We start from the raw sequence: 225,456 nt of genomic DNA on the forward strand, positions 1-225,456 counted from the left end.
TGATGGTAAATTCAATGCATCATTTATCCATTTCAGATAATAAGTGTAACCAAGGACAAGTCGTGAAACATGAATGCAGCACGATCGGCAATTGAAAATGTTTGCGGTTGAGCTTGGAATGAAGGTAATTTAACATGTCAAGCAATGAAAATGACTTGAAGTGATGAAGGCTGCAATAGGTAATCATTTGTTTTCAGTCTCCTCCTGAACACTAACAGCTCACACATCCATCCAGTCATTTCCTTGTAAATAAACCTCAAGTATAAAGCATGTAGACAGCTGTGGCCAGTTCATTTCCTGCTTGACTAAATGTTAAGATGGGCAAGTTGTGATATACTGTAAATGATTCAAACTTGTGTTGTGTGTGTAGAGAGGTGGCCAATATGCCTCTAGCATCTCTGAATACTCTGTGACCTCAAGCACCCTTGGGGGTTTTCATGCTGCAGATCTTTTTGTGAGACAGAAAAAGATGCCTGAGAGAGAAGTCCTGCTTTGGTGTAGGAAACAAGGGGGAACCGCAGGGCACATTTAAGCTAAACATGGGTAAATAGCTTCATACACTGTTCACAGTGGCAATGTGGAGAACCCATGCCAGAGTGTTATTTTGCTTGTAGCCCAAATATGCAATTTTGTTTTACTTCACTCAGTCAGTCTGGTAGTGTGTGCACATGCCATTAGCAATTTAGGAGCTTTATTTCTACTATTAACTTTAACAGCGTTGACCTGTATGTTGATCACAATGATATCTTGCTATACAGGTAAGATAGAAAGTCATACAACTCCTATTTCAATCAATCCAGCATTCTAAACAGAGGGAGGTAATATCGCAGATTTTACTCCTACTAAATATAAAGTTGGGATCTGGGTGCTTCCCATTCGTGGGTGAGCTAGAAATCAATCCTCAATGCCTCCTGTGTTTATGCAGAGATTAAACTGCTGCTCCTTTGCAGACATCCTTCTCAATCTACGCTGTCTGTGCACACACCCCGCCAGCAAAACTCTTCTGACCATTCAAGGTAAACTAACTGAAAATGGGCACACCACCAAACCCATAATTGTAGGACAAATAAAAAAAATAATATAGGCTGTGATTGAGAGCAGATGCTTTAGTCTACTCTGTGTTATATATACAATGGAAGGATAACGCATTAAAACAGGTTTCATCCAAACAGAGTTAAAGACCATGGCAGCAACTTTTGTTTACTCCTGCCCGGCTCACAATCTGAATCCATGCCCGGAAGATTTCAGCCTGTTTTGTAGACAAATGTTGGTTTACATGTTTACCATTCGAAGTAACAGGCGAGCTGATTAAAAGTGAGAACAAGAGACTCCTGAGCTTCATTCAGTGGTTGCTGGCATACTTGAACATGCTTAGTACTCCATACAGCTGTAAAGTGTTATTTAATATGGATTGACAGGCAATTAGAAAGATGTGAAGGACAGATTTTTTTAACTAGGTTTAAAGTAAACACATTTAACACTTTTAAAAAAGAAACACTCCTATGCTCCAAATTAATTAGATGTATTAGACAATATATTCACATCAGGTACCAGCCCATCTGGTACCAAGAACCATGCCATGTTCAAAGTCACAAATCACCTTTCTTCCCCATTCTGGTGCTCGGTTTGGACTTCAGTGGGTCATCTTGATTATGCTGACATGCATAAATGCATTGAGTTGCTGCCATGTGTTTGGCTGATTAGACATTTGCATTAACAAGCAGTTGAATAGGCGTGACTTGTGACTTGTGAGTGTGTATGAGTATACTGCACAGAGTCCGAGTGTAGCTTTAGGTTTAAGTCAGTCTTTAAAGTCTTTCAACAAACTGATACAAAATGACTATATAAATAAAGCAATGAAATCATATTTCAGTCTTTATCCCTGGTGCTTACACATCTCATAGTAATGTCATAGAATACACTAATAAAACAGAAAACTAACAATTTAACAAAAACAATAAATAAATAAAACATTAAGCAGTCACTCAGCACTCAGTGTTAAAGAGGGATAAGGTTTAGGGTTAAAGGGAATAGAAAAAGAAGGTAGTACTGAGGTAAAAAAAAAAAAAAAAAAAAAAAAAAAGTTAGTGTTTCTACTGAAGATGTGAATATCACTGGACAAAAATCCAGGTATGTTTAGCCTTTGTGTTCAAGGCAGGAATGTTTTGCCTAGCTTATATTAGTTATATACAATAAATGACTTACATTTAGTATTTTTTTATTGTAGTGAAAGTTTCTCTTGGTGCCTAACAGCTCTCAACAGATTATTTTAAGGATGATATCAAGATATACCGATCGGTTTTCATAATCAGGAATGGGTCATATAGTCATCTGCCGTGACACCTATGATGCTGTAACTTGTTCTAAACAGGCAAAGTATTAATTGTTTTCAACACGAATTATATTGACACAAGTACCTGAAGAAATGTTTTGTAATGGCAATAGAGTGATATAGCATGTAATTATCTCCTACTGTCTTGGGCTGATAAGGGAAAAAAAATGCCAAGTGTCAAAAATGTTAATCTGGGTATTAGACGAGAGGGAAGATGCATGTCTGGGTCTGGGAATTAATTTTCAAACACTTTCATTAAGGCGCTGCGATTGAAATAACTCCCTGACTGCAAAAAAGGAACTTTTACACAAATTTCATTTGTTTTAATAGCAAAAAACCCCCCAAACAAACAAACTCAGCAGTGTTTGCACTGTAACTGTATAACTTTATAGTGGTAAAAACTTATTCAGATTGCAAAGAGTGCAGAGATTGCAGTTTCTGGATATAAACAGGCCATAACTGCTATCGTGGAATATCTGAGAAAATGTGTTGTTATCTGTTAAAGCTTTTAAGCCATTGTCTAAAGGCAATGTTTAATGGCCAAATAAAACTGGAAGGGCAGATTTGAATGTTTTCAGAATAATGCTGTATTATTGATGTCCATAATTTGACAGTAGTTTGAAAAAATCTTAATTATGCAACACAAAATGCTTCTGTTAACAAAGAAAGACCACTGAACAATCTGAACAAGCATAAGAGCCTACAATTCAGCAAATGTATTCTATTTTATTCTAGATTTTCTCTCCATGGTTATGACCTTTCTTTGGACTTTTCCTATAGCTAAGCAAATAAAAGTATATAGCAATATTTTCTGTGAAGTCTCACAGTTTTTTATGCAAGCTATACAAAGCGCATCGAAAAAATTCTGGCCATAAAATTTATTAACGCAATCGATATCAAAGGGCAGTCCTGGGGGAATACAAGGCCAACTGGGAACAAGTATGACTTATTACCGGCAGCGCAGACCAAGCTCTCACTACAGTTGCACGGGGACTAAATAGCCACTAACAGCAGTCCCAGTACTCCATACTGCCACGGCACTTACCGCAGGACAACCAGAGTGATACGGTTGATGCTTTTTTTCAAGACCACAAAACAGACTGGTTCAGTAAATCTATATATTCCCTCAAGTGTCCTTGAAAGGATAAAGAGTTGCTCCAGCGTTAAACTCAGAACCAGGTGATGATCAGCTGGCAGCTCACTTCCTTTCTTCACTGAGTGTCCAAAACATACAGCTACAGATGTGAAGATATGATTTCAAAATCAGTCATCAGCCTCTGACCTAGGATGTCCTGGTGCCAACTGCTCTTATGAACACACTTATGGTATGGACAAACTATGACTAGCAGAGAAGACCAATAACAGGGTTCATATCACAAAGCGCCCAAATGGGGCAATGAAGTCCTCGAAAGGGGCAAGAGGTGGGACGTAACAAAGAAGAAATACTTTGTTACTGTACATAAGTAGAAAGTAAAGCACAGATTTCAGGTATCTGTACTTTACTTTAAAAAACACAGTGCTTTTTGTAAGTATATATATATATATGCTTACATATATACATATATATATATATACACATTACATGACCAGTTTGGATCCAATAAATCTGAATTTTGTGTCACTTTTTGCAGTGTGCTCAGTGTTTAATGGTCATAGGAATAAACAGAAGAACCCATTCTCTTACCAGAAGGAACAGGGAAGCCAGGTTCTCATTCTCATTGGGGGAAACCACAATGTATGGGCATCAAACTAGGAAATGCAAGGACTGCTACCTCTCACTGAGAGAACTTCAGAGTGAAATAGAGTCCAGCCCCTCTTCAAGGGCTTGGTTCTATAACCTGTGTTGTACATAGATGTGAGTCTGACTATATGTATCAACCTCCCACAGAGAGTACTTCAAAATAATAACAATAACAATAACAATAACAATAATAATAATAATAAATACATTCAAGTTGAAGTTTTAAAGAACTTAATTGAACAGCACCGTGGTGCAGTGATTAGCACTGTCAACTCACAGCAACAGTTTCCTGGGTTTGAATCTCACCTGGAGTCTTTCTGTGTGGGGTTTACAGGTTTCCCCCACGTCTGCGTGGATTCTCTCAGAGTACTCTAGCTTCCTCACAAAGACATGTATTTGGTTAGGTTAACTGGTGATTCTAAATGGACTACAACTGTGAATGGTTCTCTGTGTGCTAGCCCTATGACAGACTGGTGACCCTGAAGTGGAAAAGCAGAAGAAATGGATAGATGAATGGAAAAACTTCCCATTTAAACATTCTCTTAATATCTTTGAGCATTTCCTTTCTACGAAAGTAAACAACTGATCTATAAAGCACTCTTTAGCATTCTTCAAGAGCTAATGAGCAGTTGTGAGGTACCAAATAATAGTATAGCACAAGCAAGAATTTAGACTAGTTGAACATAAAAAGCAGTAATCTTATGCTGCCTTTAATTGGACTTAGACAATTTTATACCACCAGCAGTGCTAATAAGTGTTACTGTGGTAAGCTTCGATGTAGACTACATATTATCCACCTACGCACTCTTCATCAGCTCACCAGCACCCTCCACCTACTGATGAAGCTGTCACAGCCACTATCAGTGTTTTTCGTTTTGCAACAGTGAAGGACCTGTGGGAACAGCTGTGCATGCTCATGTGAAAGAAAGGCAATATATATGTGTTTGTATGTGAGTGTGTGTGAATGAAAAAATCTAAAGCTCTGTGTTGGCGTGATGAATTAGAGTTGCATGATCTTATGTTTAAGACCTTAAGAAAATCCTGTCATACAACAACACAGTCTTTTTTTTAATAATCTCCGCACTAAGTCATGACAGAGAGATAAAATTAGGGATCCATTATGTGCGGATGTCTCTTTTAAATACTTCTATCTTACTGATGTGTACTCAGCCCACACTATCGCCCCACTCACCTCGACCCTCCACTAGCACTGCTTCTCTCTGTCTCTTTATTAGACTTAATGCTGATAAATGAGCCGGTTCTTACCCATTTCTCATTCTGAGCAGCTTCGTTGGATTTACTTCACAATATCTTTTCCCTTCTTTAGTTATGTACTTGATCCTAAAGACAAAAGGTTTTCTTAATTTCATCAAAGGTCATGTTTTATACACCCAACAAGACAAAAATATCAGCCTTTTTATACTAGAAGCTGGTGCAAGACAAATCAGATCATTTTTTTTTAAATATTTTTATTGCACAACACTCTTTTTTTCCTGTATGTAACTGTATGCCATGATCATCAGAAAACCTTTCAAAATGTTAAAAGGAAAAATACTGGAGCAGTTACTGCAGATTAGAAAGGAACACTACAGTTGCTAATTTTTACCTTGGAGACCTAAACTCTTTAAAGCATTCCCATTTATGTAAATGAACACTATTATTCTCCCAACAGTTTTCGAGAACATTATTATAATTACCATAATTATATACTGTAAAAAAAAAGGGGGGGGGAGGGGGGAACTGAAGAAGTGTCTCGACTGCCTCACTGTGCAGTGTACACTTGCACAATTTTCTTCAGATACACTAACTCTTTTCAAAAACGTCTGTCTCTCTGCAGCGTTTTTTTTCTGTAGCTCTACAGAAGGCGCAACGGTAACAGAAAGAACTTTGTTCAAGCAAGAGAGAGGTGACGTGCTTTACTGATGTTGCTGGCTGCTGCTGTGTGATGCTGGGATGCCAGAACTGGGTCAGGCCTCCCAGCCTGATTTAGGCATCATGTGAGATTCCACGGAGAGTTCTCTTTAATACTAACATGGGTGAGAAGAAGATGGATTTGTGAGAACATCTTGTTCTGCGGGTGTGGCATGGTAGATAAACACTTCCTGGTGAGATAGCTGAGCAGAGATTCATCAGCAGCTCAGTGGGTCTAAGACATTCACAGTCCAGCTGGTATTCTCTCACAGCTAGTGATGCCACAGAATTACACTTGAAATCTTACCGCTTGTGTCCACCTTGGTCGGTAGTTTGTTTCTAACACAGATAAAAGGCGGCAGTCTACAACCTTCACCCACCCTACAGCGCCTTGCCCTTGGGTTACCTCTGGGTTGCAGAGCTGTTCATGTACATAGTTTAATCAAACTGGCAGGGCAGCCACTGCTGACAGGGTTGGTTATTTGAGCACACTGTGTTCTGTTGCTGGCTATTCAACTCTCTTCTTTCCTTAACACTGGAATCAACGTTTAGGGTTACAAAGACAGATTAGCTACGCCTTCGATCACAGAGGCAAGAGTACGCGCCAGGAAAGTTTTCCTGGGCTTGTTGATCTAACATTTCAGGATGGTTTCTGCTTCATTACAGTTATCAGACATAGGTGATAGTACTTATATACTAATATAAGAATTTAAACTGCAGTCGCATGCAAGAATCTTCTTTGATTAAAGCTCCTAATAGCATTTTGTCTTCTGTCACTGAGTGAGAATATTTTAGACCTCAAGCACTTTAATTTAAAATGTCCCGATTCCTCTTGGTGGTACCTCAACCTTCTCGTGCATTCAAGTGGAAGCATTTGACTGTATTTGCAAGTAGGCACAGTTTCTGCACATGATCTGGGTGCCTGCACGGCGGGGAGTGGAAATGTGGGAGACAGCATTAACCTATCATGTGTTAGAGCTTCCTGCTGAAGCTCATTGGTAGCAGGTGAAAGGAAGCTGCTGATAATGCCACGTGTCATGTAAGTGGCGCATGATCGTCTATAGCTCTGCTACAATTACTGCAGTGCACGAGAGATGGAGCATGCTGAGAGTGAAGCTCTGTGAAGAAAACTGTGTTTTATTCCTCACTTGTGGGTTGACTGAATGCTGTAGCTTTCCATGTGTTGTTAATTGCAAAATTCTGCTTGACCTTGCCAAATAACAGACTTTTGAGAGGAAAAGTATTTTAGAGGCATTGCTTTTTTCCCCTTTTTTCAGAAGAGAATGTGTGTGGGCCTTGATATTTATCAGAACTTTAGAAACAGAGGTCTAAAAATAAAGCTAAATGTACTTAGAGCAGAACTGTCATGCATTAAAGTATACTCAGGAAGCAAGCTAGGCCGTGTTTGAGGATGTGTATATACAAGCATGTCTCTCCTCTGCTCTTTGGGAAACTAGCTTTCTCAGCAAACTGCACAATAAAGGGAAGCTGCTGTTGCTAACAGTTAACACTACAGAATGAGTGGAATGCCTTTCAGTGAAGATGCAACATTTAGGACTAAAAGAATGCAGAAAACAGGCTACTTTAGCTGTCATCCTACCCACGTATTACCAACTGAGGTGCCCAATGTCGAAAAAATAATTTACTGTAAGAAGCAATCATAATAACGAAATAATAAAAATAGGAAAACGTATTTCTTCTCAACCAATATTTATGAAGTTAATTCCATGTTTTTAAAAAAAGGCTACTGTTATTATTGCAAAGTTTAAATGAATTAAAACCTGCATTTTTCTGTAATAGAACAAGCCACATTATTATTTTGCAGTATATTTACAATTCTTTTGTTCTAATATCATTTAGTTTTCAAGTAATTTCAACTAAACATTATTTATCTTGCATTTAAATGATGAAACCAATCAGGGTCATTTTGACCTCAATATAAAATGACTGTAATAAACACACAGCCAGCCAGCCCAGAGATGTGTTCTCTCCAGCATGTCCTGGGTTTGCCCCAGGGTCTCCTAGGACATGGCTGAAACCCCTCAACTAAGAAGCACCCGGGAGGCATCCTGGTCACATACTCAACCATTTTCAACTGGCTCCTTTTAATGTGGAAGGGTATAGTGGCTCAATTCTGAGCCCTGGAGGAAGCTGATTTCAGACGCTTGTACCTGCAATCTCCTTTCAGTCACAGCTCACAGCTCATGGCCACAGGTAAGAGTAGGATCTTTAAACCAACAGCTTCACTCTCTCTTCATCACAACTGACTGGTACAGGGTCCACGTTACTGGAGATGTTAAACCAATCCATCTGTCAACCTCCTCCTCCACTTTCTCCTCACAAGACGGAGAGACTTAACTCCTCCACTTGGGGCAGCAACTCGTTTCTGTTCCAGAGCGGCCACTCCGACTCTTTTAGTTTAGATCAGAGGTGTTCATTTTCATCCCAGCCGCTTCATACCACCCAGTGCCATCTGGAGGTCATTTATCAATGAAGCCAAGCAAACCAAATCATCTGCAAAAACCAGAGATGAGAAACCCCAATTATCGATTTGCCACACACTGGCAGTGCCTAAAAATTCTTTCAATACATATTATGAACAGAATCCGTTACAAAGGGCAGAGACCCACAGCGGAGTCAGACTTATTGACTTTGACTTATTGCTGGCAATGCAAACAAAGCTCTCACTATAATTGTATAGAGACTGGAATCAACTAACAGCCAAAGCTAAACACACACTACAGGCAATTACAGCACAGGATTCTCCTTATGCTATGGTCAGGCCAGGCTGGCACGTGGCAGGAGGAGAAAACAGTCACTACCTTTCTATCCAGGATTCAAGAACAAAGGTAACACATCTTTTAAGTAGGTTTTTCCAACCAAGCCTTGGGTTAGTCACATCCAACTCACTCCTAGGAGAGTCATTGCTGTTCAGATTAGGGTTTGCAATGTAGCCGCATCAGCTCTCCTTTTCATATGTGGCATGACCAGGGAAAGCCTCAGCCGTCTGAGGTAGATGTCTCCAATGTCCTGATAACTTCCGAATTCTCTATCTAGAAGGTGAAGGCAGCGATGGTATTTTTGCTTCTTTAAAATGACTGACAACGTGCCCCTGCCATGTTTGATACAGGGTTACTTTAATTTAGAAACCAAACATCAACAACTTAATTAGTTAAAATTATTTGCGTATGTGCACTGGCTTTTCACTGGGATTCCCTGAGACCGCAAAACTATTTTTAAAAAAACATGAAAGCAGAAATAGAAAACAAAGGTGATATTATTGAATATTATTGAATTTAGAATTAAAATAACTGATAGTGGTATCGGAACAGAATTTGCAGGCACTGTTCTGTCTTATCTGCCTTGAAATGGCAGATTAGAGGGTCTGTTAGAAATTATAAGATATTTTATTCTGCTGTATCATATAGGGCAATTATTTATTCTATTGTTTTGCAGGTTATTTAGGTAGAACTGCAAAAGGGGCTTCCTTTTTTGCAATCACACCGAGGGGAATTCTACCACGCTGTAGATGAGCTTCTGTTCATTTTTCTATTTTAAGCATACACTCCACTGTTGTGCAAGCTGGTGATCTCTGATAAACACTTTTCTTTGGCCAGACTATTAGCTCTGCTTTGTGCTTTAAACTAGTTTTAGCTCGTTTCCTGTTAAGATCATGAGTCACAAGGCCTGATCAATGAAGCCTCATACAGAGCAGTGCACAATCATTTCAATCAGAGTCAGGGCTGGTGGGTTGAGTGGACTGAAGAAAATCAGCACACTACCACCCACTATGGTGACCCTGCCTGGATAGCCTCTGGATGCTGGTAAATGGGCGTGAGCGTGGTCATCCACATGGTGAGTCAGCTTAATAAGCTTTGTAAGTGGGTAGGCAGCAGTTAGGTCATCTCAGAAGGACTCAGATAAACATGCAGCAAAGTCTGAGGACATTACTCCTTTGACTCTGTAATCTAGTACCGTTTATCTATGTGTCGGTATTGTAAGAACAGACAGTGCAGTCTCATCCAAAAGTTTCATTAGGCATAATCGTGAGAGATTATAATGTCAAGCAATAAAGGCAGTTCAGAGCTGCAGAGTCTCCCTCTCTCTCTCAGACACACACTCACACAAAGAAAGGGAAATGTGCATTACAAAGGTTTCATCATCTGGTTAGCTAAAGAAAATTCTTTGAACAGAAAGGTCAAATAAAACATCAACACTTGGTGCCTTCACTGGATTTTTCAAATATAATACACCTCAATCAATACTCCAAACTCCTTCCTTCCTCCTCCCTTGCTTCTCTTCCTCTCTCTGTATCTTCCTAAATTTCCCACATTTACAGACATGCACGCATGCATGCTTGCTCATCCCTTTTCTCCAGGACTAATTACTTTAAATGAAAAAAGCTCTCCTTTGGGGCACCAATTTCACCCAGTGTCTGATGAGCAGAAATTACATGTCTAATGGAATGGAATAGTTGTTCAAATTGAAGAAATGAAACACACTTTTTTATCTTGGTGCCACCTTAAATTAGATTTTAATTTGGACCACACTCACACATAATAGAGTGCTGCAAGCCTTCTTTGGCACCTCTCCTAATTGCCCGTGGCTTTCTTATTTCTGCAGATCGCCTGCTGTATCCATTATCAACTCCACTGGCTGCCATCTTAAGCAAGATTGTGTGTGTGAGGCAGAAACGTGATGTCGAGACGCTGGCTGAAGCAGAACCACTTCCTGTGTCCAAACCTTTCTTGAAAGTGGAACTGTGACTTAAACTGTAAGAGAAAAAAATCACTTGGTATGACGAACAATCTGCTGATCAGAGAGATGCAGAAATATTTCCCTGCCTACGAGGCAGAATCCTTCATCGTGGAGGAAGTGCTGTATGGTCCTGCTTTTTGTTGAAGGGCCTGCCTGCTGGGTTGTACCCTGCCAACCAGAGCAATTTTGGCTTGCTTTTGACTGAATCTCTAGTTTTATGGAAAAAAAAGTTCACCAACTGATAGAGGGCGATTTCTGCAATGCAGTGTGATTCTGCATGTTCAGAAGTGGATAACATGGCCATTTTATATTTCTTTATTTTTGAATAAGTCTGCCAACAAGTGTCACGTTCTCACGAAGCTTCTTGCTAATGGTTTTGTTGCCCATTCAAGCCTTATGCAGGTCTACAGTCTTGTCCCTGACCACTTCGCTGCACATGGTAGTGAAGAGGTTTGAAAAGAAGAAATTTACTCCGTGGACAGATGTGCTTTATACACATAATGAGCTGAGATAAGGAGTATTTTAAACTGATTGACTGTAATCTGCGTGTCACATGGGCACACAGCCAATCTGTGGGAGACAGAATTCCATCTAAGTGAGCAAACTTACAAATTCAGCAGGTGATCAAATAATGATTCCCCCCACTGTAAATGTTGGACTTCACTTTGACTTATTGCAGCTTAATAATAATAAAGCTGTTGACACATATCAGCATGAGGTAAAACTCGATTATTTGCTGGGTTACAGTCGTATAATTAGGCAAATAAAATGCAATAAAATGCACGGTCTGTACAGTGTTATTATTACTTACTATATGTACTATATATTGACTTGTATATATTGCCAACATGATTCTTCACAGCCCAAACTCTCTTAGGCAAGCGTTCTTGTAATTTCTTTAAATCATTTTCAAGAATAGTTCTGCGAGTGTCTTGAAGGACATTCACAGCTCTTCTTTCCATTCTCTGTCAAAATGATCCCACACTGCTTCAATAATATTGAGACCTGGGCTCTGGGGAGGCTCATTATGACTGATAGTATTCCACTGTGCGTGTTTCTAGCCAGGTATGCTTTTACTGCACTGGCACCGTGTTTGGGTTTATTGTCATGCTGAAAAATAAGATCAGATGTACAGTGGATCAAAATCTGTCTGCACTTAGAAATCACTTTTTTTTCAGCCAATGATTTCTACTGGATTCAACCAACAAAACCGGAACAAATTATATGCACTTAATATGATGATTTGGTAGCAAAAGGCTACTAACACAGTGCCTAAGGATACATTTTAAAGCTGGATCTTTGCAAAGTTCTGCTTTGCATTAATTCTGTTAAGTGACTTTTTTATGCTAGAATTAACTTAACAAGTAAAGAAATCTTCCTGTAAACATGGTTTTATATAACAATTGGACACAAAAATATGAAAATTTGCTTCCGTGGAAGAAAAACATAAAGAAATGACCTTTGCACAGTGCTCTCTATAGAATATGTTATTAGCCACAAAGGGTGCCCGTATCTAAGATAGTAGAGCGGGTCGACTACCTATCGCAAAATCAGTGATCCCTGACTCCTCCAGTGCACATGCCAAAGTATCCTTGGACAAGACACTGAACCCTGAGTTGCTCCTGATGCATCCATTGGAGTATGTGTGCAAATGTTAGAAAGTGCTGGGCATCGATGAAAGCACCGTATTAATGTGTGCATGTGATTGGGTGAATGAGGCTTGCAGTAGAAAGCGCTTTGAGTGCTCAACTAAGTAGAGGGACACCATATAAGTACCAGTCCATTTACCATTCAAAGCTGTGAAGTCAGCCATTAGTTTGTGAAGTTTTGACTGAGAATACATTTTAATTAGTCACTAAACTGCACAAACAACTAGCAGCAGGCATTGGTAAAACAGTTTTAAAGCCATTATCTTTTACAAGTTTGCTTTTGCACCCAGCCTCAAGCGGCCATGAAATAAATTGCAGATTTTGGCACCTTGGGGTTAAGTTTTCAGCCCCAGAGGCTCCCAATTATTCTAAAAACATTATGCAAACCACAACATGACATATAACCTGCAATGCTTAATTATAGTAGAAAAGGTTTAGACTGAGAATAAAGTTTAATTAATTATTTATTTTGTAGAGTGGGGGGGTTAGTGTTAAGTGCTGGTTAGTAGTCATTTTACTGGATTGTTTAATTATCAGAGGTAGTGAGCCATCTGTTGGTCGCATTTCCTGACTCGTGGGTCTAGTTAAGCAAAGAAGAGTGACCCACATTGTGTGAATATATTGGTAGTCTAATGCTTCGCTTGTAAATGCCTGCACTATTACCACCCGCAGCAGCACACAGAAACACAAGGCTGTTAAATTTTAACAGGATTTCTTTTTTTCCTCGCTCTATTGGGGGAGGAGTGGATGAAGCTGAGGAATGTTTGCTTTGCCTCCTCCATCTGAGCTTATCTGAAAACATGTCTGAGTTACAAAAAAGGGTGAAAGGAAAGACAAGATACAGCTGCCGGAGTTAAAAATAAACAGAAACTGCACTTACAGGAAGAGAGCTGGAGAGCTTTACAGAGGCAGCTTCAAGAGGCTCTGACCTAATGGCCTAGAGGTCGCACTGTGTGTGAGAGAGACAGAGACAGAAGAGAGATGATTTAGAAAGTCTGCAAATTTTGAAAGTTCTAAACAAACTTTTCCAGCACAAAAGGCTGCTAAAGATAGAGTTCTGATTAAATTCAACTCAGATTTTTTTCATTATTGTATGAAAACATACAACTTTCACATTAAGCACATTCAATTAGTGTATTTTATATTATATGTGTGTAAAATACAGATGATGTGCGTGTGAATAAATATCAAGTTGCATTGAAAAAAACAGCAAAAAAACCAACAACATTAATTCAGTCGAATTCTTCCCCCATTTTTAATGTTCATCTCTACTCAGGATTGTGGGTAACCAATTCTAATACCAGCACACTTTCAATAATAAATGAAAAATGTCTTTATCTAGTCTTATTAAGATTCTGCTACAGCCCGCTATGGGCTGGTATATTAAAAAAAAAGAGAGAGAGAGAAAAAAAAGCTTTTATGTCATACATGAGGGAATACTGGCAGCTGTCAAGATACTTCTCTGATAATGTGAGCTGGGTAGACAAGGCAGATATGTTGAAAGAATTGCAGTAACAAAAGTAAGTTATCAACAGCACTATATCCTGGCTCTTTAGCTGCACCACCTAACTGAATTAATGCCCCAGTGCTCTCTTTTGTACATTTTCTAGTTGAAGAAATTTGAAAAAATCCCATACATATTGTGCAGGCAAATGAAAATTGAGTTATGTATAACTTAGAGTAAAATCTTTAACTGTTTTGTGCACGTGTATGTATGTGTGTCAAAATGTGATTACACAAGCTATAGAAAAAAAGAGGTTATTTCTGCTTTTCTTCAGAAGTCATTGAGAAACTATGATGGGATTATATTGGATAAATAGATAGCATTCCTCTGACTCAAACACCTCCAGAAGCAAAAGTATATATTTTCAGCTTTGAGGAAAACCTCATTGGAAGGAAGATGAATTTTCTTATTTCTGATTTGGTGGTAACATGACAGCTACAGTGGCTTGCAAAAGTATTCGGCCCCCTTGAACTTTTCCACATTTTGTCACATTACAGCCACAAACATGAATTAATTTTACTGGAATTCCACGTGAAAGACCAATACAAAGTGGTGTACACGTGAGAAGTGGAACGAAAATCATACATGATTCCAAACATTTTTTACAAATAAATAACTGAAAAGCGGGGTGTGCGTAATTATTCAGCCCCCTGAGTCAATACTTTGTAGAACCACCTTTTGCTGTGATTACAGCTGCCAGTCTTTTAGGGTATGTCTCTACCAGCTTTGCACATCTAGAGACTGAAATCCTTGCCCATTCTTCTTTGCAAAACAGCTCCAGCTCTGTCAGATTAGATGGACAGCGTTTGTGAACAGCAGTTTTCAGATCTTGCCACAGATTCTCGATTGGATTTAGACACCAGACAGGTCAGGGATAAAGTTATTGAGAAATTTAAAGCAGGCTTAGGCTACAAAAAGATTTCCCAAGCCTTGAACATCCCACGGAGCACTGTTCAAGCGATCATTCAGAAATGGAAGGAGTATGGCACAACTGTAAACCTACCAAGACAAGGCCTAAACCACCTAAACTCACAGGCCGAGCAAGGAGAGCTCTGACCAGAAATGCAGCCAAGAGGCCCATGGTGACTCTGGACGAGCTGCAGAGATCTACAGCTCAGGTGGGGAATCTGTCCATAGGACAACTATTAGTCGTGCACTGCACAAAGTTGGCCTTTATGGAAGAGTGGCAAGAAGAAAAGCCATTGTTAACAGAAAACCATAAGAAGTCCTGTTTGCAGTTTGCCACAAGCCATGTGGGGACACAGCAAACATGTGGAAGAAGGTGCTCTGGTCAGATGAGACCAAATGGAACTTTTGGCCAAAATGCAAAACGCTATGTGTGGCAGAAAACTAACACTGCACATCACTCTGAACACACCATCCCCACTGTCAAATATGGTGGTGGTAGCATCATGCTCTGCGGGTGCTTCTCTTCAGCAGGGACAGGGAAGCTGGTCAGAGTTGATGGGAAGATGGATGGAGCCAAATACAGGGCAATCTTGGAAGAAAACCTCTTGGAGTCTGCAAAAGACTTGAGACTGGGGCGGAGGTTCACCTTCCAGCAGGACAACGACCCTAAACATAAAGCCAGGGCAACAATGGAATGGTTTAAAACAAAACATATCCATGTGTTAGAATGGCCCAGTCAAAGTCCAGATCTAAATCCAATCGAGAATCTGTGGCAAGATCTGAAAACTGCTGTTCACAAACGCTGTCCATCTAATCTGACAGAGCTGGAGCTGTTTTGCAAAGAAGAATGGGCAAGGATTTCAGTCTCTAGATGTGCAAAGCTGGTAGAGACATACCCTAAAAGACTGGCAGCTGTAATCACAGCAAAAGGTGGTTCTACAAAGTATTGACTCAGGGGGCTGAATAATTACGCACACCCCGCTTTTCAGTTATTTATTTGTAAAAAATGTTTGGAATCATGTATGATTTTCGTTCCACTTCTCACGTGTACACCACTTTGTATTGGTCTTTCACGTGGAATTCCAATAAAATTAATTCATGTTTGTGGCTGTAATGTGACAAAATGTAGAAAAGTTCAAGGGGGCCGAATACTTTTGCAAGCCACTGTATATAGTGGAAAATTTGTCAACTCATTTTCATTAAAATTTATTCTGCCACTCTTTTGGTTAATTAGTCCTCTCATTCACTTGAATTGGGAAGTTATATAATAATCAGGGATCAGATGTATTATTATTGTTATTAATATGAACATTTTATCCATACAACACATAGTCGGATTATTGTTTTTGGAACAATCCCAATTATCAAGATGCCATTTTTATTGATTACTATCATTATTATTATTTGTGTCCCATCTTCTGTATAAGGTTGGATGCTAGAAATTGTTTAAATCTTCACTGATTACTATAGTAAATATTACGTATTTGTGCAAGTGTTTCATATGTTAAAAGTATTTTTCAAACTCACCCATTCATAATGCAGCACGGACCATGTAATTTTAGTGCATTAATTTCCAATGAATTTATTCTTTGTGGCTTAAGCTTGATTTTTCTTTTTTTCTGTTTTTGCATGAGAATAAACAGAATTAACCAATCAGATGGCTGCATTTGGCAAAAGGTGCGCTCATAATTCAAAAATTGCATGGATACTAAATATACTATACTTTCGGCTCTCTACTTTTTCCTCTGCCTCCTCAGATGTGGACCGAACTCTGTCAACAAGAGCTCAAACTGCCCCACTGACATTCTGAAATGTGTACGAAAGCAGTCGTGATACAGCTTCAACTCCTTCAACCATGAAATTCTCCCTGCTCTGCTTTCTCTTGAGAATTGGGTGGATGAACCCAGAATCTTCCTATTCTTCTTTAGAAATATCCGAACCAGCTCATCATCACTCAATGTCAACTCAATGTCAATTTCTTTTTGCAGTGTGTTTTTTGAGTACAAATTTTTTACGTGTACGTATGTTACACAACACATTTGTAATTTCGTGTTGTTTTTTCGCAACACATTCAGTGTCCAACTGCTACACAATGCTTTTCTCTTCAGGTATCATCAGGAACAAGGCTCCTAGACAGCAAAAGGTAGACTCCTGCTAATAACATGTTACTTAAATCCCAAAATAATTCACCATTGTGTTAGTTTCTCATATTGGACCAAACATCAGCTATAGGGTTGTAACCCTATAAGCTGGGATGTTATTCTCAAAATAGAAGAATTAGGCTGGTGCAATATAAGCATGGATGGAGAAGCAAACATCTTGTTGTGGTAGAGAGAGGTAAAGCAAGCCACTGAGATATTGTTTCATGTGAGTTTTAATACCTATAAATACAGTGCACATCAGGGGGTTTTTTTTAAGTTTTGCTTCAGTTATGTGTTGGCTTTAACATGAGAATTTCATTTCCTTTATATCAACTGATTGTTTGCCCAGCTTAACTACTCTCCTGTCTGCCTACATAATTTCCCCAGCACAGTGAAAAACGACTGGCATTTTCAGCCATATAATGCTTGCGGGATGAATGCAGATGCTACTCTAAACTATTTGGTTGAAGGACAAAAGAAGAAATGCATTACATTTACAAATACAGCATAAAGTGTGTTGCATGGAGAATTACCTGCAATAAATGAAAGCGCAAGCAGGAGAGGAAGAGATAAAGTGAGAGGGTAAAAATAGAGGAGTGCTCCCACCATTTGCAGATTTGTTGTGTGAAATAGCGGGCCATTATCTGGACAGCCAGGAAGGTTTAGCACAGTGTGAGGAATGCGAAGGTGAGTCCTGGCGTGTAATTAACAGATAAAACTGTTGGTTCATTAAATGCATATGCAGTGTCATGCATTTACTATGCCAGTATTGATCGTCCGGACATCTCCACGCACCTCCCTGCTCACCGGACTTCTGACACACTACATCCATCACGCCACCTACCTCCACCATATTTATAGAATTTTAATTAGCTCTGAGCTCAAGCCAACATCATTAGCTTTTCTGTCTCTTTTTTTTTTTCAGCAAACAGCCGTGCACGGTAATAATGGTGTTCTTAAGAAGTGGGTACAAGGACACAGCATCACAGAGATATAGCACAGGGAAAAAGGTTGACAGTTTAAAATGACTATGAAAAATGGAAGCTATAGAGGTAAAAAAAAAACAAAAAAAAACAGCACAACATGTGGAATGCATTCAGTAATGTCACCTTGGAATAATTTCAGTATGATTAAATGAGTAGCTCAAACAATACCTGTGTGATGACAGCATCTAAAAAAAGTAAAGAAGTTGGGCGCGAAATTCTTCTATCTCCACCCTAAAAGACAAGACTGTCATGTTTAGCCTTCAAACATGACCTGACTTACATAAAAAAGATGTTGGGAACAAACTATATTGTACAGAATACATCTTCTAAACAATACCAGTTCTACTAGTACACGTGTTATGCATTTCAAAATCCACATTTGCACATGTGAAAAAAAAAAGAAGAAAACAACACAGTCTTTAGAATAAGTCAACTTTTTTACTGTAATCACGCTCAGCTGTTGAGGTAATGCAATCAGAGACGCCCAAAGAGACAATCACCAGAAATTTAAAATATAAACTTGCATGTTACAAAAAAAGCCTTAGTCCTCAATGTTCTATCACATGCGCCACAAAACGATGAAAAACAGCTGTTGACTCATAACTAATTGTGTGCGTGAAAGCAGTCTCATTGTGTATGCTTTCCCAAATTTGCCCTTGGCTGCACAGAGAGGCACTTTTCAGCACCCCCACTGTAAATTCACTCTGATCCTGTGATTCATGGATATGACCCCGTGGTCTGTTGGGAGATAGTTTTCACACACACACATTCACTCATGGCCATTACGAACGCACACTATCACACAATGCTCACTTAAGGGTGACCTAATTAAGCCCGCAGATAGGTGTAATTACTTGCAACCTTGATCTGCCCCATTTTCCATTGTTGTGGCTACTTGCTGGCTATGGACTGAGTCACTGTGTGCCCTTGCTGCTTTCGCTCAGACTTATTTTTTTTGTCCATTAGATGCACGAGTCCACAGGCACACAAATAACAGCTATAGATAAATTTAGCCCTGCCATGCTGCCTTTCATTGACTGTTTCATAGAACTCTGTATAAGATTGCATGAGGGCCTCTTCACTTGATTTGATATTGAAAAAGTTCTGAAACAGTTATTCAATTAAGTTAAGGTTCCCTTTTATTTGTGAGCAACTTTTTTTTCCCTCTTCTCTGAGCATGTGCATTATGTGTTTGAAATTTAATATGCTGGTATATTGTATGCACAGATTTGAAGTAGGTATCAACCTAGAGCCTGGTATAACATACTTGCTGTTTACACACAGTGGAGCTCTTCAAAGCTACATATCTTGCTCTGGCAACAACCTTGAATTTCACATTCTAGCAATGATTCCAGAGTGTGTTCATAAAATACTGATATCAGGTCAAAATAAGAGAAACTGAATATTTGACTGTCCTTAAGATGCGGAGCTAAAAGTCAAATATTCAGTGGTTCTTATACTCTGAGCACTCAAAACACTTTATACGACTTTCCTCATTTACCAAAGCAGTTTTTTTTTCTAAGGTTTTTGCTTTCTATGTAATATTCATACACGGATGCATCTGAGGGTTTCTATTTTACCCAAGGATATTTGGCATGCAGACAGGAGCAGCCAGAGATCAGACCACCAACCTTCTGATTAGTAGACGACCTGCTCTACCTCCTGAGCTACAGCCACCCCAGACAGACAGATGGATTTTTTTAATAATCTGCAACCGATTGCAAGTAGTTGTTGCAACCAACTGATCACCCAGATGTTGAATGTGCAGTCCCCCATCAACCTCTGGATGACCACTTTCAGATGCAAGGTAATTGCACAGGTCACTTGGTGGGAGGCAGCCAGGTTCCAAGCAATCCCAGTCTGACATGGACTGTAGTCGTTCAGCGTCAGAGCCAGTCTGTACCAATGAGAGCAACTTATCTATGATGCGCCTCTTTTCAATGGGGGACTTGACTCGACTGTTAAGAGCGGACAGAAGGACGGACCCACACTGGACCTGCACTGGAATGTTTTCAGAAGTTTTTCGTGGCTTCCAGGTCATTTGTAAGCTTTGTGAAGAGGTGTGGACAGAAAGAGTGATTAACCCAGGGCAAGATGAACAGACAGAGCAGACTGAGGCCAAGCATGTTACCTGGCTTATGTAGCAACGTGGCGATGACTGAGTCTGTGCTTCACCCTTAAATAATCTGCTTCTAGAGCCACTGATGAGTTGCAGGTGAGTTGATTACTAAATGCTTACACGTGAGTGACTGACAAGGAGGCGGTTAAAAACAGGAAGGAGCCACCTCAGACAAAAGGTACATAACACACACCCATTAAAACACATACACACACACACACATAGAGACAGAGAGACACAGAGAGAACAAGAATGAGCGAAAACCAAGAGCACGAGGAAAAAGAAAAAAACAGGCAGGACAACACGAGAAACCACAGGGACCATGACAACAATGGGTTGTTAGCTGGTTTCATTTGGGTTAGATTCCTATATAAAAACAAGATCACCAAGCACCTGTGACATATAGCAGTTAAATCGCCATCCTGCTGCAACTATGTCACTATTTGCGTAACAATTTCTGAATGTCTGTTTCAGATATATGAGGTTTTGGTTAGACTTTGAACACATGCAGTTAATGTGAACTTCTGTTTGAATTAACTTTATGTGAATTTAGACAAATTTGCAGTTTACCCCAGTTTATCACAATTAGTCACTGTAGGCATGTAATTGCTGACTTGACCTCATTCAGTCACAAACTAATAGCAGCCTGATAGGAGACTGACTCCATCATTTTGTCATTTTCACGCAGTCTTGACGCACAAAAGAAGATGGCATCTGACTGCGAGCGGTCACAGGGACGGTCCCTCCCTTTGAAGCACCCATTTCAAAGGCGACAAGACTGCAAGTTCATTCCACACGATCACATTAATTTGGGTCTCCGACCATGTGTGGCTGGAGCGTTACAATCCGCATCCGAATGTCTGATAATAAAGAGAGCAGTCATTTGTTTGAAAACAATAGCTCTACTAAGAAAAGGCTAAATAAGGGTGTGTGCGATTTATGTAAATTGCGGATGGGCTCAGGGAGATCGCCGATATGAAAAGTTATCACACAAGCTGACATCTGTGGTACTTATTCGCTGTAGGCCCTGCAAGTAATTAATCACAGGCACCTGGTAATGTATTCATTCAGTGACAGTGACCCTCAAAAGGTGAAACTTCCCAAGGCGCCGGTCACTCTTTAAGATGTGTATTTGCACTATGCAATGAGTGCTCCTCACTCAGAACCACTTAATCAATATGTACATATTAAATAGGTCCCTTGCAAGAGTGAAATTTTATGTGCTTAAAAGAACCTTATTAATGTACAGAAATTATTCACTGGATAACCAGCAATCTACAACATTTAAAAGAAATGATTTACTTTCAATCTGTAATTTGCTTCTTATTTTTAAGCAATAAATGTTTTATTAAAATAGTTTTTCCAGTTTTGGAAAAGAGCCACATGCAGACACATTTCACACCACTGAGTAGAATTAAAGCAAAATGCTACATTCATTCCCTACTTGTTGGAACTGCTGATAGCGATGCTTTGATTTGACCTCTTGGTGGAGAGGATGAAAGGTTAGAGAAAAGGAATGACTGCCAAATGTACTTGCATTGATTTCTCCTCCTCCATTATTCGTCTACCTGCCACTCACAGTGGATGGAGTGATTTCTGGGATGTTGGTCTGGCAATCAATGAAAGAAGAAGAAGAGGTAGTTTTGGTGTGCAGGAGAAAAGAAAAAAAAGGAACCTTGTCCCTGTTTAAAGGGAAAGGCACAGACAGAGAGGAACAGCAGGGGAACAGGTGATCCTGCATGTTAAGCAAATACAATAGGTCGAGGTTGCCTCTTTGCAGAATGAGATGTGTGTGGTGAGCAGATGTTGAAAGTGAAACATTGTGACAAAGGGTAATTACTAAGGCTGACAACAGCACTGCATTAGATTACCTTGCGGCCAGTAAGATGGAGGTTAAAATGACCAACCAGTAGCAGTGCGAAATCCCCAAACCAACACAAATCTGTTCAGTTCTGTTCTGTTTATCCATATAAAAAACTGAAGGGAAAAGAAACGATTTGCCATTTTCAGAGAGTTATGTCACAGACTGTTTCTGAGCAACTGCCAGACATCCTGTGGAGACTCCAGGAAATTACTGCATCCAGCCAAGAAAGAGTCCAGCACACAACCCCGTGCAAAATGGCAAATTGTCGTCCGTGCACAACCATCGAGGTTTAGAGAGCTGCTGGTAGACAGATTTTGTTCTCTCTGCAACATCTATACGAAAGGCATAGTGTGCGTGTTTGTGTGCTTGTATGTGGTTGTCTACGTGTGTGTATATGTGCATGACTTCACAGTGGGGGATCACTCAGAGAACTGGGCTATAGGTCACCTACATCTTGGCATCACTGTACACACAATTTTTGTAAAGAAGTGGAGGAAATAGAGGGAAAACTGACTTAATTAAAGCATAAAAATACACTTTTACATACATATATCACAGATGATTTGTGAGCTGTTATATACCACTGCAGCTGCAAGGCTTTTAATATAGACACAGCTTTAAACAGAGCCTGAATAGCAGTTTTGCCCTATTTCTAATCTTTGTGCCAAGCCAAACTAATTGCCTGCCTTTTCTGCAGTTTTACATTTACCACAGATGTGACAGCAATTTCAATCTCATCATCGAATTCTATAGCAGAAATAATTTTATTTGTCCATTTTTGAGTCAGTTTTTGACTCTTATTATGAACAGACGTCTTTACAAAAAAGCTATAAAACAGCGGTATGGAGGGACATGTTTGTGTACATAAAGGGTTTTTGGATTTGATAAACATAGTTGTTAAAATTGATTAAAATGCACCAAACTGACCTTGCTGGAAGATGCTAAACTTTCCAGAAAAGAAGATACATCTGTTGAAGTACAGTGCAATGCTCTGTTTCTCTTTTTTTTTTTCGATTGATTATTCAATATAGCTACTCAGTTGAATCAGGTCTTCACGGACATCTATCACTTGGTTGTCAATCGTCTGGGAACGCAAGATGAGTGAACTCAACGGGGCACAGCAGATTTTAGTGATGTTACTACTTTTGAGTCACTTTAATGAGATATGGGGTCAAACCCTGTGTTTTCCTCAGTAAACATCATCATTTTTCTCTATCTCTGCTCTGCTCCTTATCTGATGGCACTGCTGTTACAAAGCCTTTGGATAGGAGGATGAAGGCTGACAGCAAATCAATAAATTGTATACTGTTGGAATCAGTGTTGGTGGATTTATATATATATATTAAGAAAGTCTTTAGAGCTCAGTTTCAGAACATGAAAGGGCTCAACATGTAAGGAGTGTTGGTGTGCTTTAACTTCTCCAGACTTTGGTATAAAGAAACAGCAAAGTGGTCACAGGGCTTAGTAGGAGATTTGCTGCTGTGCCATATTGGATTTTTGCTACCATGGTGGATATATTTATTCAAAGATAATGAAGTTCCAAACTTATGCGTCCTTATATGCATGCTGTGTTGGCAGCTTTTACTTATTTTGTCCCACTGAGCCTTGTCAATAATCTCAGAAAGTGTCAGTCCCAGTTGATGCTCATGTTTGGCTTGGTATTTTCAGAATAAGAGGAAAAGGATGCATTGGTTTGAAAACACTACACAAAAAGTAAATTCCTGAAATGGTTAATAGTTCATATTTACCTCAGTAATCTTATTTTTTTTTCCTTTTTTTTTTAATTTGAGTAGTTACTTATGGCTTAAAACTTCCCCAAGTATCCTCATCAATATGTAAATTTTTTGTTATAGCCATTGAGCTTAGAGATTTGAGGGGGCTGAGATTTGGCTGCATGCTTTTTGCTCATCCTGTTTTGACACCTACAGTGTCAAAATACTCCCCGAGTAAAACGCGCAATGCACCAATTAAATTCCACATTAAAACTGTGTGGTTATCAGGGCATAACCCCTTGGTGAGATTATGTTTTGTAGTCAGCTGAAGTCTCTTTCTGCATCCAGCTAAGAGACAGGCGGTGAGGCAAGAAGTAGCAGCTCCCGCAGAAGGTGGTCTGATCAGCCTTATAGATCTTCACTGCAGGGGTTGCGCACTGAGAGCCTAGTTAGACGAGTCTTTGCACCAACTTAATGCCTAACATCAGTCCCCGAAATCAACTCACTCCCATGAAAATTGTCTCCCCTCTTCGGGTGCGTATGTCAGGCACTCTGCCTGTCTTCTTTATGCTCTTAATCTACCTGTTTATCCTCCCCTCCTCAGCCTGTCTGAACCACCTACATCTCTTTCTTTCTACTCAGGCAACTTGCTCAGTGCTGATCCTTGCATGTTCAGCTGTTAAATTCTAGCAGTTCGTCAAACACGACACTAAGATTTTGCAGAGGGCTCACTTTGTTCATGATAACTACACAAGAAAACACTTTGTCAGGTCCCCTTTTTTTCCATTTCCATCAGAGCAAATGTATCGGGGCCACTGTACTAATATGCAGCGCCTTTGACGGGCAACAACACACAGAGGCTTGGTTAGATGTTCCTTCTTTTTCTGGAGTCTGCCTGCACTAATAATGCCCTACTGATATTACATTTATTGTCTGTGTTTTGTGTGCGCGGGGGCTGTCATGAAACAGATTATGACATGCTGACTTTTGAAAGACAAAGGTTGTGGAAATAATTTCAGCATCATACCAGCAAGACCAAAACAAGCTGTGAGTTTCCCTCAGAACATCGTTCAAAGCTTAACCACCTATCCCAAAGTGAGATGTGTGTATACCTCAGCTGGATGAACAGTAATGAACAGGAACCACACTTTATGATTTGTGTGTGTGTTTCCATGCCTGCTGCTGCACTCTAGCATTCGACTTATTGTACTTCTGTATTCTGCTCAACAAAGGCCAACACAAGCAGGATCCTCAACCACAAATCTAAACGGTATTTTGAGTGTGGAGCTGAACTGTGGAGCTTACGGTATCAGTATCAGTTTGAGGCTTGTTGTTGTGATGGACACCTAAAGCAGTTTATTCTCACTATCTTATTTTCCTTGTTGTGTCACTAACTGTTTTGAGGGGAAAACAATTTGTCACCAAGCTTAACTAATTATTTCACCATATTCCCAATATGAGTCAATGGCGTCCTCGTGTCCACTGATTACACCGAAGCAACAACCTGCCACACTGGAAAATTAAGCCAGCATGAAAATACCAGAAACTGCATCCCCTTTGGTGGCCACTTATGTGCGGATCCAAAAAGTGAGTCAATTCCCACAGACCGCCCAGGCAGTTCAATAAGGAGAGATCATTTGGAAGAATTGAACATGATTTACTGAGATACAGAATTCAATTAAGCTGCCTGGCTATTAGACTCCGATGACCCATCACAGCAGAACAGAATCTCAGCGGCAATAGGAATTAGGACAGGACCCCTCCAGAGTCTAGACACCGGTGGTGGTGAAGATGAAGATGGAGGCTTGGTGATGGGGAGGAAGTGAGTTGCACAAATGAGAGTCTAAAAGGCAGAATTACAGAAGAGCGGTGAGATTTAAAGCACGCAGAACAGAAGCTGATTGACTCAGAGCAGGAGGGCAGGAAGATGGTTGACGAGAGCAATGATGTCAGCGCTGAATTTGAAAGCGTAGGAAAGGGGAAGTGCAGAACACCCAGGAAAGCAGGCAGGGGAGTGATTACAAATCCTCCTTATTAAACTTATGCATAAGGTTCAAGTTAAACTGAGCAACCTCATCATCACCATCTTGGTATTTTGAAACTGGACTTTAACCAATCAGTATACACTTTACAATGTTCTTTAGCTTAATTTTTATTCTGTATGGCATTGAATATAGTGTGTAATATAGAGTGAGACCATAAACTCACAAGTAAAGTGTTTACTGAGATCATCTACACTCAATAGACAATAATGACAAAATCAAAACCAACTGATTAAAAATTAAAAACTAAAGTTTCCCATTGATCAAATCACCTGATCTAATGATTTGTAGAAGTCTCTATGGCAGATATTACAGCTTCAGGCCCTGTTGGGTAAGTCTCTACCAGTCTTGCAAACCTAGATTTTTGCACTTTTTCCCATCCTCCTGGAAGAACCTGTGAAGGTTCATAAGTTATGAAGTGAAGCATCTGTGAAGTGTTATCTTCAGGTCTCTTCACAGATATTCTGGAGCTTTCAAGTCTGGACTTGGCTGTGGTACTCAAAGACAGACAGTGACTTGTTCAGAAGACATTCCAGAATTGCCTTCACTGCACACTTTGGTTCACGATTGTGCACCGAACGAATCTCAGGTCAGGGAGGGGGGGGGTTTTCATCAAAGACTTCTCTGTTTTTGGCTGCATTTATTCTTTCTTCGGTTTTCAGTTACTCAAATTGGCTGGCCTCTCATCTGAACAGGGAAGAGCCTTGGTGGTTCAAAGCCAGTGTGCTGCTGAGAACACCCAGAACTATATAAAACAAACAAGTTTTATATCGTTGTCATGATCTAATCGTTGCCCCATTTCTATTACAGGGGTGTAAAAAGAATTCCTTGGACTTATAATTTAATTTTTGTCCTGGAATCTTTTATGAATAGCCTACAAAAATATATTTCTCTGCTCTTTTTCCAGATAATTCAATTTACCACAGCTTTACTCCAAGCATGGATACATCTCAGGGATATTTAAAGCCAACAAGATGCATGTAAGAGAAATTTTGTAGTTTTGTCATTTTGAGTTATGTAGTGTGGATTCATGAAAAAAGAATCCATATGGCACTGTTGCCTTACACCAAGAAGGTTCTGGGTTTGAATCTAGCAGCCAGCTGAGGCCTGTGTGGAGTTTGCATGTGCTCCCTGTGCCTGTGTGGGTTCTTTCCAGTTATTCTGGCTTCCGCCCACAGCCCAAAGAGATGCAGGTGTGAAGGTGAACATGACTGGTGACTTGTCCATGTTGTACCCCGCCCCTCACTCTGTGACAGCTGGGATAAGCTCCATCACCCCCATGTGACCTTAAATTGCATGAGCGGTTAAAATATAGATGAATAGATGGATGGTGTTTCATACCTTAATTAACTGTGGAGAAAGTGAATGAATCTCAGTACTTTCTGAAGTAACTGTAATATTGTATTAACCACACAGCTATTAATATCAGTAAAGCAAATAAAAAGTAAAATAAAATAACTGCTTTTGTCTTGCAATAAAACAAAAGAATGAATTCTGTGTAGGTACTCTGCTGTCAGTAATTACAGGTTAATTTCAATTAATTAATATAGTATTTTTACATATTTTCCTTAGACTGCTTTTTTATTTGAACCCTTTTGACTAATTAAGACCAAGATATCTCACCGAGGCGTTCTGCTGCCAGGCAGAATTATCTAATTAATATGTAAGCCGCACAGTGCACTTGAGTTTCAGTGATACAGAACTCCAGGAAGAAAAACAATACCTCAAGCAAACAATGTAACAAGTGCTTTAGGGTCTATGAAAGTACAAGTTTAAATCAGCACATTCTGCTAAATTGTACTTTAAAATAAGAGTTAAGATGACAGTCAAACCCACACATAAAAATATTTTGTAAAAATATCTTCTCTAATTATCTTCTCTCTAGAAAAATCGATATAGTTACCAGAAATGTACATACATTTAAAAATAGCCATGCACAGTATGCAGTGTCTTACAGTTTTATGCCATGCCCACCATCCATACGCCACTAACAGTGATAAAATGTCTGAATCAGTGAAACTACGAGCTTTAAATAGACTATAATTACTTTAGTCGGTTTCACTCACTCCATTGGCAGAGAATCTTGTTAGGTTAAGTGACACCAAATATCATTAAAGAGTGTATAACTACAGTCTGGCACATGCCACATCAGAGTATGATGAGGCTTCTGCCACAACTCCTCAAATCACTTCCCTATCGAGACCTCAAAGCCTAATTGAAGTGATTTCAGGTGTTCAGTAACACATGTGACAGACAGCGAGGAGTCTTTACTAAAATCAGCCATCTTCTATAAATAGTCCCCAAAGCTGCCTCCACAGCTGGTGCTTTACTCACATAAAGGGAAAGTGTGACATCTAGTGTCTCTCATAATAATAACATCTTGGATTTGTGCAGCTAAATCATACATGGTTATTCTATGTGCACTGGGATGCACATTATCTCACTCTGGTTCTAAATGATACAATCAAATCAGTACCTCAGGCAGTCTGTTTCTTTTCTTTACTATGCATCTTCATGTCAGGCTCATACGTTCATAACAAATAGCTAAAGGTTCAGCAAGAAATGTATAGATGCCAGCCCAGAGAGCTTCACCCAAGCTTAGATGGTATGGAGGCATTTTGCATACCATAATAAGATGGACAGGCTACTCTGTGTTCTTGAAGATGCTGCTAATGGGGGAAGTGGGAAGGCTTTGGGACTGCTTGCCCTAATTAACTTGCCTTTTTTTCCAAGATTCTACTCAATTCCATTCAATGCAATTTTATTTATATAGTGCCAGATTACAACAACAGTCTCATCAAGATGTTTAATATTGTAACGTAAAGACCCTATAATAACATAGAGAAACCCCAACAATTAGACCACACCCTATGAGGAAGCACTTTGGCGACTCTGGAAAAGAAAAACTCCCTTTTAACCGGAAGAAACCTCCCGCAGAGCCAGGCTCAGGGAAGGATCACAAGACAAAAGGATTTTGCAAAAACTGACCAGGATACTGGAAATACTTTGTTTCTTGAACCTTTCAAAAAGGCGTTCCATGTACTTTTTTGATTGTGTTAAATTGTTTTTGCAAGAACAGTGAGCACTGCTGCTTGTGAAGAAAGTTTTCCACACTGAAATTAATCAAAAATCACCTACGAACAATCATAACTGATGATCACCTTAGTGACATAGGAGTGCTCAATATATAGAGTCATGGAGGGCAAAGTTTTTGGTAAGGATGAGTTTATTTGACTGTTTAAGAAGCCAGCACAAAAAACACAGAAAACAGCTGTTTTGAGGCAGGGCACAGACTAGTTGTTTAATGGTGCAAGTGTAAGTGAATCATACAAGTAATTTGATGAGATAATGTGATCTGTAGATTTTTAAATTATGCATATCTACTGAGCATTTGTATTAATGCACAACACAACAGAGGAACTATTAGCACTTGGAGCATTTACTGCAGCCCTACACCTTTTTGAATGTACTGTGACAATACATACAAAATGTATGTACAGTGCCCCAGGAAGGCACTACTCCATATTGAACTCGGATTTAGCCAAGTGTCCTCAGACAGTCTGTTGGAAGGAGAAAACATCCTATCTGGAAAGATTGTTTTCACAGTATGACAAAAACTAATTACAAGCAATAAATTAATTTCACGCTACTGCTTTAGAATTAATTGCATCCTTACAGAAGTAACTGGAAGTGATGGTTCAAACGAGCCTGATAAGGGTGGACACACAAAATAGTCTATTGAATTTTGTGGCTTATCAGTGCCATTGCTTTGCGTAGAAAGGCATTTCATAGCAATTAAAGAAAATTATCTAAAATTCTCTTTGTTGTTATTTTAATTGCTGGTTGGGTATTTTTGTCATGCACTTCCAGCAGCACGTATTTCATTAGGGCAGCTGTGCATGCTGTTTTGTACAGCAGGCCCTTCTTATGTTTTTTATGGGTTTTTTTGTTTTGCTTTTAAATATAAAAATGTATTAAAATAAAATCTTTGTAGTGAACTAGTAAGGCAGGATAAGGTTTTTTTAATTTTGATGAAACTGCCACGTCAATCTCTCCCACCCTGCTTCTCAGTTTAAACATACTTGAGACATATCACACTCATTGAGTGGTCAGCACCTATAATTAAACTGTGTCAAATGATTTTGCTTATCAACTTTCTTTCACACTCTTGACCTTGGGGCTAAGTCATCACTGTGAGCAATTCCAGAGTCATGAGTTCATGACACCAAAAGAGTTGCTATATTAAGAAGTTCTAAACATCTAAACTGCTTTAAAAGAAAAAGATCAGGGTTATGGCTTTAAAAATACTTAGGAAACTGAAACAAAGACATTTTTTATTGCAGATTATTACAAGATCAGTCATCAACAAAAGGGTTTTACCTTAGTAGAGAACATTTCCTTTTTAAAATATGGGTAGAAGAGCTGCTATCTCTGCTTGGATCGCATTCTTCACATATTTGGGTTAAGCATTTTTTTTGTGGAGGGGGGTCATTATTTTTAGTTAGGTGACTTATGTTCAAAATCACCTAATTAGTCCCTTTGGGATTTTGAGCAAAGACCCTTCATGTTCACATGTTGTTCACATCTTCCCATAATTGTGACAGTATTATTTTAATCTGTACGGATATTGTTGTATTTCTAACAAGATTTCACTGTTTGATCAGGGTGACAGACATTTTTTCCAGGAATTAATTTCACCATTTGTTCTTCTCTCTGCCATCATATTTTATACTCATCATCACAATGTGACAGATGGCCCTTTCCAGAGCCTGCGATTGCATATTTCGAGCCTCAAGTGTCCTTTGTACGTCATCATATTGATAAATTGCATAAGAGACTAGTGACTTGTTTATAACTTCAACGCTTACTTACATTATTTATAAATTAATCCAAAGGGTTACGAGAACTCTGGGGAATTTCAGTTGAGGTTTCAATACATTTTTCATTGAATATTATTTATTTACAGAGGTTTTTGAATAACAAAGCAAAGTTTGTTATCTATACCATCTGACAATTTAAAACTAATTATTGATAACTGTTAAATTACACTAATTGGGGCATTACATAAACTTCCTGTAACCGGAAACTTTATGTCTAAAGAAGTCATTTACTGTTTACAAAATAGAGTTTGTTACCATGATTACAGTTAAACTTTTTAACAATAGGGTAGAACAATGTTGCCATAATAACACCAGTGCACCAACTGGATCTGCCAATGACTGAAAGTAATTATTAGCCAACGAGTTGAGGAGTTGGAACATTGAACATATTGTATTACGCAAGCTATCTGTGCCCCACCCTGTGAAACATTCACCACAGTGCACACAAAGCCCGAGAACAATAAGCAACCAGGCTGCGACCTTTCTGTACAGTACAACCAGAAAAAAGGATAAGGTAGGTTTTTTAAAAACTAAATAAAATTTAAATAAACAGTGAAGACTATAAGCACAAACAGTAGTGCTTATAGTTGTAGAGTTACATGTATGCTTATTGCATGTGGGCTGACTATGGTGTTTTATAATCTTCATCTTGCACTTATAGTTCCTTTAAATGTAGAAAAAGAAAAAAAACAACTGCTACAGTAGCAAAAATTAAACAACACTCTTTAATGTTAATGTCAAATTACAACTTAACCACATAATATACATGTAAGGTATACACAGTTCTTTGACTGGGTTTTTCCTGGGAGGCCAGCTACATTTAGTTTCAGGCAGTGTCAGTAACACCTTACCCCTCTGGTTCACACCCTTGTGCAGATTTTAACAGGACTACTGTTGGGAATGTTGCAATAACCTGACTGACAGCGAGCTCAAACCGCACCCATCTGACAGTCAGGGATTTGAAGTAAAACATGGTTACACACAATTTCTGTGGCATTAGGAAATTGTGCGAAATTAAATCAACACTGTTTAAAATAGACCATTATGAATGTATAGTTTTACATTAAATATTGTGAAATATTAGAAAATGTTATTTTGTTTCATTATTTGTCTTACTTCAAAAATATCGGCAAAGCCTGAAATTCAATAAAGATAAAAAACAGCAACATGACTGAAATAGAAATGCTTTTTTTTCTTTTCTTTTTTTTTTTAACAGCAGGTAACGATTAATAAACAAAGTTTAAAAAAAACAAAAAAAACAAACAAAGTTCCTACTAACTGATAGAAAGACAAACATGCTATTACTCAGTAGCCGCATTTCAAACCAAATTAACAAGAACTTCTCGTCCCGAGAGCTTTTTTTGTCTGTACTCCCAGCAATGTCTTCAGACCCACAAAGCTCAAGCAGAATTGTGCAATTAAATATGAAAAAGCAACACCAGTTTTGTTGTTGCCCATCTCCCTCCACTGCTCTCTGATGTAAGTTTAAGTTAATGATTACCAACAATTTATGTGGTATACCTTGAAGGCAGTGTGATTTTTATGAAAAGTTGCTTTCCAACCAGAAACACTGCAATCCCTGCACCAAAGGCTCCTGAAGTGTTACAAAGTGCTACCCTCCAAAAATATAAAGATATGAAATCATTTTTCCAAGAACTTAATTTAGACCTTGGTTCCTGAGGTACAAACCTCCAAAAGACTGCAGTCCCTGGGTTCCTGTGGTGGAAACGCGGCTATTGACATACAACATAAAGTATGCACAACCAACAGCATCTACATCATTTTCAGTGCAAATGACTACATTAAAAAAATAAAAAAATTTTAAAAAAAAAATAACAAAAACAAAGAAATAAAGCAACTAAGAGCAATAGCATATACACACCAGCACCACCTGCTTGTTCCTTTTTTACATTCTTACCCCAATAACACGCCAAGCATTCACACCCAATCTGCATCTTTTACAGCTTAAAGTAAACAATATTATCTGGAGTGTCACTTTTCATGTCTTTCTGCAGACCTCTGCAAGAGTTTTGAACTTTGGTCCGAGTGTGTTCAGAAAGTCAAGGTTATCGTTGTCATTATTATTACTGCAGCATCCGATAGAGCCAGCTACAGAGCCACGTCCCTCGAATGCGTAGGCGTGGATGATATCGTCTGCGTATCGCCCATCCTCCTCTGTTCCCATTTGGTTCAATTTCTGGAAGACACAGGCAGTTTGTTATTACTCCTTGCACTAAGCCTGGACGATAGGAGCAAGCATACAACACTTTCAAAGCTGCTCAGGATATGACTGACGGTCAGATATTACACATCGAGCAAACAGACCACCAACAGTTTAGAGAAATAATACCTTTCACCAAGAGCTGAGAAATATTGAGGTTTACACAGGATTCTATCACAGCTTAGAGAAGAACATAGTATTACAAATGGGAGTTAACTTATCTGTAACAGGTAACACATTATTAAACCGCAGAAAAAGAAACTTCTGCTGCTCTCTTTTTGACTTTTTATGCAAACATCTGCCACAAGACACATTTTTGTTGGATGTATCTAAAACAAATAAATGATATGTTTGTAATCATAAAAAAAAACAATACCTGATGTAGATAGCGGCCATTTGTTTCCCAAGTATACAGAAGAGCTGGGTCCATGTTGTGTTGTCTGTAGTCAAAGTCTACACCACTACCAACAAGCTGACCATAGGATTGACGATCTATGGTCATGTCATACTGGCCGGTATAGTAATCCTGCACATTAGCTGCAGAAATATCAGTCCTTCCATGCATCCCATTCTCGTGAACACCAAGGGTTCCAATAGTGCTTCCACTCTTGTTCCCGATCCACGAAGGATTCATCATTACACCCTTAACAGAACCCTTTACTGCTTGGTCAATCTCAAAGGGGGGACCATTGATGAGACTTGCATCCTGTCAATCAAAGCAAATGTGGCAATTAAATAAATGAAGCAGAAGGGGAAAAGAAAAGAAGCAAATATGGTTTCCTTGTGAGTAACGGTAAGCCAAGGCAATGCTTCCGCATTACTGTCCTTACCACTTCGTCCCCTGGGGCCTCCGTGTTGGATTTGAGTAGGATTCCTCCAGTGTCTGCTGAATCGTCAAGTTGCAACTTCTCCCTCTTTGTTAGACAGAAAAATGCAAGGAGCAGGACTGCAACAACAAAGCAAGCGTGTTCAAAATGACAGCTCACAGAGTACTTTTATGTGCGGTAAGCATCACAAGAACGAGCATAGCAGCATTTTACACTACACTACTGTATGCAACATTGCTTATTGCATATCGGAAACTGAACAAACTATGAAAGAACCTCCAGCTAACCCTTACTACTTATAATTACAGTGGAAGACTCACAGAGCAGTAGGAGGAGAGCCACAGGCAACAGCAGAGTCAGTATTCCCAGCGGTCCGAGCGACACAGACCTGTCCTTGCCAAGGCAGACGCCATTCTTGCACTTGCAGACTCTCAGATTCACTGTCTGTGTTTTGCCACTGCCCTGAAGATCTGTAACAGTCAGGTCAACGGTGTGCATCCCCAAATAAAGCGGTTGGAGCTGCTCCAATGTAGCTGCTGTGTCTAAGAAGGAAACACATGTGATAATTATAAAGAGACACAAGCTTCACCACAAAATGCAACAAAAAAAAGACTAAAGAATATTGTTTCAGGCTACATAATGTGACTTTAACATATACTTAATACTAAGATTTTGTAATAAAATATTTATACTTCATAAAACAGAGTATTACTGTGTGAATGTATGTGATTTATGATTTTACTGTCCATGCAGTAAAATCCATAACCACATTTTTAGCCCTCGACATATACTAATCTACTCGTTTTAAAAAGTGCACAAACAAAACAATAGATGTGTTGACAAGTTCACACAGCTCCAAGTCTTTTTCTCAACTACATGTGTTCTTCGCTACATATTTACTTTTGAAAACCGAGTATTCGCAGAGTTGTGAAACAAAACAGCTCCACAACACCCTCACATAATTGTATCTTTTCTCTCCACTGGAATGATACCATGTTACTTTTTGGATCATGCTGTACATAAGGTACTACAAACATTTGTAAAAAATTATTTTCGTTCACATTTGATTAAAAAGATACACTTTGCGCTTCATCGTGTACAAAGACAGCCACTTACCATTAAGACTTTTCACAGACCATGTGCCATCGTTTTTATTTGGTAAACTGAAGGTGAATGGAGACGAAAAGGGATTCTGATCTTTGTCTTCAGCCACCACCACCACAGAGCCGAGCTCTCCATCCTTCTGACACAACGTGAGCTCACTAGGAATTGTAGGAATGTTGTCGTTTTCATCCTCCACCCAAATGACAACTGTTCCTGTTGCTGACTTGGAGCCTGAAACACAAGAGCATTACTGGTTCTCACGTAGTCATGTGGACATGTTGGCACACAGGAACAATGAAACACACTTTTTTTCATTACAATAACGAGGTGTCACCTAAGTGCAAGTTTTAAGTTCTGCCAAGCACTGGGATATGTTCCCAATTTCCACATTGAAAGGAACATGAGTCATTGTAAATTACTAGCCACTTGATTTTTTTTTTTCCAACAGGTTTTATCTTGTCAATAGATGTTCTCATGAAAAATAAAGCCAGTCAGACAAACACAGCTCAAGGTGCAGCTTGTACTTTTAACAACTTTCGGATTGTGTGACACACCGCAAGAAGAAATGAAGGAAATGAAGGAACGGCAATAAGGTTTATTTAGTCACAGGCACTAGCTCCAAATGATTTGGCAAATATCCATCAGGTAATATAGAATTGAGTACAGAAAGGACCACTTGTGTATTGTTGAAGATTATGTTTTCTTTATCAGTATTGAAGTGCCTACAAAAATACTTACTAGCATCAACAGCCCTCACTGTGATGTTGTAAAACCCATCGCGAACAAGCGGCGACTCTCTGTCAATTGTGTTTGCCACCCTCAGCTCTCCCGTGTCTTTGTCGACATTGATCCAGGAGCCCGGGTCTGTCACCTTGTAATACCTAAGAGACAAAAAAGTACATGTGCATTACTCGCATATTCACTTTTGTAGTCCAAGTCACAAGAACATTAAGCGTTATTGGGGCAAATTGAAGTCCTTACTTGATGCCTTTGCTGCTCTTGGTCTCAGGATCCGTAGCTGTATAAGTTCCTATCACTGTGCCATTTGGTGTGTTCTCTTTGACATTGAAGCGGATCGAAGGAGCAGAGAATTCTGGGCCTTCATCAACATTGGTGACATTGACCTTCACAGGGATGGAGTTCCAACTGGCGCTGCTGCCACTCAGCGGTGCTTGATTTTGTGCCATGATCTGAAGCTGTACACTGCTGGTCTTCTCATAATCTAATGGCTGAAAAAAAAGAAAGACATTTAAAAGTTTATGAATATAAATCACTTTTATAAAGGCTGACTTTCCGTTAGATGTGATCCATGTAAAATGCTACTACCAACATTACTAAATGATAATAATGAATTTAATAAGAAGTCAGTCTCACCTTTGAGACGTACAGAAGCCCTTCATTTGTTTGGGGGTCGGTAACAATCCTGAAATTTCCATTTTCATTTCCTTGAGTAATGACAAACTTTGATATCCAGTTTGGTGTGTTTATCAAATCTTTATCTTGAACTGGAATTCGAAGTAGAAGTTTTTCACTTTCATTCTCTTGCACAGCGACATCATACTAAAAGAAAAAACAAGTTGGGGGGGGTATTTACTAAACAACCAATGTTCATGGAAAAGAAGTGCAAAAACAATGTAATTATTAGTTATTTAGCCAGATTACATACTGACAATTTTTTCAAACACTTACAGATGTTTTCATGAAGATTGGCGGGTTGTCATTGATGTCACTCAGAACAATTGTTGCTGTTGATGTAGCAACCAGACCATTTGCTGCACCATTCATATCCTGGATTTTTACAATCACTAAATGCTTGTCTTGTAACTTAAAAAGAAAAGTTGCAAAATATTATAAGAAGAACATGTTTTTAAAGTACTTGTATCATTCAATGCTATTTTCATTTAAATAAAGTTCACAGGTATCACTGATGCAGAAGCAGTGCTCACCTCTCTGTCTAGGGTGTTGGTTGTTGTTGTGATGACACCTGTTTGTGGATGAATGGCAAACATGGCTGTTCCAGTTAGGAGTGTATACTTAATCTTCACATGGTCAGTCTCAATTTGGTCTTTGTCGGTTGTATTCACCTTTCCCACCACAGTCCCTGTATGGAAACCATGATCATTTAGAGCAACTGCACTGAAAACCAAACACCACAGGTTTATCTATTACTCTATTTTGCTTTTCTCACCTACACTACAGTGCTCAGGAACCGTAAACTGTAGTGAACCTACAAACTCCGGTGGATTGTCATTTACATCATCTACAACCACTTTCAAAGGCAGATTCTCATCTGTCTCCTGATTTGTGATCTTGTCCCAAACACGCACCACAAACTATAAAGGAAAAACACAAGCGTGTAAAGCAAAGGTAAAGGCAAAAACATTATAAGACATATATAAATTGTGTCACTTCCAGGTAGAGTGAACATAATAAAAAGAAATGCATAATAGAGAATCAAAACTCAAAACTAACAAGTTGACAATTCGCAATTATTTTAATTAATGATAAATCATTCGTTTTGAATGACTGCTGAACAGTAATGCAACTGATTAAAAACCTTAAATCATTTTCATGTTCACACTCACTTTATATTCTGGGAAGGCCTCACGGTCCACTGATTTGAGCAAGAACAGATCCCCTGTGTTTCTGTCCAGTCTGAACACTCCAGTTGGATACTTATCGACTCCTTCTCCTTCGATAGTGTAGTACACATTATATGTGGCTGAGGTATCTGACACCAGCTACAGCAAAAAACAAATAAATCACACATATTAGAAGAAAACAAAAACGGATTCTGTTATTTATTCATCATAAAGCCGCCTACTGTGAGCTCTTTCAGCTCATAGCGTTATTAAATCTGACACGCTGGTCATGTAACTTAAAAAAAGAACATCAAAAGGAAATAATCACTTTGTCAGTTGAATGTAATTTAATTAACAGGTGAGACACCTGAAATAATCAGATAATTTAAGGGGGGAAGTGAGAAAAGAGAACAATGTGTACTGACAATAAATATTTGTATAGCACAGTGCTTATACATGATATAAATTATGCATTTAATTTACCTTTTCGATTAGTTTTGGATAGGATCCTACGTAATTCTCCACTACGTTGAAGTTCGGAGGTGCCCAGCGTCTTTTAGAGCGACTCAGGAAGCCTTGGCCTCGTTGCTGTGACATTCCAACAAGTCAGGATATGTTAGAAAAAACGCGCCGTGCTTTCTGAGCTGTATAAACGGCTCACAATATGCAGTTGTCTTACATGTTTTATCGGCATTGTACTGCGGACAAGGTGAACTTCCATCTTACTTTCCGGTCCACTATTGTCCTGAGCGCACACAGAAAATGTCCGTCCTCTTTCGGCCACTGAGACAGACGTTAAAGCTACCACTGCTCCATTACTTTTTATTGTAAAACTCGGGTCCTTCACAGTTAACTGCGTTGATTTGGCATCACAGCCGACGGCTTCAACTGAAAACCGAGAAAGGGAAAGTTAAAACGAGCCATAAAACAGTCGGTGTCCAACGCTTTTTCACACAGAAGGAATGAAAAAAAAGTAAGCAGAGCAGCACCTTTTGCTACTTGGTATTCAGGTGGAATTGTTTCAGGTACAATTACGTAGAGAGACCTCGGGAGAGAGCACGACTCCACGCAGGGCAGGATCTGAAGGTGAAAGTGAGTTTCAAACTGGCTTGTCGCGTTTAAATGTTGTTAATGCTTTTGGGCATTCAAATGTTTGCTATAGCAAACAGCACTGACAGAAGTGACAGACAGTAAAAACACGTATTTGTGATGTTGGAGTGCTATAAAACCAAACTAGAAGCACTTACCAGCATTAGGCAGATGGTGGAAATTAAAACTCTCCCCATCTTTGGGAGAAAAAACGTGACTTTGTCCCGGGTGCAAGTAGAGAGAGTCCGGTTAGTGTTTCAGAGAGTAATAGAAAACAAATGCGTCCGGTCTACTCGAGAGTTTCGTCTCGTCTGTTGCTTCACTTCTCTATCAATGCGAAAAGGCAGGATTTCTCAGACGGCTCTATCTGTCGCTGTTGGGTGAGTCAGCAGACACACCTTTGATGACACACCCAAGTGAAATTTCAAACAAGCGAAGTACCTTTGGGCTGTGCTCGCTGGCGTCTGCTGAGAAAGCCAACTCCCTCAAAGTTGCTGATATTCGCGTTTTTTTCCGCCAGCAGGGGGAAACATTACTCTTTTACTAGAAGACATTAAGCGGCTCTTTTATTTCCCCTTAAAGAGTTTTAGCAGGAGTATAAGAGCTAAAATACATGTTATTAAAGCTTTAAGCATTATTTGTATAAATCCATGCATATAACGTAAAAACAATAGTCGTATAACACTAGCGCATGCTGCAGGTACACTTATTTGAAGAAATACTGGTCTGTCTGCTTTTTTTTTTTCTTTTGTCAAGACTTGTCCCAGGTCTACACAGAAAATTGACCCCTACGTCCTCCTCTCTCCTTTAGCTCTACTCTGTAGGAGGAGCACACTTGAGCTCCTCTCTGAACACCACAGGAATTTGAGCCGAATGAACCCTGGTGTGGGAGAGGCTGTGGTTCTCACAGCAAAACGCTCACAATCTTTATAAACTGCTGATAAAAGTGAAGAGACACAAACAATGGAGCTATGTTGTTTAAAGCATGTCCATCTGGATATACTTTAATAGTTAGATTGTAATTAAAGGAGCTTTTTGAAAGCAGGATATATGGGTCTGCAACAGGAAAGGTGAGAAAAATGTCAGGAAGACTGCCGGTGGGAGTCATGGGCGTGGACATAATGAAGACTTTAAGGCTTTAAGGCTTTACCAGCAAATGCAAAACAGACACAGTAAAACCCCATGCGATGTTATTCCCAAGATAAAAAAAAGTAAAAGCTAACTGTTGTCGTACTCAGGCTTCTGTGTGTTCACAGAATTAAAAGTCTAAACAAGCCTGTGTGTAACAAACCTATCATATTTCCAGTTATTCAGCTGGTTTAATCATTACTGATGAAATATCCCCCACAGTATCCCGGTAAGATTACTCATAACAGATGTTTTTAGATTGTAGTTTTGCTTTTGCAGAGTTGTGCAGTGATGAGAAAACCTAAATGTAACCTTTCTTTGGAAGACATTTTCTTTTTTTAGCTTCAAATGAAATTCATAAGATGTCTTGGTGTCAATGCCATATGACCTCATGCATTTTACTCCCAAACTGCAGTTCTCTGTTAGTTTGAACTCATCTGTTACGAAATGGTGTGTTTTGCCAAGACTCCACGTAAATGCTGGAGAGCTAAGACAGGATGTTGTGTGATGCAGTGTTTTAAAGGAAGTGAAAATCTTATAAAGGGAGTATAAGGGTATCTGAGCTGCCACTTCACTGGGTGTGGATAACACATGTTCAAGTCCCACACATGCAAGGTTTCCTACCACTGCTTTGAAAGCACAAGTTTCTGGATCCACCCAAAGCAGCAACAACACCCAGTTTTCTCCACCCTTTGCATGAGTATCAAATAAAGTACTCGCGTCATCACGTGTAGGAGAGTAGTATTCTAGTGAAACCATTTGAGGATTAATTCACTAATGCCAAAGTCATTATTACTAATACCTTCGTGATTTGTAGCGTGTACTCGAGACTGGTCAATCTGAAACGTGAAATGATTTCCTCAAAGATTTTCCCCTAGAGCAGTCACATGTGTCTACATAGAGGTGTTGAATTAGTCTGTGTTCGTAAGGACTAATACATCAACCGGTTATTTGATCATTGCATGAGGAAATATCCTTCTTTATGTATTCCTGAATGTGTACTGCACTCAGATCGGCCAAAGAAGTTTCAGTGTTGCTGTTTTTCTCAGAGTTTCAGTGTTGTCAGCTTACTTCTGCTGCATTTCAAAACTCAGTTTTAGTTTGGCACTGCATAATTTAAGAGTCTCGTTTTTTCCGTCTCCCGCTTTTTATTATCTGTCATAAATCATGTGACACCATCAAAACCACTCTCTGTGTTTTTGAATACTAAGAAAGCCATGGAATGAATGAATGATTGATTGCTTATAAAAAATGTAAAAAAAAAAAAAAAAAAAAAAAAAACAGCAATTGCATAATTCCCCCATATTATGTGATATATTGCCTCCTTGGTGCTCCCTACCACCCAAAAGTCATAGGGAATTCTTGGTAACAGCCAATGGTTTTTCAGTCTGCTGCTACAGATCTATCAGGATTCAGAGTTGTGGCCAACCAGCACTTGTATCACCACCAAGATTTCACTTAGACCCCACCAAGAATTTCCAATCTATTCATTAACTAAGACATTTAAAAAAAAAAAAAAAGTCAGTTAAAGTATTTCTCATTGCAAATAATACCAGCATAAGCTATGTTTGCTACTTGTGATACCATATTTCACAACCTATTGTATAGCTTGTTGTGAAAAATATGCATACATGGCACAAAACATCAGGATCAACATAACAAGGTGGTCATGACTAGATATAAATGGTGATAATATAATATATACAGGTGGCTCAAGCCAAATTCTTGGAATTTTCCTTTTTTTCTGGCATTTCTTTCTCAGCATTATGGTTGTGAATCTTACTTCATGGGATAGGTAGTCTAAATCCAAATCAAGCAAGGTTAGAGAGAGCAATGAGGGAATGCCATGGCCATAATCCACGATGCCAGAGAGAACTCCGAATAGCATAAAAATGTGTGAAAATGAAAAGAAGAAGATCAGATTCATGCATATAGTGTAAGGAGGACATGCAGAGGGCTTGTGTGAGAGAGGAGGATAACAGGGATAATGTGAGATGGAGGCAGATGATCCATAGTGGCGACCCTTAAGGGGAGCAGTCAAAAAAGAAGATTATTATTTCAACCTGAGATTCCTTGCCTTTGGCCCATTTTGTGTGAAGAACATATAAAATGTTTTCAGTGGCTTCAAACTGTAACCCACCCTTACAGCCCTCACATGTTCGAGTCCACTGAACCGAAGGGTCATACAAGGCTAGAAGCACTTTGCCCTTTCACCCTGTCCTCCTCCTAGATCACCTACTATTAGTATTTCTGTGTAAATTTGGTCTGTGTGAGTGTGTGTGTGTTTATTGTTCTAAAGTGAATCTAGCTTCACATCTCACCTACTATTGTTAAGTTGTTGCCATGGTTGAACTGTTGTAAATTTTAAGATGGTGAACAACACTGAGATATATAATCACAGTCCTAAGTACACTCCATTTACTTTAGATACAAACTAGTGTGGCTTCAGGGCAGTAACCAGCTAAAATAAACAAAACAGCAGTGAACCAGTTAAACCTACTGTGCAGTCCTACGACTGACTCCCTATCAAAGTGAAACTGGAAAAACGACAAAACAAACAAAAAGTCTACACAATCTCTTGGGGCAGCAGCTCACCACGTCCCTGTAAAAAATAAATAAATAAATTGCTGTATGGCAGTTGTAAACCTGAGTTAAGACTTGTATTGATAATAGCAATAACAAATTGAAATTTAGGTAACTGTCAATATTAGAGATATTTTTACCCAGAATCCATTTTGCAGAATAACGACTGCTGGATCTGTATTCGTGCTCTCGATCTTTATTGTCACAGTGTTAATGCCTTTGTGGATGTCTGGTTCTCCAAGCTCACCACTTTTACACTCTTTAAGAATTTAACAGGCAGTTTCTCAAGACATATTACCTGGAACCCTCCAAACCTCTTCGTTTTGCTCTGTCTTTGTTTTTAATAAAATGCTGACTGGACTCATAGGATTCTCCACCAGAAGGATGACAGTTCCTGTTGTTGTCATGGAGCCTGCAATACAACAGTAATGTAGAAAATGTGTACATGTTGGCACACAAGAAAAATTGCAATTACTAAGTGTCACCTGCAGTGCCTCCTCCCTGATTCCTTATTTTTTGCACACTTGTCACAATTCCATGTTTCAGATCATCAATGTAGATTTAATGTTCGACAAAGATAATCTGAGTAAATACAATATCCTGTATTTTTTGTTTTGTTTTGTATTGTTTGTTGTTTTTCATTTATTAAGTGAAATATGTTATCCAAACCTATCTGGCCCTGTGTGAAAAGGTAATTGCTCCTAAACAAAATAACTGCTTGGGGCAATTACCTTAGCACCAAGAACTGCATGCAGTCAAGCGACTGGAATAACTGGGATTGAGTCTTTCGCATCACTGCGGAGAAATTTTGTCCCACTGTTCTTTGCAAAATTGTTTTGATTCAACCACATTCAAGGTTTTTTAAGCATGAATGGCCAATTTCACTTGAGAAAGTTAAGACTTTGACTAGGCCACTCCAGTCAGAGATGGACTTGTTGATGCGTTTCAGATCATTGTCCTGCTACATAACACAAATGCCCTTGAACTTCGTGCAACAAAGTGACAACCAGACATTCTCCTTCAGGATTTTCTAGTACAAAGCAGAATTCATGGTTCCATCAGTTCCATCAATTAATTGTGTGTTAGTTTGATGCCAGATGTAAAAGAACTTAAACCTTCCAAAAGATACTTTTGTCTCGTCAGTCCATGGAATATTTTCCCAGATGTCTTGTCTTTCCAGAAGATGTTTTTGGCAAATGTGAGATGAGCCTTTGTGGGTTTTTTTGGTCAGCACTGATTTTACCTTGGAACTCTCTCATGGATGCCATTTTTACTCAGTCTCTTTCCTATTGTTGAATCATGAACTCTGATCTTAACTGAGGCAAGTGAGGCCTTTGGTTCTTTAATGTTGTTCAGGGTTCTTTTGGGAGCTCCTGGATGAGTAGTCGATGGACTCTTGGAGTAATTTTGGTCGGCCAGCAATTCTTGGGAAGGTTCATCACTGTTCCAGGATTACTCCAATTGTGAATAACGGCTCTCACTGTGGTTCTCTGGAGTCCCAAAGCCTTAGAAATGGCATTGTAAGACTTCCAGTCGGATAGATGTCAATGGCTTTTTTTATCAGCTGCATTGGAACAATGTGTAGATTTTTGAGGTTTTTAGCATTTTGTCAGACTTTGTCAGACAAGTTCCATTTAAGTTATTTCTTGACAAAATCATGATTTACAAACTACTATTTGTTTTCACTCCAGTTATCTGTCTAATGCTAACATTTATTTGATAATATGAAACATGTAAGGGTGGCAAATATGCAAAAAAAAAAAAAAACCAAAAAAAACCCCCAAAACAACAATAGAAACATTTAAGATTTCAGGTGGTGTTTTTTTTTTTTTTTTCATGGACTACAAAATACTTACTAGCATCAACAGCCCTCACTGTGACGTTGTAAAACCCATCATGAACAAGCGGTGACTCTCTGTCAATTGTGTTTGCCACCCTCAGCTCTCCCGTGTCTCTGTCCACACTGATCCAGGAGCCCGGGTCTGTGACCTTGTAATACCTGAGAGACAACGAAAAAAGTACTTGTGCATTACTCGGATATTCACTTTTGTAGTCCAAGTCTGTTTTGAGCATTCACTAGAATTTACACAAGAGTTGGGGTCTAAAGAATTAGCTGCAATCTTCTCTCCTATCAGTCACCAGAACATTAAGAGTTATTGGGGCAAATTGAAGTCCTTACTTGATGCCTTTGCTGCTCTTGGTCTCAGGATCTGTAGCTGTATAAGTTCCTATCACTGTGCCATTTGGTGTGTTCTCTTTGACATTGAAGCGGATCGAAGGAGCAGAGAATTCTGGGCCTTCATTGGTGACATTGACCTTCACAGGGATGGAGTTCCAACTGGCGCTGCTGCCACTCAGCGGTGCTTGATTTTGTGCCGTGATCTGAAGCTGTACACTGTTCGTCTTCTCATAATCTAATGGCTGAAAAAAAAGAAAGACATTTAAAAGTTTATGAATATAGATGTGATCCATGTAAAATGCTACTACCAACATTACTAAATGATAATAATGAATTTAGTAAGAAGTCAGTCTCACCTTTGAGACGTACAGAAGCCCTTCATTTGTGTAGGGGTGAGTAACAATCCTGAAATTTCCATTTTCATTTCCTTGACTAATGACAAACTTTGATATCCAGTTTGGTGTGTTTATCAAATCTTTATCTTGAACTGGAATTCGAAGTAGAAGTTTTTCACTTTCATTCTCTTGCACAGCGACATCATACTAAAAGAAAAAACAAGTTGGGGGGGGGGTGTTTACTAAACAACCAATGTTCATGGAAAAGAAGTGCAAAAACAATGTAATTATTAGTTATTTAGCCAGATTACATACTGACAATTTTTTCAAACACTTACAGATGTTTTCATGAAGATTGGCGGGTTGTCATTGATGTCACTCAGAACAATTGTTGCTGTTGATGTAGCAACCAGACCATTTGCTGCACCATTCATATCCTGGATTTTTACAATCACTAAATGCTTGTCTTGTAACTTAAAAAGAAAAGTTGCAAAATATTATAAGGAGAACATGTTTTTAAAGTACTTGTATCATTCAATGCTATTTTCATTTAAATAAAGTTCACAGGTATCACTGATGCAGAAGCAGTGCTCACCTCTCTGTCTAGGGTGTTGGTTGTTGTTGTGATGACACCTGTTTGTGGATGAATGGTAAACATGGCTGTTCCAGTTAGGAGTGTATACTTAATCTTCACATGGTCAGTGCCATTTTGGTCTTTGTCGGTTGTATTCACCTTTCCCACCACAGTCCCTGTATGGAAACCATGATCATTTAGAGCAACTGCACTGAAAACCAAACACCACAGGTTTATCTATTACTCTATTTTGCTTTTCTCACCTACACTACAGTGCTCAGGAACCGTAAACTGTAGTGAACCTACAAACTCAGGTGGATTGTCATTTACATCATCTACAAGCACTTTCAAAGGCAGATTCTCATCTGTCTCCCGATTTGTGATCTGGTCCCAAACACGCACCACAAACTATAAAGGAAAAAGACAAATATGTAAAGCAAAGGTAAAGGCAAAAACATTATTAGACATATATGAATTGTATCACTTCCAGATTTGAGTAAACATAATAAAAAGACATGCTTAATATAGCATCAAAAATCAAAACTAACATGTTTTGTAATTATTTTAATCATTGATAACTCATTCTTTAAGAATGACTGCTGAACAGTAATGCAACTGATTAAAAACCTTAAATCATTTTCATGTTCACACTCACTTTATATTCTGGGAAGGCCTCACGGTCCACTGATTTGAGCAAGAACAGCTCCCCTGTGTTTCTTTCCAGTCTGAACACTCCAGTTGGATACTTATCGACTCCTTCTCCTTCGATAGTGTAGTACACATTATATGTGGCTGAGGTATCTGACACCAGCTACAGCAAAAAACAAATAAATCACACATATTAGAAGAAAACAAAAACGGATTCTGTTATTTATTCAACATAAAGCCGCCTACTGTGAGCTTTTTCAGCTCATAGCGTTATTAAATCTGACATGCTGGTAATGTAACTTAGAAAAGAACATCAAAAGGAAATAATCATTTTGTCAGTTGAATGTAATTTAATTAACAGTTGAGACACCTGAAATAATCAGATAATTTAAGGGGGGGAAGTGAGAAAAGAGAACAATGTGTACTGACAATAAATATTTGTATAGCACAGTGCTTATACATGATATAAATTATGCATTTAATTCACCTTTTCGATTAGTTTTGGATAGGGTCCTTCATCATTCTCCACTACGTTGAAGTTCGGAGGTGCCCAGCGTCTTTTAGAGCGACTCAGGAAGCCTTGGCCTCGTTGCTGTGACATTCCAACAAGTCAGGATATGTTAGGAAAAAAAACACACCGTGCTTTCTGAGCTGTATAAACGGCTCACAATATGCAGTTGTCTTACATGTTTTTTCAGCATTGTACTGCGGACAAGGTGAACTTTCATCTTACTTTCCGGTCCACTATTATCCTGAGCGCACACAGAAAATGTCCGTCCTCTTTCGGCCACTGAGACAGACGTTAAAGCTACCACTGCTCCATTACTTTTTATTGTAAAACTCGGGTCCTTCACAGTTAACTGCGTTGATTTGGCATCACAGCCGACGGCTTCAACTGAAAACCGAGAAAGGGAAAGTTAAATAGAGCCATAAAACACAAAACAGTCGGCTTACAACACTCATTCACACAGACGGATGAAACGGATGAACGATTTTTTTTCACAGATGAAAAAAACGTAAGCAGAGCGGCACCTTTTGCTACTTGGTATTCAGGTGGAATTGTTTCAGGTACAATTACGTAGAGAGACCTCGGGAGAGAGCACGACTCCACACAGGACAGGATCTGAAGGTGAAAGTGAGTTTCAAACTGGCTTGTCGCGTTTAAATGTTGTTAATGCTTTTGGGCATTCAAATGTTTGCTATAGCAAACAGCACTGACAGAAGTGACAGACAGCAAGCATTAAGAGAAATGTATTGTAGGCAAGACTGAGGATGACTGCAGCCCTTTCTGCAATTACAGCTCACAGAATATTTATGCTGGGATTGTTACATATTAACATTAAAAACAGTCTTGTTTATCAACTACAAATTGGCAGTATTTTTAAACTATCCAGCTATATGACAAAATTAATTAATTGATGACAAACACAAGGAATTCCACTGGCTAATTACTGGTGCTAAGTCCTGAAACAACGTGGGGTGCGTTGTAACCAAAAAACTGAAGAATTGAGTGACCACATCAGAAAATACGCATCTTAATCATTTTATTGTACGCAGATGAACTCTTCAAAGTCTGCATTTAGGTCAAAAAGCACTCGCCACTCATTTTTAAATCATCCCAGTATATCACAATTATAATTCAGTTCATTTCCCTCTCACAGCGACAACGCTTTTATCACCCACTGTCTTGCAAAGCTGAAAAATGAGTAGTACAGGGAAAATGTAGTTATTTGTTATCCGTAGGATAGTTTTAACACTTTTTAATAAGATTTTACAATCCTCCCTACCCCAGTCATGCATACTTAAAACTAGTTGTAGCAGTATAGTGGTTTAAAGTTAGCATAGATGGAATGCCTTAAATTTTACCTAAGACATGGCTCTTTAAATATAATACAGGTTGCACGACTTAACAAGTATCAGTACTAATCAAAGTAGACAAGTGATGAAATAAAATACTGGAAATCATCGATTTTACTGTAAACTGAATTCTTCTTCACACAGCTTTGCAATTTCACTTGCAAGGTCAGAGTGAGTTTTCATACATGGAACTAATTACATGTTAGGTAATCCCTACTTACTTAGCTTTTGCATTCAACCCTTTGTTATAATACCCCTGGTCATCCCTAACAGTGGAATAAAGAAAACTAGAAACACTTACCAACATTAGGCAGGTGCTGGAAATAAAACATTTTGACATTTTTGAATAAAAAAGAAGAAGCTTTGTCACTTGTCTGTGCCCCTGCTTCTGTCTTAATGAAAACAGGTGGTCATTTATCAGCTGCAGTATCTGCAACAAGTGAAATTTCAAACAAGCACAGTACCTTTGGACTGTGCTCCTCATTGCCAACTGTGAAAAACAACTGCCCCCAAAAGTTTCAAATATTTTTACGATATACAGTTTTTTTCCCTCCAGCAGGGGGAAACATTACTCTTTTACTGCAATACACAACTAAAAATGTAATTTCCCCTTGCTACAAATACACGTGAGGCATGTTGCATTTATAAAAGTGACCAAGTCCCAAAAAAAGTACATGTGAGCCAAACACTGTATTTGTGTGGGTCAATGTGGGGCATGTTAGTAATGCCAGGAGGTGGTCTGACAGTTTGGTGTCCAAATTAAAAAATAAAAAGGGTACATAAAAATGTGCAGGTTACCAGATTTGTATTTAGCATGTAAAGGTCAAATAAATGATGGTCAAGTAAGGGTAAAGTGAAACTGTTCTTGTGATCTCATTTGATACTCTTTATATACCCCTCTATTTTTTTTCTAGCTGCTTTCCTGTCTGGGAACCATCATTGGACTTCAATATGCATCCATAGACTATCAGTTTTCTTCTTTTCTTGCTGTTTAAACCAGTGTTCCGTGTTTCCCCTTTAATTTCCCAGTTTGGCGTCTTTGGCTCCAGCCCAGCTTTGTTTCATATTTTCTGTAAGCTCCAGCAGTAAAGCTGTGTTTTTTTAGTTTAGTTCTGCTTCTGAGTCCTGCATTTGGATCCACATTCTACAAAGCAGGACACTGTTGACAGTGCAGTCCCACATAAAGAGTTGCATCCGATTACCCTATACATTTTGCTTATGAATGCATCAGTTTAAAGCAATAGCAAGTTTTGTAACACTATGGCATGCTACAAGTATAGGCACTTGAAGAAATACTGGTCTGTCTGCTTGTTTGTTGAGCCTTATCTCAGGTCTACACAGAGACTGACCCCTGCTTGCTCCTCCTCTCTTGACTGCAGCTCTACTGTGTAGGAGGAACAAACTTGAGCTCCACTCTGAACACCACAGGAATTTGATCTGAATGAAGCCTGGTGTGGGGGAGACTGTGTAACCAAAGTGAAACACTCATTATCTCTATGAACTGTTGATAAAAGTGAAGCAGCAGAAACACTGGCCCTACGTCATTTAAAATATGTCCAGTTTGGAAATACTCTACTGGCTTGACTTTGTTTACACAAGCATTTTGAAGGCAGGATATATGGGCCTGCAACAGGAAAGGTGAGAAAAATGTCAGGAAGACTTATGGTGGGAGTCATGGGCGTGGACATAATGAAAGTGCTTACAGCTTTAACGCTTTACCAGCAAATGCAAAACAGACACAGCAAAATACCATGTGATTTTATTCCCGATATTTAAAAAAAGTTAATTATTGTTGTGCTCAGGCTTCTGTGTGTTTACAGAATTTAGAATCTAAGCGAGCCTGTGTGGAAGACACTTATTGTACTTGTGGTTATTCAGCCGGTCTCACTATTTCTGACTACTTTTTCCCTACAGTATCCTGGTAAGATTAGTCATAACAGATGTTTTTACATTCTAGAAGTAACCAAAGTTTTGCTTTTGCTGAGTTGTGCAGTTTGGAGAAAGCCAAAATGTGAACTTTCTCTGAAATATTTTCAAGCCATGTCTTTTACTTCCGATTCAGTTCACCCAGTGTCTTTTGTGTCATTAAAACATGACTTCATCCAGTAAGCTCTTCTAGTCTGAACACATCAGTTGCGAAATGATGACGAAGAAATCTGCTTGTCTTTTTGCCAGGATTACACCCAAATGCTGCAGGGCTGAGGTCCAATGTTTTAAAGGTACTGAATGCTAGCACTAATTGAATTGCTCACTTTGCGACAGTGACACACATGTCCCAGAGGTAAGAAAGTACTTCAATCCACCTAAAGCACCTACCACACCCAGCGTTCACCACCCTTTGGATGAGTGCCAAATGAGGCATTCACGTCATGTGTAGGAGAGAAGTATTCAGGTGAAAGAAGGTGATTAAAAGGATTGATTGACTAATACCAGTGTATTATTACTAACAACTACGTGTTTGGGAGTGTGTGCTGGACAAACTGAAGGATGTGAAGTGTCGTAATCAAAAGTGTTCCTCAGACACTGTCACATGTGTCTCCTTAAAATTTATTTGGTCAATATCTAAGATAGTACCTTTATTAGCACCACATCTGTATCCCTCAAAGTATATTTCAGTGCAGTCGGATTTCATGTTTTTCAGGAAAATTCCACATTCACAGAAACTGGGATTTTTATTTATTTAATTTTTTTTAACAGACTTGCACAGCGTTATTTCAGAATTCAGTAGCAAATCTATGTTAAAGTCATTTGAGAAACCATAGATTAAAAATAAACAGTTTTAGTTGGGAGCAGCGTTATTTTAATTGCCTCACTTATTCTGTCTCAGACTTTTTATGATGTTTTTTGTCATAAATCATATGATACAATCAAAACCATCCACTTCTGTGTTGTGCTTTTAAAGGATCACTAAGGTACCACAGAAAGAAAAAAAGAAAGAAAGAAAGAGAAAGATATTGCCGGTTGTGTAATTCCAGTATTATCAGACACGTCTAATTTCTTCGTTAATGCAAAATAAGTAATCAGATTAAATTCCCATTGTACTGTCGCAACACGCCTTTGACCATTCAGGATAAACCTTGCGTGTGGCCTAGCAACGCAAACTGTGAGTGTGCCAACAGCTAGTTGAGCTGGGAACCCAGAAACCAGTGGTGCACTCTTTCGGAATTTCACGGGCACTGGTAAAGTTTTTCAGATAAGTGGGAAAGCACATTAGCCAAAAGGACTGTGATACATTTTTAGGTGCACAAAAAGAAAAGAAAAGAAAAGAAAAGAAAAGAAAAGAAAAAGAATGTAGTATGGAAATGTAAAATTGCAGTTTTAGATGGTCAAATAGTCTATAGTTTGGATTCACGCTGTCCATTTTGGAGTCTTTCCCTCTTGTTTCGGTCTAGTTCATATACATTGTTTTTAATAACAAACAATGGGCTGCTCGGAGATATTACAGCCCAGAGCAAAATGGACATACGACTCCACCTTTCTCCGCCCGCTATCAGCAGTCATGAGTAACCAGAGTGGGGGGGGAAGAACCGCCCAGTGCTGTAAAACTTCTTCCTACCCCTCTGGACGGTCAAAGTGTAAACGCAGTTAACAATAGGCTACAGATGCAGTCAAACTGAAGCCGAACTCTTACAACATTTTGTTTTATTTCTAGACGCGATGGGATCACTATTGAAAAGCAGCATTTTTATTCTCCTGGCGTTCTTTCAAGCTGTAAGTAACACATTCAGTACGCGCAATGTATTGCTACGCATTTAGTGTCGAATGTAGAAAAGCGGATCTATACAGGTGTGGCTCTGGCTTGTGGTGTCGATGTGAGCGCTAAAGATGCCAAATATGATATGTCCTTAATCTTCCTGTTAAAAAAGAGAAAGAAAAAAGAGAAGCGTTTTCACCTCTTTTATTCGAAGGTCACAGGACAGTTCATTTGGTTTATTTCGCCATACGGGACGTGGGAGGAAAGTTTCGGGACACAAAGTCTTAATCAGGTCCACTCGTAAGGCAGACGTAATGATTACATTATTAGATATCCTGCTACATCTTAACACAGTGGGAATAATGTGCAGATTGTATTAGGGGCAAATACATCTGAATGTCCTTTTTATGGTATAACAGACTTTATATTAGATAGATAGATAGATAGATAGATAGATAGATAGATAGATAGATAGATAGATAGATAGATAGATATGTATAATAATGTACCTTTTGCTCGCTCTTTGTTTACTTGCAGCTTGTTTCGGTGGGAGCAGAAGGAAATGGACGACTCCTGCACAGGCAGAAGAGAAACTGGATCGCACCACCCCGAAAGCTAATTGAGAACCATGATTACACCGGCCTTAATTGCTTTGCTAGAGTGTGTATTTATTTTCTGAAGAATTCCATTGTAAAACTAATGTTTTTCATCTTACAAATATAAATATACATATTTATATGTATATTATTTTCCACAGTCATACAAATATTTTTTATGCTGGCAAAGCAACAGTTCAATGCGTTTTAATGTATTTTTCTGTGTTAAACAAATCATTTTCAAGAGCCGCCTGTCCCTCAGCCACCTTTGCTTTTCACTTACTTGCCTTTAACAAGCATATGTGAAAGTTGCTTCAGATGCAGATACTGGCAGACTGCCATGTTCATAATGAGTCAGTTCAGACACAGAGACAAATGACAGAAACTGCTTTGTGCGCTTTTCTTTTTTTACACAACCCTGTTTATTGTTCTAAAGTGTATTAATCTTCATAACTCACCTACTAATGTTAAGTAACTGCAGAGTTTAACTGACGTACGCACAGATGGTCTCAAAGCAGTCTGAACGACAACCTGCAGTATTTGTCATGCTTATATTTATCAGAAATATATTCTATTAGAATTATGATTTTAAAAGTACAACTTTTTAAATATATGGTATAATATGTTCAGTAAGTGTTTTCTTACGTTGTTAACTGAAGGTTTTGGCCTTCCAGATGGATTCATTCTGTTTGTGTATTTGAATTTCAGATTCGCTCTGATAAGGAGGAGTATGCAACGATGCTCTACTATATAACAGGGCCTGGTGCTGACCAGGACCCTGTTGGTAGATTTCGTATTGACCATAGCACTGGCTGTTTGAGAGTCTATTCCATTCTGGATCGAGAGGAGATTGCCTTCTATCGTGTAAGAGTGCTTTCAAATCCTCTTTATAAAGAGCCATGAGTTACAAAGTGAATCAGTTTTTAATACAGTTGTGCTTTATAGTTAAGAGGTGTGGCAAGATACACCAATGGGACCCAGGCTGAAAAATACATTGACCTTAATATCACCGTCGAGGATGAGAATGACAACGCGCCAGTCATTAAATTACAGCAAGTTGGATATGTCAATGAATCTAGTCGATCAGGTATGTTGAGATTTGTTTATGTGTCTTTTTTTATTTGATGGATCACAAAAACAATCCTGTCCTTAACTGAATTCATTTACCAGAGTTGCTATTTTTCATTTACCTTCGATTTCCTAGGTGTTGTTATCATGAAAATAATAGCTACTGATGCCGATGATGAGAGAACAGAGAACGCCCAGCTCTCGTACAGCATTGTTGAGCAGGCTAACACAGCTGGGTTGTTCTGGATGAACTCTCGAACTGGAGAGCTCATGGTTCAAAGTACCTCACTGGATCGGGAGGTGAGCTCATTTACTGACCTTTTAGGTATTGTGAAAATCATCTTGCGCCTCTACAATTATTTAATGGAAAAGCTTGCAGCAAAGAGTAGTCAAATCAGTGTCAGTCAGTAGATTTTGTCACAGCCCCCAAGTTCATCGTTATAGTACGACCTCATATTATAAACGTAATTTGTAAGAAATTAGTCAAACTTTATTCACCACACTGCATGTACATATTCCAACATATTCATCTGTGAAATTAAAACCTAAAATCCAATAATCATTTCTAACTTTTGTTTTTTAGAAACAAGATACATATAAGTTAATTATTAAAGTCTGTGATTTAAATGGACGCCCAGGAGGACGAACGTCAACTGGAGAAGTCGAGATCCGACTTGTTGACATAAATGACAACATTCCAACGCTGGAAAGAGAAACAGTAGGTTTTCCACGTTTACCACATCCAGCCCTTCTATTCTTGTGTTAAGTTTTTCTTGTTTTTTTGTTTTCATAGTGGTCAACAGTAAGCTTTTTTCAAAAACAATTGTTGTTCATGTGCACTTTATTTGCAGTATGAAGGGCGAATTGAAGAGAACACTGTCGGTGTGGAAGTTATGAGGATAAAAGCCATTGATATGGACCTAATTCACACAGACAACTGGCTGGCTGCTTTCCAAATCGTTTCAGGGAATGAGGGAGGTTATTTCGATATCACTACGGATCCAGAAACCAATGAGGGAATTATCATGGTTCGGAAGGTAAAGAGTGCTGTGTAAATTACAGGTGTATACAGTAAAAGGAAAAATGTGTTTCGACCTGCAGAGTCAAAATTCATGCATTACCGTTTTATCTACAGGCTCTCGACTATGAGGAACTGAAGGTGATGAACTTGCGTGTCATGGTTTCCAACAAAGCAGCGTATAATTTTGGCAGCAGTCAGATTGCGACAGGGGCAACAGGTATCAAAACCTACCCAGTCACAATTAATGTGGTCAATCAGAAGGAGGGACCTCGTTTCCAACCAAGCGTAAAAGTGGTGACTGTCTCAGAGGAGATCACATCCACCTCCCTCAGCAAAGTCATAACTAATTACGCTGCTATTGACACTGACACACAAAAGATTGCCACCAACGTGAGGTACAGTTAAACTGAAAGTGCCACCTGCGCATATATCAACCGATTCTTACACTGAATATGAAAAGTTTATTTTTGTTCTCACATTAATTTACATGTGTACTTCAAGGTATGCCAAACTCCGTGACATTGACAGCTGGTTGATTATCGATGAAAAGACAGCAGATATCAGGCTGAGTAAACTCCCTGACCGAGAGTCCGTGCACTTGATCAATGGAACATATTACGCAGAAATTATATGCATCAGCAATGGTGAGTTCTGTTAACACGGAAGCAAACATCAGTCTAATCAGGAGTAATATCGTACCCAACAGATTAATATTGATCTTACATTCCTCTGGCTTTCAGATCTGCCCTCGAAAACTGCCACGGGGACCATAGCTATTCAGGTGGAGGACTTCAATGATCACTGCCCAAGACTGACCTCTAAAACTCAGACCATGTGCCTTCAGGATAGTGTGATCTATGTCACTGCTGTAGATGAAGATCACTTCCCCAATTCATCACCATTTGAATTTACCGTGGTTGAAGAGGGCACCACAGGGAAGTGGAGAGTGGAGCATTTTAATGGTAATGCCATGTAAACAATCACTTTACAGCAAAGTCCAGCAAAAGCTTGTTAGATCAACCGTCTGAGCTTCCTTTGAGAGTAAAGGCATTTATGGACAAATTGTATATTGTGTTTTAGCAAAAAGTTGTTTCTTGCTATTTTTTTTAAGCGTTTATTTTGAGTGTGTTATCCATGTGCACTTCCTTACACGTTGCAAGACAAAAAGTAAACACTTTGTGCAGTATTTTTTATTTAATTTACTAATTTCTTTCTTCAGAAACTACAGTCATTCTGCGAGAAGAAAACTATTTGTGGCCTGGCATCCACAAAGTGACACTGAAGATCACAGACCAGCAGGGAAAGTCATGTGCTGATGCTCAGATAATAGATTTGACTGTATGTACCTGCAATAAAAACACCAAATCCTGTGTGTCACGCTCTACGTCGACTGCAACTTTTGGAGCTGCGGGTATTCTGCTGATGTTGCTGGGACTGCTGCTGCTGTTTTGTGAGTAGAGCCCTCGTTTGAGGATTTTACTCTTCCTAGTTTATGGGTGGGGGTTTTTCTCCATACCTTCACTTAAAAGGTTGCCTAACCGTACATGTTGTAGCAGGCCTAGAGAGACTGACTAATGTGAATAGTTGTGTCACACACAGATGCCTGTTATTTCATAAATACATTCTGTTTCCTGTTAAATCTGTTTATTCAGTTAAAGTAATTCATTGATTATTGGACCTAATCAGTCGAGCCTATTTTGATCTAGTGGAAAATGCCTGTTTTTCAGTGGTGCCTCTCCTGTTGCTCTTCTGCCTGTGTGGGAGTACAGCGGCTATCGGCGATTTCAAGTCTATTCCATACGACACAAAGCAACAGCTGATCTCATATCACACCGAGGGACAGGGAGAAGACAAGGTATTACTGTAGTTTTGATGTGTGCAGGCACCTTCAACTCTGAATGTTTGATAATCAAATTTATCTGACTGGATCCCACCCTTCTCTTGCAGGAGGTTCCTCTTATGCATGTCCCAGTGGAGGTTGATGGTGGTGCAGTGACTAAGGATGTCAACATGTTTGAGGGACAGGGATACCTTGGAGGGCTGGCTGAGTTAGGAGGAGCAGCAGGTGGAAGAGGGCCCTATAAAGGCGGTGCTATATACACATCCAATATGACAGCTGACAACGTGAACCTGTACAACAAGTACAAATACTCCAGTGGACAGAATATGGACTTCCTGAATACAGGAACGATGTCCAGACAAGATATGAATTTCTCTCAATACAGAGGTGGGGCATGGGATGGCATGGCTCTATCTGAGGAATTTCTATGGGACTACTATGTAACAGTAAGTGATCCCTAAGTTAAGTTGAAATTGCAGTCATTCAGGTCAGATATAGACATTATGTCTGAAACTGTAATGTATTCTTTTTCTTCCCCACTTCTTTGCAGAAATCCGATCATGCTGCACAGCAACCTCAAGTGAAGGACAGTATGCTGATCTACAACTATGAGGGTCAAGAGTCGCTGGCAGGTTCTGTAGGCTGCTGCAGCCTTCTTGAAAATGATGATGATCTTGCATTCCTTAATGACCTCGGGCCTAAATTCAAAACCCTAGCTGAGATTTGCCAGGGATCAACCATGGTCACTGAATCTGTAGATGTGGCAGTTTCTTCCACTCCAGTCAGACCCGTCTCTCCTTTGAGGCCTTCCACCTCAACACACACCCATGTCCGTAGTCACACAGAAACCATCAGGGACAGGGATCGCGTCAATATTAACACCCTAAATACCTCCAATGTATCATCCGGATCTTCTACCGTTATCCAAGAGGAACGTATCACTGGGAGAGCACAGAGTTCAGCAACTCTTCCCAATGTACACGTCCAGGACAACATAGTGATTCCCAGTCAGACACTGCTCATACAGCAACCTGCTATGTACTATGCTGCTACGCCCATGTATGTAGTCGAGTCCAAGCCCCAAGTAATGCTTGTGGCAGGAGGCACGCAGCAGGCAGTGGGTTCAGTAGGCCAAGCTGGGCTAAGTCATGGGCTGGTGCAAGTCAGTGGCCTCCAAAGTTCCCAGGGTGTGGTACTTGTTGATAGACAGGGGGGAATAGGTGAAGCAACAGGGCAGGCAGCACAAGGACTTTCACAAGGAACCATGTCCAGGTCTAGACAACTATTAGTGGTGGAGAATGGATCCTCAGGAGGAGAGCAAGGTGTGCATTTAGCGCAGGGCTTTGTGCAGACTGGACAAAGGTCTGCAGAGCAGGGCTTTGAAGTCCGAAGCGTGCCAGTGAAAGCTCAGGGTTTTTCAGTGGGTTCGCACAGTTCTCTAGGGTCAAACGAGGAAGCTAAGCTGACAGTCACACCCAAGTCACATGGGACCAAGAGAGTGGTTGTGCAGCAGAAAAAGGTCTTGGTGACAGAGAGAAATTTGGAGTCTAGTTCAAGAGCTTAGAGCAACCGTTTTCTGTAGCCTCGCTACAAATATTACTCTTGTTTTGACATGTAATGATATACTGACTGGACTGGAATGTACTACAGTACACCAACATGCTGTATTTCTATTAATGCAGATTATTAATTGTGGTATAAACTGGAGTTTGGTCTGCTTGACCCAAAGTCTTATACTGTAGGTTCTCATCCACCGACCTGAGAAGTTAGTGTGTAATACAGACTGTAAGGTGCAATTAGCCATCAGAGGCTGGATTTTCAAACTGACACTAGTTAAAAAAAATCTCCCTTTTTTCTATACCAAGCTTGTATTTGTCTTGAATGATATGTCAAAATTCAGTTCTGTCAACAGCAGGGGAATACAATACAGTGTTGACTATAGAGAGGAAAGAAAGCGTAAAATTTTACACGGTCTTACGTGACTTCTGTTATTAGAACCCAGCCGAAGGAAAAAACAAAACATTGAGTTCACTTAACAGACCTATATGTGCTACATTGTTTTTAGGTACAAAACTAATATGGCTTCGGGGCAGTAAAACAACTAGTCCTAAACCAGTTTTACTTAAACTTTGTGTCCTTTAAAAAGAGAAAGTAAAGTAAAAACATGTCTACACCCTTACATTGGGCAGCAATAGCTGTCAGATCATTGCATCTCCTGTCTATCATAGCTTCCAGCCTGCCAAGCTGCTGTACGAGCGGGAACTGCTGCACTGTTTTTGAGTGATCCCCAAAGGCTACGGTACTGAATAAATCAACAGCCAGAAATCACATGCATGAACTTGATATTCAATTAAAGCGCAACAGATAGGTCTAAACAGATACATCCACACTCCAGGAAAAACACAACGTGAGCGCTATACATCTTAGTAAGACTTTTTGCAATGAAAATTCCCACACAGGATTATTTTCTGCTTAGCGATGCATATAGTCTTCAAAAGAACACAGTTTTTGGCAGAGGTAGAGGCTGTAGATTTTTCATTTATCTTTAAAGGCTGTCAATATTAGATTTATTGCACAGACTGATGTATTATTTTAGAGTGTTGTGATTTTTAAGGTGCTTAATTTGTACATTGGTATATTTGTTTAGCCGTGACTAAAGTTGTCGTCATGCTAACTGTTAGATCGTTCACCTACTTCATAATGTGTTCAGAAGCTGTACAGAAACTAGATAAATACTGAGTGTGCTCAAATAACACAACTTCTATTTGAACTGTTGCACTATTTTTATACTTTTCCTGAAAGTATGCATTTTATATATATATATATAAGTATTAATTCCATGAGATTTAAGTGCCAAAGCTGAAGAAATGTATTCTGTGCGATCATTGCCAGATTGATTTTGTGTGTGTGTGTGTGTGGCTGTGTGTGTGTGTAATGGGATGGGATGAGCTTGCCAGTTTAATGCTGCTGTTCTTGCTACTGACCTGTATTTTTAAGCCTGCTTTATAAAATGCTGTAAGAATATAGCAGTGCAGGGTTAAGCCACGGGGATAATTAAGATGTTTGTATTTTAAGGGGTTTTTCAACTTGTATCACAATAAACTCAAACAGAAAAGAATCTGCTTGACACGTTTATTTTCTGATTTCACACATGACACGATTTATCGTATATCTTTGAGTTAAAAAAGTTAAGACTCATACTTCAGAAATTACTTGCATATCACCCTAACTGATCTTTTTACAACATTATAACCTTTTGGATGTCATGTGATATGCAATATTATGCAAATTCCTATCCAGAGGACTTTTTTGCAAAATATCAAACATTATACTATTATACTGTTTGCCAGATAGAATGAAAATGAGCATTAATTGGTATTTTAATTGTTATTGTTAAGTTATTTATATTTATATAAAAATATTTGTAATATATTTTATTATGTATTTCATATATAAGCAATTTAGTTTCAGATTCTTTGGTTACATTTGATAAAGTTTATACAATGGTAAACATATATGGAAAAAATAGTCCTTATTTGAATCTGACCATGAGCTGATACCACAGCTCTACATAGTTTGTTAATTGAAAGAGACAGTGTATGTAAAGCAGTTCTTCAAAGTTAAAAACGTTTTTCCAAATTAACTGCATATTTGCATGTCAACTAAAACATGTCGCAGGTAGAGAGGTTAAAATGTAAGCGTTATCTTCAGGGATTTCCAGCTAGACAGGAGTGTTCTGCATAGAAGGGATACAACAGGTTTCTCTGTAGTTGACTGACAAAGGTTCATTCATGCTTCACATAAACAGAGGAGAAAGTAAAGTAGAAACTCAGGTTTCAGTTACTGATAATGCAGGAACAGCACTTTCCTTTTTTGTGTCTTTTTTTCCCTTCGAGAAACAAAGTAAGCATTATATGCTCGCTATCTGTGAAGTGCACAAAGTAAGGGGGTGTTCTGCCATTAGCTCAAATTTCAGATAGCAGTCTGTCTGCATAGGGTGTCTGGGTGTTAATGCTTGATCGACTGAGCTAATGTGTGGTGTGGAAACAAACAAAAAAAAGCAGTTAAAACTTCAAATGTATCTTTAAATGTCAGGAATAGTAATCATATTAAGACAATAGTACTGTTAGATAAATTGAAGTGCTAGAGAATAAATTAGTATCACAGAGGCCGCTCAGCTGCACAGGGGACAGATCACAGCCTGTCGAGTATGTGTATTTGAGCAGCCGAGGCTCAGTTTATGCATACTGAATGTGGGGAATTGTTTCGAGCTCTCGGAGGGTTCTTGTTATATTGGCTTTTTGATGTGAAAGAAGGCAGCTCTTGTTGCCACTGAAATCCAAAACTGGCATTAACGTTATAATCATTAAACATGTTTTTTTAAATGATGGGGGGTTTTGGTTTTGTTTAACTCCCACAATAAAATGTAGTTATGATACATAGTTTAATCAACAGTTACAACTGTGTTTTTTTTTAAACCCAGTTAATGTTTTGTTTCTGGTGATAATGTACTGCTTTGTTTCTTTGCTACTCTGTGGACAGAAGTGGATCACCTGCAAAGTTTTTCTTTTCTATCTCAGTCTGAGCTGTCAACAGACAGAACATTAAAGTAGACACAGCTCTGAGCAATTTTGCTAATAAACTTTTCTTCTTTTGTGACATATAAGAAAAAGGTGGCTCAATTTATGACCCGTAATTTGTAATTTGGCCCCATTTAAGGTAATCTGACTAAAAGCTTGTAACGAGCCAGATCAGTTTCTCAGTCCTAAAAATAACTTCATCGTTTTCTTTCCTTTAGGATAACTGGTTCAAAAGTAGTATTCTGTGTTGTTCCCTGGATAATTTACCCAACATAAAGTTTTTATTTATTGACATTCTAAAAATCCAGCTGTCTGTCTCCTTTTTTTCTCTCTCTCTCACTAATGGAAAATTTTGGATTCACAGTTCAGACTTGGGTGTGTCAAGAAGCATAAAACACTTCTCGTTTAAACCACTTTTCATGGACTTTGAAAGGTGCGTGTGAAAGTCACAACCCTGACATGTTCCTTTGATATTATGCATTATAGTGTGAGATTATCAGCAATCACTGTGTGTTTTGAAATTCTTTTTTAACTTTTCCTTTGTGCACTGTACAGGCTGTTTATTTGCTGTTGCTGGGGACCTTCCTGCTTGGGTTGGGCTTCTTTGTCGTTGATTGGATGGGTGACAATCTGATACATGCTTGCAAAACAATGCAATAGATCAAGATGTCACGAGCTATGTAGGTTGTACATATTTCGACATAGCTTTTGCACATTATGTACCTTTGAAAAAAGAAACCTGACAAGAAGTACAGACTGGATCTTTTATTAGATATGAGGAAAAGAATGCACGTTTCAGTTATTGTTACAAAACTGTACTTATTTGTCGACACTGACACAGCATGACTTGGATAACTTTAGATTCTAACACCAATCACTGTCGTTGTCAGTAAAGGCTATATTTATATTCAGCGCAATATAGGCTAAACAACTATAGTTGATCATTATCTGCACACCACAACATTTATTGAAATCAGCATCCCTAGCATACATCTTGTGGTCTCATTGCACTCCAACAGCTGTTATTAGGAAGTGGCTCGTTGTGTTTTAGAATCAGTGGTGAACATCATGGCGGACTTCTTCATCATCCTCCATTTCATCTTCTTCGTATTCACCCATTTCATCAGCGGTGGCATCCTGGTACTGCTGATACTCAGACACGAGGTCATTCATGTTGCTCTCGGCCTCAGTGAACTCCATCTCATCCATACCCTCCCCTGTGTACCAGTGGAGGAAAGCCTTGCGGCGGAACATGGCGGTGAACTGCTCTGAGATCCTCCTGAACAGCTCTTGGATGGCGGTGCTGTTGCCAATGAAGGTGGCGGACATCTTGAGGCCACGGGGCGGAATGTCGCAAACAGCAGTCTTGACATTATTTGGAATCCATTCCACAAAGTAGCTGCTGTTTTTGTTTTGCACGCTCAGCATCTGCTCATCCACTTCTTTCATTGACATACGGCCACGGAAGATGGCTGCCACGGTGAGGTAGCGTCCGTGACGGGGGTCACACGCTGCCATCATGTTCTTGGCATCGAACATTTGCTGTGTGAGCTCTGGCACAGAGAGGGCACGATACTGCTGACTGCCCCTGCTCGTCAGAGGTGCAAAGCCCGGCATGAAGAAATGCAAGCGGGGGAAGGGCACCATGTTGACAGCTAGCTTACGGAGGTCAGCATTGAGCTGTCCAGGGAAGCGGAGACACGTTGTCACACCACTCATTGTAGCTGATACCAGGTGGTTAAGATCTCCATAGGTGGGTGTGGTTAGCTTTAAAGTGCGGAAGCAGATATCATACAAGGCCTCGTTATCAATGCTAAAGGTCTCATCTGTATTTTCCACTAGCTGGTGTACAGAGAGAGTGGCATTGTAGGGCTCCACCACAGTGTCGGACACTTTCGGGGAAGGCATGACACTGAAGGTGTTCATAATGCGATCAGGGTACTCCTCACGGATTTTGCTGATGAGCAGTGTGCCCATTCCTGAACCTGTGCCTCCACCCAGGGAGTGGGTGAGCTGAAAGCCCTGAAGGCAGTCGCAGTTTTCGGACTCCTTTCTCACCACGTCTAGCACAGAGTCCACCAGCTCAGCTCCTTCGGTGTAGTGACCTTTAGCCCAGTTATTTCCTGCTCCACTTTGACCTGCATGAAATAATTTTTAAAGACAATTGATGTTGAAGAAATATTGTTTTAGTTAAAACATCTATACGTATAAAGGTTTTACATTTGTGACCAAAGAATGAATTGACTGACACAAAATCTTGCACAGACAATAGTGGTCCACAAAGGATGGATCAAAATAAACTGGTGATTATTTGACTTTTTATCTGGCATCAAGATGAAGTTGATAGTTTTGATATGTCTTGTCAGTTGTTGGATACAAAATATGTTACAGTTATTCATAATTATAGCCCAACCATTTTATTGATAGGTTCATACTATCAGCTGATATTTGCTATTTGCCAATCTATCAGTATCAGCATTCATAATTCACAAGTAAAAAAACAGTCAGGAGAAACACCCTTCAACCATGTTATGAGTGTTGTGGCTGCATAGTTTGTCCACCAGAGGGCACTCTGCAACTTCCCTGTAGGCAATAGATATTCGCAGCACTACAAAGATCATAGAACATCGGTATCTGTATTGGTCTTGAAAATCATCGACTGGATGGTTCACCATGAAGTTAAGACCAGTGGTCAACACCTATTATGCCATAATTTTGTCAAAAGTTGCCATATGAAACTGGCAAGATAAGAAAGGTTCCCACTTGTCTGATATGTATTGACAAGCTAAGCAAAACAGCAGCTGTTGTGAAATTTTAGATCTTCTAAGTAACAATATCAACATTGCCATCTTAATAATATTTCCATGCGTGCACTACCAGTTCACTCAAAACAAAAGTGTGCCTTTGTGTAGTTTTACAAAACTTCTTATGAAGCTGATTAAAACTTGGCAACTAATTTGTTCTTCAAAAAATCTTATTTCTCTGGAAAGCATCAGTAAGTGATTTATCTACCATCTTCAACTTGTTAGCACTTGTTATCCAGTGACAAAATAGATTGTCATCTTGGGTTAAATGTTTTTGGCCCTCATATTCTTATTTGCTTTCTGTTCTGCTGCAGAATCTCCACATAGACTGTATTTTTGCTAAGTCACCACAAGAGCTGTCTCAGTCGACACATGGGCAGTGCATCACTGAGGGACTGCAGGAGCTGTGTGCTCAGAATATATAGTACTGTGCAGTGCAGCGGAAACGAAGTGCAGCTTCATTGTCTGTGACAGCAGGTCAGACACATGCTGCACACATGCACGGATGACTCACACATGTGGAGCCTGTTCAGGATGAATGGTCTGATCCTGATTTATTGTCAACTCACCGAAAACAAAGTTGTCAGGCCTGAATAGCTGCCCAAATGGACCAGAGCGAACTGAATCCATGGTTCCTGGTTCCAGGTCCACCAGAATGGCTCGGGGCACAAATTTGCTGCCTTTGAATACAAGGACAGAGAGGGATGTGGAGGGGTCATGGATGGAAGGGTGGAGTAAAATATCAACAGTCTCAGTAACCTCAGCGACACCGGCAGAAAACCATGGAGAAAAACCTCAGCATATTTCAAAAGATTCACAAGCAACATTTCCTTAAAGATACAAGCCTGTCAATTAAGCTGGGAATTCAAAACATCTTCTGTTCTTTTCTTGCTTTTTGCCTTGCCCCACCCTTTCTGTCTGTCACCCTTCTTGCAAAACTGCTGCAGCGTGCTGCACAGCTTAATCTAGACCAGTGAGGCTTTCAAAGTGCTGAGTCTTGCAGGATGTATTCAGACACAGAAGCAGTCTTCCTTGACTCTGCCTCGTGTCATTTTCTTGCTCAGTGCTGAAGTTTTAATGTTGCTCATGAATCTGCACTTTTTATTTTAAGGACAATTTGTTTTGTTCAGTCTGCATTCACTAGTGACCCAGCTGGTGACACTGAAGCCGGCATGCAACGTGGAAACAATGAATCAATAATGCATGCCGCTGGGAAATAGGATATGGGTAGATTGTTGTCCTTTATTGCCAATGCAGATGAGTAAAGGGTTTGATATCAACCCTGGGTGATGTTGACCCTCTCCGAAAACATGAGGCCTAATGATGAAACACAAATACTAATTCTTTATAATCCCTGCACCTTTATTTACCAGGCACTGATTGGCTACTTGATGTACGCCAGCTGTGAGCAACAAAACAGGTTGTATTTAGAAGGATCTGCAATACAGGCACCAGTAAAATCAGATACTGAGCATGAGTTCAGCTATACTGAGACTGCAGATACCTGTTCTCCCTATAGAGAGACAGAGGGGGAGGGGTGACACAAGGACACAGAAAGAGAGATTTTTAGCAGGTGCACTGTCCTCATTTGTGTCCCTTCACTCACAGCAGAACCTAGTTTCCACTGCAGCTAAATTAGTGACATGAGCAAACTGTGACAGTCAAATTAGGTCTGTGTAGCATAAGGCCATGCAAGAATAATGATCGCTAGTTTAAAAAGCTGCTTTGTGTATAGTGGAAAATTCAGATGCAAGCATGTGACTTATTTTAAAGCAGCCTTTTCTTTCTCACCTGATGCCTCATTGTAGTAGACATTTATCCTCTCCAACTGCAGCTCACTGTCACCTTGGTAACTACCGGTTGGATCGATGCCATGTTCATCACTTATCACCTCCCAGAACTAAGGCAAGACAAACACATTACTATTCATTAGCATTAAAAATGTATTTATTTATTAGAGCAACACGGCAAAAAAAGAAAACATGAAGCAAGTTTGAAGTATGTGCGTCAGGCCTTGTTTTAGTTTTTGCGCATCTGGTGGCACAATGACGCGCAGCAGCGGAGGTCACATCACCTGAAAACTCAAACGGACTGAACCGCACCCTGTAGGTATGTTAATCCGTGATTGATCGATATTAAACTCTTAAAGACAGATTTGTAATCGCTTCGATTTAAATTTGCCAAACTAACCGCGCTTTGTAAACTATTAAGGCACACAAACACGGTGACGTTCCGGATTTAAATGAAAATTACTCCTTTAGATCCCTTCTTCAGAGATTAAATGAAGAAATTTATACCTTGGCCCCAATCTGATTTCCGCACTGCCCAGCCTGCATGTGAACGATTTCCCTCATGATGAACTGCGGGTGCGTGCAGACAGCGTCCTTTCTCGACTTTAATCGGCGTCCACTCTTCAGTCTCTTGCCGCTGTGTTTCTCAAAATCAGGACTTGCCTCATTTCTCGGGTGAGGGTTGAGCCGGCGAGATAGATAAACGTGCTGCTGGTCAGATGACGTTATACACAACGCAGCATCCTCAGCATCCCTGTTAGCCAATGGGAGCGCCCCGGTTTGATGCAGTGGACCAGCGGATCATGCCGCATCATGTCCCTGACATCACCCCGTCCAATACAGGCAAGCAAAAAAAAAAAAAAAAAAAGGTTGGCTTTTTCACTATAGTGAGGATGTTTTAAAAGATCCACATAATTAATCTCGCTATTAGAAAATGCCAGACTGCAGCTGCTGATTCATCCCAGTCGTCTTTTAAGCAGCTACCTGTAGAAACGAGCCCAGTTTTTAAGGCTTATGTGGTTTTAAGGCTTAGCTAAGTCTAATAGCTCACCTTTCCCTAGCAAGCACAGATTCTCCAGCTAGTTTTGCCACTATATGTTAACTAAATGTATTAAATAATTGACTATGTAAGACTGGTCCTCAAGATTAGATAAGAGGTAAAAGTCCTCCCTAGGGCACTTTACATGTGACCGTACCTCCATTACTTTGATGCAGGCTAAAAAAAACGTGAGGAGTTATAAATCCTACTTTCTGATGCCATTGATTTCGAAATGTCGCAGCTTGTCTATAATTATAGGCTGCATTCAAGTTCGCCTTTGATGGCCTCATCCCATCAAATCCCCATCAAAGCTACAGAAACACTGGGAGGTCTGTTTGAGTAGACAGAAACACTCAGTGGAAAAAGGCACCTTCAGTGAGTCTGCAGAATGAAGAGGGTTCAGTGCCTATTAATTATTTCAGAAAAAGGACAGGACAAAACATTGTTGTAAAATTAAAGGAGTTTTTCCACCTTCAGTGCCTTTTTTCCACCTTCAGTGCCTTTTTTCCCCCTTCTTCATCTTCTTTGAATGCCATTATTAGAATACTTGAATAGAATTTTACTTTAAAAAATTATTTTTTTTAAAAAGACGCAGAGAAGTCATAAATGTCATAAAAAACACATCAATATCAACAGTTGATCAATAAATAGTGGTTTATTTTAACAACAGGTATGGCTTATATACAAGTGCATGATGACTGTTAAACTGAAAACAAAATGAAACCAAACAACTGGAATTTATAAATGGTACAATCCATGTTTTTCTTTTTTTTGTTGTTATTATTTTATTTATTTATTTTACATTCATTTAAATCTCCCCTTTAAAGAGATCTTAAGTCGCATGGTTAAGAGAAGCAACACCTGAAATGTGTATACTGGGGCCTTCCTGTGTGAGACTTTCATCTGCCGGGTTCAAAACAAGTCCTTGCTAAGATCCAGGATCCTTCATCGTATTTAAGCAAGATGTTTCCACACATTTACTGTACTTACAAATGGCATAATCTTCTTCTTCTTCTTCTTCCTCTTTTTTGCTTGCTTTTCCAACAATTAAAAAAGCCTATTCTATCGCTGGTGCTAACATTGCTTTGGATTACTTTCACTAAACTTTCATTTTGCTTCAAATAGAGTCAAATAAAAGGTTTACTAACAAAAAGTGTAGTTACTCCCATCTGCACGGGAGAAAAGTGAGGAAGCAACATATCTCAGAAGACACTGGTTGCATCGTGCTGAGTCGTTAACGTTACACTGATGTCGCGTGGGATTTAGTTGATACACACTTCAATTTCTGCAATACACACACTGAGATAGAGAGAGATCAACATTCACCGAGGAGGATTCAGAGTAAAATGAAGCTACTGACCACTGCAGTCCACCCACTCTCAACTGCAGATGCCAAGATTTCCTTATTAAATCCAGTGTCAACACCCTGTCAACATTGTCATGCTGATCTATTGCAAAAAAAATTAAAATCATTTCTGTATACCATTCTTAAAACCCTGCTCCACTTTCCCTTTTTGTTGTTGTCAACCCCAACAAAATCTGACATCACATGATTGCAGGTCATTGTGCTTTCACGTGTAGCAGCACAGCATACACAGGTTTAAATGATCTCAAGAAATATTTCAACAATATTAACGACTAGATGGTCTTCGTTCACAGTCACCCTAGAGCAATCAAAAAGTGGAGCCATCGTGGTCCGATTTAAGCTGCATTTGAGTAAAACAACCACAGGTAGGCTTGCGCAATCATTCAAATAAATATCAAAGGATATGTAGGCTTGAGTCAGTGCAAAGTTGAGTTTGATAAAAGCAAAACTTAATTCTAGTGACTGAAGTAGCTGTAAGGTTTACGGAAAAACTTCCGTCAAGTCGGCTGTTACGTTTGACTCCTGAATGACACCTTAATAGAACTCCAAATACTCCCTGGATATAAGTAATTATGATACACTGTGATCATTTTAGCACATTTGAAATGACAACACATCACTCAGTTGGCTCTAAAGTTTTACAGTACAGTGTAATTATTATTAATAATATTATTAATAATGATCATTATTACGAGGATTGTTGTAAACAGTGGATTATCTGTAATCACACATCCTTCCTTAGACAAATATTACAACCTCCAAAGCACAAAGTACTACAACAACTGTCAAGTTTCACACACATTTAAGTCAAGTATAATGTTGTCCGCAGACGGACACGGGCTTTGGAAGGAAAAGTGCCTCCTCAAGCAAAAGTCTATCAATTTAAGAATATCAGTCGGTTAATCTGACTGAACGGTTGTGACCTGTATTTTTAAAATGTCGTTTTGACAAATGTAAGAAGTATTGCATTTTTTTTCCTTCTTTTAAGGTAAACTTAGTTGTGCATGTGAAAGTATGAACACGCCGACGTTAATAAACTCTTAATGCCGGACCACGATTCGGAAAACACAAGGTTAGTGGTGCTGCGACATTTGGCAATCACGTCAAACATTTTCGGGTTTCGGTTCAAAAATAGATTTTTTTTTTTAGGATTTGATTTTTTTTTTCTTCTTCTTTTTTTTTAAGCTTTTTTGTTTGTTGCCGACACATTCACAATAAATTTTCATGCTTAGTCCCCACTTCGAAAGATAAAGTGCCACCACACCGAGGTGCCACAAATACTGTAAGAATGAAGTATAGCTCTGTACAATAAGGGCACGCCATGAGAGATTATTCAAAATAATACTTTGAATTAAAAAAACAAAACAATCAAGCTTAACAAGTAATTATCAATATACTTACATTAACACATTTACAAAAAAACCCAAAAACATTTGCATACCATAAATTTCATTGGCTTGAATGATTGGAAAAATAAAAGTTTCTTCTGACCGACAAAATGTGGGTCATTCTTTTTCACCAATATCACTGCTCATATGCATCACAGATATGCTTTCTGTCAATTTTAATTCATCAAATGGTGATAAATTGTTCATTCTTCTTCTTTACTTCCTAATTTTGGAATAGGTATCCACATATAGCCTATAGCAGGGGAGAGCACTTAACAGTATTCTCCCAAACAGGCAAATACTATATCACTAAAGTTTTGGCACTATTTCTACACTTTATTTTGGTCAGGGTAGTTTTTTGGCATTTTCTTTTTAAGAAAAAAAAAAAACTACTCCAATTCTGATTGCTTACCTCTATAGCAACAAAAAGCACTTTGTAACATTCAGATTTACTTGTCCATACATATAAAGCAACATTTTTTGTACAAATATCTTGACATTACCTTTGAGCACAAGTACCAGTGATTTTTGTTTGTTTGTTTGCTATTAGTACCATTGCATTTCTTCACCAGTGCTGATGACACGTCTCAGTGATTATGGGAATTGTTTTAAGTCTCTTAAAAATGACAGTGATTTTGTCCCCGTTCATTTACGTCAGAGTAGTTAAAACGCTGGTGATTTCCAGTGACATTCAACGAAGAGCAGAAGTTACCGTCACATTGTCACATACCAGCCTGTGGCATTCTCCCGCTTGCATGGTCTCATTAGGTGGTTAAATGCACAAAAGGGTGCAGCAGCACTGAAAAAACAAAAAATACAACAAAAAAATAAACCAAAACCAAAAAAACCGGAAACTTTGCAAACATGTCAACTCAACCCCAGGTGGGGAACAGTCTTCATTAAGTGCCTGCAGTCTGAGCAGGCCAGTTCCTGTTCCCATTGATGCAATGTTCATGTGGGTGGCTGCCTCCTGGTGAGACACTTAAAGCTTCAATTCCTGGCTGAAGAAGTGGATCACGATGATGCCATGCCGTTGACAGTGCTGTTTTCTGTGCTGGCACTGGCCCTGTCCCTGATCGAGAGAACACCCGAGTCTATGGGGGAGGACACCGTACAGTCCATTAGAGAGGAGGGAGTTGCGTCTGTGGAGGCTGAATCTGTGATGGAAGATGGTATTGAATCTAAGACGAGGCGAGTGGCTGATCGTGGTTCAGTGTCTGTGACAGTCAGAGTGGCTGATTCTAGAGTGGAGGTATGCGCAATGTCTGTGACGGGGAGAATGGAAGGAGACTGTGCTGCATTGTTGACTGTATTTATGACAGCGCGAGTGGAAGAGTCCACTGAGTCAATGGATGGAGGAGGTGTGTTTGGAGGTAAAACGGATTTTTCTTCAACGTAGGGAGAGGTAGAATCTAACTGAGGTGGCCGGGAGTCTATGAGAAGGAGGGTGGGTTGATCTTTTACGGAAGGAGGAGATAAATCCTCATCTCCTCCATCTACAGGAGAAGGGGGACTGTCTCTTATGGAAGGAGGAGAAGGAGAACCCGCTGAAGTGGCGTGAGTATCCTTGAGCAAAGGCGGTTCAGATGTTGTGCTTATATTTTCGATGTCATTATCCAGCGGGTTCGGAGATTTTAACGTGGAGCTGGGTGGGGGCTCGATGATGGGCGTGGTGCAGATCAGTAAAGAGGAGGGTACAGTTTGAGTGACGGGGGAAGTGGAAGAATCCAATGAAGCAGCAGGTGTAATTTCTGCTTCTCTTGTCGGGGATGCACCACTGTCATTCATTTCAGGTAGGGTTGAATCTAACAGTGGTTCCACAGACTCCAGGACAATTTCGGGAGGTTCTTCTGCAGCAGTTAAAAGTGGGTCTGTGACACAGGGGGCTTTGTGTAAAGGAGTGGAAGACAGCAGTTGCTCTTTACTGCCCTGTGTGATGGCGTCTTTTCCCTGTGTCATCATGTTGCCCGTAGATGAAGATGAAACCGAGTGACCGTTGGGATCAAACACACAAGAGTGCATCTCGATTAACTGCATACCTCCAGTCAAATCAATAGCTGAAGAGGCAGTAGAGTCCATGATGATGATGGGCGCTTCATGAAGTGGTGTGTCACGCACTCTTGTGTAGTCCCTGGTGCTGTCAGATGGGTGCAGCAATCCAGGTTTCCTCGGGGGAAGCAGGGGTGGACGGGTGTAGTTCTCGACATCAGCCAGGGTCTCGGGGAGTGGCTGATTGCGCGTTTCAGGCAACAGGAGAATGCAGATGATACAGATGAGAGTGCAGCAGGCAAAAATTATGTGATGAAGGAAATAGCCCTTCTGATTGTGGAGTTCCATGATGGGTTCAGTAAGCATGCCAAAGCCAGCGCTGGCCAGGACCAAGCCTAAACCACCACCCCTATGGGAAGACAGAATATTTATTAGCTTGTAATATCAATAGAGAATTGGGATGATCTCACCAACCTTTAAAACCTCTCACAAATATTGAAATTACTGCAATTTAAGTGAATCACAACCTGCACGTTGTTCTGGAAAGCTAAATCTTGTATTTAAAAGCAATTTTGTTGCCTTTTACCCTCCTCTTCTTTTCTGCCTTTTTCCTGAGCAGCAGCAGAGAGTGCTGCAGTACCGTCTAACACCCTCTACTCCATGTGGGAAATTCGCTTTCCTGTCATTGCCAAAGTTAGCCACTAGATGGTGGACTTCACACATTGTTAGCAGAGCAATGCTTTAAAAAAAGCCCTATATTTTTATACATCAAGTGCTGTGTCACACATTCTCAAAAGGCTGGACAATTTGTGCAAGTTGTGGATTACATTTGATACGGAGTGAGTCTGTCTTTTCTAGCAGTTCAGGAATTTCATACCGATATTAAACAGGAGGAGGAGCAGTGAATCCATGTGCAGAATGGATGGTCACGATTAAAAACAAAAAGAACAGCTACACTAAAAAATGAATTATAAGTTCTCCAGAACAATGAAAGAGATTTTTAAAACAAAGATTATGAATTGTGCAACGCTTGTCAGCGTGAATATTGTTTTACTTCTCTGCAAAATAAGAATACACTTTCCACATTATCTCCCCCTCCTCTGGTGGTACAGTCTTGCTCTTGCAGTGGGTTTACCTGATCACAGTGGGAGTGATCTCAGCACAGAAGAAGATGCTCAGGGCGCTGACTGCGTGGGAGGAGAACATACCGATAGCGGAGAAGCCAATGGTGAAATGCGTATTCATTGTACTTGCGGTATCTGCAGAAGAATCAGGCGACACAAACATGGATATTTTTCACTCAGTGCCCTGTGTAATCAGTGAAAGGACAACAGTGCTCTGTATGTAAAAATGTGTTAAATTTACTTTTGAGAGAAACTGATTGCAAGTATTTGCCAAAATTATTATTTTCAAAAATTATAATGTTACAACAATTCTGATAAATTCAATAGAGTTAGAACAGGCAATGCAATGGCATCAAAGGCTATTATTTTAGCTTTTATTTTGGTGTAAATTCAACAAAAAGAGATATAGAATGAGGAGCTGTTTAGAAATGAATCTGCAAACAATGAGCCAATTTAGGCCAAAGACGGTTTAAATAGGGTGTTTTACGAATAAGACATACTAAAGATGGCATAAAGAAGTTTAGAGGAGAACTACCCTGAAATCAGCTCTCGCTTACCACAGGGGGATTAGTGTGGAGAGACTACAGCGATGGATAAACAGAAGAGAAAAGTAAAGGATGGCTGATGGTGAGTTCATAGTTCTGTAACAAAGAGGCTCGCCCTCTTCAACATAAGGGGATAAATAAATACAAAGCGAGCCCTAATCACATCTAGAACTTCATCATGAGTCTCGACAAGGCTTGCATAGGCCTGACAAAATGCTGCAGGGTATCTGCATGAAGCATATTTTCCAAAACTTCGAGCAAGATAATGCAACAGTCATATATATATATATATATATATATATATATATATATATATATATATATATATATATATATATATATATATATATATATATATATATATATACACACACACATATATATATATATACATCTATCTATCTATCTATCTATTAACATTAAGTGTATATATATAAAAACACTTACTTTACAAAAAAAACATAAGCTAATAAACATAAGCTAATATTCTTACAAAATATGAATATATGAGTATATATGAACAGATAGACTTACTTATTTTCAGTTGTTCACTGTATTTCCCCAACACTAGAAAAATATTGAAAATATGAGGAATTATTAGAAAAGAGTGACAAACAGTGAGAATTAACACATGTTGAGCTAAGACTTTCAGCACAGCGTAACAAAGGGAAAATAGAACATGAGGATAACCTTGATGTGTTGACTCAGGTTAAACATTAAGTGTAACTCGTTTGTAACTGAATAAACTGTTGTTGGCTGTTTTGATCATCTGAGGCACTTCTGGTACTCATTGACAATCTAATCATGTTCAGGGACTGAATGGGGACAAAACAACTAAAGGTAGCAAATCTCGTAATAACCATCATGTTTGATGTGTTTATGAATAGCAAAAGTGTAGGACTTTTTTTTTTTTTAGACAGATGCACTTGCAAGCATCTGTCATTTACACAACATTTGTAGAAATGTTAGAATTGGGAGAAGTAATAGCTCAGTATTTGGTAGCATGACAGAATTACATTTATTACTCATTTATTACTGAAGTAAACATATTTCTATGGGTTCTTTTTTGTTGTTGTTGTTGTTGTTACTTTTGCTTTGTTTATATTTAGTAAATTACCTTATAGTTACCACTGTAGTTATTGATACAAGCACAACAATGTGCTCTCCATGTGGCCTTTTTTCATTTACAATAATTCAAAAGAAGAATGCATTGTTCTGTAATACCTTCAGGCACCATGCTCCGCTGATAATAAATATTTTATATCTTGCTTGTATAATATGATATGCACAATGGCGTATAGACTTAGAAATAAAATATTCTGTAGTTTATGGAGGGTTCAAAGCTGGAACTACACAGCCAGGCTGGCTGGTTGCCCTTGCTTTTTGCTAAGTTAAACTATTCCCCTGCTGGGTTGAGATTTCATTTTAACCAACAGACCTCAGATTTTGCTGATTCTGATCTAACTTTATTTCCCAAAATGTTAAACTATTTCTTCGATTTATGTGACCAAGAGTTCTTGAATAATTGGGGGATTTTGCAATCTGTACTTGTAGTTTTATAGTTTGTTTGTTTTGGGATTTTTTATATTGTGGACTTTAGACCATAGTCAGTCTCAATAAACTGCATGAGAGTGGCCTCCTCAAGAACCGCTAGAGCTTTTTCATGTTATAGGAGTTCCTATGTAATACTCACAGTTAAGTAGACCCAACTGCAGCAAAGATGCGAGGGCAGTGATGATCATAAACAGAAGAAGGCCACCACGACGGCCCATCAGGCCGACCGCTGGACATAGTGCAATGCATGATGCAACCGCGATGCCTGCCATTGTGTAATAGTGTGTATAAAAGTCAGGGAATATGGTGGTTCCCTGAGCTTCAGGATCCATCATGCTGCGGGCAAAGCAGTGATGGATCCCATAACCAGTTAGCCTGAATAAAAAACATACAGGAGAAAAGCAAGTCAAAAAAAAGCGACATCTCAAACAACACAGCGGCTACATCAGGAGATACTGAACTACATCTTTCGTAAGGGTACTATGTAAACTGTGTAAAGCAGTGAAGAGCCGCTTTATTTCATGCTTTCTCTAATCTCAGTGCATTTTGAAAAAAAAACCTCACATGTGTAAACATGGATTTATTGGCACACAGAAACACACCCTATGTGCACACACACACACACAACCAAAAGCAAGCCCTCACACCCTCCTTCCGAGTTGTCTAATGTTTCATAAGGACAAAGCTCATGTAAAATTTATGCAAACAGGGAATCAGGGACACTGTGCACTAAAGCAGAGGTAGAGCTCGGTCTGCCAGGCAAGAGATGAGGTCTCAGATCGAAGGAAGAGTCCATTGGAGATGAAAAGAGAGAGCAGCACAAATATGGAAGGACAAAAGAAGAAACAGCTAAAGATCAATCCTCTATCCAGCCTGCAGGTTAATAGTGGCATCTTGACTCCACAAAATGGCAGGTCTGAGTGGCATTGCACTCCAAGTACCTGCATTATATACATCTTTTTTCAAATCCTGACACACTCACAAGCACACACACCCTCGTTAGCACACTGACACATATAACCCTGCTTTTTAAAAAGACAGAATACACTGTAAAAAGCAAAAAACAGACCCTTTATTGGATCCCATGTTGGACTGAAAATGAACTTTATGTATATTAGACTGCATATGTTAGAAACAGGAAATGATGTTTCTGTGTGTCTTGGGTTAAAGAGGAGGGTGATTGGCTTGTTACCAGTATACAGGTCTATGTATACAGATTTATGGTTTTTTTTAATCGATCACTATTGAGCCTAACTTCAAAAGCAATTATCTAAAAGGCTTTAAGAGGGCATTAGTGCACTTGGCATGGAAAACATACACATCTGCAAAGGCACTGTTAGTGCTGTGTATTATTACAGTACATGGGTTTTGGAGAGATGATTGCCACCATTCACATGTTTTTTTAGGGAAATACTTGCTCATTACACAGTACACATGTATTACAACTGCATGAGTCTGCAGTACAAGAGTCCAGAGGCTAACCAGACACTTGGCCTCCTTGGTTGCTTCATGCTTACGGAGTGTTAAAATGTATTAAAATAGGAGGTATCTCTTTAAATGATCCTAGCATCAAATTCAAGGTGAACACTTATCAGAAAAAGTTAGACACATAAATAAAGATACAACTTCTTGATTTATGTCATTGATCTACTATTTCAAATAATTACATGATTTAAATGATTTGCATTCTTTAACACGGAATTATTTTTACATTTTAAGACAGCCACTTACGAGGTGACACAGAGCACGACGATATTCTTCCAAAGGTTCCTCGTCCCAACCATTTTCACAATGCATGTTTTTTTGGGCTTCTGTTGAAGAGATCTTTGTAGTTCTGGAAACAGGAAAACGCAGATATTATTAAAGCTTTGCCAGAAAAAAAATCATAAAAATTATAGAACTCACACTTGTTTCTTTTTTTCTCCCCTATTTACTGTTTCACATATACAACTAAAGGTATATGCTGATGGATGTTAAGGCGGTCTTTAAACACAATGGTAAATGGGCTGGTTCTTATTTCCCCACTGAGGGACATTAAACAAAGGATACTTCTACTCTATTCTATTCTATTCTATTCTTATGTAACACTTTTCTACTCCTCCTGAGCACTCAAAGCACTTTATACAACTTGCCTCATTCACCCATTTATACAAGCACTTTTTTCTTTGCGTTTTCCATGTAAGTGCTTCCTATCTAACATTAGACAAATGAACAAACTATTATTTATTTAATAAATAAATTGAAAAAGGAACGTAAACAAATACAAAATAAGCAGCTCATGAAAGTGGTAGAATATTTCTTTTTTTGTCTGGCATTTCAATTGAAAAGTCAACATCCATCTGTTGTTGCACTGCAGTACAGTAGTACACAAACCTGAATAATGAACATAAAGTAGAATGACCTTAGAGTGTAGGCAAAATCAAATGTTTAAAACCCTTCTAAAAGAATAGGGTTCTGGAAAGTTTTGTATTTGAATGATACTACTGTAAATATAATGAGTAAAAGTTGGACAGTTGTCTGGGTTTGAAACCACAGAACCACACAGGTCCCATCCCACAGCTTTGTCAAACAGGTATGGTTACACTAACAGGAGAGCAGCTACCGGCGGGCAACACCCCTGAGCTGCTGGTGACACATGACATAGCATACTTAATGTTTTGGTATCAGTCTGCAGGTTGCCACAGTAACACACCTCTGCCTCATGCTAGTCCATTTTTCACATTGACTCAGGCATGCGAAGGTTATCTCTGGCTAACCACTCAGGTTTTCCAGTGATTCCCTGACAAACAATGAGTAAGATCAACTGTGCTCAGAGCTATGCAAATCATTCCACTTTTTCAAAGTGGATGAAGTAAGTTGTTCTACATGAATAAGACATGCTTCCGTCTGCTTCTATAGCATAATTTAGTGCTGAGCAATTGAAAGTAGAAAAATAGCAAATGCTTCTCTACCGTATGGGGAAGTTTATACATTAAAAAAAAGAAAAAAGAAAAATCTATGTCTATGGTAATGCACTTATTTCCCTAAATGCTCAGAGTCAGCACAGAGACTCCGACTTCGAAAAATATGCAGTCAATTTCACACTGTGGCTCCTCTTAAAGCCTTTTATCTCACAGTGGCACTTCCCTTCCTTCATTTTTCAAAAAGGAGTGATAACTACGCAACAGCAGGACAAAAACAGGGGGGGGGGAAGTATATATAATAAACAAACACTTATACAAATCTGCTATTGATTTTCACAACAACACAATCCAAACTGCTTTGTTCTGGCTGGTCTGAGTACAGTTAACACGGGGTCAAAATGCCTGACCTACAACCATCTGCCATCTGCCCACTATTGTGTCAGCTTATGTCAATCCATCCAAGCTCTAATGATATTAATGAACATTTGAGAGTGCCATAATCCAATGTTCAACACCTAATGCTACCTTTGTAGTGGATTATTTCTATGTTAACAAGATGGGAAATGTATATAACCTTGTCAATCCGTCTCATTTGGATAAGCGAAGCTGGGGATAACAATGCAGACCATACCATTCAAAATAAAGGTCTAGCAGACACCTTTGCAGGGAAGCCAGAACAACGCGCTTCTTTTAACATGAAACTTCATACGTTAATAACAGTATGTCATGCAAAACATATCAAAATGTAAAATGCAGACATTGAGTCCGATATCTTTAAATTACTGGTGAAGGATTCATTACCTGCGAGGATGTTATCTGGGTCGAGCTCCACGTTCACTCGATTTTTCTCTACTATGTGTCCCATGATCCACTTGGAGCGACCGTACTGCTGAGTGGCGAGCAGCCAACGCAGTGACTCAGGGAAGATCCTGTCAAAAAGATGGGGGATGTCCTTGTTAATATGACATGAAAAATGAATCAGGGGAAAAAAGAAAAAAAAAAGACTTCTCCTTTTATTAGGTTGTATGTGGAATCTAACTTTGTTAGGGCTCGCAGTACTAAATCTTGTTTTTGTCTGTGAATGTACCATTTCAACACAGTTTGGATATGAGGCAGAGAAGAAAAGTGCAATGTTAAGCTAAAGCTATACACCAGATCCCAAACAGGCGATGGGTCGGCTGCGGTGTGACACACACAGCACAATTTACAGTGGTACTGTCTCACAGCCATTGTAACCCCCCTGTGCCGCTCTATTATTTAGCGTTCATTTTCCAAAATGTTGCACAAACTTCTCAAAGAGGTTAGGTATCAGCTTGCAGAAAGAGTACATGTGTATATGAAGACAATCAATAACACGACCGGTGCTGCATTTGGATGAACCTCTGTCTACAAAGTAGATGTGCAGGTTTCATCATTTTCCACACATGTGGTTTGCAACTATCCCTCCCCCCACCCTCACCCAACCTAATTAGATCATCTGCAGCGTTTAAATTTTCAACCCAATCAGCTGTATTCCAGATGTTTGCAGAGTCAGCCACTTGAACAGTTAATCAGGAAAGTTAACACAGCTATATACTTTGGAAATTACCTCTTGGCTCTTGCCAACTTTTGTGTTTATATAAATATATAAAAAATGTGTGCTGTGTGACAGAGCCATCACACTTTGACGACACAGTATCACATGACAGATTGTTAGATAGCTGGATTGATAATAAACGTTTACAGTGAACCTCTCAGGCTGAGTTCACTGTGCAACGTCCAAACTTGTGGTACCATCAGAAGTACCACAAGTTTCACAACCTGCTTCATGTCCTTGAATTGTGTAGTCTTTAGCAAACAAGGCCATGATTGCGTCACAGCACACAACTATTACAAATCCCATTCAACAGCTGAGCTGCCAAACTGCTGAGTGATAATGAATGCTGTTTTTTTTTTTTATGATCGGAACAATGGAACTGAGGACATGTCAACATTTTCATGTTTACCAAATCACAATGACTAACCTGACATGTGCCTGAGGTGTATTTCCATCCCTTCTCCACACTGTGTCTTATGCTAATGAAAGTGTATTGCATGAGAAAGACTAATGTCTGACACGATGTTTGCTTTGGATTACTTCTGACTGTTACTGAACAGACCCCCCCTTTGTTCTGCAGGGACATCAAAGATACCAAGGCCTTTGAAACTCTGGCAAAATCTATATTCCTGCCATCTTTGTAGACATCAGCACTATTACAGAACTGTGTTCAGTGAGGTAGAATAAATGGTGTATTTATTGCTTATGCTTTGGAAAAAGTCAGAGCAGAGGTTTAAGTGTAAAAGATACCTCAGCTTGGGCTTTAGTACTATTTTTTTAAAAGCTTGTAGAAATAATAATAAGAAGAAAAACCTCTGCAAATGCATCTTTTGTTAAACAGTGTTTAATTTACAAAAAAGAACATCAATAAATGAAGTCACACCTGATCACTGTGGATGCACCTATGTGTTTTTTTTTTAACTCTTGTGTAACTGAAAAAAAATATTTTAAGTTTAACAGAATATCAAAATCAAGATAAGATAACCCGGTACCAAAGTGCAGCAAATGCTAAGGTCTTTTCCTTACCAAATGTAGGACAGCATAAGCAGCAGGGGACAGATGATGACAGCTTGAAGTACCTGCCAGTTGCGACAGAGGTATGCCACTCCAGGCATCAAGAGCCGACCACCCAAAACCACAAAGCTGGCCACCATGGTCATGGAAAATCGCCATCCTGGCAGGCACAGCTCGATCCCTGGCAAAGAGAACAACGAAAAGGAAAAGAAAATACAATGTGTTTTTTTCTAGTTGAGACATATATAGAAAAGTTGACATAAAAAAAGAGTGCAAATACTCAAATTTCTAAATTTCTTGGAAAGATGACACATGGCACTGGCACTAGTTTTTTTATGTTCAAACTAGCTATAATCGTTGGAAATTTTGGGGCAAAAAAATAAAATGAAGTTGCTTCAAATAAAAGGATTCCCATAAATTAGTTATTCCAAGATGTTTGTACCCATTCATATGCAGTTGAATTACCTGGCAAATGTAACATTATCCTGATGATATTTACCTTTTTACACTGAAGAAAAATATTTTCAATCATTTTCTCAGAAAAAGTGAGAACAACATAATGTACTCTTGACTTTCGGGGGAATGAAATGTGCAATCTAGAGCAAAGTTGATGAGTAAACGGACAAAAACAGAGCAACAACTCTGACTAGGCAAGGCAGGCAGGTCAGAACAGGGATCCTGGCACTGTCATCAGCAAATGAGGTTTGTTGTTCCAATGCAACACATCCTAAAATCCGGAAATTACTGCTGTTGCGGCGTGGCTTTTTACACCAAAAGTACTCACACACCAGAGAAAATTGTTATCTTTTTAATAAGTCTGGAATATTCCTAGTTTCTCACAACAGGAGGATAGATTATGGATTTTAAACTATTGTGCTAATCTTAGTTTTTTTTTTTAATTGATGTAACGCTTAACTCATCAGTCAGAAAATTATATCACTCCAGTAAGTCCCTGTTTACAGTTTTTTTTTTAATTCTGAGACAGTACAGAGATGAAGACAGTAGGCTGCTGAACAAACTAGAAAGGGGTTCCTTGTGCTCCTTTCCCCTCGATCAGAATGGCACTGATTCATTCACTCAGTCATTAGCATGCACACCCCACTGGCAGCCAGTAACCACAGACAGTTCAGCCCTTTAGTTACTGCAGTACAGAGGAGAAGTTCACACCACACCATAGAAAGCCAATGCTGCTGTAATGCCGCTGCTCTCATACAACCGGAATCTTTTGTCTTGCTTCATTGGTCCCTTTTGTTATACATCACTTTTCTTCTACCCAGGAATTTTAACCGTCTCCAGTGGGCCTTTCAAGGTGACAGGCCCAGCATAATACAGTGGATGTCGGCTGCTTCACTTCATTCCAGTGGAAAAGACTGGAATTTCAATTAGGACTTGCCCCCCTCTGAGGACATGAATAATGCTCTCTGTTCACAGACACTATCGCAGCTGGTATGACAAAGCCAATGAGTGGAGAGCAGGGCGATGGGTGCAAGACCTGCTGAGTTTGAACCAACTAACCTCAAGACTCCTTCACTGTGTGCTTGTGGGAGAATAGCACCGGCTCACTGGTTAAGGACCGCATGGGATTTGAATTCTTTGGTTTTGTATTTATGTACGTAAGGCATCATGTGCACTGAGACTCATGCACTCTGACCGGAATAGTACATCCCGTGGTGAGGTGAGGAAAAGCGTTAGGCAAAGCGGCACAAACTTCATTAAGATAACAATTATGACAATAAGGATATTTAATTAAACTAAATGCAGAATAAGAACCAGAAGCTGTGGAAAAGAGGCCTGAGCTTCTTACTCATGTTGACCCTAATCCTACATAACCTGCTAGATCAGCACTCCCATAATGCTCTGCGGCAGAGTCTGTCCTACTGACATAAATCTACCAATTACTAATCTAATGTTACATATAAGAAATTGACTAAACTTGGAAACCAAAGGCCTCCCGAGGGTGGCGGAAAAGTGACACATAAAAGATAATAGGAAAAAAAACATTTAAAATGTATTTGTACCACTCCCAATAGTAAAAATAGAAATTACATCATCAATGATTAGGCTAAAAATCCAATTAATGACAATGATAATCCCTAAAGAAGATTTGGCTGGTTTGCTGACTTTGGCAATGTGAGAATGTGAATCACACTCTAGCACAAAGTGCAGCAGCTCACCAGTAGCTCATGAGCAGTGTTGGGTAAGTTACTTTAAATTAGTAACTTAGTTACATTACTAGTTACTTCTCTAAAAAAGTAACTCAGTTACTTCAAGTTACTCGTTACTTTCAAAGTAACTAGTTACTAGGGAAAGTAACTTTGGTTTTACTCAGAATTCTCTTGTTAATGTGTTGCTTCCGTAACTGGATACCCAGCCAGACTGCCAGTCTTCTAGCTTGCTTACTTGCCACAAGTGCACTGTGCCACCTACCAATAGAAAGGAAAAATAATGTGCACATTTCCACGAGAGAAATCACGCCTGGACCGTCGTTGACCGCCGCCATGATTCTAGCCTGCTTTTTACATCCAACACAAAAACTGCAGTCGTGGTGCTTTTGATTGTACTCAGAACTTGGAAATTCTGCCTTCTGAATAGGAAGATGTAGGTAACACCAGACTGCAGATGAGCTGCATACAGAGCTGGGCTGGGACAAAAAAAAAAATCGTCCCAGGCATTTTGACTAGAGACCGCCCACCATTATAGGAAAAATCATAAAGCCTTTGAATGAAAATAAACACTGTTGTGACAGTGATGTACACTGTTCTGATGGTATATATGTATCAATCTATCAATTGTTTGTTGTAAGACTCAGATAATTATTTTTTAAAAGCGAGACATTTTAAATGAGAATAATAAAGAAAACTATTTCCTTGTGCCCCCTTTCCTGTTAATGCCCTACATGGACCCCTGGCAAAACTTTGCTAGACCCGCCCCTGCACAGTTACCAGCTGTCAGCTACGTAGAAAAGGATCCTGGTGTTATTTGTCTCTCAGAAACAGCTCATAACTTCCTTCAACTCATTCATGTCACCTAAAAGGTAAACCTGTTTCTCCATCACCTGTTCAGCTCTGATGATTCAGTAAGGACATCTCCTGGTTTCATCTGCATGTTTCCTCTCACCAGATAACCAAACCGACATCATGACCAGCAGCTTTACAGCTGTGGCTCCAGCAAACATCAGCTGATACTAGAAATTAATATTAAATAAATTCTAACAACAGCTGATCAAGCTTAAACGTGCTGCTGTTGTTTAACGCGACATCCGCTGGTTTCCTCTTTCTGGCGCAAAGTGGGCGATAAATAAACAAGAGAGAAAAGCTGATCAGCTGATCATTGATCAGTTTCGTGATTGAAGTAGAAACAGGAGAGGAGAGAATGAGAGAAGAAGAGGCAGCTGTGCAGCTTCAGCTTTGTGTCTTTTTCATTGTAGCTGAAGTCCGGGACAAACTGTGTTCCTTTTCACCTCAGTACGAAACGCGTAATATTTTCTCTGAATACCAGACGATTCTGTTTTTTACGGGACGGTTGGCAACTCTAATAATTAACCGTATGAACAAAATAAAGTTCAACATCAGTAACATAGCACCCACCCAGCTGTATAGAAACTCCGTCATGCTAGCTAGCACGCAGTACGAAAATGTCAGCATACCGAAAATAAACTCCACCTAAACTTGGTTTATATCTGACTCCGATAGACTGCAGGTCATAACTTCTTACCTGAAGTTCAGTTCACCTGACACGCGGACCGACGGCCGCTTCGGTCTCTCCTCTTGCCTCCTTTTCCTTCATCCACCTGCTGGCTTCCACCACTTGCTAATGTTATTGAATCTGTGGAAGCTCCGCGATATCCACCACACGTAAGTAACGAGTAACGAGCCTATCTAAATCCCAGTAACGAGTAACGCGTTCCTGGTTTTGGCATAATAACTAGTTACCGTGCTCGTTACCACAATAATAACGTAGTTACTGTAACGCGTTACTTAATAACGCGTTAGTCCCAACACTGCTCATGAGTTCCTCTTTGTAACAATGCGTCTTCTGAGATCTGGTCACAACTCAGACTGCTGAATGAGCGAGAACGCAACCAAGATACATTAAGATGTGACCACTCAGAACACCTCAGAGCGGTCCAGGCCACATATGGCTTTATCCTTTTAGCGGCACGTGTGCATGTTTCCTGTGCCACATTACAGTACAATACTACATTAATATGTGTGTGTGCCACTGCTGAAAAACAATAGATTTGGCAGTCTTGAATCACGTCGATACCCTCAGCTGTTATTTCGCAACTGCCTTGCATAAAGCTGCTAGCTAATTGCATAAATAAAAGTAAAGCCCTTTAAGATGATTGACTGTGTAGCCTATGTGTTTAATCATCTATCAGCTCATGGAAGTTATTAATGGGGTGAAGCAGATCCGGCATTTGTCTTCTAGCCCTCTTGCAGGCATCACAAGGCACAAGGCTGCCATTGATCAATTAGGTCCTTCTTCTCATCACGTTTCCCACACTTTGCTCTGAATACCTACGCTTCAGCGTCAATATATTTTGATTTTGAATCACCAAGCAGTTCTCGGATTCACTCAGCAATTAAAACATATCTCGCGTCTGCTCGTTAAATATCATTTCCCCCGACTGAAGAAACAATGAATCAATTACAGTGCTCCTGGTGGGTTAAAAAGGGAAAAAAAACCCTTCATATTCTTGTAAAGCAAGCTATAGTCGCATTCAGCAGTGAAAGAAAATAATCACAGTGAAATCAGGAATGGGATCAACACAGCTGTACATCTGTCACACAGCTGAAATCTGCATATTTCTTTGCTAATTGTTTTAAAAGAAGGCACCAAAAAAAGTTGTCGCCACAGCTTCCGCATCAAGTGAAAAGGAAATAGGCAGGATGTGCATATCCTTTTGCTACTAATTCCTTACTAAACAGAAATAACATCCCACACAGAAATTAGTTAAAATGAACAGGCTATGAGGCTGTGTCAGCGCCTCCAGCAGTTCCAATCAATCCTGGACTGTGACGTTTGTAGCTTGCAGATCCTAACCAATATCCTGAAGAATCTCTTAACACTTTAGTTAAACAGTATTTCCAAATGGAATTCCTTCAGTGTGTGTTGTGATAATGGTTGGAGCACACTCTCTGGAGATTGTGGTATGCTTAAAGTGGTTTACAGAGTGCATTGTCTGACTACACTCTAAGGCCAAAAAAAAGGTTACAGATAGTCTGAGTGACCACATTCAAAGGTAAGATGAAAAGCCTACAATAAACATTTGATACTTTGTCTTTGTGAGCATTTATGGTGTTGCCCAAGTTAAAAAAAAATCAAAATTAAAAAGCACAGCATGGTCGGGCCTGGTACGCACTCAGAAGTGAGAACACCTGGAGATACCAGGTGCTGTATTTAGGGCCGACTGTGGCTCAGGTGGTCGACTGGATTGTCGACCTATCACAAGGTCGGGGGGGCCAGATTCCCCGGCTACAACATTCCACGAAAGCATATGATTCACATTATTTAAAATTTTTAAGAAATTCAGATGCATCAAGTCAGGGAACCACCGGTGCACTTAATGGAAGTATTTGCATACAGCTGCATTTCACAGCTAACTTATTCAGGCCTTTAATTTGTCACAAGTTTCCTAATGGTTAAAACTGTAATTAAACATACTAATACAATAAAATTTATGCTTATTTTTATATATATATATATATATGCCACCTGGGGCTGATCGAAAACCTTATTGGGCAGGTATGCCATTCACTGCATGATCAATACACCATTAAAGTTCAAAGGATGGATGGTCACAGATGGAAATGCCTAGTGAGGCTAAACTCAAATCAGGCATGTGCAAAGTTTCTGATGAACGTCTGAAGCATTTCTTCTGAGTGGCAGACCAGTGAAGCATTGTCAGCAAACAGCATTTCCCTGATTAGGGTCAGGGTGAACTTTGGTCTTTGGCTGCCATTACTATAGATCAAATAGGGTTTTTTTTCCCCCTATAGGGGCAATCTCTATCCTTTGTGGAGGACATCTAGAATACATAAAATATTACTGGCATAGACGTACAACGCTGTTTGCCGTGCAGTTAGCCATGAAAGTCTGTGAGAAAAAAGGAATGTCGCTCTTAAGATATCCTTCAAATTTTAGTACAACATAATCACCTAAGAAGACATGGCAGAAAGCCAGTTCTCTAACAGAGCATGAAAACAGTTATCCTGACAAGGTTAAAGGCCTCAGGTCAATTAAAGGGCAAAGTAAAACTAACTTCTCTCTTCTGTGGCGTTTCTTTAGCATTAGTGCAGTTAGACAATTGTACTAATTGTACTACAGCAATTCTGGGTATAAATGACCAAGAGCAAACTGATAAGTCATTCTGGTAAATAACCTTGATACTTTATTTTTTCTGCCCGCTGTGTATTTTTATACACACAAAAATGTTGATGTCTCCTCTCTCCCTTTTTTCAAGCTCCAAATAGGGGCTATTGACTAAGAATAAGGTCATGCTTATTGATTAGTCTCTGGAGCCGAGCAGAATGTCAAACAATTCCAGCTATCCACAAGCCCTTTCCTTTGATTCATATGCTCAAATTCTCGGTAATCAGGACAGTAAATCCCCACCTGGAGAGTATATTCTTGTGTTAGTGTGCTGTGTTAGCGCACAGCATATTCCAAAACCACTCCATTAATCCCACACAAAGAAAGATCAACACAAAACAACCTACTGGGTGTCCAGAAGGCACTTTATGTGAACTGAGTGACTGAACTTACATTTGTCACAGTCCTAGATTTGCTTAACTAAACACAACTTCAGCCTAACCAAAGAAGAACTGAAACTGCATTGATTTTTTTTTTCTTCCAGTCATCAAAAGAAAGTGCAAAGGTTGCCAGTAAAGATTTTACCAGTTACTGGACTTCACTCAGGAATTTGTGGTTTGAGATAGTTTGAGGTTATGTCATGCAACAAAGGTTAAAAATTATTTCCACTCCGAGCCAATTAGAACATGACCGTTAGGTCAGTACTACTGCTTTAAAAATTAAAAATAAATGCAGCCTAATGTTTTAGCAAAGTGCATTTGCTGAGCCACCAAAAATGTAATCTTAGCACAAAAGGGAACTTTAACCCTGCTCAGAGTTTAACCCTCCACTCATTTATCAGGAGACAGCTAGGGTGGATCATGAGGAAGACTGTGGTCAGTGTTTCATCAGCAACAATTGTTTTTTGAGTGAAAGAATTTTCATTCAATACCAGGACTGCCTCTTTAGGGTATTTCACAGTTCAATTTCTTTAATTCATTCTAAGCATACAGAATGAAAAGAAAGTTGAATTAGCACGGTCTGTTGAATGTTGGTAAACTATATTAGCAGTGGTGTGAGGCAGACATAGCTGTGATGTCAGGGAGACATAGTCACGTGGTGCTAAATGAAAAATGTCTGTTTTTAAAAGTCCAGATCTTGCCCACACTGAGCAATAATCACATGAACAGTAAGGAGAACAAGCAGACCAACAAAGAACACCGTCTGTCAAAGCAGGAATTCGCCCTAGACACAAAGGAAATCACAGAGGATAAATGAATTTGCAGAGACCTGTTTTTTTTTTATTTTGCTTTGTGCCTTGAGTATCTTTATGAGTGAAAGAGAGATAATTGTTTGCTGTAAGAGGAGGGTGCCACTGACAGGAAGCACCTTATTGCAGCTAACAGAGGAGAGAGATGAGAAAAAGGTTAGCCCGGCCTGGCTAAACTGACAAAAGGCAGCAGAGCACTGCAGCAGGAAGCGTAAAAGACCGATCATCCAGCCTGACCAGAAGAGCCTTGCCACTCTGTAGAAAGAAGGAAAAAAACTCCCAGCAGAGAAGTAAAGGGACACTGTGCTACATCAAATCTCACAATGGCATGATGTATAAATATCAACCAATTTTTTTTGCTTTGGGCATTGCAAAAAAAAATTCCTCTGACCCCCTTTTCTGAAATTTTTCCACACCGTATTGGGATTGCTCAGTTTAAAAATAACAAATGATAACGAATAATAAGCAATCAGTTTAAAAAGAAACATATAAAGATTACAGAGTATTTGTACTTTAATCATATACATGTAATTAATGTGATGGTGTGAATTTGTTCTGAAGCAGTGCAGCAAAACCAGACTAGTAGAGTGTAATTCATTACTCGAACGATAACTGGTTAAGACCTAGTTAGACTTTATGGAAATGCAATAACTAAGACAATAACACAGATTATATTTTAACTTTAATAGACCTTTAAAAAAATGTGCTGAAGAGTGCTATGATACAATTCATTATCATGCAGTTTGTACTTCCCCTTTCTGTGCATCTAGATCATTTCCAGTTGCACCTGTGTACTTACCAGCTACACATACAAGCCCAGTGCATATACCAAAGGTGTGACAGTAAAAACAATATCCACACAGAGAGTCTCTCGGCATGTCAGCAGCAATATTGCCACACTGATGCAAATAAAAACAATGCCCCTTTTCCCCAAAGTAACCACTGCTGCTGAAATTATAAGCTAAACAAAAGTCTTTTTAGGACAACACAGTGTGTGCAGTGTGCATTTTGTCTAAGAGCAAATATGGAAAAAAAATACCCTTTCAGTGCAGGACTTAATAATAATTTTTTCTGTCAAAGTCCCACTTTAACATAAGATATACTACTTAACAAAGCAAAGTGTGTGTTGTTGTTTTTTTCTTTTTTTGACATAATCTGGTGAGGTTGTAACCAGTAATTTATTTTTTAAATGGTAGCAACCATTTTCATATACTAGACTTTGGAGGTGCCAGATCTCAGCTGAAGTGAACATCAGAGTGATTTCAGGATTGATGTGTTTGACATTTGACAACGTTTGACAACTCAAACTAATAGAGACTCAATGCTGTAGTGCATTTGTAGATTTATTCTGGCAGCATATGGAGGCTCAAAGCCGTACAGACACTTTGTGCTGGTGTTTAGTTCGTAAATCTGTAAATATACAAAAAGGTGGACTAGCACATCAAGCTAACAAACAATGCGCTAAAAACTAGTTAGCTGCGCTAGCTAATAACTATGAGTTCTCCATTATCCCCAAACCACATGAGTCATGGAGACTATAACATATTCAGATGGGCTCTACATGGAAAATAGATAAATGTCAGTCATTTTTTTCTGCATCGCTTTTCATTTCTCTCTCTCTGTTTAGCCATCTGTTGCTCTTATACACACACCCATGACATGAATAGGCATGCAACTGATTCAGAAAGTGAGCAAGCATTCTTCTTCTTAAGGTAAAAGCTTAAGGCAAACTAGTCCTTCCACCATAACAGTAAGATGAAAAACATTGAGCTAGTGTGCACAGTTATACATAGAAATACATTTAATCTGGCAGTGTTTTTTAAGAGAGAGAAACTTTAACTCATAAATGCTTCACGCAGTCATAAGGGCTGTGGACTACTGCCCTAGATCAGAATCACTGTGCCTCAACCTGATCACAAAATTCCCCAGCAGCCTGTGCAGTCTGCTACCATGACTCAGCTAGCTGAAGCGTGTTTGTAAGTGGGGGGGCGGGGGTTGGAAACTGTGTGGCAGCGGTAAGGGAGGGGTTTGATGTTTACTGTAAAAATGCATTAGTGAGCAGCACCGCAAAGCTATAAGCACAATGAGGCCTGTGGCGTGATGCTAAAAAGACTAGCTTACACTGATGGAGCACTGGGGTATAAATAGCAGCGTTGCATCAGATGACTTTCTATAGCCATCGGCCTTTCTTTTGTGCTCTTATACTTCGGATCAGTGAAGCAGAGAGATGCATCAGCTTGGTTGATATATGAAAGAGGCTAATGTTAATATACAAAACACTTCACTTGTGGTGTTGCTGTAATTGCATCACACCATCTCTTAGTCAAGCACTCTTCAGATGTGAAAAATGCTACTCTAGCAGCTGTGCAACTTCCACAAATCTCTCAATCTTCTTGATCGGTTTATTTTATTTTATTTTTTTATCCTAGCCTAATCAACCTTTCTCACAACCTGTCTCATTCCACACAACCAGAAAATCCTCCTTTTAAATTTATTGTGTCTCTTTTGTTAGAGTCATATAGCTGTCACACTGTATCTGCTATGTTGGACCATGCAGCGGGACTGAGTTTGACTGGGAACCCTAGCATAACAGATAAGATATGTATCAGTTGCTCCACAGTCTTACAAAAGTCAAAGACTAATGGATTTCCTGACCGATGCCTCAAAGGCACAAGGTAATAATAATCACGGGTGGGTATTCTATTAACTCCATTAGCATATACTAGCTAAATAAAGATGATTAAAACTTTCAGTCAAATTAAACAGAAAGATTGCAATCATCATAAGATTTTCTAGATCAAAATTATTGCACATGATGTTTCCCATTCTCCATGGTGCATGTAATGAAACTAGCACATGGATGGATGAGAAATGGGGGATTAGTGTAATGTCTCCAGTGCAAACACAGCTGAACTTGGGATTTGACTCTGGCTTACTGTTGAAAGCAGGATAAAACAAAGCAAACCACAAACGAAGGTCATGTGGTTTACAATGCTGCATGTGATATGACTGAGTGTCAAGACTACAATGAATTGTACCTTTTCCTAAACTTATAAATATGTGACACACTTTCTTGCGAAGGCAATGCATGTTTTCCACAAAATAAAATGATCGATTTTCTCCAACAACATGTTGCTGCATGACTGTGTTCCTACTCTTCGAGCAGCTGTAGAGCAGTTTTGTCAATACAGAGTGGCTGCAGGGAAAATATCATGTGACAGGGGCCGAAAATTATTAGAAATAAGGGCGGCAGTATAGCAACACAAAACCTGCACAAAGATCAAACATACATCTGTTTAGCTAATTTCTGCTGAACCTGAGTGTATTACATCTTACAGTGCAGCAGGACTACAAAGACCTGTAGTATATAAGGATCATCATAACGATGTTAGAAAGATACAAATCCTACTGAAACTGATTTGTTGTTTTTTGCTAAAGAATGTGTTTTTAATAAGTATGGAATGAAATGGGAAACCCTGCACCATCATGGAAGGATTATTATATAATACTGTATGACTGCTGTTTGGGTTTAACTGCCTCATTTTTATATGTAAATGAGGAACTAGTCATCTTTATTCTAATGACAGCCTGAAGCAAGTTAACTGAGAAGATTCTCTGTTTACAGTTAATGCAAATGGATCAACATCAATGGTTAGGTTATCCACCTCCAGTCCTGGCCCTGGGGATTTATGATGAACTCAACTACCTCTAGGGTTAGTTTTCTATAAAGCTATAAAGACTCTAAATATAATGTTTGATATATTATTGGCAAACACTAGACCTCCCAGAAAGGAGAAGGAACAAATAAAATTACAGTATGTTTATGACAACTTTATTCACTTTACCACCATTTGGATTGCAGTAAAGTTAAGCCAAAGTTAAGTTATATTAGATCAAATACGAAAAAGTATTGAATGCGAATAAAGTGGAAAACATCTAACAGTAATCTGTGTGCATATCTTATGCTGTAGGTTATTTAGAATGTGCACTACGTCTTCTAGCCCCTCTGCAAAAAACAAAAATTTCCTCTCTCGATCAGAACAGCTACTTCAACAAGGAAGTGTATAACTAATTTTTATGCACTTCTGTGTGTTCACTGGAACCAGGGGAACAAATGTTATCTTTGTCTTTGACTAGAGACGATTCATTAAAATGGTTCTGGAATGTTGCAATGAAGCTTTTGAAATGATCCCATTTCTATTTACAATTGACTAGCTCAACTATTCAATAATTACTCTTCTTGTTTTGTTTGACTCTCGGTTTTGCAGTCTGGTTAATGATGACAAATATAATACAAAAAAAAAAAAAAAAAAAAAAAAAAAGAGAGAGGGGGGAAAAAAAACATTTAAAAAAATAAATATGATGACTCCAAAACTCCCTCCCTCTTACTGGGCTCCAGCCACTCTGCTGAGGATGATTAAACCACAAACTTGTTGAAAACAATGACTGTAAATGTCAGGTTCATTTAAATTTGATGGGTTCAAGTCCACCCCTTTGCCTCTTTCCATCTCACCCCTTTGTACTGGGAGCAGACAAAAACAGTCCCACCATTCTGGGTGTGCTGTAAAGCTTTTCAAGGTATGCAGCGTGGATTAAATTAGAATGACAAGGACGCTGAGGGCCCCGTCCTTCATCATCTCGTCCTTGCTCCCTCTCTCTCATTTTTCCTTTTTCCCTTGCCTCTGCACTGGTCAATTACTGCAGCCAAAGAGGCTCTTAAGGATCCACCGCTGAGCCGAGAACGTTCATCAACTGCATCGCCAATTACTAGGACGCAGCACAGCACAACATATTCACAAACTATTACTTTACCGTTCACATAGAAGGTCACATTAAGAGAGATGATTCATCTCCAGAAATATTACAGTGTCTACAGACTCTTCCTGCAGTGATGGGAAAGTGTAGTGAAGACAACCACTTTTGTCCTTATTAGATTATTGATTAGAAGTAACAAAGATTAAAGGGGAAAAAAATGGTGGTTCATGTAAATGAAAATGAAAGAGTTAAGCAGGTTGGTAGTTTGTAAGTAATGAGAATTTACGCCCACATAGGCATTCAGTTTAATAAATGTTAATAGGTTAGTGCAACACAATTACTCTTCTTTCAGCTGATCGCTATCCTCGACTACAGGCGAGTACTAAAGTGGAATACCTTCTTTTTTTTGGAAAAGCATGTGAGATTGTTAGTAAAAACAGTGACAGCGTTGCACTTTACAAAATAAAGAGGGAACAGATAGACAGAGACACAGACGCAAACAGGTATTTGTATGACGTATATTGACTTAATACACCTCATTTGCACAGTACCAACAAGGACCTCTGATCGTGATGTGTAAACAAACTGGCTCTTACTTCCTCTGCAAGCAGCCAAACCAAAAACAAACCAGTTTAACTAAGCCACCAAGAACAACAAGTAAACAATATGTTATTTAGGGAAATGGAAGATTTTGATTTGTTAACAAGCTGTGGTTCTTGCCTTGGACTCTGTGAATAACTGTTGAGTGGTCTACTGCTTTTTTACATGAATTCTTTCGTTTATCTTTATTAAAAGACAAAAACAAAAACAAGTACTATGAATACACTGGTTTTCATATGCAGTAAGCATTAGCATGAGCAGTTAAGTAACTTGGCACGTAGTAAAAGTTACCGATTACTTCCAAATCCAGGTACACGTAGTAAAAAAATTATCTTTGTAGCACAATTAATTAAGTATGGTGATGGCACTGGGTCGTGCATCATTTACAGAAGTTTAATTCCAAGTCCAGCCGAAAAGCACTTTTAATCAGCAGACTTTTCAAAGCAACATTCTTATAAAATTATGTGCTCTTTCAGAAAGCTGTTAGCTTAACCCATTTCCATTAACATTACTTAGCTACAGTCACATGAAAAAGAAAGTACTCCATAAAGGACTACACAGTCATGTGAAAAATCAAGTACACCCTTACTGCTTCCATAGGAATTAAGAGGGTACGCAGCAAGCAGCCAGGTGCTGCTAATCAAGCCCACTTGATTAACTCATCATTAATAAGTGTGACCACTTCAATGAAAGCAGAGGTTTTGGCAGTTTGCTGGTATGGGGCATTCAAAGAAGTGTTAACACAATGCCACAGTCTTCCCTGGAAATTTACCTGAAGACTGTGCACTGCTCAGAAAACTTGCAAAAGGTCTGTGGAATCTGAGCTACATACCAGATTATACAGACTTAGAATCTGTAGAACATTGAGAAAAAGACTGAATGGTTTGTAAAGTTGCACCTGAACAAACCACAAAACGTCTGGAATAATGTCCTTTGGACAGATGAGACTAAAGACACCAGTGTTTGGCCATGACGCACAGCGCCATGTTTGGTGAAAAGCAAACAAAAGATATCAGACCTCAAGACCTCATACTGACTGTCAAGCACGGTGTTGGAGGGGTGATGAATTGGCATTTTTTTTGCAGCCACAGGCACCCTGCAGCCATTAGGCTTACCATGAACTCTTCTGTTTACCAAAGCAATCTAGAGTCAAATGCCTGACATCTAAACCTTGGCCAAAACTGAGTAACGCAACAGGACAATGCTCCTCATTTACTAATATGGGTGTGGAAACATTCTTACCCTTAGCAAAAAAAATACGTGCATACAAAAAAAAAATTAGTGTCAGATTTATGAAGCATGCACGCCAACCTATTTTCCTTCTGTCTGTAATAAGAAGGAAGGCAGAAAAGGCACAGCTTTCCAGAGTTAACAGTCATCACTCCCATGGAAAAAAGTGAGCCTCAAGCTTAAATAACAGACTTTGAAATGACTTTTTCTCCTAAGACACTCAATGTGGCTTAAGTGGGGAAAAAAAGTTGGGGCATCAAACAAGAAAAAAAAGAAAATCAGCAGTCACTTAGTCAAAAAAATTAGACTAACTGATGACATCCAGCAATGGTAGAGGTCATTGTTGATAAAATGATATAGGAGAATAATGTCATATATTTATAAATCAAAAGGTTAAAGCCTGTTTTTTTTAAATGGTGGATTACAAGTATTTTGTGTCTTATGGTGTTTTTGAAAATTATAAATAATGACCAAAAGGCAGCAATCATAATATTATTAGTAGCAGTAATAGTAGTAACAGTAGTAGAAGTAGTAGTAATAGTATTCAGCCTGAATTTGTTCTAATTTACCTACTACTAGTACTAACAAATAAACTCAATAAGTAAATTTTGGTAAATCCAGGATTTTTGTGTGAAACTTTTGTAGGTTATGCACAGATTTGGTGTTGCAATCAATGGCCCACTCAAGTCCAGGCCTCATCCTGAAATAAATGTTGTGGCAGAACATCAGGAGAGCTGTGCATAATTGAATGCCTACAAACCTCCAAGAAATGAAGCAATGCTGTGAGCCAAAATTCCTCCACAAGCAAGTGAGAGACTGATCAAGTCATGCAGAAATCAATTACTTCAAGTTATTGCTCCTAAAGGTGGCCGTACAAGATACTGATTCATGACGTGTACTTAGTTCTTTATGTCTGTGTATAACCATCTTATGAATATTTAAACAGATGTATGAAGTTGAACTTGTGAAAAAGAGCAACTTGGAGGTTGAAATTTTCAAATAACACGTCAGAGTGTAAGTTAGCTAACTAACAAGCTACCTACAGGTAAGATTTTCTAATAATGTGTTTATATATCAGTCTACATTTAATCATAGATTATTATATATTATCTCTGGCTCTCTTTCACAGCGTGCCTTTTGTCCTGTCTCCGTTCCTTCACCTCCAGCTGGTAAGCAGATGAGTGCATCTCCCTGACACTGGTTCTGCAAGAGATCTTCCCATTAAAAGAGTTTTTCCTTCCCACTGTTGCCAAAGTGCTTGCTGATAGAGGGTCATCTGATTGTTGGGGTTTCTGTGTTTTCTCTGTATTATTGTAGGGTCTTTATTTGACACTATAAAGCTTGGGGTGACTTTTGTTGTGATTTTAAAATAAAACCGAATTGAATTGAAAAGCTGCAGTTTCATGTAACAAAACTGTTATTGTGTTTTTCTAGGTAACCTTCCATTGTTTTCTTCTATGTAATGAACAAACAACCTTAGCAACTACCTGAGGATATAAAGTGTTTGACAAAGGAACCTTTGGGACTTTTAGTAGGGAGTGACTGAATTACTTACTAAGGACGTAGAGAGAAAGGGTGATTCCTGCCAGGCAGAAGCCCTCAAAGAAACGCAAGGTGCTGAACATGGGGACGTTCCTAGAAAAGGCCACAGTAAAACCAAACACCAACATGAACAGTACTGATATGATCAGCACTGGGTGGCGGCCAAACCTACAGAATAAAGTAAGAGCAAAAATGACACTTGTAATAAGCATAAAACACCTTTAAGGTTTCCATGATCTTTCAATTAAGGATGGTGCGAAAGTCTTACCAGTCAGCTAATATTCCAAACACCAGGTATCCAAAGATGGATCCGACCAACAGAGAAAACTTTGCAATATGGACTTTCCATGCTGAGTCACAAATCAGACTCCACTGTAGAGACAAATAAACAGGTATTAGTTTCAAGAAAATGATGCCCGGTAGATAATGTGGAGGACGAAAATCAATATTATCTTTTGAGTATGCTGCATTTTTATCTCTTGATTAACATTCACCTCTAAGTTTGTCTAATTTATTGACAAATATCATCACTCATAACGCTTTGATATGTAAAAAGGATATACCCTGCAACAGAAGAGCTTCTTGGTATTTAGTCTATAACAACACTGACACAATATCAATATCTTTTTTCTGTTATTTCATTCACACAAGACACCCATACTCCAAAACAGAGCATCTTGCCAAACGTGATATTTCGCTACAGTTCACTTATGATTACTTATTTAAGCACAAATTCTTCAACTGCATTCTGCCTGGTTCAAAAAGCAGTGCAATATATATATGATGAATTACACATTAGGCGTTTTCGTTCATTAGTTGGAGAACCTTACTGAAGCCGATAATCAAGGTTAACTCCACATAAGCAAACACTTTCTTATTACATCATTTATTTTTGTTTCTATGAAAGCTCTCAAGATGGTGACCTATAATACAGTAACTCTACTTTTACTTTGTGACTGAATCCCTGCTAAAAAAAAAAGTGATTCCTAGAATACGACAACAATGTGGTGCAGACTTGTCTCTGCATGTAGGTACACCCTGTTTTTTTCTCTCCAGCAACAGTGCTAGGTTGTGACAAGCAGACTCAACACACGCATCTTAGATTTGAGCTTACAGCTTTGACTACCACTGGCATTGTAATGATTATGTATCTGAGGAAGGGGTAAAAGTTGACACTTTTACAAAAGAGGTACTAATGTGTGTGCAACCATACGTGGAAATGCGGTATATAAAGGCAAAAACTGAATTTGTATAATCTATGGAAAGTCATTATTTAGTCTGCCCATCTTTATTCTTTAACAGCGTTTATTCAAAAGCCTGAACTCTTTTAAGTGTGATTTAGAGATCCACAAAAAAAAAATCAACATTGTAACTTACGTTGTAAGCAGAAACCCCTTTTAACCCTACACCTTATCCTTCCAAGCCATTCAGTCATTGTGGGCTGTGTCATCCCGACGTGTAGTTACACTTTTCAGGAGGTGCATGTCAGGTTACAAGGAAGGTTAGGTTGTAGAGTTAAAAGGAGTTTCCGGTTACCTCATAAGTTATGATGTAGCTTTCCCACTGAAGTCTAAATCGGGTCTTAGGCATGCTTTCTTGTAAATTCTTTTAAGCAGTCTTCAGGAATAGTCTCCCAGGCTGCTTGAAGTGCGTTCAAATAGATGTAGGCTGCTTTTGTTTCATTTTCTGTGACCATAATTTACCACCGCTTCAATAATGTTGAAATTCTGGGGAGGCCAATCCATGAGTGGTAGTGTTACATTGTATGTTTTTCTGTACAAGTTTTGACAAGATGCAGCCACTGAGACCATTTATGATAAAGCATTAGAGAAGAGTATACGGCCCAACTGAAGGATTAGATGCGTCTCTCAGGTCCTGTGTCAGGTCTTAGCAGTTTTTTTATTTTTTATATTTCTGAAGGACTACTTTCAGATCATCTGCAGTAGCAGTAGGATCATAACCTATCGTAAACTCTACCATAGTGACGTGCTCAAAATGGAATGCCCCAGGAATTACACAGAGTCACCAAGCAGTCACATGACTCATACATGCCACTCATGCATGGTTTCAGTATCGATGTCAGACACAGAAAGACACAGAGGAGAAAACAAGTTTCTTTTGCGCAACCACAAGACAGCAATGGCTATAAAACACAGAAACTGGAAGCTGGAGAGACTACCAAAATAAAACTCACATTTCAATCCACAGTAAAACACGCTATGACGACATGTATCAGCACAGCTGGAAGACTGGTGACTGAGCAGAACTGACATATGTAGGCAACCTCAGACAGACGACCAGTGTTATAAAACACGAACATCAGCATTCCCCAAGTCACCAGTCACAGAAAAAGCAGCAATGTCTTACGAGTGTTAATGGCAGTTAAACTGTCTGTGGCCCATTTTGATTGCTCGGCATCATTAATGTGCTTTATTTCAAAGCCTTCATTAACTTTAATGGTAATTAAAGTTTTGGAAAAGAGAATCCTACAAACTACAAAAAGCGGGGTTACATACTTTGCTCTATGTTTTTAAATACCATGTTGTTTTATGCAACCTTTATAAAAGTGATCAACCCAGTCTAGAATATGAATGTTAGTTTAAAAAAAAAAAAAATTTTAATGGAATCTACAAAAAGAATATAACTTACTAGTCATGAAATGGATATTTTTACTTTAACCATTGCCTTTATTATGACAAAGTCAGCCTAAAAATGAATCAGGCATCATTCTAAAGGCTGCTGATAGAGCAACACTCAACATGAGGAAGTAACCACTGCAGACAGAGTTACACAACAACCACTTGGATCATTTCAATATAACACATTATCTTTATTTATAGAGCATTTTTCTAAAGATTCACTGCAAGTAGTTCACACAATTTATAGGAGCATATAAAAACATTCATAATGTATCTGTAGATTTAATGTAAAAAAAAAAAAAAAAACACGGATGTAATTTGCATGATGGCTTCTGTCATTTATCAGTTGTATTACATGCTTGTTCCCAGGGAGAGTCAGCTAACACCTCTCTTTGAATTGTTGGAGCGTATTATCTGCCTTCCTTTCATAAAGTATGTGTTACTGTATCCTGTGTTCATAAAGGACCTTTCTACAGTAGAAGGCTTGACCAGCTGTTATAAAGGTTACCATACAGATACTTCTAGATCATCTAACTCTGTTTCGAACTTGGACTAAAACCTGGTTCTTTATCTGTGCAACAGCCATTACTGGGCGTACAGTTTTTAGAAAAGACAGGGAGACATGGAATGACAAATATTTAAGCCATAACAGAAAAATAGCATCTCTAAAATTTAGATTCATCATCACCTTGAGTCAGAGCCATGCTTTTTGTCAGGTTTGATTTGTCGCTTGTTTCCTTGCTATTGTCTTGCTCATTTTGTGAGTAATGAATAGAAGTCAGTGACAGAGACTGCTTAGGTACACATGAATCACTTAGCTGAGATAAGATGGAAACCATGAAAGGGCTAAGACCAAATCAGTCAAAATCTCAAGGAAATCTGTTGATCTCTTTCAAAAGAACGGCCACCAGTGATCAGTCTAGACCATCGAGTCCACTGAGATGAAGATGCTCAACCACAGCTGCACATTTTTGCACTCGCTGAACTACACAGTGGTGGGTGGGGGTTTCAAAGGAGAGGGAGTGGGCCACAAGGGAGGGGGGGGGAGATGAAGGCGAGCACAGGGGGAAGGAGGCATGATTGTACAACGTAACCACAGAACATACAAAGATATGGAGGGAGATGCAAAAAAATAAAGCAGGGAACACATTTATGCAAAAGATAACTGGATAGAAAGAGACAGAGAGAGAGAGACAGAGAAGAGGGAAAGAAATGCTCAAAAGCAGTTGTGAGGAGACAGCAGAAAACACAGGGAGAGACTGCTGCATAGTTACTGCCTAGCAACAGACCATCACTGAGGTTATCTGACTCTGTCTGCTTCCAAGTGCAAGTTTTACCACCGCTGCAGGGTTGAAACCCTATATTGTGGTGGTAGCTGGGTGAGCATATAACAAACTATTGTATAAGGAGGGTGAGTTCTTGGAAAAACATAGGCCTATAGTATGCATCCCAAAACACACTGAAAATTTGAGGTAAAAGAAGTCAAAAAAGGGAACATTACACATGTGATGCTGGATGTGCAGCCTTAGGGACTGAGCCTGATGTCAAATTATCAGTGTGACCGTGTTTCAGATGCAGGCTATGCTAAACACTACATAAGATACCATACCATGTTTGACAAGTTGGCTGATGGCAGTGTTATTTTACTGTGATCAACAGTGACAGCTTGTGAAACAACAAACCTTTTCCTGTCCATGTATTATTCATGCCCTCCTGTTGTTGATAGTTAGCACAACTACACATATCTGTCAACAGTCAGACTTCATATGTATTGAAAAGCCATTACTCCTATTACCCAAATTCCATCACACCATCCTTAGAAAAAACAAACTTAAACCATAGCAAAGGGTCACAGCTTTCACCCCTCCCTGTTCCAAAACAGCACTTATCAGAAAAGAGCGGCACAGCACACATTCTTGTCACACACACAGCGCCTCAGCAGAGTTTTATCATCTGGTCACACAAGCATCTTTCCTCCCAGCTGACACTGTGAGAGGCTGTCATTGTGTGCTGACTGGGTATCTGCGGTGGGGTCGTCGCCTTTCGACAGCTGAGGCTATTTCAAAGTGTCCCGCACTGATCCAGAGTCTGTGGAAGGAGCCAACCAGCTGGGTAAACAGCATGAAGGGACACAGAGCAGAGGGGCCTGCATGGGTGTTCAGCTACGGTATCATCTTTCAGATCTATGGGTGTGCAGCCTCGAGCTAGAGATACCGTGTCTGGGTGTACCCACCATGGCTTTTAAAACATATCGTCCTTATCACATTCATAAAAACCTAACCTGCACTATGAGGAGAACAACATGAAGATGGCACAGTTGTGTGAGCGCAGTACAGGCACAGGCATGTGCAGCTAAACAGTTGTTTGATTGGTTAATCAATCCGTCTGCTCCTCACAGTTATTCCAATGTTCTCAATTATATTTCTCAATTATTAAATAAAGCGCGGGGCTCCAATTAACTAACTGATTAACTGGCTAACCATTCCAGCTCAGCAATTAGCAGTTCTTTATTTAATCGTTTAGGTCATTTATTATTTAAAAATGCCATTTTTTGTTGATCTGTGCGAGGAATACACAACTGGTTTGCAATGCAATGCAGTGCAATTTAGAGACACATCGGGAGATACTTCATCTTTTTTTTGTTTTATTTTTTTGACAACGAAAAAGTAATTCTTTTTTAAAGTGTCATGGTAGTCCAATTCCCAAGAGGAGAATCCAACATGTAAATATTACATCGTCATCAGCCCTTTACTGCCAGGTGCATCGGATTATCATACAACAACCAAATTGATAAAGCATGAGTTAGAGAGGTTAATCTGTCATTTGAAGAGGTTCTCAGGCCACTATTTCAGGCAGTATGTGCAGCTGCTGCCCATCTCAAAGCAAGATGAGTAGGGTAGGTTGCACAGAGACTGTGTCTGAGTAATGGTATATTCTGATTTCAAAGGCTCAGTTCAATTAAGAAGGACCCTGAGGAGAGCTTTGACTCAATTAGGATGGGTCTCCACATTAAGCACTTTGGATCCTTCACCGCTGCCTTCTTTCTGTGTCACCCTGAGAAAGCACTGTGTGAGCAGTGGCGCCTCATCACATGTCAAATTCTGAAAAACGGCACAGAGTTAGAATATCTACAAGTATTTAAGTGCTGACCTCGTGCAGAGCAGTGTGGGGTTAGATTGTCTTCAGACAGTGTGTAAGAGACACTAAGGCATTTCGTCAGCATTGGCACTCTGCTCTGCTTTTTAGGGATAGTGTGTCATGGATAGCTGAGACCCAGGCATTTGCAGTTTTTCTGTGGCAATCCAAACACGGGGATAAAAGCCAAGTCATTACTTCCCATTCGAGTGCCACATCCTATAGTTGGTGTTCTATGGTGGGGAAGCAAAAAAGGAGGCCTGGAAGACTGAGGGACAGTGTCAAAATAGAAAAAGAAAATGACAATACAAGAGATATTTTTGCTTCAATTTCGGATTTTGACAGCGTGCCATTCGATTCAGCTTCTCCTCACTGTGACCTTGTCCGAATGTGGACAGCCAGGAGTTAGAGAAGACTTGCATTGCCAGACACTTTTAGCAACTGTCCAGGCCCCGGTACTGAATTGCAGAGGTGGTAGTGCCAACATGACATTCTCAGTATGTGTTCAAAGGCAACACAAATCTTAGCATGTACAAAGTTACAACGGCAGCGTGAGCAGAGAGCAATGATTGTTTTCGAATCATCAGCCTTCATATGGGAAACCTGTTTTCAGCTTTAGCCACAGGGAAACTGAAAAGTTCTGATTATTCGTAATTTGCATCCACCCAGTTGAATTCTTTCACGTATGACTTTATATTCAGCAGCACTTATGAGAATCCCCTAGTGCGTGAGAACAGTTTATCACCCTGGCCTTTTATGCAGCCCCGGCCCTCAAATTACCCTGTGGACAGCAAATGAAATCAAGATTTCAACTGCCCCAGCTCCCACAGTTAAATTAAAATGCCACAGCTGCATTTTATTTGCTTTATTTTAATAAGGGACATTATCAGTGATAAGCAGACACCACAATGGAGGCGAGCAGTGTGCAACACAGTGAAGCTTCCAAGCCCATCCTTTTCAAAAACCCTTGAAAAGGTACAGCAGCTGCCGGCTAGAATGTGACTTCCTGTGCTCTCCAACTGTGTGTGTGTGTGGTAGTGAGAGTGGATATTAAAGGTTTTAAACAAACTGATTATAAAACATTTAGATTATTTCTAAGATTTAATTGCACCTTGTTCTAAGGATTAATACGTATTATTTTTGCATATTTCCAATAATGTCAGGTCTGATCTTCTTTTTCTTTTTTCTTGTACAAAAATGAAAATGTTTGTATCCTCATATGTACATGCAGCATCTGCAGCTGGAAACAAGCTGACTGGCAAAAGGAGATATAAAAGTGTTCCTCCTGTAGCTCACAGTCCAACTACAAAGACTGCAGGCACAGATATTGGAATGCAGAGGCCTCACTCCTGTGTCACAAACAACCTGAAAGTGTCCAATTTGAGAGCCATAAGATTATCTTACTGCTGTTTGGTTAGGACAGCGATGGGCCGGGTGATGTTTGATCAGGGATGGGGTTGCATTATTCCAGAGAGTACAGTAATGACCTTTGCTCCAAATCAAATGCTCCCTGTCTATTATATCCATTACGACAACCGGCAAATTCCACTAGCCCTGGCAGTTTGCCCCATGTGCCAATGGTGGCTTGTTTCTGTGACAGGTCACCTATTGTGTCAGATGGTGCGATGACTCACTGTCAGCACCATGCATGCCCTCACCTGAATCCTACTACCTTTAGGTCCAACGTGAGCCAATTCGTGGCTGTGTAAATCCGCACTGGAGATGACGGTGCTAGACGCCCCAAAGTGGAGAGAAGACTGCAACAATGGAGGCATAACCACAACCACTACCGAGGTGCTTTCAGAACACAATCAGACGGAATTTTAACGTGGCCGTTTAAGGCGAACTGTTTTGTTTTTTCACTGTAACTGCAGTGTTAATAAGCGCATCTTACTAATGTAATATCGACCCTATTATTAGGATGCATAACAAATTATACAAAGGACCCCCCCACCCTATCCTCAAGATGGATAGCTTACCTTAGTAACCACATTTTCTTTAAGTCCTGTGTGCAGCTCGAATGTCCACTCACTGCAGTTACACAACGTGTTGTTGTTGCTTGTGGAAGTTCCATTGACATAATTTGGATCCGGTCGCTCACTGATGTTTTTTGGGCTGCCTGACACCGAGGAATGAGTACTATGGTTAGTCAGAATTGCCAAAGGCTGGATACATGTGCTGTTTGGCTGGGCGAGGAGGAAATTATCAGAGAACTGACTGAATCCAATAAATAACGCCGGAATCCATGTCAGCACAATCAGCTGTTTCTGGTACTTCCCAAATCCACCTAGAAATGGCAGGACAGAGTTGTCGATGCGTGTCAGCAGATCCGGCGACGTGGTTTCGGGTGACACGAAGCCGTTCTCAGGTTGATGGTCCCCCGTTTCGAGCTGCACCACGGCCATCGCGGTTTCCCCTACAAATGCCTCCGTTGTCTAGCGAAGCCGGGGTTGCAGTGCTACCCCCTGTCGACTCCACAATGCGTCAATACCTCCAGTTCCGGCGGTGAAAGCCGTGCGCAGTCAATCACTGGAATGGAAATAAGACGCACCTCCTTATTATCAGGAAGCACTTCCCTCCGTCTGACACCAAAACCCGTGCGGGACTGACTGCAGACACGCGTCCTGAAACAAAAGGCGGATTGCGATGAATTGCGAAACGACGACATAAACTATCCCACGCTCTTTTCTGTCGGCTGATTCTGTTTGTGTAGGTGAGCTGTAGCAGCAGCGCCAAAGAATTGCTTCCTGGGGAAGCCACAGGTAACGCACCTGCCCATGGAGGATGTGGCTAATCACTTTACCCTAGCGTGGCCACTTGTAACCAATGGTAACTGCCACTTTCTCTTGCAAGGGCAAGTCAGACAATGAACAGTAATGTAATCACATAGGTTAAAATAGGCCCTGCATAAAGAAAAAACGGAATTAGTACAAATTTTGTCTGAGTGATGCTGAATATTTTTGATAAATGGTCACATTGCTGTCTTGGTGTTCTTTGTAGCCTATCTATATATTTATATAATTTAAGGATTGAGTATAATAAAGTAGTTTAAGTGTAAACTATAGACAAAAGCCACATATTCTCAGATTTTAAAACATCAACAACAGGTAAGATTATGTTCTGTCATGGGAAGGGGGAGGGACTGTAGTATTGTCCCCGCCCATATTTCCAGCAGTGCCAGCAATTTGAGCAAACAGTAATACACGCAATAAAAAGGCGTAATGCTTCAGCTCTGTACAAAAATGACCAATTAGTGGGCTGATTTTTAACTGATTTTTAACTCCAGGTTTTAATGTGCTTTCAAACTGAAAGTAAACGGAGTTCAGTTTCTCCTATTTAACCGTAGCCTGACTCTAATAGAGACTGGAAAATCAATAATTTACCTTGTTTAAGACTGAACTGTAGCCCATAATAAAGTTTATTTAGAAGCTGGGGACGACGACCACAAACTGCTGTCTTATTGTAATTAAAAACTCATAGGTTTTCTTCTAAACACGGGCAGCCCCAGATTTCCTGTGTGGTATGTTTATAACTAAGACATAACTTGGTCTGTTCAAGTTTGCTTAAAAAATGCTCATATGGTACAGAAGATTTTGATTTTTTTTTTCTTCTTGAAGTAGTGAAAGTAATTATGGATTTTTCACCACCAGATGTGAGGTTATTAAATTGTATAAAGGATTTTTTAGCGCCTTATATCAACCTAACATCACCCCAGAACAACACATGGATGAATACTTTGCTTTTAAGATGTTTAATCAAAACGTGGACTACAGCTTAGAAACGTTTTTGCAGTAATCACTAGTAAGCATCACCACATTAAATATCAAACATTTTACTCAGTGAAATCTTGAGTAAATCACACTTTTTACCTTTAAGACATGTTTATAACTCACTATGATAGTTATAATCAGGGCCCACAGTCACAAAATTAAAGACTACATTTACTTGGTCACTTAGTTTCTCTCCCCCCCCCCCCGGTTAAAAACTTAACTTTTTTCCCCCCGCTTAATTATAGGGGAGGTTCGATTCATACCTTCATAACCTATATTTATCTGACCATGTGATGGCAGAGTCCTTATCCGCACCACATGTGCATTTGGCAATGCCTCACCCTCCTGGCTGTTATGTGCTAGTGCATGTGGATTTTTATTCATTTATTTTTGTCTTTCTTTTTTATCTTTTTAAAACTTTTTTAATAGTATTTTTTCTCCGTTTCTCAAATAAGGCATTTATTACTTAGTTAGTTAGTTTGTTTTTATTATTATTTCAGGTGTGTACAGTTCCTAACGACTATTAATAAAGCAATAATAATAAATACATTTAGGTATTTGATGTCATGCCAACATCTTTTATATATGACCCATATTGTACATTATACATTATACCGTGGCTTGGAAGCATGACAATTTTTTGGAGGGCACTGGAAGGACGATTAAGGGTGCAAATGGGCTGCGGTGTCTTGTTGTCTTTTGTTGCACACTGATGTCCCCTGGCGGCAGATTGGAACAACAGCACTGCTGTTTTCTCATTGCAGTGTTTGCAGACCATTTTTAAACCACGCAACATCCAAAGCAAAAATTTATCTATTTTATTTTATTTTATTTTTTTTACAGAAAAGTCAGTGCTGGTGAAATATGAATATGTTCATAATGTTTGTGGTGTCATTTGACTGTTACATACAGATGTAAAATTCTCCCAAAATACAGGAAAATATATTTCTCATGATTAAAGGCCTGTTATTAATTATCATTGTATTGTGCAACATCTAATGAGTGAATTAGAAATGTCCTTTATCTGGACCTTTCCTCTTTCCTCTTTTCCTTTGTCTGTTTTTGTACTCTACTATGTCTACCAGGTAACAAAAAAAATAAATCATTAATCACAGGGTTTATTTTCTGTATCCTATCCAAATGTGCCATTCACACAAAGCTTTTGATTGTAATCCAGCATGCTTGTGAGTCAACAGAAACCAGTCAACCGTTGTACCATCACATCATTGCTGCGGTGCTGTTTGTTATCATTCAAGCTTGCTTATTACACTCCCTAGCAACTCATACAGGTGTGTCCAGGATCCGCCCCATATGATGATATGAGTCAGTTCAAGTCTGCGTGTGTGTGTGTCTGCATGAACAGATGTGATGCTGTTCTGTCTGTTGGTGTCTGTATCATAAACCAGCTAGTGACACATGAGCTGCAAAACACTATCACTGCAGTTTCACAGCACTCGATATTCCAGAACTAAGTAATCTCACGTAGGCCACATTTATGTGCCTAAATACTGCGATCCAATAAGATAGCATATCCTGATCAAAACCATAGGATAACCTTTCACAGAGACAAAAAGAACCATCATTATAGTGTTTTAGTGCAGTTTGGATTCAAAGTCTAACACAAAGTAAATGTTTGATTTATTCTTTAGGAGTTATCGTCAAAATAAGTAAAGCAATAAAATCATAGACAGTGAGGATGATTGTGGACACTATCACTGCAAAATGAGAATCACGCATCATGACATTAAAGCATCTTGGTTTTACAATTCTTGCAAATATTATTGAAGTAAAGAAATGACAAAAAAGAAAGGCAGCTCATTATGAAATAGCCTTTTTTGGGAACTGACGACTAAGGCATGGTCATTATGCTGTTTCTGGCTAAGGTCATGTCCTCTGTTATAGTGTCAGGAATTTGGGGGAGTTTAATGACTTGCTAAAGGATTGGCCTTTTCAAGGTTAATTATGTTTATTTTTATTCCAAACAAAACCATCAAAAACTGAGCAGAGTTTCTGTTTTGCTGTTGCTGGGTTAATGATCCCGGATCCGTGACTCATGCACTACAGCATTTTGTTTTTTGTTTGTCTTATAAGTTATCTTGAGGAAATGTCTCTTTTACAGTATTGTTCTGCACACTGGAAAGTCTGAAGAACCATCTGCGTGGACAACAGGTTAATGGGTGACACAGTGTCACTTGCCTGCAGTTAAATAAACCAGCTGTCAGGGTTCATTTTTCCTGTTTACTCAGCGCATGATGTCAGTATCAGTGTCTGGAAATGATATCAAATGTGTGAGGTTACAGTATCAGGGTAAGTGTGACTTATTAGACATAATGTTGGAACGTATTTGGATTAACCTGGTCTAAACTTCAACTGGTTGAGTGAACTCCTTGAAGGCTCTTTTAAAGTGTATATTTTTATTCAGCTTTTGTAGGCTTGTTGTAGTATTTGATTTAGTGACCTTCACATCTGTGTTCTAGCAAAGCCCATGATGGATTTGAGAGCTGGAAACAAACATTAGGTTAAATATTTACTATAAGCTGAACTAAAGAGAAAGTCAACAGCCTGCTTACTTTCACCAGCGTCTCTTCCATGTATATCTGAATGAATCATGCAGACGGAAAGAATAAAGGGTGGCTTCTCCACTGCATGATGACAGATGAGTATTACCAAATCTGACTTAATGAACCATGTCTGCAATAGTTGCAACACCTTGACTTATCTGATGCAACAGAAAGATTCCAGAAGGCTTATCCTGCAGGGTAAAACATAAGATTATCTAATGACAGAGTACAGAAAGTTCACCATCCCAGCTTTCATTTTATTGCTTTTAAAACAAAAGCTGTTACTAGACTGGTTTTAGAAAAGCTCTACAAGTTCAGTCTCGCAGTGTCTTTTGTTTAGGTATCATGTATTACACACACACACACACACACACACACACACACACACACACACACACACACACACACACACACTCAACCAACCCACCTGAGCTTCGATGTAGGGTGTGTCTTTCCAGAGTGGGACTCTGGACTTTTGAGAAACATTTATTATCACATATTAATTTTGTGTTGCCTTGCATTTAGAAATGAAACCATATCTCAGTGAAACATTTGCACTACTGCTGAAAATATTTTGCACAGGCAAGCTATGCCAAGTTTGTCAAGCGCAATCAAAAAGTTTGACGTGGGAAACTAAGTGACTGAAAATGGTATGAAAATTCCAGTTTAGGGCGTTGGCTCCTTAAAGTCACCGGCTCAGTATTGAATGGGCGTCCATGCCTCCCTCTATTCCCAACTATCTCCTCCTCCCTGTTATCGCATGTCTGCGGGTACGTCGAGGAGTAGGTATGTGTCCGTTGGCTATAGGTTAAAACGCCAGAGGGCACACTCGATCAGCAAAGTGAACTATTGTTACTTTCTGCTGAAAAGATCATTGCAGACACTTTACAGGATATTTTGTCCTCATCGGATCTATCTGTCTATATTTACTTTTATCACCTATCAGCAAAATAAGATGCAATCACATTCCAAGAAGTGATTGCACCAACAAATCTGCACCAACATCATTTTAAAAACACGGGCACTGTAGGTGTGTACCCCTCCCTACTATGCCTCTTTGTCTTTCTCACACCCTTTCACTCTTCAGAGCTCAGACACTCCTCCCTTTGCACTGTGTGCAGAAAATAGACAACAGGACTAAAAGAAGGGACAGCAACAACAAAATAGACTACTACACCCCCCCCCCAAGTGTCTTCTTCAACACTTCTGGAAAACTATGAACTCAAATGAATTTCATTCTGACCTCAAGAATGTTGAACTCAGGATGACAAATTCTTCATGTAACCACAACCTCAATGCACTCCCCCGGGGATTCAGTGAGCTGATTGCGTTGCGTCTTAATTACTGTCAGCACTTGCCAGGCTTTCATTTAAATTTATTTTTGTTCTGTATAAAGGGAGGCAAGGAGCAAACAGGAGGACACAAGGAGCTATTAATTGTGGGAAGAAAAATAGTTACAGTTAGCCCTCAAGATCAATAAAGTAACAGGGAGGCTTCACAAGCACACACAAAAAAACTTTTTAAGAATTAATTTCATTGAAAATGTGAATTGTATGGAGCGACTCCACACAGGATGAACGGAATAGCAAAATATATTTGTAAGCCTATGTGATTATTGGAGTCAGGTTAGTCCCCCCGCCCTTTCCAGCTCTACTGCGTAAAGTTGGACCTCTACTGTACTTTATAATTCTATCCGGTGGTATTGCAACATAGAATACGAACTTTCTGCAGAGTGAAAGGACATGCCCAGCACTTATCTTCCCACACAGGACTGTGTTCGCTTGTGTTTCGTAAACACACCAAGGTGTGGTTTCTTTAGTCCAAAAGCAGCCAGCTTCCGTCTATTCTCAACACACCATTATCTGCGCAACAGGAGACGGGGCGGGGAGAGGCGCAAGGTCTGTCCGCTGTCCGGACAGCACAGAAGAAAGACAACGAAAAAGTTATTATTTTAAGAATTTTAAACATAGAGAGCTATCCAAAACAAACTCATAAGCAATGAGTCTGTACGGATCCCAGACAAAACTGCCCATAAGCGGCATGAGCAGAAGTACTTCACGACCGGAGTTGTCGAATTACAGAAACGACGTGTTCGTCGGTGGAAACGGCTTCCAAGGGGATTACCAAGCAGGGGACGGCGGATTCGCCTACAGCAACACCACCAACTTCACCAGGCACTCCGTGCACGGCGGAGGTTTCGGAGGGCAGAACATGCAAGTTAGCATGGGTGCGGGCGGCGGTGCTATCAGGTAAGTGCCCTGAAATCACCTGTTGCTTTTGAGAGGCTTCAGGAGTGGGAAAATTGCTGGTGTATTTGTAATTGTGAAGTGTAAAAAGCATACGACGGGGAAAAGTAGCCGGGGTCTTACGTGACGCACTAAAAAAAAAGAATGGAATTTTAAAAAAAGAATGGAATTAGCTGGGAGAAAACGAAACTAGTTTACATACTATGCAAGGTTTTGTCAGCTGATTACTGGCAAGTTGGGAGCTTTTATTTATTTATTTTGATGAAGTAGTTCTTAAATTATATAATTGAACATGTAATCAAGCAGGTAACTGGGGGGGTCACTGGAAGCCCACCTTTGATTAGAACAGGCACACATAAAATGGAAACTGCACAGCACGGTGAACTTGTGACGTTGGCCTGCATTAGTGGTTAAAACTAGTCTTTCGTCAGTCAAAATGCACAGTCTCGATCTCCATACCAGAGTCGTCATTTTCTCATTTCCCCTAGGAATACGTACCCAAGTAATCCTGGCATATTGCGCAATGTTCCGAGTCACATCACACCCTTGAAACATCCTCCCACCACTATAATTCATGATGATGTCAGCACCTAAGACTGTCGAGCTATTTCGCTTTTAGTAATGTGGTGAAATTAAAAAAAAAAAAATACTATGCGGTGGATGTGGTGGAGTTGAAAGATTACAGCATCTGTTTTTCCCTTTTGCACTAATCGCTCTTTTAACTACTGTCAACTGGAATAAAATGCAAACTAGTCATTTTTAAGTCATTTTTATTTCAAGAAAGCTAGATCTGCGTCTGTTCACTTCAGTTTCTGTGAAATTCAACTATCATTTAAGAAGAACAACAACAACTCAGCAATTCACAGCATCTGTCTTTGAAACTTTGTGTACTCAAAGCATTAAAAATCCCCAGAACCTAGCATTCCTTTTCTTCATTTTTACCTCTTCTGCTTATGTTGTTACGCAAGTCGTTTACAATCATATTAAACAAATTTTCTCTGTGTACATAAAGAAATAAATACTGCTTCATTGTTCTCTGAATAATAATCCTTTTCCCCCATGTGCAGTGCAAATGCTATTCAGCAAAAAGCCGCATTCTTGCAACAACAGTGTCATGATCAGCTGGAAAGAGCCAAAATGATTCTCCGGACTGTAAGTATTTTTGGCATATTACGTTGAACCCAAGAGATTTGACTTGTTTTTTTAACCTTTGGTTATAGGGAAAATATCATATGGAATACTAAAAAAAAGTCTTCTTAATTTAGGTGTGACATTAGCTTAACACAATTTTGCAGCATGTAAGATATCAGTGTGTGTTTTATGTGATTTTATAGGGGGGTTCCATGAAGGATGCTGAGAGGCTTTTACTTCTTGCTGAAGAATCCATGGAGCAGCTGAGGAACTGTGGCCAAACCATGAATCAATTGCGTATACCAAATGGTATTTTCAGAAGGTAAAACAGGATGCAGTATGTTTGTCTTTGCAAAGTGCAGGTGTACACTCGTGTGAGTGAGTCTGTGTACTGTCTTGGTTTGCATTTGCATCCATTAATTCATTACTGTGTAGCAGTATGAGTAATCCTGAATACACTTTTGCATATGTATGTGGGTTTAGAGATTATATGCACTTATTAGCAGCTTGTGTATTAGTGTTCATTTTAAAAGATTCAACGCATTTTTTTCTTTTTTTTTGTGTAAAACTCTGCAGCCTCGAACAGTTCCAGCACATGCATGCTACTATCGCTCAGCAGCTTGTTGGCAGCGTGACTATAAGACGAAATAGAGGCAGTGGAAGCTTTGAGGGGGGGAAGTTGTTTAACGATGCTATGGCCTGGATTTCCCAACAAAAGGTGAGCCCCGCATGTTCAGAGACGATAAACACAAGAAATATATGCTGTATAGTTAAACTCAGCCATGGGATAGGCTCGTGGTCTCTGCAGAGTAACCTGCCTCGCTTTCAGGGATCTTTGTACCACTTTAAAACATGCAAAAACTTTAGAAATCAGTTGTCATAATTACAGTTTTTGCACACCAATTCCTTCTTACTAGCATCAGAATCCACGTCTGACGCTTTTAGGGTCATCATGCGAGTTGAGCTGTTTGTTCTGGCTGAATAATTGTAACTCTTTGTGTATGCATGCCTACGTGGGTGCACTAGTGTGCATCATTTTTTTATGCAAAAGGAGGAAGGCAAGGTTGTGCTCTTTCTCTATCAGGCTTTCTGACCACTCGTAACTGAAACCATCTGGACAAAACCTGCCAAAACCTGATCCGTGAGTGAAAGAAGCCGAGAGGGGTGTAGGAGGATTGAAATAAAGCAGGGGAGAGAGTGCCACTGATAGACAGGGAGAGAGAGCAAGAGAAAGAGAGAGGTAGAAATAAATAGAGCAGGAAAAGAGAGCGTGAAAAAGCTGTGGCAGCAAAAAGTAAGGGAGTGTGATATATGACACCCTTCACTGAGTCAGTTGCTATTGGACAGGGCAGTTTAGCCTATCTCTTAACATGCTCGTGGGAAAATGGCCTCCCCAGACCTCTCACCTCACCAGAAACACACCCTATTATTCATTCAGCTTGTCCAGCCTCACCCTTCTGTGTGTCATAATTCATTTACCTGCTGTCAAAACATATTTTTTGTATCAGTTTATGCATGCTGGGCATTGCTTTTCTTAAATGGCTACAAAGCTAGAGACAGATCACCTAATGTGGCCTTGTGCTGCTAGATAGGCTTTCAGCTAATGTGCTGACATTCCAGTACATGCCTTTGTTGACCTTTTCCTGTTAGACTTTAAACCATGCTGGTTAATGTCAGACCCTTTGTCTGTAGCTTCAGTTAAGTTTTCATAAAAGCAAAAGGGAGTGGCAAGAGAACAAAAGCCTTAAGAGAGAGGCAAGCGAGAGAGAGAGAGAAAAAAACATTCAAGTAAAGAACAGACTGACTTGAGTTGGTTTGCTGGCAGAGCTCCTATCAAAGCTGAGTGCTTTCAACAGGGGGGGAATAGTTGGAATAGTTGCTTAACAATGCACTTAATGATTTTATACTGACACCTAGAGGACCTACAGGGTAGGTAAATAAGTCAAGACATGAATTTTACCGTATTATTTCTTGCATTTAATAGTTAATAAACCTTGATAGGGCCAAGCATTTGGGTATTCCACATAACACTTTATTTTCCAGTTCAGTGTGTAGTTTAGCATGTTAGATAAACTGTTATTCTTCATCTTATAGCGCATGGTTGAGACTGCTCCATGGGGAGATGACTCCGCCGCCATAGAAAAGCAAATCTTAAGTCACAACAACTTCCACAGCTCCATTCAAAGGAGCCTAGAAGTGGAACGTGCCAGAGATGAACTGGTAAGTTTTCGTCCTCTGCCTGACCCACGGTATGAAGTTTCTCATAAAGCTTCTCTTTTAGCTCAAAGGTTATTCTTTAAAACATAAAAATGTCATGCCATCCTTTGCATTAGGAGTGCATTAATGGTGCAGAAGAAGAAACTCAGGGGAGGGAGCCAATCTAGCAGTTAGCTGAATAACAGGAAAATAGATCACTAAATGAATACCATAATGCATCCGTCTTGAGTTACTTAATAGCTTGTTATTAAGTGTGGCATTTGTAGCGTAATGTGATATTATTGTATTGTAAGTTACCCCTTGTTTTCTATGCCCACTGTGCATTAAGTATTTTTGTGGGCATTTTCAAAACTGAGCTAAATTAAACATCTCTTTCTTTAGAGTGCAAATGGTGAAAAGTACCACCTCTCCCTACTGGACCAAGAATGGGAAAGCCTGATGGTAAAAAACAACAATAACAATACTAATAAAACCTAAATAAATAAATAACCTCTTAGAAACATGTTTTAGTTTGTTGGAGTCTTTAGTTTTCACATTATTATCATTATTATAATTTGAAATTTGCCTTGTTTCAGAAAATGTCCCACAGCCGTCTGAATCAGCTGCGTGACCTTCAGAACATCATCGAGGAGATCTCCCAGGCCATCATTTGGGTGAATGAGAGAGAGGAGGAAGAACTAATCTTTGACTGGGGCGACAAGAACATCGACTTTTACATCCCCAAGAAGCAAGAGAGCTACTCCGTGAGAATCGCCTTTTCTATTTTCTTTGTGTCTTGTGTGTTTTGGTTCTCTGGGCATTGTGGAGTCCTTACTTTCTGTTTTGTTTCGTTTTTTGACAGAGGCTGATGAGAGACCTGGAGGTGAAGGAGAAAGACTTAAACAAGCTGAAGGTGAAATCAGACGGCCTTCTGGGCAACAACCATCCTGCCTCTGATAAGATTGACGTAAGGTGTTCTGGTTTCATTATTATTTTAATTTCAAACAGTGCATTATTCTGCAGTTTTGTGCTGAGGTCTCCATTTGCGCTCGCAGGCCTACATGGACACCTTACAGACCCAGTGGAGCTGGCTTCTGCAGATCACTAAATGCATCCATGTTCATTTGAAAGAGAATTCTGCCTACAGCCAAGTAAATGCTCATATCTACCTCTGGTTTGATTAAAAAAAGTATATAGTCTTGTATGTTTTTATGTAACTAATAACAAACCTTTATTCCTCAGTTTTTCAAGGAGGCCAATGAGACCTATATGAAGCTACAGAAGCAGCACGAGACAATTCGAAGCAAATTCACTTGTGACAAGAACACGCCCCTGGACAAACTCACCGAACTCCTGAAAAACCTGGAGGTATCTTTTTGTAGGACTTGGTTACAATACCACGGGAAACACCTAAATGGATTTTCCTGTACATGCTAAACTCAAACTTTTCCTCTTAAGTGACATGGAAATCATTAAGGCCAGTTTTTTTAAAGACTACATAAAACTTTTATAGCTCAGTTAAGAACTTCGATTTGATCTCACACAGACAGAGAAAGCACGCATCATGGAGAATAAGAGGCAGGTCCAAAGTCTGGTCAGCAAGTCCAAGTCTATTGTCAGGCTGAAGCCTCGCAACCCCGAGGAAAAGAGCAGCGGCCCGATCATGGTCCAGGCCTTATGTGACTTTAAACAAGACCAGGTAAGATACATTTTTACACCCACACACATATGAATAGAATAGAAGAGTTAAATCTTGCAGGTATAATTCAGTATGATCTGCGTGTTTCAGAAAGGTATTATGAAAGGAAATGAGGGCATCCTGAAGGACAACTCGCAGCGCAGCAAGTGGCTTGTGACGGGGCCAGGAGGTCTCGACATGATGATTCCCTCGGTGTGCCTGCTCATCCCCCCGCCAAACCCCCTCAGCATCGGAATCGCCACCAAGTAAGAAACATTCAGTCACGTATTGATTTAGCCTGCTGAAGCTCATCTTATTCTTCTGTTCTATAGAATGTGATGCTTTGCTTCATATACAGTACTGGATGCATTGTGGGGCGTTTTTTTTCTGCAGTTTTGCTTTATCCAGTTCTTCCTAAAGTGTTTGCTTGTGCTGTTCCCCAGAAATGAGCAGTATTATGAAGCCATCATGAGCATCTGGAATCAACTCTTCATCAACATCAAGAGTCTCATTTCCTGGCAGTATTGCCTGAAAGACATCGATTACATCAACTCTCTCACCATCACCATGGTAAGATCACAAATAACATTAAAATGAAATATTGCATTCATACTAAGCAAAGTCTGTGTTTGCTCCTGTTTCCATTGTTTCATTGTGCCTGGTGCTGTGTCTAATCCTTCTCAATTGTCCTGCAGCTTTCAAAGATGCGTCCTGATGAGTACCGCAACGTCATCAAAGGACTGGAGACTCATTACCAGGAGTTCATGCGTACCAGTCAAGGTTCTGAAATGTTTGGGGAAGAGGAAAAGAAATTAATCCAGGGCAACTTTGACAAGGCCCAGGCCCACTATGATACACTGATCGTCCAGCTGCCTGCGTACAGTGAGTTTAAATTCTCTTTGCCCTATTCCTACGAGTGTAACGGTTTGTTACCTTGGATTGTTATGACCTTTTTCTGTTTAGTAATTTACTGTCACTTTACTTATCGTTACAATTGTCTACTTTACCATGCTAGCAAAGCTGGCTTTAAGAAGCAGGATTTAACTATGAATAAAAATTATTTATATTCATTTATATTAATCTTAATCAGTATTTTATAATCAGTTTGTATTCTGGAGTTTAGTAGTTGTATTAGTCCTTATGAGCCATTGTTAAAAGTGTAAAACAAAAATCCAAAACCAAAGACCAGGGTGTATGCTTCACCCATGAATGTTGTATAAGGGCAAACCAGCACAATTCTTTGAAGTTGATTTTTTAAGAAAATAGTGCTTTTATGTCAATAAAGTCATCTTTGTCATTCAATAAAGGGGAGAAAGAGACAGAATCCCAAAAAGTGGAAAAGGTCAAGGTGACCAAAGTCTCTGCCCCAAAACCCAACAACCAGACTCCACCACCGAGCTCCTCCTTAAGCCTGACACTGCTCACTAGTCTGCAGGAGCTTCGACGCAGGCTGGAGTCGGCTGAATACGGTCTTACCAGTCATCTCCACATTCCTCTGGGGGATAACAGTGTGTATGAGTGCTCAGTGCATATTCAGAAGCTCCAGGTAATTTATTCTTATAAAGTATAAATAAAATATAGATAATACTCACATTGTATTACATAAGATCCTTTACAGTCTATTAGCGATGATAGCATCATGAAACCCTCATTTTGAAAGGAAAAAAAAGACATTTTAAGATTTGATTTAACTGAATATCAGATAATATTAATTTCTAGGCTATGAACCAAGACCTGGACTCAATTTACGATGAGTACTTGCACCTCCGAGAGTTGATTACAAAGCAGCTGGAAGGGATTCCTGCAGACTCGGAGCAAGCCAAGTTCCTTCGCTCTGAATTAGATTTAAACAGTCAAAAACTTGCAGGCCTGCAGGACCTCCATTCAATCTACCTTCAGAGGTACATTATATCCATTCTGTCGTGGTTGAGTAAATGCTGTGTAAAAAAAAAAAAAAAAAAAAAAGTGATAAAGTGTGGGAACAGAAGTTGTAGTTGTTCTTACAAGTTCAATATCCTTAACATTATTTTTTAATGTCCTGACTACATTTTTGCAACAGACTATCAGCACTTAAGGCCTTGCTTCAGAGCCTTATCCAGGTCGAGGATATCATTAAAGTTCACGAGGCCCGACTGACCGAGAAGGAGACCAGCTCTCTGGATCTTCGGGAGCTGGAAAACCAGCGGCTCACACTAAAGGTTTGATACACATTTTATATTTTCAGAAGTGTTGTCTCTTGCTTTGCTAAAATGTAATTCTTCTCTCAGCTTCCATCTGTATCTTAGAATTGTATCTTCTAGGTGGGCGAGAACAAAAAATACATGAATAAATAAATCATCAGTCTATATTCCAATACCAGTATGTCTGTGGTAGAGTAATATAGGCTACTAATATGAGTTAAATGATATAAAAATAGTGTATTATTAATTAGCTTTTAAGCATTCTTTGAAAGCTAGTTTCTCCACAGGTTATAATTCGGAGCCAGTATAAAATGGCTTATCAAGCTATAAAATGTGTTATAACAGTGTTATAATAGTAGTCATTTTTCTGCATCATGAGTTGCTGCCATTTCTTTATGACACAATTTAAATGGCACACTTAAAATTTTTATAGGAGTGTTCTGACACTGCAGCTGCTTTTATGCAAGTAGGGATTGAAATCTACAATCATTTTACTTGGCTCCTTTTTACTAGCAGTGATCAAATAATAACCAATTATAACCAATACTTTGACTCAGCACTATTAAGAGTTTACTGTTTTACTACTTTTCTTTTTTTGTATGAAATAACCAGGTGTAAATGTCTGCTTTTATCTCGAGTTACGATTTTTTTTTTTAATATATCAAAATCATGACATACATTGTCCAAGTGTGCAGCACCAGTTTTAAAAATGTAATCTGGTTTAGATAAATGGTTCTAAGTATTCTTTTTTTTGCGTCTGTTATTTTGTATTGTAGCAAATGAAGAGTGATTTGGAACAGAAGAGAGACCTGCTGACATCTGTGGAGTCTGAGCTTTCTAAAGCAGTGCACTTGAATGATCAAATTTCTGACTCCTTCTACAAATGTGACGTAGATTTATCCAAGTACTCAGACTTGGTGGGTCAGTTGACTGACCGCTGGCGCCGCATCCAATCACAGATAGATAGCAGGTATGATAGAATAATTCATCCATGTTCACATTGGTCCAATACTTATTTTTCTGTGTTGCCCATTCACCATTGCTGGTAACAACACTAAAAATATTCTTTCATTCCTTCCACTTCCTTTTCCTTCAGAGTGTGGGACCTGGAGAAGCAGGAGAATCAGTTAAAGCATTATCAGCAGGGCAGCACTTCCCTGGAACAGTGGATAGACAATGCCAGGAAGCGCCAGGACACCCTTCAGACCGTTAAGATCAGTGACATCCAGACCCTAATGGACCACCTCAATCAGCAGAAGGTATGTCTTTCTCTGTTTACATCATGTTTATTGTTTTGTATTGTTTTGAACTGGCCTGATCTGATTTTGAATTGGAAATATCTACCATTTACTGCTATGTGTTTCATGGATTTTTTATTATTCAGCAATAACTGTATGTGTTTTTTTATGTATAGGCACTTCACAATGAAATCAAAGGAAAGAAGGAGCACGTAGAGGATGTCCAGAAAAATGCAAACACATGTGCTGCCTCTATAAAGGTTGGTAGTTGAATTTAAAATACAGTTATGCATCTACAAGTTTGCTAGGCTTGTAGATGCATACAATATGAAACAATATGAAAGTTCATATCGTGTTGTATGTTTTCAGGACTATGAGCTGCAGCTGGCTTCCTACGGTTCAGGCCTGGAAACTCTTCTCAATGTTCCCATCAAGAGAACTATGCTGCAGTCCCCTGCTTCTGCTGTCAGACAAGAGGTATGGACGTTGGCCCAAATACTTTGCTCTAATCACCTTTTCATATGCATATTTAGAAATATTTTAACTTTGTTTATTGTGAGCGTTACCATTGTTATTGTTGCACATTTGGAAACCAAATTAGCCACTGTATATTTTTGGAGTTATTGATTAATTGCCATTTGTTTTGTTGAATTGAACAGTGATTACTTTCTTTATAGGTTTATATAATACAATTAAAGTTACTCCCTTATTTCTTTGTGTCCTTTAAAAATGTAATCATTATCAAATTGCTCATCATCTGTTAATTTTGTCTCATCAGGCAGGTGACCTACAGACTCATTATATAGAGCTACTTACCCGCTCTAGTGACTACTACAAGTTCTTAGGGGAGTTGCTGAAGAACATGGAAGAGCTGAAGGTGGTTACTGAATTTGCATATTGTGGTTTAAAAACAAGTATTTCTGTTAATATATGATATTTTAATAATATGAGAAATATTAGAAAAAATGAATTATACATTAAAAAACAGGTTTATGTGAGAGTATGACAGGATGTAACTGATGTGCTTTCTGTTTTTGCCCTGTCTTTCCTCAGATGAGGAACACCAAGATTGAGATGCTTGAGGAGGAACTGAGGCGTCTGAAGGAGGACCTCAATGATCGTAACCAGAAAAACAAGTCTCTGGAGGATGCTATGGCCCAGTATAAGATGGAGCTTAGTCAGTTACAAGATCAAGTCATTTGTACTGAGGAAGTGAAGAGAACCTCAGTATTGCAGGTTAATGCTGCCAAGGAGAGCCTGGGCAGCACACAGAGCAAGCTTCATGAGCTTAATGATGAGCTGACGCGTATTAAATACCAACTTGATGAAGAAAAACGGAAAAGGAGGCTGGCAGAGGAGCGCTACAACAGCCAACAAGAGGAGTATGAAGGGGCTGTTCGCCGCAGACAGAAAGAACTGGAAGAACTCAGCTGGACTAGGATTGACTTAGAAAAGGCAGTGAAAGACAAGGAACGTGAGCTTGAGAGGATGAAGATGCAGCTGGAGGAGGAGGCGGCACGTCGACGAAATGCTGAATCTGAAATGTCAAAGGTAAGAACACAGTGCACCCAGGAGATTAATCAACTTAAGCAGACATACGAGACAGAGATCCACGTTACCAAGACCACAATCCTGAAAGCCTCACAGCAGAAAGAAGAAGACGCAGCAGAGCTGAGGCTGCAACTTGAAAGACTCGCTGCTGAGAAGAGAGATGTAGAGGAGGAGCTGAGGAGACTGAGGCAGGCGATTGCTATTACAGAGGAGCAGAAAAGCAGGGCAGAGCAGGAGGTCAACCAGCAGAGGGCCTCAGTGGCACAAGAGACTAGGGTGCGCAGTGAGCTGGAGGTGCAGCTGATAACTCTCAAGCAGCAGAGAGAAGAGAATGAGCTCAAATTGAAGGAAGCCACCAGAAACAATCAGGAAAAGTCCCGGCAAATCAGCGTGCTAACATTTAACCTGGAGGAAGAAGGGAAGAAGCGGAGAGCTCTGGAGTTGGAAATAAATCACCTGAAACAAGCTGAGGCAGAGCTGAAGGCAAAGAACACTTCCTATCAGGAGACAATTAACAAACTGAAAGTGTCTGAGCAGGAGATCCGTATCACTCGAGTGGAGCTGGAAAAGCAGGCCACTGAGAAAACTAAGGCTGAGCAGAATTATGCCAGGCTGCAGAGTCGTGTCAGGGAACTTCAAAGCTCTCTGGATGGGAAGGAAGCTGAACTGGCAACGCAGAAGCAGGCAACTCAGGAGGAGTTTACTCGTAGAAAACGAATGGAGGCTGAGTTGGAGAGGATGACACATACTTGCAGAGAGCATACGACCACAATTAGCTCGCTAAAATCTATTCAGATAGAGGCTTCCACTACTGGGAGAAAGTATGAGCAGGATCTCAAGGCTCTTCAGGAGGCTCTGGATAAGAGTCTGAGGGATCACAAAGCCACCAAGGAGGAACTGGCAAGTGTAACAACTGAGCTGAAGACACAGAAACAGAAGCTCCAGCAGGAATTGACCCGTGTTCATGAACTAAACCTGCGTAATGAAAGCCTTTATAAGACCATTGAGGAGAAGAGCCGCCAACTTAATGAGTACACCACGGAGATCGAGAAGCTGAAGACTCTGACACAGAACCTCACAAAGGAGAGACTGAAATTGGAGGAGGAGCTGAGAACCGTTAGACAAGAGAGAGACGAGATGAAGCTCAGCAAAGATGCTATTGATGGAGAAAGTGCTACTCAGATTTCAGCCTTGCATGTCCAGCTCCAGAGTAGCATCAAGAGGACGTCAGAGCTCCAGGGTCTCATCAATGACCTGACCAACGAGAGAGAAAAGCTTAAATTGGAAATAAACAAATTCCAAAAGCAGTCAATTGAGGTATTTTTGATTGTACTGACGGATCATTACCATATAATCATCACATCTAATTTATATCGCTCTTTGCATGACTTGGTATACATGCAATAAAAGTGAGCCTGATATCAGAGTAGTTGTCTATAATTTGTGATTTGCCTCTTTTAGCTTAGCATTTTTGCATGTTTTTACTTACAAAATAGCTGTGCATTTCATTTACCCATTCACTTATGGCACTTATGAACTTCATACCATTAAACAGTTTAACACTAACATGCTGGTATGCACACGTATGTACTTTAGTTCAGACAGGTCTAGCAAATGAAGGACATGTAATTTAATTTAAATTGTTTGTATTCTATATGTGGGAAAATGTCTTGTATACATGACACCATACTTTCTTATCTCTTCACAGACATCGCTTGTGGTGCAAGAATCCCAAAGCAAATACAGTGATCTGCTGCTGGAGAAGGATAGTTTGCTGTCCAGGATTAAACTGTTGGAGCAGGACAAGAATCGTCAGCTGCGGTTAGAAGAAGAGCTCAATCGCATCAAAGTCACACTAGAGTCCGAGCGTCGAAACAAACAGCAGCTGCAGGAGGAGAAAAATTCAATTTTCAAGGAGCTAAGCACTATAAAGAGCCAGTATGAGATGAAAAGTTCTCAGATTAGGCAGTGCGAGTCAGACAGAGATAGGGCCGATCGAGAGAGGCTTTCCCTCAAGAGCGAGATCGAGAGGCTCACGAGGGAGCTAACGAGTATTGAAGAAAGGTACAAGAGCCGTCTGTTGAGCTCAGAGAAAGAGGCAAAAGAGCTGGCTCTCAAGAAGGAGTCCCTGGAAAGAGAAATACGCAGACTGCAGCAGAGGCCCAACACTCTGAATAGGCAGACCCAGACAGATGAGAAGGTCCAAACCATTGATCCTTCAAAGCTTCTGTTTGACGGGGTGCGCCGCAAAGTTACAGCCCATCAGCTTTGCGACTGTGGTATCATTAGTAAAGCTACTCTAGATGAGCTCCTAAAGGGAAGAAGGACAGTGAGCGAGGTAGCTGCAGACATCCAGGTTAACCTTAAGGGCAGTGGCATCATTGCTGGTATGACATCTACTTCTCAACGGAAAATCCCATTCACTGAAGCCAAAAACAAGAATATGCTCAGCCCAGAGAGTGCCCTTAAGCTTCTGGAAGCTCAGGCAGCAACGGGCTACATAGTGGATCCTGCATTTAATGAGAAGATGCCTGTGGATACCGCCTGTTCAAGAGGGATTGTAGACACAGAAGACAGAGATGTCTTGTTGAAAGCTGAAGCTGCTAGCACAGGTTTCAAAGATCCATACTCTGGCAAAGTGTTATCTGTGGGTCAGGCTTGCAGACAAGGCCACATAGACAAAGAGACAACCATCCGCTTGCTCCAGGCTCAAGAGTCTGTTGGGGGTATACTGGATCCTGTTTTGGGTGTCTTCCTACCAAAAGATCTGGCCTTGGACCGCAATCTTATTGACGAGGACCTCTACAGGGCTCTGACTAAAAAACCAACCTGCTATCTGGATCCAACAACTGGACAGAAGACAACTTACAATGACCTTCGGATGAAGTGTACAGTGGAACCTGTTTCTGGCTTGCTTCTGATCTCTGGTCCAGAAAAACCCTTGACAGTGAAAGGTCTCCGTGGTGAAGTCTCTGTCTCGGAACTCGTCAAATCTGAACTTCTGGATGAAACTGACTTGCAGAAGCTCAGTCAGGGCAAACTCACTAGCAGAGATATTGAAGACAAGCTAAAGACCTATCTCCATGGCTCTACCTGTATTGCCGGGATCTATGATGAAGCCAATGACAGAATACTACCTTTTTATCAGGCAATGAAGGAGGGTCTGCTTATGAGAGGCACCACGTTGGAGCTTCTTGAGGCCCAGGCTGCTTCTGGCTTCATAGTTGATCCAGTCAACAATGTTTTCTTGACAGTGGAAGACGCCAGCAAGAGAGGTCTGATAGGGAAGGAGTTTAAGGGCAAGCTGTTGTCTGCAGAGAAGGCAGTAATAGGATACAGAGACCCAAACACAGGAAAAACTATATCCCTCTTCCAAGCTATTGAGAAAGATCTTATTGAGAAGGGTCATGGAATCCGACTGCTCGAGGCTCAGATTGCCAGTGGTGGGATTATTGACCCCAAAGAGAGCCATCGTATTGATGTTGCTGTTGCCTATAAAAGAGGATACTTTGATAAGGAGATGAATGAAATCTTATCTTATGAAGGGGATGACACAAAAGGATTCTTTGATCCTAATACCAAGGAGAACCTGACCTATCTTCAGCTGAAGGAAAGGTGCATCAAAGATGAAAAAACAGGTCTAATACTGCTGCCACTAAGAGACAAGAGAAAGCCCCAGAAGACGCAGGAAAGCCGCACAAATATCCTACGCAAGAGGCGGGTTGTAATCGTCGATCCAGACACTGGGCTTGAAATGTCAGTGAGGGAGGCCTACCACCGTGAGCTGATTGACTACGATACTTTCCTGGACTTGTCAGAGCAGGAGTGTGAGTGGGAGGAAATAACTATAACAGGGTCAGATGGCTCTGCACGCTTGGTTATAGTAGATAGAAAAACTGGACTCCAACATGATATTCAGGACTGCCTAGAGCGTGGTGTCATTAACCAGAGCACTTTGGATAAGTATCGTGCTGGAACAATGACCTTGACCCAATTTGCTGACGAAATTGCCAGCAGAAGCAGCAGCCTTGAAATGACCATTGCAGCCAGCAATGTTGATGACATGATCACCTGCAGCAGCCCCACCCACACAACACCATCTTCTCCTACTGTCCGTAAACGCTTCAACAGTATATCTATTACAGTCTCTCCCCCTGAGATGTTTGATGACCACAGCCCCGTGGGGGCTATATTTGACACAGAGACCTTGGAGAAAATAACTGTTAGTGAAGCGCTTAGAAGAGGCATAGTTGACACTCTTACAGCACAGAGGTTGCTGGAGGCCCAGGCATGCACAGGTGGTATCATCAACCCTGCTACTGGTGAGAGACTGTCACTGCAAGATGCTGTCCATCAGAGCATCATTGATGAAAGCATGGCCAGTAAACTGAAACCTGCCCAGAAAGCTTATGTTGGCTTTGAGGATGTGAAGACTAAAAGAAGGATGTCTGCGGCAGAGGCAGTCAAGGAGACATGGCTGCCTTATGAGGCTGGCCAGAGATTTTTGGAGTTTCAGTACCTGACAGGGGGCCTGATTGAACCTGGCACTGGACGTCGCGTCAGTATTGAAGAGGCTATCCGCAGAAAATGGCTAGATGGTCAGGGGGCCCAGAAGCTTCAAGACACTCGGAACCACCAGAAGAACCTGACCTGTCCCAAGACTAAACTGAAAATATCCTACAAAGAAGCCATGGACAGCTGCATGGTGGAGGAAAGCAATGGCATGAAGATGCTGCAAGCCTCGTCTGTGTCTACCAAGGGAATCAGCAGCCCTTACAATGTCTCTAACCCAGGATCTCGCTCTGGCTCAAGGGCTGGGTCTCGTACCGGCTCGAGGAGTGGATCTCGTAGAGGCAGTGTGGATTACACCTCTACTATGACCTTTACATCCACCAGCAGTACAGTTTATAGTGCTAACACACACTTTTAATTCATTCCACAGAATGATAATAATTAATCACATAAGAGTAGCATGTCCTTTGCAATTTGCTTGTTTGCTTTTTTTTTTTATATATAACCATTTGCTTTTCAAAAAAAAAAGAAAAAAAGTATTGTACTTAAAAGATTGGGGCGGTGTTTTGTTTTTGTTTGGGGTTTTTTTTTTTTTTTTAGACTTTTTTTGTTTGCAGGTTGTAATGATTGAAAGTTTCAATATTAGATGCTGAGTGCTATTTTACACCTTTATCATAATAGATTTTTAGTAGATATAACCTTATTTCAGTTAGTTTTACTACATGATGACTTTTTATAACAATATATAATAAATGCCTGTTGATTTTGTCTTTAACATGACCTCTGAATAGATGTCACTTTTGTTGTGTTGTGTGGTCATGACAGGTTAATTCATGCATTATTGAGAGAACATTTTTGTTTTTGTTAATTGCAAATCCTGAGGCTTAGCTTACAATATATGTTATACATTGCAATACAACATATTTTACATTGTAACTGTAGAAAATTGTTGCTACTAAAATGCTGTTGCCCGCTATCAAAATAAAGTTGTCACAGAATTTTACATGCCTTTTTGTTCTGGTTCATTTAAATTAGCTGTTGCATGTATGAGAAGAAGTTAGCTAGACAGCATTGTTTCTAAGGATGACTCTGATTGTAATGCTAAAGTTGATCTTGGATCCCTGTTTAAATGCAACTCACTATTTTACCCTTGATCTTACACAGATTGAGAGTGAAGTTTTACTCTTTAGTTATTTGATGGTAGCTTGAAATATCTGTTAAAAAACTTCATAAATAAATAAAAGCAGTGCATGAGATATCATGAAAGACCCAAGATTTACCTTCTGAAGGAGGCTGATTTGGACCGCTGGAGATCTTTATAATATGTGTGAGTAATTTTAACTCGGTCTATGTTAATGTAATAAAGTGACTATTCTCAAAAAAAACAAACAAAAAAAACTGACGGTTTGAATATTTGTAGTACACCCATGAACTACTGAGGAAATAAAATGTACATTTATGAAACATTAAGTTGTAGCCTAATTTAAACTTACTTATATATTAAAGATTTTAAACGGTAGGTTATAATTTCTTACAATTATATATTTCATTATGTCATGAATATGTATTTACTTGTACAGCAGCCATATGAAAGGTGATTATGTGGGTGGGGGTTGGCAGGAAATTAAAGTCTATGTATGAGTAGTGAGGGTGAGAACAAACAAATGGAAGGGGGCAGAGGGAGGAGGCCAAAGCGAGGGGAGGTAGGTTGAAAGGGGAGGGAAGAAGGCAGACACCCACGGCGGAGCGGTAGGAGGACTATCCCATGCCAGGACTTGTGGCGGCTGCAGCGGTAGCCTGGACTAGAGGGAGTGTTTTGGAGGCATAGGAGAAATAGCAGCAGCAGCTTTCCCCTTTTTTTTCAGGATACGAGCAAGATTTGATTTTATTACCAGCAGTGACAGAAAGGAGCGAAAAGAGCCCCTGGGTCCAAGCAAACTCCGAATAGGCAGAGAGCGCATTCCAGCAGAGGAAAATGAGCCTCCCAGCCCACAGTAAGCCTGTTTGACGGCTGAGGGCTCTTTGAGACTCCGGACTTTATCATATTCCTTTTCTTTCTACAGCTTAAACTTACATAAAAAAGGAGGAAAAGAAGACTCCCCCCTCCCCCCCAAAAAACAAGTCGTCGCTTTCACTTTAAAAAGGTAAGGCATGTTGTCTGAAACAGTTCGCCAGAAGAAGACAGGAGTTTTAACTCTGGCTGGTCAGTGCTTTAAAAAGCGGGATGAGACTTCCACTCTGTGGAGAACTTTTCAACAGTCACACTGCAGTGAGGTCGTCCAGAGAGTAAAACAGGGCAATTCTTTGTATTTACTTTGGTTAGAAACAGGGTGTGCGTGCGTGCGTGTGTGCGCGCGCTCTGGTATAAAAATTCTGAAAACAGGGAAGCGAGTCATTCATTCTCATCTGATTTTTTTAATGTCTTTATTTTTACATCATGTTTTTAAATAGAACCATTTAAATGCCTTTAACTGAAACTTCATAAAGTCAGGCTTAGTAGTCTTTTTACCCTTTAAACGTTTCCCCCAGTGAATTGTATTCTGCAGTAGCTATAATTTGGGGTTCCTTGCTGTTGTGGGCTATGGTCTACTGAAGACCTTTTATAATGTGAAACATATGGGACTGTTCTTGTGGAGGACTTGCGTCCAGTAGTCCAAAAAGCTTCAAAGAGATAGGGCCTACCTTTCTGTTTGGGGTGTTGTACTCGTGGACAAATATTCGAGAGAGACGACTGATTAAGAAAGTTTGTCTTTTTTCTTTCTGTCTGTCTTTTGAGTTTCAGCTGCTGCATGGTATGTGCAGCCTTAAGGCTATGATTCTTAGGCAGCCATTGTTGATGACATGCACAAGTGTCCTTATATGATAGCAGCTACAGCTCCTCTTCACCTGAATATTGCTTTCCTCCTTTCCCTCCAGTGAAGAGTCTAGGTCTTCCTGCATTTACACCCTCTTGCAGCTAGCTTGTGAGTTGTTGTGAGCATTTTGCAAGCTGAACTCTTCCAAGATTTGGTTTAATTTAGAGTTGCATGACTAATATCTACCCCTCCAGGCGAAAAGAAATGAGTCAGAAACACAGAGTTATTATTATTATTATTTTTCATGACTGGTAACAGGAGGCACTTAAAAAGGGCTGGCAGAGCAACACATGAATGGGGATCCCGATAGTGTAGTTTGGACAGGTGGGTTGGCAGAGGGTTGGGACTGTGTACTGTAAGCAGAACACTGTGATCCCAGCATGAGACAGAGCAGTGGGGCATTTCATTTTGTCACAGCACCACTCTCTGTACATGTGCAACTCATTAAACATATAGGAGACCTGGAGAACGAAGGAGAATGAAAGCAATAAAGTGGCAAAAATTGTTTTAAAGAAAAAGAGAGGGTGGCGGGGATAGATAAAGGGAGAGTGCTAACGTAATCCATTCTGGAGCACATTCCACGCTGACCCTGGGATTGAAAATGGTAATTAGGGACTGCTTTAGGAGCCTTCTGGGTGCACAGATTTGCTCAGAGCCAGGGCTGTCATTTTTATTTCCTTCAAAATGCCTCGTGAAAATGTGAGACAAATACATGCTAGAGTTCCAGAGTTACAAAATAAACGTACTAAAAATACTCTGCATCCACGTCTGTGGCTTTTTTCAATAGTTCTCAGGGCTTGTTTATTTCAGTCCTTCAGCAGTGAATGGGTGTCAAAGCCACAGCATAAACATACAGAGCCCCTGACAGGAAAAGGCCAGAACAAACTGTGGCCTTGTCCTTCTCTGGGCTCTTAAAGCCTGTCATGTCTCTGTGAGCATGTTATTCCACAGCATGGTGCCACACTCACGCCAAGTATGAATACATGGCGGTTTTCGAATGGTGAAGCTGATGGTATCAGAGTTATTAGAAGGCTGTTAGATGTAATCGCTAAATATTATCAGGGGACTCCAGCCACACGACAGAGGGAGAAAAAAACAAATGGGTTCTGCTTGCTGGAGAGGGCATGAAAAAGTCTTTTGTACGGGACAAAGAAAGAATTAAAGCTAAATGCAGAGTAGGAAAACATTTTTGTCCGGCAGCAGCCTGCAGGCAGCCAGACTTCCTGAAGCATTTTATGGCACTTTAGGTGTTACTCAGGTTTGCAGACAACAGCTTCGAAGGCTGTTAATCTTTCCAAATTCTCCCAAAGAGACAGCAGTGTTATGCATGTGTACCTGCTTTTTCCATAGGTATTTAATAGAGGACTTCTACGTGCTGGGAAGTTTTGAGGTTTATCACCTCAACGTTGGCTGAGGCTGCGCTCACTCTGTATCAGATAAAGCAAGCTTGATCATTTTTTTCGTTTCAGTCCCATCATTTCAGTTTAATTGACCTGTGAAAATATTCAAGCTGTCTCAAAAATGGAGGCTGTTGCCGCAGCATGTCAATCACAGGACTGAAGTTTGAGCCAACAGAACCAATTTGGGAGTGTGAATGGGGGAAGGGATGCCCTGATTGCTTTCATATGTGCTCTTTTTTTTTTGTTTCGCTCTGTCTCATCTTGTTTCTTAGTGATTTGCAAGCTATCCTCTTGACTATGCATTGGGGAATTTAGTTAGGTAATACCGATTTGTTTTGGATTCTAATAATGGCTTGTAATACAAATTTGTCATATTTTCAATAGGCTTTTACAAGCAAGATAGTAAATCCAAAATTAAAATAATGCATTGATTAGTTCTGAAAATCACATATCCTGCACAAATTTTAAAGCTTAGGGTTTATTTGTCATTGTAGCAGTGATGTTTTCAGAAAAAAATAATATGCAGCATTCTCCCTAAACTTGAAAATTACATTTTTCTTTCTTTAATCTCAACAAGCCTATTTCTTCTACTAGTTTGTGCACATATTACGTTACATATTAAATTCACTAATGGAAAATCCAGTTAGGGATGCTGTAGACAGCTTAATCACAAAGTTGCACATAGATCAGTTTAGTTGCTGAGGCTCTGTAGAGTCTTATTATTTGTGAGTGACAAGTATGTAAAGTTTTTGCCAACCCTTGTTACCACAATAGACTTTAAAATAAACAGCCATGAGGTCATTGCTCACATGATCAGGCTGTGATTTAACCCACAGGGCTTGCCCATGTCTGGATACAAAGACGGTCCTCATTGGTTTTTATGCCCTATTCCACGATGCCGCTTCTTTTATCTCATGGTTCACCTGCTCGTGCAGAGTGGAAGATTCCATGTGGTGGCCAGGTGATGGGTGTGGCCCGTTAAAAAGGCCTTCATCCCAGCACGCTTCACCGTACGCTCCTCAACATTTCATTACTCATAAAGGAATGTTTGATTAATTTATTTTCAGCAAGGTTTCAGGTAAGAAAGGCATTTGGAATGAGTCCTAAGTGATGGTCATGCGTGTGTGAACGTGGCTGACAGCAGCAGTGTAGCCTAGTCAAGCACCTACCTGCAAGGGTTGGAGCTTGGGGAGCCAGACACACCCTAATCCCCCAACATCCTGACCTTAGTAAACCTGTTGCAGCTTGTTCACCGTAAAACCTGGCAACCTCGAATCTCTCTCCGTCTCCCGCACTCCTCTACCAGCCTTGCTCTCACAGTGCCATGGGTGGGCTCTGGATTTGAGTTCCTTGGTACTGCTTATTCTGTCTTTGTGAGCTAATGCTGTGCCTCAAACCAGGAACAAAAGCAGTCAGTGCAAATTAAAGACCAATTATCTTTAGTGCGTGCTGGGGCAAGCTGCTCTCGGTGGACTGAGTGAAGGGTGGGAGAATTGAGAGGAAAATGCTGATTACTGCAGTGCCACTGCACATGAATGTTTCATATGAAAAATCGAATACTACTTAGAAGTTCTGTCACGTGTTATGTCATTTTTAGATACTGGCTACATTTGCGCATCTTTAGAGATGGGTTCCGCCCATTTGAACTGGGTGGAAACCTTTCTTTTTCACTCTGTTTAGTGGTATAATTAAAAATTTATTAGTTTCTTGTTGGAAAATTGCAGATTTGCAGAAAGCCAGACTAAAGCTTCATTTTTAACTTTATGAACTTAAAAGTTATGTCTCTAAAGAAGAAGGGAACACGTTAAAGTTTTGCTTTAAAATACAATTATACTGCTTCTTGCAGAAAATTGAGCCAGTATCATTCTTTGGCACTCCTGGGTCACACTAATGTTAAATGTTGGTTAAGTTGATACCTTTTCCACACAGTTAGCACAGTACTTTGACACTTTCAAAATATTACTGTGCCTTCTTCCCATTGCCATGCCCTGGACGCAGAGCCTAAGCCCTGGCCTGTCTGTTCATTAATTTCCCATTAGTCAACAGTTTTTCCTTAAAGTCACTAGGGAAATAAACTAACCCGGTCATTAGCTTCAACGACCTGAGGACCTGAGCGCCTCCTCCACCAACACACACACTCACAAAAACACAGCACAGTCCCTACCAGTGATGACCTCTTCACATGGCCTCTTTCATTCCGCTCTGAGGGTTCATTTAAGCCATGGCTACACTGTCCCTGATTTATGGCTCCCTCACTGTGCCCCTTCAAAGTGATGGGCTGTAGCCTGCAGTCGTCTCAGAGTTAATTAATGGACGCATTCTCGACAGGATCGTTTAATCACAACAAACAATCGGGTTCAGTCAAGAAGAGCGATGATGATATCTTTGGCAGCTTTAGCAATGTGCTTCTGTTTTTGTGAGTGTGCTTGTGAAAAATTTAATATTTGGGGAAAAAAAAAAAAAAGATTCAGATTCTGTTGAACAGTAGTCTCTTACAAATGCAAGACAGGAGTATAAATCATTTCTTAACCCGGGATTTGGTTTCATTTACAGACAGTTTTCTGTTTATAAAATTTAGCATAACACAGTTTTCCAAAAAGAAAAAAATCTGGTTCTTGAATCTTAGTTAATTAACTCTTTTTGAAAGACAGATCAGTACTGGCTTTAATTTAGAATGTAAGAGCACATGAAGAACGAAAGAAAGCTTAAGAGTTGAAGACTTTAATTCATCAAAAACGTAATTTTTGGAACTATTTTAATCCCTTTTAATTTGAAAATTTCTTGTCACAAGCAGGAGACAGAATTCTGTAACCAAGCTGGACTTCAGTCTATAAAGACTTGGGTTTTCCACACTAACTTATGACTATGAGGTCAGTTGGCAACAACTTGCTACTCTCTCGCTGCCGAGCCGTACAGAGTGACAAAGAGGCCGTACTAAGATACCGAGATAAGAGAGCAAGAGAAGAGTCTGTGGGATGTGTTGAGTAGCAGTGGGAGACTGGCTCTTCCTAGACCACCATAGCAGGAAGTTCATGGCCATGAGGTCACAGGGACACACCGTCACTCAGGGATTTACAGAAACTGGTTTCAACCGGAGTTCTTTGAAAGTTTTCTTTGTCTTTGTCATTGTTGCTGTGGATCACCGACTGCGGTTCCTAGATTGCTCATGTCCAGTCTTCTCCTGTGTCTTTTTGCAGTCCAGAGAAGTTCATTATCTGTCATGCTCAAAAGGTTAAAAAGATTGCGATATGTTGTATTGTCTAAGAGAGTATAGTATCTGTGGCACACACTACTGACCGTTGCTGTGTAAACACAGTATGCTGTGTCATACAATCTGGCATCGAAGTCATTCCCTAAAGTTATCTATGAGAACACGTACACAATGACAAAAGCTGAGGACTTTGACCATCAAATATTGACTTGAGTCACCTGCAGTGCTGTGAGACTGAAGGGCTTTTTCCTCTTGTGTCTCTGCTTGGATATTTTTTAACAGGAAAGCCAAAGATTCATAATGGAGGAGGGATATGAACTCGACCTTACGTATATCACAGAGCGTATCATAGCTGTGTCCTTCCCCCGGGGGTGCTCCGAGGAGATCTACTCACACAACCTGAAGGATGTCACGCGTATGCTCAAGTCCAAGCATGCAGACAATTACCTGGTCAGTGCCGGTCCATTTGCTGCTCTCCCCTAGAAATGTGCTGTAACTGTGTTGAAAGTGTTGAAAGGTGGTGGGCTTTCATGTAATCTTGACTTGATCCCAGAGTGATTTCATGCATTTGTAAGAACTTTTGTTAAGGAAGAATGCAGAAATCTTAGAGACAACATTTTAAGACCTGTGCTTTGTTGTGTTATGTTTTCTTTAGATCATCAACCTGTCAGAGAAAAGACAAGATCTCTCTAGAATGAACCCAAAGGTAAGGCATCTGGCATTTACTTCAAATAGCGCAACTGTACACCTCTGTCAGTCTACTTGATTAACTCAGGCTAGTGAGCAAATGTGAGCAAGATATTATTGATTTGTAAAGCATAGGGACAGAGGATGAGTCTTGTGGTTGTGAGCGATAGTGTGTGTGTTCACGTGTCTAATGGTGTTGTTTTTAGACCCTGGATACAGGCTGGCCTGACCTGCATGCTCCACCTTTGGATAAGATCTGCACCATTTGTAAGGCCATGGAGAGCTGGCTCAATGCTGATCCGCTACATGTGGTTGTTATACACTGCAGGGTGAGCACCTACAGAACCTTTATACAAATATGATATTGTAAAACATAAACAACAACAACAGTTTAAGACTAAGTGTGATTTGATCAGATTTGGTTAACATCTACTGAGCAGTCCACCAGCTGTCATGAGAATGTGGTTTTAAATGTTTGCTGAATCTGGGTAAGTGCAAACCAGTGAGAGAAAGGAAAAACACAAAATAAGCAGAAAACAGTTATGTGAAATAAACAATGTGGTTCTGCAGTGTGGTGCAAAAGTCTCAAGGCACCTGTTCATTTTAATGTTTTGCTAGAAAAATGGGAAATGGGTACAGTGATTTATTGGAATATGTGCAAAAATGCTTGGAAATACAATATATAGACAAACGAACAAACAAAAACAGAGTTTGTGCAGTTCTTACAAACTTGAATGTCAGCAAGTTGCTATGACCACCTTTATTCTTTGACACAGCCAGAATTCGATTGGGGAAAATTTCTTCTAATTTCTATAACTGGTCCTCAGGAATAGTTCTGCAGGCATCTTGAAGGACATTCAAAGTTCTTTTTTGGATGTTCTCTATCAAGATGATCCCAAACTGCTTCAGTAATATTGAGGTCGGGGCTCTGGGGAGGTGCGGTAAAGCATAATCAGATGCTTTCCAGATGGTATTAGATAATTGATCAAAATCTGATGAATCAAAATCTGATGGTATTTTTCTGCAGTCATAATTTTGATAAGATCCCCAACACCACTGGCTGAAATGGAGCCTCATACCTTGAAAATACCTCCACCGTGCCTCACAGATTGCTGTATAGACTCACTCTACAGCAGTTTGGCCACCTCCGTACAACAGATGAAACTAAAAATCTTAAATTTGCCCCTCATTTTCTGTTAGGTTGTTGTGTAATTTGGCACACCTCAGCCTTTTCTCTCTGTTTGCCTTATTAAGAAGGGCTTCTTGAAGGCCACCTTTCATCCACAGAGACCATTTCTGATGAGGATTTGACAAACAATAGATGGATCAACTAAAGGGCAGATGTTCTGCTGTGGATAGTTTTTTTTAATTGGCACTTTTCTATTTGTCCTCCACTTGTCTAGTTTTCCTATAAGCTCTTTCTAAAGTTTCTTTTTTGTGTAAACACTATTAATTTATATATATAACTGTGTTATCCCTGGCAGTTTGCTAATAATAAAGTATCTAAAGATAAAGATCTTTGCTAAGTTGTCTGATATGTGTAGACACAACACTGGTTCACCCTTTAAGTTGGTACATTTTTACACTTGAATGATTCTTAGGTCAGTGTTAAATGGGTTGTTAAACAAACAAAAAACATTCATCTGAAAATAGTAAAGTACACGGACTGGATTGAAAATGAATAAGCAGCAAATATCCAAAGGAAAGCTTTGAAAGACCTCCAGAAAGCCTGGAGAAATGTTGCTCAAGACTACCTTAAAACATTTTATCTTAAAAACAACATTTAATCTTTACAAAAAAAAAGTCTGGCTCAGTGGAAGCAAAATATAAAAGAAATGAGAGGTGACTCATGACTTTTGGACAATACTGTTCGTTTGGCTGGAACTTGTGTTTATGAAGACTGTGGGGGGCCTTTTGGCTTTGGTTTCATTTTTAGTAAAACTGCTGGTGCTGCGTGTGTAGTGAATCATCTCCTGTTTTTTTTTTTTGTTGTTTTTTGTTTTTAGGGTGGCAAGGGTCGAATTGGCGTTGTCATCTCTTCGTTTGTGCATTTCACTGACGTGTCAGCCAGGTAACCAACACCGTGTGTCACATTTCTCATGTTTTGTTACTATAAATGATGTTTCTTTCTTTTTCCTCTGAAGTCATGATTCATCATACTATGTGCGACCGCTCACTTCTGGTGGTGAAGCAGTATGAACAACAAACCACAACAATTCACGAAGACTCGATATGTTGTGTTTTTGTAGACGATAAGCAATGTCAAACCAACCACCAGGAGTTTATTCACCTCCTTTAATTTCGGGTTAAGGTGAATCAGAAAGTGAGTCAAAAGAAAAGTCACTTCTCTCAGATTCAAAGAAAAGCCACACGATTTAAGCAATGAATCACCCCGTATTGAATTGCATGAATCAACTTAGAAACATGTTAGTTACTTAAATGCCTTCTGGCCACAGTGTCAGTTTCAATGTATTTTTTTTTTATCATGAAGAAAACAGATTATAATTTTCTGACCAAGCAAGCAAATTCGGAAGTGCCGAAGGTTTAAGTAAATTGACACAACCTGCTGTTATGTCACTGCGTAGATTCTTTCTGCACACAGCAGACAGTGTGGCATGGCCATATATTGGCTCCTAATTCAGACAGTCTGTGCTTTTCTTAGCACTTACTTCCCACTGAGGAATACCATTGCAGTAAGGTGAATGTGAAAGACGGGGCAAAAGAGAGGTGGAGAGGTGGAGAAAGAGATAGGAAAACACAATGGGACAGATTTACAATGGAATAGATTCCGGGGTGGGGGGAGGAGATGAGCGAGATGGCCGATGACAGTAACAGAGCTTTGGTGAAAGGGCTCCAGAGCCTGTTGGTTTTAGGTCTGTCTGAATAGCCAAGCTGCGCACACACTCTGGCCTCTCTGTGTCCTCCTCTCCCCCTCTGTGTTTACTTAAAGCTGGCATTCCCTTCCTCTCTGTTGGAATCCTCTGTTTCTCTGGTTACTTTCCCTCTTGTCTATGCATGTATGCATGTGTGTGTGTGTGCGTGTGTCTCTGTGTATGTATGCATTGCCTTAATTGGATGTTACAGTTCACACTATTCAATTATAGAGGAGAGTATAATCTTTCTCTTGAGTCATAATTACCTAAAGCGTTTTACGTGTCTCTCTCTTTCTGTCAAAGTGCTGACCAGGCGTTGGACCGCTTCGCCATGAGGAAATACTACGATGATAAGGTCTCAGCTCTGATGACACCTTCACAGAAGCGGTAAGACCCAAAACATAAGCACGCCCTTCTATTTGGTAATAGAGCTCTAGCAGTGTGTTTGGCTCCTCACTGACCCACGTCTCCATCCAAACAATCAGATCCCAGACCCAGCTGATACCATACAGTCCCCATGCTGTTTGTTTACTTTTTGAGCTGACAGCTAGTCATTGTTTATCATTTTAATAGGATCCCATGGTAGCCTGATGTAATCTTAAACCTACATATCTCGCTCACACTCATGTCTCTTGGGCAAAACTGGTTTATCATTTCTGTCTAGTCTCTGTGCTTATCAGTGATAAACAGTAATGACGACGGTTACTGTTTTCTAGAGATACTAGACGGCAGATTCTGATTTTTTTCAACAGAGTCGTGCTGGCCGTTTTCTTTTTTTTCACATATTTAGCATAAGCAAAGCTGATGTGGCATTCTCACCTTGCAAAAAAACAAATAAGTCTGTTTTTCCAAAATGCTGAAGTGCTGTCAGGTTTGGAAAAAATATCTTAGCGATGTCACTTTACCTGTGAAAAATACATCTTTTTTTACAGAAAGGTCTGTAATAGCATCAGGGGTATTTACCAGGCAAGGTCAATGTAATGAAAAGATATTATCAAGTTGCATTATGGGAGTTGAATGAGCCAACATTTGGAGACTGACTCTTGTGGCTAAAAGACAGGATATCTTGGCTTCAATGAACAATGACATTGTTCTTTTTATATCTCACTTTTCAGTCCCCCTTCCCACTGAATATGTAATACTAAATCACTGAAGCAATACAAAGTCTTGTGTAATGTTGATATCCACCTCCGCTTTCCTCTCAGGTATGTTTGGATCCTCAACAGCCTGCTAAGCGGATCCATGAAGATCAATGCCTCCCCCTTGTTCTTGCACTGCGTCATCCTTCATGGGATTCCAGATTTCAACTCCGCAAGAGGTTAAACACATATTGTTTATCACTGTATATAGTTTCAAAGAAAATACCCTCACTTCTAGCATGGCACAAAGAAAGGAATTCGGAGACAGCCACATCAGAGTTCGAGGGGTAAACAAAAGTGGAGTCTGATTGGAACTGTGTCTCTCTTTTTCCAACTCTCACAAGCATGCTCAAACAGATAGAGGTTGTTTACATAAACAGAACTGAAGAAATGAACTTCCCAGTTCCCAGTAAAACCATGGGAACACACACATGCGCATTTTCGTGTGTACACGTAAATTGCTGTTTTCACTAATTTTACTGAAACAACAAAAAGGTTTTCATCACATCGTGGAGCTCAAATCCCTTTCTCACAGCAGCAGCTTATCACACTTCAGCTGTGAGCAAAACAAGCCAGGAAGTGTCTCCTGAATATTTTAGCTAACTGGCTTCTCGAGGTCTTGATAAGAAGGAACCTGTGACTAACATTTTGAAAACACTTTGTCCTTTTTTTATATATAGTATGCTGTCCTTACATCAAGGTCTACCAGGGAATGCAAGCAGTGTATTCATCTGGAGTCTAGTAAGTAGCTTACACATGTGGTACAGTAATTTGAACATTATAGTTTACTTCAAAGTATGTTGGAAGGCTTTAAAGCAGTTTTCTGTTTTAGTTAGTTTAATGTTAATTTGAATTAGTTACTGCTTTCTGTAAATATCTGTAATTGCTTCCACACTCTGGCTCCATGCGACAGACTTCTCTGTTGTTTTTGTTTAAGTCACATTGGTCCAGGCCACAGAGACCGTGTATGCATCACGCTGGAGCCTGCGCAGCTCCTAAAAGGGGACATCATGGTAGGGAAAAAAACAAACTGCGTTTTCAGATGTTGCGAAATCTGTGTCATCGTGACATTTGTTTGTTTTGTCTCTTGTAGATTAAATGCTATCATAAAAGTGAGGTGACTTCAGAGCGTGAGGTTATTTTCCGGGTGCAGTTTCACACAGGAGCAGTACAGGGTTACAACCTGATGTTTGAAAAAGAGGACATGGAGACTGCCAACAAAGGTAGACCTAGAAAAAAAATCCCATGAACAGATCTCATCACCCCGCTGATAGTAAACAGCAACTCCTCTACTCTACACATCATCTGCGAGGTTCAGCTTGAACTTAATTTAGACATGCTGCTTTTAGACCAATAATTTGGTTTCCCCAAACATGTTACAATTACCGAGAGAGCTGCAAACTAACAGCAACTTTCATCTTACTGGTTCTGGCTCTCATTTATGCACTTTTCTCCTTTGTGGTGTCAATTCAGATCCCAGATTTCCAGATTATGGTAAAGTGGAGCTGGTTTTCTCCGAGGGACCAGAGAAAATCCCAGGTAGACTTCTAATCCTTTATCTTTATTTAAAATTACCATAGGGAGTAGCAGGAAAATTTGAAAACCAGATACAATGTTCTCTTCTACTTTTACGTGCTGTCCTGTGCTCTGGTCTTCTCCCTCTGCCCCCTGATGAGAAGGGAAATGTAGTGTGAAGTGTGTGCTGACAGAGAGGCAAAGAAGCACAGCATGTGCTGCAACAGAGGCCCCACAAACTATGTGGGGCCTCTGTGCAGGTCTGATATACAACGAAATGTATATATTTCTATTGTCTTTTCTGTTTCTGATTAAGTCTTTTGGTCATCAGCCATATTGTGGTGGCACTTTCTATTACAGCTTGGTAATAAGAAGGTAATAATATGGAAATAGCAAGTTACTAACACTTAAATACCAAGTATACCTAGTAATAACTAGGTAATATGTTCTGTCAACAGTGGTTATACTTGAGTAATATTAAACTGATATTTACATAATTAGGAAAGAAGTGTGGAAACAAACTGTGCATTGGTTGACAACACTAGTTAATAAAATAGGGCTATAGGTTATATAATAACAATATAATCACCTTCTAGCAATAACATAGTAACATCTGAGCATGTGAATTTTTATATACTGAAATATATTGAATACTAATATAGTTGATTGTGCTTTGTTTCTCCTCTAAGGTCGCAATTTAAATATTGTGTTTGCTGCTGTGGCTAATGACGTGGACAATGAGCAGTAGTTTATGTGTAATAACCAGCAATCATGAGTGTAAAATACAAAACTTCACATTTCTAGTAATATTTCCTGCATTTAAACCTAGGACTCCAAAAATATGTCAGTATTTGCTAAATGTAAATAAATAATAATGACTCAAGGTTGGGTTTATGCTATACAGATTATTTGTTGCTACACTAATAGAATACAGGCCATGGTTCTGACAAGATTTGAGCAAATGTAAAAAAAAAAATGAGCACACTTTAACATTCTGACCATATGACCGCTCAGCTTAGCTGCCTTTTAATAATAAAACAATTTCTCTGAATATGAATTTGCGTTTTCATTCGTAATAGCATTCAGCTTGTTTGAAGTTACATATGCTACCAAGGTTACCAAGCTGTAATAGAAAGAGCTACCAGTAATATTTTTGCTGATGATTTTGGGTCTTAAATAAAAACCTTAAATTTATTTTATCTTGGTTTGTAGTCATCCCACAAATTAAATAAAACTGATTCTTTAAAAATTTGAAATAAAAATGTTCAGAAACAGAGAGAACGCGTTACTGTAATCTGATTACTTTTTTCAAGTAATGAGTAATGTAAGGGATTACCATTGCAAAAACGGTAATTAGATTACCGTTACTTTCACGTAGGAACGCTGCGTTACTGCGTTACTAAAACTGTGATTTTTTTTTTTGCGAGGATGTCTCATGACGGTGACGTAAGCGAGTGCGACGTTCATGACAACAGCTGTCTGCAGATCAACAATGGATAATATATCGAAAAGGGAGAGAGTATGCGTGCAGCGTTTAAAGCGTGGAAGTACTGACCTTACTTTGAGTTTGATTCCATAAAAGTGACAAAAACATTAGTGTCCACTGTTCACTGCGTGGGAAGAAAACTTCTTTTTAAACCCCTAAACTTCCAAGCAAGCACCGAGTGCGCTACGACGTAATGTGAAATTCACAGAGAAACTCGCGGATTCTTCCACTGACCGCCGCGGCACACCTGCACCAGGGTAAACCTCCGCCTAACCCACTCCTGCTTTATAGGTGAAAATAGAGCAACAGGACCGCTAGTCTTTGATTTTATTTATTTTCTGCTGTGTTTTACTTGCATCTATTTGAAAGAGTGAGTGTAAAACAAAAAAATATTTTATTTTATGTGCTGGAATGTGCAGAAAATAGGTTTAAATGTTAAACAAATTTCTTCCAGTCAGAGAATGTTGCATATAATTTAATTTTTGCTTGATGCATAAAGTTAAAAGATTAAAACTAATAAAACAAGTTTTAAAAAGAGACGTTTCCATTTGATTACATTTTGTATGATGAATTATGCAGAAAAAGTAGAATTGGACTGAAAGATCTATCGCTTTATCACCTATTCAGGTTGTAAATCGTGTTTTTAAAAAGTAACTAAGTAATTAATTACTTTTGAAAATAAGTAATCAGTAAAGTAACGGGATTACTTTTTGGGGGAAGTAATCAGTTATTAGTTACTGATTACTTTTTTCAAGTAACTTGACCAACACTGTTCAGAAATGACATGGCTTTCCTGCTATCAGATTAATGAGAAGGGTCAGCGCTACTTCCCAGTCACTTTATGATATATATGACACTACAGCCATCCAGCTTAACATAGCATACAAACTGGACAGTAATGGGTTTTTTTGTTTGTTTTTTTATTCCAGGTGCTGACAAGTGGAAAAATGGAGGAGATGTTATTGTGGACTACAACACAGCAGATCCTCTAACTCGCTGGGACTCGTACCAGAACATCTGTGATGGCGAAGGTACTGTTGTGATGCCTCAGTGGTCTTTACGTGACTCACGAGACTAGTATTCATCCAGCTTTATTTCCTTATCATTTTCCCAGCTTTCAGTGCGTTCTTTCTCTTTTACGTTTACACCAACACATGCACCCTTTTTTTTTCTCTCTTGGTTATTAACCCCCCTTGACAGGGCCTGTTGTGCATGTTAGTGAGTGGCTACAGCGTGATCGCAATAACATCCACGCACAGTCACTGCTACATGATGGGTGTTTACATAGGAGTGGGACTTCAATCCAAGTTATGACATTTTCGAAGAGAAACTTTCATTTTAGACTCCAGGGTGATGGAAATGGCATGGAGTGTATCTGTGTGAGGGATAGGGAGGATTGTTGTTGTATGCAGGAAATGCTGGGTTCAAAGCAAGAGCAGTCAGTTCTCAGGAGATTTCTGTTTTGTTGTTTCATGAAATGAATAGGCATGCTTTAACCCACTCACACATACACACTCTCACTACCGCCCACACACATTCACACACAGACACACGCACATATAAATATATATATATATATATATATTCTCACACACACACACACAGAGCCACCCTGTCGGGGCGTCCCGTCCTAGCTGTGGTTGTTGCTCTCCACTCGACCACAGAATTCACAACAACCTCCCAGAATAGAGCAACGTGGTGGTGGCATTAAAACACAGATCCACCCTGTTCCAGAATTCATTGAGTGTTTTTATAAGCTAAGTTCAGCATGCCTTTTTGTGTTGCTTTTTTTTGCTTTCATTTGAAATACTCCAATAGATTTCTTCATGCTCACTTCTGGGAATGCAATAAAAACACAACCACTCAAACTTAAGAATTCATCAAAGCAAAGCAATGACAACAACAAAGAAGCATTTTTTCTATTGCCTCGATTCCCGAGCATTCATGTGGGATATTTACAGCCTTATTTTTCTCATGTAAACGCTAAATTTGAGAAGCAAGACTAGGAGCTTTGTTGGAATTCTACATCCACTTACCACCCCGTCTTCTGGCAGGACTAGTTTACCTCCACGAGGCTGTCACTCGGAGCTTCTTCAGGAGGAGGAAGTCTGGGAAACGTTTGCCACTTAAGTGCTAATGTTTTGAAAAGAAAACCTGATTTACTTCAGTGGCTTTTCTTCAGTCATCAGTGTGTGTTTATCCCCTTGTGTGAATTGATGGCTAACAAATTATTAATTCAAGAAAGGTTGTTGACTGTTTCTTTTTAATGTATGTGGCTGGCAGTGTTAATTTTTTTTATTTAAATAGAAAGGGGGGATATCCATGGAAATGTCTCCTCTTTGCTGTAAATAATCCAGTGTTGTCAGCATTTTTCATCGGACTTTTTTCCCTAATTAAAATGCAGTTCTGTAAAATCTGGTCACAGTAACCAATATATAATGTCCTAATTATAACATAGAATACAAATAGTTCAAAAATGTTAACTCACATTAAATGAAAGCAGATCCTGTAAAAGTTGATTAAATGGTTTTGAATGATACTTTGAATCAATGATGCTTTGATACTTGAAATCCTCTGACAAATTAACTAAAAAATGGATAGATGTCTTTTTTTAAAATTTCTTTTTAAATCATAGACGGTTACATTTTGTTTTTGTTTTTCATTTGAAGACTTGAGGGTGAAGTTTCAAATTAACTATGGAGCAAGCTGTGTTATTTGCGAAATTACATTCACTTTATTTAAAAAAATAAGCTTCAAAACGCACAAATCCTATAAAAATATTTAAAAAGTCAAGTTCAATGACATATTAGTTGAGTGTCTAGTGTTTCTTTCCTCTGTAAAGTTGAGCATCTCAACATGAGATGGGAGATTGACTCATATTTGGAAGAAGCCTCAAGTGGCCATCGCATGAACTTTAATTTTCAACACTTCTGCATTGGTGTTATTTTTAAGTACTTGGACGAGGTAAATTTGCCATCATGTGGGAATAGCTACAGATCATTCCTGCAATCAGGAATGGCTGGATTGAAAGGGCCAGTGAAGCGTGGAGAATCGCACTTTAACTGACTATACTGAATTTTAGGAAAGACTAGCATCAGATATACACCTATAAAATGAAACCTTTGACTTAAGCCACTGAAAGACTGTATCTCTTCTGTTTCTAAGTACTGTGTTGACCATGTCAACTCCAAAACTAAGAAAATAAAACTTTCCTCATGGTAAGATACTGCTAGGGTTGAGTATTGTTCAATAATAGTCATTATTTGTTCATCTCTTTGTACAGTGGAATTTAAAGTGATTCCCTGTGTGCGGCAGTATACAGATCGTAGGCACATGCAGAAGGCTGGGTGGAAGCAAATGAGGATGCTCATCATCATTATGTGTTTGACTCACATTTTTGGCATTCGTGGGGTGCGGGATGGTAGTAACTGAGAAGGAATGGAAAGGGTTGGGTAATTGCATAGGCATACAACCAGACCTCCTCCTGTGATACAAAAGCAGCTGGAGGAGCAGTCCTGGTTTCGTGCACTGTAATTGGTAGATTATTCAGAGACTGACCATACCACAACAGCCAAAATGATGAATGCTTGATGTAAATGGTTTGACTGATTTTCTTAGGTTTGCTACCTAAGAACACATTTGGTCAACCATCTATGGCTTTCTTAATGTCAAGATTGGTAAAACTGTTTTGAAAACAATGCGTGAACCCCGTAATTGGGTTTGAGGCACATCTGTTTCTTGCCTGCATTGTGCATGAGGGCATCGGGCGTGTAATTTCACGACACACAAGAGTAAAAGAAAAACAAACTTGGCTGCCACTTTTCGTGAAATTTGCCCCGAGCTCCCTGCAGACGCTAATGACTGCTTTAATTGAAAAGTGTCTTTTTGAGGAGCGAAAATTTCTTGAAGTACAAGAATGTTGTTTTCATTCTTTGATCTTCTCTGGCCTGCCCTCTCTCTTTTCTTTCATCTCCTGATTTTTTTTTTTTCTCTTCCCCCTCTTCTCTCCCCAATGGGGTAGTCCCCTAATACAGGGCAAGAGGTTGAGGCGGGCTGGTTTCCTCCAGCCCGCCTCAGCTCCTTAGTCCCGCCTCACTTGTTTACATTCCTCTGCCCTTATTTGGAGAACTCAAGGTCCCCCTCGCCACCACCCCAGCCCTCCCTCTTCCCTTGTATAGAGTGCAAACACCTTCCTGGCAGTGAAAGAAAGCAGGGCCAACTTATTCGAAGTCTCTGAATTTGCCCCTTACGATTACCTGCGTGTTAAAAGCAATGTCTGCTCCTCTGTGCATTCATCGCCTGTTCTGCTCTTCAAGTTTTATTTCACCGGAGGCTGGGATTGTCTTGTTTGCTTACCTGGCAGGGACAGTGAAGGTAAGAGATTTTATTCTGCAGCCAAATGGGTGGCCATGAAGGAGGAGGCAAGGTGTGGGGGGGGTGGTGATGATGAGAGGGGTTGATGAAGAAAGATGGCTAGTATTCAGATTTAGAGGTTCAAACCTGCTTAAACCTTAGTAGAAGGAATTTCTACCAAGACTGGGCAAAAAGAATCCCAGCAGCACATGCCTGAAGGCAGTTTTTAAAAGTGCATTTTGCATGACTCGGGGGGAGCCATGCAGAGAGAGGGAGGTGGGCTTTTATCATGCATGTCTGGCATTCAAATCCTCTGGTTGTGGATTGACTGAAAAGCAAGTACTTTAAAGCAGTAGGCTATGGAAGAATTGTAGGAGTCATGTTCCCTGCTCTCTTTTGTTGTAGCGGAGGGAGAGTGACAGTGAGACGGCAGTTCTGCTTACTTGGCAACATTGTTCCCTCACCCTTGGAATTCAACTCCAGACCTCATTTTGCAAGATGTCTAGCATGGCTGAAACCAGATTTTTCTATTGTCGTGCATGCCGTGATTTAGCTCGGCCTTTCAAAATGACTGACCTCTAGAGATTTATCTGTTACTTCTGAGGATTAAGGAGCTTGTTTGGACATATGCTGAGGGTCAAGGGGCAAGAGCGAGGGAGTTGGGTGGCTTCATCACAGCTGGGTGAGGAATGCAGGGGTCAGAGAAGATCCACAGCTGTCCGACTGTTGCAGCAGAAGACAGAGGACTTCACATCTCATATATAATCTATATAATGAAGACCACCTTTTGCCTGTTATACACGCTACTCTACTACTGCTACTACTAAACAAGCACTCTAACTGTTGGCCTAATGGGAAAGGATGAGTAGAATATCTTTAGTTGAAGTAAGTTTAGATTACAGAAAAAATATGTGGTTGAGCCTACATAACATTACACTTTTTTTCCCAACACATCTAATTTAATGACTTGTCTCAGTTCAGTATTATAAGTCACATCTCTCTCTTCTCGTACTCTGTCTTGTAGTCTGTTGTCATGGTCACGTGAGGCGTGAGTGTTTGGCGTCTGTAGTGAGTCTTCTTGTTAACAGAGTCTTCTCTGTCTGTGGTTTCTTGTCCCGTTTGTGTTTGTGAGTCTCTGCTGTTTGTGCGTCTCTGTGTGTGCCCATACCAGCTGACTGTATGAAGCGCCGCATCTCTTCTGTTTTGCAGCACCACGCTCTCAAGGCCTAACACAGGACAGGACGGCAAACAAGAGGAGCCCCACCAGAGGAGACGTCGCGCTGGCCCAAGGGCCGCGCACAACCTCCGCCACCTCTAGCCCTGACCACAGTGACCACGCTCTCTCTGTCAGCAGTGACTCAGGCTTATCTAGCACTTCCCTGTGGGCAGACAAACCCACACCTGTCGCCAGCGCTACCACCACCACCTCCGTCAAAGCTAACCAGGGACCAAGTCAGCAGGAAAAGGTCCAGCTAAAGCGCCTCCTGAGTGGTTTTGGCCTTGAGGATCCATCACTGGAGGAGATGACTGACGAAGGCTCTAGAGTGGGCGTCCAGCAGGTAGTCCCAGCGCAGGTGCACATCAATGGAGACCCACAAACCCGAGAGAGGGAAACAGACATTCTTGATGATGAAGTCATTACAGGTCATGATCTGCACAGTGTGGACAGCTTAGGAACCTTGTCGTCATCGTGCCACAAGAGCAGCCAGAACTCCCTGCTGTCAGATGGCTTTGGGAGTCCCGGAGGGGAGGAGCAGCAAAGCCAAAGCCAACACCACATCCACCATGTCGCACCTCATCCTATCGAGGACTATGAGAGATCCTATGCTGAGGCTAGAAGGGGCTGTCTGAGCTACAGGAGCAACTCTATAGCCTCCTCTAATCCCAGCAATGCCCCTGTGCCCCAGCAGCATGTCTACAGACAGGGAAGCTATTCCACACAGTCCTGGGTTCGGCAGCAGCAAATGGTTGCCGCGCAACACTTTACCTATATGCCAGAGGATGGAAACGATGCAGATCGATTCCACGGGAACAAGCAGGGTGGTAGTCTACCTAAAGCAGGCCTGCCCGCTGAACCACAGGACCTTACCAGGGACTCTGCAGCAGATCTTATTAGAAACGCCGCACCCCACAAAGAACAAACGTCGATAAACAACAACAATAACAACAAACGGGATGAGGAGTTCAAATCTCTCACGAAGGACATCGACAACTCCATCGACCAGCTCAATCAGCTGATCATGGATCTGGATCCCACGTTTGTGCCGAGCCACGGCAGCTCCATTAAGACAAAAGGTGGGGCACCGGTCAACGGCTCCGTCGGCAAATGTTCAAACGGCATCAACCTCAGATTCAGCGATAATAACTCAGCAGACCTGAAAAGCACACAGCAGACAGGTAAGATAGTCAGTCTGGGTGTGGTGGTGGTGGTGATGGTGTTGATGTGGTGTTGTCCTGGAAAAAAATGTATGACTAACCTCAGACAGGGAAGTTGTTTGCCTTGATGCAGCAAATAAACACAGAAAAAAATATATATAAGCAGCAAGACCTATTTCATCCCAAGTTGTTTTTCTCCAGCACCATCAGCTTTTCTTCCACCTCACTCAAGAGCGAACATAACAAAGCACACCTTCTCTCCCCTTCCCACCTGGCGTGTTTTAGTGGCAGAAATAGCAGGGTTGTTGCCAGGTTTTCAGATGTTTTCAGATATTTTCTGAGGAAAGAGCGCTGTCCTGACTTGTTTTTAGCTGTGTGTTTAGCTATCTGAGGGCGGGATCAGTGTGGTACATGAAGACAGACAGAGCAGCTATCGTCCTCTCTTCTGAACCTTACCGTCTCAGTGTTTGTTAATAGAGATTTCATCGTGTGCACACAGATATGTCCACAATAAGTGACTATCGTGCACTGAAAGCTCGTTGTTGTGTATAGATGTTCAAAGCACCACGTTTGACATGTGCGCTTCATTCCTTCATTTAACATTAATCTTCTTTATTGCGTGCCGGTTGTAGTCAGCATCACGCTTCCATCTTTTCTTTTGAGTTCTTATCCATGATTCTGTGATGCTGAAACATCTGCTTTGATTGTTGTTAGACTTGCTGAGCAAACACGGGTTATGCAACATGATGGCTATAGTATCTACAACGATAAAGTTATTTCCTCTTCCTTCAAGTTGAAACTGATTCTTGGAGTCATGCTGAGGTTCTTCAAAAGCTGCAAAAGAATTCACATTATCTCCTTCCGTACCTCTCTGCTTCTGTCTACAAGCAGTAAAATTTAATACAGCCTCACATTTCTAATAAATATATTCAGAAACCAGCAGAAGCTATCTACGTGGATGAATTACAGCATGTATTCGTGGTTGTAGGGGGGGCACAAAATAGGGAGGCCTGAGGAATTTCCAGAAGAGGAACAAGTCAGCCCGCAGGCGATGTTTCTTTCCGTTTGATTCAACAGGCATACCTGTCTGCACATATCCACTACATGGGTGCACCATTCCAAGTAAAAAAAAAAAAAATGCCAAAGGCGCTAACTTTTCTCATTTGCAAATAACCTGTGGGAAGCATAAGAGTGTTTGTTTATAAAAGTTCTTCACGATAAAGGATGTCTGTTTAAAGAAGTTCATGCTTTGGGCCTTTTTTTTGTGCTTTCAAAGTTGCATCTAGGATCTATGCAGCTAGACCAATCACGTCTTTATTTACTTGTGTTCATCATGTTATTGCTTGTAGCTTCCAAGCTGTTACTCTTTTAAGCATAACACCAGCTGTTGCGCCTTTTAGCTTCATTAAAAGATGTAAAAAGAACATTAGGGCTATGGAGAGAAGTTACGGTATTTTTATTTTGCGAATGGAACTGAATAGGACATGCAGATTCCTTGCTTTTATTTTTGTTAATTATTGTTTGCTTGCTTATAGTGTTAACTAAAAATGATCATCTGAAATTCATTATTAGCCTGGTCAAGTGACAAGCAACATTAGAAGGCATTCAGAAACATAATTCCAACATGGCACAAACTACCTTACCGGTAATTGTCTAGGTATCCCTTTCCCCCCCACAATACTGTAGATAATGTATTATACTTCCCATCCCATCCTTACTCTTGAAGCCATGATAGGTTACAGAAATAATGGCATTAAAAACTGAAGGATTGGAGGAATGTGTCTTGGTTGGCAAATTCATGCTTACAAACAGAGCAAATATACCTATTTTCTACACAGCCTGAGAAGGGATGTGCAGTACTGTGCAAAAGCCTTGAAGACCCTCGCACACCACACATTTCTTTATATTTTTGGCGTAAATGGGGAAATAAGTGCAATAATCTTTGTGCAAACATACACAGAAATACAGTCAATAAGCCAAAAAGAGTTTGTATAATTTTAACATGCTTGAAAGTTGATTTTTGGTATGACCACCTTTATTCGTCGATGTAACCTGAGCTCTCTTGGGCAGCTTTCTTGTCATTTCTTTAAGCAGCCTTTAGGAATAGTTCTCCAGGCTTCTTGAAGGATACTCAAAGCGTTTCTTTGGATGTTGGCTGCCTTTTGTGTAATAATGATTACTGGTAGTGTTCCATATCAGATGCTTTCCACTTTGTATTGCTGATGATGATGGTGACGGCACTTTTCTGCACTCATGAGTCCATCAACTTTGAGAAGATCTTCAACACCACTGGCAGAAGTGAAGCCCCAAATCATGACAGAGCCTCCACCGTGTTTTACAGATGACTGTAGACTATTCCTGTTGTACCTCTATCTTGACCTTCTCCATACATATTGACAGATTTGAACCAAAAACTTCAAATAGTGATTCATCACTCCATATGACCTGTTGCCTCTGATTTTCGGTCTAGATCTTACGTAATGTGGCATACCTCAGCCTTTTCTTCCTGTTTCCCTTCCTTCCCCTCCATTGAAACCATGAAACCATTTCTGATGAGGCTTCAATGGACAGCAGATCAGCTGAAGGGCCAGATGCATATCTCGAGTCCTGTGTCAGGTCTTTACTGGATCTTGTTTTTTTCTCATTTCTTAAGGACAAGACTTTCAGATACTAGTCATCGGCTGTAGAGTGGGTTTTGTTTTGTTTGCTTGTTTTTTTAGACATAGCACTTCTTTTCTCCTCCACTTGTCTAACATGCCGAAATGCTTGAATTTAATCATTCAAGCATTTCGGCTTGAAATGGTTTAACAAGCAAAAAATCCTCTGAAAATGATCAGCTACAAGGACTAGAACATAAGGTGAAAAAAAGCAGCCAATGTCCAAAGAAAAACTTTCAAAGACCTTCGGAAAGCCTGGAGAACTATTCAAGACCACTTTCAAAATATTAGAGATTTGGCTCCTTAGAAGGAAAAATATAAAGAAATAAGGGGTGGCTCAAGAGTTTTGCAAAGTACTCTACATAGACCTGCAGTAAGAAGAAATAATGTGATTTATGAATACAGCTCTGTCCGTGTCATCTATAGTTGCCTCAGACAAAGTGATTAATGAGGCCAGGCATTAGCATTCTTCAGGCCTGAGAGGTCAGAACTCACTGGGAGGGCTCAAATTAACACCCTGGTGCTGAGTGGCCGCACTCTTCAGAGCAGTCACAACACTGAACACCCTTCACCCCGAATACACACTGAACACCATCTAGCTAGACCTCCGACATTCCTCAGCTGTCCACTCAAAACATTACACAAGTGGCAAACCTTTTCACTTTTGTGCATGCCCAAATTCAGATGTAACACATTCCCAAACTGTTCCACATAAAGCCTAATTATATTATGATAAACGCAATTGTGTTATCGTAATATATTGTTATTCCTGTGCTATACTGTGTCTGATTCAATGAGTCTAAGTAAGATGTAATTAAAAACTAACAACATGACAAACGTGAAGACTGGAGTGGAACACATTAAACTGCTTTCATATTGAAGAAATTTGCCATTTGATTCACTGTAATCAGAAGAAAAGTGTTAGAAATACTGTGATTACTCTTTGTAACCATACTGCTTCAAAAAGTTTTTTAGGAATTCATTTTAGACAAACACTGTCTGCACTGTGCGTACTTTCCTCAAAGGTACCAAAGGTCAAAGCACCACTGTTTCTCATCGGTGTCTTTAAGGCACTTCACTTCCCTGAAAGCAGTGATGCATGTAAATCTGTTAACATTTAATGACCTTCTTGCTGCTGTCTACCTGTGTGTATGCAGCTGTCCAATCCAGTGAAGGACGAGTGGGCATAACACGGACTCTGAGTTGCCAAGGAAGGGACGTCATAGATCATCCAGGCTTCTGTAACTCAAGATGGGGTGAAACAGAGGAGTACAGAGGCCAACGGAGATACCCCCCCTGTGTACCACAGTCCCAGGTAGATACAGCACATGTGTGCAGTATATGTAAGTGACCTCTTTCCCTCTTAACTTTCAGTTCTGGTTATACATACGTGTGTAATGTTTGTTTCAGCATTCCATATTCTATCGAAGTGACAGTGCGGATTACAGATCCAATGGCCCAGATGTAGATAGTAGTGACATACCTCCACCCACTCCTGCATTCCCCATCTCTCCACCAACACCTTATGGTAAGTAGACTGCAGTTCAGTTTTGCATGCACTAAAGGCCTGAGGGAGATGTGTGGAATGATCTAGATGCCTACCACCATAGAAAAATTGGAATAAGTATCAACCAGCCTTCTGATACAAATGCAGTTTGGCACCCATGAGATTTCCACCTCCGTCCGCTTGTGCAGTCTGAGAATAACATCATATTCACAGCAAGCAAGTGATGGTCTGTTCCCTGCCTGCTGGACGCTTTACTCAGATGTACCCCTCACCCAATCCATTACTTCCAGATTTGAGAATGTGACTGATTTGTGTCGTGTGCTCCATGTGAATACAGGCAGTGGTGGGCGATGATCCTACCAGCGTGGGGAAACAGCTTATTTTTCTCTGTCACTGTCACCGGATTTCTCAGCGCAGTTGATAATGTGTGTTTGCGACCTTCATTAAATGTCCCATGCTCATGTGCTTTGTGTTTTCAGTGAAAAACTTCTCAGAAGTGACTCACCACAGGAATACTCCATCTCCCAGCATGCAATCTTTTGGAGGCTACAGAACCGACCACGGTGGGTTCTTTAAAGTTCTTCAAACTGAGCTTGTTTTTTTTTGTGTGTGTTCTTTTTCTGAGAAATTAAAATGAAACAATAGAAAAACAAACAACACAACAATACAAACAATAATAATATATATAGTGTATGTTTTTTTTTAGCATGTTTTCATTACAAAAGAGACAGGACAGGCATTTTGGATTTTTCCTGCGTTACATTATAATAATGCTTGCATTGTTTGCTGTGCAATTTCAGCAGTTTTGAGACAGATGGTAGAAGTTGTCTCAAAAGCAGGGAGATTCCTAACCATTGTCTGCCCTTCATGGTTGGTTTTTAAAGAATGTCTGCATGGTCACGACCTGCACAAAAAAGCCCTTTTTTGGGACATAACTGTGTTGTTTTTTTTATATTAAAATCTTTTTTTTCTTCATGTTTTTCTTGTTTTTCTTTGGGCTTTATCCAGTGCAGAAAAAAACCCAGACTGTGAGATTGTTTTTAGAGACGGATGGATGGAGTTTAAGAAAGAGTGCATTTATAGCACTTTGTTGCTACAGGCCTGGTGGACTTTCCAGAATTCTTAAATGTTACCTTTTTTTATATTTACTCTTTGTCATAGAGCTCTCTCAAAACTATGAAACTGATTTAAACGTCAATCTAAAGTCTGGTGTTTGATCCAATACAGAGATAAAATCCCTCTATAGATCAAACCCGTTTGTTTCCATAGAGATCTACAGTATGTCTAAAGGTTGTAGGTCCTGGGAGCAGATCTGTGCCCCTGCTGTGCCTCTTACTACCTCAGATATTCAGGCAAGAATCGCTGCATTCAGCCCTGCCACATCTCCATGGTTACTGTGGGTCAGGAAGCATGGCACAAGAAAAACAACTTCTCCTCCCCATGAAAGTGTCTCTGTGTACACAAGGGGAAATGGGGACAAGAAGAAACCAGTTACTCTTTCAGCTTTGCACCTCTTGTTTCCATAAACCCGGAGAAAACCTGCCTGCAAAGACACAGTTTGAGTTTTTGGGGATGTCAGTGTGCCCAGACTGACTGAAATAAAGCTTTAGGTAATTGTTGGTGTAGGCGTTTAATTTGTAGCTACTGTTAAGTCTTATTTGCTGAACACCTGGGTGGGTATAAGGCCATACGAACAGTTCTGGTTACATTTCAACTACAATTGTAAGTATTTGTTACTTGAAAGAACACCAACCTTTTCCCCTGTGATTTATTTCACGTGTTGCAGAAAGTTTTTTTTTTTTCTTTTTTGCACATTTAAACTTTTCAGAGCTGCTTTTTTTTTTTTTTTTTTTTTTTTTTTTTTTGCAGCTTTTCTCTCCATACTTAACCCTGCTTATGTTTAATTTCTTTTAAAGTTATAAAATGCATACCTTGAAATGTGCTTTCTAACATTCTGTATTTTTTCTTACACAGAACCCAGGGAATATTCAGAGATCAACCATTTCGGAGTGGAGAGTTTGCCAGACTCCTCCATTAACTGCCACAGGACACAAAGTTCCTCGTACTCTGCCTCTATTGTTGGGAGCCTTCAGCAGACAGACAGGTAGAGCTCAGACTTACACAAAACCTCCAAGCACCCCCTTTTTTTTTTTTTTTTTTTTTAGATCCTGTGTTAACACCAGCAGTAATAAAATGCTCCCTTAATCTGTTTTGTTTTTTGTTTTGTTTTTTTCAGTTCAAACAAGAACCAGCACTGGCCAGAGCATCCTGTCCTGAGCCACCACTCCTCTTTGAGTAGCTACCCCTCTGCAAGACAAGCTCTGCAGCACTCCGTGTCACTGGACTATGGCCACCACTCTCCTCCCCTTAACCACCCTCTCATCCACCCTGCCCCGAATGCTCACAGCTCTCCTCGAAGCAACCAGCGAAGCCGTATGGCTAACTATGCTCTCAACCGTAGTCCTGCTCAAAGCTTTGAGGAACAGGATGACTCATGTCTCGGCTATGGCACAGACTGTCCAAACCTGGACAGGGATCTTTTACCCTCAATGGATGGGCAGAATCAGTTAGCACAAATGCAGCCGCCCCTTCTGCCTGAAAAGAAGAGGGCGTCAGATGGGGAACATTCGCTGGGAACAGCCTCTCCCGCCCTCAGTGGATTCTCAAGTCCCCACAGTGGTAGCTCCCTGAGTATTCCTTTCCCTAACATCTTGCCTGACTTGTCAGCTCAGACGCCAGGCACAGCCTCACCTCTGCCAGGTAAGCTATGGTCTGCTAAAGAAACTAAAAGCCTCGTGGGTGTCATACGGCTTGTTGAGTGATTTATGTCGTTTTCTTTGTCTGTGTGTTTTCCAGATGTGCTAGCCAACAAGCAGGTTACTGTAAAATTTGTGCAGGACACATCAAAATTCTGGTACAAGCCAGACATCTCAAGGGATCAAGGTAGGTGCCAAATGTAAACACTTTTTTTGTTAAGAAAATTCTCGAGCTACTTTCATTGTTTCTCTCTCTTCAGCTATTTCAGTCTTGAAAGACAAGGAGCCGGGCTGCTTTATTGTGCGGGACAGCCACTCCTTCAGGGGGGCCTACGGTCTGGCTATGAAGGTGGCTACACCCCCTCCCTCAGTTCTTCAGCAGAACAAAAAAGGTATGGTACATGTGGGTGATTAAAAGACCACATGACCAATTCAACATTTGGGATAGACATATTTGCTGGCTTTTTATGTCTGCGTGTTAAATATTGTGTTAAAATCTGTGTGAATAACTTTGCATAAGACACTGGAAGTGGGTGGAAGGGATTCTACCACAGAAATCACAACAAGCAAAGCAGTTCAACACTTAATTTTATTAAATTAAATTCAGTTCTGTTCAGCTGGAATATGCAATATAGTTTAATTGGATCATTTGGGTCAGTTTTTTTGTATTTGTATTGTACATATTCACAACATACATAAATATTTTAGGGAAATAAACAGACATCACGGTATTACAGAATTTTATTCATAGTTAATATACCAGAGATTGGTCCAGTGGTATGGACAGTCCTGGGAATGGTGCATAGCATAAGCACAGACAAAGCCATCTTCAGTTACAGCCCACTGTGCGCACCATCACAGTGGAACCTAAGAGTCCCTCTTTCCCTCTGCTTGTGAGTGAACTCCTGTCTTTCTGTGTTTCTCTCCTGGGCATCATCATCATGATGCCAAAGGGACCCCTATTGCCTGATACTCTTAGATGTACAGCTAACGTTTCGCTCGTTAACAAAAGATGTGCTGGGTCTGTAAGCCTGCTATAATCGCAGTGTCTTCTTGTGCAAGTGCACTTTCCCACATACTGTAACTCTCTTTCTGAGAAGTCTGTCAGTCCCACAACTGAGGTCAAAACAAGATTTTTGTTTGGTCATCGACTTCCTGGTTTGTTGGTTTAGCATATTTAGAAAATAGGCTAAAGGTTTTTTTTTTTTCTTTGTTTGTTTCTTTGTTTTTTTGGTAACAAACACGCGGTCTCTAGAGGACTCTGGTCAAACATTCTCTGGATTGTTTCCACATGTAAGGAAATACTGACCGAGTTACAATACAGACCCAATTTTCTTATTTGGAAAAGGAAAGGAAAGAACACTAAACCCCACACAGTGTGTCAGGAAAAAGTCTGCTTATTCTGAGGGGCACAAAGGATGCCCTTATGCCCTGTCTGCAGTCCTTTCATGTGCCCCTCTCCCCGATTCACACCTGCCCTTTTGTTTGATTTCACCCTTCTTCAATCCAACAGCACCTGTGGTGACATCATGACACAGACCATCTCCAGACTTTGAGCTTTGGGTATTGTGACTGCTTATAAGTGTGAAACCCAACCCACTTTGTGGAGCAGGCTTTTCTCCAAGCTTTTGTATCAAGACATTCCTCACATACGCTCATCCAACCCCTTCAGAAGAGCTTCTGTTGAATCATAATCCACCTAATCTCTCTAGAGAATGAATGTAGCAATTTAATGTGTTTGACGCAACACTTAAAGGCAGGGAAATTATGTGTGGTACTGAGATAACTGCTATGAGATGTTATGCAAGTCAGAGTAAGTGTAGAGCAGAGGTTAATTTGTTGGTTTGCATGCCACATAGAGCCCAATTTGATGTGAAGTGGGTCGGAAAAACCTTTCACTATAACTCATATGTGTATGTTCTTTTTTTCTTTTGTGTAAAGACGTTTCTGGAAAATGTTTGCATTTCTTGAACTGTCCCTTTACAAAAATGATGATGAACAGCCCAAGTTTAAATTTAAGCGCAGTTTTAACAATATGTTTCATTAGCTATGAGTTACAAATGAAAGATCACAACAGATTTCTATCATCTTTGACTATTTTGGAACTAGTAATTTACTTCTCTGTAATGCAAACAACGAGGAATAGCAGTGCACACGAGTGTTTTTTATTCCGAAAGAAAGAAAAAGGAATAATTGATGACTTCCCTGCAGTTTTCAAACTTGCAAAAGGCCAGACAGGAGCCTTTGGCAGGCTCCAGGGGCGCCAAGTTTGACACCCCCGATTCTAGATTTTCAAATACAAGAAAGTTTGCTAAAAAGAAAGTATACTATTATAATTAGTTACTTATTTCTGTATTTTTTTTCCAACAGGAGGAGATTTGTCAAATGAATTAGTGCGCCACTTTCTGATTGAGTGCACACAGAAAGGAGTGCGGCTGAAGGGTTGCCCCAATGAGCCATATTTTGGTAAGACTTTTACATGGTTAGCACACATCAGTGACACCATCTGGATTTTTGGCTACACTACAGAAATTGCATTGTACCACCACCAGTAGAGGGCAGGAGAATTTCATGAACACCATATAATGATAGATCATAGACTGCGATAGACTGGAATTTATCCATACAGTGTTTCATAGTTTATGTCTGATTTCTGTGGCATTTTTTGTGCCCCGCTTTCTTCAAATATAGCAACTATTGAATATATATGATCAAATTAAATGTTCCACTGATGAGAATTTTATTTTATCGTGCTGATAGAAGTTTGTTTTCTCTGTTGTGTTTATCTCCTTCTTTTTTTTTTTTTCTGACAGTTTGCAAATTAAGCTTTTGCACTTTTGCATTAAATCTTGCATTTTTTTAAATAAACATGTCATTAACCAAAACAGATATATAACTATAATTCTAATTTAATATGCTATTGTTTTACAGGAAGCTTAACCGCATTGGTCTACCAACATTCAATCACTCCTCTGGCCCTGCCCTGTAAACTTATCATACCTGACAAAGGTAGTATTCAAGTTGTGGCTACCAACATCTGCTTCTCTATGTTTAACTGTCTGCCAGCTTAGTGTTTTCATCTGCTGATGTAACTGTTGAGGTTTTTTTGCTGGATAATCTCATTGTTTTCTTGTTCGCAGATCCTCTTGAAGATGTCGTTGAGAACACGTCGCAATCAGTAACAAACTCTGCCGCTGAGCTGCTAAAACAGGGAGCAGGTAATCGGGTTTGTTATATCAGTTGCTATGAAAAGACACTGTCACAAACAGGTGGCGTGACTTTATACGAACGCTGACGCAATCTCTGTGTGCTGTTCTGTTGTAGAAATGAGCCATTTTCCTTGTCCTGTTATTATGCCATGTGTCACCGAATGCACTTGCTTTGCCGTTATTTGCGCTTTGCAAATCCAAGTGTAATTTTGAACTTGTCTGCTGCTGCAGCCTGTAATGTTTGGTTCCTGGGCTCTGTGGAAATGGAGTCACTAACGGGTGTCCAGGCAGTGCAGAAGGCCACCACTATGGTCCTGAACTCTAACGCTCCACCAACCTCCACGGTGGTCCACTTCAAAGTTTCTTCTCAGGGAATCACCCTCACTGACAACCAGAGAAAGTGAGTAAACACAGTTTTTGCACTCTTCATATATGCATAGCTTAGCCATTTCTTACCATAATTTTGCTTCTTTTAGGCTCTTTTTCAGGAGGCATTACAATGTCAATACAGTAATATACTGTGCTCTGGACCCTCAAGATAGAAAGTGAGTATTGTTGATTTAATGTCAAAACCACATGCCCACTTGCTATTTGTGTTTCACTATTTATTATAGAGAAGTATGTCAGTTGCATGTGGTGAATGGGTGATGGGTATGTATTTATTTAATATGGTTTTCATTTTTTGACCACTTGAATCCCTTTTACACTACAAGTCGCATTGATGGCCTTTATTCTCTAAAGTATCTGGGAAAATCCAAAATATGGCAAAAGATTAAATTAAATAACTTCATGCAAATCTAATTGACACTTTTGAATGTAAGTATTTAGGTGGAAAGTACGATTCAGTGTAGCAAAAATGACACTATTATCCCTTTTTACTTCCAATAGGTGGAAAAAAGATGGCTGCCCATCAGCAAGGTAAGTAGATAATTATATTTTTGCACAGAGACAATGAAAGCAGTTCTTTTTAAAGGTGCACTGCCTGTTTGAGGCAGATGACAGTTATGCTACTAACTACACTGCTGCACCTCTACAGAATCTTTGGCTTTGTGGCGAGGAAAACTGGCACTTCGACGGACAACATATGCCACCTGTTTGCTGAGCATGACCCCGAGCAGCCAGCAAGCGCTATTGTCAACTTTGTGTCGAAGGTGATGATTGGTTCACATAAGAGTAAGTAGAGGACAGAGCAGATCACTTGGACAGACGTTTGCAACGTCTAGAACAACGAATGAAAGACTGAGAGGCTGAAGAAAGGACTAAATATAATGTCTCGAGATGGTGATGATCTGAATTTAAACTGAAAAACACGCAAATTTAAAGTGATCACTTGTACGAGGACATTCAGTGACACCTTTAATCGAAAAATATAAATAACTTTCTTTTTAAAATTTTGTTTCTTTGAGTGTATGAACTGTAAATGAGCTACATAACAAAATCATTATCATTTTCACCTTGTTTACAAATGTAATGTCTTACACAGTTAGTAATACAATCATTATTAACATGTTTTAAGTTCCTCATACTAAAGCTGCTTTTCTTAGTCATTCATAGCATTTTATGGACCAACCAAGAAAACCCTACATTGTTGTATGTTTCTCACATATTTAACCAAAAAAGAAAGGAAAAAAAAAAACTTCATGCAAGCATTCATTAAGATTTCTTTAGTTGTATCTGATGTAGAAACACCTCATCTAACCAAGCAGGCAGGATCTCTCTGTGGATTTAAAAACATGCAAAAGCAGTGTTGCAAATGTGTATGATTTGGACTTTGTGCCTACCTTCATCGCATGCATGATTGTTTTATCTATGCAATGTAAATGTTGTTTTTGCTTTTTTTTAACATGTCCTTTTGTAAAATGTGTTGCATGTAAGTGGCTTTTTTGAACGTGTTAAATCAATTTTGTCATAAGATGTATTGGAGTATGACCACTTTTAAAGCTGTCAACATTTTAATGAAAGTGTGAGCGTGCATGTGAGTGCGTGTAAGAGTGTTTGAATGAGACAAATTGTAGAAAGATATTTTAATGAAACCATAATATATATATATACATATATATTCTTCTTTGACAGTAACTGATTTAAAAACACATCAGTACTTTGCGTAGATGGTACAAAAGACTAATAACGTAGGGTTACCTTGTAACCTCGGTTCTCTGAGTAAAGAGTCGATCGTCCCAATTCTAGGGCTGCTTGGAGATCAAATTAACAGTGATTTCACGACAGCACAGGTGCTCTATAAGCGAGCCAGAGTGTCTGTCCACACGCCCTGAATAGCATTGGGATTATCCTTGTACATATCAAATATGTAACAAATTGAAGATGGAGAACAACACTGCAATCTTTCAGTGTCAAAAATAAAGCAGTGTACACATACCCTTTTTTTTTTTCTTTTTTTTTTATAAACATTTATACTAAATGTGTAAAAACACACATCCACACACAGGCTGCTATGTTAAAAGAACAAATGCTGTTATTAAAAAGAAAACTAAGAAGAAAGAAAGAGGTCAGTGTTGGAATTTGCACAAATGGGTTTAGTGTTTAGCACACTCAACTAGTCATCTGTCAATGATACACATTTGCTCCTGGAAAAATCTGTTTGTACTTCAGCTGATTGTTCACATTGTATAAACGACGATGACCATAGAAATGGATTTGTGTTGGGTGACCATTTTATCCAGAGAGGGATCGACAACCACACTAACAGCTGGTGTTATTCTTGCATCAAGTGCACGCTTATTATCATTTTCCATGACCTATTATGTGTACCTCATACTTATCTCATTCAATACTGTGCCTCAGTGTAAAACATGCTACATGTGAATGGTTTATTTGTATATGGGCATTTCCATGTTTATGTTGAGTTTGTAAATAATAAACATAATGAAACATTTATTTAATCTTGATCCACTAGATTCAGCAACTAGTAGGAGTATTAGCCTTGTACCCAGAGCTGTAAATATCAGGCTGTTTGTTGGTTTTTGCATGAACTGTAGCGGTGGTAGATTGGGTAATTGTTTCCCTTTTATTAGAAAAAGGTTAGCTCTGTCTTGTGTCCTTGTACCTCTGTGCTAAGCTATGCTGTGCAGCTTTATGTAAGTATAGAGACACCAGGATGGTAATATCTACCAGCAAAGGAGCAAATAAATGAAATTTGAATATACCGCTGTTGGTTGGCTTCAATCCAGTAAACAAATACATAAATAAATAGCTTAGGATTATTAGGAGTAACTTTGTAAATTTAATGGTATTGGTATTGTGACATTTGAAATATATTGAATACATTTGAATATTATGAGTTTGTCATAACTGCAGGGAGGCTGCAGACGAATGCTGCTAAACCAAAGACTCTAAGCACAATTCCAGCTTTTCAGGTCTTAGCAACATCAGCTGAACTGATAGCTAAGGCATTTTAGCTTTAGGCTTCTATATAAACATTTCACTGTATTTGGTATCTGGCTATTTTCTCAGAAAATAAATGATAAGTAAAAAAAGGCTATGGACCCAGTACATTTATTTTATCAGTGGAAATAAATGATATACCATCAGAGATCAGTGTATTAGGTACACTGTGTTGGATCCCCTTAAATTTCAGAGCTGCTTTAATTCTTCTTAACATGTCCATGCTGACATGATAGCGTCACACATGTACTATGTGACGCTACATTGTGCATTTGATAATGTACATTGTTAAATGCACATCCACGATGTAAATCTCCTGTTTCAGCACATTCCAAACTTGCTCTATTTGAGGTTTGGTGACTGTAGGCCAGTACATCAGTTTGAGATGAGTTGAGCTTAGTGACATAGTGTGTTATCCTGCTGAAAGCAGCCATCAGATGATGGGTACAGTGTAGTTATAAAGAGACATGGTCAGCAACAATACACATGTTGTCATATTCTGGGGTGGCAGACTGTGTTGCGATGGTTGATGAGTGAACCCAAAAGCAGACGTGTGGAAACCAAAGCTTAACTTAAACCAAGAGTGAGCCGTTTATTTAGGCTGAGTGATACAAAAGAAAAGGCAGGAGGACACTAAGGCAAAACTAACCAGACTACACTGGGAAAACTAAATACTGGAACATGGAACACTGAAACATGAATACCTGAACATGACACATGAAAAAAACAGCAGAATAGTGAACAGATGACCTGACCAAAAATGAATGACAACTCACAAAATACACAAGAGCGTGATGAGGGAAGAGGAAACACACGGGGAACACAGCTGGGGCAAATAAACATAATGACACAGGAGGAAGCAAAACTGAACACACAGGACGTGATACTATCAAAATAAAACGGGAAACACGCAGACTAAGACACACAGACTTGACACTGGAACACGGAAGCAGAAAAGGGAGACGAAAACGCTGACATGACTGAATGCAAAGAACAAGGAGTGAGAGACATGGAGTGATGAGAGGGAGCGAGGGACGTGATACATCAATGCACATGACAGACAGGGGAGACAGGGAATGAGACACAAGGAGGGGAACAAGTAAACAGAAAAGGGAGACAAGACATAAGGACAAACGACATCTAAATAAAATGCTCAGTTGATACTAAGAAGCCCAAAGTGTGCCAAGGAAACAACCCCTACACCATTACACCACCAGCGCCTGAACCATTGATACAGCTGATTCATGTTTTCATGTAGCTTACACTGAATTCTAGTCCCATCATCTGAATATTAAAGCAGAAATCGAGACTCAGACCAGGCTCCATTTTTCCAATCTTCTGTTGTGAGCCTGTTCAAATTGTAGCCTTTTCTGTTTTTAGCTGAAAGAAGTGGCACCCGGTATGGCCCTATGCTGCTGTAGTCCATCTGCTTAGAGTTGGTGTGAGTTGAGAGATGGTCTTCTGCATACCTTGGTTGTAACGAGTAATTATTATGTGGCTGACCTCCGGCATCAAGATATTTTGGCGTAGAGAACTGCTGCTCACTAGATATGTTGTGTTATTTGGACCGTTTTCTATGATGGTCCACCAGCGATGATTGTTCAAGAAATTTCTAGTATATTGGTTGTTTCTGAAGCAACCAGCTAGCGTGTCTGGCACCAACAATTATGCCACGTTCAAAGTCACTTAAATCACCTTTTTTCCACTTTCGGATGCTCATTTTGAATTTCAGCAGGTTGTCTTCCCCCAGTCTACATGACTAAATACACTGGACAGTTGAACCTATTAAAGTGGACACACTGTGTATGATTCATGTCAATCTGTGGCCAGCAGAGGACACTAGCGACACAAAACCTTTGTGACTGTGAAAGGCCCATGTCAACATCACCTTTGTTGTTTTAGAGCAAAACAGGCTATCACACACTGAAGTGTAACACCACATCTGTTGATGCGTCTGACACACAAATGTCTGTAGAGTGTGAATGCACCTTTCTTACCTGTTGCGTGTGCACATATCCAATGCACATGTCCACCCTATTTTACAAAGTGCACTAAAAGAGTTTCTTCCCTCCAGGCAAGCCTGGGCAGGTTGCTCTTAAGGTGCAGAGAGGGAATAAATTTGCAGAGATAAGAAGGAGGAAAGGTGTGCAGTGAAGGACCCCTCCACCCACATTACTGTGTGTCTGCAGGTGGTGAAAGTGAAGAATTCCCGGGGAGGGCAGGAAGGAAGTGAAGGCCCAGTTGTGGCGACTGCATAGAGCCCATCTTCCTCTGTTATTTAGTGTGGAGTGGTCTTGAAATAAAAGGAGCAGGGGAAAGTCCAGAGAAGCAACCAACATTATCAGATTACAAAGAAGCTGTCAGGAGAAACACCATTTCACATGGGTAATATAAGTGTGTGTTAGCATGTAACATATGTAGGTCTAATGCAATACATCAATAATTTCCCATTAGGATTAATTAATACATCTTCACATTTACTATCCCAGGCTATGTTTTATTATATAAGAATGGCTAAAACCAGACACTACATGTGGGTTTCTTAGTCAACTTTCTGAAGCTATAAGAGCTAGTTGTGATGACATTGTTGACCTTATGGGGAAAAAACAACTATAAGAAACAATGATGAAGATTAAGTCACATAGATTATCCTTCTCTCAGCAAATACCAGCTTTGCAGATTTACACCAGCCTCTCCAAATTTCATTTTGCAGATAATTTGGAGGCGAAAGGCCTTGTTTACCCGGCTGACAGAACTAGTTCTCATTCCTCGATCACCCCAGTTCTGCAGCTTTTTTACAGCCACTTAATTGGCGGGGCAGGGCCCATCTCTTTCCTCTGAACCAGAACAAAGGTTTGTGGACAGAAATAGAAACTGGATTCTGGGATGGCTGCACAATTTAGAGGCCCATGCTTGGCTTTCAGCAGAGGCCAAAACCTGAAAAGGCACCGTGAGAAAACTGTAGGCTTTCATAACGCTTGTTAAATTGAGATAAGTCCAGGTCACATTGAGATGACAAACAAGTAGATCACTTCATCATAACTTGTAATGTTGCTAATGTAATATTGGTAATAGATTGAGTCTGTGGAATTTCATCACAGCGCTCATACTTGCGTGGTGAAACTGGGCATACTCCAAGGTCATTGATTGAGACTGTGGAGGGGTTTCAGTTAAGTCATGGTCTCTGAACAAGAAACAAAAAACTGTGGGATAAAGAGCTTCCTTCGTGGTGTAATTTTGCATTTACAACAGGGTTTTAGAATTTGTGCTAAATGGATGATTGTGGTTTCCAACATAGACTCATCTACCAAAACTACCTCAAAACCAAAAGCACATTTGTTTGTAGATTAATGCACGATTTCTACTACTTTGCAATTTTAATTTTAATGACACATGTCCAAGTCACATTTGAATATCTGTTTCTTGTCATATAACAGTAGTGAGAAAAAAGAGGTGTTTTACACATGTAGGAAAATGTGCCTAAGATGTTTGAATACATGTTCAACTATCCTCATAAGTCTAGGTGAGACAGACACATAGGAAGTGTAACTGTCTCGGGGGGGACTTGGGGTCTAAATTGAGTGGCGCCACTCACAGCCCACTTCCGACTACTCTGTAATCCATCAGGGTGAGTGCTGAGAGTTCCTCTCTCTTTCTCTGTGTCCTTCACTTTGCTTAGGCCTAATTACAGCTTTGGACTGCCTCAGGGGCCAAGCCTCCAGAAACAGGGACCACGATAGACCACTCCAACAAAAAAAAAGAAAGAAAATGATTAACTGGCCTTGGAATTAGATGAAAGCTGGCCTCTAGTTTGTTCACCATTCGACCAACATCCAATAATCACATAATAGCTGAAGCTATGTATGGGTCCAGGTCAGAGCAGAATCAAAGAGAAACAATTATCATATTAATCACTATAGAGACTCCAATTTATCTGTGATCTTAGTCGGCTCAAAAAGCTCTCAGACAGGAGCAATTACATGACAGACAGTCATGAGACCATTCAGGGAAAAGAATAACTTTAAATGTACCAGACTTGTCATGTGATCTGCAACCGCCTCATTCCTCTCCTACTCCAGCACACCTCCACACTGTGTGTATTCCACAGACTCTCTCCACAAGCACAGACGCGCTGGACCCTGACAAGCAAAAATAGGGAAAGGCTGGTTTGATGTTTGAGATCGAGGGACATGCACCTACACACACACACACACACACACACACACACACACACACACACACACACACACACACACACACACACACACACACACACACACACTTACATTGTTCTTCTGGGCTAACTCAGGCATGTTTTGCAGATATCCATCTGATTATAGCACGTGATTTATTTATCTATGAATGTTGGTGCAGTACATTCCTTTGCTTTTACTTCCTTACATCCTTTAAGCTACTAAAAGAGCTGCTGAGTTAAAATGCCAAATACAATACCAGAGATAATCACGACAAGAATTATGAAAATAGCTGTGGAGAAAATTTTTTATAACTTATGTAAAGGTTTTAAAGTGAAATATACCTAGTTGTTTTACTATAGATTATATTTACCTGTGGGAAGTGATGCATTATGGCTAGTGTGAGCTACAGTCTGGTTGCTGGAGCCAGTGCAGCCCAGTCCGAGGTCTTCAAGCAAGTGTATCTGATTTGTCCAAATCTTCTTAAAACTGGAAAATTGCTCCATAGTACCATTTGACAAGCTGTTGCGGTTGGCCATAGTCGCCTCTGACAGCAGGTTATGTTAAACACATGTATAGTAATATCCTGTGTGTGCAAACGTACATTCCTCACACTCCCTCTTTATTGAGAGGCTGCTCTGCGAGACGACATTCCTCCAGTACATTACTCTTAGTCTCCTCTGCTATGCTGAAAATGCACAGGTGGCTGAGAGACCCCCTTTCAAAGAGCTATGAGTAGAGGAAAGGGAGGAAAATCAGCAAGCTTTTTCTTTTTTCAGCATATGAACCAAATGTTTTGCATTCCAGAGAGCACTGCTCTGCTGTAGACCTGTCTGTTAACAAATGGCAGGGCTGGTTGGCAATGGATTTGACACTGACTTCTCAGAAATGTAAAAAATACAAAAAAAAAACAAACCCCTGAACTGTACACCTAAACTCTGCTGCTGTTATTCTGTTGAGGTATTTTGGACAATTTCTGCTATGGTATTTGCTCTCTCATCTGTAACCAATAGTGGACCTAAAAACACCACAGATGTAATTACTCAGGAATTTTCTCACTTACATGTGTGGTATGCGTCCTTATTTTAAGGACTGCTTTGTAGCGGAGACAAATGACCGGGACGGAAACAGCTATGTCGCCCATACAAACAAGTCAAGAGACAAATACACGGCTGTACGTGTAAGGAGCAGGTACACAAGGTACACTTTTTGCATGACACAATAACACCGAATAGCAGATGGGATCCTTAACTATATTTATGTAATGTTTTACTTCATGCGGACTTGTGTAGAGCTATTTTGTGGCTGAATAATATTTTAACTTTCATCTGGCCAACAACTTGGATCTTCAATAGTGTATCATTAGTAAATATTATTATAATAAGTTTTGTGAACCCATATTTTGCACGATTTAGGGGGTAGTAACACATAGAAGCAAAACAACAAGTTAAACAAAAATGATAAGTTTACTGTTATTCATAATATTTCTAAAGATGATGTATAGTGTGGGGAAAGCACTATGGTGCAGTGTTTGGCACTAGTGGCTCACAGAAGAAAGGTTCTGGATTTGAACAAGAGGACTTCTTCAGGTCTTTGCTGTACCCAAAATCCAGCAAACTAGGGCACGAAACTCTGCTGACAAGTGAATGAAATCAGTGGATGTGAATTATTATGCATTATCTGCACAAGGAAATTCATCATTGAGCAGTATTTGATAAATGAATATGGTCAATGTGCAGCTAATGCACACAGCATATACATGTACTCTGTGTAGTATAAAACTAAATTAAAAACAGAGACAAATATATATATATATATATATATATATATATATATATATATATATATATATATATATATATATATATATATATATGTATATACATACACACACATATTATTTACAAAGCATTTGGATCACCCTGTTACCGTTATACGGTAACAAAACGTTATGTGCAGCTATGTGACCTTTTACCACGTAAAAGAACGGAAAGAAACAAATGACTTTTCAATGTCAAATAGCGTTTAGTATTAAGTGTCGATGAATTACTGTAAAAGTCGAAGAGGCACATTGTAATAATAATGCTTGACACACATGACAACTGGCTCCCCCAATGGATTAAGGCGAACATAGCAGATTGCTGAGTTTCCTCTCGTGTGGGGACTTAAGACTTTATACGCACCGTCAGTAAACTGCAAATATGTATTTGTTTTTATTAGTATTTCATTTATTTTTGTGGAACATCATTAGTACCGTGCTTGTAATGCTCTTGATTACATTTTGATTATTCAATTTTTTTTTTTAAAGATCTCAACTACATCGTTCACTTAAAAGTCATGAGTGAGAGGGTGAAGGAAATAAATGCCTTGGCCTGTGATTTTCTTTTTTTCCTTTTTACTGCTATTTAATATCTATCTTAAAGAGCCACACCTTAGATCTTGCCCTGCTTTTCAGCAAAACCCCAGCATATTTCTCTGATGTCTTGAAGGAATAACGGAGTAGACGCAATTCATCAGCACACCACAAGCTATTCGGGGGTGTGACTACAGTCATTGGGGTCTATATATTGAGATGTTTTGTCCGCTGTCTTTATGTGAATGAGAGAGAAGCTGCCCAGTGAAAAGTCCCCACGGCAGGACAGCGCGCCTCCTTACTTCATACGCTCTCAGACACAGCACCATGGATTCCTGTTTTCGCGCACTTTGCATGACTTTTGTCCTGGCAACGTTCACCTGGAGGTCAGGTGCGTTCGGACCTGTTATCAGATGCGAACCATGTGATCCTGCTGCACGGCTTCTGTGCAAACCTTTACCCAAGGACTGCGCGGAGAAGGTCCGCGAACCGGGCTGCGGCTGCTGCTTGACTTGCGCGCTGAGCTTCGGCCAGCCGTGCGGCGTGTACACCGGGAGATGTGGCTCCGGGCTCATTTGTCAACATCAACCCGGTGAAACGAAACCTCTGCAGGCTCTGCTGGAGGGACGGGGTATTTGTGCAAACGCTACTAACAAGCGACAAACTACCAGACCAACAGTGCCAGTCAATGAGCTACCAGGTAATTCATCAGCGTGCGTGTTTATGCCTCAATGTGCGTTCTTTAGACACCTTACGTATCACTGGTTAATGACCACAATTTAGGTAGTTGCAGAAGAACTGGTAAATCTTTGCCAGTGGTCGTCTGGCAGTGTAAGAATTACCAGATGTTGTATAAAAAGAGAAAACTTTCAGCAATAAAAATCCAGCTAATATGTGAAAACACTTTGATGTCTTTACATTCGAGGAAAGAAGGGTGGTGGATAAGGCTTTAAGCAGTGAGCACTGGAGAGATTTCGATTGTGGAAAGAAGAAGTGCCTCTTTGTGCCGCAGAGGGAAGACTTGAACCCTCCCTGAATTCATTGTAAAGAATTCAGGTCAGATAAATGTTAAAGCCTAGCCTGCATCTTCAAGGTTGCATGGTTTTTTAGTTTGTACTTTTGAATGAAATCAAATTTAAAAAAACAAACAAACAAAAACGTGGAATATTTATTTTTATTTTTGCTGGAAGTCATATTTTAAATGGTTTTCAGAAGATGCTTTTAAAAGACACAATACCCATGTCCCTCCCCTGAACCCTAGCCCATTGAAAAAAATGTGAAAATAACACTCTGCTATGTTTGTTAATAAACACATTTTTATTTTCACAATCTTTTAGCAGAGAATGCTGATATTCAGGATGAAGAGCGTAATTCCACTGATTTGGGTGTTCAGACCACTACGTACAGCACCCACAGACCTATTGGACCATTTAAGCCTCCACTTCACCCCTTCATCCCCCCAGACATCCTGAGACGGGAACAGCAGAGAAGAGCCCAGTTGTTTAAAACGGAGGAGCTACCGGGACCACTCGTCACAGATCAACAAAACTCTCTAGAGACCAAGCGGGAGCCTGAGTATGTAAGTACCACAACCAATATTTTTTCTGTCTTCAGAGCACACTGGAGGAATGTTTTTCTCTTCTTCCTCTGTGCTTTGGTGTTTTTTTCCCCCTGCGGGTGATGAAATGCTTTGGGTAGCGGTGCTGACGTTTGGCAGAGATTGTGAGCCAGTAGAATGGCATGGCAGCAAGCGGGTGCCATAGCCCTGCGGCTGACCTGGGTCAGGCGGTTGTTTGGCCACAAGGCGTCCGCGTGCCGGGTATACTGAGAGCCAGCGAATGATGGATTGGCTTATGTGAGTGCCTGTTGGGAAGCCCTGCTGCTATTTTGATCTTCTCTTTGGCCCGAGAAGTGAGCACACTGTAGTAATGGGCTTTGACTGGCTGTTCTGATTAGTGACTTGAGTACTTGGACTTGAGGACAAGCCTTTTGACTCCGTCTTTGAGCTGTTTGAATTCACTTTAGCCCCCCGAGTCTTTGTGTAAGACTTCTAAGCAGCTTTGGCAAACTGCTAAACCTTCATAAGCCAGATGAATTCATTCCTCATCTGCCACCTCTTTCATATTGCAGCCACCATTGTTTAGGTATTACAGCAGGGCAGCGTGAGTCAGCTTTATTAAAGTGTTAATTCACCAAAACATTAATGTCAAAAACCCACCGCCAAATGGCATCGCTAATGAGGAAATATAAATGCTTTATTCGCTTTTTATCTGTCTTCAAAATGAGACTATAGAATTTCTGACGTTAAAGGAAGGTACTAAAAACTGGTGATGTCTTCCCTCATTCACAGGGCCCCTGCCGAAGAGAGATTGAGAGCATTCTCAGCAACCTCAAGATCGCCAACATTCTCAACCCCCGAGGTTTCCGCATACCAAACTGTGACAAGAAGGGCTTCTATAAGAAAAAGCAGGTGAGAAAAAGTATACATAATAATTTGATCTTTGAGTGTTTTAGTAGTGCAGTGGTTCTCAAGCTTTTTCTGGCAGGCCTCACTTCAGAAGCCAAAAGAATGCTTGCACCCCACACCCTACAGTGTTTATCGACATTTAACAATCTAAAAGAATTCAAGATGAATTTTACTTTAAAAAAAATGTTAGTGCAAGTTCATCAGCAAGGACATCATAGTCAGTCTTCTTAGTTTCTCCTGGTTGTTTGTGCCCACCACCAGTGGCTCATTGCCCCCTCAGTGGGACCTGCCCAGCAGTTTGAGAATCATTGGCTTAGTGGATCCTTATTCAGTGGACATGAAGGCCTGTGCATTATTTCATGATCTGCTTGATGCAAACTTGGTTACGGCATCAAAATGCTGTAAAAAGGAAATCAGCATTTGCAGAGTACATTCATAATGATTACAAGACGAATGACTCAAACTTAAGGTCTCCTGCAGCCCAATTACAGATTTGTTGCTGTCCTCATGTATTCATTGGTAGTTATTAGAGCCTCATCATTGCACCACCACACCAGTGAGGTATACCCTAGCCACTGGCTCTGGAAACTGGAACCACAGGGGCCAAACCCCAGCGGGGTTGACGGCAGGGACGATGGCCATTTAACGGAAACCCTCCCAGGGAGACAGACGTCAAGGTGGCCACCGGCACCCCATGTGCTTGCCCCATAATTGCTGGACTTTTGAGAAGCAGACACAGAAATAGAGCCGAAGCCATCCCCACGCTCACATGGTTCACCCACGATTGGGTTGTAATAAATGAGTGGTTCTGACGCATTCATATGGAGGCACTTAGGGCTCCCGCGCCACTGCATCACAGAGGCAGCTTCCCCTATTACATAGCAGTCCCTCCCGTTTAATAGAAGTGTTCTTCTTGACCTGCAATCATCTCATAACCAGCCTTACAACGCCAGGCTCATTGTCTTTGTTTATGCACAACTGACCTTCTACACCGCGCTAAGCCTTTAGGCACTGAAGGAGTGGCAGAGATGTTGCGGTGTTCAGTTCAATCTCAACACTCGTATGACTCTAAGGAAAAACAGCTCTTGTTACAATGATTATTAACAGTAAATGCCTCTTAGAGGGAAAATAACAAACTACCCAATAAAGAGTTTGCTGATGAAGAAGATGCATTTATAAAAAAAAACATAAAAAAACAAAAAAATTGAGTGTACTTAAGATTTTGATTAATGTATTTGTTTTCCCCAGTAGACAGCCTGCGTTTTTTTTTTTTTTTTACTTGCCGCCAAAATTTATGGTTCACTAAGACTTTTTAATTCATCATGATAAAGACTGTTTATAAAACTCTCCACCTAAGATCAGACCTAACTAAGTAAGGACGTCTCCCCGCGTGACCAGTCTCTTCTGTGCAGCAGCAGTACAGTTGCTTTAGCCCTTGAAATGAATGGCTGTATGTTTAACTAGAGTGGAGGTTGACCTTTAGTAAAATTGGCAGTAAAATAACAGCCCTTGGGTAGCTCCACAGACTCTGTAAGTCATTTGTAGTAGGCCTACCCATAATTTGGAGCTGTGGGGTATAATCAGCAACAGATGATTCGTACTGGCCACCAGCTTCTGAAAATAGATCTTGGTTCACAGTTGTTCACAAACGGGACTAAGCAAATATTTTACCAGGTTTCTGTTTACCTTAAAGGTCTCTATATGTGTGTGTAACAGGAGGTAGACCATAAAAGCAGCTCAAAATACCACAGCGTGTTGGATAGCAAAGGCTCAGCACAATCTGACCATTAATGCCTCTTAGCTATGCTTTTCTGCTTCATTGACTAAAGTGGCCTGTTATCCATAATGCTTCATATTCAACCGGATTTGTGCATTCAGCTTTCCCACCTCCCCCCACCGGTCTTCCCTCCCTTCACCTTGTTCTCTCCTTCACTTTCAGTGCCGTCCTTCCAAAGGCAGAAAGCGAGGCTACTGTTGGTGTGTGGACAAATACGGGCAGCCTCTGCCAGGTCTTGATAGAAGGGAGCGAGGAGACACCCAGTACTACAGCTCTAACACCCAATAGGAGCAGAGCAGGATGGGAGGGAGGGAGGCTGGGATTGAACGGCAAGAACTGTAAACAAATGGAGAAACCGAGGATATTGGAAGAGAGGTCAAGAGATGGCTTAGCCGATATATGGATGTTTGCTATTTCTATCTGTTGCCTGTGGGACCTTTTTCTGAGGCACAGCGCAGAGCTCAGCAGAAGAGTACCGGCCAGAAAAAGCCTGTAGCCTCTGTACATGGATGGATTCTTCATAACCTGTTTGTCTCAGACTCAACCCGGACACCTTTTGGAATAATGTTACACTTAAAGAAACTATCTCAGAGGCCTTATTCTGATTTTAAAGCACAAAGACATGTCACAAGCAGTGATAAGAGAGCTCTTCATTTACGCACAATTAAATGGCATTGCTTATGTGTAAATGCTTGTGATTTGTAATCATTATTTTTATGCTTGTGATTTGTTATAAAGCCATTGTGTTTTGTCTTGACAATGTATGTATATTTGAATAAGTAAGCATGCAGTGCCTTAACTATGAACTCCTATTTGTATGAATTCCATTATTCCGGTTGCTTCCTGCTCCAAGTAGGGAGTTGGTTGGGACCGTGCAGCTCAGACAACACAGCACATAGAAAGTTATTTTTTACTCTGGGTCTCATGCCACAGAAAAAGAGATTTTGTTTCATGATCTGTACTGTGTGTGCATGTGTGGGTTTTTTTTGTTTGTTTGTTTGTTTTGTTGTCGCTTTGCATAAGCTGAATATAAGAGATAAGGGGTCCTTACAGTTATCTCCAGTCTCTGTGTAGCCAGTGATATTTTTTAGCACTTGTCTTGGATTAAGTGGTCAGTTTAAATATGCTGTTTGCATGTACAATGCAACCCTCAGAAGTCTATTTTTACTTAATAAAGGCAGTATAAAGTTACCCAAGCATTGTTGTTTTTTTTAATGTTTTGTAGATAGACACAAAACAAAACTCCTTTGTCATAAAATAAGATTTTATTAAGATGCACATCCACAGAATTAGAGTATATACAACAAACCCAATAATGGAAAAAGCAGCATTCCAGGGCAATTAGCATTCAGTTGAAACTGGATCTACTGCACATGGCTACAACAACTAACAAATCTTTAAACACAAGTGAATGATAATAAATACTAGAGTAGGTAGTTAGATAAAGAAAAGGTCCAATAAAGTCCCTAATGTGAGAAGATGTAGCTGAGAAGAGGTCTCAGAAATCCTCTGCTCAAACTGTGGACCTGCAGAGACCAGCAGAGGTAGACGAATGATGAGCAACCCATCCCAAACCTCAGCGTGGCTTGGAAGAGCACTGATATGTTTGTGCTAGGCCACCATGCACATACTTGTGGCACTTTAAGCATTTCACCCAATACCCATTGAGGAAACGCCAGTGGAGATACATTCAGACAATGTCAACAGAATGAATGAATGAGCTGCTGTGTTGTTTCCTGCCATGCACAGCTCTAGTTATGAATGAATTAAAAAAAATTTTTTTATCCCGAAGTCTCTCAAATGGGCTTGGCACCGTAATGGACCTGTGGTTTTGAGCAATGGAGTTATTTAGTCAGAAACACAAATGTATACAGTGTCGCCCTATATTTACAACTGAAAAAAATAAAACAGGCAAACATATAAAAGATCTAAAAATGACAAATGGTTAATGCTTGTAAGAATATACAGGCAGCGAATAAATAAGTTGATCATACATACACCATGTAAATAAGATGGGAGGAAATTTCCTCCACTCAAATAAGTTTTCACAGTTTCATTTTAGCAAAGGAGAGCCGGCTCATCGGGCAGCTGAGGGTATCTCGACCTCCTGTGTCTGTTAATGTGTGTGCCTTTGTGTGTGTGAAAGTTGGTTTTTGAGTGACAACAGAGTCCATCCTTCAGTGAGTAACTTCTTGATGGCACTCTGAGTCACCGACCAAGTCGCTCGATCCTGGGAGCCTCTTCCCATTCCAAGACGAGACACACCAGCAGCGAGCGGGTGGTCCAACGAGAGATGACTCGCACTGAAAAGGAAATAAAAATGGCATCTCTCACAAATAAATCACTCAGTATTTTATCATAAATCCCTTTTGGGAGTCAAAATTCATTTTGTTATGTGAAATTTCTGAAAAAAACAAACAAAAAGTTAAATTCTCACCTGCTTGGCCTTGTAGAAGCCATGCTTATCACAGTTGGGAAGGTAGAAAGTTGTGAACTTCTCTCCTAACCTCTGCTGAGAGATGGCTATCGTGTCCAGTGCTTCGTGCAGTTCAGTGTGACATGGACCCTGTGTAGGAAGAGAAACAATGAGAGCTACAGTCTCCTAAACACAAATGCACCAGCAAATTATCTGCACCCCCTCAGAGCCATCTACCCCCTCTTGTGGAAAGAGAGATGAATTACTTTGAATAACCAGTTAGTCGGATTGTTTATTTTTTCCCTCACCTGTTGCACCAGTTTGCTGCGTATGGCATTGACCTTAGCCTTGAGACTCTCCTGGCCTTCAGCAAAATCTTGGTGATCAAAGGGAAGGTTAAGTCCCAGAATGTGCTGCAACGAGCCATGGTCAGGGACTCCTCCATCTTCCTCTGTTGAATTTTTAGAAAATACATACATGACACATGAAATGGAATGGGGTTGCATTAAAGATGTAATTTCAATGCTGTGAACTTTTTTATTTAATGAATATCAATATGAGCACATATGAAACAGCCAGGCTACCTTGGCCGAGGTCGACAGTGCAGATTCCCTGTCCTCTGGTCAGAGCGTGCAGTGGTCTGGCTTCACCAGGTCTAGGAGTGCAGCGGAGACCCTCAGCACAGTGGGCTGTGTGAACTCCACAGGAAGCCCCCTCCTCGAGCGCACAGGCCATGCAGCAGCCACAGCCTGGCTCCCTTAACACCTGCTTGCAGCCTGCTGGGATGGCGGGGCAGTCGTTCAGCTTCTGTTGAGTACAGGGGGCACAGCGGATGGGCTCTGGCCCCACCACCGGAGATGACCTCACTACGGACAAGACAACCAGAGCCGCCGCTGCCACAAACGTCAGCTTCTCGCTTAATCCAAACATTTCCTTCTGACGAAATTCTTTAGCTTTTTAGACTCGTCGTTTAAAACTGTCAGTTTCTTCTAACAAGTTTTCTCTGAACTGGCAGTTTTTATATGAAAGCTTTGGCCTCCAGAAGGGTTAATAATTGACACAGTCAGCACAGATATAAAATATTTTTCGTAAAGCTGCTGTAAAAGGTGGATGACCCCGCTTGCCTTGCGTAGTTTGAGGTCATTTGTCAATATTGACGCTGGAATACACATCAAAACAAGGTTGTTTTGATGTGCATTAGTCATCTTTCTTTAACTTTAGAGTTATGAAAACAACTGAACAGTGCCGCTGAAATTCAGTACAATGATGAATAGTGAATAACGTCCTTAACAGCGAGCATCACGTGATCCAAGGAGCTCAATGGCTTGTTAATGTTAAAAACTGTCTTATGGGTGTACTCAAAACTTTATCTTGTGAAGTAATTCTGACAGGGTGGGTGCTGACACTGTTTTGACAGGAAAAAAAGTCCTATTTGTCCTTTTAGTCTTGTTGGTGAAGGTTCCTCTTATCACACAGGCAGACAAACAAGGTACTCCACCTTGTTTATCTACCTGTGTGATAACCCAGTCTGCCTTGCATAACCCAGAAATGGTGAAACGACACATTTATCTGGGAAAAGATGGCAGTAAATGTAATATTTGTCATAAATATCTAAGTCAAATGCCACATACCTTTAGTCATACAATGTGTGACACAAATTTCAATAGGCAGTGATCCCGTGCTTTTCATTCACTGAGAAAGAACTTGCTTTTACCCTGAAAACTTTTAATTTCATTTTTTATTTAATAATTATTCACCAAGGAAACAGATACAGTCATCAGGACCAATTACTAAAAACACAGGTCTTAAAAACAAAAGTATGTGTACAGTCTGTGGATAAAAAAATGAAGTTAAAGAGAAAATGCTGATGAATGTGAGGATATGGACTCGCAGCACAATGAGAAATAAAAATAAATGAGCACATGAACTGCATGTGTGTACATTTTGCATTTAATAGGAAGGTAAAATATGTTGTCTTTGAATATCTTAATTTTAAATTACATTTAAATTGCTAGAAATGTGTACACCCAGCAGTATATAAAAGAAGTCTGCATTAGCTCCTCTTTAAAGTACTGCAGACTATACATGAATCGCACATATTTTACTAATTTAATAACATAATCATGATGTAAGAAAAGCACCACAGCGTTACTACTTTTGCATGTGCAAGAACTGATACTTTAATATTTATTTTAATGCAGATTTACTTTAGCTTGCATAGGTTAGGTGAAAACACTTTTTCATAAAAAATAGAAAAATAAATTTTATTGATATGAATGAATATGAATGCTGAAGAGAGCTTTGGTCCTTCATGTTACATTCTTCGCTGGCATCCAAATCTAGTAACTTAAGAAACGGTAAACGGGTTCAGGTTGAACCTAACAGCAGCAAGTGCTGGCCTGCTGTGGTTGAAAAAGGGATTGATACACAAAATAAAAATACAGCGAAGACAGCAGGGGGCTAGAAGCACAAATACCAAACTGAAGATAACAGAATGACATAATTAACTCTTGCACAAAATATATACATCATGTAAACGTCATGTTCTCTCCAAGTATTGAACTCTTGTAATGAAACCAGTTATCGTGCTTTTTGTTTATTCACGTATAACAACAAACAAAACAGGCCCGCACATGGACTTCACTCCCTTGTCAGTGGCTACCTTAAATAAGGCACGTTAGGCAGAATTTGTTGAACGTTCAGGTTGTCACGAATGAGGTCACAGCTTGGCGTGTCCCAAATCTTTCACGTTCACCTCATGAGATAATGTCACTCAACCACCAGTTGATGAGTTGTTGCCTCTTCGATGCTGACCATCAGATCCGCTAGCCAGGGGGGAAACGGTTCCTCCTTTGAAATATGTTAGAGGGCATTAGTGGAAAAAGAGATTTAATTAAGGTCATTTTTTTTTTTTTAAAGTCAAGACAGCTTTGCTTAAAATTATACTCACAGCCATAAAGTTTTTGTTACAGCGTTCCCTTGGCTTCCGCACTGGCCGTTTAGATCTTCTCGGTTTCTGCCACTTAATCTTGGAGACCTTGAAGGAAAATAAACCAGTCTTTTTTTCAGATTTTTTTTATTATTATTATTTATTTAAATAGAAGCAAATAGTAAATACTCAATAACACCTACCTTTATTTTCACCTTACTGCTACTGGATCTCCTTACGTTTGTAAATTTTGGCTGTCCTGGTGTTGTAGCTTCACCACGTAGATCAAAAGAAAGCGTGCTCACATCAGACACGGGAAAGCTCTCGGTTCCTTCGTGTGGATGGTTTGTTAATTGGCTCAGGGAACGAGACAGCCTCCCAGGTCTCAGAACCCTCAGTTGAGCAGCATCGTCATCTTTATCGCTCTCATCTTCTGCCAGCGCATCCTCTTCCTCCACACCTACCTGAAATGGAAAATCACCCTCATTTCCTTCTCTTGTTCTGTTCCCTTCAGTTTCATCCTCAAGCTCTGACTCTTCCTGGATGGGCTCCAGACCGGGTCTCTGTTCCATCAAAAAAGCCTATTTACTCATGACATTTACCATTTTTATAATTTGATTTACTTTATTCAAGGAATGGTGATAACAGATTAGGCTTACATTTGGCTGTTGAATGTCCATTTAGCTGGATGGCTGAGCTTTTGGGAACGAGAGTAAAGATACTGCAGTTTCTGGTGTGAGTGTGGCCTCCTTGTCATCAGTTGATTATTGAAATCAGGTGCAGAGGCTTAACATTTTTCACAGTAGATGTTTTGACAGGTCATTGCAGGTGGGAAAATGACTTGCATTGCCTAATTTTACAATACACATGCAAAATAAAGCAATGCAGCTTAAAGTCACTCAGCTTATTGTGACTATTATTGTGACAGCAATGTTAATTTTGCACCAATTACCATTAAAAATTAATTAATTCCAATTGGCTAAAAAAAGAAACTAATAAGCATTCTTGAGGTTAGTGCACAGTTAAAGGTAATAAGTAAAATATATAGCAAATGCTTTAGTCTAACATCGAATCAAATGACTTCCAATTACTTAGTCTGATTAGTGAATACTTTCAGGTATATATCATATATCAGTTGTAAACTTATAGCATCAGTGAAATCATTAACTTCAGACCTTTCCATCATGTCACATATTAATAGGTATCAAAGCAAAATAGGTCCTATATCAATATGTTACAGCATTGTTCAGGAATGAAGATTTTGATCTATGTATTAAAATATCAATAAATAAAATAATAATTCTGTGTTGTGTATATAACCCAGAATGTGGAGTTAGTGGTTAAGGTCCAATAGACTTAACCACAGTAATTTAATAAATATACAGGCAGAAGGCAGACAGTGTGCAAGATTTCCATTTGGTTGCCTACAGATCAAAAATTAAATTTGTCTGACTATCATGGATTTCTTCATCTACATAGACTACTGATGATGAGAGAATTAATTCATATAAACTGTGGTCAAAATTCATTTTGAAGTAGAAATGTGTTAAAAATGCTCTTTTTTTTTTTTCTTAAAACAGACTAGCAAATTGTATTTTCTTGTTCACAGAAATCATTAATTTATGGTATATATATATATATATATATATATATATATATATATATATATATATATATATATATATATATATATATATATATATATATATATATATATATATATATATATATATATATATATATATATATATATATCTATAATCAAGTTACATTTTCTTGTTTGTGACATATGCTATTTGTCTTTATTTAATTCTAACCATTCAGGAGTGCAATGACCAAATTTACTCATTTCAATCCCCTTTGGCCCTGATGACACCGTGACGAGAGTTGCTCCTTAACCATTATTTGCAGTAGTTTCCGTTTACTGTTTGAGCTCAGCTTAAATTAGAGTGAAGGGGACATGAACTTAAAAACTCAATGATATCACTCCTGTTAGTAAATGAAGAACTTCATCAAGGTAAATCAACATAAAACTACAAAAACCGAAGCATTGTTTCCTCTCTCCAAGCCCATAAAAGAGCTAATGTACCGTTCGGAAAATAGCTGAGCAAATGACGTGTTTGTTGACTTAACTGTTACACTGAGTGACCCTTAAACAAACTTTACATCAGTACCAGGAAAACAGTTTTGGCCCCTGCTCTGTGTTTGACACATAGTGACATCCATCTAGCCGTGGGCTGTCAAAGTACATTGACCGGCATGATAAACATGTTATTGTCTTACATATTTTCCTGTTGAGAAAGAAAACTTTTACAATGAAAGTGATTAAATAATGTCTGAGAAAAGAAAAAATTAAAAAAAGATGATCTTTCACATTTGTAGCCAAAACTCAAGAAACTACTTTCTCTATCATAGCCATACTGATGATATTTTATACACCAATATTGTCTTTATTACAAAATATTCAATAACCCAACTTTACACTGTACAAGATACAACATAGTTTACAACTTTTGACTATTTACAAAAAGTATGATCTGCATATCAAAGTGAATATATCTAAAAAGGCAAGTTGCAATCACTGTAAGCTTATTGAGTAAGGCAAGAACTTGAATCGTGATGTATTTACACTTTTGCAGATCGAGTGAAAGTTCTATGTGCTGATAAAGATACAGGCTATAAAGATAATCTGAAGCGCATCATGTTTCTGACAGTGTATCTGAGAGATGTGCTAAAGCTAATATTTCTTGAAGAAACTCAAAAGTGTAGCTGCTAGATAACAAAAAGCAATAGTACAGTAATGTGTATGCCTGAAAGACGACAGCGGCGAGACACTGCAGGAAATCTTCTGTGGCCTCAAGGAAATGTTTGAAAGTACATACAGCATTTGAAATGTTTAGGCTAAAGGAGTTAGTCATGCATCTGTGGAAGTCATGTGCTTACAGTATACGCTCTCTTCCGTGTGGATGAATGCCATTCTTAACTCCTTTAGATATCTGTATGTAAGGATGCATTGGTCCTCTGTGTGATGTTCTACAATACTCCATCGCTGGTCCCATTTTGGCATACTAGCATCCATAGAAGCACAAATCCAACTCAGTATGACTTCTGTTTAGATTTGTGTACCTTTGTCCTTTCCTCGTATTATCTTTTTGCCTCCTCATCAACAAAGCTGCCCCTATCTGTGTATTATGTGTACATGCCATATTGCACAACAATACAAAAGCATGTCATGTATTAAGGAAAACTGATTTTGTCTTTCCAGGGTTCAAAAACACACCTTTGTCTTCTACCAATGATCGAGCATGTGGTAAGCATGGCAGTCTACTGCAACTTTCTCTCTCATCTCTGTTGAGGCAATATAAGTATCGCGACTTGTGATCTATGGAAAGCTCGGTACTTTGGTTTCCTTTCAACAGGAGTATCATTACTATGGCTGTCAACTTTTAAAAAGTCATGCACTATTAACTGTAAATATGTATCATAAAAAGCATATTTCATCCAGTGAGCTCCAAGTAAAAAAAAAGAAAAAGAAAAGAGACTGTTTTGTGCTGTTTTGTTACAATTCAGAATTGACCACACATGCATACGCACACTCACAAGTACACACCTGCATGCTTACATACACCAAAAAGAAACAACACCATTTTACGCTAAATAACGCAATGAATCCTTGGCATAATAAGAAAGACAGTGCAAAAGCAATAGCATGATTAGTCTTTTTCTGGATATCAACGCACATATCCCCCGAACACGGAATATGTACAACATAGTAAAAAATAAATATGCTCATTATACCTGGATCTGATGGAACCCAACAAAACCACACATCTAATCATCTGTTACAGAGATGTTAAAAGAGGATTTGAGATTCCGGGTACCCGTCTCTGCACTCTGCATTTTGTCTCTGAAAAGTGGCAAGCAGTTAAAAATCCCTAAAGCAAGTATGATTATCCATACAATGACTTCATATTTCTGGAAGTTCACATCCTGAATGGGTGTATCCTGGGTTGTGCCAGTACAGACTAGACGCTTCTAGTCCTCCAACCAGGTTTTCTTGCTTTATTTAAGATGAATATATTTTCTTTCTTCCTACACTGACACATCTGCAGCAGCTGCCACCGTCTCAATTTCAATCTCTGTCACCTCTACATCCCTCTCTTCATCAACCTTACCCACTGCGGGCACACAGGATGAGGGTAGGCATGCGGCTTGGCTGTTGCTGCTGCTGTTGGCAGTGTTCATCTGCATGTTGCTACCCATGCCGGGATGAGCAGTGAGGCTGGCAGCAGAGGAGACGCTGCCCAGATTGGTCGGGACGCTCGTCTTTCCACAGGAGTGGATCCGACGCGCCAGGCTGGCGGAACGCATCACCGAAGAAGTGGTTGCAGTGCCCACTCCCTGAACCTTCCCTTCCAGGAAGTAGGTCAGCATCTCACCTTTGCCTTTTACACTGACCTTGCCGCGGCAAACCAGGTCATAGTTGGTATTCAGTAGCCGATACACCTCCTCAGTCACCTGGATAATAGAGGCATAGGTAATACAGATATTTGTTATTGTAAGTGTTGGTAGATGTGACAGCGGAGCTGTTTACACTTGACTCCACCATATTTGTGGATCATTTGTAATTGAAAACAAGTACCTGTATTTTTCCAGGTACTCCAGTGCTGTCCATTCGACTGGCCACATTGACCGTGTTACCCCAGATATCGTACTGAGGTCGCCGTGCTCCAATCACCCCTGCAACCACTGGACCCACATTGATTCCTGTGCACAGACATAAAAACATTCAACTAAAACAGAGTCATTGTAAAGTCAGTCACATTTAAATTGTCTTTGCCAGGGAACCAAAACAGTTCAATTTTATTTATATAGCATCAAATCGGACACAACAAATCCAACAAGGTGGTTTATATTGTATGTCTACTTACCGACTCTCAGGACAAACTCGTTGTATGACTGATAATTGATTTCATCCAAAACATCAAACATTTCAATGGCGTAGTCTGCTATCGTGCTCAGATGGTCGTACACAGATTTCTTGTTCTGCAGAGGGAAAGAGCACCAAGCAGTTAGTGTGCATGTGAGAAAGGATCCTTCATATTCCCTTTGAAGACTACGACAGAAGATAAACACATAAATAAAAACGAAAATCCCAACCTTGGTCCCAATGGTGGGGACGAGTCCGACAGCTGCCATGTATGTGCTGCCAATGGTTTTGATTTTCTCTATGTCCTTGTAGCACTCCTTATCCATGAGCTGTGAAGCACACATTCAATAAACACCTGGCACTACAAGGCAAAAACAATTCCAAATTTACAAAGTAAAGAAGTAAAAAAATACTAAGACCTCGTCAAAGTCAGCAATGATCTCGTTCAGCAGCCTCAAGCATTCCACTCCCATGTTGTTGCCATCCAGCTCGATGTAGAAATCGTTGAAGTTCGGGATTGAGGCAAATAGGACGCCGACTTGTGCGTAGGACTGATAGTACAGATCCTAAAGGAAAAGAAAAAAAAAATACAGTAAAAAATATTCTTAGATGTGCTCATTAGTCGTTTCTGGTTTCAGCCTTTTTATCTACCTGTTTGTCTGTCTGCCTGCCTGCCTGTCTATTATCGTGGCTCACCATGTTTCTTGGGTTTGACATTAAGAAGTGTTGAGCCACGTGTGCAGGCAGCAGATTGAAGAGGATCCTCCTGTTGTCCAGCTTTACTTTCTCCATTCCATCTCTTTCCTCCTCCGCCTAGCAGCAAAAGTAGCACACAAAATATCCAGATATAGCTATGAGAACCAAAGCTTGCTTCATATTTCCACCACATGGTGTCGCTAAAATGACTTGTGAGCATCAGACCACTGACTGCTGTAAGCCTCAGAGTATGATTAATAGACTTGGGTACATTACATGACTAATCCTGCTAGTTAAAGGGTTAAATGGCTTAAATTCAGCTTCAACACTTCTATCCCCCTATGCAAAACGCTCAGTGCCAAATGAAACCGAGCCAAAAGAAGCTTCTTACTCTTTTTTTTCTTTTTTGCCAAGAACAGACATCTGGCAGCCTATAAATATACAACCTCATTTCCAAAAGAAGTTGGGTTGCTTTGTAAAAAGTAAAAAAAAACAAACCCCAAAACATTTTAAAAAATCCAGATTGCAATGATTCAATAATCATTCGATAATTTTAATGCAACTTTTTTGTTGTGTTTGATCAAACATGCACACAAACACTTGTTTGCTCATTTTAAATGTGATCCCTGCAACACCTTTAAACAAAAACTAGAAAAAGTTTTTTCAGAGTTTACTTTGGAAGCATGGTTGCACATCCTCCAGAAATGTATGTCCATAGCCTTTTTTTCATATGCACAGACATATCATTGCACACTTCCTGACCTGCACAGCCCATAGGAAGTCCAGACGTAGTTTGAGGTCAAGTTGCCTGGAGTGGAGGGCAAGGGCACTGACAAAGAGCAACAGAGACAGGATGGGCTCATAGCCCCGGATGTGGAAGGACCCCCCACTGCGGAAGAGACCAATTGCACAAGTCAGCACTGGACCAGACCACACAGAAAACTACACAGGAGGGTTGAATGGACCCCCCACAGCGTCGGGAGTGATCACAAGTAGAGTTACTTCACAAAAGTATGAAAGCAAGGACTTTTTTAGGAGGACATGAAAACCCCCCAAAAAACCCCAAAACAACTTTATTGTGCTTATAACGTATTCTGAAATCATGGAATATTACTATTAACTTGTGCAGGATTAAATCTAAAAGTTTTTTTTTTTTCAAAACTAATCCTTACCTTGACCTGAACAAATTCAGAATAATCATTTTTTTCAGTTGCACATTTGGGATCTGAGCTCTAATAAAATTGGCATGGTCCCTCAGCACTGGGTTGAAATAGCTAACGTGGTCCCATCATGCAGCCCACATTGTCCTTTTAGGCTTCTGATTTGGAACTAATAAGCATGTGTGCTGCTTCAAAGGGTGGAAAATGAAAGAGTGTGTGGGCTGAAGACAAGCAACAACTCCTCCACACACATACATCTCAGCACATGTACTGTAAATGCTCTTCCAACTCTTGCCTATCTGTTTATTACACAGCCAGGCATTACCTCTGATACCCCACTGACGCACATAATGCATGATGCATAACAACTGTGCGAGATCTCTCACTTCATTGTTGTCATATAACTTCAGGGAAAGTCAGGAATGTGTCTGAGCTTTCTGAATACGTCGTGGCATGAACCTCTCACCCTGCAGTCTTGCGAAAGCCGCTGAGCTCCAACACGGTGAGATACAGCACACCCAGAAGAAGCATTAGCGCCATCTTTGGCATCCAGGAGACACGCAAGAAAAGCGCCAGGGTAAGTGTGCCCACCACACATGAGAGAAAGGCGTAGCGGGCGCCATCACAAGGAAGCTCTGCCATGGTGTGGTTGGCGCCGCTATCCACATCAATGATGATGATGGAACTGTTTGTATTGGCACTACCCCACAGCCAGGGCATGCAGCCCACCTGTCAAAAGCAAACACAGCGATGCAAAGTGAGAAATATTTCTGGAGAAAGGCTTAATGCTCATCTACATTCACGGTGTGCCTTGTCTGCACTTTTCATTAAAAAAAACCAAAACATGAGTTGAACAGCACTGTACAGCTGGATAGTCTAAGCTGTTTTAATATATAGTATGACCATAATTCAAACTTTGAATTCTTTCAGATTTATGTTATACATGACATATGTAAACACAGCAAAAACGTGATAATTAAATTATGATAACGTCACAATTTTAGCTTTATTAATTTCACAGTCAACTGCACATCATCTAAAGCGACACCTCTAAAATAATAATTAAACATATTTTTGAAATAGGCCCACTGGCACAGTTAAATCAGAGGGAACAGCAGCAGCTCAAAACATGGTGAGATTTTTCTTACTAGCTGGCTGGCCAGTCAGGTGGGTAGTTTGTGGCAGATGACACTTTTTTACTGTTGCATTTACACTTACCACACAGGCCTGGGCCACAGCGTAGATTAAGAGCACTATGAGAATACAGAGAGCAGTGCGAATCTGAATGGTCAGGCACCCTGGAAAACACTGACAGACAAGAATGGGGGAAAATATAGAGACTATTATATAAATACTGCCTAGAATACCTTGAATGCATTTAGACAACACCAATATAATCTGTCAGAGTGTTAATAACTATAAGTGCAGCTTGAGGAAGAACAAATGTTTTGATGGACAAGCATTTTTTGGTTTTGAGGAAAGAACAGAGAGAAAAGAGAAGCACGTGAGAAGCTACAAAGCTTAAAAAAGCTTCTAAACTGGTCAAATTATGGAAGAGCCATTTTAATTTAAATACAACACAGGGGCATAGACGTAACCTCAAAGCCAGTGGTTATTAAATTGTTCTTACATGGTTTCACAAAATACATTTATAATTTTTCTTTGGTCAGCAAAAACCTATAAAGAAGAATATTTCCCTTGCCAGGTTTTTAAAACTTGAGATAACAGAAGGTAGATGCATCTGTGGTGTAGGTTAATGCTCTAATAAATGGAAAAAAAAGACTTTCACTTCGATAGGATAAGGAAAGCATCTGTAGTTACCTGTATTCTAGTGATATGGAGGTACATGATACAAGCTACAAGGAAACAGATGCAGAAGACGAGAAGAACTAGCACCACTGTGCCCCTGAGAGAAAAACAAAGGAGAGAGGGGAATGATGGGGTTAGTAAGACAGACCTCGGTATGTTAAAGAGGCAGCTCAAGAGATAAAATAATGGGAAGGAAAAAAAAGAAAGGGAAAGAAGGGAACCACAGAATTATTTTCGGTACGTACTGTGGTATGATGAGAAGATAGACAAGGCCAAACAAGGCAGCTAGGATCAGGGAGAGGACCACTGCGCTGGTGAAGTACTCATCAGGCACCTGGTGGTACTGCACAATGGCAAAACCCAAAAAAGAGCGAGTAACCAAACAATAAAAAGTGGAATTGTAACATCATTGAGCAACATCTCAGTGCAGTTTCTCAAATCCCTCACCCTCTGCTCACGCGCAGAGCATTTATACATGAGCGTGAGGAAGTTGAGGTCTGCCGTGTCAGACTCGGTCTGACGGGCCTCAATCAGCCGACCGATGTAGCGATTGACCCGTGTTCTGGGGCTGCTCTGGATCACATTAGCCTGGTTAGCGTTGGAGCGGTTCCTCATTTTCTGTGGAGCCGTTCGCATGGCCCTCCGCTGGTGGAAAACAGAATAAAAAGAAATCTCGACTCACTTCACAATGCAGAGCTTAAACAACAATAGTTTGGTGAATACAGCACCCTGTATTCTCTGCAATGCCTGAGTATTATCATATTAGGAACAAGGGTGAATAAGAGTCAACAATAAACACAGGCAGCTGATTATACTTTCAAATTAGGACATTGCCTTCACACTTAACTTCATTACTGAAAGCACCCTGCTGTGTCCTCGGCAGCCAAAGTGAGCAGCTTAGCAAACACCTTGGGTATGTGTGTGTACGTGTAAGTGTGTTTGTTCATGTAAGTTAGCATGCTATCTGAACACAGCACAGTAGGTGATCAGAGCATGATCAAGGATCACCAGTGTTCACGAGCTCGTGACATGACATGGATGTGCTCAGCTCACGGATGTCACTGATTTCTTCTGCTTCGTGTTCTGTGCCACTGTCTCCTTTCTTTGTCTCTTCTCTAAGTGTATCCACTTCCTTACTTCTTATTTTCCATTTCATTTTTTTGTAATACCATCTTCTTACCTCACCTTGCTCTTACTCACTCATCTTATGTATATTCATTCTTTATTTTTTCATATTTTTTTTCCTTATTTTCTTACCTGCTTCCATATATTCACTTTTTTCCTTGCTTCTGTTTAGATCCCCTTCACCCGTCCAATCTTTACATCTGCCCCATTTTCACTCCCCCCATTTCTTTGTGCATTCCCCACTCTCTTGTTTTGGTTTATTTATAAGGCAGAAACACAGTGGCCTGCAGATCATGACCTCTCTTATGTTCTATATTGTGCTCAGTGCAGCACGGGACACATCATGTAACCGTGTCTGCTGCACCAGCTATCCTATTCATTCATCCCTTGTCCCTCATATTGCTTGCATTCGTGCCTTGAATGCATACATCTTTTCACTCAGTACTAGTGTGTGTGGCCTGAATTTGAATTTAACATTCAGTGGAAGGTTTACTAAAACTAAACCGCTCATGACAAAGGCCATCAGTTTTTACTATTTCTGTGTATTATGCTAATCTGCTTGTTGTCTCTGGTGGGAGGATGCTGTGATTACCGTTAATGGGGAGACACACAATCATGCAGTGTGAGGTAAAGGTTTTTTGAATGAGGGCAACATCTTAAAAACTGAAACTTCCATAAATTTCTATGAAAAAAAAGCCACTTGCAAAATATGTTACACACAAACCAACATTATTGTACGTTTAAGTTTATATATAACTTCTACAGACCTTACTAACAGGAAAATATGTACTGCACACACACAAACACACACACACGGACCCAGGAAACTCCTTGTTTAAGCAGTAGGTGCAAAAATTTACAGACACATAAGGTTAAATAACTGTTCTTTTAACAGATAGCCATATTTACAGGCTCACTGACATTTCTGCCAAGACCAACATACTGACTGGATAGGGAACTTTAAAAAAGGATGCTCCATTACCCCTTTTCCTATGACACAGAACACACAAGCCTACTTTTTCACCAGTTTTTCACTCAGTGTAGCGTCTATTCGGAAATCACAGTAAGAACAAACACAGAAACGTCAACACAGACACTGAGAATTGATACCTTATCACCGTCCTCGCAGTTCATGACATTGGAGAAGGGAATCTCAGCCTTGAACATCTTCCTGCAGTGCATAAGCTGCACTAGTAAGTAGCACACAGTTTTGAACTTCATCTTTTTGGCGGGCTTTATATCCGAAAGAATCAATCCTGGGAATATCTGCCACCAGATAAGAAATGGGAACAAGTATTTAGTCATGATATCCCATACAGTAATATATATTATGTAAGGGTCTATAATTCATGCACAGGCACTATGGACTTGACACAGGCATGCAGTCATTATTATCATGCTCATGCTCAACAAAGCAGTTAAAATAAGGTACATCAGTCCTTTGGTGATTTTAATAGTGTTAGGACTCTGATGCCCTCGTTTCTCTTTCAGTAAACAGTTGAAGAACGTTTGTTTAAGCACCATTTGAAACAACAAAAATATGTCATCCTCAACACATAAAGCTGAAAATGGAGACAAATGGCAAATTGAGGGGAAAATGTAGCATAGCGTTTCTTAGTAAGGCCATTTGTCCACCAGCTTCAGATCACTGGAAATCTACTGGAAACACAGAAATTCATTCTTCCAAAAGCTATTGGAAGGTGATGACAGTGACAAGCCTTTTCTGACAAATCAGTCCAAAATTGCTGATAAATGTTCAACAAGGTTGAGAGCTGGTGGCACCAATTATTTTCATACTCATCAAACCACTCAGTGAAACCCAATGGATGGGGCCACTCTAACTGTGGGAGAGATCACGCTTATTTAGATACAAAATCATTTAATATAGAATATAAGTGATCGCTAAAAACTATTTGAACCTTCATTGTAAGGGCACAAGAATAGCCAAACCATGCCAGCAAAATGCCCCCAGCAACATTATGAAACTACTTCAACCCCTTGATTGTTGGGGTCAAGGGTTCAGCTTTTCCTTTAATCTGTGTCTCTAAGTGAGAATATCAGCCTATCCAACAATACAGTCTGTGCATATCTTACTCTGAGCCATGTCTTTGATGAAGTTAAACCATCAGCTATATTAAGAGGATTAGCCAAGTCTCTCACATTTCAAAGAAAAATACACGCAACGGGGATACAACAGGTTCATATAAGGCGCCGTGTAACCTATGTGCAAGCGTGGGCTTGCATAACATAAAACCTGCTGCAAGAAATATTGTTAGGCAGGTAGAAGGGAGGAGAGGAGAGGAGAGGAGAGGAGAGGAGAGGAGGAGAGGAGAGGAGAGGAGAGGAGAGGAGAGGAGAGGAGGAGAGAGGAGGAGAGAGGCTTTATAGAGTTATACAGTAACAAGACTGAAATTCCCTCTCCAGCTGCTTGGGGCACATCTGTTGGAAATGTGCATGCTTATGTGGATGCACTGACACACACATATCTCTTTAAGTTTGTCGGACTGTGCAAATTTAAGATGATAGATGCCACGGGCTGTTGTTTTTTCTTCTTTCTCTCTATAGCCCCAGTCCAATCCATTACAGGCTGAACGTGAGATCAGCTCAACAACAAATGGGCGAGAGCACTGTAGTCAAACTGCACTACATTTCTACAGTCTTTGAAGCATGTTTTCTAGTAGATCCTTCTACTGAAGTATAGTGACTGGCCAGGATAAACCTGCTTTGTCAACCTGTCCTGTTCTGATTTACCAGTTAGGTCAATTAATATGGATTACCTATGGAAGCTAATGTGTACAGTAAACTGCCTCAGTATTAAAAGGCAATGGTTTAAACAAATAGAAAACTATAGCTGTAATTTCATTCAATTTTATTGAAGATATAAATACAGAATATTACTAAACACAGAAGTGCAATTAGGTACCTTCCGTCGGTGAGATGGCACTATAAAGAAGGTTTCGATTTCATGTTTTTGAAGGAAGGCGCTCCTTTCATGGCCGTTTCCAGGCTCCACTTCATAGTCTCCATTTAGGCACTCGAGTGTAGATCTGGTAATGTGAACTTTCCTGTGGGACAGATAAGGCAAGCAGAGCAAATATTAAAACAAGTCTTATAAGCACACAGACCTGAGAAGGTCTGTTGCAAAAGAGTCAAGAGCTAAAGGATGTGTTCACAATAACTTCTGAAATTCTGCTTTGGTGGGTCTTAATATGATTCTTTGGGTAATTTGTTTGTAATGATAAACACAATTGCATTGCCTGAAGTTTGTGGATGAATCGAATCTGTTTCTGTGCTTCTCTTTATTTCCTTGTCCAGTGGGGAAAATTCAACCGTAAGGGTCTTCTCTGCACTTGGCCTTGTTTCCCGATTTAGCTTAAATCACTGACTAATGCTTTAAAAACACAGTGAACAAGACTGATTCTAGAGCAAAAAATATTAACACCTCACCTCATTAGTTAGAAATCACATAATGTGTCAAGATGTTTTTCCAGGGTACCATAACAGAGCGGAGACAAATAATCTGAAGCTGTTCAGGCTTGTATGCTTTTAAAATGCTGAGTACTGACCCAGGTAGTCCTCCAGCTTCCATCACATTGGCCAGGGTCACATCATTTGACCACACATCATACTGCCATTTCCTAAGACCCAGCACTCCACACAGCACTCGACCGGTATGCAAGCCCACGCGCATGTTTAGGTTGACTTCTGTGGCCTCTGCTACTGACCTGTACAGACAAAACACATGGAGAGTCTCAGTGAGGTAATATGGCAGGGCAATATCTATATATTTTTATCTATATCCAGAGTTGGGTCAGATTACTTTAAAAACACTGGATTAAAAAAAATGTGTATTTTAATCTGAATACTTTTAAATGATATCTGGACCATTTCAATATCAGACGCTGAAAATACCGCACTTCCATAATTTTTAACTGTCATCTTTTAAAGTAATTGGCAGTGTAGCTATAATGTAACTACATTTTTCCCAGACATCCAATTCTGTCTAAATCGAATAGTTTGCCTATAATTTGGCAGAGCATTAAAAACAACACGAAAACACAGTGTTACAATAACAATGTATTACATGTATGTATGACTGTATATGAACACATATAGTAATTAAATAAGAAGTTTACATCAACTAATTTGCCAACTCTTTCATGGTTTCAAATGTACACCCGGCACTGATTTCATTCATTCAGCAAACGATCTCATTAACATTAAGATCACAAATAATTGAGGTCAAATGCAGGTGATGCACACATCCAAAATTAAGAATCTGTTTCCACAAATGTCCTTTATAAATAGATATAACAATCTGTCACGATGTCTTCAAGGACCAGAAGCTGTTCAGAAATGCTCTGCTTTGCTCTAACGTACCAAAATAGACCGAGAACAAAAAGACTGAAAAGCTGGGCATTTTTATTTAATCAGTGTTGGTGGAGAAATCTGATCTTAATCTTAATTAACAGACTTACAGTCAAATCATGAAAGCATCTGATGTAATCTTCTGGAGCTTCTCAGTCTCTAACTTTCTTTTGCATCCTTTTTCACTTCCAAACTATACAAAGAAAACTGCGACTTTCCAATTAAATTTAAAAAAAACATAGCCTATTACGTCCCCCCTAAAGCTTTTTTTCCCCCTGACTTTGAACACTGGTGAGAATGTTTTTTTGAAGACTTTTGTGTCAGAGTTTGGAAGGGGTAAATGTGTTCTCGGGTCACACATGAAAACCACAGGCTTAAGAGACTCACGTTATGGTGTCAATCATATCGAGACCCATTTCTACACAGCAGTGGGCGTGGTCGGTCTTGGGTTGTGTCAGTCCGGACACACAGTAGTAACAATCTCCCAGGATCTTAATCCTGCGACAGTGGTTCTCCTGTCAGTCACAAAGACAATTTAAGGAGAATTTTTTTTTAAAAGAAATCACCCTTACTTACAAATTCAAACTGATGCTACAGCAGTTTTAAAAGTATATAAAAAAATATTAATTAGTCATGTTGACAAAAAAAAACACTTTAAAAAGCAACTTTCCTCCAGTTTAATCAAAGTCACACGAGAGGCATCTAAGAGCAGGGATGCTTTGATTGAAACATCCTGTCATTCAATTATAATTTTTCCCTTACACTGATTAATGTGATCCATACCCAGCAGTTTAATTTGTAAGTGTAGCTTCAGGCTACTCGGTTTCCAAGATTGATTAGGTTCATGATGCAGTTGGTTTCAGACTTGCAGACTTGCAATGGTAACATCGTTAATATAAGATTTAAGTACGTTTAAATTATGTCAAAATACATGATCACTCAGTATGTTAAGTCACATTACAGTTTAATATCACATTATTTAATAAACTATTCATTACAGAAACCCCTCGTTAGCTCCGGCCGGCAATGCCTCTAGCTTGTTCTTAAGTGTCTTCGACCATTTCAAAGGTGCGCTGCATGATGAGAAGGTCAAAAAACAACCAAGTAGTGAAGTTGAGGCTTTAAAACAGAACTTCACAAGACAAAAGTTGATGTTTTGGTGGCTCTATATCTTTTTTGCAACATGCTTAGCTGGCTAAGCAGCTTTTAGTTTTCTCCCCTCTATTTTAACCTCTGTGTTAAGCAAATGGCATTTGCTATTGAGAGAAATTGCTGATGCTCATTCAGTATCGGCACCACCTGTGCCGTGGTCCTGCAACTTAAATTAGAGAGCTAATTACCACGAAAGTGACATGGTCGTGCTAATCATACATTAAAATCTAAAAGCTGATTGTGAATACAGGATGAGACTGACTGTGCGGTGTATACGAGACAGTTCTGTGGCCAAACAAATCAATAGACCGAGACAGAAAGATATTTGCGCTTCTTTATCGGTATCTCATTAAAACTGTTAAAAATATGGACTCGTACTAAAAATGGCTCCCACAATGCTGTGATATATTAAAGGATCAGTTTCATTTTAGGGAATAAGGTGAGTCACTCTCTACTCACTCTCACTCTTTAGACACAATGAGCAGTGGCAGGAAAAAAACAGCTTACAAATATAACCCATTATTACAGGATATGAGCAACAGGCATTCATTTTACCAGGGAGACCAGGTTACCGTGGGTGCCTTCTCATAACCCTTCATTGTTTCCATGGAGGTAATGGGATTGCTGGCCATGCATGTGAAGAGCACAAAGACTCATAATTATGCACATCGGTGGGCACATGACAAGACGGATGCTCTATTTTTAACATGGGAGCCATGTGAAATTCAGCAAGATAGCCAGGGCTCGTTAGCGGCTGCTCTTTGTCTTGTGCAAGTTTACCTGCTGTGGTCATGCTTTTTAAGTACTCAGTGGCATGGCGGCTGTTTGTACAAAATATATTCTTAGACACAAACCTACAAAGGACCGAGTGCTATGCAGTAGCAGTGTGCTGAGCGGCTCTTGGCAGTTTTGCTCTGTGAAAGACATTTTCTCTTAAATTAAAGTCCCATATATAGAACTAAAAATCAAAAGAATACCAACTAATTTGTACGAGGATTACAATTTTAAATAGCCTATTTTAATTAGATACGGAAATAAAATGATATTATTGTGCTACATAACATGTATAGCTTTCTAAATTTGGTCTGTTTTTATCTGCCTTCCTGGTTTCTTTTTTTTGCACTGCAATAAACCTTTGCTGCCTTGGTGGCTCTTGACACTTGATATAGTTGATTAAAAAAAAGCATGAATTTACTACAGCAACTATGAAAGAAGCATGACCTAGCCTTTACTGGACTCTTTAAACTTTCAACAAAAAATGTATTTTTTTGAGTCCTAACATATTCACTTCTACAGCGACTAATTCTATATTTCTAACTATAGATTCTTTTTAAATGATAAATATAGCATTGTACTAGACACTCACTGCTGTACCGCTTTCCTGACCTCTGTACATATTTCTAAAACTTGAACCAAAAATATCAAATTTGGATGAATCGCTCCAAGATTTGCTGCCACTGATTTTCAGTCCAGCTCTTGTATGAGCTGGGATGCCTTTTCTCCTTGTTTCCCGTCTTTAAGGATGACTTCAAACAGCCACGTTTCAATTGAGACCATTTCTGATTAGGATTCAGCAAACAGTAGCCCTCAACTTGTTCAGTTTCCCCAAATCTTTTTAAGACACACAGCGCAACATGCTGGGCTATGCCAAGCTTTCAATTGATAGCTCTTTGGAAATCACCCTGTCTGTGAAAAAATACTATTTGATGCCTGTCAACCTCTGTTATCTTTACCACCTTTTAAAGATTCAACTAAAGAAATGGGAACAAATTATGCGTTTTGCGAGAGGCTGCTAGTAACAGAGTGCCTAAAGATTTAAAGCTGGTTTGTGGCCAAGCTGTCTTCTTTGTTTTGCCACAACACCGGTTCATTTATGTGTTAGCTTTTGTGTTTGTGTGTGTGAATGAAATGTGGCTTAAAAATAAAAATCATCTGAAAATGTTCAGGTTCAGGTCTGAAAATGAGTAGCAAAAGCAGCCTTGGAAGCCTCCTTGGAAGGAAACTATTAGAAATAAGAAATTGGAGGTGACTCAAGACTTTTGCACAGCACTGTAAAGACTCTCACTAAGAATTTTTTAAAAAAAATATTGTAACAGAGCCACTGAGGTCTCTTCAGCCTAACTCTGGGCAAAGTGGAGCAATAACAGATGGGGCTATAGTGAGACACAGCTGAAGCTACAGGAAGCAGGGGAAAGCCCTGGTGCTTACAGTGTCTCCTACTTTGTACTTTTCCTGTGCTAATCTGCAGTGTGAGGGCTTAGGAGCTGATTCAGACCCAAGCAGGATTACCAGTGTCATATGACTGAAGCATTGTGGGCAATCTGGGTGGTCATCAGTGTAACTAGTAACAGAACATTAGGTAGATTTTGACACTTACTTCCATTTGCAAAGAAAGAAAAGCAGTTTTGAGATAACCTTTTTTGCCATGTCTTAATGTGATTAGGATTTATACTGAGCACTGCAATCAGAACTATTGTGTGGTAGTATTAGCAGATATTACAGCCATACTGTATGCTTGCAGGAATGTAAATTAGCACACATTTCAGTCTACACAGACAAAGGGAAGGAGAGACACAAATACAGGGAAGCGGAACATTCAATAAATGATTATGAAGCAAAAAGATGAGCCAGCTCATCTCTTAATTTCCTACAAGTCCCTAAAGAGCAGTACACACAGTTCTTTGCCTTTGGTACGAAGACAAATATCACTCCTGTGTTGATGAGCTAAAGATTCCATTCCTGCAACTTTTGGGGGCTGAAAGGACGTAAGACAAATGCCCCTCCCCACACGTGTTCCTGAATGTGCTCCGTAGTTGATCATATTGGTAGTTGCAATGTTTTTGCAGCATCTAATTAGAAGTAGTCAAACAGTTTTATGCATTTTACATAAGGCCATTGCATATATTCCTTTTTTTTTTTGGCTTATAAAGTTTTTCATGTCAACATTTCATCAATACAGGGAGTGATTTATTACAGGGGTACCTCTGGTTGGCAAAATCTTTAGGAGTGCCACGAAGGTTCTCTCAATATTTCCCCTGCCCCGTTAATACTTTTCCATCTCCTTCATATGCGTGGATGTTTCCCTTTTAGCCACCGGCTCTTTTAATGATTGAATTTAATTTCTGTGCAACAACAAATGAAAAATATATCAACACTTCCTCCTCCCAACTCAGCCTTGTGGGCTGGCGTGAGTGGGCATAAGAAAGAAATCTATTAATGTAGATGTGAAGCATTTAGCAGATATGGCAAATACCAACTGTTTGGCGTTTCAGGACTGGTTTATTTTCAAAGAAGGCATTGGTGTTTTTGAATGTTTGATCAGAATTGGAAACAGGACACACGTTTTTCTTTAATTAACATAAAGAAATTGGTGAAAATGTATCTGAGTTGCAGTTAATGTAGTTTTGGACACTAAGTCTCCTGCAGCATTTTAAGACCAACATTAAGACCAGTCTCAGAGGATATCAGTTATTTTGAGGAAAACAACAGTATCATTACAACAAATGTAAGAGCCATTATATATGGGACTAAATTTAAATCCAGCTCACAGGATACTACATTTATTTTGTAGCAAACAGCCTCCTTTTATTTGACCTACCTAATTCATTCGCTTCTTTTTGCTTTCTGTCTGGCCTTAGGTCAAAATGATAGCAAGAGAGCTACTTTCAGTTGCTCCCTTATTCAAGGGAAGAGGTCACCACAGCAGGCAGCTTGGCACGTTTGATTTGGCTGGCTTGCTTTTTCCACACTAAATAACCTCCCTGATCCGACCCCGACAGATTCGTGTCTCCTCCTGGCACTGAACCGGGGATATTTTGCTTGTTAAGCAAATGTGTAAACTAGTACAATACGAGCCGACTAGCTTAGAAATTATTGCATTAAGAAATTTAAAATAATGAAGTGGATTAACAGCAAAAAATACATTACTGAGATACTGAAAAGGAGGTTATATAACATTTTGTCACACCCAGGCAGTGAACTTAAACTAGATCTGAAGTTCTACAAGGAACTAAAACAAAACAATTATAGAGTAATCCTAATCATATATATAACTATTAAACTATAATAACAATGCTAAGCTTTTTTGTATTTTGACCAACTGCTGAGAAGTTTTTTAAAAAAAACATATAGATAATGTAATGCACGGATTTCATATATAAGAGGGTGCAACAGTTTCACAATGATTTTGTGGCTCTCGAGGGAGCTTTGTCAAATCTGATAAAGAACCCTGATGATAATGTGGGATTATCCGCGTGTGGGCCTGGAGAGTAGAAAAACATTTCTATAAGTGGTATTGCTTTGTTTAAAACCAGAGATAATGAGACAACAGAAAGATTTATTATAGACAGTGTGAGAAAAATCATAAAACCTCACAAAATCTCAGCTTCATCCTGCTACATTTTGACCCTCCTGTTAAATCTGCACCATGCTGTGTTTCAGGTTTTATGCAAGTTTAGCTTTTGTTGAAACTGCATTAGAAACCTTCATCGTGATTTTTTTTTCTTGAAACAGAAACACTTTTTCCCACTTTCTCCTACGTCAAGAGCCCATGCTGGTTTGTTTGGTTTGGGTTTAGCGCACAGGAGTCTGAGGGAAGCAGCAGGACTCGACAGCAATCCTTGCATCTGCTCATGGGACAAACCCAAACAGTGTTATTTAATTGTGTCTACACCCAGATTTTCCGTTCTGGCAGGCAGCTGTCATCATGTGGGCAGCGACAAGTTCCTGTGCTCCATTTAAGAATAATCCAGTTTTTGGCTAATATTTTATTCAGTTGTATTTGGCTCATACTAACTGGCGTACAGACAGCCTTTCCAAAGTTTTTTTTTTTTTCAGAAAATAACAGGTTTTGAGGTATGTTATTGTTGGATCTTAGGTTACGCATACTTAGGTGAGTCATCACTCAGTCACTTCAGCCAGTTGCAGATATTCTATTACAACTCAACTAGGAAATAATCGTTCAGCCATTTGTTTGTCAGATAGGTGAACTGCTATCCTCTTGAAATAATAATCAATCATTCAAATCTTACACATTCATGACCTGCACATGCAGAAAAGGGTTATTTTATAAGCTCTAACAGTCATGTATGAGTGAATGAAAAGGAACCTATAACTTGTCAAGGAAGTAAGAGACAGAAGATAGATACATCACTGAGCCATCCTAAAAATGGAAACATGAAAGAGGAAGAGAGTGCGGAGAACCACGGGGCATAAAAGACAGAGTTGAGAGAAGTAGGCTGCTGCATGTCAATCAAAAAGCTGAGAAACAAGGAGCGGAGGAGTCTGAAAGCTGTGATGCAGGGAGGTGTTGCAAGAGGAGAGAAAAGGGAGACAAGAATGAAAAGCTTTGTGAAACTTTGTCGCAGAAACAGCCACGACACACGCACGCATACAGGCACAAAAGCTCAACCAGTACAGAGCTATTAATGTTATATTGCACCCATAACAACCATAAATTAATCTCAGTTCCTCTCACAGTTGAAACTGTTGTTTTGGGTGCTGGACAGATTGCTGGAAACTCAGCCAGGGAGAGGAAGTGTTTACAGAGTGAGAGGGGGGCTCAAGAAGACCATTTGGTGTGCCAAATGACATTCTTGTCTTGGAAATAAATGTCCCTCATCTCTTCATGTCCTTAAAAAACAACCACTGCAAATGTCAACCTTTCTCTCTCTATATATATTTTTTCTATATTATTTGTAAAAATCTAGCTAAGTTTAGATGACTTCTACAGTACAGTAAATCTGATCACTTTAGCTATGTATGGAATAATAATCTGGGTGTCAATCGTGTGTTGTATTTTCACAGCTTCAGCAAACACCAAGTCTGAGTAGCGCTAAGGTTTCAAAGCCTTCCTGAGATGCGCTCCTTGTCTTTGGTCTCAGTGGTAGTCAGCCTGGTGGTGAAGAGTTATAATTACTCCCAGCTTGTGCTCATGTGGGTGGTGGGAATCAAACAGCAAATACTGATCAGTGTGAGTGGGTTTCCTGTAAACTTCAATTTTCAAGCTACCCCCCTACACCCTCCAACACACACACCAACTTAATACGACACAGCGCAAGAAACACAGGCTTTTTTTGTCTCTTAAAAAAATAGGGGACAGGAGCATAAAATATATGTTATGCTCCTGTCAACCCAGTGAAGAATCACACCTTTAAAGATCTGATGAAGTGTTATCGGCACGCGTACTGCAACAGATGAGCTCGCCTTCTTTTTTCATTTGAATTAATTTGATTTCTTTAGCGATCGGCAGGAGTGGCACTGGCCACACTAAGAGGCAAATATCTGGTAGCGTCATAAAATAATCAGGTTACAGAATTCTGCACAAGACTACAGCTGAGACCAAAACCTGACCTTGACCTGTAACTTCAGCTGCTCCAGTCCAACCGTCAAATTTAAAATTAAAATCTGGACCTGATCCAGGACCCGAAGCTTTAAAAAAAAATTATTTATTTATTACTACTATTAGCTTGTGCGACAACACATGTACTGTACTTTCTTACCATCTGGCCAGTGCTTATTTACATGCAGCCCTTGGTACAGTATGAAGGGACCCAGACCGCTGTCACAGTTATAGGTGTTGCTTGTAGACTCAGAGAAAACTGTCACCGGTGTCTTGGCATTATTAGGCCACACATTCTGATTTTCTCCTTTATGTTTTTGTTCAGCCTCACTTTTCTCATCACCCTTTATCCAGCAAGAAGCAAGCATCAAGAAAAATGAAAGCCACTGTGGCCGACCTGTGCCTTAAACCTGCATTCTATTGGACCACCAGGTGGCGATAGCTGTGGTTTCAACAGACTTCTGGTTCTATAGAAGGCTATAGGTTTCTGTCTTAACCTCTGCAAACACTTTCCTGATGAGTTAATGGGCCCCGTCAGTCTTTTTAGGTAATACTGAATAAAAACAAAAGTTTATTTTGTAAATACTGACCATACTGTGTTTTAAAATGGAGGATTTCCTGCGGTGTGCTCGCTAGCTAGTGACTTGTGATTGACAGCTCGTAATCCAATGAATGCAACCACTTTCACAGTCAGACTTTTTTTTGTCATTCCAGTTGTTTAAAAAAAATTAAATGATCAATTTTGACATTTAATTCATCATCCAGCAGCTGGTCAGGGGCTCTCGTTGTGCATGTTCTTCCCCATGTCTGTGTGGGTTCTCTCCAGGGACTACGACTTCTGCCCACAATCTAAAAACATGTTGGTAAATCTAAATTAGACCTAAGTGTGAAGTGGATCTTGAATGGTTATGTATTTCTATGCACTACCCCTTCAACAGAACGGTGACCAGTCCTGTGTGTACCCCACCCACCCATCAACCTGCGACAGGTGGGATGGGCTCCAGCCAGACCACTGCCCTGAATTAGACAAGTGGAAGCAAATCGATGTATATCGTAATTTTTTAATGTAATTTTTTTTCATGTTGATGCAAGTGTGTAGCTTTAACTTTAAAGCACCAAACAGGCATGCCGCTCCCTATCACGTTTTATGAGAAAATATGTAATAATTCTCACCGCTATCGTTTTTAATTGCACTCTCTTTCTAGCAGAGATATCCCATTACTTCTGTATATGTTAGTGCTAAATAATCTTAAGACATAGTTGAAAAGTAGTGAAAAATCTGACATGCTGAAATTTTATTGTATTTCTTTCACTCTAATGCTTATGTGGTATAAAAATTCAGACTCCCAAGCTCCCTCTGGTTAAAAGGAGATGAAACTACAGTTAATATATGCATTCTCATAAAGCGTGCTTCAGATTTGATGCCTTATTTCCGTTTGTGTTGAGAATTTTTGAGAGAAGAGAGAAGACTTGGTCTGCTACATCAACAGCACTTTAGGAGAACACTGTGTTCCTGGCCCACTTCCCGTGCAGCTTGACAAGTCCAAAGCGTGGACAGGTGGTGTGGGGATGGTGCTGGAATGGTATTATGAGATGATGCCTGGTGGCCATGTGGCATCGCCCGCTCTTCGTATGGAGCAAGAGGAGTCTGCGTGCCCACAGTGACCACAACTATGAGTCACTGGCTTTGCCACTTCCTGCCAAAGTGGATCAGTGCGAGCGAGGTTTTGGGTCAGGGCATTTGATGACAAGCATCATGGCTGGGGACAACCTTTCGGTGTAACATGAGGCTCCCAGGAAGTGGCCAAAAGATGATCAGCCCATTCATGTTATTTGTAAGTAAATGAGTGAGACAGCAAAAATCACAACAGCAATAAAACTTGAATATTCTAGATATAGAATGTAGAAATAACTTCTAGCCAAAAATCTGCGGGTGATGAAAATGTATCTGCCACGTCGTTTCAAGTTGGTATGTTTTAGAACACGGAATCACTTTGTCAATAAAATAGCAGAGTAACAGCAACTTTCCACGGGATGAAAACAGAAATTCAAACCAACAATAATAAGGGAAACTAACAGAACACAGATTCATTGGAAAGGCGATGACATTTATTTGACAATAAGTCAAATGCATGGAGCTCTCTTTTTAGGCAGTTCTAAATTTAAATCTGTAAACAAACAAGTTAAAAATACAAGCTCTCAACACAGCCAAGTAAAACCTTCTATGAAAGCAAAAAAGGGGTTGGTTGTAATCCTGTGGATTAATGGATTTGACAAGGGTATGTGGCTAGTGTAAGTAACAGAGGCCAGATTACATGTTACTAAGGTTGTGGCAGGGTGATCTGCAGGGGCTCAACCTCCTCACCAAACATCCAGTATTTTTTAACCAAATTTACATGACAGGTGATGGGGCGATATCATACCTTTTTGGAAGCATGTGCTCAGAGTATGCATAGTGTTTTGATTAAAAGATTTTGTGCTGATGGTCTCAAATAGGAAAGCAAATAGATTAACTGTGGCAGTAAAACTTAATGACAAAAGCCGAGCGGATTTTCAGCACCAAAATCAAAAAGAGTGAAATATTGACAGATGGGTAGGCTGAAACCTTTTTCACATGCAAACCAAGAGCGACTGTGACCAGTACAACTTTGCTCTTAAATTCATTCATTTTGTTCATTCAAACAACCAGAGAGGATGCAAGATTTAGCCCTGGGTAAATCTGGCTCAGATTAAAGAGGTCTGTCAACTCTTCCTCAAAATGAAGCACTGGATAATCATATTAAGCATCATATGGGCTTCCAATATTCATAGTGACATCATGCTAAGCTAGTGGAATGTGCCAACAGCTTGTGGCCAAAGCAGTACACACACACACACACACACACACATACGCACAAAAACCCCACATGCTCACAACAATACACTATAGTTGTGTCGTAGTGTGGCGAAAGTGTGCACACAGAGAAAAAGCCAATTTGTAACAATGTCAACAGTGGCTGCAAGTGAGGGATATGTCTTCACGGAAGGGAGACTGACTCACCGTGGCAAGCTCATCAAATTTTCCAAACAGTTCATTTAATAGTTTAACCAGTTCCTGGGCTGTACACTGAGAGGCCAGGCTGGTGAAGCCAACAATATCTGCAAACAGGATGCTGTAAAAGACAAAGGAAAGAACAATCTGAGTCAGTGTAGGAAATTAATCACAGCAAACTGCATCAATGAAACAAGAATAATTGCCTGATCAGATTAGCTCCATGAAATGTGCTTAAAATGACTTTTTAAAATCAGTTTGAGTATTGCTTTGGAATGATGCAAGCAACATTTAAATTAATTAGGTCTAGATAGATATATAGAGATAGATAGATACATAGATAGATAAATAGAGAGAGAGAGCCTGCCCCATTCTCTAACTGACTGGCAGCGCAGTCAAGCAGAGCCACTCAAAATAGAAGCAAGAGCATTCGCACGAGGATCACAGAGGAGACATTCTAGGATATAATGCAGCCATCAAGAGTACTGGTATTCCCTTTTGACAGGCTGCATATAGGACTGAAAGTGCCTGAACTGACATGTCTGGCATTTGTTTTACCCAAAATAAGCCAGCTAAGTTTCACTTGCTCTCCTGGCATTGTCAGTGAATTGGAATAACCTTCCTGAGGTCAGCTGATTCAGTGGCTCATTTTAAATGTATGCTGAAAACACATTTGGGTGTTTTTAATGTGTGGATTTTATTCAAAATGTGAATCAGTTTTAAACAGTTTTCCAAAGAAATCAAATACAAATTATTATATTAATATTATGTTATTAGGGTGAGGCCTTTCTGTGTGCAGTTTGTTTGTTCTCCCCGTGATTCTGTCGCGTGTGAATTGGATCTTTAATGGCTGTCTGTCTCTCTGTGTTGTCCACCTGTCCAAGGCATTTCCTGCCTCTCACCCCATGACTGGCCAGACCACATAATAGAGTGTCATAGAGGTCACCTAGTGAGTTTTAGTGCCGGTGGATTAGATGCCCAGAGTTTTTTTTTGATGCTATTATATTTTTATTTCACAAAAAAACTCTATTCTAAACTCTTTTCTATTGTTTGCCGATTTATTAAAAAATAACTTGCTTGGTGGGGGTGAAATTTTGGGGGGGCATTTGAAGTAATGCATGCCAGATATAGTTTGAGAACTAATGAGCTAGGGTGAGACTAATAATATCAGTCGCTGCTTTTTCTGCCCTTTGCGTGGTTTGCGTCCTAACCACAACTATAATTCAACCTGTGTTGTGATTTTAATCATCGAGCAGTCTAATCCTGATTTTTGGCACCACAACTGGAGCCAGAAAAGAGAGACGGCTTACTTTACTTAGCTGGCCCAGTCTTTATCTAATCCTGGACAATAATAACACTGAACAGGTAAAATGTGAGAGGAGTCATGAAAGATAGCACTTATTTCCATAGTGTAAGGTAGTTAGCATAGCCTACTTGTTTTGACTTTGTAAGTGAGATACAAGCTTAGTAGCCTGATGGATTAGATGGATGGCTCAGGTTAAAACCAGCCGCGCTGCCCCTTTGGTTAAAAAAAGAAAAAACGCAAAATATTCTGTATTAACACTATAGTAGTTCAAATGGTAGGTCCATACTGTGTGTATAGGCAAAACGTCCACTGTCAGAGAACTGACAGAGAATTATTTCAGATTATATTTTTGTTTTCCAAAAGTGTGAAGAGTTTAACATCCTGTTGTGCACATTAATATTTTAATACAGCTTGACCAGATACCCCAAAGAACTCTGTGATGAAAAGTGTTCGCAGTGAGTTCTATGTGGCAGTGAAGAGTGTGAACTCGATCAGTCATCAAATACTAACTGTCCCGAACTACCAGCATGTCTGCATCTCATACTGATGGCAGACTGTTGCTTTCATGTGGGCTTGAGTTTTCACAAAGTGACAGAGTGCTGGATCTCTGAGAGAGAGAGCTGCTAAATGTCATCTTGCTGTCTCACAGATGTCACCATAATGAGGGGCAGCGGACTCAGTTTGTGTTACTGTTTTAATTGGCAACCATCTGGGGCTGACAAATACTTGCAATGTTAAATATCATGTTAGTGTAAACACTTCAACTTGAATTTACTAAAACTCTAAAGAGAACTAAACTGAGCAAAGGGCAGGTTTGAGTATCAGTTACATTTAATCTAGATTTGTAATCACATTACTAAGAATAAATAGCTACTGGTTACAGTAGATGATAATGCTAAAATACAATGATTGTTATGATCCATGAATTTTCAGTTTTACTGTTTTACAAAAAAGCAGAACAAAATAGTAAAAGACATTATTATTATTTTTTCTTGTCATTTACTAACATTTTTGAACAGAAAAAAAAGTTTTAGCAGTTTAAAACTATGCTTACTTCATTTCCCAGTCCAGTGTATTGGTGCAAATTTGGATATAAAACATGTTTTTATTATCATATTTGCCTAATAAAGGCAAATGACTAGCTGATTGTTGTGTTTGTGAATTTACAAATACATACATTGCCAACAGGTAAGTTAGAATGAGTGGTCAAGGGATTGGTGAAGTTATAGGCCACATTTTGATGAACGGAGAGGTGTTTCCAGCAGAGGAATTTTTGCAGTGAATTACAGAACAACTGAAGAAAAAGGTGGATAAGAACCAAATTGATTTAGAGTGATCAGCCTACACAACACATGCCCAGTTATTTAATTCCTCAACCTAACACAGCTAATTTTGTTTCATACTTGAGCTCAGTTCCAAGTCAAAACAGTTGTAATTTTTCATGCAAGTAGTTTTGAATAACACTTAAAAGTTAAGTTGTTTGCAAGAATTTTCACCTTTATTCCTTTCATTTTTGGCGCCTTCAAAGGAGTGAAATGTAGAAAAGCTGAGTGAAAATCAACACTTTATTCAAGGATTCGAATTCTTACTTGATTCAGTGACCTGCTTTTTAAACCTTTAAGTCACTATTATGTTTCGATTTAAACGACACCACAAACACAAGTGGAACAGAACAGTTGAGTGACAGAGAGGCTGCAAACCACGCTATTATTACTCATTTACGAGCATCTTTACACATGCACTAATGAGTATTATAAGCAGAGGCTGAGTACACAAAAATGTTAATAATTTGATGTCTATTTTTGAACAAAACCCAGTAACACTGATGTCTGCCCGGAGCACACGTCTCCTTGCTTTCAATACCCCTTTTATTTAGATGGTCCCTGTTATGGTAACTAATATTCAAAACACACACATATATTTCCTGAAAAAGGAAATATGAAGAATCTATTACTGTGGCTCCTATGAGTGTCTGTGCATGAATCAGCCATGATGTGGTGCACAAAGCATCCCATTGATTGCATAGTCCTAATGACTCATAACCTCATGTGATCCTTGGCTACAGTCACTTATTTATTTATTTTTTTACCTTCTTTCATCCACACACACACACACACACACACACACACACACACACACACACACACACACACACACACACACACACACACACACACACACACACACACCATTATCTTAACACTCACATGCACTGATGCACAGAGCATGAATCCTGTGTTCTGTTCAAAGTCCAGGTCATTTAGGACACAGTACACTTACTTGTAAAAACAAAACAGAAAAGTGCTTAAATCAGAATGCTAGACCTTTTTATAGGCAACAATACACAACAAAACACAAACAATACATATATAAAACCAAACAACATTACTGATATAAAGATATTTGCTAATATCTAATATATTTGCTAATGTGTATTGTGGTTAAAGATATGATGGTGCAGTTAGAATAAGCTAAATGTTGTTTGCACGAGGGACTGCATACTCAGTTCAGAAAAATGTGAGGAACGTGTTCCACCTAGCACATCATAAAGGCACGTAAATCCAGTTATGTATTAACTAGGATAATTACACTGATGTTTGTAACTTTTGTACATCTGCATGGACAAGCAACCTCAATCAAAAGAAAAATATAAATATACAGAGTGTGGTAAATGGGCTGGTATTATTGAGTAAGCAAAACAAACCAAATTCATTCACATACACAAAGATGCATTAACACAGTCCTCCCTTTTATTCTGTGCACTTTTTATGTATCACTTTTTTTTTTTTTTTATCTATGTAGCTGCAGCATTTTTTTTTAATTCACTATCTTGCCTAAGGGTACTTCTGCATGCAGATTGGAGGAGCTGGGGATCAATTTATGGAATTCTAATCAGAAGACATCCTGATTTAGATCTCTTTTTTGTAATATATCTACAATACATGACATACATTTAGTTTCAGTGCACAAAATGTATGAATTTGTACATTCACAACATAGATATGTTCTGTAATTATTGGACCACTACATGTTGCCAAATATTTGTTAAGTTTTGACATTTTGAACACTCAGTTTTAAATTAGCTAGCTACTCCTGGGTTAAAAACTGTCTGATTTTAAATGTCCATCAACAGCTATAACTCTCTTTTGCCAAAACCTACAGAACCACATCACATTGACTGACTTCAAAAAAACTCTAGATCTACATCTACACAGCAAAGTGCTAAAACTGACCTAAATAAGCAACTTACAAACAATTACTCCTGTGGTAACTGCAACTTTTATATGTAATATTGTCTAATCCAATCCTTCTCACATACTCTTTCATCATTTTCTCTCCAATGGCACATATTTGAGGAGAATTATTGCCCTAATTATGCTAATCTCTTATTTCTCCCTGTGGGAGCCATTACTGCTTTATGGCATGACGTGATATCAATTTAATCACAAAGCGGAAGCCACTAGCCACGTGAAAACTCAAGGTTTAATTTTGGATGGGTCCATCTGGAGATACAGCATGTGGGCAGTGGATGTGCTGATGCTGGACCAATAAAGGGGTGAACCCAGAGGAGTGGGAAATATGCTTACAACAAATTTTGCAATAATAAACTGTAGTTTCTTCAGTGTGAGTGAGCACCTTCAAACTTCCCATCATCAAAAACTTCTAATTGGTGACCTAAAAAGTCCTCTTACAGCAAAGTCATTTATTGCAAGACAATGTTCCTTGGATTCTTCTCACGTGCTGTTTTTCTAAGAATCATTATTTATAATGTCAGATGAGCAACTTTGTATCTGTTTTACAAACTGAATACAATAAGTTTACTGGTGAACATTTGTCTTAATAAGGATTTTGTATAAACAGTATTTGTGTGTGTGTGTGTGTGTGGGGGAATCTGGAAGCTTAAAAGTGCCAAAATAAAAGAAATAAGTAAACTCTTAAATCATGAATTAAATTAATCAAGAATTACAATTGAAAATATATAAATTATTATTACTATTATGTACATAATTAATTGATTCGATGTATCATTAATTCATTTGATTATCAATTAATTTCATTTTAAACATATTTAAACATTTCAGTATTTAATTAATTATTTCATAGTTCCTGCAGTGCAGTGCATCATGTATTTTTTGTATCTGTCAACCTCAAAGCCAGGGTGTGGGGCAAATCCTGCCATAGCTAGAACCATTACTTTGGTCCCTAGCCGATTCTTTCAGTGGGTGTTTCTTAGTTCCAAATACAGAGTTTGTAGTTGCATACTTGCTTGGCAAGTACACTTAGGGTTAGATGGGATGGTTGGATGGAAAAGCACAGCTTACAGTGAGACAGCAGTATACTTGATAACAACAGTTCATTTTCACTGTGTACTTTACTGTCTTTTTACCCTTACGATTAATATTTACACTAAAAATAGCACAATAGTCCTAATTACCTGTATTGTTTTAAAATACATTTGCTCATAAATGCTCATAAAAGGCCCATTTGTATGATTTTTTTTTTAAACAATGGGCTGATTCGGGAAAGGTTGGTAAAAGCTGTATGCTAGTTCGTTAAATATTACTGATAATTCAACAGACTGTTCGGCAGATCTCTCAATGTATACATAACTCTCACTTCTCAGTGACAAATGATGAATTTCTTGTAGATGGACACAGAAACAGTATTTCATATTTTACTTACAGTTTGGGGTGTTTTCTTCCACCATTGTGATTTTTAGGTTTATGAGCATTCTGGGATACCTGGCTGTCTTAAATCCACACCACCACCAAATGACTGTGATACTGCATGTATCCTTTATCTGGGAACGATCTGTCTTGACTTGCAGGATAGCTAATCAGATGTTAAGGTCTGTTGATCAGGAACCATTAAATAATAATTAATTCAATGGTGAAATGAATAAATATGTTCTAAATTGTGATGAATTTATGTTTTCATTAATTAATGATATATTTAATTAACTGTGTGTTAATAAAGTACCTGTTTATAACTTTGATTCATGACACATTTGATAAACTATCCAAAGATATGTTTGTTTGTTTCATTTTGACACTTTTGATCCTCCATACACAGGAGGATAAAGGAAAATATAATCAACTCTATGGAAACAAAGAGTGGTAGAAATATTTAATTAAGTGCTAAATCCTAATAAATCTGATGGCTCTTTGATCAAGAGGTAGGCAGTATTAATGTCTGCTCATAATTTATCACTAAATAAAAATAAAAAGGGTAATTTATTAAAAATGACTTGAAGAATCACTGACCTTGAAAAAAATGTGAATTACTGTAAGTTTATGTAAGTTAATATTTTGTTCGTGTATGATGTACTTACTGCAAATGTATACCTGTATGGTTCTATAATACAACCTGTATTGTGTTAAATAACACTTAAATATATTATTTTTTAGTGGCTGATAACTACAATATCCATCCATCCATCCATCCATCCATCCATTTTTTAACAGCTTATCAATTCAGGGTCACAGGTTGGCTGAAGACTATTACTACAATATCCCTCTGGCTTAGTTTTAATAAGACACTAGCCACAGTCTCAAAACATAATAAATAAAACTGCATAAACTGTGCTGCACACAGTTTAGTTTCTAATTACAGCCCTCCAAATCACATAAATCATGCCTGCATCCAGTCCAGCTCACTCTCAAAGGGTGGAGCTATCTGAAGAAGTTCAAGGCACAAAAGCAATCAGCAGAGCTCCACTGAGATCTGTCCATATTTAACCAGCATGCACACACAAAAGCACACACACACACACACACACACACTGGCAAAGTGTTATGCAACAAGAATTTGGTCTCCATTGCATTTAATCCCCTGTAGCAACTTAATCCTAAGGCTAAGCAAACTCTCCTCCTCAAGCCTCCCTGCTGCTCTGAGAACACAGAGGAAAGGAGGAAGTGAAAAAGATAAGAAACGGTAACAAGGAAATGCTAGAGCATGAAATGGGAAAGGTAGCAATACAGTTACCGAGGCATACCAAAATGGGTAATGAAAATGAGAATGCAGAACATCAAGTTTTTGTTTTTTTTCCCCACAGAATGAAGCAGTGAAAATCATACTCTCAAACATACATATGTTTAGTCATTTCTAATCAAAGGTTAAAGGTCAGACATAACTAACTACAGAGTGAGGAAGAAAAGTGCAGAAGTTATATATAATAAATAATATCCAAGCACTGCGCTTAACAAAATAATCAGATTATTTAAAAGAAAATGTATGTAAATAAAATGTAAATTAATTTCATACTTCAAAGCGAATAATTACATTTAGAAGGAGTTATAGCTACTTTATAGATTTCTGCATTAAAATATAATTAGTTACTTCAGTTATCCAGCATATGAAGCAGTGAAAGAAGCAGCAGACTAGAACACTAAAATGCTCCTTAGTGATGTGAACACATCAGCCATATATAAAAATGCAGTAATATAACGAATACCACAAACAGAACTGTTTGAATAAGTACTTGGAACTTTTTGCACGAAACTTTAAGTAGAAAGTGCAACATAATCTTTTTCCAGGTCATCAGTGTTACCTGGACAATTAAAAAAATACAAGTGAGGCTGCAGTGTAAACATAAACACCACCACAACATTCTATAGCCCTCATTGTACCTCTTGGCATTTTTGGTCAAGTTATTTAGTTTTTCTTAGCATTGAATCTCTCATGAGTATACTAATCTCTAAATAACTGTGTTAAAATGGAAAGGCTTTATTTAATTCACAAATGTCTCTAGGAAAGGTTCGCAGCTGTGTTGCCTTGATGATAGGGTCCTACCTGACATTGTCATGACGCTGGATATAGATTTTGTGAAAGATCCTTTCTGGGGGCTTCAGGAAATCCTCCTTCATCTCCATAGCTACATTCCTGGGCAACAGACTCATTAGCAGGCGCTCCTGAGAATATGTGTGTGTGTGTGTGCATTTGTGTGTGAGAAACAGAGCAAGAGAGGGGAAAAAAAGATAAAGTAAGTCATTTATACAGTCGAAAGCGGCAAAGTTATCATAGGGCAAAGTGTTGGCGGTGATAAGAAATGTGCTAGACAAAAAGGCATGAAATCTAACAGAAATGAATAATGTGGCGAAATGACTTGAGGCATGGGGCGGTGGGGGTAGACATCCAATTTTACACATAGTTTGTGCAGCAAAAAAGGTGCCTATACCTGTTTTTCGTTCTCATCCTCCATGCGGAGTCTTTCTTCGATGCAGTTGCGAGCCTGCAGGAAGGCCTTCCTCTGGGCTCGTTCTGTTAGGATGCGTACAAACAGCCCTGACAGGTTGACACTGGTGAACAGTACAGTGTTGGCAACCAACTGCAAAAACACACACACACACATTACACACTATTACTTCTCTGGTACATTGTTGAAGACAAAATATTTAAGAAACCATTAGGAATTATTTACATCACTTTAGTTAGATCAAATATTTATACGTGTGTTGTTATGATCAATGAAAAATGTATTTTCATGTATATTTTCATATATTGGATGTATGGTAAATAATCAAATGTGAAATATGTTTTGTCATTTGGCATCTTTGCGCATTTGTTTGTGTGCATTGATGCACAATGCAGCACAGGAAGTAATTTATTTCAATTTCTTACTTTATTTAAAAGGGACAAGCACAGAACTATAACACTAAGCTGCATGAACAGATGTGTATATAGCCAGAGCTAATGGTTAAAAAAAAACAACATATCATAATGCTTAAAATCAAAGTTGAATAACAATAAATAAGAAAAACCAAGCAGCCTATACACTACACTCATTAAAGCATCCGTGGCATTCATATAACTACATATATACATGTGGATGTTTGCCAGATTTTGTTACCCCTGCTTTCAAGGACCTGAAACTGGAATTTCACTACCCTAAACAGGCTGAATGGCAGTTTAAGGGTGTTATACCAGTTAATTAATTTACCTGGATATTTTTAAAATAAATAATTTTTTATTCAATATTTTCTATGAGAAAATCTGTGACATCTCTTATAATAGACACACAGTGCATGACTGTTTTTAATCATTTCTATTGCTTGGTTGAGGCTGGCTGAGTTACTTCACACAGTTCTGCGATCGCCTGTGATGTGTAGACTAGCAAACAGTCACTGCAGGTAATAAATACACAATATATTGATGAAAATAAATATGTAAACTCATATCCTCATTCACCATTAGTATTTTCTGTAGTAGAACTTAGTGATGGAGCTTATTTGACTTTAAGAAATGTTACCCCCAAACACCTTATACTTTATTAAAATATAGCTTATATGTTTAACTAAGCATCATGAACACTGTCATATTTTGAAATGATGTATCCACTTCTTGTAAAATTTTAAGAAACTTTTACTGCCACAGACAGGCACGTTTCCCAGAGCAATGAATAACGGATTGCCTTGAGAACGCTGTTTTTGGCAGCAGAAGTCTGGCTTTGTGCTTGGCAGCACTGTTGGCAAGGATCAGCATGTTCAAATGATGCTCAAGTAACTTTATAGCCTGGAGTGAATAAATGTGGACATCAGAGTTAATTGGTGTAAAATACTCTTGAGCTTCTCTGTTGTGTTAAACGCAGTGTGCTCATTATTGACCTTACTGCACTAGCAACAAAATTTTTCATTCTCGGCTGTTGTACCCATTCACTGGCAGTAATGAAGATCTTCAAACTTTTACGATGCAATAAAAAAATAAAAGGAGTACATTAACTTTTATTCGGCGACATGATTAATTCCAAGGTGTCTCATTATGATGTATACAGGTATTCACTGAATACAGAGGGCCATACAATACAAGGTTTTTATTTGCAATCTTTTTCTTTAGCTTTTTGTTGGGTTTTTTTGCTGTTGTACTTCATATTAAATAGTAGTAGCAATAAGTTAATAAGTAAAAATGCCAATGATTGCTGAGTTCATTTACAGTTATATTTTTCTCATTTCTTTCAATGGGGCCTAATAAAGTACCTATTTTTAGTTTTATTGTTTTTGTAATCTAAGCTTTATCTAGACAGGTAAGGCTATAAACCCATACCCCATTTAACATTTTATGGTATTTAAACTACCAACAATGAATAAATTATGCTACTAAAAGAACCTGATGCATGATGAGATAAGAGAGGCCCTACAATAACGTGCATTTGAAATTATAGTCAACACTTGCTTTAGTAATAAGGTATTTCATGTAGAAGTAGACACAACCGTAGGCTGAGTGCTTGGGACCTAGGTGGGTGGTTGTTGCAAGCCTGGACTGTGCAGGGTCATGCCACACAGCTCATCTCTAAGCTTAATGGATTAGCTATCTCCGGTAGTACAGCTAGCAGTGTCCTTCACATGGCTATGCAGGTACTGCATAGCCTACATACAGGAAAACAAAGCTCTGTAAATAGGCTGTCATCATTTGGGAGCACGATGAAACGACAGAATCTCAGTTTCGCTTCCAAGAAATGCCCAATATTCGTGTCATATGTTGCACGTAGGCAAACATGTTCCATTATACCCCTGGTAGGTTTTGACTGATGTGACATATCTTCTTTTCCCACAGTTGATGACAGCCAGGAATGTGAGCATATGTGTCTGACTGTGACAGGAAAAGGTACAAAAGCTATACATTTCCAGAGAGCGGTGTACCAATTTCTATTCCGGCTCTGCAATGACATGCATGACTTTGCCCTATTTCTTAACTGAAGCATATGTAGAGTAGTCAAAGTGGTCTTCCTCTGTGTGTGTGTGGGTGTGTGTTTATGTGTGTGTGTGTGCTTGTACCTCCAATTTGCCCTACTTCTGGTGCTTGGAGGATGTCACTCTAGTTCTTCATTCCTGACCTGCTCCTTTGGGATTGAATCATATCCCATAGAAAACAGTCGTAGACTGTTTTGCTTTACTATATATTTTTAAATCAGGTGCCTGCAGGGAAGTCTTGGTTTCACCACACTATAATATACAGTAGCTTAACACCACTAAATATCATAAATGTGTTACACGCATGGAATTTGTGTGGAAGAGGGAACTATGTGAACGGATAGTCACCGTTACATTCACTTCCACTACATACCACCAAGATAAAGCTACAAATTCTCAACATTTTTTGTCTTATGAGAGCAAACATGCACTAACTTGTCTTGATCGTGTTATTGTTTTGCCGGATTTGATTAAAACCTAAGCAAAGCCCATCGAGTCTTACCACATGGAGCTATCCTTGGTGCTGAACTGACATTGCTTCTCTCTACCTGAGCTTCATATCCTAATACGGGCTACTCCAGGAGTGTGCAGCTCATACGAATAAATTATTATATTAACACGCATAATAACATAAGCTCCAAGGTTACCAAGCACTAGAGGCACCATAATCATGTGCAACATGTACTTACTGTTCTCCATAGTTTTTGTGTTTTCACTGTGACGGAAGTGGCAGTCACAATCAAATGCGAGATGGACACCATTATTCCAAACACAACAGCCAAAAGGGTCCGTACAGGTAGCAGCGCATAGGCGACGAAGGTGACCAGGATGAGCTGCCACATGCCTTGCTCCGGGGACGTCGGGGGCTCTAGCCCCATGGCGCCCAGGGAGAAGGGACAGCAAAGGAAGGAGAAAGTAAACCCGAAGAGCAGCGTCAGGTTAACAATCTGTTGGAGCTGAGTCACTTGCAGGTACTTGACATTAGTTACAATGAACAGGGACACGAAGATGACACAGTGGACCGGATGGGACCCCTTGGAGATGGTGATGCTGGGGCCGGACAGCAACTCCACCACAGCCAGCGTCGAGGACAAGAATATGAGCACGGCCAGGGCTTTGAGAGTGGACGTCTGCTCCAGTTTCAGGTTGTAGTTCTGGAAGAGAGACTCGAGTTCTTTGCAGTCGAACTCGTCCTCGCATACGATGGTGGTCAAAGGGACACCCGGTGGACAGTGACTTCTCTTCCGCCTGGTTTTGACTTTCTGAAACGGTATTTCCTCCATGTCAGTGCCATTCATAAACTGAATACCTGCTCACAGCTTAGCTTAAACAGAACAGCGGATCCCGCGCCGACACAGACCCCGGGATGCAAACGTAAAAAGACGCGCACAGCAGACTCAAGGCAGAGCGTCCCAGATAGCGGAGGAGACTGGCCGGTGGCCACAGACGCGCTCGGCACTATCCACAGGTTGGACTGTGCTGTCCGGAAAGATTAGCTGGCAAGCAAATCTTCATTTTTCAGCAGTGTTCCGGGCGATGTGCCATATACATGTAGCCTACTAAAAAATAATTATTATAATAAGAATTCAGCGTTCGCTTGAGCACCACTGAAGAGCACGTCGTCTACTTGTGACGGTAACAGCTTTTTTTCTTTTCTTTTTTTTTTGCGGGGCTCAGATAGGATCACGCCTGCGCATTATGAGGTGAAGATAAGACAGGTCTCAGCTACTCAACACACGCAGTCAAGACGATTTGACTAGCGCGGCTACAGAGCTCCCCTTCAGCCTGACAGAACAGCACATGCATCATCCTTAACAGCAACGTCTCCTTTTTCCACCTGCACACGACGTGTCTCCATCGTTAAAGCCCGTGCAGTGACTTTTACTATGCTCTGATTCATTTACGCGCTCCCTTCCTCTGCCTAATTCCCTCACACACAAGCACAGAAGATGAGAGAAAGAAGCGCAATTAATAGCGCTACCGCACGTCACTGTGTTCGAGACACGACTATACTCTCATAAACTGGGAGCTACTGCGTTTGGTTGGCACAGACACAGAGTAACATGATTGCATAGCATTCATAATAAGACTCCTGTATTGCCATGAGGCAGCCACCCTCACAATCAGCACTCTTTTGGCATTCAGGGGGGTGGTGTCTCATTCATTACCAGGGGAAGATTAGTCATCCGTCACAGGCTGCCATTGCCATGACCCGTCGGTACCAGAGAGGATGTAAGAAAGTGACAGATTGATGGCCAGTGCCAAAGTCCAGCACTCTACCATGCTACCAGGACACTCACATGCCTCCTGTTCCCCCTCCCTAGCTCTCACTCTGTGTGTGTGTCTCTCTCTCTCAGCTGTTAGTGTTCTAGCTTTCACTGATCCAGCACAGCTATATACAGTGTGACAGGTAGACAGAGAGAGTGAAAGGGATGGGGCGAAAATAGAAACAGAGAGGTAAAGTATTTGGCAGCCTACTAAATTCTGAGACAAAAAGGGAAACAATGTTCTATAAAAGACTTGTGCTACCAGCAACATGGAAGTAGACAATTTGTGGGAAAAAGATGAGGTGTTGGAGCTGATATGTTTGGTCAAAAAATAATTAGAATCACTAGCTCAAACTTCTGAAATCCAAAGAGGTTTGGAAAATGTCACCTGGAAACTGATGATATAGAATATTCAGGTTTAATCAGGTTTTGTTGATTACCGAGTCAAACTTGACACAGACTAAAACTGAACTAGGCTAAACTTTAGCTAAAGAGAAATCTTAAACAAGCCTGTTTGCTGTCACACTAAATGAACAAACAGCTGTCTGCATAACAATAGAGTTCACCTTTCCCTCTTGGGGACCTGCCAGGCTCATGTCTGTGTTATCTGTCCCTGCTGCTCTGAGAGGAAGATATGGGACACCAGATGTAGGACACATTGCTTTTACACTGATAATCTGTCTTATCTACAAGGCTTTTACTCCCTTTTTACTGAGCTTTTATTAGCTGCCACATATAAAAAAAAAAAAAACATTCACGTTGCTGTGTGTCGACTGTCAGCATCCGCCTCTCGGGCAGGTGATCTGCAAATGAGAGAAAACGGTGGCATCATTTACAGTCTCCTGACTAGAGTGTAATTAAAGTGGCACCGATTTTATGTCATTGTCTTAATCAATTTTTCAATATTCCTTGTGTGGCACCTCCTAAATTAATCACAATAGCGAGGGCTGCAGTTTTTCAGTGTTGCATGGCATAGCCACAGTCTTTTGAGGCGAATGCCAAACTGTGCGCTCAACAAAAGACCAAAATCAGCAACATCCGTGCTGTTTGCGTAGCTGCATGTGCAGGTTTCCAAATATTTATTTTGTCTGACACAGATTTGTACGGATCTCTTTGCATCTCATTGAAGGAGTGCAGTATTCCAAGAGGACCTCCTGTCCTGTTTGCAGCCAAGTATATTGAAGGATGAGAGCAGAGCCATCATGCGGTTTAAATGTGTTATTCTCTCTGCTTTTGATGGCTTCAGGTTTAAGTGCACGGTCACACTCTGCCAGCTCTCATCTTCTGAGAACAAAAAAAGGTCTTTTGGGAGTTCACGCCACAAAGTTGCACTCCAAGGGTATTGGACAGACGCCAGCTTCCTGCTGCATGCTTCTCTTCTAAATATCTTCTATTTTTCCTCTTTAACTCCATCATCACATAAGCCCCCCTCCCCCACCCCCTAAAAACAGCTTATCATCTGAAACGATGTGAAACAGCATTATATTTTTATATATTTGACATATTTATGCTGCAAAATTGTTATTTAACAGGATGATGACTCATCAGCTTCATATCTCTGGAGCAGTTAAATGCTTGTCTGCCACATGTCAGTTGTATAGCTTCCGTCCAAAATGGGTTTTGTCAGTGTCTCCGATTAGGCTTCTTCTTTTAGGCAGGTGTTTTCAGAATGTACAAATAAAATGCTCACACACTACTAGGGGGAAAGAAAGAATAATAACAATAGTAAAAATAACAAAAGTCCATCTCAGTGCTTGTTTGCACATGCTGTTATCAAGAGATCATCTTCCATCATAGCTAAGCATCTGGCAAATCCCACCAGTGTTCACATGCGGTTGACGTATTGGTGGTCTTGTAATAACAGACACACTGGTTCAACACCAGCAAATGAAACAGCTAAAAGACACCCAAGAGGGACAGGAAGCGCATGTCATGAATTAGCTAATGTTAGCCATAATTAAAATGTGCTAAGAAAAAAGAAATGCAGGTTTTCTCACAGTTGCCACTCAGGTGTGTATTTCCCTCAGATAAACACCCACAATCTTGGAAGGACAAGAAAAATATGGCATATACAAAATAGATGAAGTGAGAATATAAGATTTCTCTGAATGGTATTTTGTTTCATTGCTTTCAAAACACAGTGATAAATCTGTTTCTTTTCCTTTACTTATGAAATAAATTACACAGCATAAATCAAATATGGCCACGAGTCAGCTAGCTTTCACATAAACTTAAAAGAAATGAGTGCAATTCCAGCCCTGAGCAGGAACCTGCAGAACTCCATTTGTCAGGGCTGAAAACACAATACACACATAATTACCAAATCAAAACTGGACTTGAGGAAAAAGTCCACAAGCGTATCCTTCATCAGAAGGATCGGCATCAGAATGATTTCTCCCCTCTCAAAAAAAGTGTTTACAGTCACAGATGATAAATGCAGAAGCTACAGTACTCTGCAAAAGTCTTGAGTCACCCCTCATTTCTTTATATTGTGCTAGGAAAATGGGAAATAGCTGCAGAGAATTATTGAAACATAGAAATATAAATGGAAATATAGCATATAAGGCAACATTTGTAGTATTCTAATGACACTGAAAAACAATATTTCCTATGTTCGCTTTTGTTCTTTAACACAGTCTGAACTCTGTTAGTGCAGATTTATTGTAATTTCTTTAAGTAATCTTCAGGAATAGATTTACAGGCTTCCTCGAAGATGTTTAAAGCTCTTCTCTGGATGATGGCTATCTGTTGTTCCCTTCCCTGTTGAGATGATCCCACGTTGTTTCAATAAAATTGTCCAGGCTCTGGAAAGGCGTGATGACTGACTGAGTGATGTGTTCTACTGTATGTTTTCTGTCCACGTATGCTTTTACTGCATTGGCAGTGTGTTTGGGATCATTGTCGTGTTGAAAAATGAAGCTGTTGCCAATCAGATGCTTTCCACGTGATGTTGCATGGTGGATCAGAATCGGAAGGTACTCTCATTTATTTTACACAATCCACTACATAAATCGAGACTCTATGATTCACATCAGTTAACTGGTTTTGACTCTGAATTTTGTTAAGATGGGGATTATTTGTCATAGTCTCTCTTCACGATTGTAAGCTCGTTAATCTGGCATAGTTTTTCTGTAGTCACCTCGATCTGTATTTCAATTTCTGCTGAGCAGCACCTCCTAAATTAATCTAAAAGATGAGCACTACTGGTGTTCAGATCCAAATAAGGCACAGTGCATTTAAACAAAATAAAAAATCAGCAACATTTGATTTCTATTCATGGAGCTGCATGTGCTGGTTTGGATATATTTCTTTTCTTGCTTATAAAATTATACTTTCTTTGTATCTGAATGAAGGCGTGCAGTATTCCAGGCGGACTTCTTGGCCTGTTTGTGCCAGGTATATTGTCGGATGAGAGCAGAGCCATCGTGCGGTATAAATGTGTTATTCTCTCTGCTTTTGATTGCTTCAGGTGTAAGTGCACAGTCACATTCTGCTAGCCCTCATCTTCTGAGAACAAAGAGGTCTTTTGGGAGTTCGTGCCACAAGGCTGTACTGCAAGGGCATCAGATATGGAGACAGTAGCCAGCTTCCTGCTGTATGTCTCTTTACTGAAAATCCTTTTATTTCCTCTGCCTGCCTTTCTGTTTCAGGCTCTTACTCATTCATCACACACACACAAACCTCAGACTGCAAGACATGAAACAGCTGAGTATCAGAAATGATATAAAACAGCTGACATATTTACATTGCAAAATTGTTATCTGAATAACAGTTTGATGACTAGACAACTTGAGCTCTCTGGAGCAATTAAAATCTTCTCCACCACATGTCAGTTGTTTTACTTCTTTCTAGAAAGCTCATCTATAGAATACATGAACCTTAGCAGGCTGAATTTATACAGACACTTTGATCCACGCCTCATATTTGGCTTCTCTTGTAAATTGAATGGTGAGAAATGTCACTCTGGCTCTGTCTCTCTCGCTCACTCTCCCAAGAAAAGCTGCAAAAAGATTTCCACAGCCTTTAATTCTCCAGCCAGCTGGGTTTTCAGAATCTGCTGGTTTGGGCCAGAATGGAGACAAGAGGATATAAAAGATGAATTAAAAACTGTACAAGAAAAATAGGCGAGATACAAAATAAAAGGGATGGAATGAGATTTCTCTGCACGATATTTCTTCTTATAGCAATCACACTAATTCAGCACCAGCAAGTGAAATAGCCAAGAGAAAGCCAAAAGGAACCGGTAATGCATGTTGTGAATTAGCAAATGTCAGCCATAATTAAAATGTGCTAAGAAAAAAACAAACAAACAAAAAGACAGCAGGTTTTTCTGTCATTCAGATGCGTGCTTGCATCAGAGAAACTGCTACATCTTGGGAGGACTAGAAAAACACCCTGGCTACAAAAAATGGACTGAAAATATAGAATTTCTCTGCGTGTTATTTGGTTCATTGCTTTTGGTCACAGATTTATTTCTTCTCCTTTTTTCATGAAATAAAATACAATGAATAAATCAAATTTGACCACAACTCAGCTAGCTTTCACATATGCTGAAAAGAAATGTGTCCAAACGTGACCTCCGGCAGCAACAGAACATACTAATAATTACCAAATCAAAACTGGCCTTGGGGGTGAAGAATCCACAAACCTATCCGTCAGTCAACACATTCCAAAACATGCCGCAAGAGACAAATGCAGAAGCAATATAACTCCTTTGAACATGATTCATTTCTTGATGTACTTGCCATCACACTGACAGCAATACCAGTGTTTTTGACTGTATCCTGATAATATAAAAAATGAAACAGCCATTTAATAATGTTTTGCTTTAAAATAGCAATTTATTTGGAGTCATTGTTTAGAAAACTAAATAATTCTGCAAAATATTTAAGGCCTAGAGACGAGTCTGCAACCATCTAGCGACTGCCACGTGGGAAATCTGTGTATTTTGCAATACACACATTGATTCCTTGTAATTACTTACCTGTATTGCCTAATCACATCTCTGCTGTGTGCTCATGCACCTTTTAAAACAGAGTTTAGTGTGGAAGAAGTACCAAAAAGGTGGAACTGAAAAGCTAAGAGAGAAAAAGAAACTAAAAATAGATGCAGCACAATGTGTCAAATTAACTGGCATGTTAGCTGTCGGGCTGCTGCTGCTGCACCGTCAACAACAGCACCAGCAGCAACTAATAACCAGGCCTCACAGTCACAGGAGGCTGCTGCTGGTAGCAACAGCTGTGGAAAAGTGCAGAAGCAGGGACAGCAGTCCCAACAACGGGGTGAAGAAGAGATGGTGGAAGGAGAAATTAACATGGTAAGAAAATAGATGGAGAGATTCAAGCATTCAGGTAAAATGCATGGTTAATTTGACCATGAGCCACTTTCAATTTTCAGTTTTTAATTGTCAATAATCAGCTTAGACAGCTTCATTTATCTGACTGGGAAACTATGTCTATATTACATCTGCTGCTGTAAAAATGCAAAAATACAGCTGCTAACGTAAAACTGGTTGCAAAGGTGTATCAGGTGTAGTTTCCAGGGATGAAGCTGACTTGTCTGCAAACACTTGCAAACTACACCCTGAGCAAAAAAAGTGATAAACTGTGAAAAGTGCAACATAAACCAGAAGATTTTCCTGCTAAGGAAATGTTGGGGCTTGACTGCAACCGACATGTTTCAGCTTTTACTTTGAAGGAGACAGCTTTCAGTGTGCATCCCATTTTTCACACTGCTGCTCAGAGAATAGCATGTGAGTTGGTGATCTTGGTATTCTGCTAGCAACCCTTTTGGTACACCACCCTCTTTGCGACCAATTTCACCTCGCAAGCAACCACTCACCATCCAGTCATTGCAGATTTTCCCTAGCGATAGGTGGTTGCCAGGAGGTGACTTTTTAGCCCTGCATGATTGAGTCCTAAAGCAAAGCATTTCAGATTTGATTGTAGGACCACTCCTCTCACTACAGTTTTTAGCTTATTTTATTTTATTTTATTTTCATTTAGAATTGTGTTCTAAACTAGAATTGAATTCAATGTCATTTCCATATTTTCTTCCAGTAACAATAGCTTAAAATATATATATAAACTATATAGGTCAAGGATAAAATAGAACAGTGAATGATTTCCAACCATCCATCCATTCTCTTCTTTGGCCTGTCTAAGGATAATTTTCCTTATCATTATTTTTCAAAGTTCAGGGTGTTGCATCCTCAGCTTATGAAACATAATGTATTAGCAATGATTGTAATGCCAATGCTGTACCTGCCTTTGCCTGTAAAGAACATTCATATCCTGTTTTCTCACATGTCAGCATCCTAATTCGAGCCCTTTACCTATCAACCTACACATCTGAGGTACTCATTCAGTGTCTCCGTGGTTACAGACACCACCTTTCTAATCTACCGCTCACATCAGCATTGCTAATATGCATGCATATACTGTTGAGGGACTGATTTATTTAAAATCAGTCTGGATAGAAAATGACACAGTTTTATTTTCTCACTGTTTTTATTTTTTGTTTTTCCTAAATAGCATATGAACTGTCATTCAGATGTTTTGTGTTTATCAAAGAAATCCAGTATTATAATGCAGGCCTTAGTGAAAACCCCACCAATCAAACATTCCCAAAAGTGGGAAAGAAGAACTCTGTTTCAACAGGAAGAGACTTCCAGGAGGGGCAGCTATCTACTTCTGCTGGTGAGGGGGTGAAAGGAAAGAGAAGAGAAAGAAGACAACCACAGAGATACTGAAGCACTGAAAACTAGAAACCATTTATTTATGTTTATGAAGCCACGAAGTAAGAACTGTGTCTGTTACGTGAGTGTGTTTCTGTGTGAAAGCTTAGCATGGATCAATAGCCATCAGGTCCATGAGATTGAAGTCCAGCACGCTCCCACTGTGAAATCCTCTTAAAGCTTCTGATAGTTCAAGTAATCTGGGAGAGGCAACAAGTGTGTGTTTGCGTCTAGTCCACGTGTCCTGTCGCCTCCAATAATGGCTGTCTTCCAGAGGGTCACGTGCCTCGCCGAATTTGAGCTCTTGAAGTGTTCGCCATGCAGCACATGAGATCAGTGACAAGAAAGAAAATAGAAGACAAAAAGAAAATCAAGACACACACAATATAAACACAGAAGCATCGGAGCCAGCTAACCAAGTAGTCACTTCATATGTTGGATCTGTTGCATTAATTAGAACTTTTTCTCATTTTAGCTAACATTCATTTCAGTGTGTATATGTGGCCTGGGAACACTGGTGGCCAATTAGCTGGCCATTTTATAAAAAGACCTTTATTTGGCAGCAAAAATAAAAGTAAGAACACCTGAAATACTGGTAAGAATCCTCCACGCCACACAATACACAACCAAAACACTCCTGTTTGCTCAGATAATGTAGTCTTTCCAATAGTGTGGGTTTTTTTTCATGGTACTTTCAGATCATTGGGAACATGTTTTAAAACCTGCTGTCAGTTTGCATTACCATATTGTACCAATTAACAGTGAAATGATGAAAGTTATTTCCAACAACATTAATTAAAAATAAATCTTGATGACAGATTAGCAGCATTCATTATACACGGCACTTTGAAGCAGACCAAAAGCAGATTTTAATGTCTGTTTTCCACGAGTCTCTATAAAAACTATAGATCAGTAGTAAAATGACAAGTAGTCAAAGTATTTGTGTGTCACACTAAGTGAAATATCCAAATGTACAGACTTAAAGATAAAATAAACTCCTTATCAAATAATCTTGGGCAGATAGTAGCAAGCAGACAACATAGGGATCATCATATTGATTTAGACATGTGTGCTGGATGTCACCACAAAGCCTATTTTAAATCCGTGAAGAGAGAGAAAAGTGAGCGAGATCTATGCATAAATAAGCGATAGAGACAGAGATGCCTGTGATGCTGGTCAACAGACACCTATACAATGAATATTGAGTGGGTCTGATCTAGGAAACAGGCCAAAACAGAGCAGGCTGATTGGAGGCCTAACGGATGAGACTCAACAACACTTCGAAAGGCTTGATGTTGAATAGGAACTGGATATTGAATTTCAAAGACACAAACAACATTCGGCAGGCAGAGAGGGCAGAGCTTCCTCTTATGTGCGCCCTGTGTTGCTGTTCTCATAGGAGCCATACACTTGTCTGTGCAAGGCGGGGCCAGTGATCAATAACTAGGAGAAAGTGGCCGCTTGCCTTGATCCTAATTAGTGCAGGGTTAGAGCAGATTAGCTTGCACCTGAGCCCTATCTCAGCCTTTTTCAAACAACAACTCCCTCCCAATCAGGCTACCTAGAAGCACCAGTGTTATTCAGGGATGTGCTTGGGTTGTTGGGAAAGACAACTCGGTCTGCATATGAATAGTATCAATCTTTTCCACTCATTTTGTTTTATTGTTTGTTTGGGTTTGGGAATATCAAATTTAGGCCAAAAGTAGGTGGGTCTATCACAGAAGGACGTGGGGAGGGTGAGAAGCAACAATCTACCGCATGATAATAGTTGCCATCATGGCAACAGAGGGATTATCTGCAAAGTGTTGTTATTTCAGCCAAACTCAGGGGATGTATAGGAAGAGGAAACTATCTACAACTGATGAACAGTATCTGAAAGTCATCCAGAAAAAGGCCGGATGCGGGACCTAAGAGATGCATCTGGTTGATCTGTGCACTGGTCTCAGTGGAAGGGTGACTGTCAAGAAGGCATTTCTAAGAAAGGAAAATGGTGAGATGAGGTATGCCAGATTACAGAAAAACTGGACTGAAAAATCAGTGGCAACAGCTTTTATGGAGTGATGTGTCCAAATGTGAAATTTCAACATTATCAAAGCAGACAGTGAAACAAAAGAAAGCCAACATCCAAAGAACACCTCTGAATGTCATTCAAGGCAGCAGTCAGGATTCAAACAGGGAACCCTTCTTGCTGTGAGGCGAGACGCTATCTTGAAGCCATAAAATAAAACAAAATAAATATACAGAGGGAATGTCTTTGGTGTCAGTGTGATACCATTTGTCAACACAACCAGCCTGAAGAGGCTTTGGTGCAGATGTTTACTGAGACTGAATGTCTGTATGAGTGAGAGTTTGTACTGTCAAGAAACTCACACATAAACTAAAAAAACCTAAACTAACCTAAATATTTTCAATTTAAAAAATCCAAAGTAAAATAAATAAATCCACTCAGGAAACTGGCTGAAACTAAACTGAAATGACTAAATGAATTCAAAAATAATATTACAATACTACAGCCCTACTAACTAATATAGAGGACTTTCCTGTAGAGGAAGGGCATTCATTCCAATCTTACACTTAGCTTCTAAACTCAGCTTCTAAGATGAGTTGTTGGGATACAAAAACAGAAAAATTAACTGTATATTTTACATTCATATCATGAAACATCATTTATATACAAATTTTATAAAAAAAAAAACTATGTGTGAAGTTTGCACATTCTCACTTTGTCTGAGTAGGTTTTCTCAGACTCCCTGCAGCAGACTAAAGACATCAATGTTATTTTGTGACTTTAAAATTTGTCTTAGGTGTGAATGTGAGCGTGAATGCTTATCTGGTTATCTGTTTGTGATATGTGGTCAAGAAAATGGTTGGATGCAGGAGTCCCAAAACTGATCCAACCTGGGATATAATGTATTGCAATTCATACCTAGACATAGAATACGATGGTTTTGGGGTACTGTATATATACTGTATATACTGCAAGGATAAACAACAACTACAAGGTTTTTGTACCCAATAGTCTCCAATCTGTTGCCTAAAATGAATAGCTGGTTTATTTTATCACACATATTTTACAGGTCTGTCAAAAAGCCTGTCTCAAACCAAATCTAGAGTTTGTAAGCCAGAAAAACTATGAAAAACTGTTTAAGTGTAAGAAAATAACTGACTGGTCAGTTTTTATGTTGGTAATTAGTTTGTGCTGGGGCAGCCATGTTTTTACAATTCATCCTATGTAGCTTTAACGTTATAAGCAATATATCCTTTAATATGTAGTTACTTTTTTAAGACTTGCCCTACTTATTATTGCAATGCCTTTTAGATAACCAATATGTAAACAGAAGTTCTTTGGAAAAAATGGATACTGAAATGACAGAATGAGTCATGTCATGCCTATCACTGACAAGCTCGGTGTAACTGTAAAGGTACAGTATGTCTCTGTGCAATTTTCACAGCTCCTCTACCAGCCTGACCTGGTTTGGTCTGACACTTCCTCTTGTCATATGCATGTATACAGAATGAAAAATCACACCAGCACAAATACAGTACAAGACACACACTGTCAGGCACCTTACGCCTCTGATGCAAGCACATGTAAACACTAGTCCAGCTGCCAATCAAACATCACATCAAACATCTTTTTTTGATGTGCAGAGACTGCAACAAAACAAGTTATGGATTCAATCATGCACATAGTTCCTCTCATTAAAAGCAATATGTGGCTAAATACTGTTGGGTCAGGTTAGATCATTTTTCCTTTGTACTGGAAGAATACAAAAGCAAAACAAACAATTATATATATGAGGATTGCAAATTAGATTTTACCAGAAAACATCTAAAAGAGCATGTGCAGTTCTGGAAAAATTCTTTGGACCAATGACACCAAGATGAACTGATGTCATATTTGTCAGACATGTTGGAGGCAATGCTAAGGTAAAGGCCTGTACGGCTGCAAGTGCAAATAGCGCTTTCTGATGATGTGTCTGTTGATAGAAGTGGCAGGATACATTCTGAAGCGTGCAGGGTTATATTCTCTGCTCAGATTTAGTCAAAAGCTGCACAACTGGCAGCTTCATAGATGGTCACGAATGGGTTTCTCAAGGCAAAAGAAATTAGATATTCTTTATTGGCCAAGTCAGTCATCTAATTACAACCAATAGAGCACAATTTTCAGTTAACACAGACAAAACTGAATGAGGGAGAGCCCGCAAACAAGCAGCAACTGAAGGCAGCTGCGGAGCATTTTGTACGAGGGAGCAGCATAATTCTTTGATTTTATTTTTTTCCTAAGCACTCTGCTGGTACAGAGCCAGAATTATCAAAACTGCCTTCTCGCTCAGAGACAGAGAAACATCTCCCGCCTTTCCACCAAAGATGGCGAGTCTGTTAACCTTAAGGCTTTTGGAGCAGTCAAGAACTTTTCCACCTCCACACTTTCCTCTTGCCCACTGCATTCATGAATGAGCTGCACGAGTTGGCAGAGTAGCTGTCCTCTCTCTGGCAGCCTCGCTCACATCAGCTCCAGAAATGACTGTATCAGACAGTTGAGATTTCTCTTAAGTGCCTCTCCATGTACTTTTCTCCTGATGACAAATGGGACCTGGCCTTACCTCTCCTTAAAGGGGGCTACCAATAATAGAAAAGGAAATGAGGAAATCTAATCATGGCAATGGTGATGATGACATATATTAAAAGATACAGTTGATATGCTTAATTGATTTTAGATGCTAATTGATGAACAACGGCAGCACAGTGGGAGGGAGGGAGGATATTATGGATGTGGGGTTTTTTATTCTTTAACCAATGTGGGCCAGCTGCAGTGTGTTTGTGGTTTTATATTTGGGTTTGCGGTGCTGCAATGCTGTGTGAACTAAAAAATTTATAATCAGCGCTGAAACTACAGCGTGCATGAAATGAACTAACTCGAAGAGACTCCCCTGAGACACCAAAGATAGATTACGTACCTGTGTGAGTTCGCATGTGCTCGCCGCTACATTCGTACACACACGCACGCACCAGCTCTCCTGGGATAACTCTTTTTATGACTGTCATCATATTAACATAACACTGTCTAATGAACATAACCTTCCAAAGCTAATTTGAATGACTTCTAACCCTCTGTCTCTCTCATTTCCATTGAATGACTTAACAATGTTAGCCCAGTCGGTAAATGAAGATAAAACACTTGAGAAGCATTT

At 39.7% G+C, this 225,456-nt stretch overlaps 10 protein-coding genes across 14 annotated transcripts; 4 read left to right on the forward strand and 6 right to left on the reverse strand.

Moving 5' to 3' along the window:
• Nucleotides 1-31,254: 31,254 nt before the first annotated feature.
• Nucleotides 31,255-42,106, reverse strand: LOC120434364 (desmocollin-2-like). The gene is made up of 16 exons (XM_039602327.1): nucleotides 38,530-42,106; nucleotides 38,272-38,362; nucleotides 37,962-38,170; nucleotides 37,766-37,870; nucleotides 37,286-37,441; nucleotides 36,889-37,033; nucleotides 36,647-36,801; nucleotides 36,390-36,524; nucleotides 36,075-36,260; nucleotides 35,682-35,929; nucleotides 35,439-35,581; nucleotides 34,713-34,931; nucleotides 33,917-34,138; nucleotides 33,600-33,715; nucleotides 33,146-33,475; nucleotides 31,255-32,745 (listed from the first exon to the last, which is right to left on the reverse strand). Exons 1-16 carry the CDS (start codon nucleotides 38,566-38,568, stop codon nucleotides 32,548-32,550), a joined length of 2,697 nt encoding a protein of 898 aa, XP_039458261.1. The 5' UTR covers nucleotides 38,569-42,106; the 3' UTR covers nucleotides 31,255-32,547.
• Nucleotides 42,107-42,262: 156 nt separating this feature from the next.
• dsc2l (desmocollin 2 like) lies at nucleotides 42,263-48,160 on the reverse strand. Its single transcript, XM_039602329.1, has 12 exons — nucleotides 48,140-48,160; nucleotides 46,851-46,941; nucleotides 46,505-46,713; nucleotides 46,306-46,410; nucleotides 45,826-45,981; nucleotides 45,434-45,578; nucleotides 45,192-45,346; nucleotides 44,935-45,069; nucleotides 44,618-44,803; nucleotides 44,262-44,503; nucleotides 43,939-44,081; nucleotides 42,263-42,494 (listed from the first exon to the last, which is right to left on the reverse strand). Exons 3-12 carry the CDS (start codon nucleotides 46,544-46,546, stop codon nucleotides 42,367-42,369), a joined length of 1,437 nt encoding a protein of 478 aa, XP_039458263.1. The 5' UTR covers nucleotides 46,547-46,713; nucleotides 46,851-46,941; nucleotides 48,140-48,160; the 3' UTR covers nucleotides 42,263-42,366.
• A 3,059-nt stretch (nucleotides 48,161-51,219) lies between these two features.
• Nucleotides 51,220-59,012, forward strand: LOC116318726 (desmoglein-2-like). Its single transcript, XM_031737850.2, has 14 exons — nucleotides 51,220-51,386; nucleotides 51,907-52,029; nucleotides 52,674-52,829; nucleotides 52,911-53,052; nucleotides 53,170-53,333; nucleotides 53,617-53,751; nucleotides 53,885-54,070; nucleotides 54,169-54,449; nucleotides 54,556-54,698; nucleotides 54,795-55,016; nucleotides 55,274-55,504; nucleotides 55,782-55,909; nucleotides 56,002-56,340; nucleotides 56,445-59,012. The coding sequence occupies exons 1-14, from the start codon at nucleotides 51,333-51,335 to the stop codon at nucleotides 57,456-57,458; spliced, it is 3,318 nt and encodes a 1,105-aa protein (XP_031593710.2). The 5' UTR covers nucleotides 51,220-51,332; the 3' UTR covers nucleotides 57,459-59,012.
• Nucleotides 59,013-61,238: 2,226 nt separating this feature from the next.
• LOC116318722 (tubulin beta-2A chain-like) lies at nucleotides 61,239-66,095 on the reverse strand. 2 transcript variants are annotated; one of them, XM_031737844.2, is made up of 5 exons: nucleotides 65,576-66,095; nucleotides 65,070-65,178; nucleotides 64,783-64,791; nucleotides 63,848-63,958; nucleotides 61,239-62,612 (listed from the first exon to the last, which is right to left on the reverse strand). In XM_031737844.2, exons 1-5 carry the CDS (start codon nucleotides 65,630-65,632, stop codon nucleotides 61,528-61,530), a joined length of 1,371 nt encoding a protein of 456 aa, XP_031593704.1. In that variant the 5' UTR covers nucleotides 65,633-66,095; the 3' UTR covers nucleotides 61,239-61,527. The 2 variants fall into 2 exon arrangements, with proteins under 2 accessions (XP_031593704.1, XP_031593705.1); XM_031737845.2 differs by lacking the exon at nucleotides 64,783-64,791.
• Nucleotides 66,096-66,743: 648 nt separating this feature from the next.
• On the reverse strand, nucleotides 66,744-104,281 carry LOC116318671 (solute carrier family 22 member 23-like). Its single transcript, XM_031737757.2, has 10 exons — nucleotides 103,011-104,281; nucleotides 95,526-95,629; nucleotides 95,271-95,425; nucleotides 79,579-79,747; nucleotides 77,778-77,905; nucleotides 75,805-75,907; nucleotides 74,213-74,448; nucleotides 73,054-73,086; nucleotides 71,986-72,109; nucleotides 66,744-71,259 (listed from the first exon to the last, which is right to left on the reverse strand). Exons 1-10 carry the CDS (start codon nucleotides 103,434-103,436, stop codon nucleotides 69,876-69,878), a joined length of 2,862 nt encoding a protein of 953 aa, XP_031593617.1. The 5' UTR covers nucleotides 103,437-104,281; the 3' UTR covers nucleotides 66,744-69,875.
• Nucleotides 104,282-109,102: 4,821 nt separating this feature from the next.
• On the forward strand, nucleotides 109,103-125,097 carry LOC116318690 (desmoplakin). Of its 2 annotated transcripts, none has more exons than XM_031737786.2 (24): nucleotides 109,103-109,611; nucleotides 110,676-110,760; nucleotides 110,943-111,061; nucleotides 111,316-111,457; nucleotides 112,834-112,959; nucleotides 113,338-113,397; nucleotides 113,532-113,699; nucleotides 113,798-113,902; nucleotides 113,991-114,086; nucleotides 114,178-114,303; nucleotides 114,482-114,634; nucleotides 114,725-114,879; nucleotides 115,057-115,183; nucleotides 115,309-115,495; nucleotides 115,921-116,159; nucleotides 116,333-116,514; nucleotides 116,673-116,811; nucleotides 117,570-117,763; nucleotides 117,890-118,052; nucleotides 118,208-118,291; nucleotides 118,401-118,508; nucleotides 118,810-118,908; nucleotides 119,085-120,899; nucleotides 121,291-125,097. In XM_031737786.2, the coding sequence occupies exons 1-24, from the start codon at nucleotides 109,361-109,363 to the stop codon at nucleotides 124,510-124,512; spliced, it is 8,145 nt and encodes a 2,714-aa protein (XP_031593646.1). In that variant the 5' UTR covers nucleotides 109,103-109,360; the 3' UTR covers nucleotides 124,513-125,097. The 2 variants fall into 2 exon arrangements, with proteins under 2 accessions (XP_031593646.1, XP_031593647.1); XM_031737787.2 differs by having other exon boundaries at nucleotides 109,107-109,611; nucleotides 119,085-119,582.
• Nucleotides 125,098-125,773: 676 nt separating this feature from the next.
• LOC116318659 (tensin-3) lies at nucleotides 125,774-159,281 on the forward strand. 2 transcript variants are annotated; one of them, XM_031737739.2, is made up of 27 exons: nucleotides 125,774-126,238; nucleotides 131,843-132,010; nucleotides 132,216-132,266; nucleotides 132,454-132,576; nucleotides 134,254-134,318; nucleotides 135,424-135,507; nucleotides 136,326-136,438; nucleotides 136,940-137,000; nucleotides 137,197-137,272; nucleotides 137,353-137,482; nucleotides 137,733-137,798; nucleotides 140,190-140,291; nucleotides 144,823-146,010; nucleotides 149,804-149,961; nucleotides 150,057-150,174; nucleotides 150,633-150,716; nucleotides 152,128-152,257; nucleotides 152,390-152,913; nucleotides 153,010-153,096; nucleotides 153,170-153,301; nucleotides 155,280-155,375; nucleotides 155,841-155,918; nucleotides 156,050-156,127; nucleotides 156,350-156,518; nucleotides 156,595-156,663; nucleotides 157,007-157,036; nucleotides 157,155-159,281. In XM_031737739.2, exons 2-27 carry the CDS (start codon nucleotides 131,861-131,863, stop codon nucleotides 157,297-157,299), a joined length of 4,107 nt encoding a protein of 1,368 aa, XP_031593599.1. In that variant the 5' UTR covers nucleotides 125,774-126,238; nucleotides 131,843-131,860; the 3' UTR covers nucleotides 157,300-159,281. The 2 variants fall into 2 exon arrangements, with proteins under 2 accessions (XP_031593599.1, XP_039458018.1); XM_039602084.1 differs by lacking the exons at nucleotides 125,774-126,238; nucleotides 144,823-146,010 and having other exon boundaries at nucleotides 131,861-132,010.
• Nucleotides 159,282-166,279: 6,998 nt separating this feature from the next.
• Nucleotides 166,280-171,495, forward strand: LOC116318660 (insulin-like growth factor-binding protein 3). The gene is made up of 4 exons (XM_031737740.2): nucleotides 166,280-166,766; nucleotides 167,404-167,645; nucleotides 168,417-168,536; nucleotides 170,473-171,495. The coding sequence occupies exons 1-4, from the start codon at nucleotides 166,394-166,396 to the stop codon at nucleotides 170,596-170,598; spliced, it is 861 nt and encodes a 286-aa protein (XP_031593600.2). The 5' UTR covers nucleotides 166,280-166,393; the 3' UTR covers nucleotides 170,599-171,495.
• Nucleotides 171,496-171,556: 61 nt separating this feature from the next.
• igfbp1b (insulin-like growth factor binding protein 1b) lies at nucleotides 171,557-173,706 on the reverse strand. Its single transcript, XM_031737801.1, has 4 exons — nucleotides 173,311-173,706; nucleotides 173,035-173,177; nucleotides 172,748-172,876; nucleotides 171,557-172,613 (listed from the first exon to the last, which is right to left on the reverse strand). The coding sequence occupies exons 1-4, from the start codon at nucleotides 173,654-173,656 to the stop codon at nucleotides 172,488-172,490; spliced, it is 744 nt and encodes a 247-aa protein (XP_031593661.1). The 5' UTR covers nucleotides 173,657-173,706; the 3' UTR covers nucleotides 171,557-172,487.
• A 4,405-nt stretch (nucleotides 173,707-178,111) lies between these two features.
• LOC116318699 (adenylate cyclase type 1-like) lies at nucleotides 178,112-212,854 on the reverse strand. Of its 2 annotated transcripts, none has more exons than XM_039601873.1 (20): nucleotides 211,948-212,854; nucleotides 208,750-208,899; nucleotides 208,365-208,483; nucleotides 200,276-200,387; nucleotides 190,131-190,258; nucleotides 188,942-189,100; nucleotides 188,299-188,440; nucleotides 186,486-186,641; nucleotides 184,698-184,895; nucleotides 184,496-184,593; nucleotides 184,263-184,347; nucleotides 183,660-183,749; nucleotides 182,908-183,170; nucleotides 182,044-182,170; nucleotides 181,237-181,398; nucleotides 181,005-181,151; nucleotides 180,816-180,914; nucleotides 180,587-180,701; nucleotides 180,298-180,422; nucleotides 178,112-180,173 (listed from the first exon to the last, which is right to left on the reverse strand). In XM_039601873.1, exons 1-20 carry the CDS (start codon nucleotides 212,554-212,556, stop codon nucleotides 179,748-179,750), a joined length of 3,510 nt encoding a protein of 1,169 aa, XP_039457807.1. In that variant the 5' UTR covers nucleotides 212,557-212,854; the 3' UTR covers nucleotides 178,112-179,747. The 2 variants fall into 2 exon arrangements, with proteins under 2 accessions (XP_039457807.1, XP_031593657.2); XM_031737797.2 differs by having other exon boundaries at nucleotides 181,282-181,398; nucleotides 211,948-212,556.
• Between the last annotated feature and the right edge of the window lie 12,602 nt (nucleotides 212,855-225,456).

The sequence above is a fragment of the Oreochromis aureus genome, linkage group 18 (assembly GCF_013358895.1).
Source record: "Oreochromis aureus strain Israel breed Guangdong linkage group 18, ZZ_aureus, whole genome shotgun sequence".
Taxonomy (NCBI): Eukaryota; Metazoa; Chordata; class Actinopteri; order Cichliformes; family Cichlidae; genus Oreochromis; species Oreochromis aureus.

Coding starts and splice junctions, on each gene's coding strand:
- LOC116318690 (XM_031737786.2), top strand. CDS start 109,361: ATGAGTCTGTACGGATCCCAGACAAAACTGCCCATAAGCGGCATGAGC. Junction 110,761..110,942: donor CCAAAATGATTCTCCGGACT/GTAAGTATTTTT, acceptor GTGATTTTATAG/GGGGGTTCCATGAAGGATGC. Junction 116,160..116,332: donor TGCATATTCAGAAGCTCCAG/GTAATTTATTCT, acceptor ATTAATTTCTAG/GCTATGAACCAAGACCTGGA.
- LOC116318671 (XM_031737757.2), bottom strand. CDS start 103,436: ATGGCCGTGGTGCAGCTCGAAACGGGGGACCATCAACCTGAGAACGGC. Junction 77,906..79,578: donor CTTATGCTGTCCTACATTTG/GTAAGGAAAAGA, acceptor TCTTTTTGACAG/GATCTTCCCTGAGTCACTGC. Junction 71,260..71,985: donor ATCACTCCCACTGTGATCAG/GTAAACCCACTG, acceptor GTCTTCCCATAG/GGGTGGTGGTTTAGGCTTGG.
- LOC116318722 (XM_031737844.2), bottom strand. CDS start 65,632: ATGAGGGAAATCGTTCACATGCAGGCTGGGCAGTGCGGAAATCAGATT. Junction 65,179..65,575: donor GAAATCAGATTGGGGCCAAG/GTATAAATTTCT, acceptor GTCTTGCCTTAG/TTCTGGGAGGTGATAAGTGA. Junction 62,613..63,847: donor GCCTGACAACTTTGTTTTCG/GTGAGTTGACAA, acceptor TATTTCATGCAG/GTCAAAGTGGAGCAGGAAAT.
- LOC116318659 (XM_031737739.2), top strand. CDS start 131,861: ATGGAGGAGGGATATGAACTCGACCTTACGTATATCACAGAGCGTATC. Junction 152,258..152,389: donor AGCCTTCAGCAGACAGACAG/GTAGAGCTCAGA, acceptor TGTTTTTTTCAG/TTCAAACAAGAACCAGCACT. Junction 153,097..153,169: donor AGACATCTCAAGGGATCAAG/GTAGGTGCCAAA, acceptor CTCTCTCTTCAG/CTATTTCAGTCTTGAAAGAC.
- igfbp1b (XM_031737801.1), bottom strand. CDS start 173,656: ATGTTTGGATTAAGCGAGAAGCTGACGTTTGTGGCAGCGGCGGCTCTG. Junction 172,877..173,034: donor GCAGCAAACTGGTGCAACAG/GTGAGGGAAAAA, acceptor CTTCCTACACAG/GGTCCATGTCACACTGAACT. Junction 172,614..172,747: donor GCTTCTACAAGGCCAAGCAG/GTGAGAATTTAA, acceptor TTTCCTTTTCAG/TGCGAGTCATCTCTCGTTGG.
- LOC120434364 (XM_039602327.1), bottom strand. CDS start 38,568: ATGGGGAGAGTTTTAATTTCCACCATCTGCCTAATGCTG. Junction 36,802..36,888: donor TCCTGAGCACTGTAGTGTAG/GTGAGAAAAGCA, acceptor GTTTCCATACAG/GGACTGTGGTGGGAAAGGTG. Junction 32,746..33,145: donor ATGGCCGCTATCTACATCAG/GTATTGTTTTTT, acceptor TGTGTCTTCCAG/AAATTGAACCAAATGGGAAC.
- LOC116318699 (XM_039601873.1), bottom strand. CDS start 212,556: ATGAATGGCACTGACATGGAGGAAATACCGTTTCAGAAAGTCAAAACC. Junction 200,388..208,364: donor CAGCGTCATGACAATGTCAG/GTAGGACCCTAT, acceptor TGTCTTTTACAG/CATCCTGTTTGCAGATATTG. Junction 184,348..184,495: donor TATCTTCTCATCATACCACA/GTACGTACCGAA, acceptor TTTTTCTCTCAG/GGGCACAGTGGTGCTAGTTC.
- dsc2l (XM_039602329.1), bottom strand. CDS start 46,546: ATGAAAGTTCACCTTGTCCGCAGTACAATGCTGAAAAAACAT. Junction 45,347..45,433: donor TCCTGAGCACTGTAGTGTAG/GTGAGAAAAGCA, acceptor GTTTCCATACAG/GGACTGTGGTGGGAAAGGTG. Junction 42,495..43,938: donor AGTGAGGGCTGTTGATGCTA/GTAAGTATTTTG, acceptor GTTGTATTGCAG/GCTCCATGACAACAACAGGA.
- LOC116318726 (XM_031737850.2), top strand. CDS start 51,333: ATGGGATCACTATTGAAAAGCAGCATTTTTATTCTCCTGGCGTTCTTT. Junction 53,053..53,169: donor CAATGAATCTAGTCGATCAG/GTATGTTGAGAT, acceptor TCGATTTCCTAG/GTGTTGTTATCATGAAAATA. Junction 55,910..56,001: donor AGGGACAGGGAGAAGACAAG/GTATTACTGTAG, acceptor CTTCTCTTGCAG/GAGGTTCCTCTTATGCATGT.
- LOC116318660 (XM_031737740.2), top strand. CDS start 166,394: ATGGATTCCTGTTTTCGCGCACTTTGCATGACTTTTGTCCTGGCAACG. Junction 167,646..168,416: donor CCAAGCGGGAGCCTGAGTAT/GTAAGTACCACA, acceptor CCTCATTCACAG/GGCCCCTGCCGAAGAGAGAT. Junction 168,537..170,472: donor GCTTCTATAAGAAAAAGCAG/GTGAGAAAAAGT, acceptor CTTCACTTTCAG/TGCCGTCCTTCCAAAGGCAG.